The following is a 240003-nucleotide window of genomic DNA, read 5'->3' as shown; positions in this document are numbered from 1 at the left end:
TGCTTGTTCCACCTCATCCCAGAGATGCTGGTTGAGGTCTAAGGACTGAGCTGGCCGTTGAAGTAAAAAAAACTTGCTGTTGCGTTTCTCGAACCACTTCAACAAAGCTAACTACCTTGTTGCATGGTGCACTCTCTTGCTGGAAGTACGCATTTGACAATGCATAAACTGCAGCCATGAATGGATGAACATGGTCAGCAACAAAGTTAAGATAGTCTCTGGCATCCAGGCAGTGTTCAGTTGGTATCAGGGGGACCTAAGGTGTGCCAAGAAAACATTCTCCAAGCCATTACACTCACTGCCATGATCCATGGTCTCATGCCATTATATTCTGGTTCTGCCATCAGCATGATACAGTACATACTTGGACTCATCAGACTAAATGATATTTTCCCGGTCGTCAGCTATAGTTTTGGAAATCTGATGCCCACTGAAGCTGCTGCATCCTAAACACTTCGCGTTTGTGTGTGAAAACACCAGAAGAGTAGATGTTTGTGAGATACTGGCACCAACAATCACACCAGGCTCAAAGTCCCTGTTACCCATTCTGATGTATTAAACTGAAAAAGCAATTGTTGGATGCCTGATTTATATAGCAAACAGCAGCCATGTAAATCAACATCTTCAGAATCGACATATTTTCCTAAATGGGGAGGTGTTCCTGATAAAGTGACCACTCTGTACATTACATTAGTTCACTGGTGGACTACCAGTTAGATTATCTGAAAACTGTTCTGCAGGTCAAACATAATACTCATTAAAAGTCAATTTTAGGTGTTAATAAGCAGCATGATGATTTCACACCTGATGACAAAAATGTTGGGTAATTATAACCATTTACAAACATTCATCTGAAAATGGAGACGTAAGCAGAAGAATTTATTACGAAATTCCAGAAACGATATTTTTATTGTAAAATTTTTGGCTAAGTTTCATAGCCATTGTCAATACAATTATAGGAAAATTCAAAAAAGAACAATTTAATTGAAAGCGCATGATATTATGTGCAATATCGGCTGCAGGAGAATTGAATGGCTATGGTTATGAAACTTTCTCCTGTCACAGATCAGTTCAGATCTGTGAATTTCAATTTTCTTGGTTTGATTCTTAATTACACAGGAAACCTCGCTTAACACGAATTCGATATGCGCAATTGATTGAAATGATACTATTTCCCACTTTAAGCATGAACAATCAACGGCGACACTAGGCAGTTGACTCAAAGCTATCATTGCAAGCGCACGTGCAAACTATTTTCTCTAGCTCAATCACTTTTCATTTTGCTTCAATTTAGACATAAGGCTTTATTATATTCTACCCCTGGTATGAAAAAGAGAAAGACTGATAAAGAAAGCGGCAGTAATAAAAAGAGAAGAAAAGTAATTATGTTAGAGGAGATGGAAGTCATTAAGAGACATGAAAGTGGCAATGATTGCTCTAGACCTGGGGTACAGCTAGTCTACAGTTCGGACTATATTAAATAAGAGCAAAGAACAAGGAAAAGTTGCTACTGCTTTTTAAGCATGCAGATCACCCGAAATAGAAGCCATTTAATGATTGAGATGGAATGTCTTCTATCACTTTGGATTGTGATTGTAACCAAAAAAAGAATACCTCTTATTCTTTAGCACAAGGAGTATTCAGGCAACAGCTCTGAATATTTTTACCTCATTGAAAGAAAACAAATTTCAAGAGGAATGCGAAAGCTTTACTGTGAGTTTAGGATGGTTTGACAGTTTAAAAATCGAGCTGGACTGCATAACGTAAGAATAACTGGGGAATCTGCTAGTGCCGATAAAGATTCTGCAGCCAACCGTATGCTGACAAAGACTTTCCTAGTTAAAACTGGCGCATCTCAACTAGGATACAAAGTATCTAAAGATTGTCTTATGCTTTTATTAGGAGGCAATACAGAAGGCGACTTTAAACTCAAGCCTATGTTAGTTTATTGTTCGCAAAATTCAAGATCAAACATTGAAGAAATCAACACAATTGGAAAAGAATTTGGATTTAATGAACTGGATAATGAAGATGTAAGAAACTTGCTCGATTCCCATCCAGAACAGTTAAGCGAGAATGATCTCCTTCAACTAGAACAACTTGCATATAAAAAAGATAAAACAAGAAGATAGTATTACAACTAAGAAGCTAAATGCAATAGAACTTGAGCTAGTTTTCAATCACATTGAATATGCTAAGGAAATTTTATGTGATGCTGATCCTGATATGAAATGAAGCTTCAAAGTCTGCTGAAATCTTGAAGTGGTTGGCAGCTATCACAAATTGCATGACAAGATGAAAAAGTTGAGCCCTATTCAAACTTTTGACTTAATTTTATTTTTTTTTGTAAAAAAGTAGTTCAATTAAATGTTTAGACATTAAATAAAAATTTAAGCAATTGATTTTTAATTTTGATGATTTTATCCTCTAATAATATCACTTATAAGAGCCTGTGTAGCTCAGTGGATGTGGCGTTTGCACTCCACGGGGCTTGGCCGCACGAAGGAAGACTTCGTTTCGAGTCTAGTCGACGACTAGAGGAAATTTTTCTAAGCCTTTTTTTCGACCGGTTCCCGAGTTAGTCGATCTCTGGCACGGGCAATCGGGTTTTTTCTCTCTTAAACTCAGGTTTTTCGTCCTGTAAACTCAAGAAAATCGACCGTAGAACCCACATTATTTCAGACATTAAATACGAATGTTAGGGTGAGGGACCGCGAGATGGCGGCACATTTGAGCCGTCTCTCTTCACTGTGTACCACTTAATTAGTGATAGCCTTGGGCCATCTATCTTTGATTGGTCCCAGTGAAGATTGAACTGCCCACTCAGTCTCCAATAGTTAGGGCTAAATGGCCTCGCCTACTCCCCGTATACGGGAATAAAAAAGCGTTAGTTGATTTTTTGAATATCACTTATACTGTATTTTTTTTTTCAAATTTACGCTAATTGATGGATGAATTATAATTATTCCTATTGTTTATTGTACAGTCATCCCTCGACTTACGTCCGTTCCAGTTACATCCTTTCGAAGATACGTCCGTGATCCCATACGGGAATAAATATATTTGGCTATACTTTCGAACAAGACCCAAGAGAGCGTAAGGTAAAGCATGCATAGTGGCAACAGCGCTTTCAGCAGCAACCTCCCTGGGCAGTCGGCACGTGATTTCAACAGTTCCTATGTTGATTATGTGTTTGGAAAATGGGTTATTTGAGTATTTATCGTTAGTTATTTTGTGATGTTTTGTGCAATATGACCACTACACGCACAATCAAAAAACCTAGTGAAGAATCACAGAAAAAGAAGCCAGCAATTGATCTTGAAACTTCGGATGGTCTCATTCTACAGTGACGACCACTTTGAAAAATAAGGATAATGTATGGGAATCTGCAAGTGCTGAGAAGGCTGCCAAGGAGTTTGTAGAAAAATTGGATAAAATTATTACGCAGGAGAATTATTTGCCACGGCAAATATTTAATATGAATGAGACGTCCTTGTTTCGGAAAAAAATGACCGAGCGGACATTCATCCACCAAAAGCTAAAATCTATACCTAGTTTCAAAGCTCTTAATGCCCATATTACCATTCTCTAACTGGTAATGTGGCTGGATACAAACTGAAACCATTTGTAATATGGCACAATATTCAGAAACATTAGGAAGCATACTCCCATTTCATTTTGGGAGCAATAACAAGTCATGGATGACTCAAAAATTGATGTCTTAACCATCTTACCGGCCATTATGGATCAAATACGCTTCCTCATACGCTTCGTATCCATCATGTATTTCAATGTAATATCAATGGTATTACAATTTTAATATGCACTTCGCATCCATCATAACCTTGACGTCCATAGACGTCTTGGCCGGTAACATGGTTAATCAACTGTTATGCGACTGAAATAAAAAGCTATTGTGTAAAAGAAAATGTAGAATTTAAAATTTTATTCTAGATAATGCTCCAGGTCATCCGTCCTATACATCTTATAGCATTGATCTTCACCAAGTTCAAGGTCATGTTTCTTCCTCCAAACTACTTCATTGATCCAACTGATGGATCAGGGAGTTCTTGCAGTGTTTAAGGCTTATTATCTATGGAGAACTTTTTCACATGCACCAGTAACAGAACCATTTCTGTTACTGAAGGAAATGACCAGACTCTCATGCAATTCTGGAAAGCATTCAATATTTATCATGCTATTAGAAATATTGCTGTGGCTTGGGACAAAGTGACCTCTTACTGTAAGTGGCATATGGAAAAAGACATTAGAAAGGTTTGTGCATGATTTTGGAAGTTTGTAATAGTGGGCCTAGCAAACAATCTGAATCTCGAAGTGAATGATGACGACATAATTCAACTCAAAAAGTTCCCCTGAAGGGTTGACCAACGAAGAATTGGTCGAACTGGAGGAACAACTGTTGCAAAAGAGGAAAAACGAGAAAAGGGAAAAGAGAAACAGGAAGTAGTTAAACAATTTGTAGTGAAGGGTCTTGCAGAAGTGTTCTCTGCAGTTAGTGATGTCCTCAAAATGACTGAAGGCATGAACCCCCAATGTTGAACACTACTTAATAATAGAAATGAAAGTACATGATGCATTTGCTTGCTATGAAGAAATTTATGATGAAAAGGAGAAGAGGAATAAGCAAAGCACACTGGGCATTTTCATCAAAAAAAATGTTACCCCAGAAGAGCTGCAGTCTGGTCCTTCCAATAGGAAAGGTAATGAAGATGTGATTGTGGAGGAAGATTTGGATGATTGTTCTCCTGTTTTATTTTATAGTGGTAGTAACACAGCAGTTTTATAATAAAGTTTAAAAATTAAAATGACAGTATAGTTATAACTGTTAAGACCCTAACCCCTATGTTGATTTAATGCAGGCATGGGCAACCTTTCCTAGTTCGGGGGCCAAATTATCATATCTCCAAGTCAAGGACCGGACCAAATTATTAAATAAAATAAGTTAATATTAAATGAATTAAAACAAGTTGCTACTTCATATTTCATTTATTTATAATATGATGCTTTGGTATAAAGCAATACATAAATTTTATAATATAATGAACGACATAACAATTTAATCTGAAGATTGGCCTTGTACTTCAACTACGAGACTATCAATATTGACGTTAATATTACTTAAGGATAATCGCATAGAATTTTTGAGGTTTTCGTCCGTTATTCTTGTTCGAATTTTTGATTTATTGTATTTCATCCTCGAAAAAAACTGTTCACACACACATATATGCTGCCGAAAAGACAAATGATTTTTCTTGAAAAGGCGTGTAAATTTGTATATTGTTCTTCCACCAAATAAAATTTATAAAAATCCGTTAAAGCAATGTTCTTAAATTGTGATTTTAGCACTAAATCCGCCTGAAGCTCAATGAATTCCATCTGTAAGTTTTCTGGCACATTATTTACATCAGCATCCATCGGACGAGCAAATATAGAGAATGTGGAGTCTTTGTTTTTGGAGTCGGCAAACCTTGTATCAAATTGCTCTATTAGTGCCTTCAGTTCATCTCCATAACAATTATAAGGGATATTTTTATGAGTTCTAAAAAAAAAAAAAATCAGCTAACGCCTTTTTATTCCCGTATATACGGGAGTAGGCGAGTAGGAAAATGATAACAATTTTTAGCTCTTATCTGACTTTCCAACAATCTTAGTTTATTACAGAAAGCTTTGACATGTCCATGCAGTTCATGAACCAATTGTCCTTGTTTTTGCAATTTAAGATTCAGTTCGTTTAGGTATCCGGTGACATCTACAATCACACACCCACTCATCGTCTTTTACTAGGTTAATTGTGTTTCCTTTTATGTCCATAAAATCTGCAATGTCTTGTCGCAGATCATAAAATCGTTTTAAAATTTTACCTTTACTCAACCACCTCACTTCACAATAATAAGACACATCTTCATAATCGGAAAATAGGTCTGCCAAATACTCCTTAAATTGGTGGAGATTAAGTGCACGTGACTTAAAGTTAATACTGGCTGCTACAACTTCCATAACATTTGTGAATTTAATCGATTTTGCACACAGATTTTGTTGGTGGATAATGCAGTGAAAATTTGTTAAATTTTCCGGATGGATCTATAGTTCTATTGCTCTTTCATGAATTATTCCAATAAATCCCTTCTGTGCACCAACCATTGCAGGGGCATCAGTGCATGTGCCAGATAGTGAACTCCATTTAAGCACAGATCTCTCGAAGACTGTGTTGACTGTTTCAAATATATCTTCACCGGTAGTTGTTCCTTTTAACGGCCGAAGCGCCAATAATTCTTCTGTGATGTTGAAATCGCATCAACTCCTCTAATAAATATTGCTAGTTGTGCTATATTGGAGGCATCGGTGCTGTCATCCAAAGCAATTGAAAATGCTTCCAAGCTAGCATTTTCAATTGCTAGCTTGGAAGTATTTGACTACTTCATCAGCCATAATTTCTATCCGTCGGACAACAGAACGTTTCGACAAACAAATATTCCAGAAGTCATTTTTCTTTTCAGGACATATTATACTTGCAACATCCAGCAGACATTCTTTGATAAATTCTCCTTCACAAAATGACTTAGAATGCTTAGCGATTTTTTTGCTTACCGCAAAGCTGACTTTGACAATGCTGTGGTCTTTGCTTGTTGAACATTTGCTGCTGGGTATCCAAGTTCTTCAACTTCTGTATTTCATCTTTTCATATTTGTCCATCAATTTTTGGGTGATCCGCATGTCTTGAAGTGAAGTGTCTCTTCAAGTTGTATTCTTTGTTGATGGGTACGGATTCGTTGCACAGCAAACATACAGGCAAACCTTTTTTCAGAATAAAATAATAATCCTCTGTCCAATTGTCTTAAAATTGACGATTCTCTGTATCTACTTTTCCTTTTTTTTGCAATAACCCCTGACATTGTCCCAAATTTATAAGCGATATTCAGAACTGTCAAACAAAACTGTCTTCAACACCGCAGGCACTGAACAGAACACAATATCAATGCAGGCACTGAACAGAACACAATATCAATGCAGGCACCGAACAGAACATAACATCAATGCAGGTACTGAACAAAGCACACCACCAACGCAAGTACCGAACTGACACGTAACACGTTCACACACGTCGCTAGTCAAAGTGAGAAAGAGACCTTGGTTGGAGAAAAAACATAGTGTGTTTTTGCGCGAGTCATATGACGTCAGCTTAATGTAAGTTAGTAGAACACACGGTTTTCTCTCACCATGAATCAGACAAACTTCGCTGAAATAGATTAGGGCCGAGGGTTGCCCATATATGATTTAATGTATCGACTTACGTCCTGCCTGCTGGAAAGGAACCCAGACGTAAGTCAAGGGATGACTCTATTCACTTAATGCGATTTACCTCAGTGTGTATTAACTGATGGATTAATTATTGCGTTAAGTGAGGTTTTCCTCTAGTTCTCTGATCCATTAGCATTTAGTGCATCACTTGAGCAATTAGCAGAATATTTCAGATTATCAAATTTGCTCTCATTAAAATTGGGTCTTTTTTTGTTTACAATTATTCGATGCATTGTAGCCATTTTTCAAACAGTGTATCAGAACTTGTGTCTAACTAGCAATCATTCCTTCTCATGCTAATAATGTCAGCATGAGGAGAAACTATGACTGCTGGGGTATGTAAAAGGCAGTTCACACATATTTTGCATCCTTTTGACTACTTTATCAATTAGAAAATTCAATGTTACAGTATTTTTGTTGAAATTATTGCATTGATTATCTTTGTAAATACCCTCCTATCATTCAAAATATGCGACATTCAACATTCACTTTGCTTTTTCTTCAGAAAGAGAAGGCATATCTTGTCTCTAAGCAGAGTAGCAAAAAAGTCTGCTACTCCAGAAAGCATGCTCTTTGGTTGTGAAGACATTTCTTCACAACCAAAGAGCATGCTTTTCAGTTATGAAGACATTTCTGGGTCGAAGTTCTTTTTGCAAAAGAATAAAAGTTGGTTTTGAAAGCAATAAATATGAAAATTATTCTGGCCCACTGAAGAATGGTACAGTGGTCATTGTTATATTTCTGTCTTCTAAGGCACTTTTTGCTGTATCAATCCACCTATATCTTCGTCTTCCTCTGGAAGTGCTGGTTGCTGTTAAAGATTTTGAAGCTTGGGATGTTTTTTGAAAACACTGCATACTTTCTTGGATGAGTAGAGGAATAAAGTGATTATTTCATACTCAACTAGCACTTACATGAAAGAAGGAATATATCCAAAATCTAAAATGAAAAGTACAAAAGTACGATTTTTCTCCAAACCTTTCCTTAGCCCTCCAGTGGGCAAGTCATCAAAGAAATTTGCCAAGGATTTATAGTTTGGAAAATCTGGTCACTGATTACCTCGAAATTGATTATTTCCAGGTAATCAGTGACTTTTGTAAGTGCTTTTTATACTTGAAAGTATAAAATGCTTTTGTACATTTTATTTTGGATATATTCCTTCTTTCATGTAAGTACTAGTTGAGTATGAAAACTGTAGACATTATAGGACAGGCATTAGCTCTGGAGCACTTTTGAATAAAATACCATTAAGACCAAAATATTCATGTCTTATTTCTGAAAGACCAGATGAAACATGCTGCCCTGTTTCTGGTATAGAAGATGGTGTATTACTGTTGCCTTCTGAACTGAAGGTGAGCAGAAGTTGCATCATCCGATGGCTTTTGCAAGGGGCCAGAAAGAATGACTGCCATTTGGACAGGAAGTGAATTTTATGTTATTGGCTATTTCAAAGCTCGATTTGTTATGTAATTCACTGTAGTTCTGCAGTGAATTACACAACTGCAGTTCTTGTTGAAAGTGATTGTAATGTTGATTTTTTTTTTTTTAAATTTTATTTTAAATTTCCTTAGCACACCTATTGTTAAATCAAAGCCTAGAAAATGGTGAGAATTTGGGGTGGAGTTAGAAATGAAGACTAGGGAGAATTATTTGTGATTTGCTCAGAATAGTGGAAGCAGGAGTCTAATCAGGGAAAGAATATGTGGAAGTTCTGGAGGTTGTCCCACTTGGCATCCCTTATACATTAGTACTAAAGGACACAAGGAATTGTTGAGGAAATTTGCATAAAATTATGGTCAAATTCCAACTAACTGCCTTCAACTCAGTCTTCTCGAACACAGAACTAGTTAAAAAAATTCAAAGGTTTGAGGAGATGTACAGTCATTGTTAATAGCAAATACTATCTGTTCCGGCTGGGTGAGTGGAATGGAAAACAGCAACCAGTTGTAGGCATTAAGGTTACAAAATGAGTTTGATGTTGGGGTAGTTGAATTGAAAAAAAAGTCAATGAGCTTCAGCGATAAATGTAAGATTTCAGAGTGGTTTTTGGAATTTAGAGAGCAATAAATACAGCAGATGAACGTTACTGACTAGGATAAGGAAACCCTTAAGTAAGAGCTGGTCAAAAGTAGAAGCTTCTATTATACGGAGGCTGTTCAATAAGTTATAAGACTATTTTTATACAGAAAACATTACCTTTAATCGTCATCATTTACATGGTCTTTTTCGAAGTAACTACCGTGAGACGCGATGCATTTGTCCCAACGTTACGTCCACTTCTTAAACACATGTGAAAGTCCGTTTTTTGAGAGTTCTTTCAAAACCGCCTCCGCAGCTTTTACACATGCTTTATTGTTTTCGAAATGGCGGCCTCTTAGTGGTTTCTTGAGCTGAGGAAACAGCCAGAAATCGCACGGTGCGAGATCAGGTGTGGTAGGATATCTATGTTGTTCTTCTGCAAAAGTCCACTACACAACCAGCAATATGTGGCCTTGTATTACCTTGGTGCAATAAGAAGCCATTCTTCAGCAATGGACGCTTCCTTTTGACATGCTGTACCATTGTCCGTAAAATCCTCATAGTATGAGCCGTTTACAGTATTCCCGGGTTCTACAGCGTGTTGGTAAACAATGCCTTCGTAGTCAAAAAACATTATGGTAATAACTTTACCAGCCGATTTTAGTTTTTGCTTTCTTGGGGGGAGGGTAGGCGAAGACGGATGCTTCCATTCACTGCTTTGTTGTTTCATTGTAGGGTAATAGTGATACAACCATGCTTCATCTGCTGTAATGATGCGTTTTAAGAAGTTGTCGCCTTCTTGTTCGTCTTTCTTTTCATTCTGTGCACACATCCACTCGATGCTGCATTTGCTCCGGTGCCAAGAGTTTGGGAATCCATCGGGTGCAAACACGTTTCAGTCCCAAATGTTCAGCCATGATTGAACACTTCCCACAGAAATATTCAGGACAACATGCAGCTGGCGTACTGTAATTCTGCGATCCTCCTTGATGATAATCGCTGCTGTGTTGATCATTGTCTCTGTGATGGACGTTGACGGTCTTCCCTCACGTTCAAGATCTTCCACATTTTGCCTTCCTTCTTTAAAAGTTTTATTCCAGCGAAAAACACTTGCCCTCGACATTGCTTCGTCGTGGAAAGCTTCGCGTATCATGTTAAAAGGGTTCGATGCCGATTTTTGCAAACGCACACAAAATTTAATCGCATAACGCTGTTCCAAGGACGCTTCCATTACGACGACTGGTCGCGGCTTGTACGCGCGCCGAAACAAGCTTGCGTTTAGTCACGTGACACTCTGGCACATCAGCCCGTATACGCCATCTATCAACTTTTTTTAATACAGACAGCAACATTTCTTTATTCCACAGAAATTAATATTGTGATGAGTGGTTTCGCGACAGCAAAATTAGTCTTATTACTTATTGAACAGCCCTCGTATATAGGCTAGATTACTGAATACTTCTTAAATTATATATTATATAAGAAGGAACTGTTGTGTGTTAACCTCTTTTTGCCTACTGTTGCTAACTAACAATTAACATGCAAAACATCCACAGATGAGAACTTCATTTATAAAGTATGTCAGCTTGGACAGCCAACTGCATAACACTTCCACTCTCCAACGAATATGTTGTAGGTTAGAAAAGCACTGGACACAGATGTTTGTAACTGTCTTTAGATGGCAAATATATATAACCAGGGCCCACCTGTCAGGAATGTTAAAAAATGTTAATTTTGTACATATATATATTTTTTTTAATTTGTGTTTTTGGATAAAGATTATGTAACTGTCTTTAGATGGAAAATATATATAACCAGAGCCCACCTGTCAGGAATGTTAAAAAATGTTAATTTTGTACATATATTTTTTTTAATTTGTGTTTTTGGATAAAGATTATGTTCAGTTATACATTCAGAACTTATATGAAGATATCTGATTTGCATTTTTTTTCTTTGCCTTTAAATTGAAAAAGAAAAATCATTTAGTAAAGCATAGGTTACAATTGTTCATTTGTATTTGATTTTTTTTTCTAATTTAATGCTTACATTTTATTTAGTTGCACACTAAGATAAGTAGATATGCATAGGAACCTCTGTAATGCATTTGGTTTTGATGAAAACCAAAACTTTGGTTGGAAAGACACAGATTGGAATTCTGTCTAGGATGCAAAAGAACATCTAACATGCCTTTCAACTGAAGATGAGTTAGCCAGGCTCACATGGAGGTAGTAAATGCTTGCAGATTTTTTTTTTTTTTTTTTTTTTTTTTACAACAAGATAAACCAATAGGAGAATACACAAGAATATATATTTAGGCATAACATTTAAGTATAGTATGTAGTATGCAAACACATAGTTTGTTTTCATATTACATATTATACTTAAAACTATGGTTACAAAAGTCAACCATGGTTAGGTTGTGGGCCTTAAGCTAATATTATAAATCTTTATATTTTGATATGATTGGCATAATAAATATAGAAATATGTTTGGTTGTACCTTTGGTATTTTTTCTTCCTTTATTGTGCTCTATGCTTGTACAATATCATACCTGTACTCTTTCCAGGCATAATCTATCAAAGTAACTAGCATAACTAACAACATCAAGTATTGGGTTCAGTTCCATGAACAATCTATCATCTAGCCTGTGAAATTACTTTACTGCTATACATTCTGATACATTATGAGAGAAATTCTGGTGGTGCCATTAGTAACGATAGACTGAAAAACTTAACACCAGACACTCATAGAATCCCATATGTTGAGAGACACCAAAACATTAAAAATAAAATAAAGAAATTCAGTGTTATGCAGTTTAAAGTAACACACCAATATTTTATAAAGTCTTTATTTAAAGATATAATTTCATTTTTGTTTACGTTTGAATATCATGAGCAAGACATTTTCTGATGTAATTTCTTTGGCTACCAAATTCACAGTTATGAAAGAGACACTTATATATACAGTCAGTTCCCAACTTACATAATTATAAAAATTTTACTTACCTTGCCTATGTTATTTATATTTACATGATATCTAACGGCAGTTTTCTATGTAGTCTTCAATAAAGCAGATAGCCATATTGTGAGATTTAGAGGCAGATATGATAGCTTGTGTGGTGCATTCATGCACCATGTGGGCTATCTGCCTATCAGTTTCACAGCATGGATGTGATATACTTTGCATACTACATATTTTTAGTATTTGTGTGGATTCTAATGCATCACGGTTCTTGAAAATTCAAAGAGAAATAGATTACGTGTTAGCCTGTTATGGAGAGATTTATGTTGGGAAGAAACAAGCCACATTCTGTCATCTGTTTATTTCATGAGAAAGGTCTAACATCCAAATCAAGCATTTTTATAAATTTTTCTCATATTACTTATACTACTTGGATTAATAATTACATATTGAAATCCAATTTGTGTGTAAATTCTGTGATTGAAACTAACAATCTTTTATAACATGGTAAGACACTAATGCATACACGTACTGTAAATGTAAGCAATAAGTTCTGACTAACAAGTGAAGTGATTAAATCCAACTTATATAAAATTCGAGTTAAGTAAAGTTTGCGGAACGTAAGTTGGGGACTACTTGTGTTTGTATACATTATTATTTTTTTTTTGTAATATGAATCCCACTCATGAAAGGCTGCAAACCTATAGAGTACATTATTAATAATACAGTTGGTTAACTCAAACCACGTCAGGCCTCCAGTAAGCAGGATAGGTCATACCAGATGATGAGACATCTACTACCAAAAACACATTCATGTCTGCAGTGGGATTAGAATCCACAGCCTGTTGGTTGTAGGGTGGATACACTTTTCACTCAGCCAACAAGGCTAGCTTTATATTCAATCTAATTAAAATACTGAATTTAACATTAAGATATATTAAATTAAAGATTCAAAGTAATACTCGGATAAGGTACAGTGGTATGTTTACCTATAAGACGTGATTGGTTAGAACAGATACTGATAGCCTACTGTTTTTAATAGGCATTCTATAGAAATTTACTACATAGAAAATAAGTACCCTTTTTAGACAGTTTAAACGTGTTCCTAATAGGATGATCCTTACTTTCACACAGGTAGATGTATTCATGGTACCTTCCAAAAATATCTTATATTGCCTATAGGGTGTACAAGAGGCAGCTTAGCCCTCAACTAATTTTTGGAAACTTGTAGTAGGGAGAACCAGTCTCCACCCTTAGCCAACCACACACAGCTTGCACAGACCATCAGTAATTTGGACATCTGGGAAAGAGTATAGTCAACTGCCACCACCTTGTGATTGCTAATACTATATATTACTGTCTGAAATACTGCTATGGTCAATTTTCTTCAACTGAGGGATGAAACACCTGAGTTTCAAAGTGTTTTCAAAGGTCTTTCTTTGGGTGGTCTAGTATTATGGATACAAATGTTATTTCCATAGGTCAACAGAGGCATCTCATCCTTTCCAACAATATATTTTAACACTAGAACAGATCGACCAATCTGTTATATAAAACCAGATCTCCACATAGATAAAGTTAAGCATATACAGGAAAAAATAATACAACAGAAGTCCATAAAAATTAGAACTAGGATCTCATGCATGCATGCATTAGAAAAGTAATTATCAGAATTGCTTTTATATCTCAAAAGGAAGAGGAAGAACTGAAGGTCATTTGTGTACAACGTGTTATCAAAAACATGCTAATTTAAATTAAATTGCAGAATCAACCCTTCCATTAAATTAAAAAAAAAAACCTTAAGGTTTTTTTTTTAATTTAATGGAAGGGTTGATTCTGCAGCTTACAATGCTTTTCAGGCTTTAAATGAAGCAAAGGTGAAGAGTTCAAATGAACTTTGCAGCTATACTCGGTGGATCATCCCTCCATCCCACACACTTTTTTGGTTTCCTGTTAATAAAGAAAATTTATAAAGGAGTCTAGTCTCTGCCTTTAAGCATACAAAACATAAGGAACTTCAACCATTAAGTGTGAACATTGCATAAAACAGAACTTTCTAGATTATAGAAATACTGAATTGAAAACTGAGTTCACCAAAAAATGACACTGAACAGGAAATTATAAATTTTCCTTTAAAAAAAAAAATTGCAATTCTGAGATGATATAGATAGAGAAAGAAAATGCATTGAATAAGATATGTGGGAGTTTGTCCAAATTAAAACAAAAGATTACACTAAGCATAATTAACATTGCATAAAACAGAACTTTCTAGATTATAGAAATACTGAATTGAAAACTGAGTTCACCAAAAAATGACACTGAACAGGAAATTATAAATTTTCCTTTAAAAAAAAAAATTGCAATTCTGAGATGATATAGATAGAGAAAGAAAATGCATTGAATAAGATATGTGGGAGTTTGTCCAAATTAAAACAAAAGATTACACTAAGCATAAATCCCCCCACATCTCAAATCTATGTAAAAACAAGCATATTCTATTTCTGCCAAATTACATATTTTATGTGAGATTAAACATTGCCAAATAGCAGCACAAATATTGTCTTGCTATTCTAGTTCCCCATCCCATGATGAAGCAAGTTCTCTTCAACAAACAGATTGTGTATTTGATGACTGAGCATGCATATTTTGTGAATTCATTTAGGTAAGAGAAAATTTTTACCATCTGGTATCACTACATTGAAGCTTACCAAGTGGTACTAAACCTTATCATTAATGCATAGCAGAAAGAGCATGTACAAAAGTAGTCAGTGTATCCAGGCATTGCCTCAAAATCTGAAGAAAGACTCTACAATAGTAGCTTACATAGGCCTCTGTGATATGATCAAATGTACTGGAATTGAGCAGCCACATGAATTGTTATATGTGTTCAACAATGGGTTATGAATGCTAGATCTTTTATAGAGTGATGTTGATGGCTTCTTCCATTATTTTGGAGAGGCATAAAATGGAACAGTTGGTTTTTTATTTTTTATTTTGGTGGTGGGAGGGGGGAGATAGGGGAAGGCTGAACACAGCCAAGCTCATATATATATATATATATATATATATATATATATATATATACATGTATTAATATTTTTGCACAGGCATCTCCATGGAGTCCTAAGACTCGTGTGTGTATATACAAGGTGTGACAATTTAATTCCTGAAATGCACCTGTAAAAAAACCTACATTCAGAACTATACATTAGTAGCTAGCTACTGTGCCTTGAAAGTAGTCCCCTTGTGCATTTACAACTGGTTTAGATGGTGTTCCCATTTTTCCAGAATAATCTTGAGTTTCTTTATCACTGTATGCTGGATATCAGCGATGTCAGAAAATCTGCATCCTTTTAGCTCAGTCCTTAATTTTGGAAACAGCCAGAAATCACTAAGTCAGGTGAATAAGCAGGATGACCTAATTCAGTAATTGATTTTTTGGCCAGAAACTCTCATAATGAGAGCACTATGGCTTGGTGCATTGTGGTGGATGACCCACTCGTCAGGCAACAATTAGTCTTTTTCTCCAAACAGAATCTTGTAATCTTCTCTGCACCTCTAAATAGCATTGTTGGTTGACTGTTTGTCCCTGTTCAATGAATTCAGTCTTGAACTGTCAACGTGACATGCGTGTTTTTTTTGGATGTGACGAACTTGGGATTTTTCACTGCATGCTCCGGCATTTTGTTTCAGCATTGTACTGGAAGCACTAGGTTTCATCACCCATAATTACTCTTGGAAATGTGCTTATTTGCAGAAAGATCATTTGCAACTTGAAGCTGCTGCCGCCGCTGCTGCTTCAGTTCATCTGTCTAGATACAAGACACAAATCTCTAATGTTTTTGCTATAGGCAACGGCTCTCTCGGTTTGAGGTTTATGCACGCATTAGTTAAAACATATACAAAGATGATTACTCACATGATTCCACAAATCATCACCACATGGACGACCATTCTGGGAATTGAATTGTCACATGTCGTATATATATTTGATGCAGCGGATTTACTTGGCTATATATATATATATATATGAGTAAAAAAAAAATTGACTTGAGATACTAAAATAGACAAAAATATTAATTATTTGAGTGCACAACTAATTTCGTTTTCTTAAAAAACTTCATCAGGTGTATAACATGAAAAGAGAAATACAAAAAATATACAAGAGGCAACCATAAATTAACTTGCAAACATATTGCTGATATTTGAAGCAGTTCTGGATGTCATAGTATTGTGGGGTATGTTCATGCAGGCATGATCTCATGTATACCAAAGTTGGATAGCTGAAGAGTGACAATCAGATGGTTAGTGTTAAGATGGACCAGATTGAGGACAATTTCAGTTGATTTTCACAATTCCTTATAGTCATCGCAGCATCTAAAAATGTTTTCTGATTTGTTCCAGATCACTGGATGAATGATAAAATTTTCCTCGTTATGGCGAGCAAAATTAAGAACATGATTAGATAGCACGCTGTCTCTAGTTCTGCCATATATGTAATATCTCACACGTTCTTCCATATGCAACTCAGTGGATTTCTGTCTGACCAAAAAGATGATCAGGGGAAAAATTTAACCATGACTGTCTGGTGTCAACAGTCAAATTCTGTAAGAAGAGCTAAATTTTCTGTTAAGAAGGGGTATATGTGGAATTACAAGGCTGGTGATTATGACAAATTGAGAAGTCAGTTTTCAGCAGTGTTGAAGGGGAAAGATGTTGATAGTGGGTATGTCAAATGGTGTTTAAGGAAAGCAGTATCAGACTGTATTCCACTACATAAGGGAAGCTCCAATACAAAAGTAACAAATCCTAGTCCAATCAGTATATCAGGAGTGGTAGTTGAGTTTTTGGAGAAATTGATAAAAATTAGAATTGACTAATCAAAAATTTTCACATTTGACGTCTGTAGATGTATGGTCACTCCTGTACCTCACCGGATTTTGGGAGTGAGGTCTTCTGCTGGAATAAGTGGTAGGGTCGCAGATTCCCTTTCACACAGTGTTTGTAGGACAATCGCAAACATCCATACCCATGGCAGATTCGAACCCCCAGCCTCTTGGCTGGAGAGGGGACACACTAACCACTTGGCCAACCAGGCTATGACACTTTATAAGGGGCAACATGGTTTTGTGAAAGATAGGTTTTGCCTTAGTGACTTACTTTCTGTAATAAAGCGACAGTAGAGTTGAGTAAAGGAAATCCTTACTTCTGTGCTGGACTTTGCAAAGATATTTGACAGGATTCCATAAATTGGAGCAAATGGGAATGGATCTGAAACTGGTGATTTGGATTAGAGGATGGCTGATGGACAGATATCATAGAGTAATTTATGGAAGAGCTGAGTCCATAAGAAGGCAGGTGACTAGTGGTGTACCACAGGGATCAGTACTTGGTCCTCTGTTTAATTTGTACATTAATGATATTGGAAATAATTTTACAGGATCCACTTGTTTGCTGCTGATGTAAAATTGGAAAGAGCAATAGTCAATGAAGGTGATGTAGATATCTTGCAGGATGACTTAAGTATGGGTAAAGGTAAATGGCTGTTAGTTTAACGTAGCTAAGTGTAAGGTGATCTCATCCCCCCGAAGTGAGGATGAGATCACATACTGCATACTATATTAATGGAGTTGAACTACAAGAAGTTGACGATGCAAGGGGATTGGGGACAGAGAACTTAAGTTTAGAGGGCATACTGCAAAGGTTGCCAAGACAATACATCAAATTACATGGTTGTTGAAGAACACACTGAAAAGCAGGGATAGGGAAGTTATTATTCCGGTTTATAAGACCACATCTGGACTATTGCATACTGATCTGGTCATCTGGATTCCTTGGTGATAAAGTGGTGAAGAGAATCCAAAGGTGAGCGACAAAGATTATTGCAGATCTGTGGAATATTTCATATGAGAAAAGATTGAAGTCTCTGCGCTCCAAAAACTAGCTTATAGGGGTACGAGAGGAGATATGATAGAAGCATAAGTTATTAAAGGAGTTTTATAGGATTAATACTGATGACTTTCTTCTGTACAGTGCAGGAGTGACAGAACAAGGGGTCATCCCTAGAAATTATGAGTGTGGTTTACAAGGGTGTTAGGACTAGATTTTTTTTGGAGGGTGGTGAATGTAACGCATTGCCAGAGACAGTTGTGAGTGCTTTAAGGAGAAGTACAATAGGTATTGTGTTAATAATGGTATCAACGTAGGGTCTCCTGCGATGAGTCGGGAGACTCCATAGAGACACTTATAATAATGAAATCATTACAGTTGACTCTTGGACAATGTGTGGGTTAGGGGGTGCCGATCCCCACGTATAACTTTTGACTCCCCAAAAACTTTACTAATATCCTACTGTCGACAGGAAGCCTTACTAATAACATAAATAGTCGATTAACACATAATTTGTATGTTATGTGTATTATATATATATATTCTCTTCTTACAATAAAGTAAGCTAGAGAAAAAATCTTAATAAGAGAAAATACATTTACAGTACTGCACTGTATTTATTGATACCAAGTTTGTGTCGTCTGTTTACAAGATGAATCATCTGTTGGTACCTACATCAATATAGTCTTATATGATGCAAAACACTAGACATTAAAAAGAAATTCATATTTATTTACAGGTATAACGATTCATGCATTGATAACGAAAAAGCAGCCAATATGACTGCTTTATAGCCTAGTGCAATCGATACAATTGCTTCACAGTAGCCGCCTATACACTAATCAATGAATCATTATACAAATTTTATTCTAATTAAATTTAATTAATAACAGTTAATTTTATGTACTGATGATTTAATACTGCATTTTTGTTTACATTTCTCTTGACTGCGAATGGTGCCATGTATAGTCTGTGTTTGTGTGCATAAGTTTTGATAAATCTTAACTTTTTAATAAAACTTTCTTGACATAACTCTTAATTTTTTTGATATTTCTAGGCTACATGGTTCACCTGTGAGTTTTCCAATTTTCGCAAATCTCCAAAAAATTTATTGAAAAATACCCACGTAAAAGTGGAACCACGCAGTTCAAACTTGCATTGTTCAAGGGTCAACTGTAATATTTTTAAAAAGAAAGTAATCAGAATTTACACAATGGGTCAGGAGTGACAACTTATCTTTTAAAAGAATTAAAACCTCTTCTGTAGGTACATTAGTAAAGAGGGAAATGACACAAACTTGTCATCATTCCATCTTTTTGAAGATGTGCATACATAAAGTGTTCTGAATTCTTGAGAAAGGAGGTAGTCGAGCCTGTTAAACTTTTTAAAACCTTGGCCAAATGTTTTGAGTATGTGAGAGAATCAATGCCTTCTATGATAGAGATGCTGGATGAGTATAATGAACTCTACAGAGATGAAGTCCAATTGAAGAGAGAATCTGGTCCAGAAAATTTTAGTTACAAGGTATTGAGGTGTTTTTCTCTAGAGAAAGATCAGGCATATTGTGGGCTTAGAGCACAGGGAGGAGACAATTTGCTTTGGCCAACTATACAAGACTGATTCTGTACAGACAGGCTTTGTTGCTCGAAGTTATTCATAATAGTGCTTGAATGATATACACACATACCAAAAGAGAGAGCTAATAGTTTTCTGACAAGTATCTTCAGAGCAAAAAATTACAACTGCAGTAAAGTACACAGCACTCATTTAGAGTGGTATAGAAACATTTATTTTCATAAATATGTTATCACTTATCCTGCCATCTTAAATGTGGTGAATCACCTGCAGAATTCAAGGGTGAGTTGCTAAAAGCTAAGATTTACTACACGACTGTTATGGAAAATTTAAATTGTGACTGAAAAGGAAATAATGTCCTGTTTTTGCAATTGTTATAGAGAAACATGGCTTGTATATAGTCAGAAAGTCTTGAGTGAAGTGAATGCATGGGAGGAGAGGGAATAAAAGACTCATTAATAGCAAAGGATTATTTGGAACAAGTGTTTGAATTAGAAAGAGAAACAGTAATCAAACAATGGAAATTAATTGTAAAAAATACAAGAGACACCCATTTAGCAGCATTGTAGCAACAACACAAGACGGTGCTAAAATGGTACCAAATGGGTATCCCTTGTATTTTTTATCATTCCTTTCCATTGTTTGATTACTGTTTTTGTTCTTTCCCAGTTCAAATACTTGTTCAAGTTAACTTGGTGATGGCTGGAATATCACAAAAAGAGCTGACATCTACAGTAAATGCAGAGGCACAACTGGTTAAGAAAAGTTAAGGGTTTGGTGTTTACACTGCCCCTGGTGGTGAAATTTTTGGAACTACATTTTTTTTTTCAGATATCGCTTCTGCATGACAATGTATTCCTGCAAAGTTTTACAGCATTTGGATCACTTGTGGACCTCCAGAAGACCTTAAACAGCGTTACTTTAATTTTGATGACCTTGTATATAGAAACTAGCATCCCCTTCGCCCTCAATCTTTACATTCTGAGTTGAATACCCCATTTGATATTGTTGCTGAAGAGACTGGATTCTGCACTTGGTCATTTACACAAGGGTGATACCAGTTTTCTTCTGCATAGACTGGGAAATTTGTGTAGATCATTGCCAACCAGTGGCAGCCCGTACATAATCACTGCAACACTGCAGCACCCCAAGGAAAAAATGAAAAACAAAATTTATAATTTTTGTTTATAAATAATAGCAATGCTTACATTATATAAATGCAATACAACATGTTAAAGATTACAGCTTATGTTTCGACATTCATTGAATAGTTAATAATTGGAATTGTTCAATTAACACTTTAGATTACGAAACAAATACACTGCGATTTAACGCAGTGTCCATATTATCACATTCAACCAATTGCAGCCACTTGCCGATATTCGTTTGCGCTTCTCATTGCACGTAACTAGTGAATCTGACACTGCTCTTTGGGCAGCGTTTAATATGCTTGCACGCGTTATTTCTATGAGATACAAAAGGGTGAACTATTTTTTGCAAATCTTATTTTATTTTGTTAAAATAACATAATTATTTACTTATTATAGATACAAGGATGAATTGTGAGGAGTGTCACTGTTGAAAATATGAAAAGAATTATATTTTTTCAATTATGGGTACACGAAACAAATACACTGCGATCTAACGCAGTGTAGAGATCGCGCCAATTGCACATAGACGTGCCGATATTAGTTTATGCTTGACACTGCTCTTAGGGCAGTGTATAGTATGCTTGCGCTCGTTATTTCTGTGAGATACGAAACTTTTATTGGTGTTTGTTCGTGGTGAAGGTGAAATATTTTTAATAAAGCAATTTTTAATGTAAATTTAATTATTAATAAATGGGTTACTGATTAGGAAAGAAAGAATTTTTTTTATTTTATTTTGTATATGCAGCACCCCCACTTAAAATTTTCACCAGCCGCCACTGTTACCAACAGTAAATACTTGGGCATTTCTTCCAACTTTATTAGTGGAGTTAAAAGAGGGCAGTTTGAGCCACGAATACTGAAATCTTCAAGAAGAAGACTGGAATTATGTGAGATTGGAGAAAAATCACTAAAAGAGATCAGAGTAGCTACCAGAATTTGGAGAGTAATAAAAGAGCAGCTCAAGAATTCAGGTAATCTTATTGAGGCCATCTGTTTTTGCAAGAAATAAAGATCAATTACAGATCTGGTTTCAAGGCATGTGAAGTGGAGTTGAATTATTTTTATTTGTGCTGTGGTATTTATATTTTAGAGAAGATACAAGCAGCTGACATATTCATATATTTCCCACACAGGTAGTACCTGATCCATACATAGATTTGGCAGTGTTGCTCTTGCATACTGTTGTAAAATTCGATGCAGTTTCCTTTTTCTTGCATCAACTTTTACAGATATTTCAACTTGTAAACATGCTAAACTAACTTTGTATTAACATTGTAAATAATCTTAAAAGCCCATGTATTTAACCCCAAGGAATTAACATGCAAGATTGTACAAAACAGAAAATGTCTAAAATGTAAGCATTGTATTGATGTCAGAATTGCATATAGTGTAAGTGAATTTTAACGTGCTCAAAGTCAGCCTGATACCAACTTCAAGGTCAGTGGTAAAAGCACGGTATACTTCTGTAGTTCTGCCTTTTTGAAAATAGGATTAAGTGTGTATATTTGGTGAGAACTAAAAGTGAGCTTTAACGTGAAGGAAGGTCAAGACGGTTTTGTGTGAGAATGTTCAGGGGCCTCAACCCTTCGGTCAGAGAACTTCAGAAGGAGTTGATTCACCATGTTCGCTGGTCCAGTTGAAGTCATGAGGGACAGCTATGGGAGCCATGAAACTACCAAGGGAGAAGAGAAGCAGGACCAACATGCATTGCCAATAGGACAATCTGCTAAGTGCCTAGATCGTCGGACCGCCCCTTCGGCTGATTCATAGGCATCGGGAAAAATGTACTCCGGGCCTCACGAGTCATTCCAAGTAAAACCCATATCTCAATGAACTATGTACAGAGAATTAAAGAGGATCAGTATTGGCAGTCACATGATATATAGAAAGCACTGTTTTTCTGTGAAGTTTCTAATTCAGTGCACAGTATTTGTATAAATAAGCTTATAAATACACACCAAGTCAGACACTACACAATATCATTAAATAAAAACTAAATTAACTTATCTTTCTGCAGATACACAAACTTTTCATGTATCACTAGAAGACCAATTTATCAACTCTTAAATCTCAAATGATCATTTTAAAGATAAATGAGTGCTTCTGACTGAGTCAAGTCTATTCATTGACATTTAATTGTAAATGACAAATATCAATCAGGCACACCAAGTGCCATTTGTAGTTAATATTTTATGAACAACCTTTAAGTGATGAACAATTACTGAAGAAACATTGCAAAATTTAGCAGCTATCATGTATATGGCTACTTAAATGTTCCAAAATGGATTTAACTGGACTCCTGTTAAAACTATTGTTACTACTGATTTATTATTAGAGTTTGGATGTGAACTTTGTAGAAGTAATAAATAAAATGCTGATATGTTAATACGTAGTTATTCAAAGTGATAATATAACTATCAAATATGTGGATCATCAAAACTCCTATGCACTTGAGGATATGTAAACTCAGTTCAGAGAATGGAATTTATTTATTTATTTTTACTTGCAAGTCTGAATTATGAAAATTCTTTCATAGTGATTGTTAATATACCAATATACAAATCAATTTAACACAAATTGTTACCACACTTCTAAAGCAAAAGTTCATTTTAGTGTGTGGGGAAAATGGAGAAATGAATACACTGATAATAATGAAAGAAATCTTGGAAAATTTATTATACTAAATAAAATTCAGGTTTTTTTTTTTTTTTCTACATCTCTTTCTCATACATGATGCAGAAGTTAATCCAGAGTAAAGAATTAAAAACACTAGCTGAATCCTCAATAATTTAACATTTGGTAAATTCAACAAGGAAATATACAGATGCTCTCATAATTCACTTTATATATCTGCAGATTACCAATTAAAAATCAATTCCATTGCTTTGGATACAAGTCCAGTGTCCTTTGTAGGTGTTCTGTTGTTTGGTGTTACCTAAAATAAATTTGAAGAGATATTAATTTTTCTACTGCATTATAAGATTCATATGCATGTGTTAGTGTAGAAAACAGGATGTTTATTGTTTAACAAACAATCACTATGAAATTAACTGTATTCAACCAAAAAGAGCAACAACATGAACTGAAAACCTCTAACATTTTCATCTAGACAGTTGACTTATTTTCAATTCTCTGCAATTCTTTTGCTAGTTTGGATAAGCTTAGGTAACTGTCCCATTTCTTCCCACCTCACACTGAACTTCAAAGAATGTGGTTTGCCAGGATAGGGACTACAGTAGCAGCAGTGAAAATTTGAAATCAGCAAAAAGCAAAACCTAACCTTTATTTAGCTTGCAGATGCATTTTGGCTGCTGAAAAACAAACTATATATATATATATATCAATTGTGAATGTGAGAGAGCTAAATAACATAGTAGGATATACAAAAGTACAGTAAAATGAACATAAGCTTACCTTTAAATATTTTGATTCTTGACACTTAACATGAGTTGACTGAGAGAAGAAGCATGTGGAAGGTTGGTGATGCATGGCAAAAGTGATGCTTAGTTTGTTCTTTTGCATGGCAAAAGAACAAACCAAGTAGTGAATACTGTATTTGTACTGAGTTCATACATTTTAATGTAACTTTAAAATTTACACATCAGTCTTACTTAAAAATGGTATCATAAAGCTGACCTAGTCACCTGAATAGCATATTTTTAAGAACTAGCAATGGTAAATTATTTTGCAAGATTTTCAGTGAGATACCCTCTTGCTTACTGAAGGCCTGAAATCACAGAGGAAAGTGTTTTAAAAACTAGAGCAGGGTTCTCAGATTATCTGACACGTAACCTACAAATGCTACCAAAGTATAAATAGTTACACATCTTTTCCTATCTGGGTGGGACTGTCTTAATAATTAAATTAAAAAAAAAAACCTCTCAACAGAAACACATAATATGAAAAAGAACTGTATCTGGTCTTCCTATGTTATTGTAAAGAGACTACTTCTTTATAATGCTATATCACTTAGGTTATATTCTGTTTTAAATCCTCCATTCTTATTGAGCAAAAACTCCCCATAAAAAATGGTAACCGAATTCCACTTATAGAATGGTCTTTATATTACAGTTGTGGTTAACGTAGTGGCAAGATATGTCAGAACTACAATACAAGATTGGATTAATAGGTACAGTGGTGCCTTGGTTAACAACGGCCTCAGATAACGACACTCGTTAACGACGAGTGGCTGTAAGAAAAAATGTCTTGGTTAACGACACAGCAGGCTTTGGTTAACGACTCTCGATTATGTGAACCTCTATCCGATCTAAAAAACCGGAATTTTCCAATTGCACTCAGCCACGTGCAGGAAGACATTGTCGAATAGAGAACAGCCACGTGGCATAGCTATGAAGCTCAGATATATTTGACCCATCATAGCCAAGTGTTTACATTTCCCGTTTATTGTTTCTTTTCTTGTAGTGTACTGTGCTTTATTTTAAAATTTGTGGTTATAAATGCATTTTATGATGAAAATGAGTATTTAAGTGTTTATTTTTTTATGTGTTGGTTCATATAGACAATAAATCGTCAGGTGTGTGTCACTGTTCGTTCGCCATCAAAAGGTAAAATCAAATCTCATCTGTATAATAATTGTTGTATCTAGAAGCTGCTAATCAGTGTATGTTATGGTAAGTGCTGTATCTAATATCGTCACCTTACAAGCAAAATGCACTAAGTCAAAAATTGCAGGTTTCGAATTTAACTATTAACTTTTTATGTATATTATTTCTGGGAAAACTCCCACGTTACTCCTCTTAATAAACTATTATAATTACGGCTATTTTGCCTGCTTCAGTTTAGGAGTGTCCCTGTTTAAATGTCATTGGCTATTTACTCATGGATTCTTAGGGCACTGTAGATGTAAATTTACCGAAGGTATATGTAGCATAAGGAATAGAAATTTACACATACCTTTATCTGGATGTTGCAGCTTTTCTTCTTTCAGCGATGTCCAAAAACTACTGAGTGTGTGGAGGGGGGGCGGGTAGGCAATTTGGGAGAATTAAATTAGAAAAACCCGTTTTTTTTTTTTTTTTTTTTTTCAAATCAAGGGTTGATTTTTTATATAGGGAAGGGGAAAAAGGGGGTTGACGGGGTGCGGTCCGTTTCGACTAATTCCAGATGACGACCAATAATTTTTCTAACCTAATTCTCCCAAATTGCCTACCCCCCCCCCACACACACACTCAGTAGTTTTTGGACATCGCTGAAAGAAGAAAAGCCGCAACACCCAGATAAAGGTATGTGTAAATTTCTCTTCCTTATGCTACATATACCTTTGGTAAATTTACATCTACAATGCCCTAAGAATCCATGAGTAAATAGCCAATGACATTTAAACAGGGGCACTCCTAAACTGAAGCAGGCAAAATAGCCGTAATTATAATAATGTTAACTTTTTATTTCAAAAAGGGTTTTTTTTGAACTTTTACTTTTATTTTCAGGTGATGATATGTTCTTTGTATCCCTTGTCTTAGTGTTGTACAATTTGTAATAATACCATATTTTGCATATCTTATTTTTTTTTTTATAGAGTGAATTTTTTTACAGTGTGACAAAATGGGTCCGAAAAACAAGCTAGTGATGGGAAAAAAAAACAGAAAAATTTTCTCTATTGAACAGAAGAAAGAAATAATAGCAAAACTTTATGATGGTGTGAAATTATGCAGCTAGCTCGAATATATGAAACCAGTCATTCTACAATATCAACCATTTTGGCTAAGAAATAAGAACTTATGGTAGCTAAGGTTGCTAAGGGAACTTCAAGGTTGAATGTCAGAGGGCTTCTTTTTGAGCAAATGGAAAATCTATTACTAATTTGGATCAAAGAAAGAGAAATGGCGGGTGATACTACATCTCAAAATGCAATCTGTCAGAAAGCTAAACAGATTTATCAAGATTTGAAAAAGAAGACTTCGGGATCAAGTTCTGAGGTAGATGATGATTTCAAAGGTAGCAGGAGGTTGGTTTGACAACTTTAAAAAAAGAACAGGAATTCATAGTGTGGTCAGACACGGAGAGGCAGCTAGTGCTGACAAAGCAGCAGCAGATAAATTTGTCAATAGCTTTACAAGAATTATAGAAGAAGGAGAATACCTACCTCAACAAGTCTTCAATTGTGATGAGACTGGGTTATTTTGGAAGAAAATGCCCAATAGGACATTTATCACAAAAGAAGAAAAAACACTTCCTGAGCATAAACCAATGAATGATAGATCAACATTGCTTTTAGTCTCTAAATCCAATCTCGGTGTTTTGTGGAAGTCTAACAGCAAAGCCTGGGTCACAAGAATAGAATTTAGAGACTGGATTCGTGAAGTGTTTGGACCAACTGTCAAAGCCTATCTTGAGCAAAACAATCTGCCTCTAAAAGCCATTTTAACCTTGGATAATGCACCTGGCCATCCAACGGCATACAAGAAGAGCTACCAGAGGAATTAGATTTTATCAAGGTGATTTTTCTTCCTCCCAAGACTACATCTCTGATTCAACCTATGGATCAGTTGATAATTGCAAATTTTAAAAAACTTTACACAAGGGCACTTTTTACCAGGTGCTTTGAAATGTGTGAAGCTACCAACATAACCCTAAGAAAATTTTGGAAGGAAGAATTCAACTTTGTCATAGCAATTAGGCTAATTGTAAAGGCTTGGCAAGAAGTAACAATGAAATGTCTCAAAGCAGCAAAGAGGAAACTGTGTCCTTCCTTTGGTAATGAAGAAACTTCAGATGAAGGACACAAATTGGTAAAGGATATTGTGGCAACTGCTCATGATCTTAACTTGGAAGTAGAGGAAGATGATGTTGAAGAATTATTGGAGAGGCATGACCGAGAACTGACTACTGGCGAGCTAAAAGAACTTTTCAAGCAGCAATGTGAAGAAATGGAAATTTCATCTGAAGATGAGGATGGAGAGAAAGAACAAATTACGACTGATGAAATCAAAAATGTTTTGGCAAAGTGGGAGGAAGCTCAAAATGTTGCTATGAAATGGAAGCCAAACAAATCTGAGGTTATCAGAACTGCAGATCTATTTAATGAAATAGTCCATGCAGTTTTTCAGAAACATTTTAAAAAAGAGGCAGAAGCAAACCACCCTAGACATGTTTTTTTATAGGTCCATTTGTCAAAAAACTCCGAAGTGAGCCCAAGTGTCCTTTTGGTGAAGATTGATAATTAAAAACTGTTTTCATGAACAATTCATTTTATTAATGTTAATTTTTTGTAGCAAATACATATACTGTACTGTATAATAAATAAATGTTATTTACCATATTTTTATGACATTTTAATTGAGCTTTATCAGCATTTTTAATATGTACTATGGTTGTGGGGGGGGGGGGGGGGGAAGAACAAATTAATCGATTTTCAATTAAATCTTATGGGGATTCGCGCCTTGGATAACAATGGTAATCCTGGAATGGATTACCATCGTTAACCAAGGCACCGCTGTATAGGATTCTCACAATGGTCAGCATTGGACTGTCAAGGATATGTTTTGCTTTAGCATTTTAGTTGCATTTTAAGAAAAAGTAACAAATGTTCTGGACAAGACTATTTTTTTTTTTTTTTTTGAATGTGAATTCCATCCATATGAAGGTGTAAACTATTACATATTAGAACTATCAGTGGGCTAATGATTATAATTTTCCTGGTCTCTAAGACCAGGAAAATTATCTAGACTTCCAATAAGCAAGACACACACCATTTCATGTTAATGTGGCATGCTCAATAGCATTTCGCAGTCAACTAACTGTACTTCACAGAAACCTAATTAATATTACAATAAGGCAGCTAATTCTATCTGTAGAAGTTCACATATCTGTTTCTTCTAGGGGAAATTCTGTTGCCTCTCAGCAAGAGTAGCTAATTCACCTTCAGCTGAAAAGCCTATAAAAGTCTGCAGTCTGCATCCATACCAGATTCAAACCACATCTTTCCAACAAGTGCTTGGCCTTAACAACTAAGATATGAAGGCTCTTCATATATATATATATATATATATATATAGGTAACCCTCGTATAACGCAGATGTGTTAGGTTCCACAGATCCATAGAAATGCCGCGTTGTATAAATAAATTGCATTATGGGAGACTCAGATCACATAGAAAATGTAGGATTAGGTTCCGAAATCGCTTTTTTTTTTTTTTTAATTATATAAATAATGACTTATCCAACAAAAAATATTTTTTATTCAATTCAGGTAATTCATGTAAGTTAAGAAAACATATAAATTTATAAAAATTACAAATTGTAAGTAAACTTCATTGCATATAATATAATGCATAAATGTTTTAGGCAAAAATAAAATAACGTGCACATTTTAATCGTCATCGCTGTCTTCAAAACTAACATTTTGTAGATGTTCTTTATTTATGAATGTCCGGATGTCGTCATCACTTGATATCTCTTGGACATCATTTGTATAATTCTCATTGCATACTTCGGCTGGTTTAGTTATCAAGAAGTCAGTAATAAGACCTTGCTTACCACTATGCTGCAATTTTTTTATTAAGTTCATAATATGGAGCTAAACAAATATCCACTTGTCTCGTGAATTTTCCAGAGCGCTCCATTCAGGGATCATTATCCATAAAATAACTTCCTTTCTTGCCAAGTCCAATCTTTCTGCTAATTTCTTTAAATTGAATTCTTTAACAATTCATCACAATTAGGATCTTCGTCTGAACTTTACCTGCCATTTGGTTCGACGTCATTTATTAATTGTACCTGCTCGTTAAAATCTGTTTCTCCATCAATTAATTCACTAATTTCATTTTCAACCATATTGCAAAAGTCCTTAAAGGAGGCCATTACTATAAAAATAAATTTGCTACATAAAAAATGCATTACATATTAATTATGTACGTAACTCACAGAAAATAAAGTGCTCAGCTTGAGATTAACACACTTGTGATTTTTAATGTGCTTTCCTGGCAGAAAATGAAGACAGTTTTCAACAATAAACACTTTACATGGTTAACAATTAACGTATCTGCGTGCTAAAGGGTATTTCCTCTAATATAAATTCGCTACTTATAACTACATGCACGATACGGGCTGACGCAAATTTAACGAAGATAAAATTTGATTTTTCAAGTCGCACAGTGAAAAATATACGAAAAGATAAAGGGCTACTACAATTTGTAGACCATGTTATATCGAAATCGCGTTGTATAAGTACCATGTTATACGAGGGTTACCTGTATGTGTGTGTGTGTATACAGGGGCATATATTCAGGGTGTGCTAGGAGTGTGGTGCACATCCATGGAATATCAATACCACTGATATTGTATTTTTGCATTTATTCCTGTTAAAGACTCCCTTAATTGTTTCCTGGCTTCGCGTGATTCCTAAAATTAACACAATATACTAATGCTTCATGAAGAGGACACCTTTCGATGTGTAAACATTGCTTCACATTTGCGTTAGTAGCCCGAGTCTGCATTCAAAACACACACACCTTGATCAGATGGCACAGCGGGTCAAATTCTTAGCATTTGAGTGGTTTTAAACAATCCAGTAGTGAGGCAGGGTGAGTGCCGAGACAATAATAGCACCTAGAAATCAGTGTCAGTTGACTGGTTATTGTGGCAATCAATCCAACTGAATGTTGTCCTTTGTCTAGAAGTTGCGGTTTTTGTTTTCCAAGTTTCATCTGTTCTGTGCACGTGAAGTGGGAACTGACGTGATAGGCATGTTTTTATGTATAATTTTCCATAATTTTATAACTTTTTTGCCCATATTTACAATGGGGAAACAGAGTTGACAATCTAATGAAGGTCCTGTTTTCTGCCAGAACTTTTGCAGATTGTAAGACTATTCAAAGACGGTAAGTTTCGTCCTCCTCCAAAGAAATTGAGTATATGAGACACTTTTCTATTTTACAATACAATGCAATAGAATGGGTTACTGGTTGTGAAGTGCAGTCAAGACTTTTTATTGACCTTGTTTATTATTCTTCAGAGCGTTTGGAATAAGCATGGATATTCTGACCTTAATCATTTAGCAGCACTAGTGCAAAAACACGAGCGCTACCGTTCACATGTTTGGCCATTTTTAAATCTTATGTTCAGAAAACAAAGAATTGGCCCTCTCATTAACAAAGAAAAATTGAAGTTACTCAACATAATGAACAGGTAAAGAAAAATAAACATTTTTTAAAAAGATTAATTGATGCTGTATGCCATTCCTATGTTTTCCCCAGGACCTTCTAAATGGGCAAACCACCCGGCTAATTAATGTTGTGAACTGACATGGCTAAATAATGAGCAAGAATGGAAAAATAATTTAAGACATTTTTTAATTAATAGTGATGAGAAATTGAACCGGAGAATCTCAATACTCGTGAGATCAGCTCAATTTCTTGCATTGCAAGCCAATCTCGAGCACTTCGGATATTCACTTTGATGCACACACCAATCAGTACGTGTGCATCAAAGTGAAGAAGACAAAAATCGGGATCTCGAATACAACAGTATTGGTTGCAAAGAAGATCTTTTACGAAAGAGACATAATTTTGATGTTTGAAAGAAATAAATTGTGAAAATTGAGCGAATTCGAATTGAGCAAAAAGCGATGTTAAAAATCTACATTTATTTTTCTTAATAATGGTTTTTGTCCGAAGATCGTAAGCCAAGTATTTAATATTTTATTTTGTAAAAGAAAATAGGCCTGCTCACCAAATATAGTTGTGATCTCGGGGGGAATTCTCTCTAGAACTATGACGTCAGTCTTGAGTGATACCAATTCCCAATCTAAGTAATTAATACTTATAAATAGTAAAATTGAGACATAATGTGCATTATGTGTCTTGGGTATTACTGTCAATGCACAAGTCAGTGATTTGTTCTGATTAATTTAATAACAATGATATTTTGTATTTATTAAATTACCCCATGAGTAAAAAGTCAAGTCAGAAAACCACACTCAAGTTATTTTAAGAAAGATGAACCCGATAAGCATAGTAGCGAAGACACAAAACCAACAACAGAACAGTCGATTTCTGCAGAGTCTCTTTCAAATATAAAATGTGCGTCTAAACACTGTTTATCGGGTATTAACAGTGAGTGGTTTAAAAAATTCCATTGGTTAGTGGTGAAAGATAATGGAATGATGTGTTCCACATGTATGAAATACAGAAAGAGAAGACCCACAAACAAGGAAGTGACTTGGGTAACTATGCCATGCACAACACTTCAAAAAGAAAGCTTGGTTGACCATAAACAAAGCAAGTTACACACCGATTCTTGTTCAGATATAATTAAAAAACATATACAAGAAGAAACTGGAATAGGGCAAATTGAAAAATCAATTTCAATTTTGAATAACTTGCAGAGAGATGTTTTTCTGGGAGCCTTAAGATCTATGTATTGGTTAGCGAAAAATGAGTTACCACATACTACATTATTTGAAAAATTGCTTGAGAATTGCAAGGCTATGGGCTATTCCTACTTAGAACATCTTAATATTGGTAAAAATGCACATTATACCTCAGAAAGAATAATGCAAGAGTTGATTGATATTTTAGCATCAGAAATTAGATCTGAAATACTGAAAAATATACATTCTGCAGATTATTTCAGTGTTTTATGTGATGAAACTACAGACATCTCAGTTTTAAAACAGCTGATTATGTACATTAAATATGTTTGTCAATTTAGAAAAGAGGTCAGGGTTAGTTTTGTATTAACTTGCAATATCATTGATGGCAAGGCTGAGACTATAACTAAAAGTAATTGAAACCATTGACAGTCTAGGCTTAAAAACTTGTAATAATCTGGTGGGCCTAGGATCTGATGGAGCAGCTGTCATGATTGGAAAGCAAAAGGGCATTGCAAAACTGCTCAAACAGATGGAATCATAGTCAACTGTCATTGTGTAAACCACCGACTGGCTCTTGCTAGTGCCCAAGCAGCTGCTGAAGTGCCTTATTTAGTCATGTTTAATGATATCTTAAGGCAACTGTTTTTCTTCTTCAAAAATTCTTCAGTCAGGATGGCTGGTTTAACCCAAATCCAAAATATACTGAACAGTCCTCACATTAAACTTAAAATGGCTAGTGACATAGATGGCTGTCTCATGATTCTGCAATACAGTCTCTAAGAGAATGCATGGTGAATGTTATAGCTGCATTAGAAAGAGAGGCAACCGAACAAAATGATATCACAGCTGAAGGTTTAAGTAAATATATCAGAACATACAATTTCGTAGACTCACTAATGATGCTTTCAGATGTGTTACCGCATTTATCTAACTTGTCTAGATCATGGCAAAGGCAAGATGTTGACTTAACTGAAATAGAGCCAGTCTTAGAAGCCAGAAAACTATCCATCATGGAAATGAAAGACATTCTTGGCAGTCATTTTCAAAATCTTCATCAGCATCTTTCAGGTGAATGGTCAGACCTTCACAATGATTATTCAGATTCTAATGTTATTACATTTAAGACTACAATATATGATAAATACATAGGCACAGTTATTAAACACCTAGAAGCAAGATTTCTAGATATGCCAATCATTTCCTGCTTTTCAAGACTTTTCAATGCAGAAAGTCATGATCAACGTGAGGCTTCCGAGATTCTTTTTGATTATTATTCTAGAAATGGAAGTCCTGCAGTTTTAAACTATGAAAGTACTAAACTAAAATGGGCAGTTGTATCAAAAATGATTAATGGACAGTCACACAAAAATCTAGATTTAAGACAAATACTGCTGAAATTAGCAACAACATCTGAGCTCAAAGAGACTTTTCCAAATTTAGCTAAACTAGCTGCTGTTGGATTGGCCATATCTGTGAGCAAAGTTGAATGTGAAAGGGGTTTCTCTGCATTAAAAAGTATAAAAACCTGTATGAGGAATCACATCAGTCAGAACACTCTAAATAATCTGATGCTAATTTCACTGCAGGGACCAGATCCAACAGATTTTAATTAGGAAAAAGCTGCTGATAACTGGGCTTCTAAGAAGAGAAGAATTAATGTATGGAATTTTAAGCTGTAAGCATTACAAGGTTTTTTCATTACTTAATGAGAAAATAAGAAAAATCCTAGTCTTGTTTGTTATAATTACTATATAAAATATTATTCTTGTTTGAAGTAACTTCTAATAAAATTACTATTTTAATTTGTTATGAAAAAGGGTCTTTCTTAACTCATTCAAAATTTTTGTACGCCTGGCTAATGCTTCTTTCCATCTGGCTGGTAAAAATTTCTAGGGAGAACACAGCATTCGGCTAAGCAAGAGCTTCCTTTAAGAGGTCATGATGAGTCTGAAGATTCAGCTAATCAAGGAAATTATACAGGATCTTCAAGTGTGCTCCGTGAGTATGATCCTCTTTTAGACAGTCATTTAAAGGATTCGACTGTATTTCAAAGAACTTCTTCCACACTTCAAAATGATATCATTAGCACTATATCTGATGTGGTTAAAGATGTTATACAGCATATTAGTTTCACTCCTTCCGGTAGAAATTTATTTCTAAAATTAGCATTTGCTAAGTGTCTGGATGATATCAAATATCTCAAATGCAATTCAAAGTTATTTCAAGTTTTATATATCTACCCTATATATATATATATATATATATAATGATAAGCCTTTTTATGTCACGTTTTTTGAAACTCAGGGGCTACTCTGAGTGTCGAGTCTTCAAAATTCAAGGAGAACCGGCCTACCGGTCCAGAACTCGGGGGCGGCGTAGATGCCAGGGGTTACCCCCCTTTTTTTTTGAGTTTTCAAAATTCGAGTCATCAGAATTGAAGGAGAACCAACCTACCAGTCCGGAACTCGGGGGAAGCACCGGAACCCCCCTTTCGAGTTTTCAAAATTCCAGTCATCAGAATTGAAGGAGAACTGGCCTACCAGTCTGGAACACAGGGGGGGGGGGGTCCCCCTAGTATACATATATATTCATTTTGATTTTCATAAATTGAGTGTTTTCTGTATCTAATGATTGTATTACAAACAGCTATTACACATTTTCTGGAACTGAAAATTGAAAGTGGATGTTAGGACAAATATCTTTAGTTAACTGCTATGTTTACTGCTACAATAAATGTAGCAGTAAATAAAGAGTAACCATAGGGCATCTATGGATGCCCAATGGACAGAAGAAGAATCATAAATTCACTTATTCATGTCTAGACTTTATAGAATCACATGCTATTTGCTCTACCCATCAACTTATAGGACACACATACTGAAAATGTTAATTATTAATAATTCGTTTGCCATTAATAAAAGTATTTCTAGTCACTTGTTCTTGTATTCACTTCTAATCTAAGCAATAAAACAGACATTAACAGAAGTCAACAAGGATTTTTAAATTGGGTCGAAACACATGGTATTTTGGATCACAGAATCTGCCTTTTTCCAGAATAGAAAGGTTTTTTTGTTACAATTATGCTAAAACATAAATTGGGCTGAGTATGTTCAATGACCATACCTTATTTCATGTGATATACATCTGTTATACTATCTATAGGATAGGGATCCCATTTTTTGAAAACAAAAAACCACGAGACACAATAAATTTTGTAGAATTAAGGGTTAGGAGAAATAAATTTTATTCGTTAACATTATGCATTTTAAAATAAAAAAATTAAATATTTATTTGAATTTCATTTATTAATGTAGATAACATAAATGTTTATACATACGCCAAATAAATAGAATTCTAATAACACTTAAACACAGATGACAATACTTAAACACGTAACACTTAAATCAAACCTTAATAAGTATATGAAATATGAAGACATAGAATAAAGATATAAAATGTAATATGTCAATAAAACAATAGTTCGCATAACGTATGATATCTGATGGTCCGAAATGTTTCTCATTGGTTGAAAGAAAATGAACTATCGTGGCATGTTAATATTCAAAAACATGTAGACCGATGAGAAACATTTCGGACCGTCGGATATCGAACTAAGCTTGAGACAAAAGATTGCTAAAAATTTATGGCCGACCAGATGAACGAAATAGATGCCGTGGTTGCGATTAGTTAAACATACAGTTGGGGTGACTATCTCCCTCATTCTGACATTCTTTTCTCCAGCTGAATGAAATGTACGGAACTAAATCGTTTTCCCAAAATTCTAACATTCTGGTAATTCACCGAACTACAAAATAAATATGTCTCTGCTTTTTGTTTTGTAAACATACATTTTTAAAAGCACCCAAAAATATTACTACTTGTACTTATTCTTATTAGAAATGTTAATATTTTTATATTCTAAAAAATCCGAGACATTTAGTGTTCCGAACTAAACATATCGGGATGCCAGGACAGAAGTAATAAAACCGGGACATATGGGATCCCTACTATAGGATGGTCTCTACTCTTATTTCTTTCCTTTTCTTCTTTCTTGTTCCTTCCTCCCAATGCTATCAGAGTACTCGAGGGAGGGGGTGAATCTTTCTATGTTTCTACTTTTTTCATTTCTTCATGCATAGAAGGCAATGGGAAAACCACTATGCTTCTATTTTTCACTAGTTTGGATGAGCAACAAGGATCAAAATGACGAGTGATGCACAGTTCAGGATGGGACACCTGGGTTCGGAACTGCACAATTGGCTACCAGGGAGGTCACTTGTTCCAGTATGGATATTGAACAGATTGCATGTCAGTCATATGAATCATCTTTACTAAAGCCTGTGGGAGGTGGAGAAGAGGAAAATGGAATATATTCATATGGAAAAGGGGGCTAAAAGTAATTTTCACATTGGATCTTGGAATGTGAATTCAAACTGGAAGGTTGGAGATTGTAAAGATGGAGATGCTAAGATTGAAAATAGATGTTTTGGGAATGGCTGAGGTGAGATGGAAAGGGAATAATTTACTCAGGGTGGGAAGAGCAACATCAAGCAGGTGTTAGTATAATATTGAATACACGAGTGGCAGGATGTGTGGAAGGCTACTGGCAAATCTCAGACAGAGTTTTGGTGGTAAAGATGAAAGCAAAACCAAGAAATATTCTACTTATTCAGATATATTTACCTACTTGTGATTATGAGGATGAGAAGGTAGAGAGAGTTTATGGCAATATGAATGCAAAAATTGGAAGAGGAAGATATTATTGGCGTTTATGGATTTGGGAGTGAGAAATGAAAGAGGAGATAAGCTGTTGAATTTCTGTAGAAAACATGATTTGGCAATTATGAACACTTGGTTTAAGAAACATCCAAGAAGATGGTATACGTGGAAAGCTCCAGGGAGGAGGCCATACATCATGAGGGAGGAACTGAATCCAGCGATTCAAAAGATGAAAGAAGGGTAAATCCCCTGGAATAGATGGTATACAAATAGAACTTATAAGGAATATAGCTGAAAAAGGTATGGAAGTGTTATGGCAAATTATTAAAGGAATTAATGAGGGACAAGAATTACCAGAGAAGTTCAGAAGATCAATTTTTATCCCCATTCCCAAAAAGATGGGAGTTTTAGACTGTAACAATTTTAGAACGATAAGATAAGTCTTATAACTCAACACAGCAAAAATTCTGGCACAAATAATTTTGGAGAGAATTAAGAATAAAATAGAAAAAGAAATGAATGAGGAACAGTTTGGATTCCGAACCAACAGATGAACTAGAGAGGCTATAACTTGCCTAAGAATTATTGGGGAGAAAACACTAAATCATGGTGGAAAGTTGTTTTGGGGATTTCTACGTTTTGAAAAGGCATCTGATACAGTGAAACATAAAAGGCTTTGTGACATTCTAGAAAATATTGATATCGACTCTTATGACTTGGAAATTTTAAGGAGATTATATTGGACACAAACAGCATCAGTATGTGTAAATAGAGAGGAAACATCAGAATTCCCGGTGGAGAGAGGAGTTAGACAAGGATGCAAGTAAACAGATGCTTAGAGAGGGACTTGAGGATGTAGAAGAAGGAATAAAAATAAATGGAAGTAATAATTTAAGATATGCAAATGATGTAGTGGTGATGGCAGAAAGTGAAAATGGATTACAACAAATTGTTCAAAGAATTGAAAACTCCTGTAAAGAGTACAAACTAAGGATTAACACAAAGAAGACCAAGATAATGATAATGGGCAAAAAAAAGGAGATAATGCAAAGATAAGATGTGGAGGAAAGATTTCAATATTTAGATAGCTGGATCTCAGAGAAAGGAACTTCAGAGTTGGACATTAGAAACAGAATAGGCAAAGCTAAATCAGCATTTATGGAAATGAAGAGAATTTTAATAAACAAGAATATTAAAATAGGTGTTGAGTTGGAATAGTTAAAGCAACAGTTTGGAGTATTGCAAATTATGGAAGTGAGTCATGGACACTCAAGAAAGAGAGATATGGAAAGAATTAATGCATTGGAAATGTAGTGTTATAGAAAGATGGAAAAGATTAGCTATACAGAGAGAATATCAAATCAAGCAGTTTTAAGAAGAGTTGGGATGGAAAGAACACTGCTCAAGAATATCATGCAAAGAAAGACCAGATTTGCAGGACATCTTCTGAGAGGTTCTTCGGGATACCTGACAAGAGCTATATTACAAGGGAAAGAGAAGACGTGGAAGAAATTTTTATTCAGGTTATGCAACAGCTCTTCAACGTCATTTTCACAAACCTCTAACTCTCCATCCAATGTAGCAGTAGTGCTGTGAACCATGTTACATACACCTGGTTGATATATCTTAGCAAAGTGAGCACCTATCATTCTTGTAGATAAACTTATACGTTGATAATTGCCAGCAATATCAAACTGGATGTAGCTGGAATGGAGACTGGTTTAAGAATGAGGGAGGCGACAGACCGAGAGAAATGGAGAAGAGCTGTTCATCTGCTGCAACCCTCTTGCTAGAGTATGCTACTAGACGACGACGTTCAATGATAAATAATAACAATATCAGAAAATAACTATTTTGTTAATGCAAGAGGGACTTGCACCAACAAAATAGTTATTTTCATTTTAAATATAAATGAAAATTTAAATATCACTGTGATGCATTACTTAGCAGTTTCAATTTCAGCTGACAAACATAGTTCTCTCATTGTGCCCATTCATTAAAGAAATAATTGAAAAAAGATACTTGACACATAAGCATACTTGAGTAGAGGATAGGAAAACTGTTGGAAGAGAATCCTGCAAGTGGTGATGGTGTGTGTGTGTGGGGGGGGGGGGGGGGGGGGAGATTAGTGTCAGGCAGAGCAGAGGCTGATGGAACTTCTAATTTATATATGATCTTGTTCAAATCCTAGAAGTGAAGACTAGAAGTTTCAAAATCAGAAAAAATGCATGCCTCGGCAATACTGAAAACAACAAGGAGGAATAAATCAGGAATTATAACTACTACTACAGACAACCAAGGAGTCCTTAAACTCATCGAGGGAGGGGCCCTAAACATCATGCAAAGAACTATAAATCATTTGCACAGTATCTATCATACTTTGTTTTGAACTCATTCACAGTCATGGCACCAACAAGAGACTCTGGCAACCTATTCCACTCGAAACGGATGTAGGCTGTAACGTTTTTGTGCAACTTTTTTTTTGTAATGTTTTTATCAAGTTATTTGAAACATTTTGAAACTCAGGGGCTACCCTGAGTGTCGAGTCTTCAAAATTCGAGTCATCGGAATTCAAGAACCAGCCTACCAGTCTGGAACACGGGGGGGAAGCTCCATAGTGTATATATATATATATATATAAAGAAATTAAAACTGTGCAAAAAAATTTTACCTGACAAAAGATATGAAGTAGGAAAAAAAAGTAACAAAAATGTACAAAAAGTGCCCCATACCCTTGGGGTATGCATACCACATCTTTGGAACCATTGCTATAGAGAACAAGTGAGGCTTTAGCCCCATCCAACTTTTGGAGACCGAGTGGCAAATCACTCTTCACTGTTGACCAATCAGAGATAGCTTGCCCAAGGCTATCTTTAAATAGCCTTGTTGACTAATTTTAAATAGCAACTGATGAAGGGAATCAGATAAGCTCAGCTATCTCGTGGTCCTACAGCCAATTTTCTCGAGTTTCTGAGAGGGAAAAACTTCCTGGTTGTCTGTGCCAGATCAACTAAATCAAGGACCAGTCAGAGAAAGTCTTAGAAAAAGTTCCTCTAGCAGGTGACTAGAATTGAACTTAGAATGGTCTTTCGTCAGGCAGCCTAGCAATAGATACAAATACTATTTCCATAGGGCTACACATGCCTTCATAATTACATTATGAATATGACTTATTACATAAGGCCTATGTATACCTGTGGAAAGAGTATGTCAATGTTTTGTACAAGAAAGATATTAATACTGAAGAATTTGTTGAGGAACCTGAGATAATGAAAAGTGAAGTGATATCAGCAATGGAAAAACTGCCAAAAGGAAAAAGGTCCTGGAACTGGTGGAGTGTCAAGTGGAATCTACAGCAGCTGGAGATGAAGTAGCGAATATATTAACTAACATTTGTCAACAGTTTTTGGAAAAAAAATATACCATCCCAGAGATTGGAAAACATCAATATTTATCCCAATGTACATGGCTCCAGCCTTTGCTGAAAGTAATACGACAAAGTCTGGAGCCATATGTGAATAGACAACTGGCAGGCTTTAGGAGAGGTAGAGGTACTAGAGACCAGATAGCAAACATGATATGGATTATGGAAAGAACAAGAGAATTTTAGAAGTATTCATCTATTTTATTGATTATAAGAAAGCTTTTGAATGTGTGGATCACAACAGACTGTGAATTGTAATTGTAATGAGATCAATGGGAATACCTAAATATCTAATTCTCTTGATAAAAGAACTGTATGATAACCAAGAAGCTTCAGTAAAAACAGTCTTTAGAGAAACAAATAATGTTTGAGTGGAAAAAGGGGTTCAGAAGGGTTGTAATCTGTTACCCTATCTTTTTAATATTTATAGTGGGTTCATTTGAATTATGGGAATGGCTAACTTAGACAAAGACCTAGCTGGAATTAAGATTGTTGGCAGAAAAATAATTTAAGATAATATGCAGATGATACAACCTTCACAGCAGAAACTAAAGATCTGGAATGGTTGAGTCTATTGGTTTATGATAGAGGGAGATAAAATAGAGATCATTGAAAGTTATGATTCACTGTTGTACAAAATAAGAAATAATGGTAAATGCGGTGGTGAGCTAGGGAAATTTTAACGAATGGCTCGCATTGTCGAGCAAAAAAAAAAAACCGTATTTCACACAAAAACTTTTATTAATACAGCTTGTGTACAAATTCCAATCAAAAAGTATGAGAGGACTATCAATCTCTAAAGGCTATCATTTTTAAACAATTTCATGATCTAAACATGAAATATTTGCACACAATCAGCTGTGTTAATTTATCTTACACAAGAAAAACATTTTTTAACTATCAAAATATAATAAGAATGAAATTTTTTATAATCTTTTATAAAACATTTGATTGGCTACTGGTTTTACCAAACGATTAGCTACCAGAAGGGAGAAGGGTAAAGATAGCACATGTGCTTATTTTATTTTCAAACTTGGGTGTATTCATTATAGAGGAGTCGAAACAATAATTCCAAATAATCTATACGCTGCTGAATAGACTAATTTTTGTTAGGTTACCGTATGAGTTTGTCGCTTAATATGTTTCAAAAAAAAGTTTTTTTTTTCGAAAAAATAAAAAAGCAAACAAGAAGGCTCACAAATTTGAGAAAAATTTAACAAAGGGCTCGCGCAAGCCCCTTATAGCTCACCACTGGGTAAATGTGAAGTTGAAATTAAAAGGATAGTCATGGGAAATAAGCTATGTTAGAACTGAAAAAAATTATGAAAGATAGAGGCATGAGCAATGCCATGAAAATTAAATTGTCAAAGCAATGGCATTTCTAGTAGTTATGTATGGATGCAAAAGCTGGATTAAGAAGAAAGAGAACTGACTGATTTGAATTATGGGTATGGTGGAGACTATTACGAATCCTATGGACTGCAAGAATGACTAACAAGGTTTTAAAGATGATTTTTTAACAGTATTAACAACACCAAACAATTTTATCAAAAGATGTTTTTATTAACTGCTTATAGTTAATAATGTTGAAAATGTTGTTCAGTGAGAGTTGGGAAGTACAAAGTCAGAGAAACTAGAATGTTTAGAGGGGATGCAGGTGAATGTGGATCCAAGCAACCTAGAGGTTAGCTGAATTTGAAATCAGCATCATCAGAGCACAACACACACTTGCAATGGACAAAAGATCTAGAGTCCTATTTTGGCACCTAAAAAAAAAAAATTGCAGCTATGTGGAAGTTGCTCTTTGGATGACAGTCTCCCAAATTTGACAAATTAATGCAACTATATTTGTTCAGGTTAGGAGAATTCTTCAACGCCATTGCTGATTTAAAAAATAATCTTTCAGATCTGTAATGACTCATAAATAGCACATTCATTTTTTTCTATTATCATGTGTGAAGGAGTGTCCGAAGCGTGGTCTGCCAATCCTAACTTGCCATAGTAATAGTAGCAAATGTATTTTTTATGTTCTTCCAGGCAGATAACTGATCTTCCTGTTGGCCCATAGTAGGAAAAGTCACAGGGAAAACCTCATACGCTTCTGGGTGTGATAAAGGGGGAAGTTTATCCTTAAGCGAGCAGATCAGAGTTGCTAGTTTGAAAGTGGTGTGAAGGTCATGCTTCATCAGTATACTTCGGCTATCTTTCCTGATGTACCTCTGACATAAGGAATAGAGATGGTCATGTTGTGTTCCTGTGTATTAGGGGAGGAAGGAGTAATGGGACTATGTAGTATTTTATCTATTTTGTAGCAATTGTAGCCACTGGGTAAGAACGCATGGTGCAGATATTTGAGTTCTGTGGTCAGAGCTGTATCGTTAGAACAAATGGCTCTGTATGTGTAAGTGGTTTTAAAATGCTATACTGTTGGACTGGATGATGTGATTGTTTATGTAGGTATCTTCCTGTGTGTATTGGCTTTTCCGGGAACAATTCCTACAAATAAATAAAATACTATAGTCCCATTACTCCTCCCTCCCCTAATACACAAGAACACAACATAAAGTATTTTTTTTTAAAATAATATTTTTTCTTTACAACATTAGAGTGTTTTTACAACAATTGCATTGTTTCACTTACTCACTGTAGCGTGTATGTGTAGTGCTCTGATGATGCCGATTTGAAATTCAGTGAAATATAAGCAGTTAATAAAACATCTTTTGATAAAATTGTTTGGTGTTAATACCATTAAAAATTAAGTCATGAATAACCGTCATGGATAACACCTAAGCTTATCTGTTAGAGAGTATTAGAGAGAGTATAAGATTAAGGGTGTCAGTGATGCTGTAAGGATGCAGAGAGTTAAGGAGAAAGATGTTTTTTGGTTGGTACAAAAGATTTAGCAGGTGACAAGAGTGATATGCAAGAAGCCATGAAAGTTACTAGTGCATGCAAAAAAGACAAATGAGAAAGTAAAATTTGTGAGGTGAGATGGCTCACCTCTATCATATCACCCTATACAGGGTGGATGGTTTGAGAGCTGAGCCAGCCTATATGGGGTGAATGGCTTGCATCTAATGGACTTGGTGTCAGGAATCTTGAGAAAGTGTTGTTCAGTGAGAGTTGGGAAGTACAAAGTCAGAGAAATTAGACTGTTTAGAGGGGATGCAGGTGAATGTGGGTCCAGGGAACCTAGAGGTTAGTAAGTGGGAGAGTGATCACACGATGCAAGTTGAGTATCCCAGGTTAACTTTAGTCATCTCAGTAACACAATTTACATAATGGGCAGGATCAAGGGAGTACTGTGACATCAGAAATAAGGCTGAGGAGATTTTGGCATTAGTTAGCAGAACTTGGCCAAAAGTTTTACACATCAGTGAGATGGTTGACCGAGGATGATATGGTCATAGGATTGTCCCATCTATGTAACTGAGGGGGGGCATGAGGTTCAAGAGGGATGAATCTGATCAATGCAACAGACAACATTAATCTGGGAGATTGCCAGAGATGCAAAATTTTCTATTAAGAGGGGATATATCTGGAACTACAAAGCAGGTGATTACGACAAGCTGAAGAGACAGCTTTCAGCAGAGCAATGCCATAAGAATTTGGAGCAGAAAGATGTTGATGCATGGGAGCTGGTCAAGGGGTGTTAGAAGAATGAATCGGGCAGGAGTTAGATGGATGAACAGTTTCATTAAACAGGAGTCGCACACAAAGGAAAGGTTATAGAGCGATTATAAAGAAACAGGTCATCAGCATGCCAATAAGCAGTATAAGGTAAGTCCTCAAAATTTACCACATTACTCGCTATGTGGCAAGTAATGGAAGGATAACTTTAAAAAGCACTGATGGTGGAGAAGTAAAAGAAGCAAATCAAATAGATGAATTACTGAGTGAGCAATCTGCAGGATTGTACCATCTAGGTGGTCACATTGCAATGCCAGATGTGACACTGACTGATAGGAGAATGGGAGTTGAAGAAATGGAGGTGCTTAAAATATTGCAGAACCTCTGAACACAGCCATGGAATTAGATGCCATTGCATAAATTGGAGCCAATGGGGATGGATAGAAATCTGGTGAATTGGATTAGATGGTGGCCAATGGACAGGTAAAGAGTGGTTTATGGAGGAGTTGAATCCAGGAGAAGGTAAGTGACCAATGGTGTACTACTGGGCTCAGTATTTGGTTCTCTGTTTAATTTGTATACCAATGCTATAGGAAATGATTTGACAGGAAATATTCAGTTGTCGCTAATGATGTTCAACTGGGAAAAGTAATGGTAAATGAAGGTGATGTAGATCCAGAAAAAAGATTTAAATTGACTAGCAGTATGGGCAAAGGTAAATGGCTGTCACTTTAATATGGACAAGTGTAAGATGATGCACTTTGGGAAGAGATCAGAAGCTGTGTTACTATATTGATGGAACTGTATTGCAGCAAACTAACGAGGACAGGAGCTTCGATGTGATTGTGGACAAGGAGTCAAAGTTTAGAAGGTTAAACTGCAAAAGCAACCAAAACAGCACATCAGATTAAGTGTTGTTGAACACACTAACAAGCAGGGATAGAGAAGTTATTGTTTCTCTATTTAAGGCTTTAAAAAGGCCACACCTGGATTACTGAACACAGAACTGGACTCCTCGATTCTGTAATGATGAAGTTGTGGACAGTCCAGAGGAAAATGACAAAGACTGTGGCAGGTCTTTGTCATTTTTAGGCTTCAAAAATTAGCTGATAGACAAAAAAGAGGGGCCATGATAGAAGCATTTAAATTATTAAAGGGATTTTATAAGATACTGAAGACTTTTTTTTCACATGGCAAGAAGGTAGAGAACAAGGGATCACCAATGGAAATGGTGTAAGAGTGTGGTTAGTAAGGGTGTTAGGCCTAGGTTTTTTGCTTGGAGGTTAGTGAATGGGTGGAATGGGTTGCCAGAGGTATTTGTTGGTGCTTCATCAGTGAATGAGTTTATGGAGAAGTATGATAGGTATTGTGCAAATGATGGCCAGTGTGTGAATAAGTGGATCTCCCACGATGATTCTAACTCCATGAAGATAACAATAAAGACAGAATGCTCCTTGGAGGCAATGATCACTAAACAGAAGTTAATCTACTTTGGACATATTATGTGAGCAGATAAATCACTGGAAAAGTCAGTTATGTTGGGGAAGACTGAGGGCATGATAAAAATAAGAAGACTGCAAAAGAGTTGCAATGACAACATAAAGGAACTTGCCAACTTAAACTTGCTGAAAGAAAAGATGGGGCAAAGCGGGATGGAGAGCCTTTGTTCACAAGATCATGCGAGTCAAAAACGATTCAATGGCACATAACAACAATCCCTGTGGAAATTATGTTTGCATCTCTAGTTAGGCTGCCTGTAGAAAGACTATTCTAAGTTTAATTATAGTTTATGACTACAGGAACTTTTTCTAAGACTACTTTCACTGATTCTTGAGTTAGTTTATCTGGCAGAGGCAAGCAGGTTTTTTTCTCCCAGAACACGTTATTGCAGACAGTCATATATAGTATTAAAAACCACCATATGACAGCAGTTGTCTGCAGTACTGTCTTCATAGGATGCCAATTAAAATTACTAATAGTCTTGGCACAGCTACCTGTGATTAGCTAAGGGTGATGACACTCAGACAAGTGCATTATCAAATTCCCTCAAGAGGTGTACAGAATACTATATTTTACATAATTAACACATCGACATCAATATGGATAATATACATCACTCCTCATACACTTCATATATTTCAAAGTAATATCAATGGTTTTACAATTTTAATATGCACTTTGCCTCCATTGTAACTTTGATGTATACATGTCATGGATGGTCGGGTGGTTAAGTTTGCATTATTATTAACCTCCCATCAACAATTTTACTCTCTCAGGAATCCAATATTGCCAGATGATAATTTTCTGTCTTCTGAGAGACACTTTTAACCTCCCTACTGGCCAAGGCGGAACCATGTTGTTCAACAGGTTCAATTTTAATTTAACGTCATGGCCGGTTGGGGGGTTAATAATAGTAAGACTTGGATTTTGCTCTTCCTTTATGCCATCAAAAATCTATTTTGCTAATCTTTCCTCCCCATTCTGTTTAAGTAATCATACTATTCAGACTAGCTCTGTTCACACATTCTTGAATGCCAACAATGTCAAGTTCGTTCTTAATATCCTTATTTTTAGCTGTCATCATTGATACCATCTGTTGTCTTCATAACTTTTAAGAACCACAAGTTAAAATTGAACACTCTCGTATACTGCTAGTTCAGCACTTCTCATCATTTAAAGGCTGCTTGGCTTATTCTATTGTACATTTTTATATTTAATTTGTCATCAAAATTGCCTAAATAGCTTCTTGAAAAATTTTACTTCCAAAGCTCCTCCATTCAGGATGCAGTTGATATTTTCTGTGTGTTTCCATGTTTTTTTTTTTACCCTTTTAATAGCTGATTTTCATACCAAATCTGTTACAGCCAAGGTTTCCTCTAAGCTGTGCACACATGCATGAGCAAAATTTTTGCTTTCAGAATTTCTATAAAAAAAAAAAAAAAAAAAAAATCTGCGAACGCCTTTTTATTCCCGTATACGGGAGTAGGCGAGGCCATTTCGCCCTATCTAACTTTTGGAGACTGAGTGGGCAGTTCAATCTCCGCTGGTACCAATCAGAGATAGATGGTCCAAGGCTATCACTAATTAAGCGGTACACATTGAAGAGACGGCTCAAATGTGCGACCAGCTCATGGTCCCTAACCCTAACACAATATATTTAATGTCTGAAATAATGTGGGTTCTACGGTCGATTTTCTTAAGTTTACGGGACGAAAAACCCGAGTTTCCAGGAGGAAAAACCCGCTTGCTCGTGCCAGAGTTTCAGAATTTCTAATATACAGTTAATTTTTTTGAATGTGCTATAAAAACCAATTATGTATAAATCATGCTTTTCATTTATTTTATGGATATGGCTGAGGATATCGAGCAGGAACTTATTTTAAAACTTTACTCATGTGATGAGTACTCTTTACAATTAGATGAGACAAAGGACAGTGCAAACCTATCAATTTTATTAGTTTTGTTCATTACCACTACAATAATTCTATTGAAGATGACATGTTGCTCTGCAAAAATTTACCAACCAATGCAACAGGAGAAATGATATTTAAATATATCAACGATTTTATGAAGACACGTGAAATAAGTCGGGAGAAATGTGTCAACGTATGTATGTAATGATGGTGCAAAGTCAATAACAGGACCTGTGAAAAGAGCAGTAACACAAATTAAAAATGTTGCTAAAATGTGTATCAGTAGTCACTGTGTTCATCATAGACATGCATTGGATTGTCAAAATATTCCTCCATCATCAAATTCCTGACATGTACCCTCAAAGGGGTGTACAGAATATGAGAGTACTACATGAAAAATTTACATCACTACTAACTTTCTATCTACAATTTTCCTCCAAATCAGTCTGTTACTTGTCAAGTCTCCAAAATTATCAGATCTTATATTTCTATCGTCTAAGGCACTTTGCATCGTATCAATCCACCTATATCTTGGTCTTCCTCTGGGTCGTTTTCCTGCCAACCTGGCAGAGAACACTTGTTTTGCTAATCTTTCCTTGTCCATTCTATTCAAGTGACCATACTGCCTGAGATTAGCTCCGCTAACGCATTCCTGGATGCTGACAATGTCAAGTTCTTTCCTAATATCCTCGTTTTTAATATGATATTGCCATTGATGCCATCTGTTCATGCCGCTAATCTTTCTCAGGACTCTCATATCTGTGGTCTCTAGTCTTTGGTCAAGTATTTTACTTCTGACCCAGCTCTCAGATCCATAAGTTAAAACTAGTTTGAACACAGTCTTGTATACAGCTAATTTAGTGTTCCAACTAATTTCTCTCTTATTCCATATGAATTTATTCAATTGATTGCCTACCATACCAGCTTTGTTGATTCTGTTGTCTATTTCCTTATTTAATTTACCATCTTCAGTAAAAATCGTGCCTAAGTAGCTGAAATGTTTTACTCGTTCCACAGGTTCCCCGTTCACAATACAGTTGACATCCTCAACAATTCTACCTATTTTCATTGTCTTTGTCTTTTTAATGCTGACTTTCATACCATAGCTAATACAACAGTTATTCAATTTAGTCAGGGAATCTTGCAAACTAGTAGCGGATTTATTCAGAAGTATAACATCATCCGCATAAAGCAAAGAGCTGACATTAATATCTCCAATCCTGATGTCATGTTTAATACCACTTTCGTTCATAATGTGATCCACATAGATAATGAATAACAGAGGGGATAATATACATCCTTGTCTCACACCAGATTTAACATTAAACCATCTTCCTGTACTTCCCTCAATTCTAATTGCTGACTTGCAACTCAAATAAAGACTAAGTATTGCTTGATATAATGCCCCATTGACACCATATGACTGTAGTGTATTGAATGGCTTCTCCCTCTTGGCACCTTGTCATATGCCTTTTCCAAATCGACAAAACTTAAATACAGATCTTTGTTATGTTCCCATGCTTTCTCAAGTAATTGTCGTAAAGTGAAAATCTGATCCTGACAGCCTCTATTTGGCCTGAATCCAGCTTGTTCTTCACCAAGCTTTTCTTCCATAATTCTTCTCAACTGTTTCTCAAGTATAGTGGCATAAATCTTGCCCAGAACACTCAGTAGGGAAATACCTCTGTAATTCTCACATTCAGTTTTATTTCCCTTTTTATATGCGGGTACTATTAGAGCTCTACTCCAATCATCAGGAATTCGTCCCTCTGTCCAGGCTTTCTGAACTATGCAGTGCAGCCACTGCAAGACTTATAACACCATACTTCAGCATTTCTGGACGAATATCATCTACTCCTGCTGCCTTTCCACATTTCAAGCCTTTGATGGCTTTTTCTACTTCAAGTATGGATATGTATTCCTGACTGTATGCCTGTCGAGTGTTTTTTTTTTTTTTTACCACTGTGCTACTGCTTGTTTTATTTAGCAATTTTTCAAATTACTCCATACTTCATTGATATCTTTTTCTCCCCTTTTCATGCCATCTTTAACAGCACTCTTTTCTCCATTCCTAAGCTTCTTCAACAACCTCCAGAATATTTTGCTACCTTTTTTTGATATTTATTTTCTATGTTCTCCCCAAAGTCTTCTCATGACCTTGGTTTAGCGAGTCTTACAATGTTTAGCTTTCTTACATTTGTTTCTGTGTTCTCTAAGAGCACAAGCTGACTTATTTGCCAGGAACTTTTATATGCTTTCTTCTTTTCCTTCACTGCCTCTTTAACTTCCTGTGTCCACAATGGAGTTCTGATTTTTCTATCCTTGCAGACAACCTCACCACATGCCTCTCTGGCTAATTAATAAATGATTATTTTGTTTCAATAATATTTGTATATTTTAGTCTACAGTTCACATCTGAGAACTTCTCAACTTTTATTCATTTTAAAACTTTCTTACATGTCATTCTTTTCAATATGAAATTCAATTTTATCTTGCTCAAGACTAAATAGTGATCGCTTCCAATTTCAAATACTCTGTACACTCTGGTGTCCTTCACCAGGGAGAAAACATCACAATCAACAATAACATATCAATGAGACTTTCTTATTCCTTACCTCTTCTTTCCATGTGAATTTGTGCACATTTTTATGTTGGAACATGTTGTTAGTAATAACCAGTCCATGTCCTGAGCAGAAATCCAACAGGTATTTGCCATTATTATTAGCTTTGCTCTTTTCTCCAAATTTTCCCAAAACATTTTTGTATATCTGACAATCACTTCCTACTTTGCTATTTAGATCCCCAACAAGGACCAACTTTCCCTTTTTCATTGCGTCAGAAGCTTTCTCTAGAGTCTCAAAAAATTCTTGCACGTCTACCTTAGTAGAGTCTTCTGTGGGACCATAGGCACAAATAAATCTCATTGTCCAGTTCCCCCTTCTGATATTTGCCCACATTCAACACTAAATACGACGCTAATCCATTTAGGTAGATTAGCCTTGTATTTAGTGTTGAATACTATGGCTTCTTTTCCTTGATTGTCATTGCCTGAATATAACATTTTGTATTTATTGCTCAGAAAGATCTCACCAGTTTTTGTCTTTTTTGTTTCAGTCACCCCTATTATGTCGATCTGGTATTTATCTAACTTTATTTCTTTGCCATTCAGGCTTCTTATGTTGATAGTACCAATCTTTAACTCTGGTGATGTTGAGTTCGGGTGTGTTTTAGGATTTTTTCCAGTAGCTGACGTTTCGCTGTTTGCCCTGGTTCCCTGGCAAAAACAAAGGGGGGCTTGTTTAACCAGGCGATGCCCCAGCCGGCATGAAATTTTGCCATGTTGTACCATCATTTTCTATATTGGTGTAAGCCAATAAGAATACAATTTGGTCGGCTAAATCCCAAATTGCCAGCCCATCCTCATTCGTTCAGTATCCAGGTAGATACCCATCAGGATGCACCATGAGAAGGTGACGATTGGACATTAGGTCAGAAGCCCTGGTCGGTTCTCTGCATTCCTTTAAAGGCTATATGGAGGTCTCCTCTCAGTTATACAGCTTTGACCCTTAACACCCCAAAATATCCCTTCATGTTTAAAATGTATTTTAGATGAAGCAATGAAAATTATTAACTTTGTGAAAACTAGACTATGCAAAACAAGATTATTCATGTGAAGATATGGGCAGTCAATATATATCTTTGCTGGTACATGATGGCTGTCATGTGGCAGATTGTTTGAATTACAAGAAGAACTCACTAGTCTTACACAATGACAAATTTCTATTAACCGATCGCATTAGAAACGTGTTTGCAATTTTACAAGTCATAGCCACACAACAACAGCAAAAAGGATGATGGGGGGGGGGGGGGGAAACATAAATATTAGAAATATTATATCAGTGGTTTTAGTGCATTAAACTCTCAAAATGTCACTGTCAAAATTAAAACAGAAAAGATCTAAAATTATGTTTAAATATGAGCAGTGGCTGGATAAACCTGTTGAAACTGCAATATAACATCAAAGAACAATATGTGAGTTGAACTTATCAGTCTGAGGATACATTGTGGTTGGTCAGTGAATTTAGCGCTTGTGTAAAATGGGTGATCTTTGTCTGTTTTATTGTGCTTTTTCCTTAGAAAATTAGTGTTTTATAGTATATTATTGTAGATTTTAGTGTATTTAGTATTAACTAAAATACTTTATAAGGTATAAGTTTAAAATGGCACCATAAATGCACAAGAAAAGTAATGCTAAAAAGAACACTGCAGGTGATAACAAGACCAGCCCTGCGAATGAGGATAATGAAAATAAATTAACCTCCAAAATAGCAAAATTAAAGTAGATCATCAGAGAAATGACACAGGAATTAGAAAAATCAAGAGGCATTTAAATGAGCATAGGGAGAAAATTAAAATTAAGCAGCAAAATAAGAAACAACGAAGCACGGAAACAGGTAAGTCAGGAAGTAATAGAAATCAGGTGAGCGACATTGTTAGTAAAAAAAAGAAGTTATTTGGTATGGTGACTAGAATAAAACATGCTATTGATGAGTAAGTTATAACTTCTAGTTTTCCTGGACAGAAAATAAAGGAAGCAATTCGAAAATAGAAATGAAAAGTAAATGAATTTTTAATTGTAGTAAGTACTAACAACTTAACTAGTGATAAGTTCAGTATGAGAGGGGACATGAAAGGGTTGTTAGAAGAGGAGAGTGAAGAATGTGAAAATCGTCAGTATTTTACTTCAATATGATAAAAATGAATTAAGGGCCATGATGGCAAATGATTCAATGCATAGGCTGTGAAGAAGGAATGGATGCGAGTTTTTGGATGTGTGGAGTGAGTGTGAGCGAAGATTAGATTTGCATAACAGGGATGGCCTGCACCTGAAAGAGTTTCGTATCAGGAGTCTATAAAAACTAATAACTGGTCTGAGACCTAACACAGAGGGTCAGGGAAACTAAATTATAAAGGGAGGAATGGTGAGAATGCGAGAGTAAAAGTGACAATGTTATATAACTGTGTTAATGATGGACAATGGCTTTAACATGGAAATGTGGATGAGGAGAGAACAATTTTGACTTTGTGTTCATCTGGTTCGGACCCATAAAACGTGTGCAAAGATGTCTACATGTATAAGGCACTACAAAAGAATAGGGATCTGTAAGTTGTTCAACTGTCTCATGCAGACTGCAGACAAGAGTATACAAAAGAACATGCAGGTAGATTATTATGTCTCTACACAAATGCTAGGAGTATTAGAAACAAAAGGGTAGAGTTTGTTGCCTTAGTCAATATGTTGGGACCTCAGATTGAAGGCATTACTGAGCTCTAGCTATCAGAATCAGACATATTAACTGATATCGAGTGTACACTATTTTTAGGAAAGATAGGAGAGGAGGGGACATCATGCTGCTAATAATATCAGATGACTTGAATCCAACTGGAGTTTAGACCTATGATTGTAGTACTACTACTACTACTAACAGTATTTCATGTGGCAGTGAATTTAAAGCCATCTAGTGTGAGGTGTTGTTACAGATCTGATGGATTGGTTGCTAGTGATGAAGAAGTGCATCACAAATTGAAAAGATGAGCACGAAAATAGTAATCATAATGGGAGTCTTTAATTATCCAAATAATGATTGGGTAGCAGTAGAATCTCATGAGAAGAATGAAAATGAATTTCTTGAGCTGTTGCAGGACAACTTCCTCAAGCAGCATGCGACAGAAGAAATTCAAGGTCAAAGAGTGTTAGATTTGAATATAGCGCGTCAGAGGGCATTTCAGTTAAAGACTTAACTGAAATGCCTCCAGTAGGTGACAGTGATCATGTGGTACTCACTTGGGAAGTGATTAAGTTTATCAATGTTCCATTCAGAAAAGGTTACATGCTGAACTACAAAGTAGGAAATTATGACCAACTGAGGTGTATATACTAAGTTCATTGGAATGGAATCGGTTGATTGATGGAAAGAATATAGACAGTGCATGGGAAGCATTTAAACAATACTTAAATGATGCGATATCAGAGGGTGTGTCCCAAGAGTTTGAAGAATAAATAGGGTAGGAGTCAAATGGATGTCTAATCTTATTAAGCAAGAGATTCGTATATACTAAGTTCATTGGAATGGAATCGGTTGATGGATGGAAAGAATATAGACAGTGCATGGGAAGCATTTAAACAATACTTAAATGATGCGATATCAGAGGGTGTCCCAAGAGTTTGAAGAATAAATAGGGTAGGAGTCAAATGGATGTGTAATCTTATTAAGCAAGAGATTCGTAAGACAAGGATGATGTGCATTATGAAAATAATAAGCAGAAGGCTAGAATAGTCACAACTGTTGCACATAAAGCAAAGTTTGAGTACGAAAGGAAACTGGCTCTGTGTGCTAGAGACAACCCACAAGAATTCTATCAATATGAAAGAATAACTCTTCTAAATGCAGATGGCATGAGGGTTACAGATGCAGAAAAGGTTGTTCAACTAATGAGTGCCAATTTTGTTAAAAGCTATTAACCTGGTGTATGTGACATTGAGCTCACTTTTACCTCTTCACTGGATAAAGAAACTCAGTGTATGAGGACGAGGTAATTAGAGCTATTGCAAAAAACTGAATAAGAATTCAGCAATAGGGACTGATGGGATGTAAGCACGTGTGCTAAAAGAATGTTCAGCTGAAATGGCTATTTGTTTAACTAGGCAGTTTAATATGAGTCTCAGAACACAGAAGATTCCTCAGGAAAGCAAAAAAATGTATGGTAATTCCATTGCAGAAGGGTGGTGCAAAGACCAATGTATCTGACTATCGACCAATTAGTATCTCAGGAGTAGTGGCGAAGATTTTGGAAAAATTGGTAAGGGCTCACATTCAGAAATGGGCTGACAGTGAATCTCTACTTTGCAGTGAGCAACATGGGTTTACTAAGGGAAGGTCATGTTTTAGCAACTTGCTCACATTCTATAACAATGTTACCATTGAACTAAGACAAGGGGAATATATACACCATGGCACTTTTGAATTTTGCTGAGGATCTGACAGAACAGCATGGTAGACTGTTGCATATATTGGAGAATATGGGTTTGCATCATAGAATATTAGTGTGGATAAGAGGATGGCTGACTGAGATATCAAACAGTGTTATGGGGGATGTGAGATTGCAAGGCTTAAGGTAACAAGTGGTGAACCACAAGAATCAGTGCTTGGTCCACTGTTACTCAATCAATACATTAAATGATATTGGGAAGGATTTGACAAGCGACATACAGCTATTTGCTGATGATGCAAGGATAGGTTGGGTAATCTGGATTGCTGTATGCAGTACTTGCAGAATGATTTGAATAGGCTATAATTGTTGGCATGGGAAAATGGATGTCAGTAAATGTAAAGTCATTCACTTTGGCATGATTAGATATCAGCGTTGTATTATATTAGTGGGATTATGATAGAAGAAACTGATGAGGTTAGGGATCTTGGAGTTTTAGTAGATAGGAAGTTGAAGTTCATGGCCATGTAACAAAGATTGCAAATACAACTCAAAACATAATTTCGGTGCTGAAATGAATGTTCACATGTAAAGATAAGGATTTCATTTTGATTCTTTACAAGGCCTTGATAAGACCTCACTTTGACTATTGTGCATAGGTCTGGTCTCCTGCTTTCTGTTCTGATTCTGATAATGGAGAGAGCACAAAGGAGAGTGTTAAAAATTATATCAGGATTATGGAATACTGACTATGAAGACAGTTTTAAAGTAAGAAAGTTTTAAAGCGAATAAAAGTTGAGCAGCTCTCAGATGTGAACTGTAGACTAAAATACACAAAGATTATTGAAGAAAAAATGAAAGTGTTTGAGAACAGGAATCAAACCTTGGAGATTCAGTGGCAAACTCTGAAGAAAACATTGATTGATTCTGCAGAGAGGCATGTGGTGAGGTTGTCTGCAAGGATAAAAAAATCAGAACTCCCTGGTGGACACAGGAAGTAAAAGAAGAAAGCATATCAAAAGTTCCTGACAAATAAGTCAGCTTGTGCTCTTAGAGAATATAGAGACAAATGCAAGATTGTTAAGCACTGTGTAAAACTAGCCAAACAAAAGTCATGGGAGGAATTTGGCAAGAATATAGAAAATAAATATCAAGAAGGTGGCAAAATATTCTGGAGGTTGTTGAAGAAGCTTAGGAATGGAGGAAAGAGTGCTGCAAAAGGAGTTAGAGATGATAAAGGTGACATGAAAACGGGAGAAAAAGATATACTTGAAGTATGGAGTAATTACTTTGAAAAACTGCTAAATGAAACAAGCAGCGATGACAGCACAGTGGTAAAAAACACTGACCAGGCATGCAGTCAGGAATACATATCCATACTTGAAGTAGAAAAAGCCATCAAAGGCTTGAAACGTGGAAAGGCAGCAGGAGTAGATGATATTCGACCAGAAATGCTGAAGTATGGTGGTATAAGAGTCTTACAGTGGCTGCACTGCATAGTTCAGAAAGCCTGGACAGAGGGACGAATTCCCGATGATTGGAGTAGAGCTCTCATAGTACCCATAGATAAAAAGGGAAATAAAACTGAATGTGAGAATTACAGAGGTATTTCCCTACTGAGTGTTCCTGGCAAGATCTATGCAAGTATACTTGAGAAACGGTTGAGAAGAATTGTGGAAGAAAAGCTTGGCGAAGAACAAGCTGGATTCAGACCAAATATAGGCTGTCAGGATGAGATCTTCACTTTACGACAAATAGTCGAGAAAGCATGGGAATATAACAAAGATCTGTATTTAAGTTTTGACGATTTGGAAAAGGCATATGACAAGGTGCCAAGAGAGAAGCAATTCAATACGCTGCAGTTATATGGTGTGAATGGGGCATTATATCAAGCAATACTTAGTCTTTATTTGAGTTGTACGTCAACAGTTAGAATTGAAGGAAGTACAGGAAGATGGTTTAATGTTAAATCTGGTGTGAGACAAGGATGTACATTATCCCCTTTGTTATTCATTATCTATATGGATCACATTATGAAGGAAAGTGGTATTAAACATGATATCGAAATTGGAGATATTAATGTCAGCTCTTTGCTTTATACGGATGATGTTATACTTCTAAATAAATCCGCTACAAGTCTGCAAGATTCTCTGACTAAATTGAATAGCTGTTGTAATAGATATGGTATGAAGGTCAGCAATAAAAAGACAAAGACAATGAAAATAGGCAGAATTATTGAAAATATGAACTGTGTTGTGAATGGAGAACCTGTGGAACAAGTTAAACATTTCAGCTATTTAGGCATGATTTTTACTGAAGGTGGTAAATTCAATATAGAAACAGACAACAGAATCAGCAAAGCTGGTATGGTGGGAAGTCAATTGAACAAATTTATATGGAATAAGAGAGAAATTAGTCGGAACACTAAATGAGCTGTATACAAGACAGTGTTCAAACTAGTTTTAACTTATGGATCTGAGAGCTTGGTCAGAAGTACACTTGACCAAAGACTAGAGACTGCAGATATGAGAGTCCTGAGAAAGATTATGGGCGTGAACAGATGGCATCAATGGCAATATCATATTAAAAACGAGGATATTAGGAAAGAACTTGACATTGTCAGCATCCAGGAATGCGTTAGCAGAGCTAATCTCAGGTGGTATGGTCACTTAAACAGAATGGGCGAAGAAAGATTAGCAAAACAAGTGTTCTCTGCCAGGTTGGCAGCAAAACGACCCAGAGGAAGACCAAGATATAGGTGGATTGATACGTTACAAAGTGCCTTAGATGATAGAAATATAAGATCTGATAATGTTGGAGTCTTGACAAGTAACAGACTGATTTGGAAGAAAATTGTAGATAGGAAGTTAGTAATGATGTAATTTTTTCATGTAGTACTATCATATCCTGTACACCCCTTGAGGGTACGTGGCAGGAATTTGATGATGATGATGATGACTATGAAGACAGACTGAGAATTTGTAGACTGCAGACACTAGCAAGCTGGAGAAAGAAAGATGATATGATTGAGATTTACAAACTCCTGAAACGGTCATACAGGATTTCAATTGATGGGAGGGGAAAGGACATGAGGGCATCCTTAGAAGCTGAGAATGAATGCTGCTAAGAAAGGGAGTGAGGGCTAAATTTTTTTCTCATAGGGTGGCGCTTGATTGGAATGGATTGCCATTGGATGTTGTGAGTGCAAGCAGTGTGAATGAATTCAAGAATAAGTATGATAGCTGGTGCATGTAGTATGTGGTCACTCTCATTGAGTCCCTGATTCCCTGGAGGTCTCTCTAAATTAAAATAATAACATTATTAAAAAAAAAAAAAAAAAAAAAAAAAAAAAAAAAAAAAAAAAAAAAAAAAAAGGGTGCTTAAGGGTCAAAGCTGTATAACTGAGAGGAGACCTCCACATAGCCTTTAAAGGAATGCGGAGAACCGACCAGGGCTTCTGACCTAATGTCCAATCCTCACCTTCTCGTGGTGCACCCTGTTGGGTATCTACTTTGATACTGAACGAACGAGGATGGGCTGGCAATTTGGGATTTAGCCGACCAAATTGTATTCTTATTGGTTAAACCAAAATAAAAAATGAGGGTACAACATGACAAAATTTCATGCCGGCTGGGGCGTCGCCCGGTTAAACAAGGCCCCCATTGTTTTCACCAGGGAACCAGGGCGAACAGCAAAAAGTCAGCTACTGGAACAAATCTGAAAACAAACCCCAACTCGACATCACCAGAGTTAAAGATCGGTACTATCAACGTAAGAAGCCTGAATGGCAAAGAAATGGAGCTAGCTGAGGAATTAGATAAGTACCAGATCGACATAATAGGGGTGACTGAAACAAAAAAGACCAAAACTGGTGAGATCTTTCTGAGCAATAAATACAAAATGTTATATTCAGGCAATAACAATCAAGGAAAAGAAGGAGTAGCCATAGTATTCAACACAAAATACGATTCTAATCTTCTTGAATGGCAGTCAGTCTCAAGTAGAGTGATGTGGGCAAATATGAGAATGGGGAACTGGACAATGAGACTTATTTGTGCCTATGGTCCCACAGAAGGTTCTACTAAGGTAGAAGTGGAGGAATTTTTTGAGGCTTTAGAAAAAGCAACTGACACAATGAAAAAGGAAAAGTTGGTCCTTGTTGGGGATCTAAATAGTAGAGTAGGAAATGATTGTGAGACATACAAAAATATTTTGGGAAAATTTGGAGAAAAGAGCAAAGCTAATAATAATGGCAAATATCTGTTGGATTTCTGCTCAGGACATGGACTGGTTATTACTAACACCATGTTCCAACATAAAAATGTGCACAAATTCACATGGAGAGAAGAGGCTAGGAATAAGAAAAGTCTCATTGACTATGTTATTGTTGATAGTGATGTTTTCTCCCTGGTGCAGGACACCAGAGTGTACAGAGGATTTGAAATTGGAAGTGATCACTATTTAGTCTTGAGCAGGATAAAATTGAATTTCATATTGAAAAGAATAACATGTAAGAAAGTTTTAAAGCGAATAAAAGTTGAGCAGCTCTCAGATGTAAACTGTAGACTAAAATACAGAAATATTATTGAAAAGAAAATGAAAGAGTTTGAGAACACGAATCAAACCTTGGAGATTCAGTGGCAAACTCTGAGGGAAACATTGATTGATTCTGCCAGAGAGGCATGTGGTGAGGTTGTGTGCAAAGATAAAAAAATCAGAACTCCCTGGTGGACACAGGATGTTAAAGAGGCAGTGAAGGAAAAGAAGAAAGCATATCAAAAGTTCCTGGCAAATAAGTCAGCTTTTACTCTTACAGAATACAGAGACAAATGTAAGAAAGCTAAACAGTGTGTAAAACTAGCTAAACAAAAGTCATGGGAGGACTTTGGCAAGAATATAGAAAATAAATATCAAGAAGGTGGCAAAATATTCTGGAGGTTGTTGAAGAAGCTTAGGAATGGAGGAAAGAGTGCTGTAAAAGGAATTAGAGATGATAAAGGTGAAATGAAAACAGGAGAAAAAGATATCCTTGAAGTATGGAGTAATTACTTTGAAAAACTGCTAAATGAAACAAGCAGTGATGACAGCACAGTGATAAAAAACACTGACCAGGCATGCAGTCAGGAATACATATCCATACTTGAAGTAGAAAAAGCCATCAAAGGCTTGAAATGTGGAAAGGCAGCAGGAGTAGATGATATTCGACCAGAAATGCTGAAGTATGGTGGTATAAGAGTCTTACAGTGGCTGCACTGCATAGTTCAGAAAGCCTGGACAGAGGGACGAATTCCCGATGATTGGAGTAGAGCTCTCATAGTACCCATATATAAAAAGGGAAATAAAACTGAATGTGAGAATTACAGAGGTATTTCCCTACTGAGTGTTCCTGGCAAGATCTATGCAAGTATACTTGAGAAACGGTTGAGAAGAATTGTGGAAGAAAAGCTTGGTGAAGAACAAGCTGGATTCAGGCCAAATAGAGGCTGTCAGGATCAGATCTTCACTTTACGACAAATAGTCGAGAAAGCATGGGAATATAACAAAGATCTGTATTTAAGTTTTGTCGATTTGGAAAAGGCATATGACAAGGTGCCAAGAGAGAAGCTATTCAATACGCTGCAGTTATATGGTGTCAATGGGGCATTATATCGAGCAATACTTAGTCTTTATTTGAGTTGTGAGTCAGCAGTTAGAATTGAAGGAAGTACAGGAAGATGGTTTAATGTTAAATGTGGCGTGAGACAAGGATGTACATTATCCCCTCTGTTATTCATTATCTATATGGATCACATTATGAAGGAATGTGGTATTAAACCTGATATCAAAATTGGAGATGTTAATGTCAGCTCTTTGCTTTATGCGGATGATGTTATACTTCTAAATAAATCCGCTACAAGTCTGCAAGATTCTCTGACTAAATTGAATAGCTGTTGTAATAGATATGGTATGAAGGTCAGCAATAAAAAGACAAAGACAATGAAAATAGGCAGAATCATTGAAAATGTCAACTGTGTTGTGAATGGAGAACCTGTGGAACAAGTAAAACATTTCAGCTACCTAGGCACAATATTTACTGAAGATGGTAAACTGAATATAGAAATAGACAACAGAATCAGCAAAGCTGGTATCGTGGGAAGTCAATTGAATAAATTCATATGGAATAAGAAAGAAATTAGTCGGAACACTAAATTAGCTGTATACAAGACTGTGTTCAAACCAATTTTAACTTATGGATCTGAGAGCTGGGTCAGAAGTAAAACACTTGACCAAAGACTAGAGACCGCAGATATGAGAGTCCTGAGAAAGATTAGAGGCGTGAACAGATGGCATCAATGGCAATATCATATTAAAAATGAGGATATTAGGAAAGAACTTGACATTGTCAGCATCCAGGAATGCTTTAGCAGAGCTAATCTCAGATGGTATGGTCACTTAAATAGAATGGGAGAGGAAAGATTAGCAAAACAAGTGTTCTCTGCCAGGTTAGCAGGAAAACGACCCAGAGGAAGACCAAGATATAGGTGGATTGATACGGTACAAAGTGCCTTAGACGATAGAAATATAAGATCTGATAATGTTGGAGTCTTGACAAGTAACAGACTGATTTGGAGGAAAATTGTAGATAGGAAGTTAGTAATGATGTAATTTTTTCATGTAGTACTGTCATATCCTGTACACCTCAAGGGGATATGATATGTCATATCATATCCCCTTGAGGGTACATGGCAGGAATTTGATGATGATGATGATAATAATAAAAAAAAAAAAAACATAGAATTTTTTTCTAGAATTTGACAATTTGATGATAAACTGCATGTATATATGTAGTAATTAATAGCTGAAGGAGTAGTCATTTAGGTTGCTCTTACAGAAATATTTAACATACAGTGATCTTAACAAAGGGGCTGCTTAAGGGTCTAAGCCAAATAACTGAGAGGAGACCTCCACATTGCCTTTCAGGAATGTGGAGAACTGACTGGAACTTCTGACACAATGTCCAATCCTGACCCTCACGTGGTGCATCCCGTCAGTAGGTAGTTAGTATCTACTGGGGACTGAACAAATGAGAATGGGCTGGCAATTAGGGACTAAGTCGACCAAATTGTACTTTCAATTGACTTAAACCACACATGCATATGATGATATAACATGATGAGATTTAATGCCGGCTGGGGTGCTGCCCAGTTAAACCACCATGCGGTGGAGCATGGTGGTTTTTTTCCATGAGAAATGGAAAACCACCATGCTCCACCACAGCAAATTCAAAAAAGAGAGACTATTCTTAGAATCAGCAGCAGCTCTCAGGACCCAACCAAATCTTAACAAATATGGTTGCATTAAGCTTCCTAAGATTTGGGAAACGCTTATCATCAGAGGTCCCACTTTACATTCCAGGCCACCTACAACCGCCCTCAGAGGGCGCTCCACCTAGATAGGACTTTAGTGTCACCCACGTGGTTGGGCTTAGTATTGTGTGTTATTTATTTTTGATGTTACATTAGTTTTTTTGTAATCCTTTTAGATGTCTCATTTACTGAGACGAAATGTATAGGGAGTATTAAATTCTGTTTTAATCCTTTCTGAGTGCTGTATACAATCCATTAAGTTCCAATATGATGTCCTCACAGCACTTAAGCCTCTACACACGGATCAAAGTGGAAATTTTGACCATATTTCTCAAGAGATGGTTTGCAGTGAAAAACATGCTTTCCCTCCCAAGACTAAGCATCTATTAGCAAGAATACAAGCATAGATATTTGATTTCAACTCACCTCTTAGGGAAACTATATGATAAATGTTAGATTTAATTTTATATTTTAACAAAAATTAAAAGTACTAAAATGATGTGCAACATGCATATTATCAAACACTGTACTTTGATTTTGACACAAATACATTTAAAAAATCCTTAACCTTTAATATAATGTTTTTACCATTGCAATTTTTTTCTAACTTATGAATAGATAAATATACCTGGTGTGTAAGAGAGGCAGTCTTATAAGCCTGCGTAAGACGTCGCATATTTGTTACTCTTATGTTTTTCTCTGCATTGTTTCTTATTAAACTTTCATCATCATTTGACAATGGACTACTGGTGTTGAGAACAGAATTTTCTTTTGCAGAGTCATCCATCATATTCTGAAATAAGGTTTTCAAGATTAGTAAAAATATTAAAAATTACTATAAAATAACTTAAAGCAAAGAAATTTTATTCTGTAATAAGTCAGCTTTGCTTTCTATCATTAAAGAGATTTAAAAGAATATTTATTACAGAATAAAAATAGAACTATTTTCTCTTTCTGGTTTTACTCTGAAGAATTTAAACAATTATTAACTTCCTTGCTTGACAGAAATGAAAATGCCTACCTCACTCTTAACTCATTCATCTTGTCTTTTATTTGCACTACATTTTTAAAAAGTTCAATGTGATCAGATCAGAGACAACTGATGGCAATTTTTTTTATATCAATATGATATAACAAAATATCTGGTCTCCAGAGCAAGATTTCTGGATGAATTATTTAATTCTTTGCCTGCTAATGGTACTATGCTAAGTTTAAAACCTTTTGTAGGTGGGATTCAATGAAACAGCATTGTTCTAATTAAAAGTTTGCTATTTGTTTATTAATTTAAACTCGTGTGATGCAAATATTTTTTATTACTAAAATGCAGGTAGCCGAAATAATGACAAGAAAAACCACTTCACCAATCAAGTAGCTTCACCACACACTTCTTTTTACAATAAGCAGAAAGGAGCACCAAATTTCAATCACTGCAACTGTTTGCAAGCTCATATGGCTGTGATTACAGAAAGAGTTAAATGATTGGCCCGATGATCAAGAGAAAACAATATTACCATAAAAACACTTCCATTCTTGACATAATAGTAAACAGTGAAAGACACTAAATCATAGGTTCCCAAACTTTTTCGGGCCACCGCCAACTTTGCAAGACAAATTTTGTAACACCCCCCCCCCCATTATAACAGTTTTCCGTGTTCAAGCCGTTTGATATTTTTGACGTAAATAGCAACTAATGATACATTACTGCTTATGCTGTTAAATTTTTAAAAAGAAGTGGCCAATATGTGCTTCATCTTGAACACGGTTATTGCTATACCGATTTTGGTGAAACGTAGCCCATTGTAAAAATTGTAAAATGTATGCTCGAATAACATTATGCACAGTTTCATACAATGGTTTAAATATGAAAATGTGGAATACAATTAAGAGATTGCATTGCATTAGTAAGAATCTTATTGTAATAATTAAACATCATTAAATATATTACAAAATTGTTTATTTCTAACTTATAAAGTAAAAATACAAAGCAAAAATAACAAATTAATGTGAAGTTTCATACAGTGGTTTAAATATGAAAATTCGGAATACATATTAAGAGATTGCATTACATTAGTAAGAATCTTATTGTAATAATTAAAACACCATCAAATGTATTAGATGGTTTATTTCAAACTTACAAAGTAAAAATACAAAGAAAAAATAACAAATTAATGTGAAGGATGAGCCTGGTGCATTTTTAAAAGTTTGTTAATATCAGGTTCAACTTTCGTTAAAAACAGTCGTAAATCGCCACGCTCAGTTATATGCAATCGGTTCCTTTTCTTAGATAGTAAATTCACTACAGCATTAAACCCACGCTCAGCCAAATAAGAAGATGGAAATGCAATCAAAAATTTCTGCACTATTTCCCATAATCCAGGGTACAGTGTCGGTATTGATTTTTGAAGCCAGAACTCTTGGTATCCAGTTTTGAATTTTATTTTTAATTTTCTTCATTTGTTGTGAGTTCTATGAGTTCCACTTCTAAATTTGATGATCCTGTTGTGCTTACATGTGAGAAAGGATCTAGAACCTAATCTGGTATATTCATGTTTAGAATATCCTTGAATCGCTCGTTGAAATCAGCATGGAGAACCTCCAAGTGTTGGCAGTATGTAAGTAAATCTTCCTTTTTGAGAGACATTGCTGATAAATTTGAAAATGGCTATATTCCCCTCGGTCCATATTCCGCTTGAACAGAAGAAGTTACCCTACAAAAGCAGCAATAACGTGTTTTGTTTTAATTAAATACAATTCATCACTTTGTAGTTGTAGATTGACTTCATTAAATATTTTATAGAGGTCTGTCAAATAAGCGATGTCAATTTTGGATGTAATCAGGTTGGCCTGCAATCCGTCGTCTCTGTTTTCTAGGAACTCTAGTACTGAATCAAACAAATTGTAAAATCGATTCAGACAAATACCTTTTTAAAGCCAGCGAACTTCTGTGTGAAGCAGCAAACGATTGAAATCTTTATCGTTTTCACTACAAAGTTGGCTAAACAATCTGTCACTCAATGAATTGCTTCTAATCTTGTTGACTACTCTAATAACATAATGGAGCGAATGTGCAGGCGTTCACTTAAATTTTTCGCAACCAAATGTTGACAATGAAGAACACAATGTATAGCGAGTACATTCGGTACTGCTTGTTTCAAATGCACTATGAAACCCTTGTGGCGCCCTGTCATTGCTGGAGCACCATCAGTAGCAGCAGACAAAATATTAAGAATAGGAATGTCTTTCTCTTGAAAAAAACTTATTCATGATATTAAACATAGATTCTCCCTTTGTATCTGCTTCCAAGTTTTTAGTAAATAATAATTCTTGACAAACTTTTTCTTCTTTTATGAATCGTACGCATGATAAGAGTAGTGGTTCATTATTTGGGAGAGTTGATTCATCGAGTTGAATGGAAAATTGGCATGTCTTCAAATAATCGCACAATGATTTTTCAACGTCTTCAGCCATTTCATCGATTCTTCTTTGCACTGAATTATTGCTCAAAGGAATTTTCCTGATGATATCTGATGCTGGCTTATGAAGCACAGTGTTTATTACTTCTTTTACTGCCGGCAAGATTAATTCCTCACCAATTGTGTGTGGTTTTCCCGCTTTTGCGATTAATAATGAAATATTATAAGAAGCTTGTAATCTATCATTATCTTGTTTAGTGGACGACGTAAAAAGTTTTGATATAGTTAGATGTTTAAAATATTTTTCTTCTAGTACTTGAAAATAGGACAAATCTTTATTCTTTTTGTCAGCGTGCATTTTAGTCAAATGCTCTTGTAGCCTAGAAGGCTTCATCGCTTCATTTAAAAACACTTTTTGGCAAATCAAGCACATGGGTAATAATTGGTTCGTAGAAGACTGAATAAAACCATATTTCAAATACTCAATACTATACTGTCGACATTTCTTCTTATATTCAGACATAATGAAGTAATAAAATTTGCAAAAATATTCACAAAATAAAAGATTTAATTTACACTTTGTATGACTCCACTTATCTATCATACTTTTGACTGATGATTGTTGGCAAAGCACACAAAAAATAATGAAACTTATTTCTAAACCACTGGTATTTATAGATTTGAAATGCATGTTTGCGATACCATCGCAAACATGCATTGACTTGTTTGCGATACCATCACTCGTGCTTTGAACAAGTCACTGCAAGTACCAATATTCCTGTCAAAACATGCTGAATTGAGTGAATTACCTACGTAATTGACTGACATACTACTAGTTAAGACTCGTCTGCTGCGTGAATAGACTAAGGCCACCTGTATGGCACGATCAATTTTTACAATAGCAAAAAATGAATAAATTTTTAAGTATATAAAAAATAGAAGTTAAAATATCCTGTATGATACTAATAGAAAGGGGGGATGGTAAATCCCTTTATGTTTTAATAGCCAGGTCGAAACTCAGATCGAAATCCACAGTTTCATGCCAAAAAAACTATCGGCAGTCCCAAGTACAAATGATCACTTGGGTAGTACAACACCAGGGCAACTCCATGCAAAGGTGGAGCAAGCTCCCTCACTAACTTTAATATTCTTTCATAATATAAAACCCAGCTCCTAAGAGATGTATATATATTGTTTTACATTATGAAAGAATATTAAAGTTAGTGAGGGAGCTTGCTCCACCTTTGCATGGAGTTGCCCTGGTGTTGTACTACCCAAGTGATCATTTATACTTGGGCCTGCCGATAGTTTTTTTCGGCATGAAACTCTGTGGATTTCAATCCGAGTTTCGCCCGGCTATTAAAACATAAAGGGATTTACCATCCCCCTTTATATTAACATGTTTGCTGGTAAAATAGCCTTTCGGCTTATTAAATCCTGTACGATACATTCAATTTTTTATTTTGCACGCAAGCACATTTTGTTCGTCCGACCACGGCATTATAAATAATAATTAATAAATAAAATAATTACACAAGATATAAACAACAAACCTACAAAACATAACAACAGAAAACAGTATAATAAGTTTCGAATAATATTTGCTTTGTTTTTTCCCTCAAGTTAGCAATATAAGTTAGTACTAACTAGGCTAACTAAAATTTACGATTTTATTTCTTTCTTGCCATTATTATTTTTACTCGTAATATTAAATTATATAAAATTGGGTTTATTTTTGTACAAATCAATTAGAAAAGTAGTTTTATATATTTTATATATATTTTGAAATGAAATATAATGAATATATTTGCTACTGTAAACATAACCTATTATACACACATATATACATGCTCTATTTTCTCATTGACATAGAAAATTGACATCTATTTCTATCTGACATAGTAAATTTTCAAATGACTAAATAATTGAAATAGAAAATTGATAAAAAAAATTGATCATGTAAGACGGGTATAAGATGAATTAAAATGCAATATTTAAATTTTAAATGATTATCTAATCACAAAATCACGAAAATAATTACTTTTTATATATATATTATTAATTTCTTCTATAAAGAGCCACTGACCCCTAGACTGACCCCAAATGCTTCTGATCCCACTATAGCCCCCCCCAGAAGGCTTCAGTACCCACTGGGGGGGTGGTCCCACCCACTTTGGGAACCTATGCACTAAATCCTTATCAGTAGTAGACATAGCAGCTTATGCAGTAGATGCATGCTACAGCCAAATCCATAGGGAAGAGAGAAATTTTTGTAGTGCAAGGTTTATTATGGTGAATTTAAGAAATGATTTCCCCTTCCTCCATTCCTATGAAAGAAAGGAAATTCTTTAATGTTCATGCATGGCACAAAGGAAACCATAGGAAATCTTTTTTTTTACTGATGATAGAACAAAAAGGACTGGCAGGAACCACATTACAGCAACAAAATGACAACATGAAAAAGTACAAATGCAAACAGTAACGGGAGACATAAAAAAGAACTAGAAATGATTCAATTATAAAAATGAAAATTCTGAATTAATGTTTAAATTTCCAAAAGATATACCAGCTTAAAATGTCACATGGCATCTTCATAATCAAACAGAAATGTGAATCTGTACCATTAAAATAAAAAATAACCTAAAAACTTAGGCAGTCATTCAACTTCGTTATTAGCCACCTCCAATTAACAGAGGGAGAGAATACAAGCAATGATGATTAGTCAACCTGCATTAGTCAGCTTAAGGAGAGGGGGAAACTGAGTGATGCAGCAGATATAAACTGATTGTTTCTTAGACCTGTAAATTAAAGAAATATGAAAAAATCTACACTATTTCTCTAATTCGAAGTTTAATTAAAAGTCCTGCAGCCTTTGGGAGTTACTGCACATTTTGTAACCGTGAGATTCTTTATAAGGTAAAACTATTGATTTAGAACTTTTTTTCATATCAATTTTTGATTTTAATGGTACAGTCTGCACATATTTAGTTTATTGTGAAGATTTAAGATAAGTCACGTTAAGTTAATGTAAGATTCCAAGAATACAAAATTCTGCATTTTCATTCTTATAACTTCATACTCTCCTAGTTCTTTTATATATCTATTTTTCACATTTACATTTTTTCACATGTAGTTTAGTTTCTTTCTTTTTCTTGCCATACACAAACAGTCATTAAAGTATGGTGACCTTTCATTTCCTTTATCTGCTGACTATTATCATTTGCTAGGAAATTAATTTGCTCTCATGAAGGTTTTGAGCATTTACTGTTTGTAATAGTAAGCTTAAAAATAGTATTAGTTCTATGGATTTTTTTCTTTGTTATTGACTATACTGACTTTGAATTATATTGACTACCTACTATTTTATTAATGAGAATCAAATGTCAATGTAAAATAATTTAGCACTCTTCTAAAGAATCCATAGATGCATAATAATCAAGACAGATTAGAGCAGAGCACTGTATTCACAAGCACTGGAAGACGAGTTGAATTTTGAAAGAAATGACTATGTTTTCTCTACTTTTAAAATGATAAATGACAGTTTTAGAAAAACATTAAGATAAAAAAAAAGTTACTAAGCTTAACATCTTGAGCTGAAGTCACTTCATGAAAGGGAATATCTTAACTATATGCATTCTTTTGCTGATCTTTGTTTTTCAAAAGTAAAACAGTTTTTTGGAAGAAAATTCTGTTACTTCTATAAGACTCACCAATTGAAGTCGTTTATTAAATGTTCTTCATGGCCAAGATGAGATTTACATCTTGCAAATGCACTGGTAATTCTCACATAAATTGGCTATGCAAACTCTCCATTTCTTGAGTGCTATCACTTAAGACTTTCTTTTTTTAAACTATTCCAGTCTGAAAGTCTAATTATTTAAAATAATGAATTCATGATTAATGTGGACATCTCACCAATTTTCTATGAAGAGAAATCTTGAATCATAAAGTTATAAACATTTTTTTTAAAAAATCACAACTATAGGTTGTTAACTTATAGTTGAAATAAAATAAATCAAAAGTACTAGTACTGTGGGTGGGTAAAGGATGTTTTTAATTAAATTTCCCTCCCCTTCATTTTTCACTTGGCCAAGAAATCCTGCACTAGAAGCCAAACAAGACTTTTACAAGTCACTTCAGACTACCAGTAAACAGCAGTTCTCACACACCATGAGATGAAATTCATCTCCCACCTAAGGACAATCACAAACATCCATGCCCATGGAAATTGAATCTGCAGCCTCACTGGTTAAAGAGTAAATACCTAATCACTTGACTAGCAGGTTTTTTTTTTCTTTTTTTTTTTTTCAGTTTCCTTTTTTCTGGATTTTCAAGGGCATTTTCCAAAGATTTTATTGCCACTGTAGTTAAACCTATCATTCTGACATCCATACATGGCACACACATAGATGATATTTTGGCCATTAGAGCTTAAAATAGAGCTCTAAGGGTCAAAGAGCTCCTTTCTAGCCATCATGAATCAATACCTGAACTATCTTCTTTGAATTAAATATCAGATGTTAAAAATCTTGTAATAATCTAGGAGTATGGGAGTAAGAACTGTTTAATAAAAAAACCTGATCATGAAGACATTCATACAGATTTTCACTGCCACTCCTATTAAAAGTTAACAATAATCAAAACTTTGACAAAAAAAACCCTGTTCTTCTGAAATGTTTACAACTAGGAACTGAACAATCAAAGACAGATTTATAATTGAAATAAGAAAAGCATTTGCCTGTTCCAGCTTCACTGGTCTTTCTTTCTTTCTTTCCCTTTGGACTATATATATCCACCTCCTTTGGTAGCCGATATCTTCCCATCCTAAATAGATGTTTTTGCATTTCTCTCTATTCTTGTTGAGAAGCTTATACGTTGGTTATACATGATAACTAATAATTAAGGAATTGACAGCGTACACTGGAAATATAAATTAAATAAACTTTAATATATACTTTCCGATATTTCGGCAAACGTCACGTTGCCATCTTCTTGGGAACTTATTACAAAGACAAGTGCACACAAGTACTACATAACAGCAAATGAGAACAGAAGCTAGGAAGCTAACGTTTTCCTGAAGTCCTGATGGTGCCCCCTGGCGGGCTATATTGGTAGTTCTTGGCCTTTGGGCTGAAGTTCTTCTGATAAATGTTTCCCAAATTTGGGGCAGTCTCATGCATCCAAATTTGTTGAGGTTTGGCATGTTCCTAAGGGCTGAGGCTGATTCCACGAATAGTCTTTCATATTTGAACTTGCTGCGGTGTATTACTGTGGCTTTCTTCCATCTTATTCTGTGGTGAGTATCCAGAGCGGCTGTACTTGTGAAATCGGATGTAATCCTTGTGTTCTGAGATTCTGATATTTGCTGTCCTGCCTGTTTGGCCAAAGTAGGACAGTTTACAGCTGCAAGGGACCTAGTATACACCAGGTAGGTCTAAGGGAAGTGGTTGGTCTTTAGTGGAGCGGATAAGGGATGCCAATTTTCTGTGTCTGTAACAGGTGGTCAAGTCATGTTTTTTTAAAATTTTGTTGATTTTTTCTGAGGTGCCTCGGATGTAGGGAATGGTGATGGATTTAGAGTAATCTTTTTTGTGAGGGGGAGGGGATGGTGGGTTGTGGATAACTGGGTTAAGTGTTTTTTGGAATCTTTTTTTTTTTTTTAGGGGGGGGGGGGAGGCATTGGCTGAGAAAGTGTCACGGATGCGATTTAGTTCAGTGGTTAGGGCTTGATCATTTGAACAGATTATTTTTGTCCTGTTGAATAGTGTCTTAATAACTCCATATTTGTGTGTGTGTGTGTGGGGGGGGGGGGGGGGGGTGATGGGATTGTTGGTGAATGTAGCTGCCTGTATGGGTGGGTTTTCTATAAACTGAGAAAACCAAGGTTCCATCAGGTTGGCGGGTGACTAGTGTGTCTAGGAAGGGGAGGTTATTGTTTTCCTCTTTTTCCAGGGTGAATTTGATTCTAGGGTGTTAGTTGTTTAAGTGTGTTAGGAAGGAGAGGAGTGAATCCAGGCCATGTGGCCAAATAGCGAACACATCATCAACGTAGCAAAGTCATGATAGGTTTTTGTGGGGCTGAGTTTAAGGCTTTCTCTGTCTTTGTAATAAGTTCCCAAGAAGATGGCAATGTGACGTTTGCCGAAATATCGGAAAGTATATATTAAAGTTTATTTAATTTATATTTCCAGTGTACGCTGTCAATTCCTTAATTATTAGTTATCATTTCTCTCTATATTCCTTGATTTTTCATTTGCATTGTAAATATCTACCTCTTTTCTGATGTCTTCATTTCTTTTATGGTCTAATTTTGTGCATCTTTCAATTGATCTTAATCTCATCTCTGCAGCTTGTATTTTACTTTAATAAAAAATTTTAGTTGTTTCTTGTCATTTTTTTATTCAGTGTCCTTTTAATTGTTCTACAGATTTTCTGAAATTTCTTCATTTTTTTTCGAAATTGTTATGAGGATGTTATGATTCCATTGCACACAGCCGCATATAGATTACCGTGCACAGATTTCATCGCCTGATTTTCAAAAAGGATGACGAGTTGGAGAAGGTTCAGAGATGATTGCCTAAGTCAGTTTCTGGTCTCTGGAATGTGTGGACAGATTGAGAGAATGGAAATTACAGAACAAGTGGACAGAAAGAAGAGAGGGTGGTAGACATATAAGTTGGTAAGGAGATAATTACCAGATGAACATGGATGCACTGGAATGTACACCATGTATGCATTCCAGTGCATGCGAGAAGTATTTTCAGAAGTATTCAAAACAATCCTGATAAAAACCAATCTTCTAGTTTAAGAATTGGAACCTGAACTGAATTATATCAAATATAGTGACTTTCATAAATAGGTTACAAGTGTGCGTGTGTGTGTATGTATGTATGCACGTGCGCGTGCACACATGCACACACACGCGCACGCACAGAGAGGGAGAGAGAGAGAGAACTGGGATTATGAATACATCCCAGCAAATCTAATGACAGAAGCAAATGAGACAGATGAATCGTATGTATTGGCTATTAATTGCTTCTCCCAATTATATAGCCTAGTAAGCAAGCAAGCAGCAGCAGCAGCTCATTATAATAACTGCAAGTTCTTTTTATCAGCTATATAATTAATATGGGTTAAACTTGTAGAAATAATATTTAGGTTAATGAAAAATATACATGTTTAATGTCTTTCTATGGCTAACAGCATCTTCAGGAAGTTCTACAAAAAGATCAAAATACTTAAAAGATTAACTGAAAGATATCCAATATCAATGAGAAATCCATTATAAAGGGCAATATCTCCTTACCCTATGCTTGCATCACATCAAGACACTCAATTATTAAAACCTGTCAACATGAGATGGGCCTTCAAATCAGTAACATTTTTACAAAGCTTCTGACCACCTCTTGAAGACAATTAATTTAATAAACACTCTGGAGTCAATGTTCCCTCTAATTTTTGTTGGAAGGTGTGTAGATGAAAAACATTTTGAGTGGAAGTTTACAGCCTCAGACTCAATGCATGCACCAATATGATATTTCTCATATTAATGGTGCCCTTTTTTTTAGTCTAGTTATAACCTGTAAAACTGCAAGCACTAAACTCACTTATATCTGCACAGATACAAAAATCCATCACCGACTGCACAAGTTCAAGTGACTGTACTGCCTAGACAGCAGACACTATAAACAAATATGCTGCAGCAACTTGCTGTCAGCAGTTTGTCCACAAAAGTCAAAATAGGTTACAGTAATATTTGAATGGAAACATTGGAGAAATTACTAAATAAAAGTGACAAGTATGATTTATCATATAATTAATTTTTATAGTATGTGCAAAAATTGATTAAATTAGAAATTCTGAAATAAAACATTTTGTATGTGCACAGCTTTGAGGGAACATTTCCCAGGGTAAACAAAATACCCAGGGTAAAACAAAATGACTTACAATGGAAAGATCTATTGTAAGTCACTCTTGAAAAAACTTTTGAAATCTTTAAAACAAAGCATGTAAGCAACGTGAAAACAAAAAAGAAGATAAAAGTGGTCTCATTGCACACATCTCACAGCACATTATATTACACTGGTCCATCTGTCACCATGGCTTATCTAGAGGACAATACTTTTGCCAGAATGTTCAGAGTCCAATGCAATTCACTCACACATCACACTAAGCACCAGAGAATTATCCTTCATGACATCATGAAGTGTTTAATTCGTACATGTAACATACAAAATTTCTTATGCCAGCAATCACCTACAATTTTTATTGAACAACATACAGATTGTGCATGATGTGTGAATGACTGTTCAGTATCATTCAATTTGTAAAAATAAAAAAAAAATAACAGCTGTTGAAAACATTTAGATAATTTTGTATGTTCCTTACCTCTTCCGTGGTAGTATTTAGTTTAATAAAAATCTAAGTTTAAGCTGTTCTAATTGTTTATATAGTTTGTTTTTATGTTCAGAGTGTGCATTCACTATCTCAACATGTGAAATCTGCATTACAGTATTTCTTTTTTTGAAAATCAATTTAAATGTAAAGATTTTGCAAATCTAATGTTCCCAAGTCAGTGATTTACTGTTATATATCTAATTAAACTGAGGCCTAATTGAATGCTATTAAAACAACCTCAAAACTGAAGCAATGAAATTATAACTAAAGCTGTTACAGCTATGAATCAAGTATGGATTTGCAATTTTGGTTTGTGGGGTGATAATCCATATTTCTGAGATTAAAAACACTACCTCTGTATGAAAACAGAACCAGAACTATAAAGGAGAAAGGAAACATAGCACATATGAGTAAAATCAAATAACCCAACTATAACTAAGAAGTTGCATAAAATAAATTAGGTAGCAGATTTCATGCTAGAGAGTTGAAGTGTTTGCATCATATGATTCCCAAATGTTATCATAATGATGTAAATAATATAAACTAAATTGCTATTTGTAGCTTCAATATTAATCTTTACCTTTTCCTCCAATACTAGTATTTCATGACACTAGAGAAATTTTAAATTTTATATAGTCTTCTTTACTGGAAACACACACACACACACACACACATACATACACACGCGCACACACAGTCAACCCTCGACTTATGTTGAGGTTCTGTTTCATCCGGCAGAACGCAAGTCGATACATTAAATCAGCAGAGTTATAGGGGTTAGGGACTTAACCGTAATAAACATACTGTCATTTTAATTTTTAAACCTTACAAAACTGTACTGTACTATATGTTGCTGCCACTATAAGAGAGGAGAATAATCACCGCAAGGTTCATTACTTTCCTTATGTGGCTCTTCTAGTGTAATCTTTGTTGTTTTTTTTTGATGAAAATGTCCAATGTGCTTTGCTTATTTCTCGTCTTTTCATCGTAAATTTGTTTATGATCAAAATGCATCATGTACATTCCTTTCTACTAATAATTAGCATTAAACCTTGGGGTCCATCACTATATGCAGAGAACATTTCTGAAAACCCTTCACTGTGAATTATTTAACTACCTCTTCTTGTTTCTCTTTTCCCTCTTCCTTTTCCGTTCTTCCTCTTCGACCATTTTCTTCATTTGTCAACTCTTCAGGGTCACTTTCTGAGTTGAACTGTTGTCATCATTCACTTTGAGATTCAGATTGTTTTTGCAAGGTCCACTATTTTTTCACTCAATTTACAAAGGCCTTAATTTTCTTCAAAAGTTCCAAAATCGTGCACACACCTTTTTAATGTCTTTTCCATATGCCACTGATACTTTTTAATAGCATGATAAATAACAAATGATTTCCAGAATTGCATGAGAGTCTGATCATTTTCTTCAGTGGCAGGAATGGCTTGTGAAAAAGTTGTCTGTCCTTTAACACTGCAAGAACTCCTTGATCCATCGGTGGGATCAATGAAGTAGTGTTTGGAGGGAGAAACATGACCTTGATCTCAGGAGTGAAGATCACCAATGTAAGGTAGATGACCTGGAGCATTATCTAGAATTAATAAAATTTTAAATTCTACATTTTCTTTCACACAATAACTTTCCAATTCACTTGCATAACAGTTGATTAAAGCATCCTCAAACGATTTTTGAATCATCCACGACTTCTTATTGCTCCGATAATGAACTAGAAGAGTATGCTTCCTAATGTTTTTGAAGGCTTGTGGATTCTCACTGTACCATATTACAAATGGTTTCAGTTTATATCCAGCCACATTACCCCCTAACAGAATCGTAATATGATCTTTAAGAGCTTTGAAACCAGGCATAGCTTTTAGCTTTTAGTGGATGAATTGTCCGCTTGGGCATTTTTTCCCCATACCCTAGGTCTCTTTGTATTAAATATTTGCTATGCAAATAATTTTCCTTCATAATGATTTTATCTAATTTCTCCATGAACACCTTGGCAGCCTTCTCATTGGCACTTGCAGATTCATCATATATTTTCACATAATGCAGCGCCAAACGCTGCTTGAATCTCATGAACCAACTGGAAGAAGCGTTGAATTCGTAGTCGTAATCAGGCCCTGCCTTCTCCTTCAATATGTTGAAGAGACTTAGTGAATTAGCAGTGAATTAGTCCTAGTGCTAAGGAGTATGTTCTTTTGGTTCAGGTCTTCTATCCATGATGCAAGTAGCTTTTCCATATCACTGATAGAACCTTGTTGTTGCTTCATCACTATTGTCAATTTGATGAAAGCAAATCCTTTCACAGCCTCTATAATTTTATCCTTATTTTTCAAAATGGCCGTCACTGTAGAATGAGACCATCTGAAGTCATGCATGATCACATTGACGAGCATACCAGCTTCATGTTGCTTTGTAACTTAGTTTCAAGATCAATTGCTCACCTCTTCTTCTGTGATTCTTCACTAGATTTTTTGATTGAGCATGTAGGGCCCATGTTGCACAAAATATCGTGAAATATTTAATGATAAATACATGAATAACCTATTTCTCAAACACAAAATCAACAGAGGAACTGTTGAAGATGAATTCCGACTGCCAAGGAAGGCTGCCGCTGAATGCATGGTTGCCACTGCCCATGATGCAATGTTACTAAATAGAAACCTTTTTACTTTACACTCACTGGCGTCTTGTTCGAAAGTATAGTCTAAAATGTTTATTCCTTTATAGGATCATGGACGTAACTTGAACGGACATAAGTCAAGGGATGACTATATATATATATATAGATGGAAGGATGCTCCTAAAGCGAAATATGTAATTAATTACTTCTCTTGTGAACCATTTAAAAATAAACTGTAATCAGAAAAATCATGTCATTAACAACTGACTAGATAGCGTACCCTCTCCCACCAATGAGCTGTGGATTCGAAACTCACAACAGGCATGGATGCTTGTAATTGGTATTAGTGAGAGATGAATTTCTTCATCTGAAAATACTAGCATTGGAGGAAAAGGTAAAGACTAGTATTGCAGCCACAGATAGCAATTTAGCTTATGCTGAATTGATATTGCATTGATACCATATATTGGTATCAATCCAATATCAATTCAATTTTCTACCAAATAATATTTTTAGCAAATTTTTTCTGCGATGAATTGTCTGTGAACTATCCATATACTCTGTTGATGGAATGGATCATATTAGAGGTTGAATGGAGCACTAGGAAATATTAAAAACTATTTTTAACACTTCCAATATTTTGCCTCAGTCACTGGGAACAACTTCAGGAATAATGAGTAACAATTGTAACAAATATACAAAGATAACACAATACCGAATGAAACATGTGGCTGACTCTAGAGTCCTATCTAGGTCTTGCACCCTCTATGGACATTTGTAGGAGTCCTAGGTTGTAAATTGGGATCTCTGATTAATGTTTCCCAAATTTTGGGAAGTTTCTTGGAACTATATTTGTTTAAATTTGGTTGATTTTTGAGTGCTGCTGCTGCAGATTCCAGAAACAGTCTTTCTTCAATCAACTTTTTTCAACTTATGTAGCATGGTATTTTTCTTCCAGGAGATCCTGTGATTGGCACCCAATACATGATCTGCAGAGACCAGATTGATCATAGTTATAATTACAGATGTAAGTTTTGTGTTCATCTAAACCAGGGATGGGGGAACCCCTCGCCTGTGAGTCTATTTCAATTCGCCCCTTTGCAATTCAAATTTGCCCCGATTCCTTGCAATTAGAGTTGATTGATTTGCAGTGTGATAACACTTTGAGATCAAAATATAGTAATCTGCCTATATTGGACTATTAATTCTGAGAAAATAGCTTCTCAGTTTTCTACTACTTATCAATGTGAGCAATTTTTTTCAAAATTAAGTCTGGCAAAAAATTGCCTTCATAGAAGAATCACTGACGAAAATCTCGCGAACAAACTACGAGTAGCAGTCTCATCAAGGGTGGCTAATATTTCTAAGCTTTCACAAAAAAAGCAGTTTCAGCCTTCTCACTAAAAAGTTTAAGATTATAAGTAAGCTTCATTAACTTTGATGAAATATTTATTATGCTATTATTGCTTTAATGAAGTTCTCAGTTAAAATAAAATAAATATCATTTTTTAAATAAATTAAATATAGCCTTTGCTTGATTGTTATAATTATATGTCTACACAATTGTAATTAAAAGATACCATATCAGATGAGAATGTTGCACATTTACTTATTGAGATATATATTGCACACTATATATAAGAGTTAAAATTTGCCAGTCGCCCGTGGAAGTTTTTAAATTAGCAATATTCGCCCTTGATACTAAAAAGGTTCCCCACTCCTGATCTGTCTGTCCATAGTATTCTAACTTGCAGCAACAGGGTGCTTTATATAATCCAGGCACTGCAAGAGGATGGAGCTGATCTTTGGTACCACATAAACCAAACATAGGACCTATCGGAGAACTTAACTGCAATAGAAATGGAAATAGATTAAGAGATTTTACTATAAGCAATAACCTTAAAATAATGAACACCTTCTTCAAACATAAAGACATCCACAGATATACCTGGGAAGCAAGAGACACAAGAAGCATTATTGATTACATAATCAGCAATATCAAAATGTCAGAAATGATAATAGATACAAGAGTATACAGAGGATCTGAAATAGAATCACATCATTACCTTTTAATTGGAAAAATAAAACGGGAACCAAGATGGAAAACAACAAAAAAGCACAAGGAAAATAGAAAATTTGAATCTTTCAAAGTTAGACTTTTGGATGACAGCAGTATTAAAGACTTGTACCAAAAAAGAATAAAGAACTGGATGACAAGTATAAAACAAAATCAGAACATAGAAGAAGAATGGTCAAACCTAAAAACCATAATGACAAAAGCTGCAAAAGAAAGTTTAGGAACAAAGAAAAAGTGGAAAAGAAAAAGAGACCTTAGGGACTGGGATGATGAAATTAAATGCATTATTGAAGAAAAGAAAAAAGCATATAAAAACTGGCTCAACCTAAAAACAATAGAATCAAAAATCGAATACAACAGAAAAAAAGCAATAGCAAAAGCAGCATGCAGGAGAATAAACAGAAACAGATGGAACAATTTTGTAACAAAATTAGAGAGAGAGAGAGAGACTGTACACTCAAAAGACCTAATGCATATAAAATCCTCAAAGATCTAAGCAATGAAACTAGAGAAAAAGCAGATATTAATACCATTAAAACAGAAACATGGCAAAATCACTACCAAGATCTATGGTATGATGAAATCATTCAAAACAGAAAACTACCCTTTGTAAACATCTCTGATAACTTGGAAAACATCACTCTAGAAGAATTAACAGAAGTATTAACCCAAAGCAAAACAGGAAAGACTCCAGGAGAAGACAATATAAACTTGGAACTTATCAAATATGCAGGACTTGAATTCTCACTCAGGTTACTTAACTTTTATATGATCTGGAAAGAAGGAAAATGCCCACAAGATTGGACCAAAGCAATAGTTATTCCCATCTATAAAAAAAGGGCACAAATCTGATTGTAACAATTATCGTGGAATCAGGTTACTTAGTACTTGTTATAAAGTATATGCAAAAATCTTAGCATATAAACTTAAACGTATAGTAGACACAAAATTAATAGAAGAGCAAAATGGATTGAGAAAAGGCAGGTCTTGCATAGACTCTGCATTTACGTCAAAATTATTAATTGAAAAACACAGAGAAATGAACATAGAAACACACATAGTTTTTATAGATTACACCAAAGCATTTGATAAAATTATCAGAGAAAAACTATGGGAAATCCTAGAAGAATATGAAATACCAAACCAACTCTTTAGAGCCTTATATAATATATATCAAGATAATAAAATATCTGTGAAGTACAATAATTCAACATCGAGCTGGAAACCAATAAATCGAGGAGTACGTCAGGGTTGCCCTCTCTCACCTGTTTTATTTAATATATACATAGATAAAATCATAAAAGAATGGAAGATAACTAATGAAGAGGATTCAAGATAAACCGTAACACCAGATTAGCTACTCTTCTTTTTGCTGATGACCAAATAATCCTTGGAAATAATGAAGATGAACTACAAAAATCATTATGCAGTCTAAATAATCTGATAAAAACATGTGGTATGGAAATATCAACAGACAAAACAAAAGTCATGGCCTTCAAAGGTGCTAATCCAAAAAGAAGCAAAATAGTAATAAACAACAAAATAATAGAGCAATTAAATACATTCAAATATTTAGGTTGCACAATGTCACATGAAAATGAAGCTGATATAGAACCAAAGATATCAAACTTTTTAAAAGTAACAGGCATTATAAATAAAATTTTTAAATTTGTGTGTGTTTTTGTACAAAAACACACACGAATAAGAATCTACAATACAGTTGCTAAACCAACCTTACTTTATGGCAGTGAGATATGGACAATAAAAAAAGCAGATGAAAGAAGAATTGAATCATCCGAAATGAAATTTCTGCACAGAACTGAAGGAGTCACAATAATGGACAAAATGAAAAGCAGTGAAATCAGAAAAAAACTTGGAATTACAACCACCCTAAATGAAACAGTGATTTGCTATAGAGAAAAATGGAGATAACACATACTAAGAATGAATCGAAACATAATACCTAAACAAATTCTAAATTACCACCCAAAAGGTACTCGATACAGAGGAAGACCCTTAAAAAGATGGAATTGAGTCCGGAACAGGCCACTTGGCCTATAAGCCTGGAAAGGAAGAAGAAGAAGAGAATAAAAGTTTTTGGTGTGGCTTAGAAGCTGTTGGAGGGATTCTATTTTTTTTTAATGACATGGCTATTTTTTCTGATGTATCCAGGATGTAGGGAAGGATTTTTTTTTTTAAATTCTGTATGAACTGTAGCCATTTGATATGAAGGTATTGTGTATGTGATTGAGTTCTGTTGAAAGAGAGGTTCCACTGGAACAAAAATCGTAGGCTCTACTGGTAAGAGTTTTAATAATGGCATAATGCCATATTGTTGCGAGGGGTGGTGGTGGCGGAAAGCCAGTGACTGTGGGTTTTCTATGGAGGAGAGTTTGCAATTCAAAACACGTGTCGCTAAAGTGTCTAAGGAAGGGTCTAAAGTGTCAGAAGATTTGAGGGGGGGGGGGGGCTGAGTCTATGGCTCATTTTTCAAAATTTTCCATATAAAAATTGCCAAGTGGTGATGAGGGGGTAACCCATAACACCTCCCTCTATCGTTTATAAATTTTGTTTCTTCAAGAAAAATATCCAGAATTGATTGCAAAGGAAAAGAGATCTAAGATATCAGAAGGAAAAATGCTTTTAAGAGTGTTAAGGTGTCATTAAGGGGAATATTGGTAAACAGTACCAATTGTTCAGTGATTGAATTACCTTTATAGTGAAACAGGTCACACTTAATACCCTGGGGAACACCCTGATCTTGTTGATATGACCAAGTTAGCACATTTCTCTCTCTTTAACTGGGAAGACTTGGTTAGACAAAGTTTATTTAAAGGCATCTATAACCTGTAGGTTATAGACTCCTTTTAGTATGCTCTATCTTCAGACTGTGTCATAAGCTTTTTCATATTAAATAACACCAAAACCAGATGTTCTTGTTTCAGGAATGCATCTTATACAAGTTTCTAAATGGATCAAAATATCCAAAGTTGAATGAACAATGTCTATGAATGCTACCTGGCATATCAGAGAGAAGATTGTTGCTTTCTAAATACAAGAAATCTGGCATTAACCATTTTCTATAATATCTTACAAACACAGCTAGCTGAAAAGAGCAAATAGGTCAATAATTGTTTGCTTGTGGCAGATCCGTTCCTAGCTTTGGAATGGCAATGACAACTGACTTATGCCAAGAATCCAGAAACTCTTCCACTGTAAGTATTCTGTTGTGTATTAAGTGAAGGATATCTACAGAAGAGGTAAGATGTTTTATCATTTCTTAGTGGATTTCATCAGGACCTACTCCACTGGGGTGAGTCAATAAAAAGAGCTCTTTTTAGTTTTCTTCCTTAACAAATGGTTGATTGCTTAGCTCAAGCCCATTGGTAGAGAAATCTAGCCACTATTTCTCTTGTTACTCTTTCAATATTAAAACTTCTGGATGGTATGAAGCTGTTGCTCAGTTTCTGGCAAAATTTTCTCCAAAGTGTCTACAATTTGGGATCAGCAACAATACATCCATTATGGTGAAAAGCAGACCAACTGTGTGTTCTGTAATTATATTTCACTTACTGGATTTTATCCCATACAATTTTTGCACTGGTTGTTTGATTAATCTACAATGTAAAATGGATCCAAGATTGCTTTTGACTGATGACTCACATAACGTGCTTTTACTTGAGCACGTTTAAAAGCTATTAAGTTTGATGTGGCAGAGTATCTACAAAATATACCTCATGATTTTTTTTTTTTCTTCCATTACTTAATACCAAGGCTTTAGACCGCAGAAATTGAGATGATGTTTTTTGGAATTGAGGCTTCTGCTATCTGGAAAATACAATCTGTTACATACTTTGTTTTATTGATAGGTGCTTGACTGATTGTTTCAGCATTAAATTTTGCAAGATGGGAAAAATATTCCAGTCAGCATGGCCCATTTTCCACATGGGCATCCATGAAGACATTGTGCAAATAACAGGAAAATGATTACTTTCATAGTTCTCATTGATATGCCATGTGAGTAGTTGAAAAATGGCAGAGGAGCAATTTTAAGATCTATTGCAGGATCTGAGTGGGTAGGCATTTGGAAGAAAGTATTAAATTATTTATTCAAGAGGGAGAGGTCATTATTGTCAAAGATTCATTCAATGATACAAACTTCTCCATTTGTGTTGGCACTACCCCACAAGGTATGGGGTGTCCATTAAAGACACCCAGAGAGTATGGGCTGAGGTAGTTGCAAGATAAGGTTATCAAGATTGATTTCATTTAACTTAGCACCCAGTAGTAAATAAATTGAACCTACTATAATAAGCAGCCCAATGGATTGGCAAATCACAACTGCTTCTAGACTGGTATTAAGCTGGACATGATGGAAAGGAGTATAACTGCCCACTAGGATAACTACACACAATGAACAGGACAATTTACAATTCTATCCTTAATCTTAATTAAAGATTTCTATCCTTAATCTAAAATCTTCATATCACTGATCTTCCTACGAAACCCATGATAGTTCCATTGTAAAAATTTTCCTATTGTTTTGGAATTGTAGATGTCCGATTTCCAGGTCAAGGGCTAAGTTTTGTCAGGTTTATATTTATCAATTAATTTTGGGCAGTATGGATGGTGAGTGTCCATCTCTTCCTCTGGAAAAATATTCATTACATCTGATGTGTGAGGATCATTTGATAAAACAAATTTACTTTCAGTGGATATCCAAGTACACAGTTTTTTCTGTGGGCGTTTTGCTTTAAGTTATTTATCCTTGCCATAATTTCTTTCACAAGTGGGTCCGTATCGAGCAGAACCATTTTTGAAGTTATTTCTGAAGTGAAACTGTAAGTTGTGCTACTGATGCACTCCACAGAGAACTCGTGATGGAAGAGACATAGGAGTTTGAGTTGCTGTTGATATTTTCTTAACTGCCACCTTCTCAGCATAGAAGGATCTCAGGACAAGTATTGTAGTGGACAACTTCCTTTTTTCAATCCTGATATATTTTGTTCTGTTTTAATTTTTTGTATTTCTTTTTCATCCTTCCACTTCAAACATGCAGAGCAAGATTTGTTATCATGCTATTTTACTACCAAATTGGGAACAAGTGCACACAAACTTTAGTTAGGATATGTCCATGCTACTGACATTTCAAGCATCTCAGTGGATTACAGATGTAGAGTCTTACAGGACAGTTGAGATATACTGCTCTCTTAGAGATGCCAGAGGCTTAGGTGTATCACACTAAGGATGATGTTCCTGACTGGAACCAAGTGTCCCTATGTACCAGGATGCACTTCATATCTATCATTTCCTGAGCTTTAAGCTCTGAACATATCTCCTCATCAGGGAGATCCCATTCTGATATCACTTCTCTACAAGAATTGTTTTATGAGATGTTAACTGTGATTGGTATTTTACTCACTCATGTTGCTCTGAGTAGTTTTTCAGAATGTTGCTGACATGATGTTTCCACAAGGATCACCAAAATGTAGTTTCTTAACTGTTTTGCAAGAGCCTGCCAGTCCTTCTAAATGCTTTTGAATAAAGAAGAGTAACATTTTCCCTATTGGCTTTTCACCTGTTGTATGGATGATGAGAAAAATTTGAGGATGAAGTATTCATGCTCAAATATTTTTTGTTTGGTACAAATGCTCTCCACCCACCCACCATGGAGCTATACACTAATGCTCTCTGCCTGGCAAGCAATGACTGTGCTTGGGAGTGGATTGCTAGAGCTACCCTGAAACTATACCAGCACTAATCCACCTATGCTGGGGAGAAAATCAGCGAAATATTAGCGAGTTTAATAAATGTATTTTTCTTCTTGATGTTGGTTATACTATTTATGTTTATTATGGATAAAGAACAACACCTAAGCCTTTCTTTATGTAATTACCGTGATATTACTTTGACCTGTTGTATTTGATTTTTTTCTCCAGTCTTATAATGTCCAACTTCTACTACTTCAAAGGGAAGTTAACTTTTTTGTTTTCTTTTTTTTTTCTTTCTTTTTTTTAAACTATCCTCTCTTCCAGACTACCATGCTGCCATGTTTTCCCATCCGGTGCAACTTGTGGACACCCGGTCCTGGTAATCTTCCACTACTTTGGCCTCTGCCTCAGCAGAGGCCAAAGTAGTGGAAAACAGTGGATTCATCGGCTAGTGGGGCTCACCTGCATAAGTTAACAGTGTTGCAGTACATCTCCTAGTCTATGGTCCAGGGCTCAAAACTTGATGACTCAAAACCCACTCATACCTGTTTATTATGGATAGGTCTGGAGATTTTTCTTTAACAAGTGTTCATTTAATGAACTAATTTCAAGAGCTATTAAAGGAGTGATGCAGTAACAGTTTATGCTAATAAGTGCTCTTAAGAAAAGCACGGCCACAATCATTGCAGGACAGTCATATGTAGGACCCAACAAATTATGCAAAACCTTATTTTGTCATCTAAAAAATTTAATTGCCCAAAACCAAACATTTTTTTTCATGTTTGTGGATAAAGAACAACACCTAAGCCTTTCTTTATGTAATTAATTACCATGATATTACTTTGACCTGTAGTATTTGATTTTTTTTCTCCAGTCCTATAATGTCCAACTTCTACTACTTCAAAGGGAAGTATTCATTAGTATTCTAGTATTCATTTTACACAAATTATTGACTCTATAACCGTGTTATAAATAACTATTTTCCCGATGTTTCAACCTTCATATTAAGGTCATCATCTGTATACACACATATATACAGAGACAAGCTAAATTACATTTCACATAGTATGCTGAAGAGACAATGATTTGATGAACAGTTATTTTACTTGCCTCACCTCTAGAAATAAAATAACATTACAATAAATAAATAAATGAAATAAAATAAATTAACTACATCAAAGCTATATTCTGTTTAAGACAACATCAGACAAAAATTCTTTCATATAGATAGTTTTGTTACAGTAAAAATGATGTCCTAATTTAACATGACAATTGTTATATTAGATTTAGGATCCTGGATTACCTATGGTTCTATTTATAATTAATTCTTAGGGAGAAAGGTTAAGTGGACAGAATATGTGCCTTCCATATGCTTGGAATTTTTAGACCATCATTATTGTTAAGATTAGGGTGACTGATAAGAATCTCGCAGGCCTCCTTAAATTTACGTTCATACCATGTTTTGGTGTGATGCAGGTGCTTTTTCAGTCAATTCTATGTAAAGTGTTCAGGAAATGATCAGAAAGACCAGCTTGACCATAGTTATTATATTTCATGTGTCGTTTATGTTCTTTTTTTCTGATAGGAAATGTGCATCCTGTTTCCCCTATATAGTGCAAATTACAGGTGCAATGAATACAGTATACTCCAGGGTGGGCCAGAAGGGAGGGGATCCTTGGATGAGTTGAGTAAGTTCTTTAATTTTGCATGACGTTTAAAGGTGGCTTTAAGATTGTATTTTTGTAGTATTCTGTTTATTTTGTCTGACATCCCTTTAATGTATGGAATGGTTACAACTTTATTGTAGTCTTGTTTATTTTTGATTTTAAGTGAGGTCTTGTAAAGAATTTTGTTGATAGTATTTTGGCTGTAACTATTTTTTAGAAAGGTATTGCTGATAACTTTTAATTCATCTTTAAGTGCTTGTTCATTGGAGGAAATCTTCAAAGCTCTGTTTTTTAGTGTATTAATGACCCCTAGTTTTTGTGTTGGGTGGTGGCAGGAGCAGAGTTTGTGTATATATTGGCCAGTATATGTTGGTTTCCAGTAAACAGTAAAGGAAAGACTGCCAGAAGGAAGACATGTATCTAGAAATGGAAGTGTGTTCTGCTTTTCAATCTCAATTGTGAACTGTATGCATTTGTGTTGTTTGTTTAGATGGCTGAGGAAAGTGTCTAATGTCTGGTGGCCATTGGGCCAAATAGCGAAAACATCAACGTATCTAAGTCAGACTTTGGGTTTTAAAGAAGAGAAATCCAGAGCACATTGCTCAAAATGTTTCATGTAAAAGTTAGCAATGGGGGGAGGTAATGGTAAGACCATGGCTGTGCCTTCTTTTTGTAGGTAGAAAGCGTTTTGCCACACAAAATAGCCAGAACGTAGTACGTGCACAAAGAGTGCTGTGATATTGGGAGGGAATTTGTCCTGTTATAGAAAGATTGTGTGACACAATCCCTCCCGAAGAGAACTATATACTAAACCAGAATTGATTTCAAATGCCTTATGTAGATATACACATTGTCAGCTGAGCATTTGATCCAGCAGTGAATTCTTGGGTCTTATCTATATGGTCTTCAAATCACATTATTTGAAAGAAATCCCAAGATATATTTTTTATTTTTTTTTGTAAATCACCACATGCAAGAAATTCAAGAGTGAAACAGTTGTCAAGGTATTACCTTATCAATGCACTGCTTAACACCAACCATAATATTTCCTCCATATATTTTTCCATTTTTGCTCAGGGCTTTTTTTGCTTGAAGCTTAGACTGGTAATGGATATGCATCCAATTTCCAGAAGGGGCCATCTGCAAAATAAAACAATTTATAAAATTACCATGAATGCAATAATATCTGGGTACTTTTCTTAATACATAGATGTCAAAAATCAAATTTTATAAATTACACAATTCCCCATTATGGATCCTCAAGGGAATGTATGTATGTACAGAATAATAACCAGCAGTAAAACACAATTAAGAGTTCTTTTTCTTTCTTTCACACAATTAAGAGTTCATTACTATAGTCAGTTACATAAATATCAGGATGGGAGCTACGTCCATTCCTGAATGCTAAAACAGAAAAAATAAATAATAATGAATGTAAGATGAACTAATGTTGGCAAAGAATTAAGACAAAACTGCTGCCAGCACTTGTTACTTGATTTATAAGGTTTGCAATTGAAACACAATTAACAAATACAGGTTAATTTCATATTTTTACTTAATAAAATGTATAATAATAATCAACTGTTATATTTATACTAATAAAGAAATATCTGTAGACAATCATAATTTTAGGTGCATTCTTAATAGCCATTTATCAATGACGCTATTATTACAATAATTTAATTTAGAATTTTTGGCAAATGTTTCGACAATTGTTTTACCAAATTTGCCAATTTAACCAAAACAGTCCAATTATAGCAGAAACTTTATCAATCATCATTCCACAAAAAGGTGTAGTATACACATAACCAAAATATCATGATAGGATCCACCCTGCCTCCCTTTCTGTAGCACAGTTTACAGCTGATCCAACTTGAAATCTTAGCTAATTGATATGTTTATTGTTGAAGTGAAAACTATCATGATGCCTGTGACAAATTAACATTACTGAAACAGGGCTATCAAGTGTAGATGGTATTTTGTAAAAAATGCTATGTGTGCATAAAAGTTATAGTGCATACATAGATGTGTAAGAAGTACAGATAATTAGCATCACATGAAGTGGAGGTCGGATTAGTAAAGAATGATCCTACTGACATTTTACACGAAAAGCTGAACAATGTAGTTGTTAGGGAACACCTATTGGAGGAAGACTGTTAGAGAGAATAGAGAGAGGGAAATAGAAAGAGGAAAAGCAAGTTTTGCACATTTGTAGTTGGAATGTAAAGACAATTGGGCAACTACAGCTCATATTTTAACACATTTCCAATTCAGTGGAGTAGTCCATTACGTGCGTGAATAAAAGAGATGAAAAAGCTGCCTGTGAGAAAACAGTTGAAGTCAGTCAGAGAAGGATCATTTATCAGCTCTTCTCTGGACATCATTAAGAATTTTTAAGGATGTTTTTGGTACATTACCCTCAAACATTCAAATATTCTAAAGATGGTCAGATCTGTGAAGTTACCAGATGGATGGGTGAAAAGTGGTGTCATGAGAGGTATAATAATATGTTGTCTAATATTGTTACTACAAATGAACTGCCTAAAATTAAAACAACTGACATTTTAATAAAGAGCTTAAAGATCCATTTCTTTCAATAATATCTAGCAATGGAGAATTATTGCATATGACCGAACTGTTTGGCCAGATTTTTTCACCAAAAATGATTTGAACGAAGCTAAAACAAATACATTCACATCCTAAATCCTTGATTATATCAGAGTTATGCTGACATTTTTCTTTCTAAGCATACAGCTTTTAAACAGTTATTTCACAGATTGAGTGAACCTAACAGTTCATTTTTAGTGGAACTTCAGGTCAGCTACTGAATAATCTTGATATCACTATTCTGTTAGGTGTCTGGGAGAGAGGGGGAAATCAAACTAGTTCTGTAGAGAAGGCATGATTTGAAGTTAAGTGAAATTCTCTATGTGTATGGCTTAGAAAATAACCATTACTGTATGTTCCAGTAATGGTTCTCCAATGAATTCCAGCTCAACTCAATATGTTGAGCTGGAATTCATGCAAGAGCAGTATCTGCAAGTACCGCAACACCTATGGTAACTAGCTTTACTACTTTAATGATATCAAAAATCTCGAAGGCAATTCAAACTGATTTCAAGTTATATGTATATACGAAGGTGGTCTGTTCTTGGCCTAACAATGAAAAAACGAATTTATAATTTCAAAATTATTTTTATTTTTCAACATAATCTCCCTGAAGACTAATACATTTATTCCAGTGCCATTATCCAGTTCCTGTAGTTGTTCATAGGAAGATATGCAAAATACCCCACTACAGCTGCAATCATCTCTTGATTCGAAGAAAAACGCTGACTGGCGAGGAAGAGTTTTAGTTTTGGGAAGATATAGAAGTCAGAGGAAGCCAAATCTGGGGAATAGAGTGGATGTTCCAACAATTCATAGTGCAGATCCCTTAATTTTCTCATTGCCAAAACACCTATGTGGGCAGGTGCACTGTCCTGATGAAAGATGATTTTTTCCTTCTGCAAATCTGTCTTTTCTCACGGATTTTTTCGACTGGTCTGGTTAAAAGATCGGAATGATATTCCCCAGTTATTGTTTTACCCTTTTCAAGATAATTAATAAACAAAATGCCTTTGGCATCCCAAAACACCGATGCCATGACCTTTCCTGCCGATGGAACCAACTTTGTCTTCTTTGGAACTGAACAGTCGGCTTCTGTCCACTGTTTTGACTGCTGTTTGGATTCTTGTATGTAATGGTGAATCGATGATTCGATTCACAATAAATCTATGCACAAAATCAGTTTTATTCTTTTATAGATGTAGAAAGTATTTTTACCTTGGGTATAATTATGTTAAAGATACCAAGCAATTTTAAACCTGGTTTTACTCCATTTTTCACAAGTAAGCAAACAGACAAAAATGTCAAGTTTGCGCCTGCAAGTGATGCAAGACTAGCTGATCCTACAGGTAGTGCAAGACCAAGGCAACTCGTGGTAGAAGCGGAACAAGCTCCGATCACTAATCTTAATATTTACCCTTAATGCCAAAACACATCTCCAAGAAGGGGATGTATGATGTTTTGTATTAAAGGCAAGGGGCCACTTAGTGGCCCCTTGTTTTACATGTTCTTTTGAAATGCTTATAGTCTCAGCAATTTCACGCACTTTGACTCGCCTGTCATCCAATACCATATCATGCACTTGATCAATGATTCCTGGTGTTGTTACACTTTTTGGACGTCCTTCATGTGGATCATCTTCAAGTCTGGTAAGGCCATGTTTAAATTCGGCAGCCCATTTCTAAATCAAAAAAGAAGGAGAAGAGTGCCCATAAACTTTTATAAACTTCAAATGAATTTCTTTTGGCATTAAACCTTCTTTTACAAAGAATTTTATAAGTTCTTTGTAAAAGAACTTATAAAATTATTATAATTTTATATGGTTTTTTACAAAAAACCCATTAAAATAATGAGGGGATAATAAATCCCTCATTATTTTAAAGCCAGATATGAAACTCAGAGATCGAAATCTAAGAGTTTCATGCTGAAGAACTATCGGTGAGTCCAAGCGTGTCATCACCTGGGTAGTACAACACTAGGGCAACTCGTTGCAAAGGTGGAGCAAGCTCCATCACTATCCTTAATATTTTCTCATAATGTGAAACGCAGCTCCTAGGAGATGTACTATTTCAGGATTATTTCTACAATAAAGACCAAGAGGCTATTTTTCCGGCAGCGTAAATTAAGTTAAGGGGATAATAAATCCCTCATTATTTTAAAGCCGGATACGAAACTCAGAGATCGAAATCTAAGAGTTTCATGCCGAAGAACTATCGGTGAGTCCAAACTTAAGTCATCACCTGGGCAGTACAACACTAGGCCAACTCATTGCAAAGGTGGAGCAAGCACCATTTAAGTTTGGTTCACTTAAACTTTGGTATTCCAGGTCTACTTACTCACTGATGAGACATCAAAAGAGGTCGAAACCGGTCTGGTCAGTGACCTTCTCATAATGTAAAACAGTAATACATCTCCTAGGAGCTGCATTTTACATTATGAGAAAATATTAAGGATAGTGACGGAGCTTGCTCCACCTTTGCAACGAGTTGCCCTAGTGTTGTACTACCCAGGTGATGACTTACGCTTGGACTCTCTGATAGTTCTTTGGCATGAAACTCTTACATTTTGATCTCCACGTTTCGTATCCGGCTTTAAAATAATGAGGCATTTATTATCTCCTTAACGTAATTTATGCTGCCGGAAAAATAGCCTCTTGGCTCTTTATCAAAGAATTATATAATCGCACGATACTCAATTTTATCCATTTCAAGGGATACAGGCAACATTTTTGCTTCAGACAGCTGTATAAAACAAACTACTTGATAGAATAACTTGCAATTTCACATGGATGCTTATGCCAGATGTACCAACTTAAAAAAAAAAAAAAAAAAAACTTGCAGTCTTGCCATCTAAGGGCAAGGCTGAGAACATTTCAGACCACCCTCGTGTGTGTGTGTGTGTGTGTGTGTGTGTGTGTGTGTGCATCTCTATTTGCTCTAGACAATTTGCTTTACATAAATTGTTTGCTTTTTGCCTCCAATGATTGCATTATGAACAACTGTTACAGTTGTATTTTCTGCAACTGAAAATTTGAAAGAGGATGTTAGGACAAATCATTCATTTGTAAAAACAATATAATGCAAAAAATGAAATTTTTCAGGAAACGAGTTTGAAAGTAGCTGAAAGGTAATTGTGCAATAACATCACTATTCTCTCACAAGAATTCTCAAACTCACTTATGTCATCTTCCAATTCAATTCCAGTTCTTTCAATTTCTGCAGATAACTCAAAGAAGAAATTTTTTTTTTTTTAGTTATGTCATTCTTCTTGCAAATGAGCAAAATGTGTTTAATTAAATACTATGTTTAGTGTGCTACAAACTGTTTTGCTTCCGTGGGAAGGGAAGTGTTTTTCATTATGAAGTGCCATTCTCTAATTACATTAGTTGTTGCTAAACATAGTACAAGAGCATAAAATCTCTGTACTGCATTTAGTGATACAATAAAATTACTTGTTTTTCTTGCTACTGCTGTATAATCTCTCTCTTGAGGATGGAATTTTTTCACAACATAGGAACATTTTCATTCTGGTCTTTGAAAATAATGCCTATCTATTCCTGAATAAAAATGAATCCTTCTATGTTATTAGAAGTGGACTATGTCTTTTGATCTCCAACAAAATACTAGAGCATGTGTGATATCTATTATAAGAATAGTTTGCATGTGAAGTATCTTCACGACTGGGCTACTTGTATATAGAGGCTAATGACAGCACATCAACTGCCTCAGTATTCCATAATGCACAGCACACATCCTTTAGGGCACATATGCTATGATTATGGGAAGGGTCACTACAAAGACCAGTTATTATACACATCCTAAAGGATGTTTGCTTTGCATTATAGGCTACTTAGGCAATTAATATGAAGTCATTAGCCTCTATATACAAGTAGTCCAGTCGTGAAGATACTTCATGCACAAACTTTATTTGCTTACACTTGGATAAAGTGTAAGCAAATAGCCGGCCCGGCTGGCCAAGTGGTTAGAGTATCCGCTCTCCAGCCAAAGGCTGTAGGTTCGAATCCCGCTGTGAGCATGGATGTTTGTGATTGTCTGTTAAAACTAGTGGTGGTCGGCGGTAGATGGTGTTGGTGGCAGTCAGTTGGTGGATTGAGTGGTGGAGACAGAGCTGTAGAGCAGGTGCCCTCCCTCGATGAGGCCTTGGGCTCCCTGGATATGTCTAATAATAATAATAAAGGATTAAACCAAGAATATAATTTCCTGGCATCATTAATTTATAGTATAACTTAGCAAAAAAACTTTCAACTATATGAACAAGCAAATTCTGTATGAACATATCCAAACTCTCTTATGAACATATGCAGAACTGATTTCGAAAAGGTCAAAAGCAATGTATGTCATGGCTTCTGGTATGCTACAGGTATTAATTGTGCTTCTATCTCTTATGTTCAGATGGTTCTACTGCATCATTATTCAAGAAAATGCTAATTCCCTGCATTCTTATCCTCAAATGTCTACTCACCATTCTAAATGTGCAACATTAATGCCCATTTCAGAAATGAGTCATTTATTCCAATCGTAAGAGGGGCAACGACTCTTTACATCAAATTACTGCCCATTTCAGTTTGATTCTTTCTAATGTAAGGTACGAAACCATTAACATTTAACATGAACTACATGGAAATTTCTTAATTAATAAATAATTACCAGTATGGATTACTCCCATTAGTGATCAACATGTGATCTTAAAGAAAACATATCACCTGCCTTTGAACAAATGCTACAAAAAAGAATGGGAAAACTGAAATGATTGCTTTTGATATCTCAAAGGTATTTTGCAGGGTTTTCTACAAAGGACTATAAGTAAGTTCCCATATTGCCACAGAAGGAACACAGCATCTCCAGTTAGCTGCAATTACAATCTGTAGTTTCACTGAATAACATACATCATACTACACTTTCTTATTTGGAAGTTTTTTCCAAAATATCAATTTTTACAACCCAAAATTCTACTCTCCTAACAATTCTTCAATGGGGCAAGTGAAACCAGGATTTCAGATATGGCTTTTGTGGATATTATAGTGATTCTAGCGGATATAGCTGAAGATTTGCAGTATAACATTAATATTTGGTATGAAGAAACAAAGAAAATTAATATGACCATAAATATAAATAAAACTACTACAACAATGATCATGTCTAGAAACCAATCAAAACATATAATAAAAATTGAGAACAAGTCCACTTCTTTAAATACCTGGGATCATATGTACAAGAAGATGGTAGACTAGACGCAGAAATTAATAACAGGATAAGTACAGATACAAAGCTATTCTATGCAACGAAAAGCCCTTTCCCAGATAAGAAAGAAGTTACTCAAAATACCAAAATGGCAATGTACCGTTCAGTGTTTGTACCAACATTAACATACAGTTAAGAGTCTTGGTGTTTAACAACAGGAAACACAAATAAACTACAAACAATCGAAATATCTTAGAAAAGTGGTGCAAAAAAAAACAAGATTAGATTGAATAAGAAACCAAATTATAATAGAATCTTCAAGTTGCATCTCTGAACCAATTCATAACTCAAGTCCATATGAGGTGGTTTGGACATTTTACTCAAATGGAAGAAGGGAGAATAAATTATATATGAATGCCAGAAAATAGGAACAAGAAACATTGCCAGGTTGGTAAAAGGAAATTAAAGAAAAATTAGAAAAGAAGGGAATTAACTGGAAAGAAGCAGAAGAACAAGCCTTGGACAGGATGGCATGGAAACCTCTTTGGCAAAATCTTGACACTTAAAAGCATAAGTGATCACTGACGAAGAAGAGATCAATTTTGAAGAAAATTGTTGCTGGGAAGCTAGTAATAATGTAAATAGCTGGCCTAGTTGGCCAAGTGGTTAGCATATCTGCCCTTCAACTAACAGGTTGTGGGTCCAAATGTGGATGTTTGCGATTGTCTTTTTTTTTTTTTTTTTTTTTTTTGTGTTGGGAAAAGAATTTCATTGCATGGTGAGCCACACCACCCAGCCTATTGGAGACCTGAAGAGGCTTGAAAAAGTTCCATGTTTGTTCTCTAGATCAGTGTTTCCAAACTATGTAAAAAAATTAAATTAAAAAAAAAACACAAAAAATGTAAAATTAATAAAGTAGGGAAAGAATATGATTACTTCATAATGTGAGTTTCTTGGAATAACATATCAAGTATTTGACACAGTTTATTAAGCATAAATTTATTATACAAATCTAACACAAAGTAAGTAAAACAATACATATATTTTTTTTTTTTTTGCAAAAAATTTCAAATTTTATTATGTTCTTGTTCAACACGATTTGCCAACTACTTTCCTTACTATTTATAGCTGTTGCCAAATGACATATTGATGTTTTTATTACTTCACTCTCACCAAATTTCACTTGAGAGTTAATCTCTTGACCACAATTTCCTATCAAGTACTTGGCTGACATTTCTGAATCAGTTATCAAGCATCTTACTTTCTATTGGTTGCTTTAAAGAAGAAAGCTTTTTTGATCAATTGGAGAATAATTTCTATAATCTGCCCCATGAAAGAGAAACTCGCCAGTCAGATTTTCAGTAGCGTAGCTTTTATGGCATCTCTTGTATTGGTCACTTTCATCATACCATCAACAGGCACAAGTGATCCTGGACCGTCATGTGTGAAACAACCTCAGAACATCTTAGCTGGCAGTTTAGGAGCTTGTTGAAGGTGGGCAGGAGAAGTCTCAGCTGCTGATTTGTGAACATAGGGTACTTGCTTTCCTGGGACAAAGAAATGGCTCTCAACTGAGAATATGTCCTTCTTCCACTTCTCAACAGTTCAATCTTTGTACACTTTTGCCCACTGGAGTCTCTTTTTCTGCATAGCCTTTGTCGACAGTTGATTCTTTTTTCCTGATCCCTGCTTCCCATATTCTTTGACGTACTGTCATCTCAGAAACATTAATCCCACTAGATGCCAAGTCTCTAAGTCTACTGCAGACAATCTTGGATTCGTTTTGCTTTTTCTAACTAATAAACAATCTCGAGTAAGTGTAGTTTTCTTTTTTTTTTTTGCCCACATTTTCCTTTTCTATCAGGAGTAAAGGTATCTGTCTCTCTAAAACCTCTTTAAAATTGCATTAACAGTACCCAAACTAACACCACACTCATTGGCAATTTTTCTTTGCGTAATGGAAGCGTGCTGAAAAAGAGTATGTATTTTTGACGCTTTCTTGGATATGTATCCATTTTATAGCTGCACAAAATGAATAAACACTACAAATGTCAACTCATTTACATTATTACAAATGCACAATGCTATTAATAAACATCGTAGAGACAGTTATAACATGCAGCATTCAACCACAATTCAACCACCAAAACCAAAATGATTGTGAACTAAAACCAAAAACTTGATAAAAATTTGGCTTATTTGATTAATTTGTTTGCTACTGTAATTTACTTTGCAACAAGTGAAAAAACTATCTATAGCTCTCTGATCCATATTTTAATAATAATGTAATTCACTTTTAATTACTTATATATTGAACATATTTGATCTGCATTAATTTACGATTGGTATTTTCCTGGATCTGGTTCTCATTCATGTAACCTTGAAATTTCAGTAAGATAAATACTTCATTTTTCTTTACTTTGATATTTTAATTTTATTTTGCTGTTGATTTTTAGTCTTTTCTGAGATCATGGTACAAATTCCTTCAAGCTGCAAACTCTAAGAATGGAAATTCCAGGATGTGAAGAGACAAGAAAAGTGACTAAGGTTTTAAAGTAGATAATAGGAGCTAATAAGATTTATTATATGTTGGAGAAAATATTTAGGAAATGCTGTAATAGGAGTAAACTATTACAGGATTTTATATTCCAAGGTAGCACACTAATTACCTATAATGATAAGATTAGAGGTGAACAATGAAAAAAAATTGAGAGTTCCAATTTACTGGATGACCATAACAGTCTGGGAACATAGGTAAATATACATAAATGGTTTATTGATATTACATTATATGTTCAGTGTGTTGTCCTTCATTAGCAATGCATAATTCAGTGCACTGTGCAAAATTGTAATCAACACGTTGCTTTAGCACATCACATCAATCAATCCTTGCACATGCATCCATGTGGTGTTGCCTCAGATGATTTGTATCTGATTTTTGTTGAATAAATGTGTGCCTTTAGCAGATCACAGAAGTAATCAAGAGGGTTCAAATCCAGCAAGCATACATTCCATTTCACTTCACATAGCTGCATTGAACAGTCTAGTTTTGGAAATTAGCATCCAACCGGTCTCTGATCACTCTGGAATTGGGATGGTGTGCCATTCTGTTAAAACTAAACCAGGTGACCTTCCTCTAGCCTGTCAGGTGCAAGCATTAATTGGTATCTTAACATGGTAAAATATATCTCGTCAGTTATATGTTACCTTCAAAGAAAAATAATCCCAAGATTCTTCACAGGCCACTCCATCACCTTGTGCTCCTTATTTGGTAGGGGAGAGAAATCCAATGCTGATTGTCTTGTGACCAATACCACAGGTCAGTTTGTTGATCTCACTATTCACATAAACAGTAGCTTTGTTGCTGAACAGCACACAGTCTTCAGAAAAACTTAACTCTATCCAGAAGATCAGAGAACCATGCGCACATTTCCAAATGAGTCAAGATCGTCCCCAGATAAACAATGTGGGACTTTCATCTTGTACAGGTGAAGGACATATCTTTAGAATAGTATTATGAAGCACCCTCAGTTTCCTGTGCATTCAGCAAGTTGACTTCTTTGGGCTGGCTATTACCTTTGCTATGGTCATTTCCTTCACCTCTTTGGAAAGAAATGGTTGTCCACAACTCGTTTTTTTTTTTTTTTTTTCTCAATACACTGCCTTATATCCTTATATTTTTGAACCAGCTTTCCAGATGTGCTTTGGGGACAGCAACTCTTCTGGAATGAGATGCATTTAAGTGGTATGCTGCTTGTCAGTATGACCAGCCTTCATATCTACTGATATCAGGGTTAGTCATATCCACTTAAAAAAATATTATGTACTTCTACTTAAAAGAATATTATCCATGTTTCAAGACTGTATGGCCACTCTTTCTAGTAGTGGTGAAATCCTTATGTAGGCTTTCTCAAAATGGGAAGAAATCAGCAATGTAAAAAAAAAAAAGAAGGATATTGAATTTCGAAAATTCCTGCTGGTTTTTATAGTGAAGTCAATTTCACAATGAACATGCACATGCCAAATTTGTTAACATCATTAGTACAAATTGAGTCATCTCCCCAGGATGCAGAGACATAGCATGTCTATTCTTCTTACAATTAATAAAATAATAAATTAATAATAAATTAATAAAAAAAAAAAAGAAGGATATTGAATTTCGAAAATTCCTGCTGGTTTTTATAGTGAAGTCAATTTCACAATGAACATGCACATGCCAAATTTGTTAACATCATTAGTACAAATTGAGTCATCTCCCCAGGATGCAGAGACATAGCATGTCTATTCTTCTTACAATTTATCTTGTTGTATCAAGTGTGCCATTGTAGATCTCGGCACTCCAGTTATTTCCACCAGACAAGGATAACTGGTATTAGGCAAATATATTTTTATCAGGTCCAGTAAGGCGATTTTTTTGGCTAGTGACATATCTTTATTTGGCATCTTGGTCCATCTATCTGTTCACTGGACATAAACAGATGATGTATGGTTACTCAGATGCTTGGTGATATGTGCCACACCAGAGTCCTCACCATGTGGTCCTGTTGGCATCTTGGTAAGGTCCAAAATTTTATAAAAATTATCAGGAAAAAAAAACTGATTTATCTACTTTTCTGATTAGGCATTGGCTTAGCATGAAAGATGACACAAATGCACACTAGTGCTAGGTAGAAATTGTCCCCATTTCAGATTATGTAACATATTACCCCAAGGTAATATATTACATAATCTGAGTCAGTGAGAAAAGTGATGAGTCAATTACAAGCTGCAGTTTGGCACAGTATGATCCTTGCACTCCTTGTGCCAATAAGTGTTAAGGCAACTAACCATTTATAAGCGATTACCTCAGAGGGATAATCATGAGTGCTGCAGCTCCTTTCCAAAATAAACAGCTTGTTGCCCCAAATAAGTGGGGGAAAAAAAAACTGTGGTAATTTTCTCGATTTGGTTTTGTTCTTTAAGATTTGTCCTAAATAAATGTCTTCACCCAATTAACTGGATTTTGTGTACATATATGCATATATATATATATATATATATATATTGATTTGATTTTTTGCATAGTCCTAAAACCTTGCACTAGAGGATGGAACTTATCCAAGCCACTTCAGGTCATCAGTAAGTAATCAAAGGTCTCACACTGGGCAATTAATTTCATCTCCCACCCAAAGACGATCAAATATCCATTCTCAAGGCAAAACTCTAACAAACAGCTTGTTGTTTGAAGAGAGGATGTGTTATCAGCCAACCAGGTAAAAATAGCTTTGCTTGAACAAGCATATTACTTTCGCCTTCTCTAAATTTTCCCAACACATATCCATGTTTGGTATTCATTTCCGACTTCGCAGTTTCAATCTCCAAAAAGGACTAACTTTTTCCCATATTTTTCTGTCAGCTGCATTCTCTACTGATTCTAAAAATAATTCATCCTTAGTGAAATCTTCTTTCTAGCCATAGATCCATATAAGTCTCATTGTCCAATTCCCTATTTTGTTTCCACATCATTACTTCATGTCAATCAAGATTATCCTTACATTTCATGTTCAGTCAATATATACTATAGCATATACTTCTCAAGAAGTATATGCTATAGTATATATTTCCTTTCTCTGATTATTGCCTGAATATTAGACCTTGTATATTTATTAATTACAGAATTTTATAATTAATTACAAAAATTTCTTCTGTAGACTGAAATCTACAAATGTTATTCAAGAAAAAAAAAAAAAAAAAAAAAAATCAGAATTTGTAAACAAGAACCACTCCTTAGACATTCAGTGGCAAATGCTCAAGAAAACATTGATCCAGAGAGGCAAGTAGTGAGATTGTTTACATGGATAGAAAAATCAGAACTCCATGGTGGGCTCAGTAAGTTAGAGGCAGATGGGAAAAGAAGAAAGTCTATCAAACGTTTCTCACAAGTTACCTTGTGCATTGAGAGAACATGGTGCTTCACTTTCTTACATTTTTCTCTATGTAAAACTTTCCCAACAAGTCATGGTAAGACTTCAGTAAATCATCATCAAATTCCTGTCTTGAACCCTCAAGGGGTGTACAGGATAGTACTACATGAAAAATTAACATCATTATTAAACTTCCTATCTACAATTTTCCTCCAAATCAATCTGTTATGTGTCAAGACTCCAACATTATCAGATCTTATATTTCTATCTCCTAAGGCACTTCTTACCATATCAATCCACCTATATCTTGATCTTCCTCTGAGTCTTTTTCCTGTAAACTTCACAGAGAACACTTGTTTTGCTAATCTTTCGTCTCCCATTCTGTTTAAGTGGCCATACCGCCTGAGATTAGCTCTGCTAACGCATTCCTGGATGCTGACAATGACAAGTTCTTTCCTAATATCCTCGTTTTTAATATGATATTGCCATTGACACCACTGTTCATGCCCCTAATCTTTCTCAGGAGTCTCATATCTGTGGTCTCTAGTTTTTGGTCAAGTGTTTTTCTTCCAACCCATCTCTCAGACCCACAAGTTAAAATTGGTTTGAACACTGTTTTGTATACAGCTAATTTAGTGTTTTGACTAATTTCTCTCTTATTCCATATAAATTTATTCAGTTGACTTCTTACTATTACAGCTTTGTTGATTCTGTTGTCTATTTCTATATTTAATTTACCATCTTCACTAAAAATCGTCCCTAAGTAGCTGAAATGTGTTACTTGTTCAATGCAGTTGATATTTTAAATGCTTCTGCCTATTTTCTTTGTCTTATTATTATTATTATTATTATTATTGCTGACCTTCATACCATATCTATTACAACAGCTATTCAATGTAGTCAGGGAATCTTGCAGACTTCTAGCAGATTTATTTAGAAGTATAATGTTGTCTGCATAAAGCAAACAGCTGAGATTAACATCTCCAATTTGGATATCAGATTTAATACCACTTTTAATGTGATCCATATAGATAATGAATAATAGATGGGATAATGTACATCCTTGTCTGACATCAGATTTAACATTAAACCATCTTCCTGTACTTCAATTCTAACTGATGACTTACTGAAATATCAACTCAAATAAATGCTTAGTGTTGCTTGATATAATGCCCTATTGACACCATATAACTAACGTTTTGAATAGCTTCTCTCTTGGCATCCATCTTGTCATATGCCTTTTCCAGATCAATAAAACTTAAATACAGATCTTTGTTATATTCCCATGACTTCTCAACTATTTCTCATAAAGTGAAAATATGATCCTGACAGCCAATATTTGGCCTGAATCTAGCTTGTTATTCACCAAACTTTTCTTCCACAATCCTTCTCAACCGTTTCTCAAGTGTACTTGCATAAATCTTACCAGGAATGCTCAGTAGGGAAATACCTCTGTAATTCTCACATTCAGTTTTATTTCCCTTTTTATATATGGGTACTATGAGAGCTCTACTCCAATCTTCTGGAATTTGTCCTTCTGAACTATGCAATGCAGCCACTGCAAGATTTATATCTCCATACTTGAGCATTTCTGGCCAAATATCATTTACTTCTGCTGCCTTTCCATTTCAGGCCTTGGAATGCTTTTTCTACTTCAAGTATAGATATGTATTCTTGACTGCATTCCTGTTGAGTGTTTTGTTTACCTCTGTGTGATATCACTGATTGTTTCATTTAGCAATTTTTCTAAGTAATTACTCCATACTTCAAGGATATCTTTTTCTCCAGTTTTCATGTCACGTTTAATTCCTTTTGCAGCATTCTTTCCTCCATTTCTGAGCTTCTTCAACAATTTCCAGAATATTTTGCCACTTTCTTGATATTTATTTTCTATATTCTTACCAAAGTCTTCCCATGACTTTTGTTTAGCTAGTTTTACACAATGTTTAGCTTTCTTATATTTGTCCCTGTATTCTCTAACAGCACAAGCTGACATATTTGCTGGACCAGGAACTTTTGATATGCTTTCTTCTTTTCCTTCAGTGCCTCTTTAACTTCCTGTGAAAATCAGTAGTCCACCATGGAGTTCTGATTTTTCTATCCTTGCCACATACTCTCTGGCTGAATCAATCAATGATTCAGTGAATCTCCTTTGGGGCTTGCCACTGAATCTCCAAGGTTTGGTTCCTGTTCTCAAAGTGTTTCATTTTTTCTTGAATACTGTTTATGTATTTTAGACTACTCTTCACATCTGAGATCTGCTCAGTTTTTATTCGCTTTAAGACTTTCTTACATTGTTCTTCTTTTCAATATGAAATTCAATTTTATCCTGCTCGTGAATAAATGGTAATCACTTCCAATTTCAAATCCTCTGTACACTCTGGTGTCCTGCACTAGGGAGAAAACATCACTATCGACAATAACATAGTCAATGAGAGAGACTGTTCTTATTCCTTGCCACTTCTCTCCAAGTGAATTTGTGTGCACTTTAATGTTGGAACATTGTGTTAGTAATAACCAGTGCATGTTCTGAGCAGAAATCCAACAGATATTTGCCATTATTATTAGCTTACCTTTATTCTCCAAATTTTCCCAAAATATTTTTGTATGGCTGACAATCATTTCCTACTCTGCTATTTAGATCTCCAACAAGGACCAATTTTTCATTGTGTCAGTTGCTTTCTCTAAAGCCTCAAATTCGCCCACTTCTACCTGAGTAGAACCTTCTGTGGGACCATAAGCACAAATAAGCCTCATTGTCCAGTTTTCTATTCTGATATTTGCCCATATCACTCTACTAGAAATTGCCTGTCATTCAAAGTAATTAGCCTCGTATTTAGTGTTGAATACGATGTTGAATCAAGGAAAAGAAGGAGTATGGCTACTCCTTTTCCTTGATTGTCATTGCCTGAATATAACATTTTCTATTTATTGTTGAGAAAGATCTTACCAGTTTTTGTCTTTTTTGTTTCAGTCGCCCCTATTATGTCGATCTGGTACTTATCTAATTCCTCAGCTAGCTCCATTTCTTTGCCATTCTGCCTTTTTATGTTGATAGTACCAATCTTGAATTCTAATGTTGAGTTGGGGTGTGTTTTGGGATTTGTTCCAGTATCTGACTTTTCACTGTTTGCCCTGGTTCCTTGGAAAAAATAAGCTCCAGCCAGCATGAAATTCTATCATGTTGTACCATCATTTTATATTGTGGTTTAAGCCAATAAGAATACAGTTTGGTCGGCTAAATCCCAAATTGCCAGTCTATCCTCCTTCGTTCAGTATCCATGTAGATACCTAATAGGGTGCACCACGAGAAGATGCAGACTGGACATTAGGTCAGAAGCCCTGGTCGATTCTCCGCCTTCCTTTAAGGCTATGTGGAGGTCTCCTCTCAGTTATACAGCTTTGACACTTAAGCACCGTTGTATCATGTCTTTGGTATTCCTTGTCTCCAGTTGTAGTATGGTGTACTGCACTCACAGCATAGGTGATAAACTGCTTGGTATTTGAGTGGACTATGTCAGGCTAAATAGGCCAAAGTGTGGATTGTATTATGAAGGCAGTGAATGATGTTTTGATATTTTATTCTTTGAGAATTTTAAGCCAGCTCAATAAATGGAGCTAATATAGAGAAGAGACATACATACTCTTTAATTTTCTCATTGTAAGGAGTGCATTGATAGTGCCAAACTATTTTGAGGTGATGATCAAGCTAATATGTAAACAAATATATCCACCAATGCATAACTCTGGACACATACGAGCAACTGAATTGGATAACCAGGATCTCACATAACAGTGTTTGTTGGCACTCTTATTCATATACTTTCTGTAAGTCAACGTTTTTCTTAAATTTCTTTTTGAAAATATAAAAGTGTGTAAAAATATTTTCGTATTTTGCACATCTGAGACTTTCACAATAAAGAAGAATCTAGCCTTGTCCACATTAAAAAAAAAAAAATTACAATTTAGAATGTGTCAGAAAATTATCTTTACAACCTTAAACCAATATGAAAAGTCAGCCAGGAAGTACAGAAATACTCTTGTTCCATTTTACAGAGAAACCTGTTTTTTTTTAATGTCAAGTTTTGACAAGTTTTTTTTCCCTCCAGATTTTCATTCTTCTCCTAAGTCACAATGAATCCACAAGATTATAGCCCAGTGAAGGTTTAGAATTTGTTATCACTGATTGCTCTCATCGAGACCATCCATACAAGCTTGGTATAAGAAGTTTATGGAAACAGGTAACATGGAGCACAAATAAGGAGCAGAGCCCTGGAATGTCTGAAGAAAATGTGGAGTGTATTCAATAGGCCTTCGTTCCAAGTCCACACAATTCGATGTCTCGTGAAAATGTTTGAAATTGCAACTGTTGCAAGAGATTCCTTGATTGAATCCTGTGTATGGATGGATGTGCAGGGGAAGAGGAGGAAGCACGGCCGGTCAAAGAAGAGATGGTGGAGTAGGACTTGAGGATGAAGAAGTTGGATGTGGCTACAGCCCAAGACAGGAGGTTGTGGAGGAGACTCACTACAAACAGCAACCCTACTTAAGTGGGAAAAGCTGCAGAAGAAAATGGCTTTTTCTTTTTCAAGTATGGATATGTATTCCTGATTGCATGCCTGGTCAGTGTTTTTCACCACTGTGCTGTCACCGATTGTTTCATTTAGCAATTTTCTGAATTAATTACTCCATACTTCAAGGATATCTGTTTTTTTCCAGTTTTCATGTAACCTTTATCATCTCTAATTCCTTTTACAACACTCTTTCCTACATTTCTGAATTTCTTCAACAACCTCCAGAATATCTTGCCACCTTCTTGATATTTATTTTCTATGTTCTTACCAAAGTCTTCTCATGACCTTGGTTTAGATAGTCTTACAATGTTTAGCTTTCTTACATTTGTTTCTGTATTCTCTAAGAGCACAGGCTGACTTATTTGCAAGGAACTTTTGATATGCTTTCTTCTTTTCCTTCACTGCTTCTAACTTCTTGTGTCCACCATGGAGTTCTGATTTTTTTATCCTTGCAGACAACCTCACCACATGCCTCTGGTTGAATCAATCAATGTTTTCTTCATGGCCTGCTACTGAATCTCCAAGGTCTGGTTCCTGTTCTCAAACTCTTTCATATTTTCTTCAATAATGTTTGTGTTTTGTCTATAGTTCACATCTGAGAACTACTCAGTTTTTATTCACTAAAACTTTCTTACATGTTCTTTTCAATATGAAATGCAATTTCATCATGCTCAAGACTAAATGGTGATCATTTCCAATTTCAAATCCTCTGTACACTCTAGTGTCCTGCACCAGAGAGAAAACATCACTATCGATAATAACAGTCAATGAGACTGTTCTTATTCCTTCTTCTCTCCATGTGAATTTGTGCACATTTTTATGTTGGAACATGGTGTTAGTAATAACCAGTCCATGTCCTGAATAGAAATCCAACAGGTATTTGCCATTATTATTAGCTTTGCTCTTTTTTCCAAATTTTCCGAAAACATTTTTGTATGTCTGACAATCATTTCCTACTCTGCTATCTAGATCCCCAACAAGGACCAACTTTTCCTTTTTCATTGTGTCAGCTTTTCCTCTACTTCCACCTTAGTAGAACCTTCTGTGGGACCATAGGCACAAATAAGTCTCATTGTCCAATTCCCCATTCTGATATTTGTCCATATCACTCTATTTGAAACTGCCATTCAAGAAGATTAGCCTCATATTTAGTGTTGAATACTATGGCTACTCCTTTTCCTTGATTGTTATTGCCTGAATATAACATTTTGTATTTATTGCTCAGAAAGATCTCACTAGTTTTTGTTTCAGTCATTCCTATTATACTGATCTGGTACTTATCCAATTTCTGAGCTGGCTCCATTTCTTTGCCATTCAGGCTTCTTATGTTGATAGTAGCAATCTTCGACTCTGGTGATATTGAGTTGGTGTGTTTTAAGATTTGTTCCAGTAACTGATTTTTCGCTTTTCACCCTGGTTCCCTGGCAAAAGCAACAGGGGCCTTGTTTAACCAGGTGACGGCCCAGCCAGCATGAAATTCTATCATGTTGTACCATCATTTTATAATGTGGTTTAAGCCAATAAGAATACAATTTGGTTGGCTAAAACCCAAATTGTCAGCCCATCCTTGTTCGTTCAGTAGCCAGAGATACCTTACAGGATGCTCCCCGAGAAGGCGAGGATTAAACATTAGGTCAGAAGCAGCAGATCTGCTACATATTTCTAATATCTTCACATTTTTATTATGATTCTATCACTGATAACCTCTGTCAATTTGCCTAATTGTTCTCAGAACTATTTTATTACTAACCCAATTCTCAAACCAAGAAGTTAATTAGTTTGAATACTATCTCGTATACAGCTAATTTAAACCGATTTTAACTAACTTTCTTTTATTTGATTAATTTATTCAAATAACTCCCTACCATTAACTTTGCTCATTCACTTGTCTATTTAGTTCTTTAATTTGCTTTATTCACTAAAAAATTATACCTAAATAACATATACTTGTTTCAATGGAGAAGTTACTGAACAAATTAAAGAACTGTGGTTGATATTTATCATGTTCCTGCCCCTTTTCACAGTTTTTTTTTTATTGTTGATTTTCACACGAAATTTCAGATATTCAAATTAGTTTGAGTCTCGAAGACCTGTACAGGATTTATTCAGGAGTATAACATCATCTACAGAAAGTTACAAAAATTTATTACGTAATAGCTTTTGTAAGCTACTGAGAAAGGATAAATATGAGGCAAATTCTATATAATGGGATATATTTAGGGAATTCAGCTTTTATAATTTATATAATACTGCAAAAAACCTTACCCTGTGTTCTAAAACAGTGCCATACTGAGAAAATTGTTGCAACACATATGAAGCTGCAGCTGGAAGGAATCTACAATGAAAGAAGACATTTAAAAGAATCTACTATTGCATAAATACATGCAGAATTACAGGAAATTCATTACCAGATAATAATATAGCTTTAACAAGTATTGTGTATGTACACTTGAGAGTGGGTTTGTTTACTGTAGGGAAGGAAGTTAGGTGGTAAGGCTTATATGTTGTATTAGCTATTCATAGCTGTAGTTTTTTTAAAAGGAAATTACAACACAGAAATGACTACTTAAAAGCCACAAAAAGAATGTGCCATTACATACAATGTCACTGATTCACCTACATACAAATTAGTCAAATGCTTTCCCAATAATACAACACTTTGTTGTATTATTGGGAAAGCATTTCCCAATAATACAACATAGATGTTGCACAAATTGTAATTTTTCTAATACATCGATTTTTTACAGAAGGAACATATCCTAAAAATAAAAACCTCATACACATATTTCTATTTTCATTATATTAAATTATTGTATAAAGAGTATAAGCCCAAAGGGAATTAACTCGCTCATTGTTTAAGCAAAAGGAGTAGAATTGTTGAAGCCAAAGGCGATGCCTTGAAATCGGCAGATTCTTTGATTGTTGTTTACCAGTTCAATCTCAGGTGACTTTCAAGGTCAGTACAGAAAGGGGTGGCATAAATCAAAAGGAAGTTCCAAAGGCCACAAAATCAGATTAAGGACGTGAAGATTGAAATAAGGAAGTCAGTGAAAGTTCGAGAATCATGAGTCACGAAATGTTGTCCGGGGTTCTCTTAACTACATGCAAGCTTTGTGCGGGAACATAAGGGGTTCCAAACACTTAACCCAAGGTTCAGGGGTACAGGTGGATATAAGGCATGGATCCTATGAAACAAGACTCTTTTTTTCATTTTGGGCAATCGTAACCCCGTGAGTTCAAGATCGAGAGGGGTCGTTAGTCAGAGGGAGAAAGATGGAGGTCCGTCCACTGAGAGCTGCTCCACTTCACAGTCGGAGATATCCAGAGGCGATCAAAATAAGGAGAAACCTAGTCAGGTTGGTCCTAAAGCTCTGCCACTCTATCAAGTCCGTGCATGCCACAGACCACTGTAGTTCTTCACCGAGCTGTTCAAGACGCCAGAAAATCTCTCCTTGTATCCCGCTAGCTGACGCGACAACTCATCGGTGTTCTGTGACTCCGAATGAAGAACACGGAAAGGAGAGGGAAACTTGAAACTCCGAATCGAGCAGAGAAGGAAGGTATACAAAAGATGAGAAGAAACCCATGTGAGTTTGTCTATTCATTTAATTTTTGTGATGTAAGAGAATCCCCTAATGAACTGATACGATATTTAGAATAAGACAATGATAACTTACGTGCGAATAATGCTAGTGGATGTGTATAACTGTAACCAGATGTGAAACTGAGCGCAGTTAATTTCCCGAAAGGCAATTTGAGCTAAGTGATTGAATTGATATCTATATGTATTCATGATAATTCTATGTTAATGTGTTTTCCTGTTGTTTATGTCGTAAGATTAATTAAGCTCGAAGTTAAGAATTCTGCTGATGTGATTATTTATATTTAATTAAGTGGATATGAGAGAGGTGCATAACTGAAACTGGAATATGGTAATTGTATGCATCTGTAATATTTGTATGTAAAGGTTATTACTTGTTTGTGATGTACAATTTGATTATTGAGAATTAAGTGAACTATTATGAGAGGATACCTTGAATGATATAATTGATTGCATGATTAAAACTGAGTTTTTTTGAGGGTGGTCTTCCCTGATTTTATGTATTGTGAACAATTATTCAATTAGTCATTAAATATGTTTGTTTATTATTATAATACAAAGGTGTCATCTGAATTATCTTTTGCAATGCACTGATTCAAAAAATTTAATTTGAGCCTATAAGCGGGAACCATAAGATAAGAAGGTAGTTGAGATAGAGAACGCATTTGAAGCCATGACTGTAAACAAACCTTGGTCAAGAAAGGATACATAACTGATTAATTAGTATCTACTGGGGGTATGAATATCTTCTTATGTCATTAGAACTTTAGCGCAGTCAAAAAATAAATAATAAATTTCTAGATCTTTGGCATAAGAAGAAAATACCGAAGGTAGAATTTAAGAATAAGAGTAAATAGAGTAGCAAGATAAAGATAAGGATAAATATAAAGGAAAGAAAAGTAACATTTTTACAATAGCTATAATATAAATTTTTTAATGGTACAGTTGACGAGAAAGTAAAAACATCTGTACATTTTACACCTTCACACAAACTCATCCCATAAACTGGATTTATAGAAAGCCTGTATAGAAAATATCACACTCCAAGCACACTGACATTATGGTCAGTTTTTGCTTCCTCTCTGTTCAATGTCCCATTTTAAGACACTTTAAACCTTACTCAAGTTGAATTTCCTCCTAACAGTCATTATCTCCACTTCCCCCACAGCAAATTACTTCTTGGAGACCTCTGAAAAGAAAGCCTTAGACTACACTGTTTTTCTATGCTTTGTTGATGTGTTCTCCATATGGCTATGTGGCCTGGATACTCTCAACATTTCTTAAACATATGTAAGCAATCAATATCCCAGGATTCAGTTCACCTTAGAAAAGGAAAATAAGTATCCTCTTCCTAGACACTTTAATTACACATCAGCCCGATGGATCCCTGGTATGGTCCATTAAAAAAAAGATAAATCAAAAAAAAAAATCCACACGCACTGGTAGATACAGTCACCTCTCCCATCCTGACAGCATGGGATTATTAAAACTATAACATGGATAAATTAATTAGTTCAGATAACAGCACCTTCCAAATGAACTTGACCACAGTCACAAAACCTTTTTAGCTAATGGCTATAATTCTCACTATATCCAAAAAAATATTCCAACCCCAAAACAGAGATTACACAAAGGTTATTACCATTCTGTATATCTGAGGCACATCTGAAACACTAAACTGAAATCCTAAAAAATACAAAACCAATAACAGACCATATAAAAATTGGTATCCCTTATCCACTTTAACAGACCAGTCACAGTCCCTTGACCTGCCAGGCATTCATAACAGGTCCCTTAGAGTTGTATGCTATCCTATTATGGCCAAACAGGCAGAACAGCCAGAATCAAAATTGCTGAAAATAAGGACTATCCATTTCCACCACTATAACCACTCAAGACTTGTTAACTACACACTGAACAAGATATGCTAAAAGGTCACGCTACACCACCACCACAGCATTATAAATACGAAAGAATTACTTGAATATGCTTCTGCTTAAGATCAATTGATTGACTGGTTTGGGGTTTTATGGCATAAGGACAGCACATTTCGCTAGGACACAGGTTACAGTAGTACACAAAGTGTTGATAAGTAAATAAATAAATAGTTACGAAATAAATTAGTGAATAATGTAAAATATACGTACAAATTTTACTATCTACAGTATCAACATATAAACAAATCCATAATCAAATATCTTTGAATGAATAAATGTTTTGAACAAAATCTAAAAACTTCATGCAATCTATCCAGGTCTGATAACATCTGGCTGAGTGTATAGGGCTTGGCCAGATAAGTAAAAATACCTCCTCTCTCTCTCAATTTGTTCATAAGTGCTTCCTGCCAGGAGTACTACCATTGGTCAATTAACTTTGATTTTATAATCTGTGTGTAGTCAGTATAAGGAACCATCAAACAGTATGTCCAGAAAGTATGAACTGATCTAGCAGCTGCATGTGCAATGTCATTGCCCTTAATTCCAAAGTGGCTAGGAATCCAACACAACCAAAAAATGAAATTGAGGATCTCTATTTTTTTATAAGAGTTGAAGCATCTCACCAAGCATGAGATGTAAATTATAAACAGGTGAGGAGAGAGCCTGTGAAGAACTCAAAGAATGTGTATAAATTTTACATTTTTGTAGGAGTTTTCTGTGATATGCATAAGTGCGAGCTGAATGGCATGGAACTCTGCTGTATAGTTACTGCAATCGTGTAGGATCTGCTGGCAGACTGTAATGTTAGGAAATAGCAGCACAGTCAACAGGGATCTCAGATCTCGAACCCTCGGTATAGATGGGCAGGAAATCAAAATGGGCTGCTGTGTGCATTGAACAATTAAAGGTAGACAGATGAGAATGTGTGAGACTTCTGTAGCTGACAAAGTGAGAGGTTGTAGGATGGATACAAGCTTTCCATGCTGTTTTGTTTGGTGCAGGTAATGTTGTCAATATTCATGCCAATAGCCTTTTTAACATGCATAGCAAAGGGAATGGCGGCCTCATGTGCATGATACAGGAGAAAAGAGAATCCATTGTAGGATGGTCTGGAAGGGACTTCATTTTTAGGGCATAATTAAGAGAGAAATGTTTTAGTCTAAGTGATAGAGGGGATTCATTTTATTCAACATAAAGATTTTGAGAGGGTGATGTGCAAAAACCACCAGCAGCTAATTGGATACCCTGATGATGGATCGGGCCCAACCATCAGAGCATTCCCTTGTATAACTGTAAACCTGGGATCCACAACGAAGCTTTGAATGTATGAGTGCATGTTAATGCAGAGCAAGGAACATTGATCAACATCCCATTCTGTAGAGGACAAAGTGCAGATGATTTTCAATGATTTTTTGCACTTATCCTGAAGATGACGAACGTATGTGAAGAATGTTAGCTTTCTGTCAAAGATGAATCCCAAAAACTTGGCCTGTGACTACAGGGAATAATAGTTTGTTCCATTGCTTAATCAGGATTGGGGTAGAGTGTGCATTCTGGGCAGAAGTGTACACAATTTTTTCTGCAAATAATCTGAACAAAGAGCCCATGAAGAGACATTATCGATAGCTTGTTGAAGTTGTCTTTCATATGACCCCTCATGTTAGAGGAGTGAGAATAAATTGTGGTCATCGACATAAAGGCAATTGCCTACTGTTGGAGGAAGCTGTTCAGTAACTGAGTTCACTTTAATAGTGAAGAGGGTCATACTTAAGACAGGGCATTGAGAAATCCCCTCTTCTTGATATGGCTGAGATAACGTGCTTCCCACTCGGACTTGTAAGACATGGCTGAAGAGAAAGTTCTTAATAAAAAGAGGAAAGTACCCCCTCAAACCAAGATTAAACAGGTCTTTTAATATGCCATAATCTCCAGGCTGTGTCATAGGCTTTTTCCAAGTCAAAGAACAATGAAACCACGTGTTCTTGTTTCAGGAAAGCATCTCTTATACACTGGACCAAATGATTCAAGGTTGAGCAGTGTCTACAAAAGCCACATTGTGTGGGGGGAAAGAAATTTGTTGCTTTCTAAGTACCAGAAAAGAATCGTGTTTGCTATTCCACCCCCCCCCCCAAAGTGTTACACAGGGAGAAAATCTGAACAGTTAGTAAGAGCAATGGGATGATAATTGCTGCCCTGGACTGGATCCTTGTCTGGCTTTGGGATAGCAATGATAATTGAGTTATGCCAAGAGTCTGGAAACACTTCATAAATATTCTGTTGTATAGCAAGAGAAGGAGATCCATAGAATATGGAGATGTTTTATCTCATTAATGTATGCCATCAGGGCCAACTGTGCTAGGGTGAGAGAGGAAAAGTGCTCTTTAACAAATGGCCAATTGTATGGTAATTAATAGCTATGGGATTAGCAACAATACATCCAAGTTCCAAGGTAGAAAAAAAAGGGGGCTCTCTATCTTACTTATCTTCTAGATTTTATCCTAGACAGTTTTTGCACTGGCTGTGTGATTAATCCATGATGTCAATTTAATCAAGGATTTTTTCTAACCTAGATGTCTCACATAACATGCTTTGACCAAAGCAAGTTTAAATGCTATTAAGTTTGTTGTGGTAGGACATCTACAAAATATATCCCACACTATCTTTTCTTCAGATGCTTAGTACTCTGCATTCTACCAAGACTTTGAATGGAGTGGAAATTGGGATGATGTTTTTGGAATTGCTGTGGATGCTGCATGGACAATACAATCTGTTACATACTTCACCGATAGGTGTTTGGCTGACTGCATCACCATTAAATTTTTTAAGTTGGGGAAAATGTACTCCAGTCAGCCTGTCCATTTTCCACATGGACATCCATGGACTTCACATGGTTCCTGTGAAGACAGTAATGATAATGGAAAAATGATTGCTTCTGTATGTTTTCTTCGACATCCCCTTTTAGCAGTGGAAAATTAACATGGCAGCAGACTGTAACATCAATTGCAGAATAAGAGCAGATAGACATATAGAGAAAGGTATTTGCTCCATTATTAATAAGTGAGAGGTCATAGTTGTTGAGCATTCACTCAAATGATACGACCTTCAACTAACAGCTCTATCATATCTCTCATATTGCAACTGCCTCAGCCCATATTCCAAATTGGTGACGTTAATGGACATAACACTCTGTAGAGTAGCACCAACAAGAAGTATGGGCTGAGGCAATTGAAATATGAGAGGTATGACAGTGCTGTTAGTCAAAGCAAAAAAGAAGAGTAAGGATTGAGTCTTCTGCCTCGGTATGATAGGACAGAACTGAGGAGAAGGGCCATGAATTGTCAATGAGAAGATTGTGCAGGAGGAATCGTGTGCAATTTATTGATGTATGGAGTGAATTTAATGGAAAGGACTTATATATATGCCTGATGGAGTACATTTAATTGGCTTTGGAGTTAGGTGTTTAAAGTATTATTTAGTGAGAGTGTGGTAATGAAAAACCAGGGAAACTAGAGGTATTAAGGAAAATAAAATCAAGCATGTGTGTGTGGCCACCCCTGTGATAAATGAGCATGTGAACAATGATTATGAAAGGCCGAATGGGATTTCACAGGTCTCCAAATTGAATGGGTTGGAAATGACATTACGCAAGGGTAACTATGGGCACAAAGGGATGTTAAAATGCATGTACACAAATGCAAGAAGCATCAGGAATAAGGGTGAGGAGTTATTGTTATTGGTAAGCTTAACTTAGCTAAAAATTAATAGGCATCAATGAGACCTGGTTGACTAAAGATGATATAGTTACAGGGATAGAATGTAAAAAGTATTGTATTTTCAGGGAGGATGGAAGGAACAGGACAGGAGGCAGGGTATTGCTGATGATAGCTGCAGAATTACAACCAACAAAATCAGAAGTTAAAGAGGATTTTAGGTCTGAGGAAGATGGTTCACATTTGAGGCTGTCTGGTGTAAGAGGCAAATAGGACAAATACATTGTTAGGTGCTGCTATAGACCAGGAAGTCCACAGAAAGATGTAGATGCCATGTATCGGCATAATAATAAGTATAGGCTGAACAATTATTATGGGAGTTTTAACTATGGGGACATCGACTGGAGGGTGGAAAGGGGAGCATGGTAAGATGGAAGTGGGATTTATACAGTTACCAAGGGATAATCATATGAAACAACAGGTTAAAGAAGGGACAAGGAGTTTGATGGTGTTGGATCTGATAATAGCATCCAAAGTAGACACTCTGTTTCCAATTGGGGAGAGTGACCCCAATTCTTGTTCTGGGAAGTTGGCAAACGTGGAGTTCTCTGTCAAGAAGGGGTTTATATTCAACTATAATGCTGGTGATTATGAGACTCAGGAGTCATCTCGTAACAGCACCATGGCTTGAGAAGCAACAAGGAAAGAATGTCAGTAGTGCACGCAAGTGATCAGAGATTGCTTGAGGGTAGCAATATCAGACCGCATACCCAAGGGCAGGAGGATAAACCAAGTTGGAATTAAGTGGATGAGTAGGGATATAAAGCAAGAGCTGCAAAAAAAAGAAAACATTGTAGAGGAAATATAATGAATAAAGTGATCAGCACACTCATGATCAGTACAAAGTGCAAGCAAGAAAGGCAACTAGTATAGCAACGAAGGCTAAATCAGACAGAGAATTAGCCAAACAGGTCAAAGTAAACCCCAAAAGAATTTTTTTTTTTTTTGTTATGTAGCAAGTAAGAGGGAAAATGATTATGGTAGAATGACTAAACAATGCTCATGACAGGAAGGTGATTGAACCAAGAGAAATAGTTGAGTTGCTGAGTGATCATTTTTCAAAGGCATATCATCCAGGTGGTGATTTTATAGTTGAAGTTACAGAAATGCATATCCACATTGAGGTAGAGGAACAGGAAGTGTTAAAAAATACGAATGTGAACTCAGCATTGGTACTAGATGGCATATCAGTCTGTGTACTATGTGAATGTGCAAGAGAACTGGCACTGCCCCTTACGAAGTTGTTCAATCTAAGTCTCAGCTCTGGCAGAGTTCTTAGGGAGTGGGAAGAGGGTAAGATAGCACCATTATAGCTCCAAGACAGAGGTAGCAAACTACAGACCAATTAATTTATCGGGAGTGGTTGTAAAATTATTAGAAAAGTTTGTGAAAGGTAAAATACAACAGTGGGTGGATAGGGATACAATACTATATAGTGGGCAGCATAGCTTTGTAAAGGATAAGTTCTGCCTTAGTAATTTATTCACATTTCATAATAAGGTGACAGTGGAATTGGATAAAGGTAATCGCTACACTATGATACTGCTTGACTTTGCCAAGGCATCTGACAAAACACTGCATGGAAAACTATTATAGAAACTGGAGCAAATGGGAATGCATATGATGCTAGTAGCATTTGGTGGTTGACGGACACCAAAGAGTAGTATATGGTGGAGTGGAATCTAGGAGAATGATGGTGACTACTGGAATACCTTGAAGGTTCAGTACTAGTGACACTACTCTTTAATTTGTATATCATTGACATAGGAAAAGATTTAAGAGGAGATATTCAGTTGTTTGTTGATGATGAAAACTGTGAAGAGCAATAGTTGAGAAAGGTGATGTAGATAGCCTACAGGATGATTTAAATAAATTGGAGTTATGGGGCAAAGGATAATGATTGTCAATTTAATGTTGCAAAATCGTAAGGTTGTTTCAATACTTCGGGTTGAAAAGGTTACATACAGTGTATCAAATTGATGGTACTGGATTGCAGGATGATGAGGCTAGGGACTTGGGGATAATGGTGGACAAAGATTTGAAGTTCAGAGGGCATATTGCAAAAGTTGGTAAAATAGCTCAATGAATTGGATGTTGAAAAACATGTTAACAAGTAAAGATAAGTTATTATCCCTCTTTATAAGGCCATGAGATTTGGCCACATCGTGACTACTGCACACAGATTTGGTCACCTGGGTTTCTTGAGGATCAGGTGGTAGAGAAGATTCAGAGACAAGTGATCAAGATGGTGACAGGTCTGTAGAATACTCCATACAAGGATAGGTTGAAGGTTTGTGGGTTACAAAGTTTGGTTGATAAGCAGAGGAGAGGGAACCTGATAGAAATTTTAAGATATTAAAGGAGTTTTATATAATTGATGCAAATGAAATTTTTCGATATATGACAAATAGAGAATTATGGGCCATCCATGGAAGTTGTGTAGGAGTGTGCAGACCAGATGTTTTGTGCATGGAAAGTGGAACATGTCCTTCACACACCACGCATTTCAGATGGCCCCACAACCAAACATCACAGGGGATTGAGATCAGGCAACAAGGTGGCCATGCTATGAGAAATGGATGACTAATCACTCTGTTCTGTGAAGTGTTTTCGTAAAGTTCGTGGTGCGACATCCTGCATGAACATAGTAGAATGAAGGCATCTTCGCTGCTGCAGTTGGGGAACAAAAAAGTTGCAAAGCATCTCTTGATACCTAACAGCAGAGACGGTACAAGTCTCTGGTCCCATCAGGTGAAGTTCTTCGAAAAAGTACAGACTAATAATAAATGATGCAGTGAAACCACAGCACGCTGAATTTCAGTGTGTGTAATGGGATCTGATGGAACACATGTAGATTATTTGCCACTTGTGTGAGTTAACACCACCTTTCAGATAAAAATGTGCCTTGTCTAGTCACAAGATCTTCCATAGCCTGGCATCATCCACCTCCATTCCAGCTAAGAACGTCAAGGCAAACTGAAGTTGAGTTTCTGCATCACCATGAAGCAAAGGTTGAGTATGAGAGATCTTGTAGAGGAAAAACCACAGCATTTGATGAGGAATTTTCAACACAGTATGGCATGTCCTGTTGCCTTGATATTGCCTGAGTACTGCTGGACCCTTGTGCGTTATTCATTGCATGTTCCATGACGGTAGTTGCAATTTTGTGAACTTGAGGAATAATCTATTTACACTCTTGTCCTGGCCTCACTACTAAAGATCTGCCATTTTCAAATCGTAAAATCATTTTTCTAAGATTTTTTTTATTGTCACTGAACCATTTCTCCTATCCCTCAAATGCCGGAATTCTTGGAGTGCAGAATTAGTATTGCCGCGTTGTTGATAGTAAAGCTTGGCTAGCAACATACGTTCCAGTAAGGTGAGATCCAGAGCACTTCAGTCTTATCAGAATGACACAAATCCATTTTGGTCCACCAACTTGTCAGTAGAAACAGTGAGATTATGCAAATATCACATGATTCTAAACACCAAATGTTCACTGATGGTAGAATTTTATACATTTTTTTTCTGTAAATCAAAACTCCATGTTCCAGAGTGGGCTAACACCAAGTTTGGTTGAATTTCGTCAATACATTTTTGCTACAGGGCTCTGAACACCTCTTTAATTATGACCAGGAAGTGGAGCTTGCTAGGAAAAGATCAAGTTTTTGGCAAATTGGAGGAGATTGTCAGGTATTCTGGTAGGGAAATTAATGATCTGTGATAGATCATTGTTCAGTGAAACTGAACAAGGGAAACCAAATTGAGTTGTGGACATTGATGTCCACAGGAAAGATGACCTCACTGCTAGGGTATTTCAACTGTTGAAAGTCGAGCATTAGAGAGAGAGATAGTTGAGGTCAGTGTTTAATGGAGTTTAAAGAATGACAGAGCATACGAAAAGGACAGTTTGGTTTGGTATGGAAATTTCGAGCCAAAGCAGATCAAGGGGGGGGGAGATTCAAAGTTATGCAATCTCTAGCATGGTATGGTAGTTCTGACAAATGTACAAATGCAGCCATTGTGGCAGAAAGAACTGTGTGATGCACGCAGTTAAGGTTGCCAGGTGATGTTCTGATAAGATTAATAATTCTAGTTTAGATGACGGTAGGTAATGGTGTACATTGTTTATATTGCTGTTTAGATAACAGATGTTGGTGAAGTGGATGCAGAAACTTTTTTGGTAATAATTAATGTTGGTGGATTGTTTTGTTTTATTTATTTTTGAACTATTTTGTGGGAGAATTTTTGTAATCCACAGTAAAATCTAATTTCTTTGGGTTATGATCGACTGTGTTTCTTGAGAAATAAATAAAAAGGAAATGGGGCATACAATAAGAAATGACAGACTTGTTAGCATACTACCAACACATATGGAACCCAGTCTTCTGGCCATAAGTGGCCTTCACAGTTTCTCCCTACACCCACTGTACTTTAACTCCTTCCAGTCATGAACTTGCAAAATAAGTTCCTACAGGATTTGACACAAGCTGACTGAGAAGCCTCCAGGTTTGTTACTAACTGTTTCAAGTGCTGTGCACTGACCGTTTTTCTTCGAATCAAGAGATGATTGCAGCTGTAGTGGGGTATTTTGCAGATCTTACTGAGAACCACTATAGGGACGGGATAATGGTGCTGGAGCATCTCTGGAATAAATGTATTAGTCTTGAGGGAGATTATGTTGAAAAATAAAAATAATTTTGAAATTATAAATCCGTTTTTTCATCGTTAGGCCAAGAACTTTTCAGACTGCCGTCGTATCTATTAGTCATTTTTTCGAGTTAGTTAAAAATAAATGATTGGGGGGAGGGGTAAATTTACCAATTGATTGAAAGTAGTAAGCTATAAATTAAGGAAAGTATCAACAGACTACATAAATTCTACATGTTTAAAGTTTTCCTTGATAGAATTATGATTTGCACAAAAGCCATCATATCAAAAATATTATTTGGTATTTTTCTTTCTTTCTTCTCTCACTCTCTTAAGCTTTTTCAGTGATTATATTTTAATTTATCAATCATGCGAAATAACATGCATAGCCTCAAAACTGCTGATTTCCTTTAGCACCTACCCTCTCTTTAATATATAATGATCTTTTTTGAACTAAAACCTGATTTCCCAATGCAATGACATAATCAGTGGGTAACAGCATTTCCCCCAAATTGAGGTCTAACAAACATACTTTCCTGAAGTGTGGCTTCTGAAATTTTTGGAATACTTCCATAATATATACAATGCAAGTCTATTTTCCTTTGGGGAACCATAAAATTCTGCCACTGTTCTGTTGTCCAATATGCACAGTACACAGAAAAGTTTTGTAAATCCTCCTTGCATACACTGCAATTACGTCTACCCAATCCATTGCACTCAACAGCTTTGGGTGCAATGGATTGGGAAGCATGAGTGCTAATTGAGCAGGAGAGAAGTTTGTCTACATTTGATTGTTTCAATCAGATTTGTTGATTTTTCTGCAACTGTTCCAGGCCACAGTGCAGGCTGAGCACGAAGTCTGAGTTTTGAACTAGTGGAACTTGTGATATACTGAATTTTTTCAATAACTCCTTGCTGACTAATGAACTAAAGCTGGGGAAGTAGGCAAGGATTTTGTGTAGAATAGGGAATTTCATTCCAGAATTATTTCTGTTTTTCAGTTAAAAAAGGTGTTTGGACTGGAAAAACAGAAATAATAAGAGTATGGAAACAAGGAGTGGAAATAGTCTCCCCCCCCCCCCCAATACATGCTGCCTCAAGTAATTATCTCTCAGTAGATGTATAAATTCTATTTCCTTCTTGCCACATGATCTTTCTTCCTTCCAGTCTATATCTCCATAGTTGAAGTCCCCATAATAATTATTGCCCTGCACCCAATGTATTAATTTGCTAATGCATGTCATCCAGATCATCCATGGCCTACTGTGAGAAGTGCATCAGAAGGAGGATAGTAGAGTATTGCCCAGATATGATAATGCAGTATTGAGGAAAGCAGCAATAATGAATGACATGATAGCAAGAATGTGCCCTGCAGGATCTGGAATATATACTGTAGATGCTTGGAGTGCATTTGATGATAAGAGCTATATGCAAGAAATAGACTGCATTTGAAAATGAAAGGATGTAGACATCTGGAGATGTTTCCTGGGCAAGTGAGAGTGGACAGCAAAACGAGTTGCCAGGTGGATAATAACAGGGATTGCCTCTTATAGGAATAGTCAGTTAGGAGATGGAGAAATATATTGGAAGGTCAAATGGAGCCTGGAGGGAATAATAATAGGTAAAGAAATGATGACAACGACTGATGTTTCTTTATACAAATACTAGGGTTATCAGAAATAAAGGAAGTGAATTGGTGGCAATGATAGCCTCAGCCTGCCCAAAGATCACTGGAATCAGTGAAACATGGTTGACAGAAGATAATACCCTGACAGGAACAGACGGGTGTAGTATATTTCGACAGGACAGGAAGTGCAAACGAAGTGATGAACTGGGTCCTCTCAGAGTGGAGACTTTTGGAAGAGAATGCAACCAACGATTTTGAAAGTATGTAGTGTGAAGAGGGGGATGGGCAGGACAAGATAATAGGACGTTGCTATAGGCTAGAGAACACAAAGGATGAGAAGCAGGAAATTAAGCAAATCAGTTAGGCAAGTGCAAAGCAAATGATCATTATGAGAGATTTTAACTATAGCAGCATAAATTGGGCAGAAAAAACAGCATACAGCAGTAAGGAAATGGAATTCTTGTGGGACATGTGTTTGCCTAACACATGTCCCACATTTTCTTGAGTTTATGGGATGAAAAACCCGAGTTTCCAGGAGAAAAAACCCGCTTGCCAGAGATCGAATAACTCAGGAACCGGTCAAAAAAAGGCTTAGAAAAATTTCCTCTAGTCGCCGACTAGACTCGAAATCAAGTCTTCCTTCATGCGGCCAAGTGCCGTGGTGTGCAAATGCCACATCCACTGAGCTACACAGGCTCATGATATACATTTATAAACCTTATTATATATTTTTAGCCTGCTGTCAAGATTTGCCTTTTTGTATCCTTTTGGATATTATGGAATGATCCAAGGAGGAGGCAAGAATAAGAACCACTACTCCAGCCCTGTGAGACCTTTTGAAGCTCCAATAAGACACTAGTGGGTATACTTCTGCAGATATAAAAACTGTTAAGGTTGTTATATCTGCCAAAGTATGCCTCTTTGAGAAACAAGCACCTAATATTATGGTTTTATGTAAATTTTCATGCATCTCCTTGTTTAATTAGACTGTGGGACTCAAAATTCAATGAGGCAATGATGAAGGAAGATGTGATTAGTAAAGCCAAATTGGTATTTTTAATCACTAGATTTTGATGAATCTAGTGGGATCTTCAGTCTGTGAATTAGCAATTGTGTAACCTGTATCTGCAACTTCACATTGGAAGCTTAATGAAGTGAAACAGCACAGGATTAAAAATATTATAATTCTTCCAATACTTAATTGTAGTCCCAGAGACATCTTCAGAAGGTACAATAGGAGACTTGTAACACACAAAAGCAACACAAAACTAAATGAACAACATGAACAATAAACTATACTCTTAACAGGTGCCCACAGAGTGTGTCACACCCTCTGTGGGCACCTTTGGGTGTAAATTGGGACCTCAAAGCATCAACATTTACCATATTTTGGGATTTTCATGCAGTCATATTTATTAATGTTAGGCTGATTTTTGTTCTGTTCAAGTTTATGACATTATTACAGACTAACATCAAACGAGGAGTAAGGCAAGGATGTGTGTTGTCATCTCTTCTTTTTAACATATACTCAGAAGCCATATTTCAAAAGTCTTAAAAGGAATAAAGGAAAGGATTAATGTAAATGGTGAAATCATCAGTAACATCCGATATGCTGACACAGCTCTCCTGGCTGACAATATTCAGGATCTTCAAAATCTTCTAGAACTAGTGAATGAAGAGAGTAAAAAAATGGGATTAAAATAAATATCACCAAAACTAAATTCATGGTCATAAGCAAGAAATCAATTCTTAATTCAGCACTTTCTTTAGATGGAAACAAATAGAAAGAGTGGCGAAGTTTAAATATCTCGGATGCTGGTTAAATGAAGATTGCAATCCAGAAAAGGAAATAAGTTAGAATTGAAATGGCAAGAAAAATTTTCTCGGGATGAAATCAACACCATGTAACCGCAGTTTAAATTTAAAGCTTAGAGTATGCATGGTTAAATGCTATGTATGGTCTGTACTGCTGTACAGTGTAGAAACTTGGACCTTGAAGACAACATCAATAAAAAGACTTGAAGCCTTTGAGATGTGGTTATACAGATGAATGCTAAAAATCTCATGGACAGCAAAAACATCCAAGCAGGAAGTACTGGAACAAATGGGGAAATCATGTGAACTTTTAGATACCATAAAAAGAAGGAAAACTGCATATCTTGGTCACCTACTTCGTAATGAAAAATATAAGATACTTCACAGTTGATTATAAAAGGAAAGATAAATGGAAGACGAAGAAAATCTTGGCTGCAGACATCACACAGTGAACTGGCATGAACTCAGAGTGGCTGAGGATCGCTCAAAATTTGCCAAGGTGGTCACCGACCTCCGATAGGAGATGGCACTCAAAGAAGAAGGAGGCTGTTTTTCAGAGCAGCTGCAGATTCTAAAACACTAAATTAAACCTTATTTTCTTTTAAAATGTGTCAAATTTAAAATCCAGTTCAAATAAAAAAAAGCCATCTGTATCTATAAAAGCATGCCAGTTTTGCTCTGCTAGGAACAGATTGTTATAATCAATGCAGCCATCAACTGATTACAGTCAGAGCTTTCAGCTATTCTCAGCAATAAACTCTGTACTGTTCTGTCTGATATTACAGAAGCCGCTGCTGAGAAATTCTTAAAAATAAACATATCAAAAAGGATAACCGCCTTTTGAATTCTAAACCCATGTCTCAAGTTCGGCCTCTTCATACAATCGTTAACCTGTTGTCAAAAGGGCTTAACAAAGCTGCTGTTAGCACCCCAAATTCAGCCCAATTTTCCATTCCACCTAAAACAAGTACTGGCATTAAACCTGATGTTCAACATGGAATGTGCATTGTGTAACTTAGCTCCAGAAAAATGGCTAACAACACCAGGCTTGATGCAGCTCGCATTTTTCTAGTCCATTAAGGTCCTTGTCCCCCCCCCCACCACCACCTATCCATTTTGAAATTTCTGTTGAAAATCTAATTTTGCTACAGGAAATCCACATCAACATTCCCTTAAATGATACACCTTATCACTTTCTTAAAAAAAGTTTTCCTCCTCATATCACAGATCTATTTCCTTTTGCAATTGATTCTAAATATTTTTCCTGGAAGAACATACCTCTACTGGCTCTCCCCTTTCATCACCTCCAGCCAATTTTTTCATGGAAGACTTTGAAAAACAAACTCTTGACATATGAAAAACTCTCCTCTATCACCTCAACAATCTTCACCCTAGAATCCAACTTATAACTGAAAGAAAATTAATAACAGTCTAGCTTTCCTAGTCATCTTGGTAACTTGTCCTTTTCAGTATACAGGAAACCCACTCACACTTTCCTGTGATCCCTTCCCCTCAACAATATGGTATTATTAAAACACTAACCAACAGATCCTACAATCATCATTGTTCCTGCAGCAGATCCAATGGCTACAGTTCCCACAGAATCAAATCTTCCCCAAATATGGCCTTCTCTCCCAAAGGATTTTATTAATGCTATTGCCATTCCCTATGTCCGAGGCACATCAGAAAAATTAGCCAGATTCTTAAAGAATACAACCTATGCACAGCTTTCAAATCTCACTCGAAAGAAGTACCTTTATCTGCTCTACAAGAGACCAACTCCCTCCCCTTGCAGTGCCTGGTGTATAAAGTTCTCTGTTAAAGCAAGTTGGCTTACTAGACAGTAGGCCAACTTATAGACCATATCCAGAGCATGGTCTGCAAGGCCCAATTGACAGGAAGATCAGCCACAATCTGCATAGAAGAATTTAAGAAATACCTACAGTTGTGACTATGGTCAATCGGGCCTTGCAGATTATGCTTTGGATATAGCTCATAGAATCATCTGGAAAAGACCACCACCACCATACTTCATCACAGCAAATTTAGAAGAGAAAGACTGTTTTAAAAATCTACAGCTGCTCTCAAAAATCAGCCTAACCTGAATAAATATGGTTGCATAAAACTTCCCAAAATATGGGAAACACTAATACTGCAAGATCCCCATTTACATCCCAGGCCATTAACAGATGGTGGCCTACCTAGTTAGGACTCTCAATCTTTCATGCACATTTCAGTTAGTTTTCTGTGTTGCCTTGTGCATGTGTGTTACAGGTATTGTATTACTTGTATTGTACTCTACTCCCTGAAGATGTCTCTGTGACTGAGATGAAATATTAGAAGTACACAGTATTGTGAATCCTTTCTCAGTGCTGTTTCACTCTATTAAGCTTCCAACATGAATTCCTCCTAGCATCAGGCCTTAACACATGGTTTCTGTAAATTATTTTTTTAAGCTTTTTGCAGTTGCTTGTCATTACTTCAATTTCATGGTGGTTGTTCTTGATTGAGAAATTCTTTTTGACGTAGAAGGTATTCACACTGAGAGAAATTTACATCAGTATACTTTTTTGCTTCAACTGTATTCCATTCTTTCCTTTTGTTAGCATGAGATGGTTCTTCACTGTTCTACTGAGGCTCAGAACAGTTCTCCATGAACTGTTCTGAGCCTCAGAAGTGCAATGATCCACAACCTTTTCCATCTTTACATTTTTTTTTTAGATTTTGTTTCTTCATTTTTTTAAGCTTGTCTTAATTTCTTTTATCTATCCTGAATTTTTTTAAATCAATTCATTTTTCTGTTTTGTTGATCTTCTCTGGATACAGTTCTTTTGGATTTCTCTTTGAAGAAAGTTTCATATGTTTGCATTTGGTATTCTCTCTGCTCACTAGTTATACTAAATTCATTACTATTAATTTTAACTAATGATGTTCCTTTCATGGTTGACAGGGAAGGTGGTAACAGGAACAGTCCACAAAAATGTACAATATGAAAATTCTAAGCTAGCAAATCAGTATGGGTTCATAGACAACAGAGAAAAATGCAGGAATGTTCAGTTATGTGCCAAACTAGCGAAATAAAAATTAGGAGATAAATATGAAGGTTGCAAAATATTTTCAAGGGTGCTGAGATAGCTCATAAACGAGGTAAAAAGGAACAAGATGAAAATCAATCTAGCTTATGGTATATATGTTACTTTAAAACAAATTTTAACATAAATATGAGAACTGGGTTAAAAACAGCTGATTTGTGATCTGGTGACACAGATGTCAAAACAGTATTAAACACGAAGACATCAGTTTTATAGTTTTAGCAAACACATCTGAACCTAACCTAACCCAAGTTACAGTTAGGATAATGTAGCCAGGAATGTGTGTTGGAAAATCAAAAAGTAAGAACACAAATCAGACATCTGTAAATTATGAAGCTAAAGTAGATGCAAGTGGTTCATAACCAGTCATAAAATAATGTTAGAATGTTATTATCTTATGCAACTTTTGAGGATATATAAATTCCTGCAGTATGGGAAAGCCAAAAATTATTTTATTCCAAGTGATTTCAAGTTCTGGTTGCTTGGAAACAAAGAAAGTCAGTAGACTAGATTTCTTTAGTTTCAGAAAGCTAAAAATACAATATGTGAAATTTCAATAAAACCATGCTTTTATACTCTCTATGAGTTTAACAAATAATGTCATCTCTTCATACTCATAGTGTGTGAAGAGATGATATTATTTATTAAACTTTATTTTTCATATTTTATTTATATTTTATTTTAAAAAAAAAACTTTATTTTTAAAGTATTCGATAATATTTTATATAAGAAATTATGCCACATACCCAAATACTGTCACCCATGTTTCATCTAACTGAGTTACGTCTGTAAGTTCCTCACTGAAATATAAAAACTGGTAATTTTATGCAATGGTCTATTCATTAACAATATATTAAAACCATTAGATTATTATAAAAGATTAGTGCTTTATGTTCATATGAGCAGTTGTATTTTCCCCATGCATAATTAATAAATTTCATTATCAAATTTATCATTTAGGATGAATGCCAGCTAAAATAATTATACACGAAAATGAATCAAGGCAGTATAGTTTTTGTCCACCAAACTTCAATTATTATCCACTAAACTATAATTTTATTTTATTATTTTTTTTTGCCATTATTCATGATAATCTTTCTCTATAATTGATGATACAATATACCCAAGAAACGAATTAATGCAGTATAGTTTTATTATTATTATTATCATCATCATTATTCAGGCCTCCATGGAGGCCAAAGACTCATCGTGGGAGGTCCTTCCTAAGAACATAGTCTGTCAAGACTCACCGAGGGGAGGTCCCCCCCCCCTAAGAAACACAAAGTCTATCATACCACTCTTTAAACTCGTTGACCGTTCTCACTCCCACCACTCCATCAGGCAATGCATTCCATGGTTCAATCCCTCCATGCAAAGACACCACTCCTTACCCTCTTGCTCACAGTTTCCTTTCGTAACTTCCAGGGATGGCCTCTAGTCATCACTCCTTCCCGCTGTTCAACCAAGCGAAAGAACTCCCCAGTGTCAACCCTGTAACCACCTCTCAACAGTTTAAAAGTCTCAATCATATCACCTCTCCTTCTTCTATCCACCAAACTCTGCAGTCCACATTCCCTCAGCCGATCCTCATAACTATCCTTGTACAGTCCTGAAACCATCTCTGTCATCCGTCTTTGTATCTTTTCCACAGTTAATTTATCCCTTTCAAATCGTGAGGACCAAATCTGAGAACAATAATCCAAGTGTGGTCTGATCAGAGTCTTATACAATGGAATGATAACCCTCTTATCTCTGCAGGTCAGTGTCCTCATAATTGCAGCAATCCTCTGTGTTACCTTCACCACCTTTGCAATGTGTCCCCTAAACTTCAGGTTTCTATCAATCATCAACCCCAGATCTCTTGTCTCCCCTACTTCCTCCAGTATAACTCCTCCCATAGAGTATGCAGCATCCCATCGATGTTTCCCAAACCTCAAGACCTTACATTTTGCTGCATAAACTGACATCCCCCATTCATTTGCCCATCTATCTAGCTTATACAAATCCTCTTGCAGGGCTACCATATCTGCACTATTACTAATAATCCTTCCCAGTTTCGCATCATCCGCAAACAACTGAATATCCCCTTGCAATGTCATTGATATAAAGGTTAAACAATATAGGTCCTAGTACTGAGCCCTGTGGGACCCCACTTGTAACCCTCTGCCTCCTTGATACTGTTCCACCATACACAACTCTCTGATACCTATCAGACAGCCAATCCTGAATCCAGTTGACCAAGGTTTTGTCCACCAAACTTCAATTATATCCACTAAACTATAATTTATTATTATTTTTTTTTGCCATTATTCATGATAATCTTTCTCTATAATTGATGATACAATATACCCAAGAAATTAAAACTACTAGAAATCATAACAGCATTTTGCACTTACAACTATAAATTAAAAATACCAATAAATTATATTATTGGTTTCATCCTTTATCCAAGTGTAAGCAAAGTTTATGTGTGAAGTCACTCCACAACTAGGCTACTTGTACATATATTAATGACTTCACATCAATTGCATTAGTATCCCATAATGCAACATACATATCCTTACAGATGCACAATGCTATGCATTGTGGAAAGGGCCACTACCCAGACCGGTTTCAACCTTCATTCAGGTCTAACCAGAGGGAGCCAGACCCTGGCTCCCTGTGGTTAGATCCCTAGAAATTATATTCTTGGTATCATCCTTTACCCAAGTGTAAGCAAGCAAAGTTTACACGTGACATCACTTCACCTGAGGTCAATAAAGGTCAAAACTCATCTGGGTAGTGGATTCTATGCATTATGGGACCCTTCCATAATGCATAGAATTATACATGCCTGTAAGGATATATGTGCTGCATTTTGGGATACTAAGGCTATTGATTTAAAGTCGTTAGCCTCTTAATACAAGTAGTCCAGTTACGAAGTGACTTCACGTGCAAACTTTGTTTGCTTACACTTGGTTAAAGGATGGGACCAAGAATATAATTTCATCTTTGCATCTTTAATTTATAGTATAACCAAATGAAAAAACTTTCGAAACCTAAGAAAAATGTTGGAATTTGCCCATACTAACAGATTAGTTATTACCAATACCTGCTTCCAGAAACACCCACGAGAGACCTATACTTGGATATCTAACACTGATAAGTCAAGGCACCAGACTGATTACATCCTGGCTCTCCAACAGTGGAATACAAGCATCTCTGATGCACATACTTGTCCTGGAGCAGATATGTGGTACAGACCATCAGCTAGTAAGAGTCAAAGACAGAGAGACGCCAAAAACTTCCAAGTCAGGCACATCCACTAGACTGGATGTTAGAGTAATTCCTAGTGGATTCACAGAAGAAACATCGGTTGGATGATTTTTTGGAGACGAATTAGGAGAACTTACCAAAAATGCCTTGGGAAGGAGTCAAGGTGATAATACAGGATACAGCCAACAAGTATCTCGGTCCAATAAGAAGATCAAGAGATCCATGGATATCAGATTCAACATAGGAACTAATCAAAAGAAGGCAGTTGGAAAAACAAAAAGACACAGGAACTTAAGAATATAAGAGATTACATACAGAAGTCAGAAGAGCCATAAAGCAGGACAAGGAAAAGTTTTATACTAATGAATGTAAAGAGATAGAGTTCCAGACGAGGAGGCACAATTATAAAACAATGTTTTATTTAGTTTGTGACCTAAAGCACAAGTTTAAGCCCAAATTGAATGTCATCAAAGACAGGAATGGAGTATTACTAACAGATGAATTAGAAATCAAAAACAGATGGAAAGAATACTGTGAGAAACTGTACTCTGATCCGGCCTAAGGATACACTTCACCCTTTAGCACACCCAGGAGTGTATGAAGTTCCATGTGACTGTGACTTGGCCTATTATGGCCAAACAGGAAGATCAGTGAACATCCGCCTGGAAGAACATGAAAGATACGTTCGCTACTATTACTATGGCATTACTATGGGAAGGAGTGTCCAAAGCATGGTCTGCCAGTCGGGACTGGCAGACCATGCTTTGGACACTCCTTCACTTGCAGATGGAGGAAAACGAATGTGCTATTTAGGAGTCGTTATAGATCTGAAAGATTATTTTTTGAGTCAGCAATGGCTTTGAAGAATTCTCCCAACCTTAACAAATATGGTTGCATTAATTTGCCAAAAATTTGGGAGACGGTTATCCTAAGAAAAACTCCTGGATAATTGCTGTTTTTTTTTTTTTTTTTTTTTTTTTTCCCCCGTTAGAGGGTGCCAAAAAAAGGACTTTAGATCTTTTGTCTTGTGCAATTATATTGTTTCACTCGCTCACTGTCGCGTTTACATGTGTGTTGTGCTCTGATGATGCTGAGTTGAAAATCAGCGAAATATAAGCGTTAATAAAACATCTTTGTTGATAAAAGTGTTTGTGGTGTTGTTAATACCGTGAAAAATAAGTCATGAATAACCATCAACACCTAAGCTTATCTGTTAGAAAGATGGATGATGAACAGAGTGGCATATGGCAGAGATGAATTGAGAAGGCAAATGATCAGTAGGATGCTACTGGACTCTGTACAAGGATGATTGCTGTTTAATACGTACAGTATAATGTTTAATATGTCTCACACAAAGTTTTGTGAATCTCGGTTGTGAACTTCTCTTGTAGCACGAAAAACTTGATGACAGCCTGCACCTCAGTGTCTCAAATTTCTTCAAAAGCTCTGACATGTTATCTTATATATCCTAAAAGAAAAAGAACAAACGGTTATAGTTAGATGAAACATGGGGGTTAAAAGGTTTTAAGTTATGTTCTTTCTTGTGGTTATATGACTCAATTTTAAAATTTGTGCTTGCAGAAGGAGTCACTATTTCTAATTTCCCAGGAGCAAAAATTAAAAATATGACAAAGGTAATTGAAAACCATAAAAAGAAAAGTAAAAGAGAAGGTCGTTTTTGTAGGTATTAATAATTTAAGTAGTGACAAATATAGTATGAGAGAAGATATGAAATGTCTGTTGGAAAAAGTGAGAAAGAAATGTGAGAGAGTAAAAATTGTGAGTTTGTTGGCAGAAAAGACTTATATAAGAATAGCCTGCACTTGAATTCATTTGGAATCAGAAGCCTGGAGAAATTACTTCTTGGTATGAGACCTAATGCAGAGTCAGGGAAACTAGATCATCAAGGGAGGAATGGGAAAAATGTGTGAGAAAGTTCAGCTATTGTATGCAAATATGATAAAGATATGAATGTCTTCAAACATGGGTATGTATGTGGTGAAGGGGTGGAAAAATATGCTTTGGATTCAGACCTTTTAAGTAGGTCTGGGGAGGCAAAAGAAAAATTTCCAGAATAAGACCAAATAGATTGCATATCTAATTATAAGAATAGTCTAGTTGGTAATTTATTAGGTCTATACACAAATGCTAGGAGCATTAGAAACAAAGGGGTTGAGTTCGTTGCTTTATTGAATACTTTCATGTATGTATGTTTGCAATGTATGTATGTATGTTTATTGAATACGATGTAGCCTAAGATTGTTGGCATTAGTGAAACCTGGCTATCAGAATCAGATATGGTAACTGGGATCTAGTAATGGGTATACTATTTTTAGGAATGATAGGAGAGAAGGAGGAGTACTACTAATGATATCAGATGACTTAAGTCTAGTTAGGGTAGAAATACAATAAATAATGATGGTAAGAATGTCCTATGTAGCAGTAAGTTTAAGTCTATCTGGTGTGAAGTGGAGGTTAACAGAACGAAATGTATGGTGGGGTGTTGCTACAGACCTGGTGGCTCAGTTGCAGGGGACGAAAAAATACATCACAAATTTAGCCTTATGGATACCAAACAAATGATCATTATGGGTGACTTTTCCAAACTTTGATTGGGTAAAAGAGAAATCCCGTGATAAGAAAGAAGAGGAATTTATTCAATTGTTGCAAGACAACTTTCTCAAGCAGCATGTGAAAGAAGGAACTTGAGGTCAAAGAGTGTTGGAATAGCTAATAGTGTCAGAAGAGGTCTCCGTCAAGAATATGGCTATTTTACCACCAATTGGTGACAGTGATCATAATGTACTTTCTTGGGAGGTATCTAATTGTTTTGAGCCTCCGTAGCTCAGTCAGTATAGACGATGCCCTTTGGTTGGAAAGACCTGGGTTCGATTCCCACCAGTGACTTGAGGAACCTTTATCTGGTCTCTTTCAACTTTAGCTGATCTCATATGAAGGTATGGGTTTTTTTCACCCAGAAACTCAGGTTTTTCATCCCCCAGAACAGGCAAACTGGCCCATGAACATGCGCATCTACAGACACAGGACACACCGGGAGGCATAAGGCTAACTACCTTATCCTTAAATTATGGTTAAGAAATCCAAGAATACTTGGAAGGTCGTGGGCACTTAAGTGCCTGTTAGAACTAGAGACAAAAATAGAAATTCTAATTATATTGATGCTCAGATTAAAACAGGTTACATGTTAAACTACAAAACTGTAAATTATGATCAACTTAGGAGAATACTATCTTTGGTCCCATGGTATCAGTTACTGAATGGGAAAAATATCCCCCCCCTTTCGAGTCTTCAAAATTTGAGTCATCAGAATTCAAGGAGAACCGTCCTACCAGTCCAGAACATGGGGGGTGCCATAGGTGCCAGTAGGGCATACCCCCCCCTAGTTTCCTGTATAATCCCTGAGGTTACATATCAAGAATTTGATGATACTGCAGCAGTTATTATTATTATTGTTATTACTATAAAAACCTCCATGGAGTCAAAGACTCATTGTGGGAGGTCCACTGTTATACACACAGTTTATCATACCGTTCCTTAAATATATTCACTGTCTCTGCACACACCACACTCTCGGGCAAAGCATTCCAATCACTCACCACTCTCCATGCAAAAAACCTGAATATAAAAATTAGTTCTCTCGATATGGATGGTGTTATGCTGTAAGGGATATCTATTCTGACAATGAGCTAAGTTAGATTCTTACATATAGCAAATATTTCTGCATCTCACTTAGCTCCATTAACAAAATTTGAAAACAGAAACTAGAAGTTGTGGCCATTAATGTCAAAGACAACTGCAATGTCTGGGTAACTGGATTCCTTGAAATCACTATTCAGTGTTAATATGATAAAAATTAGGCCAAGTAAGTTTTATACCAAAAAAGTAATAAAACAAAAGATTTTGGGTGTTAAAATGCAGTTAAAGCTACACAGATTGTGAATCTGTACTAGATCTAGATTCTTTGACAGTAGAAAATAAAGAAATTTTTTTCCCCATCAATTTCATAAAGGTATGTTCATAGAATAAATTTCCTTCATAACCTGGCTGACCATTCGTTTGAAATACTACTCTGATATATTATGACTATCATTACTGCATTTTTATGAACTAAATGTTACTGGATAGCTTGCTATAGTAAGTTTTCTTTAGATATTCCTGACTATGGGTGTTTTGAGCAGGACTTTTCAGTAGCTTGTTACAGTGAGTTTGTGAAAAAGCTGACTGCAAATATAAGGCAACAAATGTTTTTTTTATCACGAGGAAAAGGAATTCAAGTATGCATTTGAATTATTCATTTAGTTTTATGTAAGAACTGTTAAATATTACAAGGTTTTACCTTGCAGATGAAAATTTTACTTTCAAACATAGAAAGTTACCTATGCATACTTATATTCTGTAACTTTCCTCAAATTGCAGTTCTTTATTGTCTCCATCTTACAGGTAACAATAACTCATGCGAGCTAGCTCCTCATTATACTTATATCTCTTCCCTGTACAACTGAAGTCATCAATTAGGAGGCTGACTTATGCATATTTATATATATGAATAAAAAATACTAAAAAGTTCCACTTACCCCTGATAATAAAAAGGATCAATCTGAGCAGGAGAAATAAAAGACTTTTTAATGCTACTTTGGTTGAATACCTGGCTTGGAGTCAAAATACCACTAGCAGAAAATGGGTCTATAAAAATATGATGCATGCATCAATAGAAAATAATTCACAAAACCAGTAAATAAGTAATCATTATTAAAAATGAAGAAAATATCTTATTTAGAGATGCAACAATGAATACACAAAGAATGTGCACATTTATTAAGTGCAAGTCTAGAAGAACCTTTATCATAATTTTCCCATCATATCTAGTAAGAAATAATATCAAATGTCTGTTACTATGGCCAATATCAAATTGATTAGGGGTAAGAACATAAAATGAAAGATGTCTGCAATATCCTCAATACTTGGAAGGCTACAAATCATTAGGAGCCATGAATTCAGCTTTTGATAATTAGGGTCAGAAACTTTTGGAAACTGGCTACTTATCAGCTTCCAAAAGTTAGGACTACATGCACTCTACCTTTGGGGGAGAAAAAGTATTAGAGAGATCATTGTTGATCCTGAAATCAGACAAAATAATATGGGACAAACCATGTAAGATTATCTGAATCTTACATTTGCAGATATGCCAGAAAAAATTCTAGGTATCACTGCATGTTGCTTTAAATAAAGAAAGTTAGTTGTTGAAATTGACCACAATGAACCAGCATTATACAACAATTACAGCAGGTTATATAATACTGGCTACTGGATTAAAAAAAAATTCCTTGTCAACAAATCAAACTTCAGTATTAAACTGAGTTCTGAAATTAACAATCCATTTATTTCTGTTGGAAATAAAATGTTTTCATTAATTCTTAACACATTGTCATTTCTGTAAAAGAACATACCTCTTCACTGGTAATTTGTTTTTTTTTCAACAAATTAATACTTTATTTTATAATTTGGCTTAGGGCATATCTAACAATAATTTCATCTTTATAGTTGTAGAAATTCTTATGTTTCATCCTTCGGTATTTAAAAAAAAAGTTTTTTTTCTATGTCACGCAGTTTGACAGTCAATATTTACTTCAGTTCTGTTCAACTTCCAGCTACAATTCATATATGTTGTGAATTCATAGTGATGTTGCAGTAAATGCAACATCACTAAACTCCAGTCATTTTTTAAATATTTTAGCTAATCAAGTTTTTTTAAATAAGTGCAAAACATTGCAATTACAACTAACCATAACATTTACAACAGTGAATTGCTCACTTTTCTTAAAATAAGAAAGTAATTAACACATCTCAATGGAAGAATCATTATTTGCATTTATTGGTGATTGCACAAGTAGCCAAAGATTTTCCTTTCAAAATGAACCAGGTAGGAAAAGGGAGAAAAGGCCAAAATAAGTCAATTTTCAAATTGAATGAGGATGACTGACACGCAGAAGATTGCAGCGTGCTTGAACATGTACGGATGATTGCTCCTTTTGTTAGCCTGATTTTGTGCAGTACCGAATTGGAAAACTGGATGAATTAGTACCGAATAATAGCTTGTGGAGTGTTTGTTCCAACAGTGAGTAACTTACTCCCCATTATCATAAATCTAAGAGAACATGAGTGATTTATTGTAATACCCTTTTGGATGGAATACAACTAGTGAGACTGTATCCATTGGCTAGCTACCCTTAACTACAACATCCCTCTCAGCATAGGATTAGTTGCTATAGTAACAAAAAAAAAACCACGACCCAAGCAGCAAATTTCTAAGTAAATTTTTCTGCTTATAAATTTGCTGCTTGAGTCAAAGTTTAATATTACAACCTTGACTAAAAGGAAACACCAAGATGGTAGAATGCTACGAAATAAGTTTGAGAAAGCCCTCAAGTTGCTGCTTATCGCTGCCAAAGTAAGTGGCAATTTAAGAAATTATTTAAAAAAAAGGACATAACTGCAGTGAATGAACTAATGAAAGTATTTAAGGAACAATCCACCATAACATAGCAGAGGCAGGCTAATTTAAATCAATTTACTCGGCTATATTCACAAGTTGTTAAAAACAAAGCCGAAGTAGAAAACAAACTTTGTTTTAAATGAATTGTCAAAGCAGTAGCTAAAATAAACAGTGGGGAAACTAAGAATGTCATAAATTTCATCTTACATGAGACTGTAGGGGAAACACACCACTGGGCCTTTCTGTTCTCAAGAATACAAGCTTAGCGAGTGCCCACAAAATAAGTCCAAGATGAACCGTATGAACTGCACAATCATAACATACATGCTAAAACTAGAAACGACTGCAAGCACATGGCCTAAGCAAAGACTGCCAACATTTAACTACTACAGACAGCTCAAAATTCAAAATATCAATTATGGAAAGCAATAATAAACTTAATAGAAACACTACTTCTCAAGCAAATGAATCTTCAATGTTTAATCAAAGCTGTAAACAACTTAACAGAATTCATAAACAAGAGAAATATAGGTTAGCATTAATATAAGTCTTACAACATCAATAATAAAATTGGCTTTCCAACTAATTACAAATATTTTCCAAGGGATCAGAAAGAAAGAGCTGCAATACTTGCAGTAATCCTGAAGTTGAGGTAACATTAATTTCTCAGGACAGTAATGAGGACTCGGTACATACTGAAATTACATACCACAGAATCAAAACTTTTGCTCCGAATATGTATCTAGATTATCATAGTGATATAAAATATGACTTAGAAAAATTGGGCAACATCATGGATTAATGCTCACCAAGGACAGCAATGCCCATTCAGTTTTATGGTTTAATAAGAGCAGAAAAATCTGGAAGAGTTTAGCAAATTCCTTACACATACTAAATGATAACACTAATAACCTCCATCATCTGAAAATGGGGGGGAGGGAGGGGAGTAGCCTCACTGACTTGACAATGGCAAATGATGCTATATTTTATCCTGGATTTCTTAATGGAGATGCGAGGAAGAAGTTGCTCTGATCATCACATATTAAGTTTCATCATCAGCAATAAAAATTTAAATGAAACAACAGCAAAAGTACTGCAGTAACTTAAATTATATTACTACAGAAACCAATCTAGACTCAAAAAAGCATTGTAAAGAGAATTTGAAAGCCTAATCACAGAGAAATCCTTCACTGTCACCAGAAAACAACAGAATAACATATACAAGTACCTAGCCAATTAGACATCAATACAAGCCAATATAGACCTTCCTTGTTTCTGTGCTTCATCATGTCTGAAAAAAAATCATGTGACCAAAACTCAGAATACCTAAGAAGCCAAAGATTGATGGCAGATAGAACTATCAATCCAAAATTACAAATGCAAAAACAGAATCATAGAACTCTTTATATATATGAATTAGCAGCAAGCAAGAATGAAACAACCATATCAAATATAAAAAAAAAAACTTAATTAAGAAAAAACATTAAAAAATATATGGCTCCTTAAAAACATATGGCAAAAATTGTAGCTACTATGATAATAAAATTATAATGAACATTTCTTCCTGAGAGCGATAAATCAACAGATTAAGAAATTCACAAAACACACAGTTAACGAATGGCAGACAAACAGGCATTCCTAACAACAATGAAATGAAGTCTAATTGAAATCGAATCAACATTAAGATCAATGGATCCAAGAAAAACCTCTGAAGAGGACACAGGATAACTAGCAACATACTATTCTCAGAATTTAACAGTTGATAATGAATGCCTATTTCATTCATTATGGAAACACTAAAATTATAGTGTGATAATCAAACCTAAAAAAAGAAGCATCTGATGAAATTAGTAAACACAGGCAATTAGTCTCATTAAATGTCACTGGCAACATAGTGGAAAAACTTCCGATAAATCAAATAATGCATTTTGTCTATTCAAGAGACCTATTAAGCAATGTAGATGCTATTATGAAAGTTAAAAATTTCACACTAGACATCTATAGGAAAAAAAAAAAAAAAAAAAAAAAAACATGCTACTGATCTCAATTGATATGCCTTCAATGCTGCATGGTGGCCATCCATAATTACTTATTTAAGAGATTTCAACTGTCCAAAGAACCTACTACACCCTACAAAGTTATTTTACAGACAAAAGAGCAACCATGAACAAATGTAACAAAAAGAAGTCCAACGAGATTGTCTGTAAGGTTCTTACCGTGGACTAGGTTTCTAGAACATTCAGTACAATTCAGTATGAAGACCACTAAAACAAAAGTGATAGTGTTGGCCAATGATGTGATGATAATTCGGAGACATGACTTACAGTTAGAAGTAATGGCCAATGAAGAACTCTTTAAAATTGCAGAATGTGCATGTGAGAAGAATGTTACTCTCAAATAGCATGAAGTCTGAAGTGCTCCACATCTCATGTAAGCAAAAACAACCTATAATGCTCTTCGTAAGTAGGGAAGTTCTAGAGGCAGCCAGCAAGTTAAAATACCTAGGAGTAACAACAGACAAAATTTAACTTCAACAAATACATCTCATATGTTGCTGACAAAAGCTTACAAATATACAAATAGTAAATCTTCTAGCTAAGTTGGCAAGGATGAATGGGAATTAGGCCAATGAGCATTGAAGACAATATATAACTAAGCTAAACTACACTGGCATTCATGTTGTATACTATGCCCACATGGAAAGATGCACTAAAATCTAAGAAAAATCAAAGTTTAGAGTTCAGTACCTTAATAGCCATATGAATAATTAAAGGATACAAGACGATATGTTTTGAAGCAGCTTGCATTACCTCAAGTCTAACAGTGATCTGCCTGAAAATGAAAGAATTGTCTTATATACAAAGTCACTTCTGGAAGATACATCGGAAATGCCAACACCGATCCAAACCTTTATGAACTTTTGGCTTGCAAGTCAACTTGCAAGAATCTTGTGTAGGCTAGCATTAGATGCATAGTTAAAGGATAAGAACAATCTTCCAACACATTGTGCATTAAGTCACTGATCAGACGAAATGATGAAAGCTTGCTTAATAGGCTTTTGTGCCTGACTCAGTCAAAAGCTTTGGAGATAGAGTGCAACCACTTGGCTTTCAAACTTTTCCATGGTATTCATCCAGAGACTGGTGACATACATGAATAGATCACATATTGATTAGCAGAGGCAGAATCCATACTGGCAGTCATTTATTAGTTGAGCACCTTTGAGGTAGTATAAGATTTGTGTATTAATGGTTCTTTCTCTCCATTACTTTAGAGAGGCTTGAGGTGAGAAAGACTGGACAATAATTTAATGGTAGTGATTTGTTTCCCTTCTTGGGAACAGGTGGAACACATGCCAATTTCCAGGGTAGATACCAGTGGAGTAAGAGAGCATAAACAGACAATATGGCACACCAACTTTAATAGGAGGAATACCATCAGGATGGAGATTTTTTAATGTCTAATTTGGACAATATTCATCTGATCTCTTTCTGACAAAGAACAGAGCATGCATTGAGTGGCCATTTGGAATGTTGGGAGAACATTTAACAGGAGGATGCCAGGAGATGGACTTTTTCTGTGAGTGATGATGGAATAGAGCCATCTGGGTGTGACAGGGGTGGGAAGTGTTGAGCAAAAAACCAACTGCTTTGGTAAGAGACCAAAATGCTTGACTACCATTTTAACAGGATAAATTTCTTGCTTTTTGCAAAGTCTGTTTTGGAAGCAGTGATTGCTTTCTTGTGGCTGTTTCAGGCTCGGGTATAAGCACTAAAGGAAGATGGAGTTCCTGATGAAAGCCAGATGTGGTATGTTTGATTTTCTGCTTATACAGCCCTGGCACACATTTTGGAGAACTAATGCATATATAGGGGATGGCAGTTTAGGAGTGGTGTGAGGATATATGTTTCCATGCCAGTAAGGATTACTTTGGTGATATGTTCGGCACAACAGTCCAAGAATTATCCCAAAAACAATAGTCCAACCATGGGAATGATGCACAGAGGTCACAACAATCACTTAGCACTGTTGATATGTCAGGCTACTCATGATTGGGAATTGCTAGGTGAGCATCATTCAACAGGAGAAAGCATAATCATTAAATTGTGATCTGAATTACCTAGGGAACATAACATTCAGAGTGAACTTAGGTCACTAGTGGCATAGGATGTTTGAGGAACAGTTTGAGTTATCTTGTATTCTGATAGGCAAGTGAACAATTTGTATAAGGTCATTAGTAATGGCAAATATCTCAGAATACCTGCTTGGTCTGTGCACTCTTCTAGGAGGATAATCTCACTGATAGGAAAGTAGGATCTGAGAGGAGAGAGGAAGTCAAAGTGCTTGGTAATGTTGGAAAAGCAATAAAGATAGCAAATAAATTTGACTGAGTGGGCAGGAGATTTCCAGCCAGAGGTCAAAATCAAGCAATTCTAGGTTACATGCTCTCTGACATGGTATGTCAGAGCAAATATATGCAACCCTTGAATCAAAAGGAGGCAAAAAGCATGCAACTGCAAAAGCTGAGATAACTGATGTGTGGGGGAAGAAATCCCCCCCCCCACAAAAGAAACCACAAAAAGAAAACTTTTCCTAGTTCCTGCCATGGAAACTAGATGGGATTTTAAAGAATGGAGATGGTAGTGAACAATATTCAGGTTGAGACCACATATTTATGAAGTGAAATTGGAAGGCTCTATGTAGATTGCCAACTACATGGGTCATGCATGTTCCTTATGCAGGGATTGTATACCGATTTTTTCTGCACTTAACTTTGGTTTATTTTAATTTACGATTGCAACCATTTCGGTATTTTACTTCTAGGTGTTTTCAAAGCTGATGTCCCTGCACTCTCTGAGCGAAGATTAGGTCAGGCTGAACTCATGCAAGACGATCTTTAAATGCTTACTGCTGCTATTAAATTTGACACTAAGAATATGACAAGCTTAGAAGTCAGTTTGAAGTAGTGCCTTGAAATATAAGGATCCACAAAGTAAGGATGTTAGCAGTGCATGGGAGATAATTAAGTAACATCTAAAAAAAAAAAAAAAAAAAAAAAAAAAAAAAAAAAAAAAAAAAAAAAAAAAAGCAATATCAGACTGTAACCCAAGGTCATGAGGATAAATCAGGTAGGAGTGAGATGGATGAGTAGTATCTTTCAAGGTGATGAATATGGAGGTGGCTGATGGACAGATACCAAAGAATACTTCAGTATCTGTCTGTCTAGTATACGGAGGAGCAGAATCCAGGTAAAAGCAAGTGATGAGCAGTGTGCCTCAAGGCTCTGTGCTTGAACCATTACTGTTTAATTTTACATAAATGATATAGGAAATGATTTCAAGGGAAATGCAGTTGTTTGCTGATTATGCAAAATTGGCAATGTAGAGAGCTCACAGGATGATTTAAATAGGCTGACAGTATGAGCAAAAGATTGGATGCCAGATTAATGTAGAAAAGTGTAAAGTTATGCATTTTGGGATAAATCATTCCATCAATGTGGTACAAGCTATGTACCACACTGATGGAACTGTACTCCAGGAAACAGATGAAACTAAGGGTGGTGGTCAGGGAGTTTTGTTTAATTGATTTTTGTTTTGTTAACCAAAGCATTTGATTCAATAGATCATAAGAAATTAACACATATCCTACAGAATAATGGTCTATAAAGAAAAGATCTATGTATAATTACAAATATATACTGGAATCAAATGGCCTCAAATAAGATACAAAAATGCATATTATGACAGCTTTGAAATCAAAAAAAAGGAGTAAGACAAGAATGTGTTGTATCACTTTTATTGTATAATATATATAGCAAACAAATTTTTAAAGATATTGCAGAATTGAAGGGTGTAGAAGTCAGGGGTAAGAACTTCAACAACTACAGGTATGCAGACACAGTCCTTATTACCGAATCTGAAGATGACTCTGAGAGCTATTTAAGAAATTTATTTATTTATTCGTATGGCATGAATATCAAAACATGCAGTACAATACACTGTCACTTTAATAACATATAAAATTAAAAGTCATTTTAAAAACCAATAAAATTAAAAGGTTACATCCATATTGGTCAGATAGTTCATAGCTTCGGGTGTAGCACTTAAAGAGTCCGATTTGTCTCCTGAATGTGCTCTGAGATAACACTGAGTCACAATATGGTTCACAGTTTGTCTCTGAGCTCCAGAGTCACAATGCGGGGATGGTCGTTTACCCCATTTAAAAAGCATGTCCGCACATACACCATGACCAGTTCGTATTCTATTAAGCTGAGTCCAGGATTTTCGTGGGATATGTGAGCAAGCATCAAAACTTTCTTGTAATTCATTGAGAGAAAATTTTGTGATGTCATCTGTATGGCTCTCCCACTGTTCTTTTAAGAAATAATACCAGGCTTTAGAGTTGCCTTAGCTTGCAATACTTAAAGAACTTTCGAAGTTTGTGTGTGTCATCAATTTCCTGATATGTACCCTCAAAGGGTGTTCAAGCTATTATGACAGCAGTACACGATTAACTTTACATTACTATAAATCTCATATCAACAATTTTCTTCAAAATTAGTCTGTTACTTGTCAGCACTCTGTCAGATGACAGAGTGCTGACAAGTAACGACAGAACCTGTACTATGACAATGTGACAGTATCTGTACTGTCATATCTAACGTTTTATTTTTCTTAGGTACTTCTGACCAAATAAATCCACCTAGACCTGACCTTGGTTTTCCACTGGGTCTCTTTTTCTGCCAACTTGGCATCAGACACCTGTTTTGCTAACCTTTCCTCTCCATTCTATTTAAGTGATGATATCACCTTAGATTAGCCATGCTCACACATTCTTAAATGCAAACAATGTCAAGTTCCTTCCTTCCTAATATCATCATGTTTAATGTGATACTGATGGCATTTGTTCAAGCTCCTCATTTTTCTCAGAACTCTCATATCTGTAGCACCTAATCTTTGATCAAGTGTTTTATTTCTAATGCAGCTCTCAGACCCATAACTTAGCAACCCCTTAATTTCTCTATTATTCCATATAAATTTATTCACCCACTTCATGCTATACTAGCTTTGCTTATTCTGTCATCTATTTTCATATTTAACCTCCCATCTTCACTGAAAACTGAGCCAAAATAACAAAAAATTTTTACGTTTTATAGGCTCGGCTCTTAATTCAGCATGCATCTGAAGTTTTCTATGATCTTGCCTATTTTCACATTTTTCTATTGCTGATTTGAATGTTAAATTTGTTACAGCTGTTATTCAATTTAGTTGAAAATCATGGAGACTTGCACTGGATGTGTTTATGCGTGTAACATTATCTGAATAAAGCAAAGAGCTAAGAGTTTGATATCTCCAATATTAACATCAGTTTAATTCCACTCTCTTCCCTAATGTAAGTCATATAGATGATGAATAAGAATTGAGATAATGTGCATCTGTGTCTTACACCATATTTTATGAAAACCATCTTCTTGCATTTCCTTCATTTCTAATGGCTGACTTACAACTTAAACATAGACGATGCATTTCCCTCTATAATGTTTCATTTACATCATGTAACTGTAGTGTTTTGAAAAGCTTTTCCACGGGCAACTTATTGCATGCCTTTTCGAGATCAACAAACTTAAGTACAGATCCTTGTCATACCCCCATGATTTCTTAAATATTTATTGTAAAGTGAAAATCTGATCCTGACAACCTCTATTTGGCCTGAATCCAGCTTGTTCTTCTGTTTCCCTTCCACAAATTTTCTCAGCCTCTTTTCAACTATGCTTGCATAAATGTTACCTGTAGTAGAAAAATTCCTCTGTATTAAAAAAAAAAAAAAAGGAATATAAAGTTATTTCTTAAGTATGTAATCCACAATTAATAATTTTAATATGGCAAATATATTTCTATTAAAAAGCAAATCCTAGAAGAATTATTTTGATCTGAAAGAGGATATATTGCAAAAGTGATGAAAACAGCTCTTAGGATTATCTGGTTATTAAGGAACACCCTGACATGAAGAGATAAGGTTATTATTCCTCTTTATAAGGTTTTGATAAGGCTTCATCTGGATTACTCTGCACAGATTTCATCACATGAGTTTCTTGGAGATGTGGATGAGGTGAAACGGATTCAGAAGCGAGTAACAAAGTGGCATGACTACCACATGATGAGAGATTGAAGATTTGTGTGTTACAGAAGCTAGTTGATCAGAAAATAAGGAGAGATATGATGCAGACATAAGTTTATGGCAGTTTTTTCACTTGGCTATGCTACTAATTATATATTGGGTTTTATCCTTTATCCAAGTATTAGCAAACAAAGTTTGCACCTGAAGTACTTTCAGGACTAGGGCAACTCATGGTAAAGGTGGTACAAGTTCTCATCTCTTGCCTTAGTATCTCCCATAATGCAAAGCACATCTCCTTACAGACATGTATAATGCTATGCATTAAGGGAAGGGCCACTACCCAGACTGGTTTCGACCTTTATTGAGGTCTCATTAGTGGGAGCCAGACCCAGAGGTGGTGATGCTAAGGTAGAAGTAATGGAGAAGTCATATTTACCTACACGAGTTGCCAAAGGGTGTCACACCCTATTATTAAAATTCTCTGGATTAGAGATAAGTTTATGGAAGTTTTTTCACTTGGGATTATGGTATTATGGGATATAATAAGGCAAGGGATGAGAACTTATACCATAACCCGAGTTGCCCCAGTCCTGAAAGTACTTCAGGTGCAAACTTTGTTTGCTAACGCTTGGATAAAGGATAAAACCCAATATATAATTAGTACCATAGCCATAAGCTGCTTAGAAAGGTTTACAGTATTGATGTGGACAAAATATTTCAGTACATGAATAATGTGAGAAAAACTAGAGGTCATCCATGTAAACTTAGTAAGAGTGTGGTTAACAAGGGATTGAGGACTAGATTTTTTTTTAGTTGGAGAGTGGTGAATGAGCAGACAGATCAGAGTCAGTTGCAAATGCTTTGTTGGTGAATAATTTTAAGGCAAAATATGACAGATATTGTAGAAGTATTGACAAATGTTGATTAATATTTTTTAAAATGGACCTCCCACAATGAGTCTGCAGACTCAATGGAGGTGCCCATTTTTATATATTTTTTATATATATTTATATTTTTGAATATATAAAAATATATTTTATATATTTTTATATATATTCAATACTTTTTTTCTCTTCAGGCCCCAAACAAATTGTTTGATTTACATAAAAACTGGAACATCAATTTTTGAATAACAGATTTTTGAAAGGATTTCAATTATCAAATTAGAACAACATCCATTCAGCTTGAGTCGGAGAATAACCTGTATTTGAACTGTCATACAAAATCTCAATAGATGCTTACACAAATTTATGAAATGCACCTAAAAAAAAGAACACCTGAAAATCGTCACACAAGAATTAGGCTCAGTAATAACACACTAACTAGTAGTTCAATCCGATCATTTATTTTAAAAACATGAAGCAAACAGATTAAAGTATAATGACATCAAGAAAAAAAATACAATTGTGCATATATTAAATAGGGGGAAAATATCTTAAGTTAAAAATGAATAAAAGAGGCAATTTGTCATGCTGTAGATGATGTAACAGATATGCAAGATCTATAAATTTAAAAATCTTTAAATCAAATGTAGTAAAGATGATTACCTGAAGGAGATGCAGAAATACTGACATTGAACTAGGAAAGAGAAACAAAAATTACACAAATTTAGTTAAATAGTACATGTTTTTATGTTTTTCAAACTATAATTGGGATGGGGAGATTTGAAGGATGAAAGTGCATACGCCATGTTAAAACAAAATTTTCAGAAAGTTATATAAAACTATGCAAAATATCTAATAATAAATGAATTGCAAGCGGTTAGCTTTCCAATTTGAGTAAGCATACAAGGTAGGTTCCAAAAGTTTCCAGCCTGACACAAAATTTGTGCCAATTTAAAAAATGCCATGCATGACAGATAGTACCATCTATGGGGAGCTTAGTGTACCAGTTTCAACTGTCTATCTGTATCATTCAGTTGGAGGCACTTGTTTGACTAATACATAGCATGTTAAGTGGCTGTAATGTTAAAAATTGAGTAACTGCACTGCGATAAAGTTTTTCACCAAAGAAGGACTTTCTCCAAGTGCTATCAAACAGTGATTGGATGATGTTTATGGGGAAGCTTCTCTTACATGTTCCACCATGAAGGAATGGGCTAAACAGTTTCGCCTAGGAAGAGCATCGAAGATGATCCTCGTGATGGTTGGCCTGTGGAAGCGATGACTGAGGAAAATGTCTCTCTTGTTGAGGAACTGCTCAATGACAGACGGAAGCTCAAAGAAATCTCAGGAAAGGTTGGTGCTTTCTATAACCACCTTTTGCATCATACACATGACAAAAGTCAGTGCAAGGTGGGTGGTCCCAATTTCTCTATTCAATTCAGAAGGAGCATTGTGTGACTTGTTCCTGCAAGTTTTTAGAGCTTTGTCAAGGGAATCAAAGAGAAGTGCTGGAATCAATTGTGACCTGGGATAAAACCATGGTCCTTTATTATGATCCTCTTACCAAAAGGGAATCCATGGAGTGCTACAAACCAGGTAAAACACTGCCAAGAAAAGCCAAAGTCACTCAGTTTACTAAGATCATGACAACAATATTTTGGGATTGCCAGGGAATTCTCTTGATTGACTTCAAGGAAAGGAATACCACCATGAATGCAGAATATTGTGCTTCACTCCTGCACTAAGATCTTCCTTAGTTTTTGCTGATTGTTGTATCATCTGTATATATCCTAAATTATTTATTTTTCTGTCACCAATCTTAATTCCAGCTGGATCTTTGTCTAAATCAACCATTTTCATAACATATTCACTATAAATATTAAAAAGATACGACGTCAGTATACAACCCTGCCGCACCCCTTTTTCCATTCAAACACAGTCTGTTTCTCCAAAGACTGATTTTACTTATTCATCATCTATATGAATCACATTATGGAAGATAGTAGAATGAAACTGATATTCAAATTGGAGATATCAAACTCTGCTTTACACAGATGATGTTGCACTCAAACAAATCCAGTGCAAGTCTCCAGGATTCTCAAAGTAAACTGAATAACAGCTGTAATAAATTTGGCATTAAAATCAGCAATAATGAAAATAATTTTAATAAAATATTTCGAGATAGCAGAGTAAATCTGGAAATAGACAACAGAATATGAATAAGCAATAAATTTATATGGAATAATAGAGAAATTAGCCAGAAAACTAAAGTAACTGTATACAAGAGAGTGGATTATGGATATGAGAGTTGGGTTAGAAATAAAGCACTTGATCAAAGACTACAGACTGCATAAGAGTTCTGGAAAAAATTAGAGAACTGAACAGATGACATCAATAGCAAAATCATATTAAAAAATACATCAGGAAGGAAACTGACATTGTGTGCATTCAAGAATGTGTGAACTGGGCTAATCTAAGGTGGCATGGTCACTTAAATAGAATGGGAGATGGAAAGATTACCAAAACATAGGTTTGATACTGAGATGCCAGGAAAGAGGCCCAAAGGAAGACCAAGGTCTAGGTGGATTGATTCAATTAGAAGATCCTTAAAATAACAAAATATTAGATATGACAATATATTGCAGTGCTGAGAAGTAATGGACTAATTTGGAGGAAAATTGTTGACAGGAGATCGAGCTCCACTACTTGCTTTCTGAAGGCCAAAAGTGTCTTGAAAAAAGTTGTTTGCTCTCTAAAACAGGATTTCTAAACTATGTAAAAAATAAAAACAAAAAATTATAAAAATTTTAAATATAAATCATCATCAAATTCCTGACATGTACCCTCAAGGGGTGTACAGGATATGATAGTACTACATGAAAAATTTACATTACAAACTTCTTAACTACGATTTTCCTCCAAATCAGTCTATTACTTGTCAAGACTCCAATATTATAAGATCTTATATTTCTATCGTCTAAGACACTTCATACCGTATCCATCCACCTATATCTTGGTCTTCCTCTGGGTCGTTTTCCTCCAACCTGGCAGAGAACACTTGTTTTGCTAATCTTTCCTCGCCCATTCTGTTTAAGTGACCATACCACCTGAGATTAGCTCTGCTAACGCATTCCTGGATGCTGACAATGTCAAGTTCTTTCCTAATATCCTTGTTTTTAATATGATATTGCCATTGATGCCATCTGTTCATGCCTCTAATCTTTCTCAGGACTCATATCTGCGGTCTCTAGTCTTGTCAAGTGTTTTACTACTGACCGACTTCTAAGATCCACAAGTTAAAACTGGTTTGAATATAGCTAATTTAGTGTTCTGACTAATTTCTGGAGATGAGTAGTGGTAGAGGTTCGGTGTAGTGGTTGAGACAGTTGTAGGTGTCCTCCCGCGATGAGTCTTCGGACTCCTTGGAGGTATCAGGAATAATAATAATAATTTCTCTCTTATTCCATAAGAATTTATTCAACTGACTGCCTACCATACCAGCTTTGTTGATTCTGTTGTCTATTTCCATATTTAATTTACCATCTTCAGTAAAAATCATGGCTAAGTAGCTGAAATGATTTACTTGTTCCACATGTTCCCCGTTCACAACACAGTTGACATTTTCAACAATTCTACCTATTTTCATTGTCTTTGTATTTTTAATGCTGACCTTCATACCATATCTATTACAACAGTTATTCAATTTAGTCAGGGAATCTCGCAAACTTGTAGCAGATTTATTCAGAAGTATAACATCGTCCGCATAAAGCAAAGAGCTAACATTAACATCTCCAATTCTGATATAATGTTTAATACCACTTTCCTTCATAATGTGATCCATATAGATAATGAATAACAGAGGGGATAATGTACATCCTTGTTTCACACCAGATTTCCTGTAATTCCTTCAATTCTAACTGCTGACTTACAACTCAAATAAAGACTAAGTATTGCTTGATATAATGCCCCATTCACACCATATAACTGTAGAGTATTGAATAGCTTCTCTCTTGGCACCTTGTCATATGCCTTTTCCAGATCGACAAAACTTAAATGAGATCTTTGTTATATTCCCATGCTTTCTCAACTATTTGTTGTAAAGTGAAGATCTGATCCTGACAGCCTCTATTTGGTCTGAATCCAGCTTGTTCTTCACCAAAGCTTTTCTTCCACAATTCTTCTCAACTGTTTCTCAAGTATACTTGCATACATCTTGCCAGGAACACTCAGTAGGGAAATACCTCTGTAATTCTCACATGCAGTTTTATTTCCCTTTTTATATACTATAGAGCTCTACTCCAATCATCAGGAATTCGTCCCTCTGTCTAGGCCTTCTGAACTATGCAGTGCAGCCACCGTAAGACTTTTATACCACCATACTTCAGCATTTCTTGTCGAATATCATCTACTCCTGCTGCCTTTCCACATTTCAAGCCTTTGATGGCTTTTTCTACTTCAAGCATGGATATGTATTCCTGACTGAATCTGTTGAGTGTTTTTTACCACTGTGCTATCACTGCTTGTTTCATTTAGCAATTTTTCGAAGTAATTACTCCATACTTCAAGGATATCTTTTTCTCCTGTTTTCATGTCACCTTTATCATCTCTAACTCCTTTAACAGCACTCTTTCCTCCATTTCTAAGCTTCTTCAACAACCTCCAGAATATCTTACCACCTTCTTGATATTTATTTTCTATGTTCTTGCCAAAGTCCTCCCATGACTTTTGTTTAGCTAGCTTTACACGGGGTATCGCTTTCTTACATTTGTCTCTGTATTCACTAATAGCAAAAACTGACTTATTTGCCAGGAACTTTTGATATGCTTTCTTCTTTTCCTTCACTGCCTCTTTAACTTCCTATGTCCAACATGGAGTTCTGATTGATTCAGGTATAGAGGCACATGCCTCTATGCCTGAATCAATGAGAATTTTCTTCAAGGCTTGCTACTGAATCTAAGAGGTTTGGTTCCTGTTCTCAAACTCTTTCATTTTTTCTTCAATAATCTTTGTGTATTTTAGTCTACAGTTCACATCTGAGAGCTGCTCAACTTTTATTCGCTTTAAAACTTTCTTACGTTATTCTTTTCAATATGAAATTCAATTTTATCCTGCTCAATACTAAATAGTCATCGCTTCCAATTTCAAATCCTCTGTACACTCTGGTGTTCTGCACCAGGGAGAAAACATCACTATCAACAATAACATAGTCAATGAGACTTTTCTTATTCCTTGCTTCTTCTCTCCATGTGAATTTGTGCACATTTTCATGTTGGAACATGGTGTTAGTAATAACCAGTCCATGTCCTGAGCAGAAATCCATCAGATATTTGCAATTATTATTATTTTGTTCTTTTCTCCAAATTTTCCCAAAATAATTTTGCATGTCTGACAATGATTTCCTACTCTGCTATTTAGATTCCCTACAAACACCAACTTTTCCTTTTTCATTGTGTCGGTTGCTTTTTCTAAAGCATCAAAAAATTCCTCCACTTCTACCTTAGTAGAAACTTCTGTGGGACCATAGGCACAAATAAGTCTCATTGTCGAATTCCCCATTCTGATATTTGCCCACATCACTCTACTTGAGAATGCCTGCCATTCAAGAAGATTAGCCTTGTATTTTGTGTTGAATACTAAGGCTACTCCTTCTTTCCCTTGATTGTCATTTCCTGAATATAACATATTGTATTTATTGCTTAGAAAGATCTCATCAGTTTTTGTCTTTTTTGTTTCAGTCACCCCTATTATGTCGATCTGGTACTTATCTAATTCTTCAGCTAGCTCCATTTCTTTGCCATTCAGGCTTCTTTTGTTGATGGTACCGATCTTTAACTCTGGTGATGTTGAGTTGGGGTGTGTTTTAGGATTTGTTCCAGTAGCTGACGTTTCGCTGTTTGCCCTGGTTCCCTGGCGAAAACCTGTTTTCGCCAGGGAACCAGGGTGTCGCCCGGTTAAACAACTGTTTAACCGGGTGATGCCCCAGCCGGCATGAAATTTTGTCATGTTGTACCATCATTTTCTATATTGGTATAAGCCAATAAGAATACAATTTGGTCGGCTAAATCCCAAATTGCCAGCCTATCCTCGTTCGTTCAGTATCCAGGTAGATACCCAGCAGGGTGCACCATGAGAAGGTGAGGATTGGACATTAGGTCAGAAGCCCTGGTTGGTTCTCCACATTCCTTTATAAGCTATTTGGAGATCTCCTCTTAGTTATACAGCTTTGACCCTTAAACACCTCTTAAATATAAATAAATATATTATAATTATATATTTATTTTTTAAATTTTACCTCACCTATGGTACTAATGTGCTCTAGGCTTACCTTTTGTGTGAGAGAATCACATTTAAAAAAAATGACATTAATTTGGAAGGAATACTGTCACACTATCATAATATCCTGTACACCTGCAGAAGATATGTCAAGAATTTGACAATGATGGAAATAACATATTTTTTCAAAGTCAAGTGTTTCATTTCCCTAAGTTCAAAATTGTTTTTAACAGTGTCATGTATACAGCTAGTTTGTTGTTTTGACTATTTTTTTTTCTCATTCCATATAAATTTATTAAGCTTACTACCTACTATACCAATTTGGCTGCTTCTGTTGTCTATTTCCATATTTAATTTACTATCTTCACTAAATATTGTTCTTAAATAGCTGAAATATTTTACTTCTTCTACTGGTTCCAAGATGCAGTTGTTGTTTTCAGTGTTTGTGTCGATTTCCATTGTCTTTTTATTGCTGAGTTTTGCACCATTATGACAACAATTATTCAATTTAATCAAGGAATCTTGCAGACTTGAACTGGATTTATTTAGACGTATAACATCATCTGCATAAAGTAAAGTGCTGAGATTAAGATCTCCATTTCTGATAAAGTTTAATACCATTTTTCTTAATAAAGTGATCCATATAGATGATGAAAAACAAATAATGCACATCCATGTCTCAGACCTGATGTAACATTAAACCATCTTCCTGTGCCTCCTTCAATTCTAATTGATCACTTAACTCAAATATAGATGAAGCATTGATAAACATAATGTCCCATCTGCACTATATAATTGTAGCATTCCAAACAGTTTTTCTCTTGACATCTTATCATAGTCTTTTTCTAGATCTACGAAAGTTAAATATAGATCCTTGTGATTTCTCAACTATTTATCTTTTACTGAAAACCTGATCCTGACAACCTCTGTTTGGTCTGAATTCATCTTGTTCTCTATGCTTTCTTTCCTCAATTTTTCTTAGTTCTTTTTCAAGTATACTTGCATAAATTGTATATTCAGTATCGAAATTCCTCTAATTCACACAGTTTTGCTTCCCTGTTTCTAAGTGAGTACTCAGAGCTCTACTCCAATTATCTGATTTGAGTAGAGCACTCAGCTTTCTAAATTAAACAATCTAGCTACTGTGAAACTTTTATACCTCCAAATTTTAGCATTTCTAGTTAAATATAGTCCAGCTGCCTTCACACATTTCAAGTTCTTAATGGTTTGTTCTACTTCAAGAATTGACATGTATTCCTGAAAATTGCTACTGACTGTTTTTAACACCATTCAGTCACTCCTCATTTCATTTAATAATCTTTCAAATTAGTTACTCTCTTTATGAATATTTTCAGTTTTCATTTATGATTGGACGTCATAATATTTTGCCACCTTCCTGATATTTATTTTCTGTTTTACCAAAGTGTTCTTATCACTTTTGTTTAAATAGGTGTACACAGTGCTTCAGCTTCTTTCATTTTTCTCTGTATTCTTAAGTGCAAAAAAGTGCCGACTTACTTGCCATGAACGTGATATGCTTTCTTCTCTTCCTTGACTATCTCTAACTTCCTGAAACTACCATGCAGTTCTGTTCTTCCTATTCTTGCAGACAACTTCACCACATGCCTCCTTACCTGAATCAATTAATGTTTTCAGGATTTGCCAGTGAATCTCCAAGGTTTGGTGGGTTTTTTTTAAACCTATTTCATTTTTTCTAGAATAATACAGTTTCACATCTTATAGTCACTCAACTTTGATTCGTTTTAAAACTTTCTTGTCCACTTTTCTTTTAAAAATGAAATTCAAATTTATCCCACTCAACACTAAATAGTGATTAATCAAAATTTCAAATCATCTGTGGCCTGAACTGAATTCAAAAGAAACGCTATCAATTCTATGCAAGAATGACAAGAAAACATTCTTCAAGTTAGAAAATACTGAATTTTTTTTTTAATAATTACTTCACACATTAAAGGACAAGAGACCTATATTTAAGTTAAAATTAATTTAAAAACAGAAAATATGACAACAGATGGGACAAATTTTAAGGGGATTTATTTTTTGCTTCATTATTAAATTCCTAATATGTACCCACAAGGGGTGTACACGATATGACTACTACATGAAAAACTTACATCATTACTAACTTCCTATCTACAATTTTCCTCCAAATCAATCTGCTACCTCTCAAGACTCCAACATTATCAGATCTTATATTTCTATCTTCTAAGGCACTGATTACCATATCAAGCCACCTACATCTTGGTCTTTCTTTGGGTTTTTTTCCTTCCAAAACTGGCAGAGAACACTTGTTTTGTTAATCTTTCCTTTCCCATTCTGTTTAAGTGACCATGCCACCTGAGATTAGCTCCGTTAATACATTCCGGGATACTAACAATGTCAAGTTCTTTCCTAATATCTTTGTTTTTAATATGATATTGCCATTGATGCCATCTGTTCATGCTCCAAATCTTTCTCAGGACTCTCATATCTGCAGTCTCTAGTCTTTGGTCAAGTGTTTCACTTCTGACCAAACTCTACATCCATAATTTAAAATTGGCTTGAATACTGTCTTGTATACACCTAATTTAGTGTTTTGACTAATTTCTCTCTTATTCCATATAAATTTATTCAGTTGACTCCCTACCATACCAGATTTCTTGATTCTCTTGTCTATTTCTATATTTAATTTTACCATTTTCACTAAAAATCATGCCTAAACAGCTGAAATCTTTTACTTGTTCTATAGGTTCTCCATTCACTGATATTTTCAATGTTTCTGCCTTTTTTCATTGTCTTTGTCTTTTTAATGCTGACCTTCATACCATATATATTCTAACAGTTATTCACTTTAGTCAGGGAATCTTGCAGACTTTGTACTGCATTTATTTAGAAGTATAACATCATCTGCATAAAGTAAAGATCTGAGATTAACATCTGTCATTTTGATATCAGGTTTGATACCACTTTCCTTCATAATGTGATCCATATAGATAATGAATAACAGAGGGGATAATGCATATCCTTGTTTCACACCAGATTTCCTGTACTTCCTTCAATTCTAACTGCTGACTTACAACTCAAATAAAGACTAAGTATTGCTTGATATAATGTCCCATTCACAACATATAACTGTAGAGTATTGAATAGCTTCTCTCTTGGCACCTTGTCATATGCCTTTTCTAGATCTTTGTTATATTCCCATGCTTTCTCAACTATTTGTCATAAAGTGAAAATCTGATCCTGACAGCCTCTATTTGGCCTGAATCCAGCTTGTTCTTCACCAAGCTTCCCTTCCACAATCCTTCTCAACTGTTTCTCAAGTATACTTGCATAAATATTACCAGGAACAGTCAGTAGGGAAATACCTCTGTAATTCTCACATTCGGTTTTATTTCCCTTTTTATATATGAGGTACTATGAGAGCTCCACTCCAATCATCTGGAATTCGTCACTCTGTCCAGGCTTTCTGAACTATGCAGTGCAGCCACTGTAAGATTTTTATACTTCCATACTTGAGCACTTCTGGTTGAATATCATCTACTCCTACTACTTTCAGGCTTTCAATGGCTTTTTCTACTTCAAGTATGGATAAGTATTCCTGATTGCATGCCTGGTCAGTGTCTGTTTTACTACTGTGCTGTCACTGATTGTTTCGTTTAGCAATTTTTTTAAAGTAATTACCCCATGCATCACCAGTTTTCATGTCACCTTATCATCTCTAATTTCTTCTATAGCACTCTTTCCTCCATTCCTGAGATTTTTCAACAACCTACTGAATATCTTACCACCTTCCTTTTTGATATTTCTTTTCTATGTTCTTACCAAAGTCTTCCCATGACTTTTGTTTAGCTAGTTTTACACAGTGTTTAGTTTTCTTACATTTGTCTCTATTCTCTAAGAGCATAAGCTGACTTATATGCTAGGAACTTTTGATATGCTTTCTTCTTCTTTTCCTTCACTGTCTCTTAAACTTCCTGTTTCCACCATGGAGTTCTGATTTTTCTATCCTTGCACACAACGTCACCACATGTGCCTCTCTGGCTGAATCAATCAATGTTTTCTTCAGGATTTGCCACCGAATCCCCAAGGTTTGGTTCCTGTTCTCAAACTTCATTTTTTCTTGAACTTGGCTAGCCTGCTTGGGTGCCCAAGTGGTTAGCGTATCCGCTCTCCAGCTAAAAGGCTGTGGGTTTGAATCCCACCATGGGCATGATTGTCTGTAAAGACACTAGTGGTGGTGGTAGATGGCATTGGTGTAGATAATGATTGTAGTTGATAAATTGAGTGGTGGAAACAGAGTTGTAGAGTAGGTGCCCTCTCTTGGGGTATCATGTAATAATAATAATAATGTTTGTGTATTTTAGACTACAGTTCACATCTGAGAGTTGCTCAACTTTTATTCGCTTTAAAACTTTCTTACGTGTTCTTTTTAATATGAAATTAAATTTTATCCTGCTCAAGACTAAATGGTGATCACTTCCAATTTCAAATCCTCTGTACACTCTAGTGTCCTGCACCAGTGAGAAAACATCACTATCAACAATAACATAGTCAATGAGACTTTTCTTATTCCTTGCTTCTTTTCTTCATGTGAATTTGCGCACATTTTTATGTTGAAGCATTTTATTACTAATAACCAGTCCATGTCCTGAGCAGAAATCCAACAGTATTTGCCATTATTATTAGCTTTGCTTTTTTTTCCAAATTTTCCCAATATATTTTTGTATGTCTGGCAATCATTTCCTACTCTGCTATTTAGATCCCCCAACAAGCACAAACTTTTCCTTTTTCATTGTGTCAGTTGCTTTCTCTAAAGGCTTCAAAAAATTCCTCCACTTCTACCTTAGTAGAATCTTCTATGGGACCATAGGCAAAAATAAGTCTCACTGTCCAGTTCCACATTCTGATATTCGTCCACATCACTCTACTTGATATTGCATGCCATTCAAGAAGATTAGCCTCGTATTTTGTGTTCAATACTATAGCTACACCTTCTTTTCCCTGATTGTCATTGCCTGAATATAACATTTTGTATTTATTGCTCAGAAAAATCTCACCAGATTTTCTTTGTCTCAGTCACCCCAATTATGTCAATCTGGTACTTATCTAATTCCTCAGCTGGCTCCATTTATTTGTCATTCAAGCTTCTTATGTTGATAGTACCGAACTTGAACTCGGGTGAAGTCGAGTTTTGTGTGTTTCAGGATATTTTTCCAGTAGCTCACTTTTCGCTGTTCACAATGGTTCCTTAGCAAAAACAACAGGAGATTTGTTTATCCAGGAGATGCCCCAGCTGCATGAAATTCTGTCATGTTGTACCATCATTTCATATTTTGGTTTAAGCCAGTACGAATATAATAGGCAAAATATTTTCAAATTTCACAAAAATTCCTGAATAATGCCATAACAAATAATGAAATAGTATGTTTGTCTGATGGTCAATGAAAGATAAAAGCAGCAGGACTATCAAACCAATTTTAATTTATGGATGTGAAAGATGAGTCAGAAATACTCTTATTACAATCAGACTAAAAATTACAACGAGAGTTCTGAATTAGGGGAAATCAACAAAAAAACTGAATGCCTGCTTGAAATCCAGCCTTTCATCATTGTGGGCAATGTTTGTGAATGCTTTCAGGAATATGATTTCAATTGCTAAGTATGAAACCAACATCTTGCTTATGAAGTGAATGAAAAATTCAACATTTTTGGTGTACAGAAAAATGTTTAGCTTGCTCAGTTCCTATGTACTATAAAATTGCAACCTTTGAAAGTGAAATTCACACAAAAATGGCATTAACAGAAAATTCATATTAAAAATGAAAGATATTAGAAAGGAATGATACTGGCATTCAAGAACATGTGAGCAGGGATAATCTAAGGTAGCATGCGATCACAGAATGAGAGAGAAGTGAAGGCGGAGAAGGCACTTGATGCAAGAATGGCAGGACTCAGAAAGAGAACACCAAGATCTATGTTAACTGCAGTTGGTAGGTTGTTAGAATGAATGAATGAAAGATCTGACAATACTAGAGAGATGGCTAAGCTCAGTAATAACACACCTATACAGCCAAGTTCACTCTCACTATAGTAAACAAAGATAAATAAATCACTTAAAAAATAACCATAGCAAACTATTTGTGTAGTTTCTCTAAGTTTGATATGAGTCTAGTACCATATTTTCTTGATATATTCCTCGAGGATATATTATCAGGAATGATAATGATTATATATATCAATCCCACACACAAAAGGTAGAAGAACCTAAATCCAAAGCCACACATAAGGCAACTGTATGAATAAGCAAGCCAAGAGTCATTACTACATGCATATTTTCTGGATTAACATTCCATGCTCAGAATAATGTAATAGATGTATTCAATGCAAAAATAAAAACTATCACATTTCCTACTCCATGTAACTTGAGATGTTCGTGGTGGGTGGATTCCAATGGTTCTTCACATCTTGTGGTTACTCGCTTTAGTGAGTTCACAAATATTATGTCCCTTCTGCATTCAGCAGGTGAATTTTTACAGTTTTCCATATATACTGCATGTTAGTTTCAATTTTTTGTAGAATTTTATTTGTAAAATTAGTATTTGTAAACTGTCAATAATACAGAAAATTTCAAATGTAATTTGAACTAATTTTAGTTCAAATTGTCCCATTTTAAACTTGGGATACCGTAAGCGGTTACTGCAGAGAATCCTTAAGGAGCTAGGTGCCTTTTCGTACATCATTCATGTGGGTCAATATTTAACAGCAATGAATTATGCTACATGGCAGAAATACTGTGCACATGTGCTGGCCAATGTCTATGAAAATCTATCCTTCCTCCATTATATCTGGTTCTTGGATGAAATGCATTTCCATCTAAGCAGTCATATAAACAGACAAACCTATGGGTTTCTTGTTTTCTTGAGACCTGAATTTGTTCAAGAGAAACCACTTCACACACTGAGAAGTTCACCACATGGTGTGTGGTTTCCAGCCATGGCATAATTGGGCTGTCATTGAAGAGGGTGGTGTAACCATGACCTTGAATAGTGAATACTATATCATAAATGTGTTGGTTCCATTCACCGGGGATAGGATCTGTCGTGCAAAAAATTTTCTATTTCATGCACAGGTATTCCAACAGGATGAAGCAACCTGTCACACATGATGTGGTTCTAGAGTCTATTTATCAGAACACTTCTCTGGGAGGCTCATTTTGAGGTTCACAGAATTCCCATACCCATCACATTCCCCTGATCTCACATCACTTGATGCTTTTGTTTGGGGTATGTTCAAGGAACTGGTATTCCACCATGACCTGCCTTCAAACCTCGATGAACTAAGGGATAAAATAACACAATGTCCCAACCCTTGTATTCCAAGATGACAGAGAATCTTCACATAGCAGACTGGTGCTATGAAATTTGTTTTGAAAGACAAGGTGCCATTTTGAGCACTTAATCTACCATCATTAATGCATTATTTGATCAAGATTCCACTGATAGTTGTGGATGTATGTATCATCGCAGACATTTCTTTGTTAATGAACCCATTTACTCCATAACATATATCGTTGTAGTGTTTTTTTTTTTTGTGCCATACTGTATTTACAAAGCAGTTCCTCATCTGCAAATGAATGGAATCCAGTAGATAATGCAGGTAACAATTAAGGAATACAGTATATATAAGATGAGCTTTTAAATGCGGAGTGTACTTTGATGCAGAGAATCAATCTGCAGTGTACTCTACTTCCTTACCGATGACCTTATGGAATTCGAGAAACCAACAGATGCAGATTGGTGCTTGTCTACCACTCAGGAATGTGAAACTCCAGATAGACGAAATCCAAGAAGTGGATACTCACGTGCAAGGAACAAATGAAAAAAATTTTGGAATCCTTTTGCTCATTGGAATTATTTATGTTCCTGAAATATGTGTTATACTGGCTGAAGAATGCCATGCAAATAAAGAATGGAATGCCCAAGGACATTTCTGCTTTAGCTAAAGTATAGGCACTTCTGCAATGCTGTGGAGATAGTGCGATCATTTGTATAAAATTCAAGCACTGCTAGAATAAGTTGTAACTGAGGAAGCATGACCTCTTGGGATGGGAGGCTGTCTTTTCAACAATATTCCCAGTATTCAACAATCCTCAGCAAAACTCATATATTGTATCAACATTTACAAGTTCTGTTTATCAGTTGGCTACACATCTGTGCATATGCCAGTAAAGATGATACAGTAAGTGGTCAGGGCCATGCTCATTCCATCACTATGAAATTACTTGAGGGTCTCTTGGATAAAAGATGGATTTCTGTTTGCAGATAATTTTTACCTGAGTGGCTAAAGCCCTAAAAAAACATTTCTGTGGGACCATCAGGAATAATAGGGTTACACTTCCAGCAGAGGATATGATGGAGAGGCAAACAAGGAGAAATCAGTCACAAAACACAAAAAAGACATTAAAATACTGAAATTGGGCATAACAAAAGATCAGTGACTATGTTGACAACTTAGAGATCATTGCATGTTACTGAAGAGTGCTCATGAGAACAGAGCAGGACAGCAACTACTAAAATTGGATGCTGTGCTCAACTATAATATAGGTATCAATCTCTCAGACCAGATGGAAAGTTATTATTCTACTCTCAGAAAGACCATCAAAGTGGTATTAAAACACCACCAATCAAAAATAATGTGCAGATTATTCACAAAAAATCCAGTTCAAAGGAAATCTTTCCATTCTACAATTCAGGGAGCTAATTATCAAATAATTTTTAGGTATGGGGAGAGACTACAGCTGAGGAGGTTATGAAAAAGTCCAAAATTCATCAGTTGAGAAAAATGAAGTATCTACAGACAAAATCTAATGGGTGGAGAGAATGCTATTGAAAATGTTCTGAGATTGGGGAAAGCAAACCAGCAGACTGGAAATAAAAGAAGGTGAAAACATACTATATAAATTGTGATGGGCTGTCTCCACATGTTTTAATGTCACTAATAGATATGAATAATTTACATCTTGTAAAATAATGTAATCATATTCTTAAATAATTTTTTTGTGTGTAAAGGAAAAACTAGACATTGTAAATTTTTAAAATAAAACATCTGTATAAAGAAGTAAATTATTCCTATGTAAAAAAATGTGCAATCATAACAATCATTAGTGAATAAAAGAAAATTATTCTTAGAAAAAACAAAATATAAATTAGAGAAATAAATACACATAAAAAGTAACAAACTGTGTTCGATGGGGTTGAGATTTTTTAAAGATGATCTGCATGTTTAACACTCCAACCTGCATGTATTTATGCTATACATAAATGAAGCATTTGATCAATGTTCTTTTCACTGGATAAGCCACTTGACTACAGCTATTAACTATTATTTATTACTGATTTGTAAATTCATATTTCCAAGAAATCTTTCCCTAAGTTTTTTTTTTTTTAATTATGCCAATCATAAATGCAAACAAGCATGTCTAGAGGCTATAAGATCATATGTAATTCATTCTACTAAAACAACTTACTGAACACACACACACACTTACCACAAATGTAAATTATTAGTAATTAATTTGCCTTAATAAAAGTATTTCTATTCACATCTGTTCTCTCATTTATATCTGCCCATCATTCTCGCATTGCTCTTGTCTAATGTTGGTTTACACATTCACAGCTTTTAGTAATTAAATATCAACCAAACACAGGATTCTCTTTAATTATTCATTTGTAATATACTCTAAAACAAATGTATCCCCCCCCCCCAGTGCAGATTTCAGTACAATCAAACAACCCATCATGACGAATGGCAAGCCCAACAATGCTAACAGGAAGTACAGGAAAAGATCTTGTTTCTCATTGCAAGGTAAATGACAGCCTAAGAAGTTTTGTCCCAATCCAATGTGAAAGTGTTCATTTAGTAAAATCCACATCTTTAAATGAAGCAAAAAAGTTATGGAAAATAATGCAGTCATGCAGCATTAAGCAAGCAGATAGAGATCAATTCATGTAATTTGAGAGGTTGGGTATTGAGATATTCTCAGGTACAAAAAATTCTTGTTTTTGGTTTTAAGTGAATTAATTTTGTTCAGCACATAAAGATTCCTATTCCTGGAAAAAAAAACATTTGATTCTACATATTTAAATATAAATTTCTGGTTGTTCCTTACTGTTTTCTGTCCATCTGCATAATTTTCTTTAAGTGGTGATGGTACATGAGATGGTGATGTTATTCCATTAAATAATGGCTGAACTGGAGGCCCGCCTTGTTTATCTCTTGTCTGGTGACCAAGATAACTCCTATAAATTAAAAGATTAAGATCAATAATAAGTAGCTAAACAGGTTAAATGATGTATGTGATTTACAAATTACATTGAATTAACTGTTAACTCTCAATGTAGTAAACTTGCAGTTACAAGGAATTGTTAGAGTGGAAAGTTAAAGTTAGTGGAAAGGAAAACATGACAAATATCTTTTAAAATATGATTATCATAATGAATGCATAAGCTTCTGTAGTTCAGTAGATACTTTCTGGTATTGGGACCACATGTTTTAAGATAATTAACAAGTTTAATAAAATATAACCCTACAAGTTTTGTAAGTCAGGCTTACATTATCAGGAGTACTAGCACAAGTTGTACAGAAAAGAGACTAGGAACAATTACACATTAGAATATTATCCGAACTTCATTCATACATATAAATAACAAAATAAAAACATGAAATTAATTACTGTATGTGTTGGAGCAATGCTAGTTGTTTCTGCTACATTCTGTAGCATCACACTTATCATGATGTATCACATCATAACCTGTATGTAGTCAGTATTAGGAACTATCAAACAGTAAGTCCAGAAAGTATGAGCTGATCTAGCAGCTGCATCTGCAATGCTATTGCCCTTAATTCCAAAGCAGTTGGGAATCCAATACAACTGAACATCAAAATTCATCATCATAACACTAATTACGGGTATTGACCATATTGGTCTGTTCCGGTCTCATTATCCATCTAATATCCTTTTTTGAGGTCTACCCTGCCTTCTCTTTCCAATTAGCTTATATTTTAGTATTTGTTTAGGATACTGGGTGTTGGCCATTCGGTTTACATGTTCAATCCATTTTTGTTTATAATTGTTTAGTTTTTCTACTAATGATTTTGTTTATAGTTCTTTAAAATGTCTTCATTCATTTTTTGATCTAATAATGTGTATTTTGCAGTTCTCATAAATCTCATTTCACTTGTTTTTATTCTTTGTTTATCTTGTTTGTTTATTGCCCAAATTTCACTGCCATATAATGATGTGGGCACTGCTAAACTATTGTATATTTTCAAGCGTGTTTCTTTTTTGTACTATATTTGGGTTGAGTGTTCTATTTATCAGGCCTATAATCTGTAAAAATTTTGAAGTTTTTAATTTTATGTATTTTTCTCCTTTATATGATATTTCACATCCAAGATAACTGAAAATATTTATCTGTTCTATTATTTTATATTAATAACTATTTTGCTTCTAACTGGAGTTTGTTCACAAAATACCATTGTTTTAGTTTTATCTATGGAAATTTTCATTTCAAACTGTTCTACTATAATGTTTAAATTATATGTTGCTTTTTGTAAATTGTCTTCCTTATCTGATATTATTACCTGATCATCTGCAAAATATAGTGTATTTATTTTGTTATTCCGGGAAATTTCTATACCTTGATTGCTTAAGGTGTTCCACTGTATTAATATTGGTATAATTTTCAATGTTTACACTATATTAATGTAAACATTGAAAAGTGTTGGAGACAGAGGGCATCCCTGTCTTACTCCTTGGTTTATAGATTGTTTTTCAGACAACTTTTCATTTATTTCTATTTCATTATCTTTGTATATATTCATATTGCATGTAGTAGAATATTAGGTATATTTATTCTTTGTAATATATCAAACAGTATATATCTTTTTACTTTGTCAAATGCTTTTTCATAATCTATAAACAAAAGATGAGTTTCCAAATTAAATTCTCTTCTTTTTTCAAAAATTTAAACAAAAAGCTGTATCCATTGTAGCGTGTCCTTTTCTAAATCCATTTCGACATTCTAATAATATTTTTTCACTGTATATTTTTAGTTTTTCATTAAGTATTCTGCTATATATTTTGTAGCATGTATTCAATAAATTAATACTTCTGTAGTTAGCAGGCTTTGTTTTATCCTCTTTTTTAAATATAAACATCAAATTAAGGGTACTAGCACTAGTTGTAAATTATACACCAGAGAAGAGGTAGCCTATAAAGAACTCAGAGCATATATTTTTTGTAGAGTTTTCTTTGATATGGACAAGTGCAAGCTGAATGGCATGCAACTCTGCTGTAGTTACTGCAATCGAGTGGGATCTGGTGGCAGACTGTAATGTTAGGAAATACAGCTAACAGATATATTCGATCTTGAACCATAAGTAAAGATGGGGAAGAAATCAGAGTGTGCATTGAACAACTAAAAGTAGACAGATGAGGGTGTGCGAGACTCCTGTCGTTGACAAAGTGAGAGGTTGCAGGATGAGGTGCAAGCCTGCCATGGAGGAATGCTTCATGGTTTTTCAGGTAATGCTGTCTAAACTCATGCCAATAGTTTCCACAGCCTCATCCATACCAAAAGGACAGATGGTAGTCTGATGTGTGATACAGGACCTTCCAACTTAGAGAAAAGAGACTAGCCCACGTAGGATGATCTGGAAGGGACTTTATTTTTAGAGCATAATTAAGAGACAAACGTTTTCATCTAAGTGATAGAGAGGATTCATTTGATTCACCATAAAGACTTTGAATAAGTGATGTGCAAAAATCACTGGCAGCTAATCGGATACCCTGACGATGGATCAGGTCCAACCACTGGAGCGTGCTCTCCTAAACCTGGGACAAATAATCAAGCTTTGAACATAATAAATACTGAGCAAAACACGTTGATCAGCACCCCATTCAGTAGAGCAGGGTTTTCCAAATTGTTCTGCGGAACACTAGTATTCCGTGATGTCAGTGACCAAGCCGTGTATTTTTAAACATGAAAGTAATTCAGGAAAGGGAATACTGCTGTTTACGACCAGTCATAAAAATTGCCTGCAAGTCGATTACCACAACGGGCAGCATATCCTCTGTTTTCAAAACTGAACGAAATAACATCTGCGTTGCAAATGTTAGTGACCAATCAGCAAGGAAGTATAAAGAAAATTTTTTCACTGAAATTAAAGATCAAGGTAGTCTGTATCTGGCTCTCAAATCTAGTAATACTGAATACTTTCTTCGCAAGTTCATATTGTAGGGTGAAAGTGCTTGTTTCGAAACCATAGTGCCATGATTTTTTAAAAGTAATAGGCGTACAAATTTAAATTTCAATATGAATAAGAGACAAGGGACTTTGTTTAATTTTGGTGTTAAAAAAATCTCTTATTGAAGGTGTTTGTGATGCAACAGATAGTGATTCATCCACCTTCAGCCTACAAAGCGATCTCTAGGATGTACAAAAGGAGGGGGAAACTACCAGCACACAGGAGAAAAAGTCTGCATTCACTCATCAGTAATTATATTATAAATTTTTGGTGATCAGAATGGGATATGTCAATGAAAATCAGCACAAATTAATTTAATGATGTTGGCCTGAGGAAACTACAATATGCTACAAGATTTCATTAGTCCAGTGATTAACTGATTTAAATGTAATTTTATATTTGTCAACATGTCACACCATATACATAAGTGTACTAATACTCTTTATGATTATGCCATAATTAATGGCAAAGTGTTCCATCGTATGAAAAATCTGGGAAATGCTGCAGAAGCTTTTCTGCACTTATCCTGAAGATGACAAATGTGTATAAAGAAAGTTAGCTTTCTATCAAAAACGAGTCCCAGAAACTTGGCCTTTGGAACTACAGATATTTTGTTCCATTCTTAAATGAGGATCATGGTGGAGAGTACATTTCTGACAGAAGTGCACATAGATGGTTTTTTCAGTAGATAACCTGAACCCATGACAAAGAGTCCACGATGAGACACGATCGATTGCTTGTTGAAGTTGTCTTCCAATAACCCTCATATTGCAGGAATGATGGTAAATTGTGAAATCGACAAAAAAGGCAACTGCCTACTGTTGGAGGAAGCTGTTCAGTAATTGAGCTCATTTTAATAGCGAAGAGAGTCGCACTTAAGACAGAGTCTTGAGGAATATGGCTGAGATAACATACTTCCTACTATTGGGACACATGGCTGGATAAAAATTCTTAATAAAAACAGGAAGGTATCCCTTCAGACCAAGATTAAACATGTCTTTTAATATGCCATATCTCCAGGCTGTGTCATAAGCTTTTTCCATATTGAAGAACACTGAAACAGCATGTTCTATTTTCAAGAAAGTATTTCTTATACATGTTTCTAAATGGATCAAAGTTAATTGGTGTCTACAAAAGCCATATTGTTACCATACTGAGTTGAGGAGTTTGTTGCTTTCCAAGTACTATAGTAGCCTTATGTTTACTAATTTTTTGGAGGAAATATTTGTAACAAGTTTGTGCCAAAAGAGATTTGAGGTTAGTGTCATCCAAAGAAGATAGATCTCATGCATAGGAATTTGAGTGTTGTCAAAAGTAAGGCTAGAAGAGAAGGGTTCTTTTTTTGTGGGAAATAAGACAGAGCAATGTTTTGCCAGAATTGGAAGTGATAAGATTATTCAACCCCCACTAAAGAATGTTTTGGAGATCTGTATTTAAGGTATTAGTGGTTATGGTTCTGAAGATTATGGTGATTTATGCAATGCCAGGTTTATCAAATGAAAAAGAGGAATGCAATATGCTATCGTCACCAAAACTATATGCTGGGTTAGTAAGTCTGGTTCATTTATATATATAAATGATATATATGTCCCACAAGGCTCTGTTCTCTCAGAGCCATGTGGGACTCCTCCATCAGTTGCATACTTGGAAGATAAGAAACCATCACCTGAAGAGAGCATCCAATCAGAAAACTGGCAGTCCAACTGCAGACTAAATGATGGAGTTTACTGATGCAAAATTGGATAGTAATAATTTATCAAGATGATAAAGAGAGCTTGCAGAATGTGTCCTTCAATGACAGAAATGTACTACAAGAAAATCAATGAAGCCAGAATTGGAAGTTCAGTGGGCATTCACAAGATTACTGTGATTCAGTTATATGAACTTCAGAACTGCTGGTAGATGCCAGCAAGGGTTGAAAATTTCAGTAGCCCGCTGAAAGAAAAGCTAAATGTATGATTGCCATTGACGAAGATGGCATCTGAGCTATGTTGTCTCTCACTATTTTTAAAGCTTGCAGGAGAGCTTTTATCTGCAAACCAAAGGATTTTATGGCAATCTGTCTAGTGTTGTAAAGTACAGGAAGGAGAGCATAATATGACTGACTTATGCAGAGCCAAGCAAAAACAACTTCTTATGTTCAAATCCTGTGTAGGCTAGATTGCCATAATACCAAATTTTTGTTGCATATAAACAGCTGTTGGTGTTGAAGCAACAAAGGTGGTTTTTGTTTACATCAACATACAGACTAGGAATAGCTGATGTACGAAACGCACCTGTTGCAATTCTGATGACTTGATAGTGAATAGGGTCTAGCCATTGCAGTGTACTCTCCCTAGCAAAAGCATAGACTTGGAAGCATAGTCAAGTTTTGATCTTATCAATGCCCTGTACAAATGAAGCAAAGAAAGCTGTCAGTATCCCAGTGGATAGAAGACAGTACATAGCACTTGTCTCATAACTGACAAGTTATGAGAGAGGAAGCTGAGTTTGCTATTAAATGTCAGTCCCAAGAACTTGGCTTCTAATACAACTGGTTAGTGATTGTCCTAGTCAGAGTTCTGAATCAAGATAATAAAGACCATGCCTACAGCCAAAATGCACACTGTCTTCAGCTGTGAAAATCTGAATCCATTTGAAAGTGCCCATTTTGAGAGATGATCAATGGCTTGCTGCAGCTGACTTTCAATGATCCTCATATTGCATGAGGATCATTGAAAGGCAACTGCAGATGATGGTTAAGTCATAAGCTGAAGAAGATGGTTAAGTCATCCATATGTAGGGCATTACTTACTGTTGGAGAAAGTTGTTCTGTTATCATCGACCTTGATTGCAAAATGCATGACACTTAAAACAGAACCTTGTGGACTTCCTCCTCTTGGTTAAAAGTCAGGATAGGACAGTTTCCATGCAAATTTGGAAGATTCAGTTAGATAAGAAGTTTTTGATAAAAAGAGGGCAATTCCCTCTAAGACCAAAATTGTAAGTCTTTCAGTATTCCAAAATCTCCAAGCACTATCATATGTTTTTCCATATCAGTTTCTTTGATATGATGCTCACTTTTTAGGAAGGAGTCTCTAATGAATGCCTGCATCCAGGCAAGATGAATCAGTAGTAGAATGATATTTTCAGAAGCCAGATTGTGTTCTGGAAAAAAAAAAAAATTCTCTCTAGAAAATTAAAAGATGAAAGTTAAAAAATTTTTCCCAAAATCTTGCACAAGCAGCTGATTAGAACAATAAGATAGTCATTTGGCAATTTTGGATCCTTCCCTGGCTTAGGAAAGGCAATTATAGTTGCCTTTTACCAGGAATCTGGAAATATGCTCTCATAGAAAATTCTGTTATAAAAGGACAACAGTTGATTCATGGTGATAGATGTTTTATCATTTCGTAATGGATATTGTTTGGTCAAACAGCAGCTGTTGATGGCATTTAAGCAAAGCAGCTTTCGTTTGTTTTGTGAACAACTTTGTTATATTCTTCAGTGCTTTTCGAAGAAAACTGGATTCGTTTTTCTGCTTTGCTTTTTTGGGCAAGAAACTTGGCAGATAAGATGTTGCCCATGTTTTTACAAAAATCACCACCAAGTTTGTTGGCAATTACTGGTGGATCATCAACTGCGCAACCATTGCGTTGAAGGAGAGAGCTGGTGAGTGGTATGCCTGTCCATTTTTCAGACTTTGTCCCAGACTTCTTTAGTGTTGGTTGTTCTTATGCTAAATGTATATTGGATCTAGGATTGCTTTTGGATCTGATACCAGATGCGTCTTGCTCGAGCTTGGGTACGTTTGATTTTTTTCAATCAGCTTTGTTGTAGCATTCTTCAAAAATACCCCAAGCTTTCTTCTGAGCTGCTTTGTCTGCTGTACAATTGTCATTCCACCATGGTTTAGAGAAACGTGAAACCGACTAATGTTTTGGAAATTGTTGCAGTTGTGGAAGCGTGTATAATAGTCAAATGATTCACTGCATCACTGATGGAAGAAGAACCTACCATTGCAGAATCAAATTCTGTTAATAATAAGAAGGTAGGTCCTTTCAAGCTTGTTCAATTTTCCATCATGATATCAGTGATGGAGTGAATGGTTACCCATACAGAAAGGTGGATATCATAGAGAAATGATCATTCCCAAATAAATTCTTGTAAGCTTCCCACTTGAACAGCAAGAAAAGGTGAGCAGATAGTTAAATCGATGGCAGTGAATGTTCAGATAGGTATGTGGAAGGTGTTGCTTCCTGTGTTTAGGAGGTAGAGATTACTGTTGTCGAGCTTCCTCAACTCTTCCTCTGATGTTTGTTTGAGCAACTACCTCACAGAGTGTTGTGTCCATTTAAATCAACCCATTGTAAAGGGGAATAACTGCAATATGACATTATTATGATCATCTTGAGACATCTGCAGAGGTGATGTAGATGCAGCATACTGTTAATAGAGTTCTGACTAAGTCGGAAAGCAACTGCTATGTTTGTATTCAGTGAGACTTGCTGGAAGGGGGATATGGTTGTCCACAACGATAACTCCTCTATGAGCAGGTCTATCTCCTGTCCTTTACAAATGATGGTAGTATTTGGTAATATTGGTACAACTCTCTGCTTGAGGTATGTTTCCTGCAGGCAGAAGCATACCAGTTTATACTTCTAAAAGAAGGCCTTGAAGTCAAAGATTTCATTATTTCTTTTTGGTGGTATCTCTGGCTTCTTGTGTTGAGCAATTTTGACTTGAAGTCTTGCATTTTCGTTTTTAAAAATTGAGGAGGCATATCCGTTTCTTCTTTGTTAGAAAGATATCCAAGACATCAATATCGTACATCTTCTAGGACATTAAGTACATGAATTATTTTATCTTCTTTGGAGGGGGGGGGGGGGGAGAAACAGAGGCATCCATGCCATCTGATGAAGATGGTCCATCTTTAGAGCAGGGTTTCTCAAACTTTTCCTATGATAGAACACTTCACAAATCCTGAAATTTCAACAGAACGCCTTAGTCAGAATCGAGTATTATCGGTCTCGTATGCAATGTAAAGCTATGCACACAGTATCACTGCAGCAGGCTGTACTGCATCACAAAAATGTGACAGCACACACACACACACACACACACTACCGGTGCGCAAGGTCAATGCAATGTGCTAGCATTGCAATGACCTTGCTTGTGACTACACATTTCCTAGAATAGATACCTCCATACTTCACTCGTGCTTGGTCGACAACCACAGGCAGATGTCAAGCAGCTGAGTCAAGGCCAGCGCACGCTGGCTTTAATAGCATAATCCCCATGCAAAGTGAGGAGTGCCTGATTTTTAAACATGCTTGAACTTTTCATAGCATTTAAAACCATTCCAGGCTCATATTAATTATGATAATTTTTCACAGAACATAGTTTGAGAAATGCTACTTTAGAGGATCTCTAGGCCTACCTTGCATTAGAACGAGAATGTGTAACACTCTGTGTTGCATATTCCATTTTTTTTTTTTTTTTAAGTGGTTTTTCATGTAGCAGGACCATATGCTCAGGAGTGAGTCCATTCTAGTTTGGTCTCCATTTGATCAGCTCAAAGGAGATGCAGGTCATATCATTGAGGGATGTTATAATTGTTTGAAGTTCTAATTTGGCACTACAATTCAATCATAGTGCCAAATTAAGAATTTATCCATTACAACTGTCCAACTGTGGATCCAATAGTTTACAATATTCAAGCAAATTAGCCTGCATTTCTTGTTTTGTGACAGCCTGTTAGTCTTCCATACTGTTCAAAGAGAGCAAAATTTGTTTCTAATTTACATATTTGGAGAAGGAACTCTGGGATCAGAAGATATTGCTGATGTTTTGGCAAAAATATTCTCAAGAGTGTCAGCAATTGCTGTTGGACTCTCAGCAGTACATTAAATATGTTCAAGGAACAGAAGTGAATGGTGGTATATCTGCCCTTCATTTCCAGATTTTATTCCAGACTTCTTTGCCATTGGTTGCTCTTATTATAGACGATGTGTATCAGATCCAGGATTCCTTTTGGCTCTGACGACAGATGTGTCTTGCTTGGGCACATCTGCAAACAATGAGGGCTGTTCTAAGATATCTGTGGAAATCAACAATCTTTCTTCAGGTAATGTGCAATCAAGTATTCTACCAGTTGAAGGAAAGGTGGAACCAACTGGATGTTTTAGGAATTGCATTTGCGGCAGCTTGTATAATACACTGGTACATGATTCACTCATCTATCCATTACTGATTGATGAGTCAATTGCAGAATCAAAGCTAAGGAAGATAAGGTCAGCCAGTCAACTTGCTTGATTTCCCATCATATCCATGATGTAGTACATCGTTGCCCATGCAAAAAAAGTGGATACTTCACAGGGAAATTATCACTCCTGTCATCAATTCTTCACTTAAACAGCAGGAAGGAGTAGACAGTTCAGTCAATGGCAGTGAATGTTGAGTTGCCAGGGTAGAAAGAAATAGGAGATCTCATGTGGGGATAGACATATTATTCTTACAATTGAAAGATTGTGCAATACACTGCATGACCCAGTGGTATCTGGGAAAAACAATGAGCTATATGAATAGTGTTAATGTACTGCATGTTATATACACAAATACCAAAACCATCAAGAATAAAGGGAATGGGTAGCACAGATAGTTGCAATCTGTCAGTGAAATATGGTGATAGATGTCATAACAGGAATAGAAGTAGAATATAGCAGCAACATTTTAGTGAATGTGCTATGCTGGATAAGAAAAGTAAATGGAGTAATAAATTATTGCTTATAAATAATGAATTGAATCCTCTTAAGATAGGGAACTAGCAATGATGGTTGTGACTGGTTGTTATAGGCTCGTGATTAGAAAATGTTTAAACAAATTAGTTTATAAAGCATCATTTGCAAGGTGATCATTAATGGGGGATTTTAACTCTAGTAGGAAATGAATTTCTGAAATTCTTGAGCGAAAAATGTCTTAAGCAGCATGCAATTGAGGGAACATGAAGAATTTTGGATTTGGTCATAGCATTACAGGAGCTACTTGTGACTTAAATGTCATCTTTGCCACTAGCTTAGTGTGATCATGTAGTCTTGACATGGATGAATAGGCATATGTGGACAATCAAGATGAAAAGAATTTACGTGGAATTTAAGGCAGGTAATAATATAATCTTAGAGACCATCTTGAGGCAGTACTGTGGATGGAAGAGAAATTAGCAGTATGTGCGAGGTTAGTTATGAAACATTTATGAACAGCAATGCAAACTGTATACCACAAGTAGGGAAATTAAGCTCTCTTTGATCACTTTATTAGGTTATTTCATTCTGTTAAATCAGGCTTTATTGCTGGGGAGAGTGGAATAAGAAGTGAATAAAAAGGATGTACAGTCATACCCTGACTTCCACGAATCCGGAGTTACGTGGTTTCTTATATGTACGTATTCCCGTCCCACTTCACGCCTCACCACTAATCATATCTTTCTGGCGATTGTTTGATGTTCTTGATAAAACTTTTATCACATAAAAAATAATAAAGTCGTCCAAAAGAAGCAAGTCCGATTCTTCTACAGCTAGCAAGAAAAGAAAAACACTGACTTTGGAAGCAAAACTCAATATCATTAAGGATTTTGAAGGCAGAATGAAAATCTGTGAGCTAGCAAAGAAGTTCGATCTGCAGGAATCCACAGCAAGAACAATCATAAAAGAAAGATTTACAGATTTTGGAGGACATACAATGAAAATCTGTATGTCCTCCAAAATGTGGCTACAATTCATTCCTCTAACGAGGAATGAATTGTAGCCACAAAGCAAGGAATAAAAAAGTCATTAGCTTGCTATGAAAAAATTTTGCATGAAAAGAAAAAGACATGCTGTCAGACGAATCTATTAGATTTTATGAAACCATCGACATCGAAATAACTTTCTTTTTTTTATGCACGAAAAACTACAATTATGATTATATTTCTTAAAAAATATAGGTGTTTTTGTAAACCTTTGGTCCCAATTGTATGTTTGTATATATAAATTACATGCAAAATTATACCCAGAGTTATGCGAATTCGACTTACGCACTTTTTGTTGGTCCCACCTACCACGTAGTTTCGGGGTATGACTGTATTTAGAATACTAAGTACTCTAGGTTCAGTAATGCAGAAGTGGATGAGATACAACCTCTTACTTTAATTTTAATATTTTTCCAGTCTTACAACTGCAACAGTCTCTCAGAAGTCTAAGGAGAACAAGATAATGCCGTTGCATAAGGGAGGGTGGTGATAGAATGGAGACAAAGTCTCCATAAACTAAAGACCAGTTCATATTTCTTCGGTCTATATTAAGATTTTGGAAAAATCAGTAAAAACTGAGAGTTGGGCAGTGAATGCAATATTTATGACGGTCAGCATGAATTGGTTAAAGTATGCTCTTGTTTCAGTAATTTGGTTGCCTTTTATAATAAAGCAACAAGTGTGATTAATGAGGAAAAGGCATACACAGGATGACATGACAAGTTCAGTTATGTTGCAAGGTATGGTGTTAGATAATAGGCTAAATGATATTTGAAACTGACTGGGTTAGAGATATCAGAGTGATATATGGAGGATGGGACAGCACTGGTGAGAAGGAAGACTAGAAGCAAGTTCCACAGAGTTCTATGCTTTGACCATTAATATCAAACTTTGTGTCAATGATATTGTTATGGATTGCAGGAAGGCCCATTTGAATAGATGTGAAGCTGGGAAAAGTATTTGGTAACAGTGCCAATACTGTAGTTCTTCAGGAGGATCTAAATAAGTCAGAAAGGTGGAAAAATTAATGTAGTTTTAACGCAATGAAATGTCAAGTTTTGAAACTCTTAAGTTCATAGATGGGAAGCTACATACTCTACTAGTGGAATTATATCCTGTAATATGACATATCACAAATTCTGTATCAAATAAAGTCATCATCATATCAACAGGTTTCAAAACGCAGATTTTGGATAAGGCTTCACAATTTCTTATTTCTGCCTATTTTACCATGATTTCAAAAATAAGGAGATTAAAGGATTACTAAATCTTCCTTGGATATAAATCTGAAAGTTAAGGTCATTCTTTGGATAAAAAAAAATTTCAAGATTTATTAGAATACATTTTCCTTTATTAATCATTTTGAAGTAGGTTGCTACAATGCTGTGTTGTACTTAGAGCTACAACACTTCTAATTTTTGTTTTTGTCATGCACTATAGTGAGAGAAGACGGGGGGGGGGGGGAATTAGTGCTGTGTACTTATTCACTAGGAATATTATTCTTAGAAGAGAAATAAATAAAAAAAGAAAACATACACAACAAGCACATACAGCAATTTGTCGAGTGCCTCCAATATGCAAACAGGAAGAATGAAAATATTTGTTAGTTTGTTGAACGTTACCTTATTTACCCTAAACTCCATTGTTAAAAATTCAGAACATTTTAAGACTTCTGAACTCTTACTCAAATTAGCAATGGATCATTTAATTAGTTCTGATGCAGTTTCTCTCTTTACGTATATCCCTCTTAAAGATACATTAATTATTAAGCAAATATTTTCCTCCAGATATTGTAGTAGGATGCTTTCCATGCCAAAATAAATCTTACAAATTGAAGGTATTATACTATGCTTACCTATTTCTTCACCTTGGCCAACTATTGAATCGAACAATTATAATGGCACATACCACCTTCTCACCCAAGCCTTCTATATGATTTTGATCTGTCGATATTTTCAGTCTGCAACTTTTCTTTATCTGAGCTCAATGTTTGTCTTCAGGAAATTAATACAGTCCATCCAAGGATTAAATTGACTCTTGAATTAGCAAGATACAATGATGCTGCTTATCATCCTTCATCAGGATCTTCATTCAAGTCTCCTTCCATCCATTTCCCAAACTCTATTCATTCTTGCACTCTAAGGACAAATCTCCTCCTGTCCTATCCAAGAATTTACAGAATTCCTTGCTCATGCAACTTCTCTTACAGGAAAATAGATAGTCTGTTCAAATACCCCTAGAAGAACATTCGGATTATGTCCAACTCAAAAATTCTGATAAGGCAGTCTTTCCAATCAAGCTACGGCAAATCCTATTTCTACTAAAATTAGGATTCACTGGAATAAGACTTTCACACAAAATTTTTTTAAACATAAATATCACATTAAAAAAATAAATAAATAAAACTATGTAGCCCACATTCAACCTAAAGCATCGATCAAGTATCCTTAAAATAAATATCATGTCTTTGCTATTTTGGACAGACTGGCTAGCCTGATTTGATAGGAATCCGACTAGTCGGGAATTTCATGCTATTGATGCTGTGCATAAAGTTCTTTGGAACCAGACAGATTCTTCATTCCAGCAGGATATGGTGGATATGTGGATGACTGTCTTTTCTTTGAAGCATGTGAAACACTATGAAATTGCCTGAACCTTTAACCACTCTGACAGTACATAATCTCCAAGTTTTAGGAAGCGATTACTATTAATTATTTAATTACAATTATTCCTTTAAACTCTAATAGCGTAATCCTATTAACTCAGCTGCATGAGATATCAGTCATGAAGTACATGCTTTATGACTCATGATTCACATTTTGAGTGTAGTTACCAGTCTCTCTCTCTCTCCATATTGAAGTAATTGAATAAAATTCTATATTCATACGGAGGTTTCTGTGGTTAAGTTCAATCGAATTATTCTGGTTTTGTGACCACATTTTTATTAAAAAAGACTGTTTTTTAAAACTAAACAAGTTCATTTGTTGGCATTATAAACATCAAAAAAGTTTGTTAAAAAACCGAATAACAGATATATACAACCATTAATACACGTTAGCTGGAAACAATGCTATATGATATCACGTTCTGTGGTTCACTTCCACTCTGTCCGAGGTCTGAACTGGGTAATTTTTTAATAAATGTTGACCAAACTTGATATAAAATCAAACCTTGATTTTTGTTACATTGCGTAAGAATTTTAATCATATTTGCTGCCTCTTTGAATTTTCTTGTGAAACAGTTTTTGTGAATATAGGACATGTTTGTTCTTTCCGAGTACATCATGACCAGTAGAAGCTGTGTGAAATGCCAAGCCAGAGTCTTTAAATGCTGTCAGTTCTAGTGCTGTTCCTGGCCAAATGATGAAGATATCGTCCACATAGCGGAGCCAAATTTTTGGTTTGATCTGCCAGTTTTGTAGAGCATTATTTTCAAAATTTTCCATATAGAGGTTTGCTAGAGCTGGTGAGAGGGGTGAACCTGTTGCTAGTCCTTTTTGTTTCCAGAGTTTGTCTTGGTAAAGGAAGAACGTGTTTTTTATGCAATGTTCATAGAGCTGTACAATGTCCAGTGGGAAGAGATTTTCTAGGATGTTTACTGTTTCATTTCTTGGAATCTTTGTGAAAAGGCTGACCACATCTAAACTCGCTAATATGACCGAAAGATCGATGTGTATATCTTTTACTTTCTCTATTATGTCTGTACTGTTCTTAATGAACGATGATGTTTTTCCTAGTGTTGCCTGTTTTGAGGCAGGAGAGTCCCTTCTGTCTACTATCGGTCTTAGTGGTATATCTCGTTTATGAATTTTGGGAACTCCATATATTCTAGGAACTAGTGAGTGTTTTGATTGTAAATTTCTTTTTAGTTCCTCAGACCAACTAGGTACATTCTTGATAAGTTCATTGGTTTTGTTGCGAGTTCGCCAAGTGGGGTCTCTGTCTAATGCTGTGTAGGTGTTGGAATCTTCAAGAAGGCTTTTCATTTTTTCGTTATAATCTTCTGGGTTAAAAATCACTGTTGCATTGCCTTTGTCTGCTTTTATTATGACTATGTTTTTGCCTGATTTGAGTTTATTAAGGGCTGCGAATTCTGTTTTTTGTAGGTTTTTTGGTAGTAATTTGCAATTTAATAGTAATGCTGTGCTTTGAATGCAGATCAGATCTGCTATATCTCGTGGTACATTTCTTATTCCTTTTTCAATTTGGGCTATGATATCAATTTTCAGGACTTGTCGTGGTGTTACAGCGAAATTAAAGCCTTTCATAAGAAGATTTGTTTCATCTCTCATTAGAACTCTTGAGGAGAGTTTAATTACTACTTTGGAGTGATCTAGATGTTTCCTTTGCTTCTCTTTTAGAAGGGAATTGGATTTTTTTGAATCTTCTGATTCTGATGTTCGTTTTTTTCTTTTCGGACACCATTGTAGCTTTATTGTATGTGATAGTGTCTATGTTATTCCATAGTTCGGACGACAATGATGTGGCAAGTTCATTATGTATATTACATGTATCCTGGTTAATCTTGGACAATTCTGCTCTAGTAGCTGCAATTCTTTCTCTCAATATAGCTAATTCCGTTATTTTGTATATTCTGTTGGCCTTATTGGATTTGAATATGCATTTGATTTTTATGAACTTGGGAACAATTTCATTGTCTCTGCAACGTATTAAAAATATCAAACGGTTGATAAAGTTCAGTTTTTGAGCAATTTCTCAAATTCTGAAACTTTAGACCAATTAAACTCACCGCGAGTTTCTATAATAATGCGGAGGTTTCTGTGGTTGAGAAGTTCAATCAAATTATTCCAGTTTTGTGACCACATTTTTATTAAAAAAGACTGTTTTTTAAAACTAAAGAAATACTAAAAATCAAACCCGACAAGTTTCGTTAGTCGTCAGACTAACATCTTCAAGGGTAAAGAGAACTAACAGTTTAAAGCACAAACTATACGAAATTATGAAAAAACAAATTCATTTGTTGGCATTATTAACATCAAAAAAGTTTGTTAAAAAACCGAATAACAGATCTATATGACCGTTAATACGTGTCAGCTGGAAACAATGCTATTTGATGTCGCATTCTGCGGTTCACTTTCAATCTGTCCGAAGTCTGAACTGGGTAAATTTTTAATAAACGTAGACCAAACTTGATTTAAAATCAAACCTTGATTTTTGTTGCATTGCGTAGGAATTTTAATCATATTTAATCACCTACACAGCATTAGACAGAGACCCCACTTGGCAAACTCACAACAAAACCTATGAACTTATCAAGAATGTACCTAATTGGTCTGAGGAACCAAAAAGAAATTTACAATAAAAACACCCACTAGTTCTTAGAGTATAGGGAGTTCCCAAAATTCATAAACGAGATATACCACTAAGACCGATAGTAGACAGAAGGGACTCTCCTACCTCCAATCTGGCAAAGCACCTTACAAATTTGATTTTACCACATATAGGAAAAACACCATAATTCATTAAGAACAGCACAGATTTCATAAAGATATACACATCGATCTTTCAGACATTTTAGCGAGTTTAGATGTGGTCAGCCTTTTCACAAAGATTCCAAGAAATTAAACAGTTAATTAAAATCTCCTAGAAAATCTCTTCCCACCGGACATTGTACAGCTCTACAAACATTGCATAAAAAACACATTCTTCCTTTACCAAGACAAACTCTGGGAACAAAAAGGACTAGCAATGATTTAAAGACTACCCTTAATAACTTACATCCTGACAAAAAAATTATTCTGGAACTAGAAGAAAATAAAAAACTTCCTTTCCTAGACATCCTTATAGAAATAAATGAAAGAAAAAACAGATTATCGTTCTCCATTTATAGAAAGCCAACAAACACAGGAAGATTCCTTCATGCTACCTCACACCACCACCCCAAGCAAAAAATAGGCCTTATAAAAACCTTTAGGGATAAAGCATACAGCATCCCCAGTACAGAAGAAAAGCGGAAAGAAGAAATACAATACTTAACACAGTTCTTACAACTGAATGGTTTCAAAACTAAGACAATTAAGAAAATTCTCAATATAGCACCTACAAGAAACTTAAATAAACAAGACTTCAAGAATGCAGTCACCCTTCCTTATATCAAGAATGTAACAGATAAATTAGCCAAACTTCTCTACAAGTGCAACATAAAAGTGACTTTCCTGCCACATCACCCAATGAAAAAACCAGGAATTTATAATATTCACTGTTCCTGTGGCATCTGTTATGTAGACCAGATGGGGGAAATCCACATGAGCGAACATCAAAAGGACGTACAAAAAAAAGAGAGAACATAAGTCTGGCTTGGCATTTCACACAGCTTCTATTGGTCATGATGTATTCTGGGACAGAACAAACATGTCCTACATTGATAAAAACTGTTTCACAAGAAAAGTCAAAGAGGCAGCAAATATGATTAAAATTCCTACGCAATGCAACAAAAATCAAGGTTTGATTTTAAATCAAGTTTGGTCAGTGTTTATTAAAAATTTATTTACCCAGTTCAGACCTCGGACAGAGTGAAAGTGAACCACAGAACGCAATATCAAATAGCATTGTTTCCAGCTAACACGCATTAACGGTTGTATATATCTGTTATTCGGTTTTTTAACAAACTTTTTTGATGTTCATAATGCCAACAAATGAACTTGTTTTTTCATAATTTCGTATAGTTTGTGCTTTAAACTGTTAGTTCTCTTTACCCCTGAAGATGTTAGCCTGACGACTAACGAAACTTGTCGGGTTTGTTTTTTAGTACTTGTTTAGTTTTAAAAGTCTTTTTTAATAAAAATGTGGTCACAAAACCGGAATAATTTGATTGATTTAAAATTCTATATTGTTCTACATTTGTAAGCAATATAAGTATCTATAAATACTTGGGAAATTATGTTACTCAATACTTCTCATTACTGTGTTAAGTTCATTAATTGATAATTTCAATATCCTGTCCACAAATCCTAATAGTTACATGCTTGCATAGTTACAGTAATTTTCAACTATTATTCTATTGTATAGTTTTTTGTAGTGTATTGTAGTGTTTCAAAAAGAATGACCAGATTTCAAATAATTATATTTAATAATGAAAATGTGATACAGTTACAAAATAAATTACCAAGTATGAAGTAAGGCATAAAGTTTCACTCACCACAATTACTAATGCTCATTTGAAATTCATTTGTGGTTCGTGGTTGCAGAGATATACAATTTTTAAATTGGGACATTCTTTTTGAAACACCCTGTATTTTGTTTCTTTAACTGTTCACATTAAGTAAGGTCTTGAAACTAGACTAAAAATTTTGTTCATAATATTTCCAACATAAGCAAAGTCCATAACTTATTTACTTAGAATAGATTTTCTCTCACATTTCTATATTTGTGTAATATATCCTATACTAAATGTATATAAATATGAATACTATAAGGATCATAAACTGAACCAAACAAGCACATAAATTTAGTAACAAAGCACATGAAAACAAAAAGAAAGATGATGTGAGAAAGTGAAATTGATACTCATACAAAGCACTATAAGTAAAGTGCAAAGAAAAGGACAAGAAGCAATAAGCAAAACCTAAGTACCTCAATACTGCCATTGGAAAACTCACAGGATATTGTACCCCTTGATCAAAAAGATAGCAGTTTGATTCTTATCATTAAGAAAGCAATTGTTTTCAACTGAAGGTGTGTTTTACCTGACTTCATACAGAGGCAGTAGGGGATTTTCATCCTACACACATGCATGCAAGCAAATTTACAGATAAAAAAATATTATTCTTGGTCAGTAGATGGTGTTTTGTATAGATTGATAGCAACATTATGGGTAGATGGAGGTTCAAGTAGTGCATACAGTGGGCTGCACAGAGTGCCCTTCCACCACGGTCCTGGGAGATGTCACATAATAAATTATCAAGAACAAAGAACTTTACATAAAGTTTTCACTCAGAAAGTAAATTATACCAGACAAATTATATTATTGTTTTTTAATCTTTTACCCAAGTATGAGCATACAAAAGTTTGCACACTGAATATCTTTGCAACTAGGATACTTGCATTATAGGCTATTGACCTCACAAACTGCCTAAGTATCCCATAATGAATAGCACATCTTCAGATGCATTATGGGAGGAGTCACTTCCCAGACTGGTTGTGACCTTTATTGGAGAATATCATCAGTGGAATCCTCTGAAGAAAGTGAAAGCTAAATCAATGTAAAAGTCATATTTTCTATATAGCAGCAAAATGGTATATCACCATATTAAAATACTCTGGATGAGAATGCTACAGAAAGTTTTTGCTAGAAAGTAAATTACAATACAAAGAAATTATATTCTTGTACTAAAGCAATTTGATGTGAATTCAGTCTCTAGGTGCAAGTAGCCTAGTAATAGACATTTGTTCATGCACAGAAAAATCATTTATGCTGATAAAAAAATAAAATTTAAACATGAAAGGAAAAAAATACATCCACTAAACTGAACAACGAATGGGATCATTCCCTTCAACCTGGATGTGATTTTGTAGATGCATTTAAGACATGGCAAGATACATTATTCAATTGTAGTGCTAAATTTAAACAGCCAACTAGCTAAAATATACTCATAATGGAAAAGAAATGTCTGCCCTACTTGAACACATCGGTCACATATCTTTCCAGTAGTTCATTACCTTATTTCTAGAAAGCCAATACAACAAAATAAATTTAGATAATGAATCACACCACCAACCCATCCAACAATATTGTAACTGCAATCAATACCATCATCTGAACAAACAATGCGACTCATGTTAGCATTGTGTTTATTACTTCTGAATAAAAATGAATAACTGCCAAAACTCATGCCTATCTATCTTCATGTTCATTTATTTTTTCAACACCACAGCATTAAGAAATTATTTCCCATATTACCTTGAAAGCCATTATAAGCCACAAAATTCTTCATATACAGAACTGTTTTTTGCCTCTCAGACGAGTATTAAAATTTCATCTCTTTACAATTTTGCAGAGTACAATCTAAGGTTATACAGTATTTTGTTCTGTTCTTGCCAGCCTGGTTGGCCGAGTGGTTAGCATATCTCTCCAGTCAAAAGGCTGCGGGTTCGAATCCTGCCATAGGCTTGGATGTTTGCGATTGTCTGTGAAAATACTAGTGGTGGGCGGTAGATGGCGTAGGTGTAGATGTGGTTCATTGTAGTTGGTGGATTGCAGAGATAGAGTTGTAGAGTAGATGCCCTCCCTCAATGAGTTTTTGGACTCCCTGGAGGTGTCAAATAATAATAATAATATTATACTATTAATATAATTAACGGCTATTTTAGCCTGTTTTTGTTTAGGAGTGTCCCTTTTAAAAGGGACACTCCTAAACAAAAACAGGCTAAAATAGCCGTTAATTATATTAATAGTGTTTTAGAGGAGTAGCATGGGAATTTCCCAGAAATTATACTTAATAATATTATACATTTTTTCTTTGCTTTTATTCTAGTTTTCATCATATCTTGCATTCTTTTAAACTTTGTCAATGTTTGTATATAGAGCATTTTATTTTTGAATGCAGTTAGTGCAATCAGGATATTCTTATTTCTGGAATATCCACTCCACCCCTGCAAACTGTTTCAGATTTCTTAATGGTAAGAATTAGAACCAATTTTGGCCCACAGTTTATCTTGTCATAATTTACAGCTCCACAAGTTTGTCTAGCTTCAAACTAGACTTGCAATTATCTTAACAATAAGATCTCCAATCACCAAATTAGATATAGATTCTTATTGTTACAACGAAAAGCATCCATTGATTTCTTTCACCTAAACTTGGAGATCAAAATTCTTGCAGATTTTATCAAAGCAAAATAACCAAATATTCAAATTAGGGATATTGCTTCCCCTTACTGCAGCTCAAAACATTGTAAAGCTTCAGTTTCTGACCTAGATGCCCAAACAAAATTAAATTATTGAAACAAAAATGCTATAATCAAATCTGATATATACTGTAAGGCAATGCTGATTCTGTTCCCATATATACAGAAGTTTAAAAGATCTGCAATTTGATCTAAGCAAAAGGAGATACAGACTTGAAATTTGGTAAATATTTGGCTGTCCACCCTCACCTAGAGGGGCCGAAAACAAATGTTTATCTAAACAAAAAAACAGCCATGACCTCCACTGATATAAGGTTTCTCCATATTGTAATACAAAACATCATAATGTTATTAATTATCCATTCATACCTTGGTGTTCAACCGAAGTCCTGCAATTTTATCCAACCAATAAGCAAGCAATTGTTACCAAATGTGACATAAGTGCTTTTATATTAACTCCTTAAAGTGCTAAGAATCTATACAGTCTTCTACATAAACTTTTGCAGATTTTATTTATTATAAATGATTAAAGCTAGGACTATTGACATACTATTTAAATCATTTTTCTAAGTAAAATTGTTTTAGTTTGCTCGAATATTTAACAAAATACTGTAATAAATTGCACAGAGTACTTATATATATTACTGAAATAAAGTGCCAAAAGTAATGCACTTCAGTAATGCAAAATTATACAAATAAAGTGGATATCGAATCCAACATTATTTCAAAGCACAAATATATAGAAACTACAAGAGTTTCATGCCAAAAATAGAAACTATAAAAGTTTCAGCGGATCCAAGCGTAAGCAACCTTTCAGGACATGGGCAACTCGTGGTAAAGGTAGAGTAAGTTCTGATCATTTTCCTTAGTATTCTCCATAATGGAAAGCACATCTCCTTGTGGACATGTATGATGCTATGCATTATGGGAAGGGGTCACTGCCCACACCAGTTCTGAACATTGTTGAGGTCTCGTTAGTGGGAGCCAGACCCAGATGCAAAATAAAATACCCAGGTTGAAGTGATGCAGAACTCATACTTTCCCATAAGAGTTGCCAAAAGGTGTCACATCTTAAAAGGTACCAAGAGCTAAAAGGCTTCACTTTGGCGATGCAAAATTATACAAATTAAGTGGATTTTGTGCCGAATATATAGAAACTATAAAAGTTTCGGTGGATCCACGCATAAGCAACCTTTCAGGACAGGGGCAACTCGTGGTAAAGGTGGAGTAAGTTCTGATCACGTTCCTTAGTATTCTACATAATGCATTTGGCTTTGAAATAATGTTTGATTCAACATCCACTTAATTTGTATAATTTTGCATCTCTGGAGTGAAGCCTTTTGGCTCTTTATTTCAGTAATTCTTGGTACCTTTTAAGATGTGACACCTTTTGGCAACTCATATGGGAAAGTATGAGTTCTGCATCACTTCAACCAGGGTATTTTATTTTACATCTGGGTCTGGCTCCCACTGATGAGATCTCAACAAAGGTTGAAACCCGGTTGGTAGTGACCCCTTCCCATAATGCATAGCATTATACATGTCTGCAAGGAGATGTGCTTTGCATTATGGAGAATACTAAGGAAAGTGATCAGAACTTACTCCACCTTTACCAAGAGTTGCCCTTGTCCTGAAAGGTTGCTCACGCTTGGATCTGCCAAAACTTTTATAGTTTCCATTTTCGGCATGAAACTCTTGTAGTTTCTATATGTTTGGCTTTGAAATAATGTTGGATTCAATATCCACTTAACTTATATTACTTAAAACAGGACTCTTGGTTTACAGAAGCCACTAACTATGAACATTATGCAGAGTACCAGTGAGTGAAGTTGTGATTCCCAATCATATCTACTGATAGGAAATATAGCTATCAGATTGTGCTGTTGTGCTGGGAAGGAAATTAAGTTAAAAAATATGTCTGCATTCAACAAATGAAAAATTTTGAGGCAGAGACTGACATTTCCTAGGAATTTTCCTGGAATCCAGACAAATGTCAGCAAAATTGAACTTTTGTTGTTTGCAAAATTTAGTTTAAAACAGCACCGTTTCTATAAGTATCAAGTTTTTTTTGTTGTTTTTTTTATAATGTCCACTCACAAAAACATGTAGACCAATAGTGCATTAGATTTTTTTTTTTTTTAAATTAAAAAAAATCAAATTCTTGGAAATTTCATTAAGCAAAAGGTATTCATTCTTGTATGTTGTTTTGGTTCCTTCTTAACAAATCTTACCAGTATGGCTGGACCTTACAATTGATTTTGAAGGTCTTGAGACAAGTGACATCTTGCAAAAGAAATTTAGCATGGATGATAATAATATATAGCACACCAGTATCAAATTATTTCAGTAGAATGCTTTAGTTTAAAACTACTATCTGTACAGAAATTTCAAAAGTAATGTGTTTCCTCATCATCATCAAATTCCTGACATGTACCCTCAAGCAGTGTACAGGATATGACAGTACTACATGAAAAATTTACATCATTACTAACTTCCTATTTACAATATTCCTCCAAATCAGTCTGTTACTTGTCAAGATTCCAACATTATCAGATCTTATATTTCTATCGTCTACGGCACGGGTGGCGAACCTATGGCATGCGTGCCAGAGGTGGCACGCCCGAAAATTTTGCTGGCACGTCAACAATTTACATATGGTATCCTTGATCTGTCATAATGACATCGAGAATTTCAAATGCAATCAAACAAACACTAATTTCATGTAATTGAAAAATTAGACAAGAGTTTTAGTTGGATACTGTGTTTCCGGTGCAATATATGGTTTTGCTTGCATCTATACAGCATAGTTTCTGTGAGAGGGGTACATGTGATTCATTAGTTAGCGCAGTTTTTATTCCAGCTGTCTCTAACTGCATTATTTGTTGAGAAATGTATTACACAGACTACAAAAGCCTCTGTACCTTATTCAGGGATACCATAAAACTAATTTTTTTTTCTTGCATCTACAGTATATAATGGCTGTTGGGGGATGGCGTGTTGTTTTTCTGTGGGAGGTATATATGCAAAATGTTTTAATGTCTTTTTTTCATAAAGTGAAATCAGGGATGCCAGTTATACGTGAGGGCAAGTTATATTCGACGGTAAGCATTTGCCGACAAGTCGACATCCTTCTGCTGCTTCCCTGCTCTGCTGACTTCTATGATGAGTTACAATGCATAAATATTTTTCTCACTACCGTTTTTTTTTTTTTTCTTTTCAAACCAACATCATTAAAATCAATTTAATAATACAATAATCAATTTTATACTGAATAATATTATAAATTTTTGGTGATCAGAATGGGATATGTCAATGAAACTTACCACAAATTAATTTAATGATGTTGGCCTGAGGAAACTACAATATTGTAGCATTAGTCCTGTGATTGATAACTAATTTAAATGCGTACTTTTATATTTCTCAACATGCTACACCATATACATAAGTGTATTAATACTCTATGATTATTCCATAATTAATTATTAATACTTATTTACTAAAATAAATAGCCAAAGGCTTCATATCAGCGATACAAAATTATATAAATTAAGTGGATATTAAATCCAACATTAAACGTTAGTTTAATGTATGAACTTTAAAAAAATGGGAACGGTATTTACGAGTAAGTTTGTTGGGACTGGGCCCTCTAATACAGCGCTTCCCAAACTGTGGGCTGCAGCCCCCTTGGGGGCCGTAGGTTTGTTGAGGGGGTCCGTGAAATAATGAAAACAAATTTAAAATGTTTTAAGACTAAGTAGATTTTTTTTTATTTTAAAAGAAACGTATTTAACTTTTATTATTTATTATTTCTTTTTTGTTATTTTTTATATTTTAATAGAAAAATTCATTGGTGTTGGTTCACAAACTTTGCTTCCTGCATATTTCGGCGCTTAATGAATATTAGTAAATATTGCTTATTCATATGTTTCATTTCAAAGCAGTGGTTAATCGTATTTACTTCGAATGCTCTCCAGGGAAGCTCCAAATCTTCCTGTCCCTTTCATCACGAGTTCGTAATCAGGGACTGTTGATATTGACTTTATATACATATCAAAACTCGTTTTATATTATCACTGTCATCCGAGCTAGTTTTCTGTTACCAATAAAAGTTTCGCATATACTTCACACATGAAAAAAAGCTTAAACAAGTTCATGTGGGGAGATAGTAACTCGCTTGCAGTGGTAAACAACATGCCCTCCCTAACAGTACTATATTGCAGAGGCAATAAAAACAAGTACTTTTATTATGCCAGTGAATGAGGTACGAGGAGTCTGTGTAATATATTTCTCAACAAACAGTGCAATTAGAGACAACTGGGATAAAAACACACTAATTAATGAATCACATGTCCCCTCATACAGAAACTATGCTGTATAGACTGAAACAAAACCATATGTTGCATGGGCAAACACAGTATCTAACTAAAAACTATTGTTATTAATTAGATGTGTGCAAGTTCGATTTCCCAAGGCAGCAATAAAATTCAACGGAACGTGTTAAAATTCGTAAAAGTGGTAAAACTAAGTAATATAATGAATGTTATGGCAGTTTCACATATGGAATTCGGTTGAAGAGAGTTAGCATTTCAACTCAATTGTCAGCTATGCTTTTATCTTTCGGTTGCACGGTCTTTTGTTAAGACCGCACCAATCATATGCACGTTTTAATAACCTGTATTTGCTGTCTGTTTCGCATTAGGCTTAATTACCGTAAAGGGAGAAAAGTCACAAAAGAGAAAAATGTTCCTGGCTCAGGGATTCCCTTATTCAGGTAATATTCACTAATTTCATGTTATCAGTCTGTGGTGTGCCAGTATCAGTAAGTGGTGATATTATTTGATCTATTCTACATTAAAAAATTTAACTCCGAGATGGATAAGTGGCTGAGAAAAATAAAAAAAAATCCTGTAAACAATCAGAAGCAGCAGAAACAGACTCAAAAAAAGGACAGTAATTCATATTTTACCAGAACAGCCCGCATCGTCTTCAGAACCAAACGTTAAGAGGCAAAAAATGTAATATATGCATTTGATTTTTGCAATATTCGCTGTGTATGTTTTGTATTGAATATAAATACAATAAATATTATAATAATATCTCTCTCTATTACGATTTTTTTCGATGGGGGCCGTGAAATATTTTAATTTTTGCAAAGTGGGCCTGACATCCAGAAGTTTGGGTAGCACTGCTCTAATACAGTAAGAATAAATATAAATACAGTCTTATAGAAAAAGAATTCAGAACGATTGATACTTAGGATTCCCTGACTTTTTCCCTTTTCTAATCGCACGTGCATTCAATTCATTATGCATTTCGCACTGCGCATCTGCCAGTAGGCAGAAATAAGCAGCGGCAAGTGCATTATTGTTGCGTATGTGCACTGTTTTGTTTTTGCTACTGTAAATGGGAATTATAAAGATAATTTAATTTAGGCATATAATAAAATGTTGATTTTTTTGAAACTATTAAAAATGCATTTGATTTAAGTATAGTTATTTTGTTACAGTTCTACTGAACATAGCTGGCGAAAATAGAAAACGAAAATTATCACAGTCAAGCAGCAGAGAGTTCCAAAGCTAGTGGACTGAAGAGTATGACATGATTAACAAAGATAATAAAACAATATCTGTTTTATGTTCCGGGATAGTTGTGTGCAGAACGTCATCAGTAAAACAGCATTATGAGACAAACCATAAATCACTCCTTGAGAAAAGCAAGGACGAACAGAAAGAATTTATTGCTCGTGCAATTAAAAATAGGAATATCCAGTCAACAACCCTAATGAAATTTATTGGCAGTTGTTCAAATATAACTGCTGCTAGTTTTTTTGCCTCAAATGTAATTGCCAAACACAGGAAACCTTTTAGTGATTGGGAATATATAAAAGAAGCATGGTTAAAATTCGCACCAGTTCGCTTTGAAGATTTTGAAAACAAGGAGAAAATTTCAAAGAATAAAAGATATGCCTTTGGCTAGAAACACAGTGAAAGATAGAATCATAGAAATGGCTAAAAATATAACTCTCAGCAAAAAATAGATATAAAATCTTCTGGTTTAATTTCTTTTTGTCTTGATGAGAGTACTGACATAACTTGATCAGTTTGTTTAGCAATTTTTATTAGTTATTCTGTTGGGAATAATATCAAAGAAGAATTGATAGGTTTAACATCATTAGCAACAACAACAAAAGGAACAGATATTTGCAACGCAGTTGTAAATGCACTTGCTGAAAGAGATATAGATCCTTCCAAAATTGTATCAGTAACTACTGATGGTGCTCGCAGTATGACTGGAGAGGAAAATGGGTTCGTCAATTTATTTAACAAACATATTGGACATTCAGTTCTGGGTTTTCATTGTATTATACATTGGCAGGTTTACATATGCAGTTCAAGCAATTTGCAGAGACATCAAAATTTATTTTGCATCCAGACACATCAGCAGATAAACTCAATTTGGAGATTTTCGAGTGGCTGAATTTGGAAGATATAGAAATGCAATTAATCGATTTTCAATCTAGTTCTATATGGAAACAAAAGTTTGTCGATTTGAGAAATAACTTGGAAATAATGGAAAATGATCGATTATTGGGCGCAATTAAAAAGAATGCAGAAGAGGAAATATAGAAAACCTGAAATGCCATTCCTGAAACCTTTCGTTGTTTAAAAAAACTAGCAATGGCTATATTATTAATTTTCTCCTCTACATATGCATGCAAGTCATTATTTATCGAAATGAATTTTATAAAAGACAGTTTAAAAAATAGAATGACTGATGAATCTCATTCGGCATGTGTATTACTAACAGTGACAAAATATGAACCTGATATAAAGCATTTAGCATCTAATGTACAACTGCAAAAAACTAATTAATAATTGATATATTGATAAATTAATAACAGGTTGATATTGATTTGTATACAACAATGTGTATGCCAAATTATGAGGTCATTTTTATGAAATTCTATATTACTTTTTAAACTTGTCTCAATAAACTTCTGCAATTAATTTTGTATTAATTTCTCCCCTATTAAAAACTTCACGGCACGTCAGCAACTCAATTTGTAAACTTTTGGCACAGGCACATAAAAAGGTTCGCCACCAATGGTCTAAGCCGCTTTGTAACCGTATTAATCCACCTATATCTTGGTCTTCCTTTGGGTCGTTTTCCTGCCAACCTGGCAGAGAACATTTGTTTTGCTAATCTTTCCTCGCCCATTCTGTTCAAGTGACCATACCACCTGAGATTAGCTCTGCTAATGCATTCCTGGATGCTGACAATGTCAAGTTCTTTCCTAATATCCTCGTTTTTAATATGATATTGCCATTGATGCCATCTGTTCTTGTCTCTAATCTTTCTCAGGACTCTCATATCTGCGGTCTCTAGACTTTGGTCAAGTGTTTTACTTCTGACCCAGCTCTCAGATCCATAAGTTAAAACTGGTTTGAACACTGTCTTGTATACAGCTAATTTAGTGTTCTGACTAATTTCTCTCTTATTCCATATAAATTTATTCAATTGACTTCCTACCATACCAGCTTTGTTGATTCTGTTGTCTATTTCCATATTAATTTACCATCTTCACTAAAAATCGTGCCTAAACAGTTGAAATGTTTTACTTGTTCCACAGGTTCCCCATTCAAAAAACACAGTTGACATTTTCAACGATTCTACCTATTTTCATTGTCTTTGTATTTTTATTACTGACCTTCATACCATATCTATTACAACAGTTATTCAATTTAGTCAGGGAATCTTGCAAACTTGTAGCGGATTTATTTAGAAGTATAACATCGTCCGCATAAAGCAAAGAGCTAACATTAACATTTCCAATTCTGATATCATGTTTAATACAACTTTCCTTCATGTGATCCATATAGATAATGAATAACAGAGGGGATAATGTACATCCTTGTCTCACACCAGATTTAACATTAAACCATCTTCCTGTACTTCCTTGAATTCTAACTTGCAATTCAAATAAAGACTAAGCATTACTTGACATAATACACCATTGACACCATATAACTGTAGTGTATTGAATAGATTCTCTCTTGGCACCTCATCGTATGCCTTTTCCAGATCAACAAAGCTTAAATACAGATCTTTGTCATATTCCCAACTGATTTCTCAACTAATTGTCATAAAGTGAAGATCTGATTCTGACAGCCTCTATTTGGCCTGAATCCAGCTTGTTCTTCACCAAGCTGTTCTTCCACAATTCTTCTCAACTGTTTCTCAAGTATACTGGCATAAATCTTGCCCGGAACACTCAGTAGGGAAATACCTCTGTAATTCTCACATTCAGTTTTATTTCCCTTTTTATACATGGGTACTATTAGAGCTCTACTCCAATCATCAGGAATTCATCCCTCTGTCCAGGCTTTCTGAACTATGCAGTGCAGTCACTGTAAGACTTTTATACCACCGTACTTCAGCATTTCTGGATGAATATCATCTACTCCTACCGCCTTTCCACATTTCAAGCCTTTGATGGCTTTTTCTACTTCAAGTATGGATATGTATTCCTGACTGAATCTGTTGAGTGTTTTTTTATCACTGTGCTATCACTGCTTGTTTCATTTAGCAATTTTTCAAAGTAATTACTCCATATCTTTTTCTCCTGTTTTCATGTCACCTTTATCATCTCTAATTCCTTTTACAGCATTCTTTCCTCCATTTCTAAACTTCTTCAACAACCTCCAGAATATCTTACCACCTTCTCGATATTTATTTTCTGTGTTCTTGCCAAAGTCCTCCCTTGACTTTTGTTTAGCTAGTTTTACACAGTGCTTAGATTTTTTACATTTATCTCTGTATTCTCTAAAAGCAAAGGCTGACTTATTTGCCAGGAGCTTTTGATATGCTTTCTTCTTTTCCTTTACTGCCTCTTTAACTTCCTGTGTAGTTCTGATGGAGTTCTGATTTTTCTATCCTTGCAGCCAACCTCACCACATGCCTCTCTGGCTGAATCAATCAGGGTTTTCTTCAAGGTTTGCCACCGAATCTCCAAGGTTAGGTTCTCATTCTCAAAATCTTTGTTTTTTTTTTTCAATAATCTTTGTGCATTTTAGTCTACAGTTCACATCTGAGAGCTGATCAACTTTTATTTGCTTTAAAACTTTCTTACATGTTATTCTTTTCATTATGAAATTCAATTTTATCCTGCTCAAGACTAAATAGTGATCGCTTCCAATTTCAAATCCTCTGTACACTCTGGTGTCCTGCACCAGGGAGAAAACATTACTATCAGTAATAACACAGTCAATGAGACTTTTTTTTATTCCTTGCCTCTTCTCTCCATGTGAATTTGTGCACATATTTACATTGGAACATGATGTTAGTAATAACCAGTCCATGTCCTGAGCAGAAATCCAACAGGTATTTGCCATTATTATTAGCTAGGCTCTTTTCTCCAAATTTTCCCAAAACATTTTTGTATGTCTGACAATCATTTCCTACTCTGTTATTTAGATCCCCAACAAGGACCAACTTTTCCTTTTTCATTGTGTCAGTAGCTTTCTCTAGAGCCTCAAAAAATTCCTCCACTTCTACCCTAGTAGAGCCTTCTGTGGGACCATAGGCACAAATAAGTCTCATTGTCCAGTTCACCATTCTGATATTTGCCCCAATCACTCTACTTGACACTGCTTGCCATTCAAGAAGATTAGCCTCTTATTTAGTGTTGAATACTATGGCTACCCCTTCTTTTCCTTGATTGTCATTGCCTGAATATAACATTTTGTATTTATTGCTCAGAAAGATCTCACCAGTTTTTGTCTTTTTTGTTTCAGTCACCCTTATTATGTCGATCTGGTATTTATTTAATTCCTCAGCTAGCTCCATTTCTTTGCCATTTAGGCTTCTTATGTTGATAGTTCCGATCTTTAACTCTGGTGATGTTGAGTTGGGGTGTGCTTTCAGATTTGTTCTAGTAGCTGACTTTTCACTGTTTGCCCTGGTTCCCTGGCGAAAACAACGGGGGCCTTGTTTAACCGGGAGACTTGTTTAAGCCAATAAGAATACAATTTGGTTGGCTAAATCCCAAATTGCCAGCCCATCCTCATTCGTTCAGTATCCAGGTAGATACCCAACAGGGTGCACCATGAGAAGGTGAGGATTGGACATTAGGTCAGAAGCCTAATGTTTGTATTTTAAATCTATAATTTATAAATTTATAATCTTTGTTTATATATAACATTTTCATTAATTAAATTAAGGGGATATTAGATCTCACATTGCTTTAAAACTGAATAAGAAACTCAAAGATTGGAATCAGAGTGTTTCAATTTCAATTGGAATCAGAGAGTTTCAAAGACTTTCCAGCCTTTATTGAAGCCTCATTAATGGCTGAAACCGGTCTGGGTAGTGACCTCCCACCATAATATAATAACAGCATACATTTCCTAGGCAATGTGTTTTTACATTATGGAAAATACCAAGAATAGCGATCAGAACTTTACCCACCTTTGCAACGAGTTGCCCGTGTTTGTACTACGTTCTGGGACTACTTGCATTTAGCTCATGCTAGTATTCACAGATACTTTTATAGTTTTTTATACTATATTCGGCACGTAATTCTCTGATTCCAATCTTTTCTTATTCAGTTTTAAAACAATGTGGGATCTAATATCCCCTTAATTTAATTAATGTTTATGTCGCCGAAATGAAGCCTATTGGCTCTTTATATTTAAATATAACATTTTCTTTTAAAATAATGTGACAACTGAAATATATATGAATATCAAAAGATTTGTTTGTTTTTTTTACGGTTACACCATAGTGTGTTATCTACATAATCAAAAGAAAATGATCATTGCAATGTCCCCCTCCACTCCATCTCTAGGACTATAGTACTGCAGTTCCATATTGTAGTACATTCAACTGTTGTGAGCAATATATTCTATAATTATTTTTTAATTTAGTAAAGCATTACTTTGAAAATGCATAATTGAATTATCAATTAATTCTTTGAACTTGCAACTAATTTATATATTATGAATATTACTGCTTACATAATGAATAGTTCATCAAATTCCTGGTAGGTACCCTCATGGGATGTACAGAATATTATGATAGTACTACATGAAAAAATTACATTACTAACTTCCAATCGACAATTTTCCTCCAAATTAATCTGTTATCAGTTAAGACTCCAACATAATCAGATCTTATATTTCTGTCTTCTAAGGTACTTTTTACTGTATCAATTCATCTACATCTTTGTCTTCCTCTGAGTCTTTTCCTGCCTTGACCAAAACACTTGACCTTTCCTTCCAACCCTCCACTCCTACTGCCTCATTCAGTTTAAGACACCATTTTCCCCATAGATCTACTAATACAATGACAAGTTCTATCCAAATATCATCACATTTAATATGATACAGTCACTTATAGCATTTGTTCATATTCCTAATTTTTCTCAGAACTCTCGTATCTGTAGCATTCAATCTTTAATCAAGTGTTTTATTTCTAACACTGCTCTCAGACCCGTAACTTATCACTGTCTTGTATACAGCTAGTTTAGTGTTTTAACAAATTTCTCTCATTCCATATAAATTTATTCAGCTAGCTTCCTACTATACTAGCTTCACTAATTCTGTTGTCTGCTTCCATATTGAATTCACCATCTTCACTAAAATTTGTGTCTAAATAGTCTAAATGTTTTAATAGTCCTATAAGTTCTCCATTCAGGATACACTGATGTTTTCAATGTTTCTGCCTATTTTTACTGCCTTTTTAATTGCTGATTTTTCATATACAATTTATTACAACAGTCATTCAATTTAGTCAGGGAATCTTACCAAGTTGGATTCATTTAGAAGTATAACATCATATGCATAAAATGGAGCTGAGATTAACATCAATTTTCAAAACAGGTTAATACCACTTTCCTTCATAATGTGACCCACATAGATAATAAGTAACAGTGAAGATAATGTGCTCTTGTTGCACACCTGATTTAACATCAACCCATGTTTCCTGTACGTCAATTCTAATTGCAGAGTAAGCCCAAATATAGACTATGTATTGCTGATATAATGTCCCATTTACACCATATAACAGCAGTGTTTAGAAAAACTTTCCTCTTTGCACTTGAATTAATCTGTTCTCTGTAAATATCTCAACATTATCAGATAACAGATTTTTGCTGCTTGTCTGTCTTTTGATTGCTGATTTTCATACCAAATTATTACAACAGTTATTCAATTTAGTCAGGAAATCTTGCAGACTTCTAGCAGATTTATTTAGATGTATAACATCACCTGCATAAAGAGATGAGATTAACATAAACAATTTTAATAGATTTAATATCACTTTCCATCATGTGATCCACATTGATAATGAATAAATGTTGAGATAATGCACACCCTTGTCGTGCACCTGATTTAACATAAAACCATCTTGTAACTATTTTAATTTTAACTGCTGACCTACAGCTTAAATAGAGACTATGTATTGATCGATATGTCTCGTTTACATCATACAACTGTAGTGTTTTGAAGAGCATTCGTCTTGCCAAATTTACAAAACTTAAATACAGATCCGCATTATATTTCTAAGATTTCTCAACTATTTGTCTTAAAGTAAAATTCTAATCCTGACAACCTCTATTTGGCCTAAATCTAGTTTGTTCTTCACCAAGCTTCCATTCCACAATTTTTCTTAACTGTTTCTCAAGTATACTTGCATGTTCTTACCAGGAATGGAAATACTTCTGTAATAATGGATAGTTTCTATTACTTATTTTTCCTCCCAATACAGTCATCAAAAATAAATTAAAAATTATACAGAAAACCACAGTTGTAATCAGATGTATCATTTACTGAAGAAAATTCGAAATCCTGTAATATAAAATGTTTCGTTATATTTCAGTCTAATAGTCTTTGGATACATCACTACGTTTAAAAATTCAAATTTTGCATACTGATTCATAATTCCTTTTTTCACTTTTTTACTTCAGGTCCAAAAGTCAGCAAAAAATCTGTAATAAAGTAAGAATCTTTTAAGTTCAACCAAGATTTTCTTGGAAATAAACTTCAAAAACTAAATTCTCTTACTTGAGGTTAAAGAGGAATAGTACAGTCTTTAAAAATTCATAGAAAAAATTTCTCATGACCATTATTTCAAAATAGGTTTTTTTTGTTATGATATTTTACTGTATTTCCAGCTGGTCTGGTTGGTTGAGTGGTTAGTGTATCTGCTCTGCAGTCAAGAGGCTGCATATTCAAATCTTGTGGGTATGGATGTTTGTGATTGTCCTACTAACTATGTATGGAAAAGTAGGTGCAACCACTACTTCTAGAAGAGAGATTCATTCCCTAAACCCTATGTGGAATGGGAGGGACTATATGGCATCCAGTGGCATCAAATGTGAACTAACTACTGTATTTCCTACTACAGAAAACCTTACTTTGTTTTGGGTGCAACTTATACAGATAGATGGTGGTGGTGGGGAGATTTATTCACTATACTAATTATGGATAAATCCCCCACCCCCAAACATAGCTCTTCATAAGTATGCACACTCATAACTAGCTTATATGATGATATGTAATTCATTCCCTATCATAACAGCTTATAGAACCACACCACTCCAGTGGAAATTAGATATTTATTTGTAAGAAACTTACTTGCATTCGTGCTTATTCTTTCCTTTAAATGTGCCAGTCATACATACAAACGGTTCATATATGATTAATGCAGGTTGAAGTATAACTGCTTATAGCTCTTAGAAAATCAAATATGTCAATCTATTATAGAAAAAATTCTCTTAATTATCAGTTACTTTTGGGATATATATATATATATATATATATATATATATATATGTCCCAAAAGCAACAAATCTTATTCCTTCAGCATAAGTAATTTCTCTAAAAAGCACATAAAGATTTGTTGCAGGCACACCAGAGAGCTAATCCGAAGTATGAAATGATTTGTTGTGGATCACTGTGGACAAGTACAATAATACATTTTGTAAGGTGCTTAAGCATGAAGTGTTAAATTGAAGTAAGTCTTCTTTTCTGAGTAATAACATTGGTTTTTGGTGTATAAAATGACAAAAGTGCCACAGCTTTAAACCTCTGCTGATTTGCAGAGTATCATGGAAGGTAACATACGGCTATTTCTATGCTGCATAAAAAATTAATTTTAATGATACAGTAGTGCAGTAATGACAAAATGCCCTTTTTAATTACCAATTACAACTGGTATCCTTTTCAAATTATGGTGACTTAAAGCACAGTCCAGATGTCAACCAGAATAAACCTACAATCTAATCCACTAATTCAATAATATGGATCTTTTCTTAACCAGTTCTCCTCCCAGGTACTGCTGAAGTAACAGCTGTCACTTCAGCAATACCAGGAAGAGCTGTCACCCCAGAAAAGATTCAGATCCTTCCTGGTAATTCAGATTGCTTTGCAAACTTATCCATATTTCATCTGTAGTGGAAGCTCCTCCCCTGAACCAATCAACTCATATCCTTCGACAACTTCAAGTGGGAAAAAAATGAAATTTTTACTCTTCTTTTCATGGTCAGACTGCTGTTTCTGTTCTTGAGATACAGATACTTGTGATTTTGTTACAAAAATTATCGATATGGGAACAAGGCCTTCGTTTCCCACTCTTCAAAATTTCCATCCAATCAAGCCAATGTTTTATAAGAAATGCACTATATCAAGGCAATCCACCAAGAGAATAAAAAACATTTCATTAAGTGGCTTAGGACAAGAACTCTGGCATCATTCACAATTTACACTGTAGCCTACAACACTAACAGAACCATAAACAGAACTAAGACTAATTCTGAAGTTGTTAAATGTAGTAAACTCATCTTCTGCACCAATGACAGCTGTGACTTACGGTCCCTCTGCAAAATGCTACTCTACAAATTTCTGCCCATATGTGTTCCCACCTCTTGTTTAGATGGCAGTACTGCATAGACAAAGCCAACCTCTTAGCATCATTCTTCTCATCCAATTCTTGCATAGATAAAGGCAAATCACACCCGCCCCATTCAGTGCAGTCTTCCAGGTAAAGTGGGGGAGGGGGGTATCTGGGTTGTTCAAGATTTTTCTTATATCTTTCTGGCAGAAGGCCAGGGTGGGAGATTTCTGAGGGAGAAATCTTGAACCCAGATACCAAAAAAAAAAAACTTCTCATCCTGGTGGGATTCCACTAATTGTGCGTAAAAGTTATACTCCTGAACCAGAACCTGTTTTCATCATCTGTACTTAGCTGGCATCCCCCCCCCCCCAACAACAACAACAGACACACTTAGTACAAAAATTTCTCTAATTCTCACAATGTTTTATTTTCCTTTTTTATAGATGGGTACAATAAGAGATCTACACCAATCACCTGGAATTTGACCCTCTGACCAGGCCTTTGAATTATGAAGTGAAGCTGCTGTAAAACTTTTATACTCTGATATTTGGGCATTGCTGGTTAAATATCATCTGCTTTTTGACACGTCTGATTTTTTATGGATTTTTCCTATTTCAAGCATTCATCCCTCTTGAGTGTGTTCCACAATAACCTTTCAAAGCAATGAGACATCCAGAATATTTTATCTTCAGTTTTCATGTCACCATTTTCATCTGATTCCTTTCACAATACTCTTTCCTCTGTTTCTAAGCTTTTCAGTTTTTGTTTAGGTAGTTTTACACAGTGCTTCGCTTTCTTTTTCTTTTTTTTTTTTTTCTTGTATTCTCTAAGAGCAGAAGCTGACTTACTTGTCAGGAACTTTCAATATGCTTTCTTTTTCTTCACTGCTTCTAACTCCCTGAGTTCTATCTTGTATCCTTACAGACCTCTCCACATGCTTCTCTGGCTGAATCAAGACAATTTTTTTTTTATTCAGGGTTTGCCAGCGATTCTCCAAGGTTTGATTCTTGTTTTCAAACTTTCTCATTTTTTCTTCAATAACATTTGTGTATTACAGTCTAGAGTTCACCTCTGAAAGCTGCTGAACTTAGATTCATTTTAAAGCTTTTTTAGGCAATACTTTCAATTAGAAATTTTATTTTATCCTGCTCAAAAGTAAAAGGTGATCACTTCCAATTTCAAATTCACTTCAGATCTTTAATCAAAAATTCAGTTTTAAACAGTACTTGATATCAGGATAGTTTCAACATCCCTTTCTGCCACCTCACCTCAAGCATTACTTATAAATGTTCATCCCCCCCCCAACATTACCAATCTCATTAATTCTGCAATACAGACCTTACTTCACTTGGATGGATACCATATATACAAATACCAAGAATACAGCAGCTCTCCTATCTAATTTATGTAAGGAACATTTCTGAATAAACATGCTCTTGATACCACTATTCTTAGATCTTTTATCTGACTAAGATACATTACATTAATGTGTTCATTTAGCCATATGGTTCAGATATAACACTTTCCTCCTCCACCTCAACAGCTCGAATCCCAGAATCCAGTGCACTATAGAAAAAGGCAACAAGTATCTTTTCTTAGCACTTTAATCACACCTTTCTAATGATACTCTTTCTTTCGCTGTTTACAGAAAACCTACCCGCACAGAATAAATTGACAAATGTTCTCATATACCAAACCCCCCCCCCATCAACAATATGGTATCATAAAAACTTGTTAATATAACTTTTCCTCACAGCTGAACTTAACTTTATTCATTATCTTATTATATAAAGGATACGATACTAAAAAATTAACAAAATACTTCCATTCTCCTTTAATATGCAAGATTACATTTTTAATGCTATTACCATTTCCTATATTCAGAGCATCTCTGAAAGCCAGCTAGAACTTTAAAGAAATTGTTAGTTTTTCATCTATGTGCTGTCAAATCCATATGAAACTAGCTGCATTATCTGCTCTCCTGAAGACCAACTCCCATGCCACTCAGTTCAAGGTGTATACAAGATTCCTTGTTCTTGCAACATGTCATATTATGAACAAACTAGATGATCTACCAACATTCATTTTGAACAATGTAATACACTGCAAAATTATGATCAGTCAGGCCTCATTGACCTGGACTTCTTGCACAGAATCAAACGAAAAAACTAATATGCTTCATAGCAGTAAATTCAAATCAAGCATGACATTTCTTGAATTCAGCAATGAATCAAAAAAACCCATTCCTACCTCAAAATGGTTGTGAGAAACTTCCCAAGATTTGTGAAACAATAAATCTTACCCCCCCCCAACACACACAAAAAAAAGCTAAGGCTACTAACCACCATCTATAGAGGATGCCCCCTTAAGCATTTAGGCTTAGTCAAATATTTTTTGCTTAATTTTTATTAAAAATCTTATAGAAAGAGATAAACACATACATTATAGAGGAATATACGTACCTACTAGCTGACTTAGGTTGTTTTGACTGTGGCAGTCCACATCGAATTTGTCCTACTAAAGGAGTACTATCTGCCAAAGAAGTGGCACCATGTGACTTCTGTTTACTTGGACTTGTCCAAATTCTGGAATGAACCTAAAAACAAAGCATGCAGAAATTACTAAAGTCAAAATATTATATCTAATATTATGTTAAAAGCAAAAAAGAAAACATTTAGTGAAGTGGGTCATTTGCATCTGTCTGTGGATATATGGCTCCTCCTTATCCACAAATGTTGTAATAAAGGATATCTTAGCACTTATCCAAACAGAATTTCCTCCCAGTATCTCAGCTCTGTTTCAGTTCACTATGAATTCAGGATATTTTATTTGGCAAGTAAAATTCTATGAACAAATTGAGGGTACAGCCATGGGCTTCCCTCTTTCTTCCACCTTGACTAACTTTTTCATTGAGACATTTGAAAAGAATGTCCTACATTCATTCCTCCTTAAAATCACTATTTGGCTATGCTATGTGGATGATGTGTTTGCAATTTGGCCACATGGCAGGGACACCTTACATGCTTTCCTATCCCATTCGAACAGCCAACATTCAAGAATCCAATTCACAACAGTTTAGCCTTCCTAGATACCTCAGTTACAAGACAACCAAATGGATCTCTGAGCTTCGGTCTACAGAAAACACACGCAGGTAAATACACATCCATCAAGTCACATCCCTCCCCCCTCAACAATTTAGAACTATAAAAACCTTAGTCCATTGGGCAAAATTAATGTGCTCAGATAATATTGTACTTGAATCATTCCCCCCCCCCCAAAAAAAAATTTTTTTTTTGGCCAATGGCTATACCTCCGACCAGATAAGAATTTTAACACCACATACCCACACCACTCCCCTTCCAAACATAGATCACAGCAAATCTACCATCATTCCCTGCATTCATGGTGCCTCAGAAAAGGTGACCAAGATCTTAAAGCACAATCTTGTGACCACTTATAAACCACACAAAAAGCTAGTAACTCTTACCCCCTCCTCCAAGCTACAATCTCTGGATTTACCTGGAATGCACCAGGTACCCTACAGCTGCAACCTTTCATATTATGGACAGAAGGTTAGACAGCCAATATCAGTATATCAGGGCACCAGGATTACATCCGATACTACCACTATGATCACTCAGTATTAGCAAACCATGCCCTGGATACCCTGCACATGATCTGGTGGAAAAAGGCCACCTTGCTTCACTAAAGCAAATTTAAGTTTGAGAGGCTTTTCCTCTAATTTGCTACAGCTCTTACCAACTATCCAAAACGAAACAAATATGGTTATATCAGACTGCCTCTCATATGGGAAACTCTCATCAGCAGACAGTCAGCCCAACACTCAAGAACACCTAACCAAAGCCAATAGGTGGTGTAAATATAGGACTTTAGATCTTCCTGTATCTCTCCTGTTCCATCTTTGTTACTGCAATGTGTCTGCATGCACATGTTTAATACCAGTGTATTGATTCTTAAAGATGCCAACTTAACTTTGGTGAAACATAGGAAGTGATAATATATATTTTTAGTTATTATCAGGTCTACATTGTAAATGTCCTTAAACTATATACAATGCTTCTAGAAAAAAAGTCCTGCACCTTCATCTGAGACTTGGTGTTCCTTGAACTCACTGCTTACAAACCAGGTTTTTCCTGAACAGAAGGAATATACTGTTCTCCAAATGCATAAAAATTAGTTAAAATGTCAAATATGGTAATCTCCATAATGCAAAGCGCATCTCCTTGCAGACACTTTGTTCACTCATACTTGGATAAAGGATTAAACTAAATTTTTTATAGTCTAACCAAGTGGAAAATAAACTTCCAACATCTTTCTCTAAATCCAGAGTAATTTAATAATAAGGTGGTAGACCTTTTGGCAACTCGTATAAGTAAATATGACCTCTCCATTGCTTCTGCCTTAATATTACCACTTCTGGATCTGGCTCCCACTGACGAGACCTCAATAAAGGTCGAAACCGGTCTGGGTAGTGGCCCTTCCCTTAATGCATAGCATTATACATGTCCGCAAGGAGATGTGCTTTGCATTATATGAGATACTGAGACAAGGAGTGATGAGAGTTTGGTCCACCTTTACTACAAGTTGCCTCAGTCCTGAAGATACTTCAGGCGCAAACTTTGTTTGCTCATACTTGGATAAAGGATTAAACTAAATTTATTATAGTCTAACCAAGTGGAAAATAAACTTCCAATTAGATATATCAAAACATCAGAAAGAGGGAACAAAGTAACAAAGCTATAAAGTACCTGATATTGACATTCTCCACCACACATTCCAAGCCACAAATAACTTTTAATGATGTCTTGTAGCTATACTGTTCATAGTGGACTATTGCAGTTTAATAACAAAGCCTTGTGAAACCAAATTCATTAAGCTCATAAGGTTTAGAGATGGCCACATGGAACTAAAAATGAAACCATTATTATGGTTTAGTGACTTATAACCAATTTTCTTTAGTAGTATTGGGGGGGGGGGGGTCGTGACAAATTTCCTTGCAACAAAAAGTAGAATATCTGAGTCATGCACAGATCTTAATAATGACAAGTATAATTGCCAGGCCTAATTTTTCCTGCTTAACATGTCAGATGTGCAGTGTCTTGCTTTTCCTTTCTCCTCAAACAGCCGATCTCAACTGAAGAAATAACGGTAATGGAATCCATATTCATAAAAACCAGGATGTTTTGCCTGTGTATATGTGGAACATTCAACAATCTGAGTAAGGATGTAATTTGAGATACAGGGCTGAAGAAAATTTAGAGGTCATTTTGGGCAAATATCAACATTCACACGTGTGAATTAGAGGAAGAATTGGATAAGTACCAGATCATCATGATAGGTGTTACCATAACAAAGAAGACAAACAGGTGAAATCTTTCTAAGAAACAAATACAAGAAGTTATATTCAGACAATAAGAATCAAGGAAAAGAAGGAGTTGTTATAGTATGCAACACTAAATATGAGGATAACCTGCTTGAATGGCAGGTAACATCAAGTAGTGATGTAGGTGAATATGTGGCACTGGAGAATGAGACTTATTTGTGCCTATGAATCCACAGAAATTTCTAATGAGGAAGAAGTGGAAGAATTTTTTGAAGCATTAGAGAAGGCAGCTGACACAACAGAAATGTAAAGTTGGTCCCTGTTAGAGATCTAAACAGTAGGAAATGATTACCAGACATATACAATGTAATGGATGAAAACAGCAAAGCTAATAATAATGGAAAGTACCTGCTGGATTTCTGTTCAGGACATGGACCAGTTATCATACCATGTTGCAACATAAAAATATGCATAAATTCACATGGAGAGAAGATGCAAGAAATAAGAAAGTCTCACTGGCTACATTATTGTTAATAGCAATGTTTTACCACTGGTTCCACATCAGTGAGTAGAAGATTTGAAATTGTAAAAATCACAATTTAGTGCTGAGCAGAATAAAACTGAATTTTATTCAAATGAGTGAGTAACAAAGAAAGCTTTGAGAGGTGAACCGTAGACTCAAATATACAAACATTGTTCAAGAAAAAAAAATAAGAGATTGAAAACAAGAACCAGACCTTGGAGATTCAGCAGCAAACCCTAAAGAAAACATTTATTTAGCAAAAGAGGGATGTGTGAGGTTGTATGCAAACTAGAAAAATCAGAACTCCATGGTGGACTCAGGAAGTTAACACATTCGCTGCCAACTACGAGTATACTCGTAGTTGATATATGAGCCACACAAGCCAGCTACGAGTATACTCGTATGACGCTTACCGCCAGCAGCAAGATTATCCGTAATGACCTTGAAGAAATGAAAATGCTTGGCTTGTGGAGCTAGCAGCAAAACTGTGTATGCTCATAGATGGTATATGCTCTGCACAAGCCAGCTACGAGAATACTCATATGATGCTTACTGCTGCCAACGAGATTACCCGTACTGACCTTGAAGTTGAAATTGCTTGGCGTACGGGAACAAACTATGCTGAAGTAGCGTGGCAGCGAACGTGTTAAAGAGCACTCAAGGAAAAGAAGAAAGTATAATCAGAAGTTCCTGGCAAGTAAGTCAGCCTGTGACCTTAGAGAATATAGTAAAATGTAAGAAAGCACTGTAAACAACTAGCTAAACAAAAGTCAAGGGAAGACTTCGGTAAGAACATAGAAAATAAATTTCATAAAGTTGGCAAAATATTCTGGAGGCTGTTGGAAAAAAACTTATAAATGGAGGAAGAAGTACTGTAAAAGAAATCAAGATAATAAAGGTGACATAAAAATCTAAGATAAAAGCATTTGAAATGTCTGTAGTAATTATTTTGAAAGATTGCTAAATGAAACAAGTAGTGATAGTATGATGGTGGAAAAATACTTGAAGTAGAAAAAGCTATCAAAAACATAAAATGTGGAAAGGAGGCTGGAGTGGGTGATATTCAACCAGAAATGCTCAAATACAGTACAGTATAAAAGTTTCAAAGTGGCTATACTACATAATTCAGAGGGCTACTCAGAGGGTCAAGTCAAATTCCAGATGATTGGATTAGAGGTCTCATAGTACCCATATAAAAAGGGATATAAAACTGTATGTAAGAATTACAAAGGAATTTCCTTACTGAGTGTTCTTTCTAAAATTTATGCAAATATACTTGAATAATAGCTAAGAAAAATAATGAAAGGAAACTTGAAGAACAAGCTGGATTTAGACCAAATAGGCATCATCAAGATCAAATTTTCTTTAAGACAAAATAGTGGAGTAGTCATGGTAATATAACAGGGATCTGTATTGAAAATTTGTAGATCTGGAAAAGGCATATGACAAGGTGCTATGAGAAAAGCTGTTCAAAATGATTCAAGTATATAATTCAAGTCTATGCACCGATAAGCTCTCATAGTGATAGTAAAGTTGACAACAGCATAACAGATGATGCAATATAAATGAAGGTGATCATACTAAATCAGTGGTTATGGGAGATTTTAATGCTTGAATAAGCAAGGGTTTCCATATGAACTAATTAGATAATATGGGTTTTGATCTTACAACATCAGAGGAAAAGAGCTAATAATTAGTTTGCTAAGTTCAGTTTGCACTAAGTAAATACCTGACACTGTAACAAACTCCTTCAAGAGAAAACCTAAAACTGCATGACATGGTGTTCTCCAGATAACTCAACAGCTGAAACAGATTGCATACTAGCTCAAAACACAAAAACTGTCCAGAAGAATAACTTTATCACAGATTAGTTAAATGCACCATTCAAACAAAAACAAAAATAAATGTTAGATGCCTCCATAGCACAATTGGAAGAACAATGGAACATTGCGCCCTTTGATTGAAAAATACAATTTTAGAAAAGACAAAGAAATTTTATAATCCTTGAATATAAAACCAATTAATTACTACATAAAACAGTATAAACAAAAATGGATAGAACATTTAAATCAAATGGACAGCAGCAGACTACCAAAAATATTACACAGATATAAAATAAGTGGGAAAAAAAAGAATAGGAAGACCAAGAAAGAGATGGCATGAGACCGGAATAGGTCACCTGGCCTAAAATCTATGTTCGGAAGAAGATTGGAAAAGACCTGCATACAGTTCTTGTGACAAAAGGAATCTTTATATGAGCTTTTTTTTTCTTTTTTCTATTGAAGATTTTTGCAGGATTGAAGCAAGATTTTTTTTTCCCAGATTCCACTACTATGCAACTTTATCTGTAAATCTTAACTTAATATAATTTTAAGTGGAAAGAAAATATAAACAGAATGAATAATAAATATCAAAATGATTGTGAAATAAAGATCCTGAAAGACAAAGAAATAGCAAAAAAAAAAAAAAAATCTGTGATGAAAGGGAAAAGAAAGCTAATAACCGGTCAAAACATTCCAATAGCTTTGAAGCCAATCTCACATGACTGATATTAAAATCTTTATTACATTTTAGAAAACATGCTCTAAAATGCAAGGAAACAAAAACAGCTTAACTACCATATACCTACCGGTGTTAAGCCAGTTGGATCACCAATTAAAAATGAGGGTAAATACTGTGAACTTGATGGGGATGGACTTCCAGAAGCAGGGGATCCAAGAGTCATGGGCTCAGCAGTGCTTCCTGGACTACTGTGGCCTACAAGAATTAAATTCATTTTTATAAAAACAAATGAAAATATTCAATTTCAAATTGCAAACTTCAGATAAAAATATAAACTAGTAGAAGAATGTACCATAGTCCCCCCCCCATCCACAATTTGTTATCCATAGTCAACCCTGGTCCAAAAATATTAAATTCAAAATTCCAGAAATAAACAATTTATAATTACATCAGCAAAGTGAATATTAAAGATCCAACATTATTTCAAAGCCGAACGTTTTGTAGAAACTACAAAAGTTTTATCAGTTGACCTGAGAGCTTACGAGAATACAACCCTCGGCATCCCCGAGTTGCCTCAGCTTGCACTCCTTAAGTAGCTAAGGCAACTCGTTAATGCCAATAACTGTATTCTCGTATGCTCTCAGGAAATAATTCTCTTTGAAATAATGTTGGATCTCATATCCACTTTGCCTACGTAATTTTAGATCGCCGAAATGAAGTCATATAACTTCTTTTAGTAATAGACAATTCATAAGTTTTAAATTGAGCCGTTCTGTGTAGTACTCAGTTATCAGATTGACTGTGACAGTATTGCAGTGCTTGTGTTCAATAACCCTTATTTTAGTTAACAATGTCCCCAAAGAACAAGAGTAGTGATGCTAGCAATTCGGATATGTCAAAATGAATCGGCAAAGTGCTTCCTTTTAAGTGAAAAGGGTGTAAGTTCTCAACTTCATAAAATAATAAATAAATAATAATAATAAATGTATGCTAAGGTTGCTAAGATTACATTCACATCCAGATAACTTTTATTACAGTATGTTATTATAATTGTTCTATTTTATTATTAGTTATTGTTGTTAATCTCTTACTGTGCCTAATTTATAAATTAAACTTTATTGTGTCCGGACAGTTCATCGCAGGAAAATTGATCAACGATAATTCGACGAGGAGAAAATACATCGCAGAGACTATTCATCATGGAGGAAAATTCATCGCTAGAAATTTAATCGCATGAAAATTCATCGTGGATATATGTGGGGGAAAAAAAAATTCCCATATAAGAAAAATTTTTTTAAATATTTTTTAAAAATTTTATTCTGATATTGCTTTTGTATGATGACACTGTTTTTAAAACATTAATTTCCCCAATATCACATAATTTAATGATTTATATTTATCAGGAAATAATATAAATGAGAAACTATACAAAATTTGCTCATTTGTAATAATCACAATTTAATTTTAGTATCGGAATGCTAAAAGTTATCTAGTACAATTACTTGTGAAAAATAGCGAAGTCAAATAAAATGAAGGTGCACACGTTACCTAGCAGTATTTGTGTGTGTGATAGTTTGGAGGTGGGGTTGAGCCATTAAAGAAAAAAAAAATACAATTTTAATTCTATTATGAAAATTTTGGAAACAAAATTTCATTTTGACGCATGCATCTATACATGTTTTGAATGATAAACTGTAGGGACAGTATCACTACTTCATAATATCAAAATTAGCAGAAAATATGTGCATAACAGTTTACTTCATAATAGCTGTTCATTACAATATGTAATGAGCAATTCCAGGAAACCAAGAAAGTTGAAGTGCAAAGAACTACAGATTACATTATAAATATAAATTATGTGATATGATGCAAGATTTATGCATGATTATCTATAAGGTAACATCATAAAAGAGCGAACTTTCACGCAATCTGTGAACTAATTTTCTAACTAAGATTAAGAATAAATAATAAAGAAAACAATTTGCAACATATGGAGGCTGTATTTATTTTAAGATTCAGATTTTTATGAATTTATAAAATGATTGTTTGAAAAAATAATTATCTTGATTCAAGTTCTGAGAGAATAAAATGTATTGGCGACTAAGATAATTAAAAAATATATAAATAAAATAAAAAAATAGTGGCATTGTTCTCCAGAATGATACAATCTTAAGTGAAGAAATATAAAAGGAACTCTTATTTGCACTGGCATTAAAAACTATAATTATATAATAAAAGAAGAAGTAGCAAAAATAAATGCAACTTGTAGGTAATATAATTATGCAAGTTACCGAGCAAACGGCAAGCAACTGTGTTTCTGGCAACAGGTAACTGAATGTAGCTACGTTGGCAAGGTAATCTGGTTAAGTGTTCTCTTCAGCATGAAGGATTATCATGCTTTCTAATGGATATGACAGTCAAATGCACAAGAAATCCATGTTTTTTCAACAGGTGGTCTGACTCGTATCCAGGATTTGCTGGACGTATATATACGTCCTGCCGGTTGGGAGGTTAACCCTGCAGAGGTTGCGATCAAAAAAATTGCAGCTAAGGTCGCATGTATCTGAGAGATACATTCATTACTAGTATGTGCTGAAATGCAATGAAAAAAAAAAAAAAAAAAAAAAAAAAAAAAAAAAAAAACTACAAATATAATACATGATGGTTTATTTATTTTCAGTTACAATCTAGAAATTATTAAAAAAAGAAACAAATAGAAAAAAAAAACTAAACCAATACTATACTGACAACGGAGTTCGCGGTATCTCTCATACAATTTACTATGAAATATCACTTTCACTTTCGCATTAGACTATCATTCTCATCATCGGATTCGAGTAACATTCACTGAATCTCTTCAACATCTGGATTATCCTGTTGATATATTTTTCCAGCCATTTTCAATGGTAAATAAATAAATAATAATAATAAAAATAAACCAATACTATACTGACATAGGAGTTAGCAGCATCTCTCAGACACAGTTTACTATCAAATATCACACATCTCTACATAACATGTGTTAAACCAAACTGACTTCAAGTTTCTAGCAAAAAATGCTTTCAGCGAATTTTTTCTATGATGATTTCTCCTGTAATGAATTTTCCCCGCGATCAATTTTCTTCTTGATGAATTGTCCATGAACCCTTTATCATAGGTATGTATGTATAGGGTTCGGTACTATCTTTGGTTTCAGGTATCCGCAGTGTGTCTTGGGACGTATACAGTAGTCCCACCCCCTCATCCCTACAGATAAGCAGGCACTACTGAATACGGATCCATCTTCTGCTTAGCCATTTCTGTGTATTGTCCTAACATAATGCCAAATAGAAAACGATCTTCATGACTATTTCCTATTTCTTTGGATGGATTATTGTTTACAATCTTTTCATCCTTATTTTTAGAGGGACCTGTGGAATAGTATAATTATTAAAAACAACACGTAAGTCCACAGTAATAACTTTAATTAATAAATAAGGTAGATATTTCGTACTAAAACTAATAGTACATCTTCAGTGTTACAAAGAGATAGGAATAAAATACAAGTAACGAATATTCAGTGGATCACCTATTAAAATACAATGTTGTCGTGAGTTAGGAAATGAAAGAAATTAATAAATAATTAATATTTAAGATAATTAGTTTTTTAATGATTCTATCTCAATGGCTTTAACAGGCCTTTAAGGCCCACAACCCTCCAAGCATGCTTGGATTTCATAACCGAAATACGAGGATAGAATGGTCACCCCTATGCCTCGAAGTATTCCTGGCTGTATCCTGTGTGTGTTCACGGGGCTGGTTTGCTTGCTTGCGGGATGAAAAACACCAGATAAACTGGCAGGAAAAACCCTGCTGTCCATGGCCAAGACCGGCTAACTTGGCTATGGATGAGGAAGATCCTTCAGCTCCTCACGTCGTCATCGACGGGAATCGAACCTAGGACACTCCTTCCCCAGTCATATGGTTGCGAAGCACAAAGCCACTAGGCTAACCATGCACACTTTTTAATGATTACATAAAATAAAAGTCTCCCAGATCTTCGAGAGAGAGAGAGGCAATCATTTTGATTTAAATTCGGTCAGTGTAAAAAAGCTTCACAACTTTCTTTAAAGAGGCGTTCATATTTGAACCTGCATCTATGAGTAGAATAGCTTTATTCCACTGGATATTATGGGTAGTGGTAATACTATGTTGTGCTAGACCAGACTTCTAAGGTTTGTTGTAATCAATATAATATTGATGTTCTTTAATTCTTTTTTTCCACAGAACGGCCAGTTTGTCCAAAATAAGAAACATCGCATTCACAAGGAATTTTGTAAACAGCCAAAGACAGAGATGACAGTATCTTTTGTAGAAGGCAATAAGGAAGAAATTTTGTTGATAGGAATATAAGTGGGAATCAATTGATACTTTTTTAAATTTCCAATCTCCATCATTAAAAAGTTAATGGTATCTAATAATTACCATCCTAATCAAATCCAACAGATAATTGAATCTTATGTTCCAATAGCTAATATTTCTTCAACAGTTCGCAGAGTTCCAATCCCCTATATTCCAGGAATCTCAGAACCTATAGGTAGAATTTTAAAAACGTACCAATTGATTCCCACTTATATTCCTATCAACAAAATTTCTTCCTTATTGCCTTCTACAAAAGATAAACTGTCATCTCTGTCTTTGGCTGGCGTTTACAAAATTCCTTGTGAATGCGATAGTTCTTATTTTGGACAAACTGGCCGTTCTGTGGAAAAAAAGAATTAAAGAACATCAATATTATATTGATTACAAAACCTCAGAAGTGTGGTCTAGCACAACACAGTATTACCACTACCCATAATATCCAGTGGGATAAAGCTATTCTACTTCATAGATGCAGGTTCAAATATGAACACCTCTTTAAAGAAAGTTGTGAAGCTTTTTTACACTGACTGAATTTAAATCGAAATGATTGCCTCTCTCTCTCTCTCTCTCTCGAAGATCTGGGAGACTTTTATTTTATGTAATCATTAAAAAACTAGTTATCTTAAATATTAATTATTTATTAATTTCTTTCATTTCCTAGCTCGCGACAACATTGTATTTTAATAGGTGATCCACCGAATATTCGTTACTTGTATTCTATTCTTATCTGTTTGTAACACTGAAGATGTACTATTATTTTTAGTACAAAATATCTACCTTGTTTATTAATTAAAGTTATTACTGTGGACTTACGTGTTGTTTTTAATAATCTTTTCATCCGTTATTTGCATAAGCAAATTCTTTTTGGTACAGAAGATTAATTTCCCATCCTATTCTAAATGCTAGACCCTATCTAAAGCTTGGTTTTCAAGAACTGCAGAAAGACTATACAAAAGAAGAACCAAGCCTATTGCAACTGGCTTTTTTTTTTTTTTTTCACATCTCCTGTTTGTATAGCCTGAAATATCTGCAAGCAAGTTATTTACTACTTTCTAAACTCAATCATAAAATGATTAAAAGCAAGAAACTTGCATCATATCCAAGTGGTTTCTGGCCAGCTTCTACCTCTTCTGCACTCAGATGGTTCTGTTGCATGAGCGAGAGAGAGAGAGAGGTGTGTGTGTGTGGGGGGGGGGGGAATGATCTAACTTTTCCTCACATTCTTGCATACACAATTTTGCTAAGTCCTCCTATGATTCTTGAACTGGAGAAAAGACTTCTCCTAGTGACATTTCTCCAATTCTTGAATACACTTTCTGGCCAAATCTCACCTATATGCAGTGGGAACAATGTTGACTATGACAACTAAAGAAAATCAAAATGGAGATAACTGATGGATATCACCTAAAATAAAGGAGTACTATTGCAAAAATCAAGTGTTAATTGTGCAGCCCATATCATCATCATCAGCACGAACTATGGGCTCACTGCCCGTTGGTGTCCGATACCTCCTTCACTATCTTCTTCCACCTTTTTTTTTGTCCAGTGCACAGTGTCGCAGTTTCTGTAAACCCATTCCACACCAGTCCTTTATGTCGTCTATCCATTCTCTGTATGGTCTACCTCTTCTGTTTACACCATCCATAATACCAAACATGAATGTCTATCTTCCGGTCCTCACTCATTCTGCAGATGTGTCCAAATAATTGCAGCTTCCATTGTATAATCTTCTGCATTAGATTCTCCTTTGGTTGTATCTTCCAATTAGGCTCTTCATTTGTGATTTTCTATACCCATCCTATTCTTAGAATCTTCCTATAACAAGTTCTTTCAAATGCCAAAATTCTTTTTCTGGATTCCTTATTTATTACCTACGTTTCAGATCCATACAGTACACCACTGAAGATGCGTGTTTCCAGCACTCTTAGTTTTGTTTGCAGGCTGATCACTTTACTTTTCCAGATGTTATCCATGGCCTTCAGATTTGTTCTTCCCTTTACAATCCTGATCTTTAGTTCTTTTTTACAGTCCAAATCATATGTTATTTTATTTCCCAAATATGTGAATTGATCTACATTTTCTACATCAATTCCATCCACTTGTATCTTTTGTTTCATGTTCTTCTCACCAAATACCATTGTCTTTGTTTTTTCCAAGTTCATAACAAGTCCAAATCTCTTCCCTTCCTCATTTAACAATTTCAATGTTTTCTGTAGTTCTCTTTCGTCTTCTTCAATAATAACAATGTCATTTGCAAATCTCAGATTGTCAATTCTCATCCCATGCACTGATATTCCTTTTGTATATTCTTTCATTTTATCCATTGCTCTTTCTAGATGTGCAATGAAAATGCTTGACAATATTGGGTCCCCTGTCTAGTACCTCTGCTTGTTCTAAACCATTTCCCCAAATCATCACCTATTCAAACTGCTTTCTTATACACATCTTTTAATATAGCTATTAGTTTTCTACCAATTCCATAGGATTTTAGCACTGCTAATGTCACTTTCTGGTCAATACTGTCAAATGCCTTCTGAAAATCAACAAAGCAATTATATGTTTATGTTTTTTCTCCTAGCTTTCTCTGCTAATAACCGCATTGTCAAAATCTGATGAACTGTAGTTCTATCTTTCCTAAATCCTGCTTGCTCGTCTGCAAGGTATGCTTCCAATTGTGTTCTCAATCTTTCTGTCCATATCATCATCACCACCTTATCAAGGCAACTTGTCAAAGCAATTGTTCTATAATTTTAACATTCCAGCTTATTTTCTTTCTTGTATAATATCACTAATATCAATTTCACCCACTCCCCTGGCATTTTCCCTTCTTTACATACCATATTCAATAGTTGGTGCATTTCTGTAACCATATTTTCGCAACCATATTTAATCATTTCTCCAGTGATGTTATAATTACCAAGACTCTTGTGTTTTAGCCGTCCTATTGCTTTTTCTACCTCTCCTCATAAAATGTTCTCGTAGAAAGGCTTACGTTGATTATACATGGTTATTAATTAACTTAAGGAATTCAACAACGTACACCAGAATATAAATTAAATTAAACTTTAATATATATTTCCAATATTTTGGCAACGTCACGTTACCATCTTCAAAGGAACTTAAAATAAAGACATGCATGCAGGCACTACACACAGTAAATGAGGACGAAGCAGAAAGCTATTGTTTCTCCTAAAAGTCCTGATGGTGCTCCCAAATGGGCGATGTAGGTATTATTGGCTGTTGGGCTGAAGTGCTCCCAAATTTGGGGCAGTCTCATGCAACCAAATTTGTTGAGGTTCGGCATGTTTCTTAGGCTGATTCCATGAAAAGTCTTTCAAATTTGAACTTGCTACGGTGTATTATTGTGGCTTTCTTCCACCGTATTCTGTGGCGTGTATCCAGAGCATGGTGTATCAAGACCAGAGTGGCTACACTGGTGAAAACGGATGTAGTCCTTGTATTCTGAAATTCTGATATTCGCTGTCCTGCCTGTTTGGCCAAAGTAGGACAGCTTACAGCTGCAAGAAACCTGGTATACACCAGGTAGGTCTAAGTCAGGCATGTCAAACACGTGGCCTGTGGGCAGCATGAGGCTCGCCGACAAGTAACATGCGGCCAACCAAACTTTGTAACCAATATGATTATTTAACTTTTGACAACACCGAATTAAATAAACATATTTAAAAAATTAACATTTCCACTTAAGATTATTTTATACACCAAACTACTCTGCAACTTCTAAAGGAAATAATGTTCTATTTGTCATTTCAAAAAAACTTGTTACACCACTGCATAAATATCACATTTTACTGAATTTTATCGAGCAAGTTGCGTACGCGCCTACATCCGCTGACCACAGTAATCGGAGGCTAGCCGTTAGCAATTTTTTCTTTATAATTAATAAAGAATTTATAAAAATAATATCGAAACCTTCAATTAGTATGAGTAAAAAACGATTAATTGAAGCAGAACATCGTACTTTTCAAGAAAAATTGGAGTTACAATATTTTTGTATTCAAGAAAAAAAAAATTATGCCTGCTATGTAGAAACTCTATTGCAGTTTGCAAAGAATATAATATTAAAAAGCATTAGGATACAAATCATAAAGAAAACTATGACAAATATGTTGCGAAACTTTTATATTTTATATGTATTTTTGTAACATGGTTGTATTTAGTACTTTATACTCTAATGTTAATATTAAAAAATCTGTTTCCTCTTTATTTCGAGATTTTTTTTTTTCAGTTGTGGCCCGTGGCTTGATGTATAATTCTTAATTTGGCCCTTGGAGGTAAAAGAGTTTGACATGGCTGGCCTAGGGGAAGGGTTGGTCTTTAGTGGAGTGGATAAGGGATGTCAACTTTCTATATGGTTTCAAATTTGAAAGACTTTTCATGGAATCAACCTAAGCCCTAAGAAACATGCCAAACCTCAACAAATTTGGTTGCATGAGACTGCCCCAAATTTGGGAGATGTACATCAGGAAAAATTCAGCCCAATGGCCGAGAATACCTACATAACCCATTGGGGGGGGGGGGGGGGGCACCATCAGGACTTTTAGGAGAAACAATAGCTTCCTGCTTCGTCCTCATTTACTGTGTGTAGTGCCTGCGTACACGTCTTTATTTTAAATTCCTTTGAAGATGGCAACGTAACGTTGCCAAAATATTGGAAATATATATTAAAGTTTCATTTAATTTATATTCTAGTGTACGTTGTGAATTCCTTAAGTTAATTAACTTAAGAAATTTAAGTATTATTTTATTATTATTTTTAATACTGTTTCTTTTTGTTCATATACTCATTACCTGATGGTGATATCTACTTCAATTCTTCAATCACTTTCCCAATACTATCTAAATCTAATTTTTCTTCATATAACTAACTAAAGTATCTTGTCCACTGCTGTATCATTTTATCTTTATTCATCAATACTTTATGTTTTTCATCTTTAATTGTGGTCTGTTATGGTTGCCACCTTCCATTAATGGTTCTAATCATTTTGTACACCTCTGCAGTTTTGTGCTCTCCATAGTACTGTTCCATATTATTGCATTGAGCTTCTAATCATTTCATCTTATCCATTCTGACTGCTTTTTTCACCCCATTACACTTTCTTCTATATTGCTCCTCTATTTGTTCCAATGTATCCCTTCTTATCTTCAACGTTCTCTTCTCATGTACTAACTTCAGTGTTTCTTGTCTAATCCAATTCTTGATCTTCTCTTTGTCTGGTACTGTTTCTTCAGCTGCATCTTCTATCTTCATTACTCCTTTCACTCTTAGATTCGAATTTTTTTCTTTGTCTACACTTTTAAGTTTCTTTCTAACATTGTTCTGTATCCTCTTCCTATTTCTGCTTCACTTATTCTTGCTGTATCTCTTCATTTCTGATGATGGAGTTTATATTTTCTTTTTAATTTCAACTTGATGTTTGCAATCACTAAACTATGATCCAAATCTATATCTGCTCCTTGAAAAGTTCGACACTGCTGTACTGATGTTATCCATCTTCGTTTAATCGTAATCATATCAATCCCGTTCTTCGTTTTCCTATCATTTGATGTCCATTTTCTACACTCCTTTTGCCTGAATCTTGTGTTACAGATCATTGTCTCATGGTCCACAGCAAATTCTAACATTTTTTCACCTCTTTCATTTCTTTCTCCAAAACCATAATTTTCCCATGACGCTTTCCCAACCATCATTATCTATCCTAACTTTGGCATTCCAATCTCCAATAATTAGTACATTTTGCTTTGGTATTGTTTGTATTGTCTCTGTCAGATCTTTGTAAAATAAGTCAATATCCTCATCTGTGATGTTAGATGTGGGTGCATATATCTGGACTATTGATATATTAAATGGTTTTGCTTGAAATCTTGCTACTATGATTCATTCATTGAATGGTTTTTAGGCTAACAGTACCTTTCTAGCTTTTTTGTTAAGAAGGAAACCAACTCCTGCTTCGTACCTGGTGTCATCCACTGACAAATGACTTCACATCCATTTATCTCTCCTGATGATGTCCATCACATCTCTGCCAGTCCTAGCATATCACATTATTTCCTCACGAAGTAATTCTAGTTTTCCTGATGCAGCCCATATGATCAATGGTAAATCTCAGAGGACTTTCCATGTCCACTTCACAAATATACATTGTCTCAGTTCTGAATTCAATGATCTCTAGTCAGCAAAACCTGAACCTACTTCCTGCGAAAGTGAAATTTTAATCTCATTAAGCACTATTTATCTCGGCTTTCCTAATTACATACTCTGACTCCTTTTCCCTCAAAGGTGGGAATCATGCACGCTTGCTGTAATACACCATGTAAAAGAGTACCAAACCTTGAATCTCCACCTTTGACCATCTTTGGCTGAAAATCTCTCTGCTATATTATTATTATTACGGGCAACTCCAGGGAGTCGACAGACTCATCGAGGGAGGCCCTAACATTATGTCAAGAAGAACTATTCGACATTCACCCAGTATCTATCATACCTCGCCACGAACTCATTCACAGTCATGGCACCCACAGACTCTGGCAGCTTATTCCACTCATTCATCACTCTCCAAGTAAAAAACCTAGCTCTAACACCCTTGATAACCACATTCTTGCCCAGCTTCCATGTATGGCTCCTAGTCCTCCCACCACCAGTGCTATTCTCTAAAATATCTTCTGAATTAATCTTATAGAAACCCTTCAGTAATTTGAATGTCTCAATCATATCATCCGTCCTTCGCCTATCGTCCAATCTCTGCAACCCACAAATCTGCAACCTGTTCTCATAAGCTTCATTCCACAGACCTGCTATCAACTTGGTCACTCGTCTCTGGATCCTCTCCACCTCCTCCCGATCAAGAAGAAACCCTGGCGCCCATATCTGGGCACAGTAGTCTAGTGGGGTCTTATCAAGGCTCGATACAGAGGAACAATAACGTCTTTGTCTCAGCTTGTTAAAGTATTTTTCAGCAACCAAGTGATTTGATGAGCTGATTTAGCCACTTTTGCAATGTGCCCCCCCCCAAACTTCAACTCCCTATCCACCAACACTCCCAAATCCCTGGCCTCACCTCCTGGAGTACGGTTCCACCAATGTGATATACGGCTGCTAATCTTTTCACCCCATAATGCATAACCTTACATTTTGCCACATTAAATTGATATCCATTTTCCTTAGCCCAGTCCTCCAAACTATCCAAATCATTCTGCAAAATTTTGACATCCTGTCCACTCACTATTGCTCTACCGAACTTTGCATCATCAGCAAACAAGTGAACACTTCCTCTCAGATCCTTTCCTATATCGTTAATGAACAAATTGAAAAGTAGTGGTCCAAGAACAGAACCCTGCGGCACACCACTAGTCACAGGCTGTCTTTTGGACTCTACTCCTGAATAAACCACTCTCTGATATCTCTCCAACAACCACCCTCCTATTCATCTCACCAATCCTATATCCTTTCCCATATGCTGCAGTTTACTGATTAGAATTCCATGTGGTATCGTGTCAAAGGCCTTAGCAAGGTCCAGTAGAATCACTGTAAACCCATTACCCTTATCCCGCTCAGCCGTCAGTCTGTTATAAAACTTGAGCAAGTTACTGAGGCATGATCTACCCTTCACAAAACCACGTTGTCCCCTATACAGTATCCCATTTTCATCTATCCAATCCTGTATTTTTCTCTTGACTAATTTCTCCCAGACCTTGACAACGATTCCTGATATGCTAATTGGTCGGTAATTTACAACAGCAGTCTTGGAACCTCCTTTATGCAGTGGAACTATTTTCCCCTCTTTCCACCCCCTCGGGACTAACCCAGACCCGAGACTCAAATTAAACAAAATGGTCAAGGGCACTGACAATTCTTTAGCCGCTTCACGTACGACACGAGCTGGTATACCATTCAATCCCACAGAAGTATTGACATTGAGGTTTTGTAATAGACTATTCACCTCCACTTCATTCACCAGAATTCCCGTATAATCAATTGGTTCATTCATTCCTGCAATGTCACCACCTGGATGATATACTCTTGCAAAGTGCTCGCTCAGTAATTCAACTATATCAACTGATTCGGTTGCCGTCCTACCATGGGCATTCTTTAAAATCATTCTGCCATATACATTTTTTCTTTTACTTGCAATATATCGAAAAAACTGTTTGGGATGCTCTTTAGCCTGCATAGCTAATGTTCTTTCGTAATCCAATTTTGCTTTTCTTACCACACTCGTTACCCTTCTGGCCTGCGCTTTATACCGTTCATGTGCCTGCTGGTCCCCTTTCTCCTTAAATTCCCTCCATAATTGTTTCTTTTTTTGCAGCTCAAGCTTAATGGTGTTATTCATCCATTTAACCCCAACTTCATTTATTATTCAGACTCTAGGTATGCAGTCAGCCATTGCCTCATGCAAAAACTTCTTAACTGCCTCCCATGCACTATCAACATCTAGCCCTTGCAGTTTTACATGCCATGGCACTGAACCAATCAAACTCCTAAGCTTGTCATACTTACCAGTCCGATAATTCCACATATACCCTGTCTTAATTGTAAATTCCACACCTTTAGCCACCTCCCAAGTCAAGACCCTATGATCACTCTCACCAGTTGGTGGCAACGTGGTCATATTCGTTACAGCAAAATTCTCTGATGCAATTACTAGGTCAAGCACGCTCTGACCCTTAGTATTTTCCATTACATGCTGTCGCAGATAGATATCCCTTAATAACCGCATAAAATCCAATTCCTTCCTTCCATGTGTCCTCTCCTCCTTCTAATCAATGTTACCATAGTTGAAATCTCCCATAATAATTACCCTCCTTCCACTCATTTCTTCTATTTGCTTATGCATATTATCTCCCCCATCTATTCCATCACCTGAACTATAACAGCACCCAACTGTATATTTTGTTTTGCTAATTCCAATCTCACACCAAATATCCTCAAATGTGCTCTTTTCTCTATCCTGCAGTTCCACATCTATTCTCCTTGGCTGTAGATCATCAGATATCATCAATAACACTCCTCCTCCCATTTTATTCTCCCTGTCACTCCTGAACACACCATACCCCTCACATTCAATCCCATTAGCTATATCATCTTCTGTCAGCCATGTTTCACTAATGCTAATAACCTGTGGCCTGGAAGTGCCAACCAAGGCCAAAAATTCTTCCTTCTTGTTCCTAATACTTCTGGCATTAGTATAAATGAATTGCAGAAGCTCATTTGTCCCATCCCTATTTTGATGCCTTATACTAACTATCCCATTTTGATTTGTTGTCTTTCGTACTCGCTCGGGCATATTACACACATTCATACACTCAACTGTCTCCTAAAGTCTGAATATCTACCCCCCCCCCCTTAATAACTCTAGTTTCCCTGATTCTGCACATTAACTTCCACTACATTCAACACCTTTTCAAGTCTCCGTACACCAAATCCATTCAAATGTAAACCATCCAACTTATATAAATCCTTTCGCCCATCGAACTCACTCCACACATCCACAAATTCCACACCACTCCTCCTGCATAATTCACTCATAATGTCATTAGTAATTATGGCCCTCCTTCTATACTCTTCACTGCCATACCGCAGGAACAGACTCACCATCCTAACTCTCTCACTCTTCTCTTTTGCTAGCTCAAGCAATGCCTTCAAATCCTCTCTCATAGCCATTTTGTTTCCTTTCAAAATCATTTGTACCTGCTACTACTATCAATTCTTTCACCCACTGTTTTTGCATTCTAATTGACTCGGTTACATCCTTAACGTTCGCACCAGGTTGGTACGATTTTGTTAAACTCTCAACTATCACACCTCTTACTAGAAATCTCCGTACAACACTCGCTCTTTCATTTTGTTTACACTCACTATCATACTCTTATTTTTCCTATCATAATTTTGCCGTTTATTAGTCGGTACGCTCGGTAAACATTTTTGCCAACGCTCCAGCTGCCGATTTGCCCTGTGTATCAACTCCGCGTAACTGTGCAATCTCACTCATTGCATCAGTCTCATTATTTTTATTTTCCGTTAATGCATTCATTTGTTCTGTATGTTTACCTTCATTCTCACTTTCGACACCACTCTCACAGCTATCTGGTACTACCTCGCAAATATCACTCGCATTCATACCTCACATATTATGTCAAATGAATTTGCCTCTCTACTGTTCTACTAAATGTCACCAACCATTCTGAACTTTTTTTGATTTCCTTAAATGTTGATTTTCTTCAGACCAACTTTCATAACAGTGAAATCTTTCTTGGAGATTTCATTGTTCGCAATATCAACTGATTCTTTTCCAACTGCACAGATCCAGCAAGTACCGAGACATTTGCTGTTACCAATAATCTTACAAAGATTGTCCACATATCTACCAGAATATGAACCAACCACAATCAGCCTCCAAATATCCTACATTCTTCTTTACTAATAATCCCATCCAAGGGGCACTATGAATGTTACCTGTCCTTTAGGTAACTCGGATCACATTCTAGTGTAGGATTCCACTTACATCCATGCATTGTATGGCATTAATTCAGTGCATAAATGTCCAAATTTATGCACTGAAGAATCAACAAAATAATTTTTACTGATATGGAAACATTCTCTGTATCACCATAAATTACTCTTCCCTATCTAAGTCTTAGTTCCCTCGAAAGTATGCGAAGGCTGTACAAAAGAACTGAGCAGGTCATAATTGGCTTTCATCCAAAACCATCAATATATCAAAAACTGATAGTTGTGTATGATCTTGATGCCTATCCTAAGCATCAAGATCATATACAACTGATCTGAACTAATTTTTAAAGCCCAGACAGTCAATCTATTCTCATAGGGAGTATTCCACAATCTTTGTCACTTACCTCTGGATCACCTCTTCACTTCTACATCCCCACAGAACCTGAGAGTCCAGATCTGTGTGCAGTAGTCCAGATGTGACCTCATGAAATCTTATATAAGGGAACAATAACTTCTCTATGTTAGCGTGTTCTTCAAAAATCCTAACTCCTATCCCAATGGTAATTGTGCCTTCTGATCTCTAGCTAAAGGCAGGTAATATTTATCCAACAGTGCTCCTACAACTATTAAATCTGGATAGCATCATCATCCACACAAAGAGCAAGAAATCTGCATCATGACCATAACTCAGACCAGCCTCCTAGCTTTTTGCATAGCTGATCCTGGTAAATGTCCCTCAATCATTCCCAACACTAAACCACTCCACATGCCCTTTTTGCAAGAAAGATCAGAAAAATCTTGTCCAAATTGGATACCAACTTTCCTGGTCTGATGGCATTCCTCCAACTGTTGCAAAGGTTTGTACTCTGGAGATGACTTTCATTCTATGCTGCCTTTCTATGCTCTTTTATTCTACAGGTATCTATTCTGAAGTCTGGAAATGAGCCCACATGCAAATATTTGTCTTCAAACTACAGTTCAATTTCATCATCATCAAATTCCGATATGTACTCAGGGGCTGTACAGGATAATTATGATAGTACTACATGAAAAAGTTACACCTCTAGGTAACTCAGATCACATTCTAGTGTAGATTACTTCTCCCATGGAGCAAAAAGTACAACCACTTACATCCATGCATTGTATGGCATTAATAAGAATGACTAAATGGTATGGTTTTCCTTTCCAACTGCTATTCCTAATAATTTTCCTCCAAATTAATCTGTTAAGACTCCAATATTATCAGATCTTTTAATGTGACATTTACTGTATCACTCCATGTACATCTTGGTCTTCCTCTGAATCTTTTACCTCCCAAACTGGCAAAAGAACATGTTTGCTCATTTTTCCTCTCCTATTCTGTTTAAGTGACCATACAACCTGAGATTAGCTTTACTAAAACATTCCTGAATGCTAACAATGGCAAGTTCTTTCCTAATATCCTCATTTTTGATGTGATACTGCCACTGATGCCATCTGTTCACACCACATCTTTCTCGGAACTCTCCTATGAGAAGTCTCTAGTCTTTGATCAAGTGTTTTATTTCTAACCCAGCTCTCGGATCCATAAGTTAAAATTTGTTTGAACACTGTCTTGTATACAGCTAATTTAGTGTGTGAATAATTTCTTTCTTATTCCACATAAATTTATTATTATTATTATTATTTAGTGACACCTCCAAGGAGTCCAAAGCTCATCGAGGGAGGACACCTACTCTACAGCTCTCCGTCTCCACAACTACACCGAACCTCTACTGCCCACCACCACCAGTATTTTTTTGTCTGCAAATTGCGTGTGTTCAAAAGGGCTGATTTGTCTGTATGTAGAATTAAAAACCCAAGTTTCCAAGAGAAAAAAACCCTGCTACCTCCATATGAGATCGGCTAACTCACCTTCAATTGAAAAAAATTCATATAAATCTTCCTCCTGTCACAATGAGAATTGAACCTAGAACTTTTCCAATCGAAGGGCACAACATACTGTCGTTCTTCCAACTGCACTACAGAAGCACTATAAAAAAAAATACATAAGCACAAAGGCCAATCACTAGCACAGTGCTGTGTCGATCCACAGACCTCTGGGTTATGGGCCCAGCATGCTTCCACTGCTATGAGTGGTAAGCTTACTTACCAAGCTGAACTTCTTCAGCTGATTTGCTACCATACCAGCTTTACTAATTCTGTTGTCTATTTCCATATTTAATTTAACATCTACACTAAATATTGGGCCTAAATAGCTGAAATGTTTTACTTGTTCTATAGGTTCACCATTCAGAATACAGTTTATGTTTTCAATGTTTCTGCCTTTTTCATTGTCCGTCTTTTTATTGCTGATTTTCATAACAAATTTATTACAACAGTTATTCAATTTAGTCAGGGAATCTTGCAGACTTGTGCTGGATTTATTAAGAAGTATAAAATCTGCATAAAGTAAAGAGCTAAGATTAACATAATAAATTTAGTTTAATCCTTTATCAAAGTGTAAGCAAACAAGTTTGCGCCTGAAGTATCTTCAGGACTGAGGCGACTCGTGGTAAAGGTGGACTAAGCTTTCATCACTTGTCTTAGTATCTCCCATAATGCAAAGCACATCTCCTTGCAGACATCTCCTTCTCCTTCCCTTAATGCATAGCATTAAGGGAAGGGCCACTACTGCCCAGACCAGTTTTGACCTTTATTGAGGTCTCGTCAGTGGGAGCCAGACCCAGACGTGGTGATACTAAGGTGGAAGTAATGGAGAAGTCATACTTACCTATACAAGTTGCCAAAAGGTGTCTCACCTTATTATTAAATTACTCTGAATTTAGAGAAAGATGTCGGAAGTTTATTTTTCCCCAACTTGGTTAGACTATAATAAATTTAGTTTAATCCTTTATGCTAAATTAATCCTATCCTATATAATCCTATCGTTTATCCTATTAATCCTAAAAACCTTCCGACAGGCTAAGATTAACATCAATCTTATATTTAATACCACTTTCCTTCATAATGTAATAAATATAGATAATGAATAACAGTGGAGATAATGAGCACCCTTGTCGCACACCTGATTTTACTTCAAACCATCTTCCTGCACCTCCTTTAATTCTAATTGATGACTTACAGCTTAAATAGAGATTACACATTGTTTGATATAACGTCCCATTTACACCATATAATTGTAACATTTTGAATTGTAACATGCTGACACTATTTGTTTCAATTACTTTCAAGTCATTCAAAGTAATTACTACAGACATCTTCAGTTTTCGTGTCACCTTTATCATCTCTGATTCCTCCTTTTCCTCCATTTCTAAGCTTTTTCGACAGCCTCCAGATATTTTCTACATTCTTACCAAAGTCTTCAAAGACTTTTTTTTAGATAGTTTTATGCAGTGCTTCATGTTCTTACACTTTTCTCTGTATTCACTAAGAGCACAAACTGACTTACTTGCTAGGAACTTTCTATATGTTCTCTTTTCCTCGACTGCCTCATTAATTAACTTCCTCAGTCCACTACCATGGAGTTATGATTTTTCTATCCTTACAGACCACCTCGCCTCATGATTCTCTGGCCAAATCAATCAATGTTTTCTTCAGGATTTGTCAGGATTTGTCACTGAATCTCCAAGGTTCAGTGACAAATCTTGAAAGAATTTGTTTTCAAATTCTTTCATTTTTTTCTTCAATGATGTTTGTATTTGAGCCTACAGTTCACCTATGAAAGTTGCTCAACCTTGATTCATTTTAAAACTTTCTTGCACACTTTTCAATATGAAATTCAATTTTATCCTGCTCAAAACAAAATAGCGATCACTTCCTATTTCAAATCCTGTGTACTCGTGTCCTGAGAAGTCATATTTACTATAATATAGTTAATGAGACTTTTCTTATTTCTTGCATCTTCACTCCATTTAAATTTGTGCACATTTTTATGCAGGAACATGGTGTTAGTAATGACTAATTCATGTTATTATATAAAAAGGAAAGGAAACTAATCCATGTCTTCAACAGAAATCCAGCTGATATTTACCATTATTATTAGCTTTGCACTTTTCTCCAAATTTTCCCAAAACATTTCTATAGGTCTGGTAATCATGTTATACTCTGCTGTTTAGATCTCCAACAAGGACCAACTTTTCCTTTTTTTCAGCCAGCTACCCTCTCTAATGCCTCAAAAAATTTCTTCATTTCTTCCATAGTAGAACCTTCTGTGGGACCATAAGCACAAATAAGTCTCATTGTCCAGTTCCCCATTCTGATATTTGCCCACACTCTACTTGATATTGCCTGCCATTAAAGAAGATTATCCTCATATTTAGTGTTGAATACTATAGCTACTCCCTTTTTTCTCTGATTGTCATTGCCTGAATATAACATTTTGTATTCATTGCTTAGAGAGAGAAATCTCACCTATTTTTGTTTTTCATTTCAGTCATGCCTATTATGTCAATCTGATACTTATCCAATTCTTCAGCTAGTTCTATTTCCTTTCCATTGATGCTTCTTATGCTGATACTACCAATCATGAACTTTGATGATGTTGAGTTGGGACATGTTCCGGGATTCGTTCCAGTAGCTGTTTGCCCTGGTTCTCTTGCAAATAAACAGGGCTTTGTATAACCATGCGATGTTCCAGCTGGCAGGAAATTTTGTCATGTTGTACATCATTTTACATCGTGGTTTAAGCCAATAAGAATACAATTTGGTGGGTTAAATCCCAAATTGCCAGTCCATCCTCGTTAGTTCAGTAACCATGTAGATACCTAACAAGGTGCACTACGAGAGGTGAAGATGACATTAAATCAGAAGCACTAGTCAGTTCTCTGCATTCATTCCTTAAAAGGCTAAGTGGAGACCTCCTCCCAGTTATACAGCTTTGAACCTTAAGCATCCCTAAATGCTTTGGAGAAACCTTTTGGATAACCGTGTCAATTTCAATGCTAGCAAAACAAGTATTTCCCAAACACACAAAATTTTCAATTTTCCTCACCTCAATTCTTATACTGCCTTAAAGATAATAAATGAATACCAGTATGAATTCTGTTACTGTCAATAAACAGAAAATCTCACATATGTTACCCATTTCTACAAATACCATGGCAAAGTTTAGGAAATCAAATAATTACCCTTCATATCTTCAAGACTCCAACTGGATATAGCACAAGAAAGGCAAGCTCTGATCATTTGGCCTACTTTCCCCCCTTCCCAACTTCTACTATAGGTTGCCAGCTATCTTTCTGGATGCACACTTCATGTGACAGTTAAAAGAAAATGAATAATCCACAAACTATGTAACTAATGTTGGAATCCCACAAGGCACTGTTCTTTCACCCAACCTCTTCCTTCTATGACTGGTCTACTCCAGCTGATTACTAATCCAATAGTTTTGCTGAGAGCATGCTGCATTCCTCTTTTTCATTTGATGTGATTTGTGCAATGCAAGGTTACAGGGCACAAATCACCATAACTGACACTAACCCATTGATGAATGCTTTGTAAGAGAAAAGTATGTTTTTCTCTTACAATACAAAAAAGTATGTTTTTCTCTTGAGTGACCAACAGATAACCTTGTGAATTTCAATGCTAGCAAAACAAGCATTTCCCAAACACACACACACACACACACACACACACACACACACACACACACACACACACACACACACACACACAAAAATCTTCCAGTCTTTTGACAATACCTAAATCTCTATTCAAGATTTATCTTCTTTGTATGTTTACCCTAACGTGAAAATCTCTTTTGGGACAACAAACATAAATATCACCTCCTCAAAAAAAAAAAAAAAAAATTACTCTTTTACTCAAGGTGTTACTTGCTCCAAACAGCTTTAACTCTATACAAATCACAAATGCATCTGACCACCAAATACTGCTTTCACATTTGAAGAGAATTCCCTAAAAAAACTGAATTCAATAGAGTTTAGATCGAGTCCTCTCTCACTAATAAACCTTAGTTTCACACAGGCATTCAGTTGCACTGATTGCATCTTCTTTAAATACTTTTGAGGTCACTGTTCATCAGAAATAGCAGGAATAATTCCCTTACTCTGTCAAATCTGCAGAACAAATTCCTCCTTTTTTTCATTCATCCCTTATACTGCTGCCTTCTGAAAGAGTATCCAACATTGTGTTTCCCAAGGAATGGACAATCTACAGCTCTTGAAATGAAATGTGAAGAAGAAGCTGTTTCTTGCTCATTCATAGTACTAGTGTACTAAAGATGGTTGATCAACCCTTTCTAACAAATGGGATCTTCATAAATTCTTCCTGCTGGCACTTCTCCAACTGTGTTAAAGGTTTAAGCTTACGAGTTAACTTGTATTCTATATAATCTTTTTCTTCTTTCCTAATTCATATCTGCCCCCATGGGGCTTGCAGCTTGTAAGCACAGGCATGGCTAACCAGGGATCCCAGAGCTAAGTATGATCTATTTCAAGCTTTTGGTCATACTTTTCTCTTATTCTCATAATAACATTCTTCCTAACAAAGGTTCTTTAAGCTTTCTACATCTCTTTTCTCTCTTACTAAACCCAGGAGGGGGTCCTCCATTTCTCCCAAAGCTATTAGAGTATTTGAGGGCTAGGGGTGTTTCCTGCTCGTTCAACTAATGCTCACACCTCTTTCCACTAACATTCCTAGTAGTGGGCAGCAGCACTACTAGTATTGACCTCTTGTATCATGTATGCTACAAGAGGTGGAGATCCAGAGCTCTGACACGGCTCCAACATAACCATGGACAATGGCGAAATTTTTGTCTCTGTGGCCAGGATACTGTGGTAGAGAAGACAATGGAAATCACTCTACTATTATCAAATGATAACCTTCATAATGATGCATACTTATAACAGAGGAGCAGCAGCCAGTTCGGCACACCAAGGAAGTACCTCTAAGCACGAAGGGAAAAGAAATGTGCAACAAAGACCAACTTTGACTAGGCTGAGGAATAATGATGTTGACAAGACTGATGACACTCCCAGCCCACAAAATCAACTCTCAGAAAGACCTTCAAGATAGGAATATGGAACATCAGAGGACTCCTGCAACCTGGGAAACTAGACATAATACAGAATGAAATGGAAAATAATAAGATACTAATCTGAGAGTTGGCTGAAACTCACTGGAAAGAATGTGGCCATTTTACAACACATAAGGGAAACAAGGTGTTTTTTTTCCCAGTCCAGACCATGACAGCGAAAAGGGAGTTGCTATCATTGTTAATAAAAAAAAAACATAAGTAAAGCAGTAAGGATACAACCCAGTCAATGGCAGAATTATAATAGTAAGATACCAACCCTAACCCAACAATGCTGATACAAGTGCTGACTTTTGCCTGTTTCCTGTCTGGACACATAATGTCTGATCGTGGATGGATGAAGCTTTATCCTCAAACTTTGCCTCTTGGCATTCCACAAGGCTCTATTCTATCAATTACTCTTCCTTCAATATAATGTCTGAATGTCCACAAAATATACACTTTGCCTAAAGACAACATGCTACACTCTTTTTTCTCATTAGGCTAACCTTACACTACATATCAACCCAAACTCCCAAAACATCTTCAACAATCCTTAATTTCTAATCTCCAAATACTTATTTACTGAGGGTTTTGACTACCTTGTCAATTTTAATACTAATAAAACTCAGTCCATTCTGTTTTATTTTTCATAAGAATGATCCCTTTCTATCTTCCTTACTTTTGATGATACCAACATCTCAGGACAGAATACAGTGGCATCTCGCTAATCCGAACCCTCCAGTAATCCGAACTGCGGTTTGAAAAAAAAAAAGTTTTATTTATTGTGTATTATTATTTTGTGTGCTATTATTTTTATTTAATAATTAATATTTTAACTATTATTATTTATTTTATTATTATTACAGTACAGTATTTTTTTCATACTGTCGATTGTACCGTTATACTAGAGGCCTATTTTGATTTATTGTGTGTTCATGTTTGCTTTTTTATACTGTACAGTACGTACTTTATTGTCGGCATGAATCACAAATACAGTATACACAAAAAGAGGAAATTCAAAACGTGCATAATTTGGTTAAAAATATAAATTCAGATGTTGAAATTTCACAAACAGATGTTACGGAATGGTTACAGGTAGAACCGAAAGTGAATTTGATTATAATTTCAGCATCAAATCAGATGCTGAAATTATAAATATAATACTACAGAATGAATTAGAAGACGATGATGAAGAACTTGAAGAAAAAAAAGTAAAACATGAAGAGGTAGTTGACAGTTTTAATATGTGTATAGAATAAGCAAAATGATACGCCATTCCACAAAATTTTATTGCTAATGCAGCTCCGAGAAGAAGCATTTGAAAAACGTTTAGCTTCCAAGAAGCAAAAGAAAATCAGTGACTTTTTTTTTACAAAGAAATAAACTTTTTTTGTATTACTTTGTAAAACTTTTTTTGTGTGTTGTGTACAAGTGATATTTTTTATGCAAATTAAGTTACGTACTAAACTATGCAATTTTATTAAATCAGAATCCTCAACAATAAGGTACATACAAATTAAATTTTTTTACTAAAATAAACTTATGTACTGTATTATTTTTTTTTTGTTTTACATTACAGTACAGTAGCTTTTTTTTTTCTATCAGTTACTTCATTTATTTACAGAATTAAATTCATGTACCATTAGAATCTGATTATTTTTGTCTTTAGAATCTGGTTATTGTTGCCTCTTGGAGGAAAATTCGCTAATCCGAATGTGCACAGTTTTTATTAGTACAGATTAGCAAGATTTCACTGTATTTATTTTCCTCACATAACTAACCTTCTTTCATGGATATTGCATATTAGCATCATAGAAATTTTTCCCTCCCTGTGGGGCACTTGTTCATGGTGGAGAGAATCACCCAGTGATGGTACTGACCCTTTTTATTCTTCCTATTTTCTTTGCACTTCTTCTCATACTCTTCGCTCTACTTCTGAATCTTTTTTTTACAGACCACCATTACTGGGATCTAATGCTCTGCTGCTGTGTTTGTGCAGTGCAACCCAGGAACATCAAAAAGGGATATTGAACTACTTTAGCCTCTGCTTTGGACATCCAGGATTGCCTGTCTTGCCAAAGCAGAGGCCAAAGTAGTTCAACCAAGATCAATCAGGTAGTAGGCTGGCCTATAAGGGAGGGTCAATGGTGATTACAGTAAGTCTCTCACCTCATGATTCAGGGATTGGGAATCAAAGCTTGCTATGGTGCCATGCTGACGTGCAAATTCAGGGAAACTTAAGCAACTAGGATGGATGTTATTGTTATGATAGGTTTCACGGTATAAAAAGAACACAGATGGTTAAGAAAATAACTATTTATTAACTTAAAAGCTAATATTTCGCTGGTAATATAATATCCAGCATCTTCAGAGCACACAACACAAAGTAGGATGGAAGCAAGTGAGTTTGTGTAAAGGCACCCATGAAGTGAGTGAGTGTGAGAATGACTAAGTGAGGAATCTAGTCTCTCGAAATATTGACAATTTTTCAATATTTTATACAAAATATAAAAATATTTTTATGTTTTGTATAAAAATATTGAATAGAGTAGTCAATTCAGAAAGTAAAGGTGGGTGAGGGAACAAAGGGATGTTGCCGTTTCTATATACTAATGCCAGAAGTATCAGTAACAAGAGGGAGGAGTTGGTTAGTGCAACCTTGCCAAAAGTTACAGGCATTAGTGAGACTTTGCTAATGGCAGATGATGTATTGACAGGGATTGAATGTGAAGGGTTTAGTATTTTCAGGGAAGATAGGATGGGATGAGGAATAAAGCTGATGATAGCAGATGAACTGCAACCAAAAAGAATAGGAGACAAGCAGGAGGATAACTGTTCATTTGAAACAATCTGGTGTGAGTTAAGACTAGTAAGATAAAATACACAGTTGGTTGTTGCTATAGGACAGAACTTTCCACAGATGATCTGGAAGTCATGCATTGCCAAATTAGTACAGAATACAGGTCGAGTGATTATTATGGTGGACTTCACCTATGGAGATATAGACCATCATCACATGGCAGAAAGGAAATAGAATTTATACACCTGCTGAGAGATTACTTAAGGTAGCATGTAATGGAGAGGACTAGGAGAGTCCTCTGGGAGAGTATTGGACCTGGTCATAGGATCAAAAACCAAGGTAACAACATTGCCTCCAATTGGTGATAGTGACCATGTGGTCTTGACTTGGGAGATTCTAAAACATGAGGAATATTCTATCAAGAAGGGATATTTGTGGAATTACAAGGCAGGTGATTATGACATGCTTAGGAAGAAGCTTAAATCTGTACCATGGCATACGGCATAAAACACTGCAGGGTAAGGATGTTAGTAGTACATGGAATATAGTTAAGAGTCATCTAGAGGAAACAGTATTAAATTTTATACCTAGGGTAAGGAGGGTTAACTGGGTAGGAATTAGATGGATGAGTAATATCATTAAGCACAAGCTTCAGAAGAAAATGCTGTGAAGGGTATATAAAGAGAAAGGTAACCAGCAAACTCACAAACAGTACAAGGTTCAGGTAAGAAAGGTGACCAGCATGGCAAGGAAGGCAAAATCAGATTATGAGAAGAATTTAGCCAATCAGGCCAAAGGAAATCCCAAAGAGTTCGTTATATGGCAACAAGAGGAAGAATGACTATGGAAGATTAACCTTAATGAATGATGATGTCACAAGGAGACAGAAACAGATAAAATAGTTGAGTTACTGAGTGACCACTTTGCAAGCATCTAGATATCTTCCTAGTGAGGATACTGCTTCAACTTATGTGACAGACACTAATGTGGGAACCAGGGGCAAATATTCAGGGTGTGCAGTGCTCATTCACCGAATAGTAATAACTCCGATATTATACTTTTGCATTTTAGACTCCCCTATTTGTTTTGACTTCGTGCAATTCCTAAAAAGTAAACACAATATAGTACTGCATCATGAAGAGGGCACTTTTCGACACAAACATTGCATCACATTCACATTAATAGCCCGGGTGTTCGTTCAAAATACATACACCATTGCATATCAGTGGTATGCAATGCCACTGGTGGGAACAGGTGAATGAAAAGATGTAAACAGGGTACAGTGGGTCAAATTCTTAGCGTTCTAGTAGTTTTAAACTGCTCAGGTGAGGCAGAGTGAGCTCTGAGACAATAGCACCTAGAGGCTGTGACTGTTATTGTGTCAACCAATCCAATCGAACGTTGTCATTTGTTATGAGTTGCTGTTTTTGTTTAACGAGTTTCATCTGTTTTGCATGCGTCAAGTATAAACTTGCGTAGTAGCCAAGTTTATATACAGTATAATACAGACAAGTTTCTAATATATAATTTTCAATAAATTTATAACTTTTTTGTCCATATTTACAATGGAAAACAGTATTGTTTCCCATTGTAAATATGTATTCTAGTCGAAGTAGGTAAGCATCATCCTCCTCTTCCCAATTTTATACCTTTGAGTAATTCAAATATACCAACCAAATAGAGCATTCTGCTTCATTTAGCATTCTCCTTGTTTTCTAATACACAGAATCTTAAAACAAACACATTGTCCCCAACTCTGTGAAGATTTGGTTACAATTAATTGATAAATTAAAGTATTCAAAGTTATCTTACAATTAACCCTTTAACTGCTATAGTCGAGTTAATTCGAGCATGGAAAAAAATGGCGACCTTGCTACGATCGAGTAAACTCGATCTGAACAAATGAGCACCTCCCATATTCAGACAATTTTTTAGTATGGAAAGAATTGTCATTAGATATTCAAACTTCACGAGTAGGTTCCTCCATCTATTGCCAACCAATTGAAGTTTATTTGACTTAGGTTTCTGTCCTTGTATGACATCTAAAGAGAAAAATTTGAACTGGTACAACTAATCATATTAAGTGCCTCTGCGTTTTCTAATACACAGAATCTTAAAACAAACATATTGTCCCCCACTCTGTGAAGATTTGGTTACAATTAATTGATAAATTAGAGTATTCAAAGTTATCTTACAATTAACCCTTTAACTGCTATAGTCGAGTTAACTCGATTTGAACAAATGAGCGCCTCCCATATTCAGACAATTTTTTAGTATGGAAAGAATCGTCATTAGATATTCAAACTTCGCGAGTAGGTTCCTCCATCTATTGCCAACCAATTGAAGTTTATTTGAGTTGGGTTTCTGTCCTTGTATGACATCTGAAGAGAAAAATTTGAACTGGTACAACTAATCATATTAAGCACCTCCATGCAATTTGAAGAACGACGGCACATTACGCCCTTCAATTGGAAAAGGCCTAAGTTTGATTCTCATTGTGACAGGAGGAATCTTTATATATGGACTTTTTTTCAATCGAAGGTGAGTTAGCCAATCTCATATGGAGATAGCAGGGTTTTTTCTCCCGGAAACTTGGATTTTTCAGCCCGCATACAGACAAATCGGCCCTTCAGAACACACGCAATTTACAGACAAAAAATACTAGCTGTGGTGGAGGGCAGTAGATGGCTTTAATGTGGATGATTGGTAGTAGAAGTTCGGGTGAAGACAGAGTTGTACAGTAGGTGTCCTCCCGCAATGAGTCTTCGGACTCCTTGGAGGTGTCACAAATAATAATATGCAGCACAATACATAAACCACGTGACTACGGGGATTTCTGGGATGTCACAATATGACGTCTACCAGTAAATATCCACGTTATCTTATAGATGATCAAATTGATTAATTGTTAACAACAAATGAGTTGGGAGAAGAATTGTCCGAGTTAAGTGAATTGTGTACTTCAGATGAAGAAGATCCTGGTGATTCTACATAAATTAATGTGTGTAATTTGCATAATCAAGTGGACACCCCTTGATTATGCAAATTTTATAAAGCACTATTATTGCCATTTTTGTGAGTGTACAAGTGTATATCAAGAATGTGTAATGCTGTCCGAACTTCATACTTCAGTAAGAATTTTAATTGATTTTATTTATAAATTTTTTACAAAATTAATTCAGCACACGTCAGTAGAATATAAAGTCAGCAGTTAAAGGGTTAACTGCATTAAATAATTAACACGAGCACTGATGTCCTATACACTCTTAAAACTTTCATATAACGATAAAAATGCAATCATACAGTCAAATTGATGTGAATAGGTTGCATAAGCCATGACAGCACGCCCAACTGAAATGGGTAAGCAATGTCACTGGTGGGAACAGAGGTGGATGAATTGGAGGTTCTTAGGATATTGCAGAATCTTAACGTGAAAAGAGCTATGGGGTTAGATGGGATATGGGAATAGAGTGACTGATGCAGAGGACATAGTGGAATTGTTCAATGAACACTTTACTGGAGTATTTCATCCTGAAGGAGTCAGTTTTAATGCTAGAGGGATTGGGCAGGTTCAAGGTTTAAAAGGTACAGGAGGGGAGAGTGTTTCAAATACTGAGTACTCTGGATGTCAGTAAAGCTGTGGGAATGGATGGTATTTCACCACTAGTTTTGAGAGAATGTGTTAGGGAACTGACAGTGCCTTTGACCTGGCTTTTCAATGAAAGTCTGGCTGCAGGAAAGGTGCCCATGGAATGGAAGGAAGGTAAGATAGTGCCATTGCATGAGGGTGGTAGCAGACTGGACGTGTCTAATTATAGACCAGTTTGTGTGTCATCAGTAGTTAGTAAGATCTTGGAGAAAGTAGTGAAGGATCACATACAGCATTGGGCAGATGAAGGTAATGTTATCTGTGAGAGTCAACATGGATTTGTGAAGGGGTACTCTTGTTTTAGCAATATGCTAGTCTTTTATGATAGTTACAAGAGCATTAGATGAGGGAAAGGCATATACTGCCATTTTCTTAGACTTAGCGAAGGCATTTGAGAGGGTGCCACGTGATAAGCTGATATTCAAGTTGCAGCACATGGGTCTGGATGTCAGATTGGTCAACTGGATTCAGGATTGGCTGTCTGATAGGTATCAGAGAGTTGTGTATGGTGGAGCAGTATCAAGGAAGCAGAGGGTTACAAGTGGGGTCCCACAGGGCTCAGTACTGGGACCTATATTGTTTAACCTTTATATCAATGACATTGTCAGTGGATTGCAAGGGGATATTCAGTTGTTTGCAGATGGTGCAAAGCTGGGAAGGATTATTAGTAATAGTGCAGATGCGGCAGCCCTGAAGAGGATTTGAATAAGCTAGATAGATGGGCAAATGAATGGGGTGTCAGTTTAATGCAGCAAAATGTAAGGTCTTGAGGTTTGGGAAACATCAATGGGACACTGCATACTCTATGGGAGAAGTTATACTGGAGGAAGCAGGGGAGACAAGAGATCTGGGGTTGATGATTGATAGAAACCTAAAATTTAGAGGACATATTGCAAAGGTGGTGAAGGTAACACAGAGGATTTAAATCAGATCTTGGAACTCTACCAGATCTGATTTAAATCTCAGATCTGGTAGAGTTCCAAGGGAATGGAAATTGGGCAAAATTATTCCTTTGCATATGGAAGATTCTAAGACTACAGTAGCAAATTATAGACCAATCAGTATCTCAGCCATAGTGGTAAAAGTACTAAAAAAGTTGGTAAAAAAGAGAATTCAAGAATGGGTAGATAAAAATATGATACTGTATAAGGGTCATCATGGTTCTGTTTAGGGTCAGTCATGTCTTAGTAATTTACTAACTTTTTATAACAGAGTAACAGCTGAGTTGGATAAAGGAAACGGCTACACGATTCTGCAAAGGCATTTGATAGAATACCACATGGAACACTGTTATGCAAAGTAGAACAAATGGGGATGGATATGACACTGGTTAAGTGGATAAGAGGGTGGCTGGAGAGATATCAAAAAGTGGTATATGGAAGGGAAGAATAGAGACAAAAACAGGTGACTATTGGTCTCAAGGTTCAGTGCTAGGACCATAGGCTTCTATTTTGTACATAAATGATATAGGAAATAACCTAAATGGAAACATTCCAGTTAGGTAGAGTAATAGTTAATCAATGCAATGTGGAGGGCTTGCAGGACAATTTAAATAGGCTGTCAGTATGGGCAAAAGTTAATAATGGGTGTCAGTTTAATGTCGAGAAATGTAAAGTTATGGATTTTTGCATAAATAGATTACAAGCCATGTATCACATTGATAGCACTGTACTCCAGAAAATAAATGAAGCAAGAGATTTAGGGATGGTGATGGACAGAGAGTTTAAGTTTAGAGGACATATTGCTAAGGTAGCCCAGAAGATTACTTGGTTGGTGAAGAAAACATTAACAAGTAGAGATAAGGAAGTTGTAATTCCTCTTTATAAGGCCTTGATATGCCCACATCTGGATTACTGTGCTTAAGTCTAGTCCCCAGGGTTTCTTGGGGATAAGGAAACAGTGGAGAGGATTCAGAGGCGAGCGACCAAGATTGTGAGTGGCCTGTGGAATGTTCCCTATGAGGATAGATTGAAGGTGTGTGATTGCAAAAGTTGGTTGTTAGGTGAAAAAGAAGAGATATGATAGAAACATTTAAGTTGCTTAAAGGATTTTATATGATAGAAGCATGGGAAATGTTTAAGCACTTGGCTAGAGGGACCAGAAGGGGTCATCTCTGGAAGGTGTGGTTAGTAGGAGTGTGAGGACTTGATTTTTTTTCTTGGAGAATGGTGAATGGGTGGAATGGGTTGCCAGAGTCAGTTGTCAGTGCTTTTTCCGTTAATAGGTTCACGGAAAGGTACGATAGATTGTGTGGATAGATTGGGTCTACTGCGATGAGTTTTCAGACTCCATGTAGGTGTCCATATTATAATAATAATAAGTGTGTTTCTGGGTGTGTTATTACAATTTTAACGTTGTATTCCTGAAGATGTTTCTGTAACAGGAAATATTGAAACATTTAAACCTGTTGTTTAATTATTTCTTTGTGATATAGTTACTCCATTTAAATATTATTATGAGTAAAACAGCACCTATGCCTAAATATAGTCACCCCTTGACTTACGTCCAGGTTCCATTCCATCCAGCAGGATGTAAGTCGAGTCAGACATAAGTCGATACATTAAATCAACAGAGTTATAGGGGTCAGGGACTTAACTGTAATAAGTATATTGTCATTTTAATTTTTAAGCCTTATTATAAAACTGTACTGTGTTACTGCCACTATAAAACAGGAGAATAATCACCCAAATCTTCCTCCACAATCACATCTTCATTACCTTCCTTGTGTGAACGATCAGGCTGTGGCTCTTCTGGTGTACACTTTGTTTTTTTGATGAAAATGTCCAATGTGCTTTGCTTATTCCTCTTCTTTTTGTCATAAATTTGCTCATAGCAAGCAAAAGTATCATGTACTTTCGTTTCTACTAATAAGTAGTAGTCGACAATGGGGTCCATGTCTTAAGCCATTTTGAGAACAATGCTAACTGCAAATAACATCTCTGCAAGACCCTTCACTGTAAATTGTTTACAGTGAATGGTCTACTACCTCTTCCTGTTTCTCTTTTCCCTCTTCTTTTTTCTTGTTTTTCCTCTTCTGCAACATTTGTTCCTCCAGTTCAACCAATTCTTCGTTGGTCAACTCTTCAGAGGAACTTTCTATGAGTTGAATTATGTCATCATCATTTACTTTGAGATTGTTTGCTAGGCCCACTATTACAAACCTCCAAAATCATGCAAAAACCTTTTTAATGTCTTTTTCCATATGCCACTCACACATTGAGAGGTCACTTCGTCCCAACCACAGCAATATTTTTAATAGCATGATAAATATTCACTGTTTTTCAGAATTGCATGAGAGTCTGGTCATTTCCTTTAGTAGCAGAAATGGCTTGTGAAAAAAAGTTCTCAGTAGATAATAAACCTTAAACACCACAAGAACTCCCTGATCCATTGGTTGGACCAATGAAGTAGCATTTGGAGAGAGAAACATGACCTCGAACTTGGTGAAGATCACTGCTATAAGATGTATAAGGATAACCTGGAGCATTATCTAGAATTAATAAAATTTTAAATTCTACATTTTTTTTCATACAACAGCTTTTTTATTTCACTTGCATAACATCCTCAAACAATTTTTGAGTCATCCCTGACTTCTTATTGCTCTGATAATGAACTGGAAGTATGCTTCCTAATGTTTCTGAAGATTCGTGGATTCTCACTGTGCCATATCACAAATGGTTTCAGTTTATATCCAGCCACATTACCAGTAACAGAATCGTAATATGGGCATTAACAGCTTTGAAACTAGGTATAGATTTTAGCTTTTAGTGGATGAATGTCTGCTCGAGTATTTTTTTTTCCAAAAGGAGGTGGTCTCATCCATATTAAATATTTGCTGTAGCAAATAATTTTCCTCCGTAATAATGTTATTCAATTTCTCCACAAACTCCTTGGCAGCCTTCCCATCGACACGTGCAGATTCACCATACATTTTCACATTATGCAGCACAAAACGCTGCTTGAATCTTTTCAGGTCCTCTATCCATGATGCAAGTATCTTTTCCATATCACTGATAGGACCTCTTATTGCTTCGTCACTATTGTCAATTTAATGGAAGCAGATCCTTTCACAGCTTCTATAATTTTATCCTATTTTTCAAAATGGTCGTCGCTGTAGAACGAGACCATCCAAAGTCATCTGCGATCACACTAATGGCCTTACCAGCTTCATGTTGCTTTATAACTTGCAACTTTGTTTCAAGATCGATTGCTCAACTCTTTTTCTGTGATTCTTCACTAGGTTTTTTGATTGTGCAAGTAGGGGCCATGTTGCACAAAACATCGTGAAATATTTAACAGTAAATACACAATCCATTTTTCAAACACAAAATCAACAGAGGAACTGTTGAAGACACATGCCGACTGCCGAGGGAGGTTGCCACTGAAAGCGCTGTTGCCACTGTGCATGCTTTACCTTATGCTCGCTTGTGTCTTGTTCGAAAGTATAGCCAGAAATGCTATTTATTCCCTTATGGGATCACAGACGTATCTTCGAAAAGACATAACTCGAACAGATGTAAGTCGAGGGATGACTGTACTCCAATTGGCAAAATAGGATAAGAGATAAGTGTTAATTCTGAGTTTTTAGCACAAAAAAAGGATACAATTAGAATGGCACAATAAGGATGATTTGTTAATGTCCAAGTTATTCAAAATTCTTCACATTTCTTTCCATCAAAAGACTAGGGAAAGCATGAAGTAGGCTGTTTTAGACAATGTGGGGAGTAATTTGCCATGATCCTCATGAAGAAACCAGAGGAGAAGAATGATTCCAGGAGGTGTGCTTTATTTTGGGATGATACTACAATCATACAATCAGATAAGTATGAAGTGGAAGAAAGAACGATAGCAGTTACACCAAATTACAGTGAAAGCTTAGATTACTATTTCAAAAATTTTATATTTGGCTTTAAAAACTGAATATGGATTTGTTGATTCCTCTCCTCCCCAGATTTCTGTTATCTGTTGCAGGAAGAAGTGTGTTGCTGTAGTTTGTCTTGAACCACTCATATACATGGAGAACCAAGACTGGGACATATCAGGGAGTTTGTAGGGGAATGGGTGATAAAGGAACTCATTGCAGTTAAAATATTTCTGTTATCTAGTTGGAGCAAGTGTTTGGATAATGGAAACAATAATCAGAACATGTAACGGAGGAAATGAGGAGAAAAAAAAAGTCGCTGAGGTTATCCCATTTGGCACCACTAAAATGCCAATCAATATAAGATTATGGATGTTAGGATAAAGGGATTTTTCACAGAAAAGAGAATTTGGATAAAGTTATGATGTGTGAGTCACCCATAGGCAAGATGGCATCTACAGTGTATCTGGAGAGGCTTGTTAAAAAATAAAAAAATAAATAAATAAATAATAAAAAAAAAATCAAAAGATACTGTAGGATGATAAAAATAATTTGGTGTATTCTGGTACAGATGACCTAAATGTATTAGATCACTGCTCAAAGCAAACATCTTGGCATAACTAACTACAAGATTTATCAGTAGAGTGGGGAATAGAAGCCAGTGTGAGCTGTTGGTAATAAAGTCCCAAGGTTAATACTACTATATCTCTTATTCATGCAGATTCACCATTGGTCACTTAACTTGGAATCTTCTCTATCAGTTTCTCATCTACAAGGAATCCAGGCAACCAGTCCTGAGCACAGTAATCCAAATGTGGACGTATCAATGCCTTATAAAGAGGAATAATAACTTCTTTATCTCTGCTTGTTAACATGTTCTTCAATAACTAAGTAATCCCATGAGATACCTTAGACTTGGAACCTTCTGAACTTCAACTCTATCTGCCAACACCTTCTAGTCCCTAGCTTCAATTTCTCAGAGTACAGTTCCATCAATGTGGTATACAGCTTATAATTTTTTAATCACAAAATGCATAACTTTATATTTTTCCACGTTAAATTGGATGTCATTATCTTTTGTCCATACAGCTCACTTGTTTAAATCATCCTACATCAACTTGATTAATTATTGTGATACCCAACTTTTCATCATCAGCAAACAACTGAATATCTCCCTTCAAACCATTTCCCATATCGTTTATGTACAAACTAAACAATAATGGTCCAAGCACAGAGCCTTACAGCACACTGGTCACCCTTCCTCCTGGACTCCGTTTTTTTTTTTTTTTTTATATCTGTCCATCAGCCACTCTTGTATCCACATAACCAGTTTAATACCCATCCCCAGTAGTTCTAATTTATCTGTGTAATGTAACACTATTCCATGGGATATCCTGTGATATGTCTTAACAAAATCCAGCAGTAACACTGTGTAGTCATTTTCCTTATCCAACTCAGTTGTCACTCTATTATAAAAAATAATAAATTACTAAATCAAGACTGACCTTTAACAAAACCATGTTGTCCTCCATAGAGTATCATATTCTTATCCACTCATTCCTAAATTCTCTTTTTCGTCAACTTTTCCAATAATTTTACCACCACTCTGAAGATAGTGATTACCCTGTTTTTCTACTGCAGCCTTAGAGCTTCCTTTATACAAAGGAACTATTTTACTTTCTTGCACTCCCTAGGGACCTTACCAGAGATCAGACTTAAGTTTTCAATAGCCAAGTAAGAGCCACTGACAATTCCTTTGCACATTCATATAATACCCAGGCTAATATCCCATTCAAACAAACAGCAGTATTTGCATTTAAATTCTGCAATGGCTTAAGTACCTCTGATTAACTTAAATCCTCATATCAATTACTGCTACATGAGATACAGAAATATCCTCACTTGGGTGATAAAACTTTTGAGTGGTTACTCAATAACTCTACTATTACATCTGCCTGTCACCTCACTACCGTCAGCATCCACTAAAGTTATCCTTCCGTTCACTTGCCACACAGCGAAAGACTACTTTGGAATTTCCTTTAACTAGCTTGGCTGTGATCATCTCATAATCTGATTTAGCATTCCTTACTATGCTGGTGGCGATAACACTAGATGGTGTGCAACAATATCTAAGAATTAAAAATCCAGGTTTTCGAATATTTTGTAAAATTTCGAATTCAACTATGACTTCGCTATTTTTCATTTAAAATATTCTCGCATTAAACGAAAGAATAAATATTCAATGGTTAACTTACAAGACAAGTAAACAATGTCTACGTTTGATATTTAAATTCCAATAGGTATCGAGAACTTAAGAAAATGCAAAGTTTCAGCACAACCTACGCTAATAGTGTATTACTTAAACACAGAAGTAAGAAATAGCTGTCCGGTTAGTGAAAGGCAAAGTAAAGTTCGCGACTGAAAATGCAATACCACGGCAGTTCAAAAGCCTTCCATAACTTTCGAAAAATGTTTTTTTTTTTTTTGAACTTAATAGGCAAACATTACTTGTCTACTTGGGGTGCAAATATAAAATAACAATACATATTCATTTATCTATTGCATTATCTTTTCGCTCAACACATTCCCAATCTTTTCTACAATAGCAGTATATTCGAGCACCATCGTCGTGGTAAAAATTTATCCTTTAAGAATTACCATATTAATAATAATAATATGGTAATATTATTATTAATATTACTTTAATAATAACCATATTAAAATGTCAATAAACCATTCACCTGAAACTTGCGATTCTGATAAATTTCCTGGGTACAGCATATCGAATTTTCCAGCTGCTAACAAAATAAACTTCAAGTTTCAAAATGAATAACCAACATGCTAAACTATTTCCCGTTCTAGGGTTATACTCCACCACAACTTTGGATATTCCCACTATCTGGATTATTGCTACCAATGCTCCCCCTGACGAGAGAATGACTAATAAAAGTACGTACTGTTGCAGGGGGAGCATTGGTAGCAATATTAGTCGTGGTACAGTAGTTGTAAAAGCCACAGGATTTTCCAAGTTAGATTTTCAAACCGAATGAATTTGTAGGGTTTAGCGAATCAATTTTTATAAAATTCGCAAGTTGAATAGCATTTATTGTTCATTAAGTAAACTGAA

General features: G+C 35.4%; 1 protein-coding gene across 1 annotated transcript; it reads right to left on the bottom strand.

Annotated features, from left to right (window-relative positions):
* Positions 1-23564: 23564 nt before the first annotated feature.
* Positions 23565-239788, bottom strand: Nup35 (nucleoporin 35). The gene is made up of 11 exons (XM_090407437.1): positions 239618-239788; positions 203807-203934; positions 197773-197906; positions 159649-159778; positions 143868-143898; positions 132284-132392; positions 125180-125233; positions 106207-106276; positions 86668-86796; positions 62397-62561; positions 23565-23850 (listed from the first exon to the last, which is right to left on the bottom strand). The coding sequence occupies exons 1-11, from the start codon at positions 239655-239657 to the stop codon at positions 23773-23775; spliced, it is 1068 nt and encodes a 355-aa protein (XP_090263563.1). The 5' UTR covers positions 239658-239788; the 3' UTR covers positions 23565-23772.
* Between the last annotated feature and the right edge of the window lie 215 nt (positions 239789-240003).

The sequence above is a fragment of the Typopeltis vanoorti genome, chromosome 17, assembly GCF_054136105.1.
Source record: "Typopeltis vanoorti isolate ZY-2024b chromosome 17, IOZ_Tvanoo_1.0, whole genome shotgun sequence".
Classification (NCBI taxonomy): domain Eukaryota; kingdom Metazoa; phylum Arthropoda; class Arachnida; order Uropygi; family Thelyphonidae; genus Typopeltis; species Typopeltis vanoorti.
The sequence above is the reverse complement of the archived record's forward strand: the minus strand, read 5'-3'. Positions and strand labels throughout refer to the sequence as shown.

Coding starts and splice junctions, on each gene's coding strand:
- Nup35 (XM_090407437.1), bottom strand. CDS start 239,657: ATGCTGTACCCAGGAAATTTATCAGAATCGCAAGTTTCAG. Junction 197,907..203,806: donor ATCCAACTGGCTTAACACCG/GTAGGTATATGG, acceptor CTTTGTTTTTAG/GTTCATTCCAGAATTTGGAC. Junction 143,899..159,648: donor ATGCAGATGGACAGAAAACA/GTAAGGAACAAC, acceptor TCTCTTTCCTAG/TTCAATGTCAGTATTTCTGC.